Source organism: Eulemur rufifrons, chromosome 7 (assembly GCF_041146395.1).
Source record: "Eulemur rufifrons isolate Redbay chromosome 7, OSU_ERuf_1, whole genome shotgun sequence".
Classification (NCBI taxonomy): domain Eukaryota; kingdom Metazoa; phylum Chordata; class Mammalia; order Primates; family Lemuridae; genus Eulemur; species Eulemur rufifrons.
This window is the reverse complement of record NC_090989.1, coordinates 251,003,546-251,250,332: the sequence shown is the minus strand read 5'-3', so window position 1 is coordinate 251,250,332 and position 246,787 is coordinate 251,003,546. Positions and strand designations below refer to the sequence as shown.

The following is a 246,787-nucleotide window of genomic DNA, read 5'->3' as shown; positions in this document are numbered from 1 at the left end:
GGGAGACTGAGTAAATTCCTTAAGCCAATGAATGCATCCTATGCCCAGTAGGGGGAGCCAGAGCTTAGTGCCCAGTCACCACTCTTGCGTAAACAAAACTCCATATGGTGTGTGAGAAAACAAAGATATGCGCAAAACATCTTTTATATTTTATGTTTTAGAGACATGGTCTCACTCTGTTGCCCAGGCTGGTCTCAAATTCCTGGCCTCAAGAGATCCTCCTGCCTCAGCCTCCTGAGTAGCTAGGACTAGAGGCATGTGCCACCATGCCCGCCTTGTTGTGCTTTAAAGAAGTTTTCAGGGTAGCAATCCTTGAACTAAGTTATGTGCGGATTTGATTTACAAAGATATATGCCCACAACGTCTCAAAAGAGTGTGCTGTGTGTGTTGTTTAAAGACAGATAGATCTTACTATGCAAAGGATGGGATGTTGCCATTGTATCTCCACATTCAATCACTTGAGCATTGGTTGGCGGAGTTGGCCGAGTTAGATGGGAGGCAGCTTGGAGAAAGAGCACTGACTCTGAGGTTGATGCTACCAGTTAAATTCTGCCTCTAATCATTAACCACCTGTTTGTGGGCAGCCCGCTAAAGCTCCCTGGGCTGACTGTGAACTTCTGCGATAAGAGATGTGAAGGGGCTTTGCAAACAGAGCACAGCTGTAAGGCATTCTTGGGGTTCCCAACAGCCTGAGTCATCTGTTGAGAAGATTTCACAGTCCCAGAAAGATGGCAGATCTCCCTAACTTAAACTCAGGCCAAATAACTGTGACTTGAAGCAGCCAGGAGCAGGGGGAGTGGTTGGAGACAACTATTACAAAAAGCTCCAAGCCCTCAAACCTCCGGCTAGGCCTTTAGCCAAGCCCAAACCAGGAGCCTCTTTACTCGTCCTGGTTGTAGCCTACCGTGTATAACCACAGTGAGGCAGGAGGCCAGGCCAGCTTGCCCACACTGGAGGAAGAAGCCACGTGTGGCCTTTTTCCCTAGGACTCAGGGGACCTGAGCAAACCTGGAGGGAGAAGCTGAAAGCTGGGCTCCCTGAGACTTCGCTGGGAAGCAGATTCTCAGAGAACACTGGAAACTCCGCTTGGACCTGAGCTGGCACAATTGGATCAAGGCCCCAAGAAACAGGCATTGGTGCTTAGCAGAAGTGGACATTCTACTGACCAGGGAAGGGGGTGACTTGCGTGTTAACTTTGCCCTGCAAGCACAGTCCCAGCTTCTGAAGGTCCAGTTTGGCTCCATCTGTGTTTGGAGGTATGTGCTGATTTGTCTTTTCTCTGAGACCTCGCCCCTCTCCAGGTCTCTTTCTTACCATCTGTAGCTGGCTGTGGCTACAGTTGAGGACAGGAGTTTTCAGCAGGGGCTGTTCCTCAGCAGGGCATCTCCGGGCCTGCAAGAACTGGTTTAACTTGCTTTCAGGAGTCTTGACTCCACCCCAGACTCCTTTGGCTTCAGAGGAAGAAGATGGAGGGGTTGGGGGAGGAGGAGATAGGATTCCACAGAAGGGATCTGTCAAGTCCAGGAGGTCCCTGGAGAGGTGACTTTACCCTGAGGAGGGAGGAGAGGGTCTCCCAGGCTTCCATGAGCTCCCACCAAACTGTCCTCCTTCCCGGTCCCAGGACGGATCTCTGTCTCCAGCTCCTCTCTGCCCTTTTATAGTTAGTATCACCTTTGACTCTCCAGGAAGTTACCCCATTGGAGAACCTTTCCCTGCCTCCTCTACCTGGCACCACCATGAAGGTCTCCAGGAGCAAATCTCAGGACCAGTCACAGAGGGTCAGGCCTTGCCCCACACCCTGGAAGATTCAGGTCCCTTGACGGCAGGGCCTAAGTTGTTGCCTGAATGTCTGGCAGGTCTGACTGGAGTCAGTGTTGGGATGAGGAGCAAAGCAGCCCCTGGAAACCTCCATCCATCTGCTTCAGTCAGTACTTGACAGCTTGGTGCCCTAACTTGCAGCTTAACTCCTATTGTATCTTATGTTCCTGGAGGCTTGCTGTGTTGTACACTTCAAAGCCCAATTATGGGACATAAATAGCGTTGTTTGAAATTCCTCAAATAAAGTGATCATAGGTGTGCTTCCATGTACCCTTCCAGATCTACCCTCTCCCTTGCTCAGTACCTTTGTTTGGTCTCTGACTAGGCTTTCTTGTCCTCCGCCTTCTGGTTAGTTTCACCCAGTGGAGATTAGGAGAGAGGAGAGGGACATGAGGACATTCATTCCCCATTAGACACCCCACCTCCCTAAAAGCGAGGTCACTGCAGACCCTGATTGGGTAGCCCTTTCCATTTGCTCTCTGCTCCCTGTTGTCCCCTCAAGCCCAGTAGTGATCGGGTATCCCCACTGTCACTGGCCCTGGGGCACTGCACCATTTCTGGTTGTCTTTCCTTCATCAAACTCTAGTCAATTATCCGTCTGTTTCTTGCTCGGGCGCAGATAGATAGGACATGTATCATACCACTGAGATCTATGCACTGCTACCTGCCCTAGCTCTGTCACTGTCTATGGGACCCTGGCAAATTACCCAACCTCTCTGAGCCTCAGTTTCCTCATTTGTAAAATATTGTAGGGAGAGGAGGGACGTGCTAAGGTCACTTTTAGCTCTTAGAATCTTTAGTTCTAAGATGATAAAAGGTGATCATTCTAGCTCCTTCAGAATTCAACTAGGAGAGGTTGGTCTAGTGCAGTGGTGTTTACAACTAATTGATAACAATCAGTTACAGATTCCTTTGTTCCTTCTCCACTCCCACTGCTTCACTTGACCAGCCTTAAAAAAAAAAAAAAAAGAAAGAAAGAAAAAAGAAAAACCAGGAGAATATGAGGCTGAATGGAAAAATATGTAAGATTATTCAATTGGGCATTTGGGTTGGGGGAGGTTGCATGTTCAAAATACCCTACAGTTAGAAGCAAAGGAAAAGGCAAGAAATACCTCCATCTGTACTGCATGTATATTTATTTTAAACAAGATCCTTTCCAAGAAATCCTCCAGAGCTGTGGTAGGAATCAGCTGTTATTTTATCTTCAGCTGTTTGTATTTGTCTTCTCGTTTTAACAAAAAAAAAGTCAGAAAAATCTTTCTCCTAGTGTTTTTTCTCAGTCTCTCTCTTTCTATTAATGATACCTCTGGGTCTCTCTCTGTATTTGTTTCCTTCTTTCTATTTCTGTTTCTCTCCATTAAGACAGAGAAAAGAAAAGAAAAAGGCATTCTCCCTAGAGCCTTACTCAGCAGGGGAGAATCAGGAAGTTCCTAAACAAAGGCTGCTGGCAGGCTTACAAATGAAGGAGCCAGAACTGACCAGCACCTGGAGCTGCCAGTTAGAGGAAGAGTCCCAGATGCTGGAAAGTTTTGGCCCCACAGAGTTTTCCCAGACTAAGTGAGGCCAAAGCTGACAATTAATTTTAACTTTACACTTTGGACTGAATCCACCTGGCTATCTCTGGCACCACCCTTGTACCTGTGATTTCAGGAAAAGTGCTTATAAACTAGAGAGGGAGGTGGAGATTTCCCTTTAGTCCTAGATGGCCCTAGGATTTTTAGAGCTGGAAGGACTTCAACAATTTTTTTTTTTTTTTTTTTTTTTTTTTTTGTTGAGACAGAGTCTCACTTTGTTGCCCAGGCTAGAGTGAGTGCCGTGGCGTCAGCTTAGCTCACAGCAACCTCAAACTCCTGGGCTCAAGCGATCCTACTGCCTCAGCCTCCCGAGTAGCTGGGACTACAGGCATGCGCCACTATGCCCGGCTAATTTTTTTTTTCTGTATAGATTTTTAGGTGTCCATATAATGTCTTTCTATTTTTAGTAGAGACGGGGTCTCGCTCAGGCTGGTCTCGAACTCCTGACCTTGAGCAATCCACCCGCCTCGGCCTCCCAGAGTGCTAGGATTACAGGCGTGAGCCACCGCGCCCAGCCAACTTCAACAATTTTTTATAATAAAACCTCTTTGGGCTGGGCGTGGTGGCTCACGCCTGTAATTCTAGCACTTGGGAGGCCAAGGCGAGCGGATCATTTGAGCTCAGGAGTTCGAGACCAGCCTGAGCAAGAGCGAGACCCTGTCTCTACTAAAAAAATAGAAAGAAATTAGCTGGACAACTAAAAATATATAGAGAAAATTAGCTAGGCATGGTGGCACATGCCTGTAGTCCCAGCTACGTGGGTGGCTGAAGCAGAAGGGTCGCCTGAGCCCAGGAGTCTGAGGTTGCTATGAGCTAGGCTGATGCCATGGCACTCTAGCCTGGGCAACAGAGTGAGACTCTGTCTCAAAAAAAAACCAAAAAAATAAAAAATAAAAAAAACTTCTTTGTTTTACAAAATGAAGATCCAGAGAGAGGAAGGGTCTTGCCAAAGGTTACACAGTAAAGGAATAGGGCTAATAATAGCTGAACAGTACATAATGCTGGGCTCTACTCTAAGTGCTTTTCATATATTAACTCGTATAATCCACATAACAACCTCATAGAGGAAGCATTAGTATTATCTCATTTTACACGTGAAACTTGGCTGCACCAGAGTCTGTGGGCTCCACTACTTCACTCTCTCACTTCCAGGATCATATTGTAGACTGATGTAGCTCAGTATATCCCATAGCTTGAAATAGGCTGTGATGGGGACATTTACACCACAGAAATCAGCAAGTGCTACAAGTCAGGACTTGTATCTTTTTGGTCCTTGAGATTTAAGAAAGTGATAGAGATGCAGATGCACAGGGAGACACGGCGCCCCAGGATAGAGCTGGAGGAATCATTCCCCAGACAGCCTTGGAGCTTAACAACTTCCAGATGGGTCCTATTCCCACTCTTGGGTATCCCTAAGGTAAATCCCTTTTTTCTTGGGTACTTCCCATATTAATAAATGATAGTTTATTCTGCGTGTGTGTGTGTGTGTGTGTGTGTGTGTGTGTTTCGGTGTAATTTATATAAAATGCAGATGTATTAAGGTGAATGTACTTTTTTCGATAGGTGGTCAGGGAAGCTTTCTTTGATAAGACAACTGAGTAGAGACCTGAATGAACTGAGGGACTGAGCCACGTGCATTGTCCAGCGAGAACAAAGGCTCTACGGTGGGAACATGCTTGAGTAATGACGGGATGTATGTTTCCAGGATACATTACCTTGACTTGAATCCAGGTATCCTAACTACCAGGTCATACACGCCAGCCTTAGAAATTGTTTTTTTTTTTTTTTTGAGACAGAGTCTCACCTTGTTGCCCAGGCTGAGTGAGTGCCGTGGCGTCAGCCTAGCTCACAGCAACCTCAAACTCCCGAGCTCAAGGGATCCTCCTGCCTCAGCCTCCCGAGTAGCTGGGACTACAGGCATGCACCACCATGCCCAGCTAATTTTTCTATATATATTTTTAGTTGTCCATATAATTTCTTTCTATTTTTAGTAGAGACGGGGTCTCGCTCTTGCTCAGGCTGGTCTCGAATTCCTGAGCTCAAACAATCCTCCTGCCTCGGCCTCCCAGAGTGCTAGGATTACAGGCGTGAGCCACCGTGCCCGGCCAGAAATTGTTTTTAAAGTGCTAGTTTGTAATAAGGGTAAAGAAGGAGGGTGGGGGAGGTAGCATAGTGCTGGCAGTGCTCACGACAGAAAATGTGGGGGCAGAACAAGGTCTAAGAAGACAACCCTTTGGGGATTCTGTCTTGGGGTCTTCTTGCCCATCTCCTCATTCTCCGTCTCCATCTTTTGCCCCAGGTTTTGCTTCTCCAAGTGATCCCCAGAGAAATGAGGATAGTTATAATATTACTTGATCTTCATTGAGTCTGAAGGCCATAAAGCCCTAAAAAAAAAAAAGTTCAGTGATGACATTATGAGTAGAATCACACTTGGTCCTCTGAGCTTCTCTTTTTAAGGCCCCAGCCACCTGTTGGAGGTACATCCCATCAAAGCCTGGGGACCTTGGCTGAAGGTGTCTCTAAACTCTTTAGGAACTCACGCCTTTATATTCATACTTCAGAAACCAGGAAAACCTTCCCCTAATACCTGCCATGGCCACTGATTGGGCCCTACTAAAGGGGCAGCCCTGGGCAGGTCACATGACCTACTACCACCCACAGCCTCAGCTGACTGGAGTAGGCCTGGACATCTCCATGTCCTATAATGACCAGGGATCTATAGCATTATCTGGCTTGAAAAATTGAGTGAGGCTCTTTAAGATCTCTTTCAGGAATTTGTACCTTGTTAACAGGCAACCTGACCTAACCTAACGGGAGAAATTTCCATCTGCTCCTTCCTAACATAGAGAAATCTCAGTCTTTTCATATCCTGTGCACTTAGTTGCTCCTCTCCGGGGCCTTAGCTGGTGCCCCGTCTTCTGGCACAATTAATTCTCTATTTCCATACACTTGAAGAATTTGTGTCATCTGTTTATCTGCTAGATTATGACAACCTTGAAGACAAACTCGATTTGTCTCCCCATTGCCTTAAACAGTCTCAGGCATTTATTTAGACCACAATGATTGTTTGTCAACGGGGCAACCTAGGGAAAGGAAAGTAACAGCTGATCTCTCTGGGCCTCAGACCCTCCTCCTTCAAATAAAGATAACGTTTCCTTGCTTGTCAGGAAGCTGAAGGAGATGAGCTCAGGAGTCATTTTCCAGATCTATGACCTACTTCACAATTTTCCCTATAGCAGAGCTTGGTGTCAGAAATGTCCAAGTATTCTGGTTTATCCTTCAACCAAAAGGCATTTGATCTTAAAGAAGCCAACAGGTGGAGCCATTCTGTTCCTGCGAAAGGCCACACTGAACTATCTTTGGCCTGAAAGGAGGCCCGAGCTGCTAGGAGATTATTGTTTGCCTGGGGGAATGTCAGGGAAGGTCTGGGCTGAACAGGTTGTCAAGCCCCTCCTTCTCTCCCTAGGGTGCTGTGGGTGTGTTTTCTTTCCTGGCTAGGCTGGGAATTATACTTACCCTCATCAGAGCGGATTTCTCTAGGGCACTACCCTGTGTACATTGTTGGAAGCTCAACAGAAAAGTTTTGCTCAAGTTTACTAATGTAAAGTTGCCAGGCAAGTGAGAGCTCACCGAAAATACGCATTCATTAGCGACCACAGCTGGCCCACCCTCAACTTGGCAGAACTGGTGCCATATCAGCAGAGGATCTGGGGGGGTGGCCTCCTCATCTAAAATATCAACCCCACCACCTGTCATTCCACTATTAGAACTTAATTCCTCAGTGTCTCTGGGGAGGTTTTTCTAGAGACCCCTATTGACATTCAAATTTTTATGGAAGGACGATTTTAACAGAGATTAGATACAGGAGAAATAAATTACTTAGCCTGGCATGTAAGACACTATCCATCAAATACTACTGACCACTATAACTTCTTTTTTTTAAGGGATCTTCCAGTGAAAACTGGAAAACCTGCTAGACAAATTCTAAAAGAGTTGTAACATTTGATCTCTACAATTTTATCTTCTATTACATCAACTCTGAAGGAACCTTCCATTCCCTTCAGCCAAATTGTTTTTTTTTTTTTTTTGAGACAGTCTTGCTCTGTTCCCCGGGCTAGAGTGCCGTGGTGTCAGCCTAGCTCACAGCAACCTCAGACTCCTGGGCTCAAGTGCTCCTTCTGCCTCAACCTCCTAAGTAACTGGGACTATAGGCATGCGCCACCATGCCCGGCTAATTTTTCTATATATATTTTTAGCTGTCCATATAATTTCTTTCTATTTTTAGTAGAGACGGGGTCTTGCTCTTTCTCAGGCTGGTTTAGAACTCCTGACCTCAAGCGATCCTCCTGCCTCAGCCTCCCAGAGTGCCTGGCAAATTGGTTTTTGAATCTACCTTGGACTTCTCTGCTTGTTCACATAATTTCCCCTACCTGGAATTCCTGCTCTCCTGGAATATCTGCCCACCCATCTTCTTCTAGTCTGTTTCTTCCTTTTCTCAGCACATGTTTATTTAGCACATACTGTACCGTGCTAGCATTGTGAAACATTGTGTCAAGGATTTTTAAAATTCATTCACAGCACCCAGAACACAACTGGGCACATAGTGGACATGGAATAAACATGAGGTTTTTTTTTTTTTTTTTTGGTTGAGACAGAGTCTCACTTTGTTGCCCAGGCTAGAGTGAGTGCCGTGGCGTCAGCTTAGCTCACAGCAACCTCAAACTCCTCGGCTTAAGCGATCCTACTGCCTCAGCCTCCCGAGTAGCTGGGACTACAGGCATGCGCCACTATGCCCGGCTAATTTTTTCTATATAGATTTTTAGTTGTCCATATAATGTCTTTCTATTTTTAGTAGAGACGGGGGTCTCGCTCAGGCTGGTCTCGAACTCCTGACCTTGAGCAATCCACCCGCCTCGGCCTCCCAGAGTGCTAGGATTACAGGCGTGAGCCACCGCGCCCGGCCTAAACATGAGGTTAAACTTGCCTAGATTCCTTCCATATCTAAAATTTGTTAAGTTCTAATTTGGGTACATGTGGGTGTATATTGGTTTCTACCCCCTGCTTGTAAGCAAAATGTAGAAGTGCAAACAGACATTTTATAACTCTTTAAAAACATCACTCTTTAGTTTTAAAATATCTATTGAGTATGTTGATTATGAGCTAGATCCTGTGCTAGGTGCTAGAAATACAGACATGGAAAGGCATAGTCCTTGTCTTTAAGAAAATTAATGTTGTAGGGAGAGAAAAGCATGAACACCAATGGTGTTGGAGAAAATAAAGTACCATGTTTGGAATTAGGAAGACTTGGGTTTGAATCCTGATTCTGCCATTTGGTAGCAGTATGACTTTGCATTAACTCTTTCTGGGGTAAGTATGATGATACAGTATCTACTTCAGAGCTGCTGTGGGAAAGTAAAGTAATTTTAGTAAATCATGTTGTACGGGGCTTGGCACTTCACACATGTTCAATAAATATAGTCAATCTAGTCATCCAGTCCCTTGGTATCTGAGGGGTATTATCCTTGGGGGATTAGTTCTAAGACACACCCCTCACCCAGGAGACCAAAATCTACAGATGCTCAAGTCCCTTACATAAAATGAGGTAGTATTTGCATATAACCCATATACATGCTCCCATAAACTTTAAATCATCTCTATATTACCACAATACCTAATACATTGTAAACACTATTTAAATAATTGTTATGCTGTATTTTTAAAAAAAGTTTTTTTGAGACAGGGTCTTTCTCTATCACCTGGTCTAGAGTGCAGTGGCATCATCTGTAACTCACTGCAACCTCAAACTTCCGGGCTCAAGCGATCCTCCTGCCTCAGCCTCCCTGATGGCGTTGGCTACAGGCACGTGCTACTCACCAGCATGCCTGTCTAATTTTTTTGTTCTTTTTTTAAATTTTTTTATATTTATTTTTTTTGAGACAGAGTCTCACTCTGTTGCCCAGGCTAGAGTGCCATGGTGTCAGCCTAGCTCACAGCAACCTCAAACTCCTGGGCTCAAGCAATCCTACTGCCTCAGCCTCCTGAGTGGCTGGGACTATAGGCATGTGCCACCATGCCTGGCTAATTTTTTATATGTATATTTTTAGTTGTGCAGCTAATTTCTTTCTATTTTTTTTAGTAGAGACGGGGTCTCACTCTTGCTCAGGCTGATCTTGAACTCCTGAGCTCAAAAAAGATCAGCCTGCCTCGGCCTCCCGGAGTGCTAGGATTACAGGTGTAAGCCACCACGCCCAGCCCCAATTTTATGGGGTCTGGCTATGTTGCCCAGGATGGTCTTGAACTCCTGGCCTTAAGCAGTCCTCCTGCCTTGGCTTCCTGAAGTGTTGGGATTACAAGCATGACCCAATGCACCCAACTAAATTGTTGATTTTTAAACAGAGAGGAATGACATGTTTTTAAAATACAATTTCTCTATACATTAAAAATGCACTCACTTTGTAAAAGATGTATATGCTGCTTGAACCCAGGAGTTTGACGTAACAGTGAGCTATGTACCACTGTACTCCAGCTCTATGTGACAGAGCAAAACCCTGTCTCTAAAAAAAAAAAAAAAAAAAAAGGATATGCAATCATCTTTGAAGGAAACCATATATATGTTAAATGATGTCTTTGACCCTGAGGACAACGCATTACTGATTGAAGGTTCTATTCTGTTCTTTATCAGGCAATTAATGGCCCTAGGTTTTTCTACTTCCCAAACTGTGGAATTACCAGAATGAAAAGAATCTCAGGCTGGGCGTGGTGGCTCACACGTATAATTTTAGCACTTTGGTAGGGAGGACTGCTTGAGGTCAAGAGTTCCAGACTAGCCTAAGCAAGAGTAAAACCCTGTCTCTATAAAAAAAAAAAAAATAGACAAATTAAGCAGGCATTGTGGTGTTTGCCTGTTTTCCCAGCTACTTGGGTAGTTCCAACTACTCGGGAGGCTGAAGCAGGAGGATCAATGGAGTCCAGGAGTTTGAGGTTGCAGTGAGCTATGATGATGCCACTGCACTCCTGCCTGGGCAATAGAGCGAGACCCTGTCTCAAAAAAAAAAAAAAAAAAATTTCTTCCAAGGGGAAGGAAGATGACAACTTGCCACCCACCTATTCTTCCTGCTTAGTATGCTTAGTAGAACCCTAACGTCCCATCTCTATTAGTTTGGTCAGGTTACCATAACAAAGCAGCACAGGCTGTGTGGCTTAAACAACAGAAATCTGTTTCCTCACAGTTCTGTAGGACAGAAGTCCAAGATCAAGGTTTGGTTTCTTGTGAGGCCTCTCTTCTTGGCGTGTGGATGGCTGTCTTTTCTCTCTGTCTTCACAGGGTCTTTCCTCTGTATCTGTGTCCTAATAAAGATACTAGTATTCTTATAGGGAAACTAGTCATATTGGGTTACAGCACACCTCAATGACCTAATTTAACCCTAATTACCTCTTGAAAGACCCTATCTCCAAATATAGTCACATTCTGTGGTACTTTAACATATGAATTTTGAGAGGACATAATTCAGTACATAATATCCTAGAAATCTGATCTTCCTTGATAAGTTATTATGTTCATATTTATGTATCCTGGATTCCTCTCTTAAAGTATGTATATAGCCTTTAATACCCCAGCATTACATATTTGTTTAAACATCATTTAGATCATAAAAGTAAGACCTGCGTATAAAAAGCAATTAGAAAATATAGAAGATGTCATCTATAATTCCGATTATTTAAACATGGCCCATTTTACCACTATTCTTTTGGTGTATTTTTATAGATTTTATTTCCTACGCATAATGTTCTTACATAGTTATATTTACTCACAGACTTGATTTTGGCTTTTTATACCTAAAAGTATATAGTGAGCATTTTCCCATGTCCTGGCATGTTTTCTGTAAATGTTATTTATAAAGGTTGCATAATATGGGATCTAGTATGAATGCCACCATTTACTTAGCTGTTCCTCTACAGTCAGATATGTAAGACGCTTCCAGTATTTGCTGTTATAAATAAAGTGTGAGAAATGTTTTTTCTGCATAACAATTTTTCCATATTTAAAGTTACTTCCTTAGGGCAGAGTACCAGAATTGATTTGGATGCTTTAATATATTATGACATTTTGCTTTCCAAAAAGTTTATGCCAATTTGTTCTCCTGTTAGCCAAATAAAATAGTGCCTCTTTTACTAAATATTGATTAACATTGCATAGCATCATTATTTTTACTCCTTATTAATTTGGTAGGCAAAATGTGTATTATTGTTATAATTTGCACTCAATTTCTAGTGAAGTAAAACATTTTTCCATATATTTGCTGATTAGATGTATTCTTTTTTTTTTTTTTTTTTGTGAGACAGAGTCTCGCTCTGTCACCTGGCTAGAGTGCCGTGGCGTCAGCCTAGCTCACAGCAACTTCAAACTCCTGGGCTCAAGTGATTCTCCTGTCTCAGCCTTCCCAGTAGCTGGGACTACAGGCGCGTGCCACCACGCCTGGCTAATTTTTCTATTTTTAGTAGAGACAGGGTCTTGCTCTTGCTCAGGCTGGTCTTGAACTCCTGACCTCAAGCGATTCTCCTGCCTTGGCCTCCCAGAGTCCTAGGATTACAGGCACAGGTGTGAGCCTCTGCGACCAGCCCTAGCTTAGACTGTTTGATTAATTTTTTTGTGTCTCTATGGGTCTTATACTAGGAAGAACCGTCAGTTCTTCCTAGTACTTTAATGTGAGGAAATACATACTTTGAATCTGGGATATCTCAGCACCAATATTTTAGATGTGATAGCTGTGATGGTTAATTTTATGTATCAACTTGACTGGACTAAGTCATGCCCTAGTAGCTGGTAAAACATTTTTTTCTGAGTGTGTCTGTGAGAGTGTTTCTGGAAGAGGTTAACATTTGAATGACTAGACTGAGTAAAGAAATAATGTGGGTGGGCATAATCCAATCCCTTGAGAGTCTGAATAGAAAAGGTGGTCTGGGTGAGGTGGCGCAGTGGCTCACTGACTGTAATCCTAGCACTCTGGGAGGCCAAGGTGGGAGGATTGCTTGAGGCCAGGAGTTTGAGGCCAGCTTGGCAACATGCCAAGACCCATCTCTCTAAAAAACAAAACAAAACAAAATATAAATAGCTGAGGCTAGAGGTGCAAACCACCGTGCCCAGCTGACTTTGACACTTTTTGAAGAGTAGTGGTCAGGCCCCTCAATTTGAGTTTTCTGCTTTTTTCTCACAATTATATCCAGGAGATGAATTTTGGGGGAGAATGCCACACAGGTGATATGCCTTTCACATTGCCTCATATCAGGGTGTACATGTTATCAACATGACTTCTTACTGTGATGTTAGCTTTGATCACTTGGTTAAGGTGGTGTCTGCCAAGTCTTTCCAATGTAAAGTTATTAATGTTCCCATTCAATTCTCTATTTCTTAGACATGAGTTATTAAGTTCAGCCCACATTTGCAGTGATGGGGAGTAAGTTCTACCTCTTATAGAAAGGAATATCAAAGAACTTGTGGGGATATGCTAAAACACCACAGTAATTAACAAGTATTTTGAGGAAGATGCTTTGTGGCTACACAACTATTTGATTTCTCCTTAAATTTCTGTTCACTTATTTTTATGTTTTTTTAGAGATGAGGTCTTACTATGTTGTCCAGGCTGGAGTTGAACTCCTGTGCTCAAGCCATCCTTCTGCCTCAGGCTCCTGAGTAGCTAGGACTTTGGGAGTCCTTTTGGCTGTTCCAAAAGATATTACACAGTGGCAGTATCAACTGTTTTCATTGCTGTATTAAAGGGTCACATGCCCACAGCTCAGCTGGCTTTGGGCATAAACGAACCTCATGAACTGAGGGTATATTCCAAATTGTCATTGTCAGTATACTAATTTTTGGCCAAGCAAAATAACATATGGTCCTTTGGTTAATAACATATTCACTTCTCCAGAGAAGTCTTAATGAGAAGCTAATCTAATCAACAGGTTGCTTGGCAACGTGGAACACAGGTCAGGGAATCTTGGTGATCTTTATGGCTAATAGGCATGAAACACCTATCTCTATCTAATAAAGGCAGAAATCTGCCAGGGGGACCAAAATGTTTCATGTGCTAGCTTAGGCCACATTTTTTCCCCGCCAGTTGTACATTTTTGCTTCTTAAGGTTCACTTTTTTTTTTTAAAGATTCTATATAGACTATTCTCCCTCAGTTATCACATTCTTCAGGCAGGGTATAATGCATTTGATTGTGATCATATATTTTACTATACGTGAGTAGATTAGACTTCAACTGTGATTACCTTTATCTAGGCTGTGAAAATTGTGCTTTGGAGTTTATATTCCTTGATTGTATCTTCCTAAGTCTTAGCCATTGATTACTGATTATTTCTTAGAATGGGCCTCAACTTTGAATGACTGACTTCAGAGTCAAGTGCAGTGGCACATGCCGTAGTCCCAGCTCCCTACCCCAGGAAGCTGAGGTAGGATTACTTGAGTCCAGGAGTTCACAGTTGTAGTATGCTATGATCATGCCTGTGAATAGCCAGGGACAACATAGGGAGACGCTGTCTCTAAATAAACAAACAAACAAAATCCAAAAAGAATAACTGGTTCCACCCACCTATCTTATTGCTACCATTTGTACAGGCTTCTGAGAATTTCTCCAGAGTATTTTCCATGATGTGTGCTCACTTCAGTCTAGCCAAGAAGACTTAAGCAAACAAAAACTGGGAAAAGAGATGATGTTGTCCTTTGCAGTCACAGGATGTGAAATTAATTTTAGAGTCAATGTCTCAGAGTCAGGCTGGGTGGAAAAGGGGAGTGATATCCCTTGGGGAGGCGGGGAGAAGGAGAGAGCATAATTGTATTGCATTGCATCCAGGTCCTAAAAACTGTAACCAGTGAGATTTTAGGGCTTTGATGCCCTTATTTTTTCAGATCCTAGGTCCTAGGTAGGACTTCTCCCCCAACACAGCATACCTGGCACAGAAAAGGCAGATGTTTTTGAATATGAATATAACAAAAGAAGAAATGTGGGCCTGGAGAAGTGACAATTTATACAAGGTCACAGAGCTAACACATGGTCTCTGGTCTCCTTTTTCTTTCTTTCTTTCTTTTTTTTTTTTTAGAGACAGGGTCTCACTCTGTTGCCCAGGCTGGGGAACAGTGGCCTAATCATAGTTCACTGCAACCTCAGACTCCTGGCCTCAAGCAATCCTCCTGCCTCAGCCTCCCAAAGTCCTGAGATTACAGGAATAAGCCACCATTCCTGGGCCTTCTTAATGTTTATTTAAGTAATACACCAGTAACTTCTACAGTAAAAAACTAAAACTTCAGTCCTGTTGGGCCAGCACTCTCTATTATAAACCTCCTTCCAACTCCTCAGAGACAGCCACTGTTATCAAGTTTCTATAAATCCTTTCAGAATCCTTTATCCTGCTTTGTCCATTAAGTATCTGACTTTCAAGGTTGGGTTTTTTTTTTTTTGAGACAGAATCTCACTCTCTTGCCTGGGTTAGAGTGCTGCAGCGTCAGCCTAGCTCACAGCAACCTCAAACTCCTGGGCTCAAGCAATCCTCCTGCCTCAGCCTCCCGAGTAGCTGGGACTATAGGCATGAGCCACCATGCCCGGCTAATTTTTTCTATTTTTAGTTGTTTGGCTAATTTCTTTCTATTTTTAGTAGAGATGGGTCTCGCTCTTGCTCAGGCTGGTCTCGAACTGCTCAGCTCAAGCAATCCTCCTGCCTAGGCCTCTCACAGTGCTAGGATTACAGGCCTGAGCCACAGCGCCCTGCCCCAAGGTTGGTTTCTATCTTTTACTCTCCCACACATTTCTATAATGCAGGAATGCAAAGAACAGGAAGACAGAACTGACCAGACACAATTCTAGCTCCCTGACAAAAGAGGAGAGATAAGATAGGTCTACACATGAATGGTCATGATAATAAGTTCCATTTGTTAAAGGCACAGCCTCAGCATTCTTTGATCAATTTAGATGAGTAACAAAGGCTTCCCTTGAGCTGGACTGGACTGTTTAAGGTTTCAACTGCTTTAGTTAAAGTAATTTAACTGAAAAGAAGTCTATTAGTAACTAGCAAGTTAGTTACTAGTATACTTCCCTGCACAGATTTCAGTATAAGCTAATTCCTTTTCTACCATACTTAAACCTGTTGGGCCCAAAGGGTACAAACAGAATGTGAACATAACTACTGATATTTATTGAGGGTTTACAATGTGACAAGCAGGTATTTTACATAATTTCATTTAATTTTTACAACCCGGTGAAGTTATTTATCACAGTGGAAAGTTTCAATTGAGGTAAGGCCTGCTGAGACTGCAAAGTTCTTGTATCTAACTACCCTGGGATACCACCTGTGACAATCAAATAGGCCAGTAAATGAGAAAATACTTTCAACTCTAAAACACTATGCTACAATTATAAATCATTATCTTATTTATGTTTTATTCCTGGAGTTAACAACCGATCAAATCTTTTTTTTCCATTTAAAAAATTTTTAATCTTTTTTTAGCGTAGTGGGGTCTCGCCATGTTGCTCAGGCAGATCTCAAACTCTTGGCGTCAAGGAATCTTCCAGGCCTTAGCCTCCCACAGTGCTTGGATTACGGGTGTGAGCCACCATGCCCACCCTGTCAGATCCTATTGAAAGGTGAATCATTCAATCTGCAAAGAGAGAAATGCCGGTTTGGGTCTCTTCAGCCGTATACAACTCTCTTAGCCTCTTTCCTTAGCTTTGAAGCGGGGCAATCTCAGACTCAAGGGATTGATCATGCGATATAAAAATGACTATAAACGGCGTCCAATAAATGTTAGTCCTTTCACGCGGAAGAGGCTTGGAAGTGCAAAACTCGATCGACATTTAACGAGACTGAAGTCGCGAAGGCGTTCCGCCTTGGGGAGGTTCTTAGAGCCGCAGATTTCGGGGCGAGCCGTTGGCGTTTTCCCGCGCAGGGGGCGGGGCGGAGCGCGAGCCCAGAAACGTGGTCGTGGAACCCCAGCTCCTGCGAGGACCACGCTGAGCACCTGGCAGGCAGGCAGCATCCGCTGGTATTAGCACCAGGAAGCTAGCCTAGGCCGCTTGTCGTCCTGGCCTTCCCTCGGCACTGAGGTCCCTGGGGGTGCGTGTATGAACCCGCGGGGGGCAAGATGCGGAAGTGGGCGCTTCGCTGTGCAGCACGTTGGGAGTCGTAGTCCCCCGGTGCAACGTTTGGGAGGCTAGGCTTGCCTTGAGTGGTTGGACTACATCACATGACGGGAGGAGGGCGGCCGCCGGGGAGCAACCTGTGGTGCCTTGTGAGGTCATCACGGCGCGACAAGCAGCTGCTCTTGGGGGCACCCTGGATGCGGCGGGTAACACTCTCCCGATATCTTCGAGTATAACAAATGCCACAAAATCTCCCTTATTTGCTCCTTCCTCTTGTCTCCCTCCACTTCCGCGCTGTTGGCTTCCCCCGGTTAGGGTGCGGGCAGCGGCCAGAAGAGGCGGCGCGCTCCCTGGGCGGGCGGGGGAGCCGCGCGCAAGCGACGTGCAGTGACTCCGCCTTCCCTCGTGACGTAGAGGTCACGTGACGGGCTGGGCTGCCTCTGCCGCCGCCGCCGCTTTGTAAGAGGCACATTGGCAGGTAACGAGCGGCGGCGGCGGCGGCGGCGGCGACTGCGGTAGCAGCAGCAGCAGCCGCGGTAGCAGCAGCAGCAGCGGCGGCGGGTCCTGGGTCCAGCGAGAGCGGCAGCGGTAATTGCCACCTTCTCCCTCTCCTTCCTCGTTCTAGGGCGCTCAGTGCTGCAGCGTGCGCTTTCTAGTTCTGGGTTCAGCTTTTCTGAACACCCAACCTCTTTCGGACTGCCCCAGCGCCCAGCCGTGTGGACCGGGCCAAGCTTCCCTCGCCAGCTTCACGCTCCCTCTGTGTGTCCGGGCCCGGACTCCCTCCTTCCTCTCCCCCTCGGGTTGCTCTGTGCTACTTCCTACTTTCCGGCATCCTAGTCGCTCGGGCCCCACCCAGCCCCAGGGGGCGCTTTCCCCTCCCCCCTTCGGGTTTCTGCCCTGGAGGGTGTGGTTTTCTCTACCACCTCGGTCCCCGCCAGTCCGCTGGAGCTCTCCCGCCACGCTGTCCCTCCCATCCTGACCACTTTTCAGCTTTCGTGCATGTGGCTAGTCCTGGGACTGGTCCTCTTAGAGCCAACTTCTGCGCTCTGTAACCTTTCCCGGCTTACCCCGAGGCATAGTTCAGTTCTACTTCTCCGTTTTATTTGGAGGGCTTTGATCTCAGTAGGGACTCAGTTTCCTCTTCACTCGTGGTTCCTGTTGTATGCTAGTGTCACAATTCTTTACTATAGATTTGAGAGCGCTTTGGTAAACTGTGAAGCGCTGTTACAGTACATACAGTGTTCTTTCATTGATGCAGTGCAACTCAGTTTTCTTTGCCTCTAAATTAGTTTCCCACTCCGCATTCCCTCCGTTTCCGCCGCCCCCCCACCCCCCGAGTTTTTAATCTAATTAGTTGCCCAGGCATCTCAACTGTCATCACTCTGGGCTCTTAACCTTGCTTTAGGGGTTGATCCCATCATTTTTTTCATATCCTGTTTGACATAAGCTGTCATTAACTACCACTTCTATTGCACATTCAGTATATGGTCTACTAATATTTAGGCTATCTTTCTCCAGCACCTGCGTATCCTAACAGTTGAGAGCTTTTAAAAAAATTTTTAAGACATGGGATTTTCCTGTGTTGCCCATGCTGGCCTCTAACTCCTGGGCTCAAGAGATTCTTCTGCCTCAGTGTCACCACATCTGGCTAGTTAGGAGCTTTTTAAGGTCTACATTAGGTTTCCAAAGATCATCTTTGACTTGAAGGGTATATAATTAACTTTTTGGGTGAATCCAGTTCTTATATTTTTCTCTTCTGCTGTGATAGCACTTTTTTCACCATGGAGTATGCCACTAGTTAGTGTGTTCCTCACTTTTTACCATGAGTTATACTTCCTTTTTAGTGTCATTTTGTCGAATAAAGGTGGTAGATGAACATCGTACCTAAAGCTCTCCTGTATCCTAGGCATTGAGTGGGTACATTGGTATGGTCCCCATCTGTCTCAGGAAAAGGAATAAATTGCACTCTCTGGAGATGATAGGGTCTTCCAGTACACCAGCATCCCTTGCCTGCCTGCAAAGCACCTTGGCTAGGGTCATCTTCCCATTGCTGTGAAGACTTTTCTTATTAGGCAAAGATAATTAGTTTCCCACACAGCTCTCTAGACTTGTTGCCAGTTTACCCCTCCTGGTTTTCCTACTTATGGCTAGTTGACACATGTGGTAAGAGATTTTCTTTTTTTTTTTTTTTACACCCCTGTCCTGCTTGTTTCCCACAGCTCTTAATCCCCCCTGTTTGCTTCCTTTGCCTCTGACCCTCAATAATTATGAAACTTTTAAGAGAAAGGAGGTTTTTGTTGTGATTGAAATAAGACTGGAAGTGGTGGCATGGGAGAGAATGAGGCCATGGGAAAGGGTTGTGGTAATTGCCCCTCCTGCCTGTTTCCTGCTGCTCTGGTTTCCTCTGGCTTCTGTTTAAATGTGGGCTGGACTAACAGTAGTACATGGAGTTGTCTTTAGAACTATGTTGGAACAACACTAACACCTCTGCTTCCCTTTCCCGGTAACTAGTGCAGCTTGTGCAGTGATCACCAGGAGTGTCTCTCTTGATATTAGCTTGAGTGACTTATTTATTGTTTGAGGACAAATAGTAGGAGAAAATGGAGAAAAATGGGTTTATTTCATGTGATTGTGTTTTGATGGGAACTGGTCTCTGTATAAACCCCCTTAAATATAAAAGAGACATAGAAAGTATAGACCTGTCTTGAAGGTTTTAAGTGGTCTGAAGGGGGGTACCTTTACTTTTTTTTTTTTTCCAGCTCATTATGGGGGTACAAAAGTTCAGGTTATATATATTCCCCATGCCTCCCCATGCCTCCCCATCCCCCCGAGTCTGAGCTTCAAGTGTGTCCATTCCCCAGGCAGTGCACATCGCGCTCATCATGTAGGTGTGCACCCATCTCCCCCAGTCAGAACTTCAAGCGTGTCCATTCCCCAGGCAGTGCACATCGCACTCATCAAGTAGGTATACACCCATCCCTTCCCCCCAGCCCCAACCTTTGTCCGATACCCAATTGGTGTTATTCCCAAATGTGCACTCAGGAAAACCAGTTTGCTGGTGAGTACATGTGGTGCTTTCCTTTTTTTTTTTTTTTTTTTTTTAAGACAGATTCTCACTCTTGCTTGGGCTAGAGTGCAGTGTTGGCATCATCCTAGCTCACTGCAACCTCTAGTGCCTGGGCTCAAGCTATCCTCCTGCCTTAGCTTCCCAAGGAGGTGGGACTAAAGGAGTACACCACCATGCACGGCTAATTTTTAAATTTTTTTTTTTTTTTTTTTTTTTTTTTTACAGAGATGGGGTTCTGGCCGTGTTGCTCAGGCTGGTCTCAAACAACTGGCCTCAAGCAATCTTCTGCCTCGATCTCCCAAAGTACTAAGATTACAGGCATGAGCCACGTTGCCCGGCCTGGAGTTTTCTTGACAGTGTTTCTCCTAAAGATGATGCTGCATGTATTATAGTTTTTTTTTGAGACAGAGTTGCACTCTGTTGTACATCTGTTGCATGAACTAGAGTGCTGTGGGCTGTTAGCCTAGCTCACAGCAACCTCAAAATCACTCAAGCGATCCTCCTGTCTCAGCCTCCCAAGTAGCTGGGACTACAGGCGTGTGCCACCACACCCGGGTAATTTTTTCTATTTTTAATAGAGACTCTCTTGCTCAAGCTGGTCTCAAACTCCTGAGCTCAAGTGATTCTCCCACCTCCGCCTCCCACTTCAGCCTCCTAGAGTGCTAGGATTATAGGCTTGAGCCACCGCACCTGGCCTGTTTTATAGTTGTTTTTTTTTTTTTTTTTGAGACAGAGTCTTGCTCTGTTGCCCGGGCTAGAGTGAGTGCCATGGCGTCAGCCTAGCTCACAGCAACCTCAAACTCCTGGGCTCAAGCAATCCTTCTGCCTCAGCCTCCCAAGTAGCTGGGACTACAGGCATGTGCCACCATGCCCGGCTAATTTTTTCTATATGTATTTTTAGTTGTCCATATAATTTCTTTCTATTTTTAGTAGAGACGGGGTCTCACTCTTGCTCAGGCTGGTCTCGAACTCCTGACCTCCAGCGATCCACCCGCCTCAGCCTCCCAGAGTGCTAGGATTACAGGCGTGAGCCACCATGCCCTGCCTGTTTTATAGTTTTTTAAAGAAAAATTATTTTAGTTTTGCAATTTCTTGGTATAAGCGTTGAAGAGAAGGTTTATGAATTTCTGACTGGTGTAACTTGTACTAGAGTGAGTTTCAATTTCAGATAACTTACTTTCATAGTGGAATTAAGAGTTCACTTGAGTTGGAACTCAGTTAACTATTCAGAATTAAAATATGCAGACCGGGCGTGGTGGCTCACGCCTGTAATCCTAGCACTCTGGGAGGCCGAGGCGGGCAGATTGTTTGAGCTCAGGAGTTCGAGACCAGCCTGAGCAAGAGCGAGACCCCGTCTCTACTACAAATAGAAAGAAATTATATGGACAGCTAAAAATATATATATAGAGAAAAATTAGCCGGGCATGGTGGCACGTGCCTGTAGTCCCAGCTACTCGGGAGGCTGAGGCAGTAGGATCGCTTGAGCCCAGGAGTTTGAGGTTGCTGTGAGCTAGGCTGATGCCATGGCACTCTAGCCTGGGCAACAGAGTGAGACTCTGTCTCAAAAAAAAAAAACCACCACCAAAAAACAATTAAAGTATGCAATAGGGCTTGCATTAAGGGGTAGACGCTTCATTTTAGACTTGGCAGTGCTCTTTTAAAAGCCAGGAATGTGTTGCTTGGTTTTCTTCACTTGGAACTCTAAAAGTTAACAGAATATACATTTCATTGGGTCTAATATCAAAAAAATTCATTGAGAGTACATTTAAAGATTGTAGAGGAGAGAATTTCATTTGGATTTAGACTTTTTGCTGTAACTTTGTTTCTTGCTGTTGGCTTAGTGTCACTAGCTTGTTATTAAGTTAGATGTCACTTTAGGAACTTTCTCCTTTAAAGTTATATTGTATGTACACAATCCAGAAATACCTACTACTATTTTTTTTTTTTTTTTTTAAGACTAGTCAAGTGTAATAGTGAGAAGGGGGAAAGTAGAACAAGGAGTTCAGTCTGTGACTGAACAGTTGCAATAACTCACTACCTTGGACCTGCCCCTAGTACTTTCACTATTTACACTTTTTTTTTCATGTCTCAATGTTTTCATCAAGTTGGTCCTAGATATTATACCTATGAAGACTTTTACAGGCTCAGAATTTCTTCTTGTTAGTGGTGTGTTTCTTCCTCTGTACCTTTTAAATTCTGTCCTTCCCTCCCTGCCTCCCTCTTTCTATTTTTCTTTTTCCTCTGTTCTCTCCTTTCTGTGCCTTCTCGTTCTCTCTCTCTTTTTTCTTTTTTAGAGACAGAACCTGTCTCTTGCTCAGGCTGGAGTGCAGTGTCCATAGCATAGCCCATGCAGCCTCAAACTCCTGGGCTCAAGCAATCTTCCTGGTTTAGCCTCCTGAGTTGCTGGGACTACAAGTGTGCCACCACCATGACCTGCTAATTAGAGATTCGGTCTCACTGTGTTGCCCAGGCTTGTCTTGAACTCCTGGCCTTAAGCGATCCTCCTGCCTCAGCCTCCCAAAGTGCTGGGATTACAAGCGTGAGCTACCATGCTGGCCTCATTTCCAGTTTTTTGTGATTACAAATTACGCTTGTCTTCTTGTGGACATTTCCCCTCAACTCCCAACAAAGTCCCAAGACTACATGTAACTGAGAGTGGAATTTTGGGATTTGCTAAATTGTTTCCCATGTGTCATACAGTTCTCAGTGAGTCTCCTCATCTGAACCACAGAACACAGAAAATTGAGTGACTATTTTCTCAATTCTCTTGAGGATAGTACATAACTAATACCATTCTAGATGTCTAGGGAAGAAGTTCAGTTTATACATGCAGTGGATATGCCATGCTTTGGGACTTAATTATCAAGACTAAGTGGATAAGAGTTCTTCCACATCCCTGCCAACATTTGATATTGCCTTAATTTTTAGTTTTAGCCAGTTTGTAGTGGGATGTTTTAGGTATATCTTTTATGAACACCATATAGCTGAATTTTGCTTTGTTAATGTGTTAACTTTTTAACTAGAGCATGGAGAACTTTCATGTCTATTGTAATTACAGATATTTTGTATATGTTTCTGCCATCATGTTTAGTCTTCTACTTGCCTGATTTTTGTGTGTGTTTTTCTGTCCTTTTTACATTTTGATTCTTTTTTTGTTTGATTTCCTCCAATTTTTTAAGATTCTTCAAATCTATAAAAGCTAATGGAAGAGTAATGAACACATGTATACTTACCTTTTCCTGAGAGTTACTGCTTAATATATTACCACATTGGCTTTTCTCTCTCTATATATTGCATACATTATCTTGAGATTAAATGATTTGAAAGTAAAGTGCAAACATCTTGACATTAATGCCTTAATATTTCCTTAGCAAGTATCTCCTCTGAATAAAGAGCTTCTCTTACAAAAAGCCACAGTTACATAATCATTCTAGGAATATGGATAATGATCTAATAGTATACTATATATATGATATAAATCCACATTCAGACTTTCCCAATTGTATACAAATTATCTTGTTACAGCGTTTATTCCTGTCCAGTTAGGGTTTCCGTATTTATATACTGTCACTGAAGTACACTTGAATGATAATCTATTTCTAAAGTGATTATTTTCACAGCTATTTATTGGACATAACTGCCAGTCAGATCATCTAATAAGACATAACCACTGCTGTTATTTAGTTCAGATAATTCTCACCAATGTTAAGTAAATTTCTGGTTTATTGTAGGATAGGTAAACCTTTTTTTGGCCTTTGGAAAGCCTATAAATACTCTTACTGCTGTGCAGACTCCAGGGTTTGAAACATTGATGAAAGTTTCTTTTGATGTATGGGAATGAGGCCAAACTCTATTACATTAATAAAAAGGTAGTATATTCTGTTATTTTTGTGAAATGCTCAGAGTTTAGGATACTACAGATTAGGGCTGAATGATAGTTGTCCCCCGTCCCAGTGATACATGCCACTCTGTAGGGGTTCACTTGAACAGAGATTTATTGCTGCCAGTTGTCAGCAATGTTAGGTGCTGGGATAGAGATGAGTAATGCACAGTGCTTGTCCTTAAGTGCTTACGTTCTGGTGGGAAGACACAGTTTAAATCCAGTGCATTAGGATTCCAGAATTTTGCTGGCAGTGACAGAAAAGCACTGTTAATTTTTTTTTTTTCCCCCTTGAGCAGATGGGGAGGCAGAGCCTTACTTTTCCTGGGTTCTTCCTATAGCATCAAGTATGGTCAAATTCCTGAAGTTACAATTGTTTCTCTTGTGAAAACACTTTGGATTTTGAATTCATAGTTCAATTCAATTTTATTAGGATTTGTTACTTTGATTACCATAGGATAATTGTATCTTTTTTTGACCTTGACAGTTTATTTGTAGCAGCTAGGAGGAGAGAAGTAAAGGGTTTTTTTTTTGTTTTGTTTTTATTTTTTGAGACAATGTCTAGCTCTGCCACCTGGAGTAGAGTGCAGTGGTGGCATGATCATAGTTCACTGCAGCCTTGAACTCCTGGGCTCAAGCTATCCACTTGCCTCAGCCTCCTGAGAAACTGGAACTACAGGTGCCTGGCTGATTTTTTTTTTATTTTTTGTAGAGACAGGGACTTGCTATGGCCTAGGCTGGTCTTAAACTCCTGGGCTCAAGAGATCCTTCTGCCTTGGCCTCCCAAAGTGGTAGGCATTAGCCACTGTGCCTGGCCAAAGTTGTTCTTAATGTAATCTACATTAAACATTTTCTTTTTTTTTTCTTTCTTTCTTTTTTAAAAGCCAATCAAATTTAGCAGTGGGGGGTTGAATACCAACTTTAGTGACACTAATGTTAATAAGTTCTGATAACCCACTACCATTGGACCAGCCACATTAAACATTTTCTTTGGGTCTAGTAATTTGTGAAGTCCAAGTCTGACTTCCAAACCTGTCCTTTTTTTTTTTTTTTTTTTTTTTTTGAGACAGAGTCTCACTCTGTTGCTGTCTCTGTGGATTTGCCTATTCTGGACGTTACATATAATGGAATCATAAAATATACAGAAGTGGTCTTTTGTGACTGGTTTCTTTCACTTAGTGTTTCCAAGGTTCATCCATGTTGTAGCATGTATCAGAACTTCATTCCTTTTAGTACTTGAATAATACTCCATTATGTGGATAATACCACATTTTGTTTACCCATTCATCAATTGATGGACATTTGGGTTGTTTGTACTTCATGAGTCATGCTGCTATGAATATTCCCGTATACATGTTTGGGTGAACATGTTTTCAATTCTCTGGGGTATGTACCTAGGAGTGGAATTGCTTAGTCATAGGATAACTGTATTTTTAACTTTTTAGCTAGCAATTGCTTGGAGAACTTTTAAAAGCAATATTGATAGCTGAGTCCTATTCTGATTGTTTGTTTTTTTTTTGGGGGGGGGGGACAGTCTCGCTTTGTTGCCCAGGCTAGAATGAATGCCGTGACATCAACCTAGCTCACAGCAACCTCAAACTCCTGGGCTTAAGCGATTCTACTGCCTCAGCCTCCCAAGTAGCTGGGACTACAGGCATGCGCCACCATGCCTGACTAATTTTTTCTATATATATTTTTAGTTGGCCAGATAATTTCTTTCTATTTTTAGTAGAGATGGGGTCTCGCTGTTGCTCAGGCTGGTCTCGAACTCCTGACCTCGAGCGATCCACTTGCCTTGGCCTCCCAGAGGGCTAGGATTACAGGCGTGAGCCACCGCACCCAGCCCCTATTCTGATTTTTTTTAAGGCAAGCACAAAAATAAAGTTTATTGAGGAGAGAAAGATAGGATTATAGAGCAAGACATAGGTTTACAGAGTGTGATACACATGCCACAGATGACAGCTGGACCCACTGTCAGAGCAGAGGGAAGGGCCAAGAAAGGGTGCAACTCTGAATTTAATGAGACCTGGATTCATTTTTTTTTTTTTTTTTTTAGAAGTTTCCTAAGTGATTATACTCTGCAACCAGGGATGGTGATGGACAGTGAGCCACTATTCCAGAGTCTTAAACTTCATTCGATAATGAGAAACTCCTGATGCTTCTGGAGATATTGTCACTATTAACATTTGGACATGGATAGACTGACACATTTAGCTATAATGCAATTGCTGACAAACCTGGGTTGAGGCTTTCTAGTTTCATGGAGTGGTTTTTCTGGACTTCTAACTTGTTTTACAATTCTGCTGGTTTTTCAAGCCCACTGTGCAACCATGGGATAAGAACATGGCAGGAGATAACAGCATAATTATTTAGTAAGTCTTTGTTGCCCAGAGCCTGTGAAGAATTTGGAAACTTTCGGAAATGGAAATTAAAAGCAAAAAGCAGACTGTAGATATGCCACTGTGTAGTGTGGGGGAGCAAGTCCAGAAGATGATGCATAGGAAGACAAACAGAATCTGATGTAAGTGGAGCAGGAAAGAAAACTAGATAATATGTGTGTTTAACAAGAATTATCATTACTGGATTTATGAGGAAGCAGTATTATGTTCTGGCAAGTGGATGATTTATAGAAATTCTATTTTGACTTGGTTATGGTTTTTTTTTTTTTTTTTTTAAATATAGACCCTTTACTAGCCCTTGTCTATGGAGTAGTAACGCTCTCTAAGGAAGGTATCATTCTGGTATTATTTGAAAGGTACTTGTTTGAATGTAATCTAAAGTACAGTATTCTTATAACTTGATGGATCTTGAGAAATGCTGTATAATATAGGCTTTGTTTTTGGAGAGAGAGGGCTGTTAGAAATAATGGTGAAGACTGGTTATGAATATTGAGGTGTTTTTCAAGGGATTGGAGGGCAAAGAATCCCAAGTAGCTACTGGGTAAAAGGGTTTAGAGCTGAGAAATGCAGGATAGAAATAGGACAGATGTATGGAAGCAGCTATAGGCAATTAAATACTTTTCCCTCTCTGACCTTAGGTAATCTGAAAGAGAAACGTGATTATACCAAATAAATTTTGATGTCTTGTAGTGTTCGAGTTTACCACCACTCATCTTTTCCATGGGCAAGTTGTATACATGGGACAGCAGATAACATTGTGGTTCCCCTGTGAGCCAAGTGTGGGTGTAGGGGAGTTCAACCTTGTCCACTAGTTGCTAGAGGCCTGACTCTGCCCTTAGCAGCTGTGGAGAATAAAAGTATTAGCTTGGTCAGCTGTTGGCAGGCAGGGCACAAGCAGTTGAACAGCATGGAATTGGGTCTCATAGTTGAGAGTTCCTTGGCACCCTGGCTGCCTTATTCTCTCCTGGGTTAGGGGTGTGGACTTCCTCTTGCTGGCTAGCCTGGGCCTCCCAAATCACTTGAGATTCTTTTTTTTTTTTTTTTTTTGAGACAAAGTCTTGCTCTATTGCCTGGGCTAGAGTTTAGTGGTGTCATGATAGCGCACTGCTCCTGGGTTGAAGCAATCCTCCTGTCTCAGCCTCCCGAGTAGCTGGGTCTGTAGGCATGTGCCATCACGCCTGACACATTTTTAAAAAATGTTTATGTTGCTCAGACTGGTCTTGAACTCCTGGCCTCAAACAGTCCTCCTGCCTTGGCCTCCCTAAATGTTAGCATTTACAGGTGTGAGCCACTATGCCTGGCCAAGATTTTTTTTTTTTTTTTGGGTAAACTGTCTTCCTTTATTTATATTTGCAGTATGAAATAGAAGCTTGGCATGAACGTACACACACTCACACCAGCTTGGGAGGAGGGCAGGCTAAGATTCTTAATCTAAACCAATTTTGTCTTCTGCAGGAATGAATAGATGAATTTCTTCTGTAGAAAAAGGTTGAGAATAATAGCTGTTTTCTTAGTAGGAAAAGCAAGAACACAGATTGGAAATTAAACAAAAATAATAAAACAAAATTGGTCACAGAAACAGCAATATAGACCCAAAGTGACCTCCTATGGGTATCTGAAAGCCTGTGGGCATTCTTGATGGAGACTTGGCTTTTTGAACATAAATCGTGCATCCTGTTTTTAGTGGTTGAACTCTTAGCCCATGAAGTAATTCATGATGTCTAGATTAATTATATCCAGTTTTGGGAAAACACCACTCATTTTGCTGTTCCTGGAATGTAAATTTATTTTATGCAGTAGCTGAGATACTCTACATAAAGGTGTCAACATCATGGTTTTGGAGGTATCTTCTGATCCTGACACTTGGTGATGCCATATTGATTAAGCGCAGTATGTGTCTGTAATCTGGGATTTAATGATCCGTTCAAAATTTTATTAAATGGCTATTGAAATTTTCCTTATTTACAGCATATTGTTAACACATGTTCTGTAACTTTTCAGAATGATGGAATGTGTCCTTGTTTTTCTTTTAGGGTATGATATTACATGGTTTTTAGATAAGTTTTACCCAACAGTGCTTTTTTTTCATGCCTTAAAGTTAGGGTCCTCGTGATGTATTTGTGTTATTTGCTTATATAAGTTTTAGCAGAAATACAGGTGGCTGCTAAGTCATCTATCTTCAGTTCATTCTTAAACTGAGATCACTTAAAAAGGCAGCTGTTTCACTGAGGTATCTTATCTCAAAAGAGTCCTTGAAAAAAGCAGGATTTTAGACTTTTTAAAAAAACATTTCTTCTACAGAGAAAATTTTTATTTAGTTTGATCAAGTTTGTTTATTCTGCTAGTTTACTTCCCTTATATTACAATTAATTTAGACCATTTTTGCACTTTAATCTAGGAAGCTTTATGTGGTATTTTGCTGATTTTGTTTTGAAGAAGTTAAAAAATGTAGTAGCAGTTCTTACCTTTGTTAAAATATATTACATCCTAAATTGACTTTGAATAAGGTGAGGTAAATATGGGTTTTAAAATTTGGTTGGGTAGATTGAAATAATGTGCTGCTTCTTCCTGCAGCTCAAGAACCTGAGATATGTATGTTTGAGTTTCTACTGGATTATTTTTAGAATCTCTTGCTCTTGTCTGTTTCTATTCTAAGCATTCTCTTGGAACCTGTTCGAGGGTAGTAGAACTCTTGTGGGGTGGAGGGTGATAGAGTGGGGATGGAACACAAGTGTAAACTGAATTCCTGGGATCTGGCAACTGGGTACTTGTTGCGCAAGCCTTCCTATTTATTACACATAGCAGCTCTGTTTCTAGAAAAAGAGGACATAGAATTTCCTCATGACAGTATATGAGTTGAAGGTGTTGATTTTTATAGTCTAGTTTCCATGCCCTAGTCATTTTCACAATTTAGTGGTGGTAACAATTTTTTTTTTCTTTTTTAAAGACATGGGTTCTCTCTGTTGCCCAGGCTGGCCTCGAATTCCTGGGGTCAAGCGATCCTCCTGCCTCAGCCTCCTGAGTAGCTGGTACTACAGGTGTGCACCACCGTGCCCGGCTTGGTGGTAACGATTTTTAAGGGTGTTGATTATTTTGTTAACTTGTGCTTTTACCTTGATTTAAGAATTCACTGTCTTCAGAAGTTTTATGTAAAACTAATATAAGAGAATTTGGTTCTTGAATTCTGCATTCTGTTTATATATTTTTTGAGCTCTGTTTTTCCAGAAGATTTTAGTTACCCCTCCCCACCCCTCTTTGTTCTGCAAAACTTCAGTTTCTTCTCTGGACATTTTGTTGCCAGAGATGAAACATTGAGACATTCTTTATGAATAGGAAATCAGCTATTCTGACATTTGTGTTAGTATGGGGGAGCCATAACTGACAGAAAACAAGCTAGTCTGAATTGGATTAATCCTGCATCTTTGCTTGCTCTGGGACCATTGTCATTATTGTTTTTAAGGTTTTTTTTTTTTTTTTTTTTTAAGGAATATGTTTGCAATTTTTAAGCCTAAGATCTTTTATAGTAACAATTTATAAATATGTAACCTAGAGTAGTAAACTTTAATTAAAAGAGAAGTGTTATTTCCAAATAATACTTTAACATAAAGTAAGCAATGTTCTTTTCATGTTTCACAAAGCAATTATTCTAGTTTAACCATGAAAATGGGACCATTATTTATAGCCTAGTTACATATTCATTATGGAATATTTAATATTAAGAATTGATTGGAATGGAGATATAAAGTCTTATTGTTTTTACTGAGAACAGTGAACTAGTAAAATTTTAATAGTTTGAAATATAACAAAGAGTTTATGGTTTTCCTCATTGACAAGTGAAGATTCATGTACATTACACCAAAATAATGTTTGGTTGTAATTTTGAGGCTGTGAAGATTAACAGTTGTTTTTTGTAAATCCAAAGTTCATTCAACTTAGGTTAAATATGTTCCTTCTGTACATGCAGATTTTCATCACCAGATGGCACTCCTATAAGGAGAGTCTCATTTTGTTAGTGTACTTAGATTATTTTCATAAATGGGGGCACTGAGGAATAAACAATTCAAAAGATGAGTGAGGGGAAGAAAAAAAAAAAGATAATTCAACCAATAGAACTGGTAACCTGGAAGTAAACTACCGATGATTTTATTTTTAAAGTTTTACCCTAGGAATACCACTCAACAAGGCAGGTTTTGATTGAATGTTTAACTTTAGTCACGTAAGGTAGAATTACAAAGTATTAGTACTGAAAGTGATTTTAGAAATAATCAAATAGATCTCTTTACATCAGCAAAGAAATATGCCTTACATTTGTATAATGCTTCATAGTTTGTTTTTGTTTTTTTTTTTTTTCTATTTTTTCAGAGACAGGGTCTTTGCTCTGCTGCCCAGGCTGGAGTGCAGTGGCATCATCATAGCTCATGGCAGCCTCTAACTCGTGGGCTCAGGTGATCTCCTGCTTCAGTTTCCTGAGTAGCTGAGGCTACAGGCAGACGTCACCATGCTGGGTTAATTTTTAAAATTTTACTTTTGTAGAGATGGGATCTTGCTATGTTGTCCAGGCTGATCTCAAACTCCTAACCTCAAGTGATCCTCCTGCCCCAGCTTCCCAAAGTGCTGGGATTACAGGTGTGAGCCACCATACCTGGCCCACGGTTTTAACAAAGTATATTTGTTCATGTGTATTTATTCATACCTGAAATCTATAAGCTCAGAGTAAGCTCTAAAAATAATGTAATCATGGCAGAGCAATTAACCTTATTCTTTATAATATAACCAAAACAATAAACCAACAAAATCTGAAAGTTGTTAAACACAAAAGTGTGTGTTGCAAAGTGTGTATTCATACTGATTGAGAGACAGATTCAAATATAATAAAAAGTTTCAGACCAACCTATTGAGCATGTAAAGTATTCTAGTTAATTGATTATTTGCTATTATAATGTAAAAGACAGTACAATAATATGTTGTGGCCTTTAACAATCAGGTTGACAGACTTATTGGAAAAATAAGTAAATAATATTAGGGCAGCTAATAAAGAAAAAAGTTAGACCTTTTTTAGCTACAATCGGTTTCAGACACATAATTTTCTTTGTGGTACCTAAATTGGTATGATGAATTATAGTCTCTTTCAATATTATGACATGCAGATCCAAATGATCTCTAGAAATGTTAGTGTAAGGTCATTTCATTAACCTGAAATGTGTAAGATTTACAAATAGAATGTTGTTACACATGGTGTGAATACTTGGTCTTAACTTGTTTATGATGTTAAGGTCAGGAGGGCAAGTCAGATAAGGAATGGATAATAGTTCAGCTAAAATATAAATTGCTTATCAGTACTGTAAAATTCAAAGGAAATGATATATAAAAAGTTAAGTAATGTAATCCTAGAAACCTGTAGACTGTTCTGGAATATTTTAAATGGATTTGGTAGAAAGTTAAGAGTTTGTCAGTATGATATAGCCTATTTGAATTATTAACTGTTATACTTTGAGGTTATTTTGCCAAGATTTAAAATGGTACAGAACCTTTGCATTTTAATTTTGTGTTTTAAAAAATTTTAATTTATTATTTTATTAAAAATTCCTTTTTTAGAGTCAGGGTCTTGCTGTAGCCTAGGCTGGAGTGCAGTGGCAGAATCATAGCTCACTGCAGCCTCAAATTCCTGGTCTCTAGTGATCCTCCCATCTCAGACTCCTGAGTATCTGGAATTATAGGCACAAGCCGCTGCTCCTGGTTACATTTTTCTTTCCTTTTTTGAGACAGGGTCTTGCTCTGTTGCCCTGTGTAGAATGCAGTGGCGTCATCATAATTCACTGCAACCTCAAACTCCTGGGCTCAAGTGATAGCCTCCCAAGTACCTGGGATTACAGGTGCGCACCACCATACCTGGCTATATTTTTCTATTTTTGGCAGAGACAGATGAGGTCTTGCTCTTGCTCAGGCTGATCTGGAATTCCTGACCTCAAGTGATCCTCCCAGAGTGTTAGGGTTACAGGTGTGAGCCACTGCACCCAGCCTCCTGGTTACATTTTAATTTTTTATGTTTGAGTATTTTATCAGGACAGATTGTTCTTTTATAAATTGATGTTTTTCAAGTATACGTTGCTTTATAATTTTATTAAATATTGAGTAGTTAGAACAGAATATTTAATCTTAGATGCTTCCAATGGTAATGTACATTTTGATTTCAGAGATTTTATAATATGAAAAAAGTGTGTGATCAATGATGTAAGATATTTATAAAATATATAAGTATAAAAAATAAAACAGAAGAACCATATACTATCACCTAGTTAACAGAAATAAGATTCATGCAGACTGACTTCTACCCTATAATGGTAAGGAAAGCAAGAAAGAAGACTAGATGTGTAAATCCACATAAAGAAATGTCACAGTTAGTGAATAGAGAGATTGGAGAGGCCAGGCAGGGTGGCTCAGGCCTATAATCCCAGCACTTTGGGAGACTGAGTGGGAGGATTCCTTGAGGCCAGGAGTTTGAGACCAGCCTGAGCAACAAAGTGAGACTTCCATCTGTACAAGAAATTTTGAAATTAGCCAGATGCGATGGTGTCCACCTGTAGTCCTAGCTACTCAGGAGGCTGAGGCAGAAGGATCGCTTGAACCTAGGATTTGGAGGTTACAATGAGCTATGATTGTGCCACTGCACTTCAGCCTGGGCAATAGAGCTAGACTCTATCTCTAAAAAAAAAAAAAAAAGAGAGACTAGAGGACCACAATCCAGGATCAACAAGATTAATTCTATTAAAGAACACATGCTAATCTTATCCTTCTCTTAAAAAGTGCCTTCTGAAATCAATCCTGGGTAAATGTGATTAACCGAGTAGAAAAAGGGAAAAAATATAACTTAAGGGTTGTACGGAGCTGCTTCTGTGGCCAAAAAATATGGACAGGAGTAGATAATTACAAATAGAATTAAGTCAACTGGCATATTTCAATATCTTAATTTGTAGAAGAGAGGGGTATTCTTAGCAAAGCTAAGTACACTTTTAATATTTAAGATGGCAAAATCATTATATTAGCAGCAATTGCCATTGTGTTATCAGACCTTAGGAACCAATTTAATTCCAGATTGTCACATATGGGCAAGATGGGTATTAATATATATATTTTATAGGTGAAGAAATAAACCCATCACATAGACCCATGGCTACTAAGTAAGAGCACTATGATACGAATCCAGGTCCATCTTCTCACCCAAGTTTGGATTCTTTCCAGTGTTTCACATGTTCTAGCTCATTAATAGGTCCTCTTATTGTGGACCCAGGACATTCAGAAATTAATGTGCCTGGTGGCTGCACAACAACGTGAATGTCTTAATGTCACTGAACTGTGTACTTGTATAAAATGGTTAAGGTAAATTTTATGTTATTATCTTACCACAATTATAAAAAATCAACATACATGACAATTTTATTCACAATTTCTAACAAATAATTAAAGAACAAGTAATTCTCAGTGTTTTGATACTACTCTATAATATTAGAGAGGCAAAGCATAGGAGTGAATATTTATATATGAGGAAATAGCCTTGATATTTAAACTTGATAAGAACAGCATGACGAACAGTAATTAATTATAAGCCAGATTCACAGAAACAAGTGTAAAATTCCTGAGTTTGAATCCAACATAAAGAAGAAATTACATTATAACTATCTAGTCTGTTCCAGGAATAAGGTTAGTTTAACATTGAAAAATTATTTTTTTTTTTTTTTTTTTTTTTTTGTTGAGACAGAGTCTCACTTTGTTGCCCAGGCTAGAGTGAGTGCCGTGGCGTCAGCTTAGCTCACAGCAACCTCAAACTCCTGGGCTTAAGCGATCCTACTGCCTCAGCCTCCCGAGTAGCTGGGACTACAGGCATGCGCCACTATGCCCGGCTAATTTTTTCTATATAGATTTTTAGGTGTCCATATAATGTCTTTCTATTTTTAGTAGAGACGGGGTCTCGCTCAGGCTGGTCTCGAACTCCTGACCTTGAGCAATCCACCCGCCTCGGCCTCCCAGAGTGCTAGGATTACAGGCGTGAGCCACCGCGCCCGGCCTCATTGAAAAATTATTTAATAAAATCACCCAATTTATAGAATGAAGGAAAAAATATATGATCATACAACCATCTCAGTAGATAAAAGGCTTTGATAAAACTCAACATTCCCTCAAAAATTCTTAGAAAACAAGAATATTTCTTTGATTTGATAAAAGGGTGTCTACATAACATTACAGCAAAAACCATAGTGAATAATCAAATGTTAAATGGACTCTTTTAGGGTGACAAAAACAACAAAAAACAAGAGTTGCTGCCATGATCACTTCTATTCAAACACTGAATTTGAGTGTCCTAGCTACTACGCTATGGCAAGGAAAAGGACACATGTAAGGAATAGAAAAAATAATACTTTTAAAAGATCACACTTCTAATGTACACACAAAAACCCTAAGGAATTTTTAGATAAATCATTAAAGCTAATAAATTTAGCAAAACTTCTACATATTAAAATTAGTGTACTTATATATATAGAAAAAATTAGCCGGGCATGGTAGTGCATGCCTGTAGTCCCAGCTACTCGGGAGGCTGAGACAGGGGGATCCTTTGAGCCCAGGAGTTTGAGGTTGCTGTGAGCTAGGTTGACGCCACGGCACTCACTCTAGCCCGGGCAACAGAGTGAGACTCTGTCTCAAAAAAAAAAAAAACAAAACAAAATAAAATTAGTGTACAAAAATAAAGTATGCCTATATGGCAGCTTACAGGAAAAAATACAATTTCTAAAGGAATTTTCTATTTGTTTTTGCGTTAAAATGGCAGTGTTGAGTAGTTACAACAGGCAAAGCAGAAATTATTTACTGCCTGGCTCTGGGGAAAGTCTGCCAACTCCTCATTCTAAAGACTCGCTCAAAGTGATAATTCTCCCACAAATTTAACTACAGATTGAAATTAATTGTTATAAAACTTCTAGCAAGGTTTTATTGTCTCAAACCTGACAAACTGATTCTAAAATTTGTATGGGGGAGCAAGCAGTCAAGAACAGCCAAGATATTTCTTTCAAAACAGAAAAAGAGGCCAGGCGAGGTGGCTCACACCTGTAATCCTAGCACTCTGGGAGGCCGAGGTGGGAGGATCGCTCAAGGTCAGGAGTTCGAGACCAGCCTGAGCAAGAGCGAGACCCCGTCTCTACTAAAAAAAAAAAAAATATAGGGCCGGGTGCGGTGGCTCACGCCTGGAATCCTAGCACTCTGGGAGGCCGAGGCGGGTGGATCGCTCAAGGTCAGGAGTTCGAGACCAGCCTGAGCAAGAGTGAGACCCCGTCTCTACTAAAAATAGAAAGAAATTATATGGACAACTAAAATATATATATACAAAAAATTAGCCGGGCATGGTGGTGCATGCCTGTAGTCCCAGCTACTCGGGAGGCTGAGGCAGTAGGATCCCTTAAGTCCAGGAGTTTGAGGTTGCTGTGAGCTAGGCTGATGCCACGGCACTCACTTTAGCCTGGGCAACAAAGCGAGACTCTGTCTCAAAAAAAAAAAAAAAAATATAGAAAGAAATTAGCTGAACAACTAAAAATATATATATAAAAAATTAGCCAGGCCTGGTGGCGCATGCCTGTAGTCCCAGCTACTCGGGAGGCTGAGGCAGAAGGATCGCTTAAGCCCAGGAGTTTGAGGTTGCTGTGAGCTAGGCTGATGCCACAGCATTCTAGGCAGGGCAAAAGAGTGAGACTCTGTCTCCAAAAAAAAAAAATAAATAAAAACAGAAAAAGGCGGGTGCAGGAGCTGATGCCTGTAGTCCCAGCACTTTGGAAGGCTGAGATGGGAGGATTGCTTGAGGCCAGGATTTTGAGACCATCCTTGGCAACATAACTAGACTCCCTTTCTACAAAAATAAATAGGTTAATTAAAAAGAAAAAAGGCAGAGGAATTAACTACTTTCCAGGTTATCAAAGATTATTCTGCTATAATAATTACAACAGTATAGTATGGAATCACAGTACAGAATAGGAAGCCTGGAAATAGACCTGTGCACATTCAGGTATGATTTCTAGCAGAGGTGTGCATTCAGTGAGGAAATAACAACTTTTAAATAAGTGGGGTTGAAAGAACAGGTTGTCTATGTATTTCTAAAAAATTTTAAATTAGATCCTATATTAAAAAGTCAATTTATAGTTATATTTATAGGTATTTTAACAATACACAAAAATCAAAAATTTAAAAATTCCAGTAGACATTGTAGGGCAAAATAGAAATTTTTACCTCATAACAGTGGTTTCCTTAAACCTGTTAAAAGGTGCAAAAAATTGCAAGCATTAATAAATAACTTTGAAATTAAAAATATCTGTTCAGGCCGGGCGCGGTGGCTCACGCCTGTAATCCTAGCACTCTGGGAGGCCGAGGCGGGTGGATCGCTCGAGGTCAGGAGTTCGAGACCAGCCTGAGCAAGAGTGAGACCCCGTCTCTACTAAAAATAGAAAGAAATTATATGGACAACTAAAATATATACATACAAAAAAAAAAATTAGCCGGGCATGGTGGTGCATGCCTGTAGTCCCAGCTACTCGGGAGGCTGAGGCAGGAGGATTGCTTGAGCCCAGGAGTTTGAGGTTGCTGTGAGCTAGGCTGAATCACGGCACTCACTCTAGCCCGGGCAACAGAGTGAGACTCTGTCTCAAAAAAAAAAAAAATAAAATAAAAAAAATAAAATTATAAAAAAAAAAAATCTGTTCATAAAAAGACAGCTTGCCCTGTGAAAATATAAGCCACAAACTAGAAAGAACTTTACATATATTTGACGAGAACTGTTGTTTAGATTATATAAAGAAATACTATGAATCAAGAAGAAACAGAAAATTACCCACTAGAAAAATAGGAATTTATTATAACTTCATAGTAGGAAAGCAAAAGAGCCCATTAATATATTAAAAAATGCTTTTCCTTATTAGGAATTAGAAAATATAAATTTTAACCACAATGAGACACCAATCCAAAACCCCCAGGATTAGCAAGTATGACAGTACTTGCAAAGTATTGGTGATGTTGTGAAATACTGTCATGTGTTCCTTAATGGTGGAGATATGTTCTGAAAAATGTGTCATTTGGGGATTTTTTCACTGTGTGAACATCATAGAGTATACATACACAAACCTAGATGGTATAGCCTGCTACACACCTAGGTTATATGGTATTGCAATGGTAAAGTATTGCTCCTAGGCTGTGAACCTATGCAGCATGTTACTATATGGAATACTGTAGGCAGTTATATCACAATTATATGTATGTCTAAATATATCTAAACGCAGTAAAGGTACATTAAAAGCATAAAAGATAAAAAGTGGTACATTTGTATAGGGCATTTAACCAAGAATGGAGAGTGCAGGACTAGAAGTTGCTCTAGGTGAGTCAGTGAGTGAATGATGAGTGAATGTGAAGCCCTAGGAAATTACGCTAGTGTAGAGTATATAAACACTGTACACTGAAACTTTTTGACTCTTTTGCAATAATACTTAAAACACAAAGATGTATAGCCATACAAAAATGATTTCTTTCTTTATTTTTGAGACAGGGTCTTGCTTTGTTGCCCAGACCTGGAGTACAGTGACATCATTATAGCTCATTGCAGCCTCCAGCTCCTGGGCTCAAGTGATCCTTCTGCCTCAACCTCCCGAATAGCTGGGAGTATGGGACATGTCACCATGCCTGGCTAATTTTTGTATTTTTTGTGGAGATGCAGTCTTGCTATGTTGCCAAGGCTGGTCTTGAACTCCTGACCTCAAGTGGGAGGCCTTGGCCTCCCAAAGTGCTAGGATTACAGGCCTGAGCCACTGCAGCCAGCAGTTTCTTTCTCTAGCTCTTTTTTTTTTTTTTTAATTTCATCTTATTATTATGGGGGATACAGAATTTCAGGTTACATACGTTGCCCATGTACCGCCTGTACCCCCAAGTCAAAGCTCCAGGCGTAGATCTTTATTCTACACACCTTTTTCTATTTTTAAGATTTTTAGGCCGGGCGCAGTGGTCTGTCTCAAAAAAAAAAAAAAAAGATTTTTAGCTTTTTTTTTTTTTTTTTTTTTTTTGAGACAGAGTCTCACTCTGTTGCCTGGGCTGGAGTGCCGTGGTGTCAGCCTAGCTCACAGCAACCTCAAACTCCTGGGCTCAAGCAATCCTCCTGCCTCAGCCTCCCGAGTAGCTGGGCCTACAGGCATGCGCCACCATGCCTGGCTAATTTTTTCTATTTATATTTTTAGTTGTCCATATAATTTCTTTCTATTTTTAGTAGAGACAGGGTCTCACTCTTGCTCAGGCTGGTCTCGAACTCCTGAGCTCAAACCATCCACCTGCCTCGGCCTCCCAGAGTGCTAGGATTACAAGCGTGAGCCACTGCACCTGGCCAGCTTTTTTTTTCCTTATTAAAGTTTTTTGTTAAAAACTAAGACACAAACACATACTAACCTAGGCCTACACAAGGTTAGGATCATCAGTATCACTGTCTTCTGCCTCTATATACCACTGGAATGTCTTCAGGGGCAATAATGTGTAGGTTGCTGTCATCTCCTATGGTAGCAATACCTTTTTCTGGAAGACCTCCTGAAACATCTGCCTGAAGGAGCTGTTTTACAGTTAACTTTTTTTTGTAAGTGGAAGAAGTACACTTTAACAATGAAAAGTGTATAGTAAATACATAAATTAGTAGTATTTATTGTTATTATGTATGGTACAAAATTGTGGGTGCTATACTTTGTGTATCTAAATGTCCATATATAGTAGTGCTGATGTTCCAAAGTCTGTGCTATGCTTTTTTTCTTTTTTTAAGAGTCAGACTCTCACTCTTGCCCACGCTGGAGTGCAGTGGCACAATCACAGCTCACTGCAGCCTTGAACTCCTGGGCTTAGGCGATCCTCCCACCACAGCCTCCTGAGTAGCTAGGACTTAACAGGCCTGTACCACCATGCCTGGGTAACTGTTAATTTTTGTAGAGACTGGTCTGTACATTGCCCGGGAAGGTCTCAAACGCCTGGTTTCAAGTGCTCCTCCTGCCTCAGCCCCGCTGTGTGCTGGGATTACAGGCATGGGCCACTGCACCTGACCACTTGTACTCATTTTTGGTCATGTTCCTCTCATATTCACATAGTAACTGTTTCATACGTTTGCCATTTTCTTACATTAACACCCTGCCCCCCACTCAACTCATTTAGTACTCATTCTGTGCAGATGTTTTTATGTATTTTACTGAAAAAGTAAAGATTTGAGATAGCAAATTTTGTTGACTTGTCTCTCCTGATATAAAAATTGAGCTACAGTCCTTTTCTTTATTCTGCTGGGCTTGAAAGAGGGATCTCTTTTCTTTCTTTTGTTTAGTAAATGTATACTAAGTTAAGCACATATCCTGTGTTAGGACCTGGAAGAACAAAGGTTACACAGGATAGATATAATTGCTGTCGTCCTGGGGCTTATAAGGTATTATTAGACTGGGCTCATCTTTGCAAAATTCTACATTGATGCTCTGCATCCTGTTCTAGCTACTGTCTCTTGGAAATGCAGTTTGCATTTTCTTTTCCTCCCTCACCTTGGCTTTTTCACTGTACCAAAATCATAAGTGTGTAGGGGTCACCAGTTTCCTCCTGGTTGCAGAATTCCAATGAATATTTGATTCAGGCCATAATATAAAATTCTTAAAAATATAATAAAAAAGGCTTCCGTGTTATTTTAAATGTTCATGTTCAGCATTGCAATTTTTCTGAGTACGTGACTGATAATAAAAGGGAGATAAAGTTTTGGTGGCCTGTAAATTAGTGTGTCCCTAGCCAGAGGTCTTGTGCTTTGGAGGCCTGCATTGCCACTAGCTGAGTGCTATGTGGCTTGTTTCCGGTAATCAATTGTTCTGTCTTCTGGCCTGGGCACTGCCACTCTTTTGCTAGTTTAGGATTATGAAGGTAATAGTTATTTCATAATTTAGTACCTAATTTGATTTGTAGGATTTATACCCTAGGAAGTAAGCAGATTAGGACTCATTATGTTATGTGTTACCAGACTATGCAGAACCTTTCTGAGATTTAATTTTGGATAGTAGGCCCTATTCTATAGAATGGCAGTTGAGGGTTACAGGGAGTAATGTATAGAAAACATTTATCTTAGTGCTTAACTAACATGGTAAATTTAAATTTAAAAAATTAAAAAAACCTGCTTCTGTATGTACACAGAAATCCCATCCCGTACGCTATTCTGACTTATTCCTGAATCGCACTCTCTAGAGGCAGTTAGATTCAATTTTTCAGTGTTTCTTCTATTTATGTTCATGTTCCTAAATAACATGTTCATACTATAGTTTCTTTTTTACCCCCTATTTTATATTTATACTTCTCTTTTGTCCTCGTGGTTTCGTTATGTCATAATTTTTGGTTAGATAAGTATTCACTGTTTGTATTATTATAATATAATCATATAAATGTTATTCATAGCTTAGCCATGAATAGATATATTTTTGCCTTTTTATAGACTTAACAGTTGTCTTTCAGTTGCTTAGATTTCCACGTACCCATCACTGATACTTTATTTCATATGTGTGCATTAACCTCTTTGGGTGGTCAAAAACTTTATCCTCAGCTTTTCCTTGGAGGCATCTTTTTAGTAGCCCTCCTTTGACCTCCACCAATTAGATTTGGTTTCTCTATAGGCCTCTGGCACAGCTATCATCTCCCCTCCCCCACCCACCAGCCTTGAGCTACTTGGCTCAGGCAATCTTCCCGCCCGAGCCTCCTAAGTAACTAGGACTACAGGGACATGTTACCATGCTGGCTAATTTTTTAATCTTTTTGTAGAGGTGAGTCTCACTGTGTTGTCCAGAATGGTCTTTAACTCCTCCTAGCCTCAAGAAATCATCCCAACTCAGCCTCCCAAAAGTTCTGGGATTCCAGGTGTCAGCCACCATGCTCAGCCCCACAGCTTATTATATCATCTTGATCTCTCTTCATCATCATTTGGGGGAATTCCTTTTCTATCGTGTTGGATCTCTTTGTTATCCCCCAGTCCCTGTCAATCACTGATCTGTTTTCCATCTTTGTAGTTTTATATTTTCCAGAATGTCATAAACAGCATTTTTTTTTTTTTTTTTTTTTTTTAGACAGAGTCTTGCTCTGTTGCCCAGGCCAGTGGCTTCACCACAACTCGCTGCAACCTCAAACTCCTGGGCTCGAGCAATCCTTCTGCCTCAGCCTCCCGAGTAGCTGGGACTACAAGCATCTGCCACCATGCCCGGCTAATATTTTCTATACATTTTTAGTTGTCCAGCCAATTTCTTTCTATTTTTAGTAGAGACGGGGGTCTCACCCTTGCTCAGGCTGGTCTCGAACTCGTGACTTTGAGCGATCCACCCACCTCGGCCTCCCAGAGTGCTAGGGTAGGATTACAGGCATGAGCCACAGCGCCTGGCCAATAATCATGTTTTGATTACATATTTAGTTATATACATGGTATTTGGTAGGCATTCAATAAATATTTGTTAAATAGTTGAAAGAAAATTATATGTACAATTATTTTTGTCTCCTTGGAAGATTTGTTGTTTCCTGGTAGTTTTTGCTTTTAGATATAGCTTGTTTCTTGATACCACATTTTAAATTGGGTTATTGCCAGGAAAAATCCTTGCTGTACATAATGTTGTCTTTGGGTTCAAATACCAACTGTAGGTGGGAAGAGGCAGTTAGAACTACATGTAGCAGTAACTACATACAGTGATAAAATGGTTGCGGGGTAAAATCGATGGTACTTGAGATTTTTGTTTAGAATTGCTAAGATCATAAACCATAGATTTATTAGATGCTTTAGTAAAATTGATTTAAGAACTCCCAGCAGGCCAAGTATGGTGGCTCATGCTTGTAATCCCAGCATATTGGGAGGCCAAAGTGGGAGGATTGCTTGAGTCCAGAAGTTTGAGACCAGCTTGGGCAGCATAGTGAGACCTTGTCTCTACAGAAAATTTTTTAAAAGCTAGCCAGATGTGGTGGCATGAGCCTGTAGTCCCAGCTACTCAGGAGTTCAAGTTGGGAGGATCGATCACTTGAGCCCAGGAGTTCAAGGCTGCAGTGAGCTACGATGGCCCTACTGCACTCTAGTCTGGGCAACAGAGCGAGAGCCTGTTTCTAAAGAAGAAAAAAAAAAGCTATCAGCAAAATTTAAAATCCTAAGGGGCTGCTTCTTGAGAATTTGTATTCCAGAGAGCTTTTTTGTCTTTTATCTCATGTGTCCTCCTTTCCCCTGAATTATGTATAATGCTTGCCTTATACTATGATTTGGAGGTTTTGCTTACCATCCCTACTTTCTTGCAGATTTTCTATTTTGTACATACGTTATTTTGTATATGCTGTACATGATGACTTCAGTGAGCAGTGACCGTTGCCGAGGTGCTCGGGAAAAAACACAGATTTCTGGAACACAAGCAATACAACCACAGAAACCAGTCGTACAGGTAAGTTTTTGTGTAACTCTTGTTTGTGTTGTTTAGAATTAAGGAAATCAAGGGGAAGGACACATGATTTAAGGTTGTTCTTTGCAGGAAACCTCAAGGTTTTGGACCTTTTGTTTAAAAAGTAGGTAGTTATGAAAGAGGGAAGAAATAATATTGATTCAGGTACAGTTGGATATTGTTCCATGAGAACTGTTTAATCCTGAACTTTTTCAAGCTACCTGTTAGCGTCTAAGTCATCTCCTTTTCTTACTATTAATTTAGGTGTGTCCCTAGAATATAATATGAAAATCCAAAGTATAGTCTGAAATAGTGAAGTATCTGAATTATCAGAGACTTTAAAAAGCTGCCTTTCAGGCACACGGAAGAGTGCTTTAATCTTGGAATAACTTGTAATTATCAAGATCCATTTATATAAAGTTTTTAATGTTAAATATCCCCCCTCAGTTTGTTTATATTATTATTTTAAATGAAGTGAGATAATTCAAGTAAAGTGCTAAGCACAGTACCTGGTGCAACATTAAGCATTCTATGTGGCGTGCGTGCGTGCGTGTGTGTGTGTGTGTGTGTGTGTGTGTATATTAAAAAAAATTTTTTTCTTATGACCCAAAGATCTGGCCTTTTTTTATATTTTTTATTTTTTTTCTTATTATGACCCAAACATCTTATTGACTGGATGAGCAAACTGTTTTTCAGAGGTAATGCGCAAGTAGGTAAATAAACTGTACCCAGTCCATCATAATTTCAGATTGATGATTTGACTATACTTTCATAGTTAATTCCAAGTGCTTTTTATAATCATTCGTACCCAAGTGCTCTGTTGATGTTAAAGGGACACAGTAAGTACACTCTATTTAATTTTTGCATTAAAGTCTTCATTGTAAGGTTAGCCTTGTATTTTGCCAATATTAACCAACAGACATGTCCGCTATTCCATGCTTACTCCTAAATATGCTGACCCTGATAGCCATTTATTCACAAACTGATCAAGAAAAATTGTCTGGTGTTGGGAAATTTGGACTTTTTGGACCAGGCCGTCCTTTTATGTCTGAATTTTTTTTTTTTTTTTTTTTTTTTTTTTGAGAGAGTCTCACTCTGTTGCCCGGGCTAGAGTGCCATGGGGTCATGATAGCTCACTGCAGCCTCAAACTCCTGGGCTCAAGCGATCCTCCTACTTCAGCCTCCTGAGTAGCTGGGACTACAGGTGTGCATCAGCATGCCTGGGTAATTTTTTTAATTAAAAAATTTTGGCCGGGTGTGGTGGCTCACACCTGTAATCCTAGCACTCTGGGAGGCCGAGACGGGTGGATCGCTCGAGGTCAGGAGTTCAAGACCAGCCTGAGCAAGAGTGAGACCCCGTCTCTATTAAAAATAGAAAGAAATTACATGGACAACTAAAATATATATATACAAAAAATTAGCCGGGCATGGTGGCGCATGCCTGTAGTCCCAGCTACTCGGGAGGCTGAGGCAGTAGGATCGCTTAAGCCCAGGAGTTTGAGGTTGCTGTGAGCTAGACTGATGCCACGGCACTCACTCTAGCCCGGGCAACAGAGTGAGACTCTGTCTCAAAAAAAAAAATAAATAAAAATTTTTTTTGGTAGAGACAGTTTCACTATGTTGCTCAGGCTTGAACCTCCAATTTTTTAAAAAAATATACTTTGAGACTTAGAGAAAAGTTTCAAGAGCAGTATGAATAATTACTGAATACCCTTCTTATAGATGCCCCAGATGTTAACATTTCTACCACATTTACTTTATCCTTTTTTCTGTCCATTTCACACTGTTTATCCCCCTGAAGTTTTTGAGAATAAGTTGCAGATAAGGTGCTTCCTAAATTTTTCATTGTTTATTTAAAAAACAATCACCTTCTTTTACTTAATCACAGTACAATTATCAAAAGTCTGAAAATTAACTCATTATCTGACCTACAGACCTTATTTATATTTTCCCAATTATCCCAATAATGCCCTTTAGCTAATTGCTTTAATTTTTTTTTTTTTTTTTTTTTGCTTTTTAGCTAACTGAATTCTTCCTTCCTTCCTTCCTCCCTCCCTCCCTCTTTTCTTTCCTGTATGTCTCACTCTGTTGCCTGGGCTAGAGTGTCGTGGCATCACCCTAGCTCACGGCAACCTCAAACTCCTGGGCAATCCACCCGCCTCGGCCTCTCAGAGTACTGGGATTACAGGCGTGAGCCACCGCGCCCAATCCCCTAACTGAATTCTTGATCGTACATTGTATTCAAGTGTAAATTCTCTTTAGTCACTTTTAATGTGGAACTATTCATCAATTTCATGACATTGACACATTTGAAGAATACAGGCCAGTTCTTTTGTACAATGTCTCCCAATTTGGGTTTGTTTGGTATTTCCTTGTGATTAGAATTGGGTTATGCATTTTTGGGAGCAATTCCATAGAAGTGATAATCTGTTCATAATGTATCATAACATGATGTGTAGGATGTAAGTTTGTCCTGTATACTAGTGATCAGTTTTATCACTTGATTAAAGTGGTATATCTCTAGTATCTTGGAGATACAAACTCCAATTTTTTAAAATATAAAATGGAGTATTATATTTACTTTGTAGGATGTTTGTAAGGAGTTAGAAATTAAATGAGGTTGTGATCAGGAAATGGTAACCTTTACTCTTACATAAATTACAATTATGTGATTGTAGCATTATTTGAAAGTTACGATATAAAATGTCATGGAAAACACATGGTTTCTGACCAACTGAAAAATATGCAAAATTATAGCAAAACTGTTGAACATTGAAGAAAAAAGGCTACTGGCCTAAAGTATATCACATACTAGACTATGTTAATAATGTATATCGTTGGTGGAGCATAAGAATAATTTTTAAAAACCCTACTTCATTTTCCAAATTTTTCTGGATGACAGATTCAATAAAAAACATTTGGCTTTATTAGAAATGTTGTCAGCACATTTTCCACTGTGAAAACAGCTTAGCTCATTATAAGCCTTGTGAATGGATGAGAGATACAGAGGAAGAGCTTTGGTAATGGTTCCTTTCTTGGCAAGATATTTTTCAACTTGAGAGTTGGCCTGGTGAATGTCACTAATGTTTATCATCGGGGCCGGTGCACTAATCTTGTTTAATGTAGAGTTTACCGGTTGATCCTGCTTTTTCCTTTTTTCCCAAGCTGAACAGACCTTTTCATTTCTTAGAGCTCAGCCTGGTAACTTCTTTATTATACTCTGATTTATGTTGGGGCTTTGCTTATCAAATATGTATTGAATTGTGTATCAAATAAAGTAATTTTCTTGTTGACTAAGATAGGGTATTTTACAAAGGTAAAAAATACTTATTTAAAGTCCTGATTAAAAACCTTTATATTTCATAAATATGCTAGTGTTATATCACTGAAGAGAAATGGAAAGAGTATATGAGTCATGGTACTTAGACTGAAAAAGCTAAGTCTTAGAATAAATCGATAATTGATATTTATCTTATATATTACCATATTAATTAATAGTGACTTTATAGTTAGAAATGTATGGGTGAAGCAGTATCACAGTGAAAATATATAAACACATATAAGCCCCAGACTGTCCCTTATAGCAAAATGCTTTTATTGATTGATTGATTGGAGACCAGGTTTCACTCTGTTGTATTTGTAGAGCCGGGTGTCTTGGTATGTTGCTCAGCCTGGTTTTGAACTCCTGGCCTCAATCTTCAAACAATCTTCCCACCTGTGCTTCACAAAGTGCTGGGCTTACAGGCATGAACCACCACGCCCTCGCCACACCTGGCCAAAAGGCTATTATTAATAACTATTCTGCTTACATACTTTAATGAGTTTCTGTCTAGTGATTGCTTTTTTTTTTTTTTTTTTTTTTTGGTTAATATTTTAATAGGGTAAGAGAGAGTTTCTTTGTTTTTGTAAATTGTATACATTTACAATGCAGGGACAATTCTCAGGCAGTTTTCAAATTTAAATATTGCTGCCTTTAAGCCATCATTTTTTGCTGTTTTCCTCCCTGCCCCATTACTTACTCATACTTTTTTTCCCAGAAAGATTTCTGCCAGAGTCCCTGGCTTTGATCTATCTTGTCCTGTGTCACGTTTCTACATGAGGTGTTTTCTGTCTGAAATGTCGTGAATCAAGGACATTCTTGTAGTCCTTGTAATACTTAAGCTGTGAGTGAATGAGTGCTCAATTTCACTTTCTTGGATTTTTTTGGGGGGGAGTTGGTGGACAGAGTCTTGCTCTTTCACTGGGCTAGAGTGCTGTGGCATCAGCCTAGCTCACGTAACCTCAAATTCCTGGACTCAAGCAATCCTCCTGCCCCAGCCTCCTGGGTAGCTGGGACTACAGGCATGCGCCACCACGCCTGGCTAATTTCTTCTATTTTTAGTTGTCTGGCTAATTTCCTTTTATTTTTAGTAGAGACGGGGTCTTGCTCTTTTGTTCAGGCTGGTCTCCAATTCCTAAGCGCAAAAGCGATCCTCCTGCCTCATGGCCTCCCAGAGTGCTAGAATTACAGGCGCCCGGCCTCTTGGATTTTTTTTAATCTTTTTGTTTTAGCTCTTGTTTAATATGTCTACTCCTCATCCCCCAAGCCCCATGCCTTTTCTTTTGGCCTTCCTCTAGGGCTCCTTTTCTGATCTGATGAAACTGTCCTCCCCAACATTTAATTATGAAAATAGTCAAACAAAGAAAAGTTGAAAGAGCTGTACAGTGGATACCCATTTGGGCATCACTTACCTTTTTACTGTTTGCTTTATCACATCTGTTAAGCCAGTCATCATTCTATCTTGTTTTTTAATGCATTTCAAAGTAAAGACAAAGATCTGTATTTTACTAGTAAGCACTTCAGCATATCATTAACTAGAGTATAATGTTTGTTTATAATCTTTTTTTAAGGTGAAATTTACATACAGACACATTGTAAGTATATTGGATCAGTTTTTGTCAAATGCATAAACTTTTTAAACCAGTCCCCTATGAAAATATAGAACATTACCTTCATCTTAGAAATGCTTCTGACTTTTGTTTTAAGTTTGTTTTCTTTGTGCAAACATCCTGCCTGCTTTAGGGTTCTGGTGCTTCTCTTTATGTACTGCTGACTGCTCTCACCTTGTCAATCTTTTGCCTCCAAATCTCATTTTCATCTTTCTGTGTGTTTTTCACGTTACACTCTTTGCACGAATCCCAAGTCTCTAATGTGAATTTTCTTCTCCCAGCTACCCAGTCCTTGTACATGTTTAGTCACTTTCCTCAGTCTTAAAATGTGAAATGACAGAACCATTTCCCCGTACGCTCTTTCCTTCTCAAGGCAACCACACCAGCCTCAACCCTCATTGCTGCCTTCTTAGACTATTAAAATGGCTTCCTCCCTAGCTGGGAGGCAGCATGATTGATATATTAGACACTGCACTCCTGGTACGTAGGAGGCCTGGGCTGTTAAAAAGCAGCATAAACTTGGGTAAAAATACGTAAGGACACAGCACAGAGTTGTACTGGATTACCTCTAGGATCCTTTCTAGCAATAAAATAGAAGCTCTGTTGTGTGATTTCATAGTTTTAAACATAGGAAACTTGTTCTTCTACTTTCTCTTGTGCTTATTTTCTCTAAACCCCCAGAGGAAAGAAAATTCAAATAAACCACATGGCCAATTAAGATGAACAAGAACTTTAGGTCATCTGGCCAAAGGAATGGGTCCTTTTTGCTATTTAATTTTATGCTTATTTCTCCGGTAGGAACAGGTTGTATACAGTTGGGAGGCCAAATTCAAGATCCTTCTGGTTTTCTGGTTGATCAGTATTTCTATTACCGTAGTGCTATAGTACTTGGGAGCTTTATCTGTTTGAACCCTAACTTAATATTTTTGGTGCTCAAATTGTTAACAGTTGTGTGTGCTTTCCAGGCAACAGCTGAACAGATGCGTCTCGCTCAAGTGATCTTTGATAAGAATGATTCAGATTTTGAAACTAAAGTTAAACAGGTATGTTTCTGGTGAAGGATATTATCATTTTTGTAACTTATTCTTATCATGCTTAAAAAGATAATTTCACTAGAGATTTCAGTTTTAAAGTATGCTTCTAGCTTTGTCTCAAATCATATCTATATATTAGATTTTGGACTTGTGATTAAATTCCCTAGTTGGTGAGCAGGTGAAGGAATTGAATATTTTCATCCTCTTGGCAATAGATGCTTCCGAGTCACTAGTGTTTACATGTGAATATTGGGCTAGAGATTTTTTTTTTTTTTTGGAGACAGAGTCTCACTCTGTTACCCAGGGTAGAGTGCCGTGGTGTCAGCCTAGCTCACAGCAACCTCAAACTCCTGGGCTCAAGCAATCCTTCTGCCTCAACCTCCCGAGTAGCTGGGACTACAGGCATGGGCCACCATGCTCGGCTAATTTTATATATATATAGTTTTAGTTGTCCAGCTAATTTTTTTCTATTGTTTTAGTAGAGACAGGGTCTTGCTCTTGCTTAGGCTGGTCTCGAACTCCTGAGCTCAAACGATCCACCTGCCTCAGCCTCCTAGAGTGCTAGCATTACAGGTGTGAGCCACCACGCCTGGTCTGAGCTAGATATTTTTGAAAGCACACTGACATTTTTTATAACTGTGTATAGAAAGTATATTTAATATTTGGTGTGTTCTCAAGAAATTTTGTTTTGTGTTGCGGAAGAGGTTAATTGCCTTTTCAAACAGGTGTGATTACAAGCTTTAGTTGGGAAAGTATAAAATTAAATTTTTGGGCAATGTCTTGATTTGAAACTTTAACGAGAGGTGTTTGATAAATTAATCTCAATTTTAAAGCCTCCTTTAGTGTCGTCTTTTCCCATCAGGATTCTAGAAACCAAGCTGTAATCCCTACCTGAGTACCAGATATTCCAACCCTTTGTAGATGTCTTCTAAGAATTATTCCTTGGAGTAAATATTCCACAGTGTACTCTCTTTAGCACTTTACTGTGTATACTGTTGGTTCTTACTTATAGTTGCTCACATTAGGCTGATAGTAATTCTTTTGGAATGCTACAAAAAGAATTTATCAGAAATCATAGAATTCCTTCTCTGGAATGAGATCTATGTACAATTTGAGACATACTTCTATATGTATATTGCCTTTTACCTGAATAGCATAGCAGATAGACAAAATAGAACACTGGTCCAGGAATTGAGAGATCTAACTCATTTCCATCCCTTACGAATATAATCACTGGGTAAATTTTGATGCTGACTGTGCGTGCTTCTTAACAATTGTATGTGGCAGGCTTTCAGTTAATATAGATCATTGATATCCAAAGACTGAAGCACTGGAAAGCTGTAGAGTATGTAGAAGTTTTGCTGCTTGATAAAATGAAAAGATGAAAACAGGGAGGCTGAATGGTATAGTATAAAGAGCTGTGATTATGAGATCGGGAGACCTGGGTTCTAGACAGGCTTTGGTATTAATTAGCTTTATAACCGTAGACAAATCACTTGAAATATTGGGGTCAAGCTGTTTTTAACTTCAGCTAGTACATATTAAAATAGTTAAATGTAGTTATAATATATATTTAAAAAATAGACTGAGGCTGGGGGCCGTGACTCATGACTCATGACTGTAATCCTAACACTCTGGGAGGCCAAGGCAGGAGGATAGCTTGAGGCCAGGAGTTTGAGGTTTATCTATATATAAAAATAGATTTGTTCACTGATAATCAAGAAACCTGCATTGTGCCTAATATGTGATTGTTCTAGTAATGAAAATTCTAAGTAGTTTAGTCTGCCTTGTTAGTAAAAATGGGTCGAGATTTCTTTAATTATTTTAAAAATAGCATCCTATTAAAACTCTTTGAGAAAATATGTTTAGGAGTATGTTTTGTGAAAGCAACAATTCTATTTGTGACACTTTAGGATGTTATAACTTACATATGTAGAGTGTTCTAAGCAGTATAGCAAATGTATGAAATGTTTTCCCTGTGGAAAATATTTGGAATAGATTTTCTGTGAACGGTGGCCACGTACTAATACAGTTCTACTGAATATTGTAGTAGTTCAGAGGGTGGGAATCCTTGGACATTGAACTAAGTTTGAATAGTCAGATACCTGATTCTGGGTACTCTGAAAATGCTAGTATATGTGTGTGTGCGCTGCTTATTCATAATCTGATACTTGGTTAACTTGGAGAACAACTGATTTATAGTTTGACATTCCCAGTATTAATGAAGGAACATGGAGTGGCCCCCAAAAACAAATAGACAAACATGCAAATGTATTCTCATTGTAAACTCAGAATCTGGAAGAGGCCATCTTCACATAGAAGAGTTACATAATTTCTGTATTTGTATAGAAGAATCTCAAAATTTATATCAAGTGCCATTTTTTGGCTCTCTCTAACCATTTTGTGGTATGTTCAATAGCTTATGGAAGTGACGGGGAAAAATCAAGATGAATGCATAGTGGCCCTACATGACTGTAATGGAGATGTGAATAAAGCTATCAATATATTGCTGGAAGGAAATTCAGATACCGTAAGTATTATTAATTGATTTGCATTGCCAAGATTTGTCTGTTTCATTTTCACCTTGGTTGGGGGTAGGGTGGTTGGGATTATGGGTGCCATTCTTTTTTTTTTTTTTTTTTTTTTTTTTGTTGAGACAGTGTCTCACTTTGTTGCCCAGGCTAGAGTGAGTGCCGTGGCGTCAGCTTAGCTCACAGCAACCTCAGACTCCTCGGCTTAAGCGATCCTACTGCCTCAGCCTCCCAAGTAGCTGGGACTACAGGCATGCGCCACTATGCCCGGCTAATTTTTTTTTTTTATATAGATTTTTAGTTGTCCATATAATGTCTTTCTATTTTTAGTAGAGACGGGGTCTCGCTCAGGCTGGTCTCGAACTCCTGACCTTGAGCAATCCACCCGCCTCGGCCTCCCAGAGTGCTAGGATTACAGGCGTGAGCCACCGCGCCCGGCCTATGGGTGCCATTCTTATATTTGTCTTAAGTTCTCGAAAGAGCACTAACCTGACATGACTGTTTTTGTTATGTATGGTTTCTTGATGAAGTCATAGAATTGGAAGACTTGAAAGAGAACTTGGTGATCTACTCCAGCCTTACAGTTTCCAAAATTCTCTAAGTTTGTGGATATTTTCACCACCTGAAAAACATCTTTTGGCTCCACTGCTCATGTTTCTTCATCTGAATTTTTTTTTTTTTTTTTTTAGACAGTCTTACTTTGTTGCCCAGGCTAGTGTGCCGTGGCATCAGCCTAGCTCACAGCAACCCCAAACTCCTGGGCTCAAGCGATCCTTCTGCCTCAGCCTCCCGAGTAGCTGGGACTACAGGGATGAGCCACCATGCCTGGCTAATTTTTTCTATATATATTTTTAGTTGTCCATATATATTTTTTTTCTGTTGTTAGTAGAGACGGGGTCTTGCTCTTGCTCAGGCTGGTCTCAAACTCCTGAGCTCAAACGATCCACCTACCTTGGCCTCCCAGAGTGCTAGGATTACAGGTGTGAGCCACCGTGCCCGGCCTCTTCATCTGAATTTTCACCTCTGAGACTATTCCTTTTATCTCTAGACTAACAGAAAACCAGTACTTGCTGGTGTACCTTTTTCCTTATGTGTGAATACTCTACACATATTGTCATAACAGTTTGACATATATATTAATAAGAAGAAAATATATATTGGTTTTCATATCTCAGCTGTTTTTTTTTTTTTAACCTTAGTTAAAATTTGGTGAGTGTGCAGGTACATTAGAGCTCATCCTTTTGATTTTAGAAAGGATGCAACTAAACTACATTAGGGGGCAGCTGTCAGCTGTAAGCTTTTGATTTCTGTGTGGAGATTGCACAGTATTTCATTTGTATTTTTTAATTGAGAAAACTTGGGCTAAGCATGGTGGCTCACGGCTACAATCCCAGCACTTTGGGAGGCCGAGGTGGGAGGATCGCTTGAAGCCAGGAGTTCAAGACCAGCCTGAGCAAGAGTGAGACCCCGTCTCTACTAAAAAAAATAGAAAAAAATTAGCTGGACAACTAAAAATATATATATAAAATATTAGCCGGGCATGGTGGCGCATGCTTGTAGTCCCAGCTACTCGGGAGGCTGAGGCAGAAGGATCGCTTGAGCCCAAGAGTTTGAGGTTGCTGTGAGCTAGGCTGACGCCACGGCACTCTAGCCCTGAGCAACAGAGTGAGACTCTGTCTCAAAAAAAAAAAAAAAAAAAAAAAAGACAATTTCCCTCTGTTGTCTGGGCTACAGTACCTGGAGTCAGCCTATCTTACAGCAACCTTAAACTCTTGGGCTCAAGCCATCTCCTGCCTCTGCCTCCCGAGTAGCTGGGACTACAGGTGCGCACCACCATGCCCAGCTAAGTTTTTTCTATTTTTTTTTTTTTTTTTTTTTTTTTTTGAGACAGAGTCTCACTTTGTTGCCCGGGCTAGAGTGAGTGCTGTGGCGTCAGCCTAGCTCACAGCAACCTCAAACTCCTGGGCTCAAGCGATCCTACTGCCTCAGCCTCCCGAGTAGCTGGGACTATAGGCACGCGCCACCATGCCCGGCTAATTTTTTCTATATATATTTTTAGTTGTCCATATAATTTTGTTTCTATTTTTTTTTTTAGTAGAGACAGGGGCTCGCTCTTGCTCAGGCTGGCCTCGAACTCCTGACCTTGAGCGATCCACCCGTCTCGGCCTCCCAGAGTGCTAGGATTACAGGCGTGAGCCATCGCGCCCGGCCAGTTTTTTCTATTTTTAATAGAGTTGGGGTCTTGCTTTTGCTCATACTGGTCTGGAACTCCTTACCTCAAGCAGTCCTTCTGCCTCCTAGCATTTCAGAGTACTAGAATTACAGGCGTGAGCCACCACGCCGGGCTTATGTTTTTTTTTTTGTTTGTTTGTTTTTGTTTTTGAGACAGAGTCTCACTCTGTTGCCCAGGCTAGGGTGCCGTGGCGTCAGCCTAGCTCACATCAACCTCAAACTCCTGGGCTCAAGTGATCCTACTGCCTCAGCCTCCCAAGTAGCTGGGACTACAGACATGCACCACCATGCCTGGCTAATTTTTTCTATATATTTTTAGTTGTCCAGCTAATTTCTTTCTACTTTTTATTTATTTATTTATTTTTAGTAGAGATGGGGTCTTGCTCTTGCTCTGGCTGGTCTTGAACTCCTGAGCTCAGACCATCCACCACCCTTGGCCTCCCAGAGTGCTAGGATTACAGGCGTGAGCCACCTCACCCGGCCAATATGTATTTTTTTTTTAACATCCATTTTATATCTGAGTAGATATGTAAGTTCATCAAAGGTTTGCAGAAGTCTAGAAATTCCATTAGAAAAAGTGTTTTGAAGCTGGCTTCCATTGTTTTAGAAACAATTTTGGCTATATCACTTGAGTTTTAATTTATTGATTTCTATTGCTTATATTTATTTTGAATATACAATGTTATTTTCTTTTTTTCTTCAGATTTTTTACATCTTAAAATAATTATTACTCTAATTTTGGGATTGAATAACTTCAAATCCTTTGTGAAATAAAGTAGATTGTGGAAAAGTAAATAGACACTATTGGGCCAATGTTGGGATTTCCATGTAATATACCTTGCTTGATATTCTTATATTCACTTATATTTTAGAATGTAGTATCTCATTCTTTTTTTCAGCAATTTATATATTTTTCTTTCTTTTTTCCCCCCCTTTTATCGACTAAGATGGAAACAATTTATGTATTTATGATACGATTAGATTTGTGTCACCTTTATAGGTTTGGGTGGAGAATGGAGGTTATATAAATTATTTGGTTTCTCATCAGAACAATTCTCTTTTTTTTTTTTCTTTTTTTCTTTTTTATTTTTCTCTTTATTCGTTTTTTTGGAGGCAAGCAGCAAGACAGAACAATTCTCTGACATTGAAAATTTGAGTATTTGCTTTATAAAAAACACAAAACCATCCTTAAATTTCACTTTTCTACCATTAAATTTTTCTAAATTATGACTTTGGATAATTGAATATGCAAGTTTTTATTCCTGGAGCTTTTGGGCCATCATTCTAAGTATCTTTGAATTACTCTCTATATTAGTGGGTTTAAGGCCTACTACGTGGATAGGAAGGATGGCATGGAATAGGAGTTTGGGGAAATAACATTATTTCTAAATCTGCATAGAAGAGGGCTATGGTAGGAAAACACACAGTACATTGTCAGGGCAGCTGAGAGGTCTAATTATTTAGCAACAGGAGCTTAGGAAGAGGTTTGTCACCTTTATCATCAAGCAAGTAGAACTACATGGAAGAGAATTAAAATGATAGGCAAGTGAGCTACAAGCTGTGGGTAGTTAGGTTTGAAAGATACATGCCTGTGCTCTTGATCATCGTACACATTTTGAATGAATGACAAGTCTGAGTAACAGCTATTCTCTTTGATAGACTTCATGGGAGACTGTAGGAGGAAAGAAGAGAAATTTTGGAAAGGAGAATTCAGAAAACAAAGAGAATAGAGAGAAGAGAAGTGAGAGAGAAGCAAGTCGTGCACGTGGAAACAACAACCGGAAAGGAAGAGGAGGTGGCAATCGTGGCAGAGAATGTAAGTGCGGAGTTTTCTCCTCAACGTTTCAACGTTTTCTTATGAGTTTTCATGCATTTTGAAAAGCTGAAAGACTAGTCCAAAGAATGCCCGTAAATCAACAACTTCCTCAATACAAAATGTGTTCTACATCTAGCACTAGAAATGAGCTGCAACTGAGTAGTTCATTAGAACCTCTGATGCGGTTTCATGTCGGCACTGACCTGGGCTGTAGGTAGGTAGTTGTGTAGTGTGTCTTAAGATTGCTTTCTCTTATAAATCAAGTGCATTCTCTAAAGGGTGTGTGTGTGCTTGTTGTGGGGTCATTCAAAGATGTACCTGTTTTGTTTTCCCCATTTATGGATACTTACGGTATGTAGGCAAGGGTTAGACATAAGAGGAAAGTTGTTGCATAAGCAAGATTTTCTCAATACTTTCCATTAGACCCAGGTTTCGGCACCATTTACCAAAAAACAACCCTGCCTGCTATGGAGATAACATCAAAGTAGCTACGTTATGAATGAATAAAATAAATATTTGACATATCACCTTAGAGACTTTTGCTAGCTCATTTTGAGCACCTGCTATGTAGTGGGAACTTTATAGGCATATAGCAATGAGTAAAGCAGATAAAAATCTTTGCCCTCCTGAAACACTTTTTAATGAAGATGGAGTGGGATGTAACAGTATAAAAGAGAAGTAAAATATTTTATATTAATATATTTTAATAATGTTATTTAAAAACTATGGTATGGAGAAAAACAAAGGCAGAAGGTGAGATGAGAATTATGGACCCTTGTTTGATAAATTTAAGTGGATTTCCAAGGAAAGGCTCACTGAAAACTCATGTGAATTAAGCGCTTAAACAAATGAGGGGGCAAAACATGCCAATATCTCCCGTAAAATTTCTTTATTATATTGAGTCATTAATTTTTTTTTTTTTTTTTTTTTTGAGACAGAGTCTCACTCTGTTGCCCGGGCTAGAGTGAGTGCCGTGGCGTCAGTCTAGCTCACAGCAACCTCAAACTCCTGGGCTTAAGCGATCCTACTGCCTCAGCCTCCCAAGTAGCTGGGACTACAGGCATGCGCCACCATGCCCGGCTAATTTTTTTGTATATGTATATTTTAGTTGTCCATATAATTTCTTTCTATTTTTAATAGAGACGGGGTCTCACTCTTGCTCAGGCTGGTCTCGAACTCCTGACCTCGAGCGATCCACCCGCCTCGGCCTCCCAGAGTGCTAGGATTACAGGCGTGAGCCACCGCGCCCAGCCTTGAGTCATTAATTTAATGCCAATATAGGGATGTGGAAAAGAAAAGATTGTGCTGGCATTTTCTGGACAGCATCCTAGGAAAACTCTTCTCTAACATTTTAATTTTTCTAACGATTCAGTGTTTCTTTGGTATTACTAGTTTGCTATTCTGTGCCTTTCCAGGCTTTGAACTTACGAGCAAATTCTGTGATGTATTACATAGTTACACAATGAAGGTGCTTTTTTGAAGGAAAAACTTAAGTTTAGGAGGGCAAATCTATGTAAGAGGAAAAAATTGATTCGTTAATTTCTTTTCAGAATTGTCACCTGTGAATTAAGCATGATGTGCTATCATTTATTTTTTAGATGCTTTTGTTCTTAATCCTTCTGAACCCAATGTTTAAGTTTTAGCCAGTTTTTAGGATTTTCTTTGGTCACTTATTCCTTATTTTTATAGGTGTCTGATAAGCGTATATCCAGGAGATTTAGAAATGAAAAGTAGATTTTTCTGCTCTTTTTTTTTTTTTTCTCTTAGTTAGAGGTGAAGAAAATGGAATTGATAGCCATCAAGGGGACAAACCTTCAGACCGTGGCAAGCGAGCCCGAAGTAGAGGTAAGCCAGAATAAGAAGGAAAGGAATTGCTTTCAATCAGAGGGAAGAAACAGGTGGTGGTTTTGCTGGGCTCTGACTAGGAATGGCAGTGTGCTGTGAAAGAATGATTGGTCTTCTAAAATCTCATTTGTGTCCTGATGCCTGTGAATGAACTGTTTGGATTATGTAGTTTTGAAGAAACCTGTTGGTTGTTTTCGGTTGAGCTTAGAAAGCCCTTTTCATGAGTAATTTAAAAGCTGTGACCAAAAGTCATTATTCAGTTCACCTATGTTAAGGCTGAGTGTGGTGACTTTTTATGCCTGTAATCCTAGCACTTGGGAGTCTGAGGCAGGGGGATTGCTTGAGGCCAGGAGTTTGAGACCAGCCTGCGCAACATAGTGAGACCCCCATCTCCGAAAAAAAGAAAAAAAAAAAAAAAATTAGCCGGGTGTCGTGGTGGGTGCCTGTAGTCCCAGCTCCTTAGAAGGCTCAGGTGGGAGGATCTCTTGAGCTTAGGTGTTTGAAGTTGCAGTGAGTGGTGATGATGCCACTGTATTCCAGCCTGGGCAATAGAGCAAGACCTTGTTTAAAAATAATAAATTACCTACGTTGGAGTTTAACAGATGTGTCTTACCTATATGATACCGCTTTTAAAAATTTTTAATAATATTATTTTTAATTGACAAAGTATAATTGTACTTACAGTACAGTGTGATTCTTTAAAACTTAATTAAAAATACTTTTATTGCTAAAAAATGCTAACGATCAGCTGAACCTTCAGTGAGTATCTTTGCTGGTGAAGGGTCTTGCCTTGATATGTAGTGGCTGTTGACTGATCAGGGTGGTGGTTGCTGAAGGTTGGGGTGGCTGTGGAAACGAAAAATAGATTTTTCTGCCTGTTTTTTCCTGTTAGAGGTGAAGAAAATGGAATTGATTGCAATTTTACCGTAAAATTTTTTTTATTGATACATAATTATACTTATTGGATACATGTGATATTTTGTTACATATATAGATAATACCTAAGGATCAAGTCAGGGTGTTTAGGATATCCATCACCTCAAGCATTTATCATTTCTCTGTCTTGAGAACATTTCAAGGCCTTTCATGTAGCTATTTTGAAATGTACTAATACATCATTAACTGTAGTCGTCCTACCCTACTATTGAACATTACAACTTCTAATTGTATATTTGTACCCATTAACCAACCTCTCTTCCCACTTCCTTCCCCACTGCCTCCCACCTCCCACCACCTTCCCAGCCTCTAGTAACTGTCATTCTACTCTCTACCTCCATGAAATCAAGTTTTTAAGCTCCCACATGTGAATGAATACGGGTGACATTTCTTTTTCTGTGTCTGGTTTATTTTGCTTAACATAATGACGTCCTGTTCCATCCATGTTGCTGCAAATGACATGATTTCATTCATTTTTATGGCCAAACAGTATTCTATTGCATATGTAGACCACATTATCTTTATCTATTTATGCATTGAAGGACACTTAGGCCGATTCTCTACCTTTGGTATTATGAATAGTGCTGCAGGAAACATGGGAGAGCATGTATCTCTTTGATATATTGATTTCCTTTCCTTTGGGTAGATAACCAGTAGTGGGATTGCTGTATTGTATATGGTAATTCTCTTTTTAGTTTTTTGAGAAAAGTTGGTACTGTTTTCCATAATTGTATGGAGAAGATTTTCTTTCCTAGGGTATTTGAGCCTTCACATGCTTCTCCTGATCTTAATGGGCTTCTCAGAGAAATAGTCAAATCTGAATTTGAGTTCAGACTGAACTCCCACTACTGCATTATTGAACTCTTCAATTTAGCCCTTTTAGAGTAAGAATCTAGTCATTATATGCATTTGGATTGGTTGCTTAGAGATACATGTAAAGATTAAAGGCTGACCCATGTCAAAAATTGAAGAGAGTCATTGTTAAAAGAATGCATTATAGGATATGGCTGGTGAGTTGGAGAACAAGTATATGTGGGAGTTAGCATGGGTAGTGTTATTGAGTAGAGTTGATATGTTTACTTTGGTTTTATTTAGGCAAATATGAAGCCAAAATAAACTTAAGAGGCCATGTAAAATCACCAGAGTTTTTCTTAATAAATGTCACAGGTCAATTCTGGAAGGGATCTGTGCATTATTCGATTTCTTTTTTATTTATTTATTTTTTTTGAGACGGAGTCTCACTCTGTTGCCCAGGCTAGAGTGCCATGGCGTCAGCCTAGTTCACAGTAACCTCAAACTCCTGGGCTCAAGAGATCCTTCTGCCTCAGCCTCCTGAGTAGCTGGGACTACAGGCATGTGCCACCATGCCCGGCTAATTTTTTCTATATATTTCTAGTTGTCCGGCTAATTTCTTTCTTTTTTTTTTTTTTAATTACTTTATTTTTTTAGTAGAGACGGGGGTCTTGCTCTTTCTCAGGCTGGTCTCTAACTGCTGGGCTCAAACGATCCTCCCGCCCCGGCTTCCCAGAGTGCTAGGATTACAGGCGTGAGCCACCGCGCCCAGCCTATTCGACTTCTCCATGTTCTTTCCTGGACTGTATGGTGACTGTGCATATAATTTCCTCATTGGTAGATGTAACCGCGAATAGGAACAGAATGGAAACAATCAGAAATGTGGTCAAGTTGAAATATCTGTTTTGCCCTTCATTCTTGGCTTGATCAGTTGGCTTCAGTAGATAATTTTCACTAGTGTGGAGAGGAGCTAGATTCATGCTGAAACCATTTCTATAAACTTTTTGGCTAGTGGAATGAAATTGAGGATTTTGCAGAGGATTTGGGTTAAGACTGAATTTTATTAGAAGCTGGAGTAAGTATGTTTGCCAGCGGGCCCTTTGATAATTTGTCCTGTGGAGAAAGGGCCTGCTGGCAGTCCTGCTGAGCTTTTCGAAGACCTTCCTGAAGCTTAGCTCCAGGACTGTGAAACCCACTGTAAGTAGCGGGGTCCGTATTGGGAATTGCTATGTGTGAGATGATCACAGGGGAAGGAGCAACTAAATTTGGGTTCCTTCAACCAATATTCTGAAGAGAGGAGAGAGATAAGCAGAGAGAAATTTACTGTTTCATGGAGATAGTGTGAAAATTGCTATGATGCTAAAGGTATTTTTTGTAGTCTACATCAGTGTATTTAAAAAATAATTTTAGGAGTTCTTGCCTTCAGATGTTTCAGAGTTTCAGACTGTATATCACATAGGCCTTTATTTCCTGTCTTATCTTTTGTCATCTTTTGTATTTCTGGGTATATATTTTTTCTAAAAGTAAATAAACCCACAGTATTGGTATAATTTAGGAGCTCCAAAATAATGTAAAACTTAATGTGACTCACTGCTCTTATTTACTTGTTTATTTGACTTTGTGTTGAATGTGCTTTGAACAGAAAACGATTAAAATGCTTTTTCATATGGACTTCGTGGCATTGATCAAGCGTTTTTTTATGTATTGGAGCAGAATGTGTTTTTTATTAGAAATGACATTCTCAGCTTGAAGATTAGACAATATGATAGACATCTATTTTTATGTTGTGTAAATAAGTGAAAGAAATTATAGTCATACACAGGTGATTGATTCCAGGACCCCGGAATATACCAAAATCCACGTATACTCAAGTTCCAATGTGGGCCCCATGGAACCCACGTGAAGGAAATGTTAGTCCTCCCTGGGGTTTGCATCCCAGCCATACTATTGTCAATCCTTGTTTGGATTGACACCCTCAGTGATTGCACCTGTGCAGTTCAAACCCGTGTTGAAGTGTCAGCTGCACAGTTCAGTCACTCCTCTACTCCTGTATGTTTCTCCATTTTGTGTATTGGTATGTGGTTTGGTGGCTTGTGTGTATAGTTCTTGTCTGTCTTTTGGTGAGACCGAGACAAGGAAGGTAGTGAGTTATACTTGAGGTTGTAGGAGGAAGTTGGTTTCCTTCTGGGTGGGAGAAAAGTAAAGCTGTGCAAAAGGCAACAATAGTTTACTCCCAGACTTTTCTAAGTGATTTATTTTACCGTACTTAACCTCACTGTTTTGTACTTACCAGCTCAAATTGGTTCTTGTATTTTTAAAACTAATTATTGCATGAATAGGGTCTACATAATACAAGTGAAAAGTAATTTTGGGCACCTACCGTTCTTTGTTAACATTTTACTTTTCGTTTTTGAATCCTCTGCAGTACCTTCTTGAGTCCTGTTGCCACATGGTATTTGACAAAATGCAGTGTTCTAAAATCAATTGCTGAACAGCTTGAGTACTTCCTGTAATTGTATAGTGCCATTATTGTGCCTGTAAATGTAACAGTTAACTCAATCCACAAAAGACTTCATGTTTATGAAATTGAGGTTACATATCAGTCTTTTTTTCTTTTACTTTTTTCTTTCTGTCTTTTTTTTCCTTCTTTTTCTTTCTTTCTTTATTTTTTTATTTCTTTTTTTAATTTACTTTGTTTCTCTTTTTTTGGACATGACCATGAAAAAGGAACATATCAGTCTTAAATGCAGCAACTAATATTTATGTACCTATTATATTGTTGAAGATATTGCTGTGAACAAGATGTATGGTCCCTCCCATCCTGGGTTGGGAAGGAGGGAAGACAAATAAAAGCAATATTCATCTTAAGAAAATGATGAGTGGTGTGATTAAGTGTTAGTAGGGTCTCCTTTAGATTGGGTGGCCCGGGGAAGTCTCTGAGGAGGTGGTGTTTAAACTCAGAAGAGAAGAACTAGTACAAAGGTCCTAAAATGGGAAACTTGGATTTTTCAGAGATTAAAATACCCTTTTTTTTTTTTTTTTTTTTTTGAGACAGAGTCTCGCTTTGTTGCCCGGGCTAGAGTGAGTGCCGTGGCGTCAGCCTAGCTCACAGCAACCTAAAACTCCTGGGCTTAAGCGATCCTACTGCCTCAGCCTCCCGAGTAGCTGGGACTACAGGCATGCGCCACCATGCCCGGCTAATTTTTTTTTGTATATATATATTTTAGTTGTCCATATAATTTCTTTCTATTTTTAGTAGAGACGGGGTCTTGCTCTTGCTCAGGCTGGTCTTGAACTCCTGACCTCGAGCGATCCACCCGCCTCGGCCTCCCAGAGTGCTAGGATTACAGGCGTGAGCCACCGCGCCCGGCCTAAAATACTCTTATATAAAATGTGCACCAAAGTGCTCAGCAGTGAGGCTTTAAGATTTTAAGTTAAAAAGCACAATTTTGCATACCATTCACCCAGATTTCTCAAATTTTAATATCTTTTTATGTTTGCTTTATTCTCTGTATATGTGCATATCTTTTTTCTGAACTATTTTGAGTGTAAATTGCAGCCATAATGACAGTTACTCCTAAATTTTCTTTTTTTCCCCAGTCTGTTAGTATTAGATCACGTGTATATCCTTTAAAAAAGATATTCCCATGTAGAACTACGTTAAAATGATAAAATCAGGAAATTGCTATTGATGCAATCTCTAGGCTTTTTCAAATTTTGCTAGTTATCCTGCTGATGTTCTTTATAGTAAAACAGAAAAATTTCTGGTCCAGGATCCAGTCTAGGACAGCACAGTGCATTTAGTTGCATTGTGTCTTTAGTCTCCTTCAGTGTGGAACAGTTTATCAGTCTGTCTTTGTTGTTCATGGCCTTGACAGTTTTGAAGTGTACGGAATTTTTATGTTGTAGAATGCCCTTCAATATCAGTCTGAGGAGTTTCTCATGATTTGCTTCAGGCTATAGTTTTTGGCAGGAACATCATAAAGTGATAGTAACTGACCTCATATATCCTATTAGAGGGCTCGTGATACAGGTTTGTACCATTACTGGTGATGTTAATGTTGATTACTTTGTTAAGGAAAATGGTTTCTGCCATTTGTTTCTCCTTTGTAACCTTACTCCTCCTCTCCCCAAATTGATAAATATTTTGGGGGATGTACTCGGAGACTATTAAATATCCTGTTTTAAAATCAGACTTTTCATTCACTAGTATTAGAATCCATTAGTTTTTCCCTGTCCCTGAAACAATTATAGTGGCAAGTTCATTCATCAGACTTCTTTGCTAAGGAAAAGCTAATATAGGTGATCTAAGAGTTGTTTCTAAGTTTTTGTCCTCATTGAATTCCAGGGGAATTTTGGTGTTTTCATTTAGGTTGCTTTGGGGTTTGGAAGTGGGAATACTCCTGTCTCTCTGGGAGTACACCCTGGTCCAGGGGCACAGAGGCATTGCTTGGAAGAAGCATCAGTTCCTGAGCCATGTAAGGCCCAGAGATTTTGCGCTCTGTGGCCTGAATGAGTCTCTGGACATGGGAGTAGCACCATCCATATTGTTGAACTAGTCTTGAACATTCAGGAACTTTAGAACTAGCCAGGTCCTTAAAGTTCTTTCATGTCATGACCCAGAGTGGGCAGTGATAAAAATTCAAGTCTACACAGTTTCTGGCACAGCTGGCTTTTATCAAAGCTCTCCCTCCTCTCATCTCTTGGGAATGAGGGAGGGATTGCTTTTTATCTTAGATTAGGCTCCCGTTCTCTATTTCTTTCCCTTTAGGTTACACACACGTTTGGGTCTGGGGCCATGTCTGCAGTTAGGATCTGCTCTGCTAAAGGCAGTTGGTTGCTCTTGAGTTTTGGCATTTTTAAGGGTAATGAGCAACTTTCCTTTCTGGCTTTCAGTGTAAAAGATGTTAATATTACTTAATTAAAACTTTTTTTTTTTTTTTTCCTTGAGACAGAGTCTAGCTTTGTTGCCCAGGCTAGAGTGAGTGCCATGGCGTCAGCCTAGCTCACAGCAACCTCAAACTCCTGGGCTCAAGTGATCCTCCTGCCTCAGCCTCCCAAGTAGCTGGTACTGCAGGCATGCACCACCATGCCTGGCTAATTTTTTCTATATATGTTTTTAGTTGTCCGGTTAATTTCTTCCTATTTTTTTAATAGAGACGGGGGTCTTGCTCTTGCTCAGGCTGGTCTCGAACTCCTGACCTTGAGCGATCCACCTGCCTCGGCCTCCCAGAGTGCTAGGATTACTTAATTAAAACTTTCACAGTCATTCAACATAGATGTAGTACAGAGTCCCAGTCTTCTAGGAGAAGAAAAGGTATGATGTTTACTATAGCACTGGTTTATTCATTATGATAATCTTCAGGAATATTGAACTTGGTTTTCTCAAATAAGACTCTGGATCTTTTATTATTCTGTGCTGTTAGATCAATGTTTGTTCCAGCTAACAATGTAGGCAAATGATACATACACAAAATAATGTTAATGGTAGCGTTACTAACCAGGTGAGTAGGAAAAACCAATTTTGTTATCTGGGTAAAATTTCTGGGAAAGGTGGGTTAGTTTAAAAAAAAAAAATACTGATTTGTGGTTAATACTTGGGTGCAGCTGCTGCTCTTTAGTGACAGATATATGTAGTTGATGCTGACTTCTTTCAGGTAACTTGGAGGAATTCTTCAACTTTTTGGCCTTTCCTTTTCTGTCTTATCTTTCTTGCACATTTTGCTTGCTTCTCAAGTATTTTAGATTTTTCTTAGCAGAATCTCACCTATAAAATTTGCCACTATTTTCATAATATTTAACAACTGTTAATGCCATTTGTCACACATATGCCATTGAAATGAATTCTCTTATGTCACAATGGGTGCACGTGAACCCAGTTAAGTTTTTTTACTTTTTTTCTGGGGGCGGGGGACAAGAATTCTTTATATAAGCAATAAAGAAAATATTCTTTAGATAAAATTTATAACCTATACATTTCACTCATGCAGGGGTCCTCAACCTGTGGTAAGTTGTATTATTATTTCGTTACATATTACAGTGCTAATAATAACAGAAGTAAAGTACACAATAAATGTAATGCACATGAATGATCCTGAATCAATTCCACCCCCTCAATCTGTGGAAAAATTGTCTTCCATGAAATTGGTTCCTGGTGTCAAAAAGGTTGAGGGCTGCTGATTTAAAGTATATGTACTTCAGTGGTTTTTAGTGTGTTTATAGAGTTGTGCAACCATTACCACAATCAATTTTAGAACATTTTCATCACCTCAGAAGGAAACCCTTCCGTTCTTCCACTCCAACCCCCAGCAACCAGTAATTTAATCTACTTTCTATCTCTATATAGATTTTTTTATTTTGGACATTTCCAATAAATAGAATCATATAGTATGTGGTCTTTTGTGACTGGCTGATTTCTCTTGGGTTAATGTTTAAAACATTCATCCATGTAACATGTATCAGTACTTCATTCCTTTTCATGGCCAAATAATAATCCATTGCATGAACATGCTGCATTTTTTTTTTTTTACAGTTAAAGGTTTTAAGTTTGAATTGAACAATTAAGTCAGCTGTACATGATAAAAAACAAGGTAATATAAACTATTCAAAATAATACAAACTGTACCTTTATGAGTCTTTTATATGTTGATTTTATTGCTTTGTTTTTTAGTGGAAATATGTCATTTATTAACAAAGTTTTATTGAATCAAGTGTTAGGGGAGGAAGTTCAGGATAAGGGCAACTTGCACATTGTTTTGCCTAAGTGTATTATAGTTCCTTTTAGTATTCGATCATTGTGATTATTACTGCCAAGGCTTTAGTTGGGTTCATCAAGAATACTTCATAGTGATTTAGCTGTGGACAACCTTGGTTCCATAAAAGTGAAGAAAAACTGATAGTCTTAGTGATTCTGTGCCTAAGATAGCTCTTTAAAATAGTAAAAGAAGTGCTTGCTTCGGCAGCACATATACTAAAATTGGAATGATACAGAGAAGATTAGCATGGCCCCTGCGCAAGGACGACAAAAAATAAAAATTAAAAAATAAAAATAGTAAAAGAAGAAATAGATTTTTTTTTTTTTTTACCCACTTGAAAGGTATGGGGAGTTCCTCGTTTATGCAGAAATGGCCACTTCTGTAGCCATAGGAACTCCTTTGTTCTTCTCATCCCACCGTCTAGTTTTTGTCCCTTATTAGACCTCTAAATCATGATTGTTTTAGGGGTTCAGTTTGTGATGTTTGGAAAAAAAATTTTTTTTAAATTGTAAAATACTCATAAGATACAATTTACCATCTTAACCAATTTTAATTGTACAGTTCAGTGGTATTAAGTACATTCATATTATTGTGCAGCCATCATCACTATTCATCTTCAGAACTTATTTCATCTTGCAAAAACTGAAACTCTTTAAACCGTAATCCCCTTTCTTTCCTCCCCTTAGTGTCTGGCAACCATGATTCTACTTTCTCACTCTGAATTTGTCTATTCTAGGTACCTCTAGATACATTTTGTGACTGACTTATTTTGCTAAGCGTAATGTCCACAGGGCTCATCCATGTAACATGTGTCAGGATTTCTTTCCTTTTTAAGGCTGAATAGTAATCCATTGTATGTGTATACGACATTTTGTTTACCCTTTCGTCTTTCAACGAATACATGGGTTGCTTCTACCTCTTGGCTATTGTGAATAATGCTGTTATGAACATGGGTGTACAGGTTCCTCTTTGAGACCTTGCTTTCAATTCTACGTATGGATAGTACACTGAACCAGAATTGCTTGATATATGATCATTGTATTTCTTTTTGAGGAAGCGCCATATTTTTATCCAAAGCAGCTCCACCGTTTCACGTTTCCACCAGTGCACAAGGGTGTGCTCCACATCTTCCCCAACACTTACTTTCTGTTTTGCTTTGTTTTTGTATTGATAAAAGCAATCCTAATGGGTGTGAGGTGGGATTTTATTGTGGTTTTGTTTTGTATTTCCCTAGTGATTAGTGATGTTGAGTATCTTTCATGTGCTTATTGGCTATGTGTATATCTTCTCTGGAGAAATATCTGTTCAGGTTCTTTGCCATTTTTGAATCAGGTTGCTTATTTGTTTAGTTTGTGAAATTCTCTGTATATTCCAGATGTTACTCTGTGATCAGATACATGATTTGCAGATATTTTCTCCCATTATATGGATAGCCCTTTTACTGTTAATAGTGTCTTCTGATACACAAAAATTTTTAAATTTTATGAAGTCCAGTTTGTCTATATATTTTTTTTATGCCTGTGGTGTCATATCCAAGAAATCACTGCCAAATCCACATTGACAGATCCACTGTTGTGAGGGATTTACCTTATGATTTCCTCTAACAGTTTTATAGTTTTACCTCTTAAGCTTAGGTCTTTGATCCTCAGTTTAGGATTTTAATGAAGAGAAAGTGGAGAGGTGCTAAACAAAATTTTCTCTTCTTGCCTGCTTTTTCTCATGCTTGCTGCCATTTTGGTCATTGATGAAAATCCTGGTATTAAAAAGTTTTAACAGTGCCTTCAGCCTGCTTTGCAGTTTCTTTCTGGTTCTCAGTTCATTTAATAGTAGTGGCTTATGATGTCATGATGTTTGCTTTACCTGATTTTAAAAGATGCAAAGATGCAGACTTACCATGTAACCTGCCAATGTTAAACTGTCAAATACCTCAAATATTACACAAGCAGAATTGAATCCTTTTCTAGCCTTTGAAGTCACTAACTGGGTACGTAATTATGTCAGCAGGGATCAGCAAACTGGGTGCTCTACATGGGAATGTTGGTGCTGCTTGACACAATGATAATACTGTTTCGGTAGTTAGTATAGAATGAAGAAGTTGAAAGACGTCTAGTTGTGTAGGACACAGGCATTATTTTTTGCCTTTTTTTTTCTTTTTTAGGATTTGGACTTGGCAGAGGGAGAGGGGCAGGAAGGTTCTCAACCCAAGGCATGGGGTGAGTCAGAGCCATCCTATTTTTGTAGTTATTTTCTTCCCTGGTGGTTGTTCTACTTCCCCTTATTCTATCCTATAACTAATTTACTTATCCTGGTGGGTCAGATGTTTTCTACACTTAAAAAGATTTTACTAACAAGTGAAATAGCCTAAATAAAATTGATCTTTCAATAGGCAGGGTTTGATAATACTTATAAGGGTGGTGGGGTGTCCTGTGCATTATAAGATGTTTAGCAACATCCCTCTTCTCTCCCTACTAGGTGCCAGTGGCACCTCATCTGATAGGGTGACAATCAAAATGCCTACAGATTTAGCTAAATATTCACTGAGGTGGGGGGTACGTAATCACCCCTAGTTGAAAACCACTGCATAATAGCTGTGTTGGTAAATCCAGCAGTTTTCCCTGAATGCTAAGTAAATGCAATGCTTATTTATGTAAAAGTGATAATTTTTTCCTGATCTGTAATACTGCATAGTTGCTCAAATCAGTAGTTTAATCCTTTTTTCTGGGTATTCTTTTACTTTTTGTTTGCTTCTAAAATACTAGCTCCTCCTGGATTTTTAGAAAATTAAGTTTTTAAAACACCTTAAGGAAGCCATATGTAGTGAAGGAAGGAAGGAAATTGGCTCAAGGAAAATCTCTTTGTTGCTCTATAGTTTCAGGGCAGCACTCTTGGAGTCAGTGCCTTCTAGAGACGGTGGTGCCTCCTACCATTACTATTTTCTGCCTCATTTTCCTGTGGAAAAAGGAGGGACGGAAACACAGAAAACTGGCAGGAACACTGAAAGATATAAAACCTAACCCATTAGTTTTAAACTGTTTTGTGGATTTTTCTGTTTGCTTAATATTTGCTTTTGAAAATTTTAAAGGTAAAATTTATTTTGGCCTATTAGTGCTTAGTTTAGGATTTTAATGAAAAGAGAGGTGCTGAACAAAATACTTTCTTCTTAGCTGTATCCAATGTTTCTGTACATAAAGGAGCGTTATAGTTCTTTTGTAAAAGGTTCAAAGCCAAACTTGGATTCTGACATTGGAAGAAAAAGCTTGTTGCCTATTTGTGCCTAGTTTTCTGTTAGAGCCCTTATTCTGCTTTGAAAGATTCTCGGTTTCCACATCTGATTTAGGATGCAGAGGACAGTATTTTAGGAAAATAAGGCCACCATACAAGAGAGTATGGAGTGTCCCTAGTCAACCTATGGCTTTTCAGATCTGCATCCTGATGTAAGGGCAGGAGAGTAAAGTCTTTTACAGTGACTACTGGAAGGGACTGTGCTTATTTGGAGGAATATCGTGTATGTACAGTTAGTGACTTTGGTGCTGCTTCATTTGTCTTTATTCTTTCTTAAACCCCAGTACATTTAATCCTGCGGACTATTCAGATTCTACATCTACAAATGGGTGTGGGACAACACTGGTAGTTTCAGAAGCTGCGCAGAACGGTGCCGCTGAGGGAACTGCTGGTAAGTGTTCTATTTTTGTCAGAGATGGATTTTAAATGTTTGAGCTATTAAGAGTTTTATGTTGTCATACAAAGATTAAGTAGATTGAGAACAATGAAAAACAGGCTACTGTCTTATCCCCAAAACTCTTGGTTAATTTTTACCTCCAAAGTCTATCACTTACAAACATCATTGATAAGAAGGGATTTGGTTTTCCTTGTGCACTCTGAGATAGGGGCTGTATAAGGTAATCTGCATAAATCAGCATAAATCAGCACAAATCCACACACTCCATTTGCAATGTTCACAGATACATAGAATTTCATAGGAGAAGACTTTTTTTTTTTTTTTGAGACAGAGTCTCACTCTGTTGCCCAGGCTAGAGTGAGTGCTGTGGCGTCAGCCTAGCTCACAGCAACCTCAAACTCCTGAGCTCAAGCGATCCCGTGTCTCAGCCTCCCGAGTAGCTGGGACTACAGGCATGCGCCACCATGCCCGGCTAATTTTTTCTATATATATTTTTAGCTGTCCATATAATTTCTTTCTATTTTTAGTAGAGGTGGGGTCTCGCTCTTGCTCAGGCTGGTCTCGAACTCCTGAGCTCAAACGATCCGCCCACCTCGGCCTCCCAGAGTGCTAGGATTACAGGCGTGAGCCACCGCGCCCGGCCAGGAGAAGACTTTTTACTGAAAATACTTACCATTGCTAATGATGGATGCTAACATTTCGCCAGATAATTAATATAAGATGATGGGGTAGACAAATGAATGGGTTTGAGCAACATTGTTTCTGCAGGTTTTTCTTTTTGTTCTCCAAAACAAGGTACTCCTGTTTTGGGCTCCTTTATATTCTGAAATTAATGGGTAAATATTTGTTGTTCATTTATATAGAGTTATTCAGAGGATTTATTCATGGTTATATAAATTAGCTATTGAGATTATATTTACAAAACCATAATTTATTTATTTATTTATTTATTTTTGAGACAGAGTCTCACTCTGTTGCCTGGGCTAGAGTGAGTGCCGTGGCGTAAGCTTAGCTCACAGCAACCTCAAACTCCTGGGCTCCAGCAATCCTCTTGCCTCAGCCTCCCAAGTAGCTGGGATTACAGGCATGCACCACCATGCCCGGCTAATTTTTTGTATATATATATTTTAGTTGTCCAGCTAATTTCTTTCTATTTTTAGTAGAGACGGGGTCTCACTCTTGCTCAGGCTGGTCTCGAACTCCTGACCTCGCGCGATCCACCCGCCTCGGCCTCCCAGAGTGCTAGGATTACAGGCGTGAGCCACCGCGCCCGGCCATATTTTTAAAAATTTTTTTTTGTTCTGTGTTTTAGACAGGGTCTCTTGCTCTGTTGCCCAGGCTAGGGTGTAGTGCCATCAGCATAGCTCACTCCAACCTCAAACTCCTGGGCTCAAGTGATCCTCCTGCCTTGTGCTTCCAAGTAGCTGGGACCATAGGCACGTGCCACCATGCCTGGCTGTTTTTTGTTTTTTTGTTTTTTTTTAATGGAGACAGGGTCTTGCTCTTGCTCAGGCTAGTCTTGAACTCCTTCCTGGCCTCAAGCAATCCTCCCAAAGTGCTAGGATTACAGGCATGAGCCACCACACTCAGCTATAAAACCATAATTTAACGCACTGAAATATATATCCCAAAATATAGAAGCATAGCTCAATAAATTATAAAAAAACAAACACCCATATAACATCAGCACTGTCTTAGGATCACAATTAATGAACTAGAAATAGAGAAATTGTAAAGAGGATCAACAGAAGTTATAAGTAGCCCCTGAGTAGGCACTACTCAGTCTTTGAACTGCTTTCCAACCAGGAATATATAAGACTCCACAATCCTCACCAGCACTTGGTATTTTCAGTTTTCTTTTAAAGCCACTTTAATAGGTGAATGGGCCAGACGTGGTGTCTCATGCCTGTAATCCTGGCATTTTGAGGGGCCGAAGCAGGAAGATCTCTTGAGGTCAGGAATTCAAGACCAGCCTTATCAGGAGGGAGACATCATCTCTACAAAAAAATAGAAAAATTAGCCAGGTATGGTGGTGCATGCATGTAGTCCCAGCTGTCCTTGTGCATTATATGGGAAAAACATACGAACATACAAATTTTGTTAAACGGGTATTATTCATCCATTTAACAGAATTAAGGAGAAAATTCATGTGATCATTGTAATAAGGAAAAGCATTTAAGAAAATATATCTATTCATGATTTTTAAAAATATTTGATAATCCAGAATATAAGAAAATTTTCTTAATCAGATAAAGGATATCTATAACACTTACAGCAAATATTACATATAGTTAATGGTGGTATATTGAATGAATATTTTCCCTCTGAAGCAAGATAAAGGTGCTTGCTCTCGCTGCTTCTATTCACCACTGTATTGGAGGTCCTAATAAGTACAAAAAGGAAAAAAAAAGTCATCAAGATTGGAAAGGGAGAAAAACTTTTGTCATTTTTTTGGTGATGCTATAAAAGAATTTAAAGACAAATTATCAGAATACCAAAGCATATTGATAGAAATTTAAGAAGACATAATAAATCAAGAGAGATAACATTTTAATATATTTTAAATCTCATTATTGTGAAGGTTAGGGTTTACTGACTCAGTCTTTGAACTTATTAATCCAAAGTAGTAGTCCATCACGTGAAAACTGTCCCCACTGATGTTTTTAAGAAACTCAACACTCCCTGATTTGAAGAACTTAGTCTAAAGCTGCTGTAATGAAGACTGTGGAATTGACAAAAGCTGTTACTGAAACAGATCAGTAACAAAGTCTAGAAATTAACACAGACTTATATGACTAATTGATTTTGTTTTCTTCCTTGTTTTTTCCCCTGACTGCTCCTATAGAAAACAGGCTAATTGATTTTGGCAAAGGTTATGAGGCAAATCAATATATTAATGCTGTATACAGAAAAACAACTCCAAGTTGATAACAGATCTAAAATGTGCAACTGCAGAGTATAATTTACAAAAAAAAAATTATAGTGACAAATCTTTGTGACTTTAGGCAAAGATTCCTCATATAGGACCCAATAAACAGGAGTCATAAAAGAAAAACTTGACAGAATAGATTTTATTAAAAATTTTAAAATTCTGCTCTTCTGAAGACAATAAGGAAATGAAAGAACAAGCCATAGCCTGGGACAAAATATTTATAAAACCTATATTTGATAAAGGACTTGTATACAAAATATATAAAAGTATAAATGAAATTTTATGTAATGTCTATTTTATCACAATTAAAAATGGCATAGAACTAGATACATTAAACATGTGTCAGTTGTCTGGCTTGTGAGATATAATCATTGGGGGAGATTGAAGGGTAACTTCCTATGAATCTATAATTATTTCAACATAAAAAGTTAATAAAGGCCGGGCGCGGTGGCTCACGCCTGTAATCCTAGCACTCTGGGAGGCCGAGGTGGGCGGATCGTTTGAGCTCAGGAGTTCGAGACCAGCCTGAGCAAGAGCGAGACCCCATCTCTACTAAAAATAGAAAGAAATTATATGGACAGCTAAAAAAAATATATATATAGAAAAAATTAGCCGGGCATGGTGGCGCATGCCTGTAATCCCAGCTACTCGGGAGGCTGAGACAGTAGGATCGCTTGAGCTCAGGAGTTTGAGGTTGCTGTGAGCTAGGCTGACGCCACGGCACTCACTCTAGCCTGAGCAACAGAGTGAGACTCTGTCTCAAAAAAAAAAAAAAAAAAAGTTAATAAAGGCCGGGCGCGGTGGCTCACGCCTGTAATCCTAGCACTCTGGGAGGCCGAGGCGGGTGGATCGCTCAAGGTCAGGAGTTCGAGACCAGCCTGAGCAAGAGTGAGACCCCGTCTCTACTAAAAATAGAAAGAAATTATATGGACAACTAAAAAAATATATATAGAAAAATTAGCCGGGCATAGTGGCGCATGCCTGTAGTCCCAGCTACTCGGGAGGCTGAGGCAGGAGGATCGCCTGAGCCCAGGATTTTGAGGTTGCTATGAGCTAGGCTGACGCCATGGCACTCACTCTAGCCCAGGCAACAAAGCGAGACTCTGTCTCAAAAAAAAAAAAAAAGTTAATAAAAATCGAGTAAAAGATTTGAACAGATGTTTCCCCAAGGAAGATATATGGATAGCCAGTGAGTTCACAAAAATGAACTCATCATCATTAGCATTGGCGAAATACAAATTAAAGCGGCAGTAAATTATCACCATTCATCAATTTTTTTGTTGTTAAATTTGAGAAAGGGTCTTCTTGCTCTGTCTCCTGGGCTAGAGTGTGTTGACATCATCATAGCTCACTGCAACTTCAAACTCCTGGACTCAAGGGATCCTCCTGCTTGGGCCTCCGGCTCCTGAGTAGCTGGGACTAAAGGTGTGTGCCACCATGCCTGGCTAATTTTTCTAATTTTTTTGTAGAGACAGGTTCTCGCTCTTGCTCATGCTGGTCTGGAACTCCTGGCTTAAAGCGATTCTCCCAGCCTCCTAAAGTGATTATAGGAGGGAGCTACTACACTGGGCCCATTCATTTATGAAAATGGCTTTAAAAGAAAATTGACAATACAAAGTGCAGAATGTTGAATTCGTCATTTAGCTCCTCTCCCCACCCCCCCAGCCCCCCAGCCCCCCACCCCCCCACCCCCCCACCCCCCCCTTATTCCCCATCTCACTCTTTTTTTTTTTTTTGAGACAGAGTCTCGCTCTGTTGCCCGGGCTAGAGTGAGTGCCGTGGCGTCAGCCTAGCTCACAGCAACCTCAGACTCCTGGGCTTAAGCGATCCTCCTGCCTCAGCCTCCCAAGTAGCTAGGACTACAGGCATGCGCCACCATGCCCGGCTAATTTTTTCTATATATATTTTTAGTTGTCCATATAATTTCTTTCTATTTTTAGTAGAGACGGGGTCTCGCTCTTGCTCAGGCTGGTCTCGAACTCCTGACCTTGAGCAATCCACCCGCCTCGGCCTCCCAGAGAGCTAAGATTACAGGCGTGAGCCACCGCGCCCGGCCCCCATCTCACTCTTAACAGAATACAGTTAAAAGGTGTCATCAGCTGACGGAGTGGTGTTGTCTTGTTGGTAAGACAGAGTTCTGCATCCAGTGCTCAGCCTTACAGGCTCAGAAACCTGACCTTTTGACAGTGTAATCATAAAAAATCCATTCCCAATGTGAGGAAAACTCACATCAACCAAAGTACACAGACTGGTGTGTGCTCAGAATGCTAATTTATAAATTTGCTAAAAAAAAATACTACCTGTCAAACAGACTGGAATATGCTACGTCCTCTTTGACAAGTAGGAAAGGAGGCTTGGTAAACTTGGGAATGAGAATGAGTATAGTTGATGTAATTTGAGTGTTCAAGAGCCATCAGGCACAAGATTCATAGCTTGAGTCACAGTGGCCTGTCATACTATAGATTTCAGTAAGTTTCCCTCTCCTTGGACAGTTTACACACCATATTCTTAGCTTCTGTTTCATTTGCTGACCAGTTTCTCCTCTGTTGAAGACTTTCACTGTTTTGATATGTTAAACCCTTCCATTTACATTGGTCCACAGAACTGGCATCACATGCTCACAGCATAGCTCAGGATTTGTCAAACAAAAGTTCTTATGGACTCAAAGATATGAATGTTTTACTTTAAAATAAAAACTTACTTAGTTAAAAATCTTTAAAACGTTTATAAAAGCTTCCATTTTTATCAAGGCTAGCTAATAAAAATTTATCCGATAATGTTTCTAAACTATGTATTTACAACCACTTGATAATCTAGCTTTCAGCTTTTGCTAATGGAAGTGTTTTATTGATTGGCCTTCAAGGTGCCACAGAATTTTCATCATTTTCCTATTTCCTAAGTGGTCTTCTTTTATGTGCTTTCATTAGAGGACTAACATCAAGTTAAACTGAATGAACATAAAGCACTCATCACAGATTTATTTTATTTTTTTATTTTTTTTTGGTGACTGAGTCTCTCGCTCTATTTCCCCCGGGGCGTCAAGCTCACAGCAACCTCAAACTCCTGGGCTCAAGCAATCCTTCTGCCTCAGCCTCCCGAGTAGCTGGGACTACAGGTGTGGGCTACCATGCCCGGCTAATTTTTTTCTATATATATATTTTTAGCTGTCCAGCTCATTTCTTTCTATTTGTAGTAGAGACAGGGTCTCGCTCTTGCTCAGGCTGGTCTTGAACTCCTGACCTCGAGCCATCCTCCCACCTCGGCCTCCCAGAGTGCTAGAATTACAGGCATGAGCCACCGCGCCTGGCCAAATGTATTGTTTTAATCTGAAAGTAATTTAATGTTGAAATTGTCCCATATTTTGGGATGTATTTTCCAAAATAGGACGAGGACCCGAGCGTGTACACTTCTATATTTAATGTCTGGCATTTCTAATAGTTTGTGTATGTATGGCAGGTCACTGCAACAATTTGGCCCTTGTTGCTGACATGGGAGTTTTCCCTGTATTTCCTGACATACCACTCTATCATGTTGCATTTCTGCTTATAACTATCTTTATTGGCTTGTTTTTGGATAGACTACATACTAACTCTTGCCTGCTTTTAAATATATTCAGATTCTCACCCTGTTATGCATGTCCAAATTTGTGTTCAATTATTTTCAAAATACTGCTCTCTAGGTGGCAGACCCATCTTTTATATATCATGTTTTAGAAGGCATATTTTAGCTTAATATTATTAACTGTAAATATAATGGTTAAGATGCTAAAATTTGTGTTTTAATATAATTTTAAAAAATGAAAGAAAATGTGTATTTCAAACTTCAGAAAACCTTTAATGTTTTATATATAATAGATTTGTGTAATGCCTCATCATTGTTTTTCTCCTGGAAATATTTCTTCTTCATATCCCTGTCTGATAAGCTCTTTTCCTTCAAGGTGTTTGGTGTACTTCATCTTTTGTTTTTCGTTTTTTCTTTTTGTATTTTACCACCAGGAAGAAAGAGGCAGATCTTTTTTAAATTTTCTTATTTTTAATTTTTTTGAGACGGAATCTCACTCTGTCTCTCTGGCCAGGGTACAGTGGTGTCATCGTAGCTTACTGCAGCCTCAAACTCCTGGGCTCAAGTGATCCTCTCGCGTGAGCCTCCCAAGTAGCTGTGACAACAGGGGAGTGCTACCATACCTGGCTAATTTTTCTATTTTTGTATAGATGGGGTCTCTCTCTTTCTCAGGCTGGTCTCGAACTCTGAGCTTAAGCAGTCTCCTGCCTGGGCCTCCCAGTATGCTAGGATTATAAGTGTGAGCCACTGGGCCCGACCTAGTGTGCTTTATTTTACCCATGAAGCTTTCTCTTACCATTCTAGCTTTCATTAACTTTTTCATTCTCCAAAGTTTCTAATGTATTAACCACCTTTGTGTAATTTATCACTTAATCACATGCAAAAATTTTAATCAACTTTCCAATGATACTTAGTATCATGCTTAACATGTACATTGGCTTTAAAGCCAGTATCGATTAGTTGGTGATTTTTGATGAACAGTTTCTGTGTAAAATCCTGGCATAAATTGTTTCCTGTTATAATCTTACGTGTCTCAAAGGTGTAAGTTTTAGGATTGATTTTTGAGCCCATGAAATTGTTTTCTATTTCTTGGTTAGAGTCTTCTCAAAATTGCTTAGGTTCAGCCTTAGCTTTTGAGTAGAAGTTGCAAATGTGTAGATTGGAGTGCTGTCTTTTGTGATGAATATGAGAGCATGAGTACAGGGTAAGGCTGATGGGGTGGCAGTAAGACACTGTACTGTAAGTAAGACATCTTTCACACGAGTCCAGTTACAAACATATAAAACTATACTTCGTGAAATTATACTTAGAGAAAAGACTGGAAGGAAATACATTAAAAGATTGGAGATTTTGTGTTAATACTTAAAGTCATACTGTAGAAGAATAAGAGTGAAGTGTAGGTGGATGAATCACTTTAGATTCATTTAGCTTTGTGTACAATGTGTTTTCTAAGGGCCTTGCAGGGGTCTAGAGAACAAGCTTCCAGTACTGATTTTCTACTGGTCTGGTTGCAACTCGTGTTTTGCACTTCAATTATTACTTCCTTCTACCTTTGTTTAAGAAAATATCTTAATTCAAAGAGATGTTATAAAGGTACATAAATTTATATTTGTTTTATGACATTTCTGGAGAAATTATGGAAACCATTTAAAGGTATGATGAATAAGTTAACACAAAGGATCAGATTGTTAAATATTGAAATTTTTCTTACTATGAAATTTTACTAATAATTCAAGGACACTAGCAATCAGGAGGCACAGAAGAAACAGGGAGAGGGTCTGGGATCTCCATTGCCTCTACCCGTGGTTTTCCTTCCTGCAACACATACAATCTGTGGTTCAGAGTAATAGACGAGGTCTATAGATGACGTGTCAGTTTCTCACACAGCAGGAATGTTTTTAGTTTTGAAACATCTTCATTTTATACCCATATATTAGCATAACTTACATAACATTTTACAGAGAGCCATCCCAGCCCTAAATCAGGGACATGCTGTTATAGACATTCCATAGATAAGGACTGTTTTCCTAGGAAACAATCATTTTATTTATGAGCAAGTTGGTTATTAGGTTAACAGGATTCTAAGGAAGTTAGACCTGGTCGCCTACCTTCTTTTTTCTCAGGACTGTGCCCTCCTCATTTTCCCTTCTCCCAGAATACACAGAAACTTTTGGGGGAGGAATGGGATTTTGCATATCAGATGCTTAAGTCCTTTCTTCCAGTGACTGACCTGAAAACACACCCAGAATCCTAGAATTCTGGAGGTGGTTATCCTTAATGTCTTTAAAAACATTTTCTATGGGTATGTGTTTGTAAAATATGGGCTTGTACTTATACAGGATTTGAACATACTAAGTTAACATTTTTGAATACCACTACTTTTCTTTAAAGCAGGGGTCCCCAACCTATGGTGAATTGTATAATTATTTCATTATATATATTGCAGTATAATAATAATAGAAATAAAGTACATAGTAAATGTAATATGCTTGAATCATCCCAAAACCATCATCCCCACCTCCTGGTCCATGGAAAAATTGTCTTCCATCAAAATAGTCCCCAGTGCCAAAAAAGTTGGGGATCGCTGCTTTAAAGCACATAAATGTTCTGTCAGTGATTATTGTGTAAGAACTATTCTAGTACATCCTCTGTACCTGCTCCTCAGGACTTATAGCAGCCAACTTAGTATGATAAACTTTGCTGGACAACCTATTAGGGAACTGTGTAGTAGAGCTGATATTTTATAAAAAGGGTGCTTGTCTAAATTTGGTAATTCAGCAACCCACCTGTAATAGGGTCTAAGGCAAATTTGTCTTTAAATGAAATTTGTTCTGTTTTAAAATTAACCTACCGTTAAATGCATTTATACTGTGCCCATACTTTTTTACTCATAGCAGAATTGTTTGGAGATACACTCTACATTGAAGCAAAGTTATTTTTGAGACATTGATTTGAGTTTAGGTAGTACGAGACAAGTTGTATTTGAGAACATTATGATTTAATGGAGAAGAGATTAAGGACCTCGTATTTCTTAGATTATAAACTAAATTGCTAATGGGGTATCTGATACTTTTTTTCTTACATTGTGCAAAAAAGGAAACACTTAGACTATGATGGTATTTGACTTTGGGATGTGAACTTGGATTGTGATTGTTGTCATTTCCCAACAGGGGCCTGGAAGAATTCTGTAGAAGAGTGGACAACAGAAGACTGGACTGAAGATGTAAGTGTTTGGTGTGAGACCACATCCATCTTTCTTTTGGTTTATGGTTGGGAATCTGTGCGTGGAAGAAAGCCTGAGACATCTTATCTCATTTTGACTCCTTTTCTGGCATGTACCCTAGGCAGGTTCTTAGAGAGTTGGCTTTTTTAAAAGTTGTCCACTTAAAAATGACCAGTTTCGTGTAGGACTGAAGTTTTTTTTTTTTTTTTTTTTTTTGAGAGATGGGGTCTCACTCTGTTGCCTAGGCTGTAGTGTGGGGGCATGATCATAGCTAACTGTAACTCCTGAGCTCAAGCAGTCCTCCCCCCCACCCTAGCCTCCCATGTGGCTAGGACTACAGGCATGCACCATCTCTCCTGGCTATTTAAAAATGTTTTTTGTAGAGATAGGATCTCTCTATGTTGTGCAGGCTGGTCTTTAACTTCTAGGCGATTCTCCTGCCTTGGCCTCCCAGAGTGTTGGGATTACAGACTTGAGCCACTGTGTCTGGCCTGTTTTGGGTTTTATATTATATGGAGTAAGATTAAAATTTTTTTCCCCACACATCTTACAGCTTTCTGAAACAAAGGTCTTCACTGCCTCATCTGTTCCTGCAGAGAATCACATCACACCCGGGCAAAGGTAATCACTGTTTGCCATCTTATATTTGTTATTCTAAAGTATAATTGAAATTTTTTTTTTTTTTTTTTTTGAGACAGAGTCTCACTCTGTTGCCCAGGCTAGAGTGAGTGCCGTGGCGTTAGCCTAGCTCACAGCAACCTCAAACTCCTGAGCTCAAGCGATCCTCCTGTCTCAGCCTCCCGAGTAGCTGGGACTACAGGCATGCACCACCATGCCCGGCTAATTTTTTTTCTATATATATTTTTAGCTGTCCATATAATTTCTTTCTATTTTTAGTAGAGATGGGGTCTCGCTCTTGCTCAGGCTGGTCTCGAACTTCTGAGCTCAAACGATCCGCCCACCTCGGCCTCCCAGAGTGCTAGGATTACAGGCGTGAGCCACCGCGCCCGGCCTATAATTGAAATTTTTTGCCTCTGGAAAACAGTTTTCATCTTGGGGTGTCTTTCTGTTTTTTCCCTTTTATCTACAATTAACCTTTATTTTACCCCTTCTTGGTGTGCTGACAGAGCTTCAGTCATTTCCTAATTGTTTGTATCCACTGATGAAAGAAAATAGCAATTATTTTTGTGATTCATTAGCACTTGTAGCAGAGATTATTATGTTAAGCCTATTTAATGGTTGCTCTTTTCACTTTTGTTGACCTATGTTTTTTGACTGTGAACTTTAATACATTATATCATTTAGTTTCTTCATATAATACCATTTATTTACATCTTCTCAAGCTAATACAGAATTATTTTATTTGGGCTCTACTAGTTTTAATCTACTAGGTTACAGAAAAGGAAAGAGCTTTGGAGCAATAGCAATATTCTCAGAATGTGCACTGAACTGAGTTACTGAATAGCATTTATTTATATTCTAGTTTTCACAATAACTCTAACCATCTTTGAAAATGCTTTTAAAATGCAATGATCTGGAAAGATGAAAGTCTGGATATGTGTGACACCTTAGAAATGAAGACAGTTTTGAACCTCTCATGCTAAATGAGATGGTTATGAGACTTCATTATAGAGAAATAAAAATGATTAATGGTTATGTCGTAATATATTTTGTGAATTTCTTATTAAATACATGTACCTTCTCCATTGTATTTATGAATGAATTTTGTAGTATCATTTTTCATTTGTTCCCCTAGTATAAGTGGTGCATTTGCAACATTTTCATTTTTTAAAAAAAACAATTCAACTTTTTAGTGTCTCTTCTATTTATTCTTCAGAATAAATTTTTTATACATGTGTCTTGTCAAGCTTTTGGAGTAGAAGTTGCTCTGTTTATTGGTAGTAATAAACTTTGTGATTGGTCATATGTAATACAACTATCCTGGATTTGTATTCCTGACATTAGGATATTATAAACTGGAACATTATCTTGGGGTCCAAAATACTAGTCTGGAAATTCAAGTTGGACTATGGGAGTGTGAGAATGGCAGTATTTAAGGAGAGGAACTCGGCTAGGAACTTTGCTGTGTATCAGAAGTGAGTCTTGAATTCTAGAATCTGCCTGTCTTCATTGGCATGGTGAAAGTTTCAGTTAGTTTAACTAATGGGAACTGGCCTTTTGAATCGGTTTAATGGAGTGTATTATGTTCAGAAATCTCATGCATCTCTTGCAAGTTCTACTCCTAGGTAAGTTTGGGTAAGAGTTGGTATTGGAAGTTAGAAGCTCATTCATGTCAGGTAGTCTTTATCTGGCACGTGATTTATTCCTGATGCTTTCAGGTTTTAGTCCATGCTTCTCAAATTGGAATATCTGTCCTTCTGGGGACATTAAACGAGTTCTAGTTAATGGTGTATTTATTAACATACACATACTATTATTATAGTATTATGCTTATATATATATATATATATATATTCATAAATATGCATTTATTCCTCAGTATTTAAGATAGGAAATTATTTGGTGTATACATAAACATAAATTTATTATGGGATAGAATGCAAAACATGTATGAATATTTAAGATAAATGTGACACTTATTGAATTGTCTACTTTGGCTGAGATCTTCATTCCCTAAAATATGGATCTACTAGAAACTCTGGTTCCAAGTAATAAATGGGGTAAAATATTCTAAAAAAAAATGAGCCGAACTTCAGAAAATTATTTAAGTTTACTTTATTGCTCCAGATTTTCATATGAGTCATCATTGTCATTTCTGTGAAAATTTCTCATTACCCCTTTTCATTTTTCTTCTCTGCAAAGTCCCGCTTCAGTCTCTGTGGCTTCATTTACTTTGTTTTTTGATTGATGCCCTCTTTTTTGTTCCCTGAAACCCCATTTTCCAAAGGTTCTCACTTAGATGATTTTTAGTATAACTTTACATTGATTCACTTCTCATTCATTTGTTGGTAAGATTTGCTTATGACGGTTTCCTCATTTGCTTTTTGTCTGCTTAGCATTGGTGTAGTAGCCTTGCTCCAGAAGCCTGTTCCTCCCGGTCAAGCCTCAGGCATCAACTCCTTTGAAACCTCCCAACAGCAGGGCTTTGGCCACGCCCTTGTCTTCACAAATTCGCAACACAATAATCAGATCGCACCAGGGACGGGAAGCTCCGTTGCTGTCAACTCCTATACTCCTCAGAGCCTGGTAACTCACTTTTAATTTCAGTATGAGACTCTAAGGAATGTACCAATTAGCAAACATTTTCTAGAATATGACACACGCCTTACAATTTCTTTCTAAATGTAAAAATTTCTGCAGTATATTTCAGTCCAGAAAACAATGATGTGGTAATTTCCAAGCACATATCTGATGACTCCATGTCGAATTTAACTACTCTGAGTTTTCCTGGACGAATATGAAAACTTTCCTTTATGATTTGTTCTTTTAAACTAATGATCACTCTGTCAGCCAGAAGCATCCTTTTCTTCTTATTAATGATATTTTTCTTGGATTTTGTTTCAAAGTTTGTATCTATACTTACTATTTTAAATTTCTCGTTTTCTAGTTTACTTCACTGCAATTGTTAACTATTGGCTTGCTATGAAGTCATGCAAAACAGTTCTAAGTCTGCCTATGTGCTTATATTCTTTGCATTTTGTTTTCTTTTTTTATTCCATAAAGTAACGCTATGTTTTCTTAAAATGCCAACCGGTGTAATAGAGGCCCTTACAGTTTGGATGTGTTTTCACTGCAACTGTGTCATACAGTGTTGCATGTACTACTCTGACTTCCTGTGAGAGTTAAGCTCCCATCAGAAAGAACTCCAGGAACTGTTAGTGAAGGATGTGAAGATAGGCTGCTGGGAGTGGAAGCTTTTAAAGCATAGCTTGTGAAAGAATGTTGCTGCACAATGGGAAACTGAAGGCCCGGCCCAAGGGTAGGAAGTTCTGAGCCTGCTGTGGGAAGGTTGAAAGAACTATGAACACAGACCTACAGCTTTCACTAGTGATCATTATTTTAGGTCGTTCTTTGCTGTGATTTACCTGAAATCTATTAGTGAGAAACAGAATTTTCTCCCCTACCTGCGTCAGATCATTTCCAGGATGCTGATAAAATTGAGAATCGAATATGCAAGCTTTTCATTGCTATCATCTAGTCTGCATAATCGTGTCATGCTGTTGGTTTGGGGACTTGGCACTTCTAGTGTCACTGATATCCGAGATGGTGTCAGTGTTTGTAGTGGGACAGCCCAAGGCATGGCCCCATCTCTCTTTTGAGAAGGCCTAATAAAATCCCTCAATTTTCATTGAACCACCAATGTGCTTTCCTCCTCTTTCTTTCTTTTTATTTTATCTATCTTTGGCTCCCTAGACATCACCACGCACCTCCTCTTTCTTTTTATCTGCTATTGGCATAATGATGTCATGTCCTTGCTGATTTGTTGAAATCTTTGCCTGGCCACTATGCTAATAGGTAGGACTTGAAATTTTATGTTGATCTTCAGGTCATGACCTTTGTGTCATGACCAACACCTTGAGAAAGTGCAGTAAGAATTGTTTGTTTAGCATTGTATTAGAGCAGTGGTTCTCAACCCTACTGCCCTTTACAGTCATTGGGGAACTTAATAAATAGCATCAACACCCATAATGATGATGATGATGATAACAATGCCAGGAGCTACACAAGACAAAATAAGTTGGCATCTTTGAGATTGGGATTTGGGTAATGTATATGTTTGTTTATATGTACCTGCATGGCTGTGTGTGTATTAATGTACACGTTTTAAAAGTCCACCCATGCATTTAAATTTGCAGGTGGCCTTGAGAGGCCCTGTGCTAAGTGTTACCTAGGGCAAGGGAGTAGTCACTGACTCAGTGATTTCATTGTGTTCTAAGCACACAGATAGTACCTTTGATAAAACTAGTTGGTGCATAATCTCAGCAAAAGAGAGGAAGAAGAAAGGCATCATGTGGGAAGCCTTCACTGAACATGTGGGCTTGAGCTGGGTTTTGGCAGATTGGTAGTAACGTAAGAGAGGTGTAATGGTCAGCATGAACAAAGAATCTAGAGCAATGGTAAAATTTTACATTTCCTTACAAAAACTGGGCTATTCCCCGTTTTTGAATACTGATGACAGAAATAATCATTTCAACTTACTTGATCTATCCTTTTGGGGGGAATGTAAAGTATTTCTGTTTTTGACCTTAGATGGATTTGAAATCTTATTTTTGACAAGGCACTAATCTTCCAGAATGATATTTATATGTAAAAGTGCAGTTGATCTTGCACTGTATTTTGTAGTCAGGTTTTCCTTCTCTTTGGATCTTGATATATGACCTGACAAGACAGATGGGGAAGGAGTGACATTGTTTTTAGTGTACTTATTTTTGGAGTGTGTTTAGTGTTCTTAGTCATCTAAACAACTTGAACACAGCAGTATCCAGGGTATTTGTTCAACCTCAAATGCCTGTGTATTTCAGTGTCAGATTTTGGAATATTAAGTGCTTAAGTTTTGTGACCTGTGTTTGATCTTGCAGGGTGACCTCACAGTTGAACTGTTCCGTGACCAAATGTATTCTAATCATTAAAGATGATTATTGTGGTTCACAGGTGAAGCAAATAATTGTGGTTTTACTTGTTAAACATACCTTTTCATTTACTAAATAATATTGCTCTTTAGTTTAAAAAAGAAAAAAAAGTAGTATTTACAGCCTGAGCAAGAGCAAGACCCTATCTCTACTAAAAATAGAAAAAGTAGCCAGGCACAGTAGTATGTGCCTGCAGTCGAAGCTACATGGGAGGCTGAGACAGGAGTAGTATCTAATTGTCAACTTGTGACATCACTTATTTTTTTTTTTAAAAACAGGGTCTTGTGTTGTCACTCAGGCTGGAGTGCAGTGGTGCAATCATAGCTTGCTGAACCCTTGAACTGTTGGGCTCAGGCAGTCGTCCTGCCTCAGCCTCCCAAGTGGCTGAGTCTGCAGGCCCATGTCACCACGTCTGGTTAATTCTTTTTTATTTTCTGTAGAGATGAGTTCTCACCATGTTGCTCAGGCTGGTCACGAACTCCTGGCATCAAGCGATCTTCTCTCCTCGTCCTGCCAAAATACTGGGATTACAGGCATTAGTCACTAATACCACTTTAAAAAAAAAAAAAATCAACTCATGGCAAATATTCACCCTCCTCATTAATCTCTTATGTCAGAATCCAGAAAGATTGGTGGATTTATTTTGTCAGTTCTTAACACAGAGTGATATTTTCATGGAGTATTTTCTAAGGACAATCTTACTAATTCATATGTTCTCAGTTACAGGTTTTAAAATACTTGTGAAAACACTTGGTGTGTTTTAAAGCCTGGGGTACAAATTCTGTATTGCTGAGGATTTTGTTCTTTTATTTCCCTTTAAAGTCATCTGTACTTGGATCAGGATTCGGAGAGCTTACGCCATCAAAAATGGCGAACATCACCAGTTCCCAGATTTTGGACCAGTTGAAAGCCCCAAGTTTGAGCCAATTTACTACTACCCCAAGTTCACAGCAGAATAGTACGAGTCTCCCTATAACTACTACTTCTTGGGACCTCAAGCCCTCAGCATCCCAGTCCTCAGTGCTCAGTCATTTTGGTAAGTATATATTTGCGGTGCTGGTTTGCCCCTATGGAGAGCATGCTAAACATAAGAAGAATATGTTGACTTGTGAACTTGACCACAAAGATGTGGAAGTTGACTACAGTGTCGGGACCATAAAAGACAAAACAGGTTGACATTGGGATGTGGACCCTGACCACAAAGATGTTTATTTATTTACTTTCTTTTTTTTTTTTGAGACAGAGTCTTACACTGTTGCCCAGGCTAGAGTGCTGTGGCATCAGCCTAGCTCACAGCAACCTTAAATTCGTAGGCTCAAGCGATCCTCCTGCCTCAGCCTCCTGAGTAGCTGGGACTACAAGCATGCACCCGGTTAATTTTTTCTATTTTTAGTAGATGGGGTCTCACTCTTGCTCAGGCTGGTTTCGAACTCCTGCTCTCCAGTGATCCTCCTGCCTCGGCCTCCCAGAGTGCTAGGATTACAGGCGTGTGAGCCACTGTGCCTAGCCTTAGAGATGTTTTTTCCTTAGTTGAACTCTTGCAGAGTTTCTAAAACGTCTTCCTTTTGTTGTGTATCCTGCGCTTATTTGTTTTTGGTGATATTACTAGTAGTAAGAGCAATGGCAGTACATGCCTTGAAGAGATGTACAAAAGCATGGTAGGAGCATGCAATTATGAGTATCTAACACTTTGAGTAAATGTATCAACAGAATTTTCTGAGCTCTATTAGAATAGGGTTGTGACAGCAGGTGGAATGTGGACATTTTAAATCACACCTTCTGTGATGCTATCTTATTCTAACATTTGTGTGTATCCGCCATGATTTGGTGAAGCTTTACCTTCTGTTGTTTGTATTTTCAAGGTACCCTGTCTAAGGTGGATGTTTTCTCTAAACTAAACTCTCACAGAAATTGTGACATTAAACCACCATTCCCTACCAGTGCTCAGATGCCACTCTGTATTAAGGAATAGCAGTTCTATTTAATCATAGACTTGGTTGTGTGGGCTGGTTTATGTTTAGCACATTTTTTGAGACAGGAAAGCAAGTTTCTCTGCTCAGTGAGATAGCCTACTGTCTTGGAAGTACCCGAGACTGTTCTAAGGTTTGAGGTGATATCTACCAAGGAAATTCATTAGAGACTCCATGCCCAAGGTTTTTTGTGTTTGTAGAGAATGGAGTCTTGCTATGTTGCCCCAGGATGGTTGGAAAACGCATTTTGAGCAAAAACCACATTGTTCGTCTAGACATTCTATGCACAGTGAACCACTTTTACTGGTTAGTGTTTTGGCACCCTTTGTGTATAATGGATTAACCCACGGTCCAAGGTTTACACAGGTCTTTTTGATAGCAGTTGTGCCTCCTATCTTAATTTTTTCTTCATTTACTAATGAATGATAGGGGTTTTTAGATATAAGCATGCTATTCCCATTTTCTTTATGGAGCCTATCTTTATGATACATGCCTCTAATAATCAAGTTCAAAAATGGATTTATCTAAACCACATCTGCTGCCTGTTTTTTATAAATTAAGTTGTATTGGAACTCAGCCAGAGATGCCAGAGTCTGGCCACATTGAATCTATAAAGGCAGAGTTGACTAGTTGTTAACAGTTGGCCTTCAAAGGCTAGAATATATACTCTGGCCCTGTACAGAGAAAGATTTCTGACCTCTGTCCTATGATAGGACTTCTGTGAGAAAATGGTTCATTGCAATTGGATATACGGTTGGAAAATTAAGTTGTATCCCAGTGCCAAAATGCCAAATGGTCAAACAGTTAAACATAAATAGTGAATTTAGAACAGTAGTAGAAAAACCTAGGAGAATTTTTATATATTCTGTGTGAAGGGGTCCTTTCTAGGTACGACAGAAAATGCCATGACCAAATCAGAATGCAGACAAACAATGAAAAATTTTTGAAACTTGTAGTCTTTTGTCACAGACAAAAGAATTGATTTCCTTAATATAAAAGGAGTAACTAAACATAAAGCAGATCAACAATCAGGTTAAAAAAAAATGACCACAGAGATATGAATATAGTCCATAAGAAAACCACGCTTAAGTATAAGAAATAATGCTTAAGTGCATTTATATCATTTTAGATTGCATTTCTTTTATATCATTTTTACCAATCAGAAGGAAAGATAAAGTTTGATATTAGAGCATGTTAAATAGGATATGTTCTATCTGGGTAGTGATTTTATAGTATTTGTCAAAATTTAAAACATTTATTTACCCTGTGAACCAGCAATTCTATTCTAGCAGTTGATACTACAGATGTATTTGTACTTGAACAAAGTGTCTTACATACAAATACATTCTTTTTTGGGTCTTTTTTTTTTTTTTTTTTTTTTGACAGAGTCTCACTCTGTTGCCCAGGCTAGAGTGCCGTGGCGTCAGCCTAGCTCACAGCAACCTCAAACTCCTGGGCTTAAACGATCCTATCGCCTCAGCCTCCTGAGTAGCTGGGACTACAAGCATGCGCCACCATGCCCGGTTAATTTTTTTATATATATATTTTTTTAGTTGTCCATCTAATTTCTTTTTTTTTTTTTTTTTTTAGTAGAGACAGAGTCTTGCTCTTGCTCAAGCTAGTCTTGAACTCCTGAGCTCAGACGATCCGCCCACCTCGGCCTCCCAGAGTGCTAGGATTACAGGCATGAGCCACCCCGCCTGGCCACAAATACATTCTTTACTGCATTTTTGTATAGCAAGAGATGAGAAAACCTACAAGTCCATTAATACAGTATTGGTTTTGTACCCTGGATTTCTATGTAGTCATAAAGATGAGTGTGAAGTAGCTCTTTGCATGTTAATGTGGAACAGTCTCTGGAAATTAAGTGGTTTGTGAGAAAGTAAGATAGATAGATAGATAGATAGATATGGTGTGTAAGTGTGTGTGTTTGTATATATATGTCTGTATTTTGCTACAGTATCTTTGAAGATACATAAGAAACTACACTGTTTGCCTCTGTGGATAAAGTTTGGGATGGGGTGGAAGGGTGATTTATATTCTTCATATATATTTTTGTGCCTTTCAGATTTTGTAACATCTCATATATTCCTTAATTATGTATAAAATGCATAAAACAATAAAAATATACTTCTGTTAGGTAACAGCCAGGTGTGTACAGCACCTCAATACTGTGCCACCCCATTGGCTTTAGCGTGTGCCACATCACTTCTCTTCATAGAAAACAAGGTACAGACCTATTGGGGCATCCTTTTCCCTTTATCACATCATATTCCCATATCAGATATTATCTTTTTTTTTAATGTATGTCACTTAAGAAATTTAGATGATGATTTTGGAGAAACTGAAGGTGATGGGACCCATCATGATCAGTGATAGTGGAAGAGGAAGTTTCAAGCCCTTGTTCTCAAATAATTGTTGATTGCTTTTGTTTGTTTGTTCGTTTGCATATATCATAGACTTCAAGTCTCAGCCCGAGCCATCTCCAGTTCTTAGCCAGTTGAGCCAGCGACAGCAGCATCAGACCCGGGCAGTCACTGTACCTCCTCCTGGTTTGGAGTCCTTTCCTTCCCAGGCAAAACTCCGAGAATCAGCGCCTGGAGACAGTACCTCCACTGTGAACAAACTTCTGCAGCTTCCCAGCATGACCGTCGAAAATATCACTGTGTCTGCCCACCCACCACAGCCCAAGCACATCAAACTTTCTAAGCGGCGCATACCTCCAGCGTCTAAGGTGGGCATTCCAACATGAAGTCATGGTCCCAAAGGTGAATTTATTTTAACAGCTCAAGTCGTGAGATACTAAGTCTCAGAAACTGTGATGCAGTATTTTTCAAGCACATAGCTTAATATTTTATGAGGATTTGGCCATTTCTGAGTGACTGGACTAATATTAGAGAGAATACATTTGTGCTGAGAGCCAAAAACCTTAATTCAAATACAGATTTCAGGATCTGGCTCAGAGAATCTGTCCTTGTATATTTTGTTGTATCCCAAAGTTGGAGAAAGCGTGGTTCCTTGATCAGGTCATGCTTTGTCGTGGTGTGTCCCTGAAAATAGAGCAGTCAGCTCAGTGTACACTCTCCCTCGTCACCTACTCGCCACCATAGCTCTGTCTCCAGTGCTCTAAGAAGCAGGTGGTGACATTAACACTGACCATTCCTCTGTTAACTTTTAACTTTAACTTTGCTCTTTTTCCTTTATTCTCTTTTTTAAAAAGTCTTATTCCTTTTTTCTTCCCTTCTGTCTCTCAGTCCTCGTTCCCGCCAGTGTTGCCTAGGGAACCTAGTTGCTTGTTTGGCTCTGTTGTTTATAGGCTTTTGTGACTTGGAGTCCCTGATCTTTGTTCCTGAGATGACAGCTTTGCTTTTTCAGATCCCAGTTTCTGCAGTGGAAATGCCTGGTTCAGCAGATGTCACAGGATTAAATGTTCAGTTTGGAGCTCTGGAATTTGGATCAGAACCCTCTTTCTCTGAATTTGGATCCACTCTAACCAGTGAAAATAGTAATCAGATTCCCATCAGCTTGTATTCTAAGGCTTTAAGGTACACAACTTCCACTCCTCTGGTTTTGACTGAATTTAGTCCTTCCTTACCAAAAAACCCCCCAAAACCCCAAAAACAACAACCTTCAAAAATCAGAGCTTAAGAAATGGTGGAGAGAATATATCCTGTGCTAATAGGTTTGTACAGGTATCACCACTGTTTAATTCCAGACCTTTCTAACATCATTCCCAAAAGAAACCCCGTACCTGTAGCAGACAACTCCCAATTTCTTCCTTTCCCTGTCCCTTGGCAACCAATAATCCCTCTCTGGGTTTGTCTATCCTGGACATTTTGTTTGTGTAACTATAAACATGCAATATGTGGCCTTCTGTGTCTGGCTTCTTTCACTTAGCAGAAGCTTTTCAAGGTTCATTCATGTTGTCTGTATCCTTTTTATTGCCATTTATTTCATTGTGCTGATATATGTTTTGCTTATCCATTCATTAGTTGGTGGACATTTGGATTGTTTCTTCTTCTTCTTCTTCTTTTTTTTTTTTTTTTTTTTGAGACAGAGTCTCATCCTGTTGCCCGGGCTAGAGTAGTGAGTACCGTGGCATCAGCCTAGCTCACAGCAACCTCAAACTCCTGGGCTCAAGCGATCCTCCTGCCTCAGCCTCCCGAATAGTTGGGACTACAGGCATGCGCCACCATGCCCAGCTAATTTTTTCTGTATATATTTTTAGTTGTCCAGCTAATTTCTTTCTATATTTTTTTTTTTAGTAGAGACGGGGTCTCGCTCGTGCTCAGGCTGGTCTCTAACTCCTGAGCTCAAACGATCCACCCACCTCGGCCTCCCAGAGTGCTAGGATTACAGGTGTGAGCCTAGCCTGTTTCCTCTTTTTGACCATAATGAATCATGCTGCTTTGGATATTTGGATTCAAGGTTTATGTGGTTCCAGTTCTTTTGGATGCATATCTAGGAATAGAATTGCTGGGTTATACACTGTAACTCTCAACCATTTGAGGAATTGCCAAACAGTTTCCACAGTGGCAGCAGCATTTTAAATCCCTACCAGTAATTTATGAGGGATCCAATTTCTTGACATCTTAGCAACACTAATTTTTTTTTTTTTTTTTTGAGACAGAGTCTCACTCTGTTGCCCAGGCTAGAGTGAGTGCCGTGGCGTCAGTCTAGCTCACAGCAACCTCAAATTCCTGGGCTTAAGCGATTCTACTGCCTCAGCCTCCCAAGTAGCTCGGACTACAGGCATGCGCCAGCATGCCCGGCTAATTTTTTGTATATGTATATTTTAGTTGTCCATATAATTTCTTTCTATTTTTAATAGAGACGGGGTCTCACTCTTGCTCAGGCTGGTCTTGAACTCCTGACCTCGAGCGATCCACCCGCCTCGGCCTCCCAGAGTGCTAGGATTACAGGCGTGAGCCACCACGCCCGGCCAGCAACACTAATTTACCTTTGGTGGAATATTTTATCAATAGAAAATCTCAGATTTCAGATTTTTTTATTAGTTAATTTTTCCACATTCCAGAGGCAAAACTTGATATTGTATTCTTGTTTTATGATTGATTAATTGAGACAGGAACTTATTCTGTCACCTGCGCTAGAGTGCAGTGGCGTCATAATTGCTCACTGCCACCTCAAATTCCTGGGCTGAAGTGATCCTCCTGCCTCAGCCTCCCAAGTAGCTGGAACTGACTACAGGTGCGTGCCACCACACCCGGCTAATTTTTGTATTTTTTGTAGAGACAGAGTCTCTCTATGTTGCTCAGGCTGGTCTGAAACTGCTGGCCTCGAGCAACCATGCCTGGCTGCATTCTCGTTTTAAAGTTGGTCTCATACACCTGGATTCCTTAAAGAATCTTCAGTATTCTTAAAGATATCCTCCTGGCTGACAATTAAATTCGGTGAGTCTCATTTTGTGGAGTGGGTGGGAATTGCTTTTCTTTTAATAAAGAACGGAGAGCTATAAATTTGTAGTTACATGCTTATTTAATATATAACATGATAGCAGCCTGAACAAGAGTGAGACCCTGTCTCTACAAAAAATAGGAAAATTATCTGGGCATGGTGGTGTAGTCCCTGCTACTTGGGAGGCTGAGGCAGGAGGATTGCTTGAGCTCAGGAGTTTTAGGTTGCAGTGAGCAATTATGATGCCACTGCACTCTAGCCTGAGTGACAGAGTGAGCCTGTCTTGGTAAATAAAATGACCTCACTCTGCATAGTCAGTGCTTAAATAATAAATAAAGCATATGACAATACATTGATGAACTAGTTCGTGACATAAATTTATGTGTAATACCTTTTACTCTTTTTAGCGAGCCTTTGAATACCTCTTTACCAGTGACCAGTGCAGTACAGAACTCCACCTATACAACTTCTGTCATTACCTCCTCCAGTCTGACCAGCTCGTCCCTCAGCTCCACGAGTCCAGTAGCAACGTCTTCCTCCTATGACCAGAGTGCTGTGCACAACAGGATCGCATACCAAAGCCCTGTGAGTCCATCGGAGTCAGCTCCAGGAACCATCATGGTAAATGGTGTTTCAGTTTTCTTCTCTTAGGATGTCTTATTTGGAAGTTAGTGTTTAGTTTGGTAAATTATGCTTTTTGGATAAGAGTTTACTTTAGAAATTGGCTGATTTTTCGAGTAGAGTCCTTGTAATTCCTTGAATGTGGGCATAGTGGGCTTCTCTATGGTAGCACCTGTGCACTCGGGTATGTGGCTGGATCCGCAGGCACACAAACTCTGTGGAGAAATCCAAGCCTCAGTGTAGCATAAGCATTTTGGCCTTGGTACTGGGTACTTTTACATGATTTGACCCTGCCCATCTCTCTGAGTATTTCCTGAGCTCCTCTCTCCCATAATTGACTCATTTTCTGTGACTGTACTTGTTGCTGCATCACCATTAGATGTTGTTGTGTTAAAATTACATATTTTCCACCCAGCTTTTGTTAAAAATATCACCTTATTGATAAAGAAGCCAGATCTCTTTGTCATATTTTTTCTCCTTTTCTATTATTTTGTGTAGAGACAAGAGTTTCACTGTACTGCCCAGGCTGATCTTGAACCCCTGGGCTCAAGCGATCCTCCCATTTCCGCCTCCCAAGTAGCTGGGAGTACAGGCATGAGCCACCACACCTGGCTTCCTTTTCTTATTCTTTTTTTTTTTTTTTTTTTTTTGAGACAGAGTGTCGCTTTGTTGCCCTGGCTAGAGTGAGTGCCGTGGCGTCAGCCTAGCTCACAGCAACCTCAAACTCCTGGGCTTAAGCGATCCTGCTGCCTCAGCCTCCCGAGTAGCTGGGACTACAGGCATGCGCCACCATGCCCGACTAATTTTTTCTATATATATTTTAGTTGGCCAGATAATTTCTTTCTATTTTTAGTAGAGACAGGGGTCTCGCTCTTGCTCAGGCTGGTCTCGAACTCCTGACCTTGAGCGATCCACCCGCCTCGGCCTCCCAGAGTGCTAGGATTACAGGCGTGAGCCACCGCGCCCGGCCCTGACTGAAACCTTTTTTCTAACTTCAGGGATTTTTTTCCCCTGGTAGTTCTATTTTATTGTCTGTATTTCCCTCTTCCTCTTCCTCTTCTCTCGTCTCCTTTTCTTTTCTTTCTACTTTTCTCTTCTTTTCTTTCTCCCTCCCTTCCTTTCTTCCTCTCTTCCCTCCCTCCTTTTCTTTTCTCCTTTCCTTTCTCTCTTCCCTCTCTCTCTCTCACTGTGTTGCCCAGGCTAGAGTGCAGTGTCATGATCGTAGCTTATTGCAACCTCAAACTCCTGGGCCGAAGCAATCCTCCCGCCTCAGCCTCCCAAACTGCTGGGATTACAGGCGCGAGCCACTGCACCTGACCAGTTTCTACTTTTGATTGCTCCATGCCATGGCTCCCCTGCTTACGCTGTGGAGGCAAAAGTCATTTTTCTGAGGATTCTTTTTTCTTGCATGTTAATTCCATTGAAATATCTTATGTTAGCTTCAACTTGTTATTTTCAGTTTTTGCTCTTTTTATAGCTACCACAAGTGTCCTCACCTACTCTCTATTCACCTATATCAGAGAAGCCATGTTTCAAAGAAGCACCTCTTATTCTCTGAGAATCATTTTGCTAATAATATAAAATATGACAACTCTTGGTATAGGAGTTACCTTTTTTATTTTTTTAAATAATTTGGAAACATTTTCTTTCTTGCTTGAGTAGCACTCAGGAGACAACTTACACGAGATATGATGGTGTATTTAACTATCATAGGACTTTGAGTTTTTTGTATATTTGGACGTTTTAGTAATTGTTTTAGGAATGTTTTATTGCTTCCTGTGATTTGAGTCTTATGTTGCTCCCGTGTTATTTCTCCAAATACCAAATCTGGTTTTCAAAAATGTCTGTTACATGGCATTTATATGTTTTATTGTCTCCCTTTATTAAGAAATAGAGTAAAACAGGTTGTGATTCCGTGATTATCTCTATTTTATATGCTTGTTGCTGAATCCCAGTAGAAAGTCTTCTAGGTAATCATTTGATTTTGTGGGTTTTCTTACTTTTTCTTCTGTTCCTTATAGAATGGACATGGTGGTGGTCGAAGTCCGCAGACACTAGACAGTAAGTATATCAGTTCACTATTCTCGCCATGGCTGGTGGAAACCAAAGAGAGAAAGGACATAGCTAATGTGATATGGATAACACCAACTGGCAAATGGCTAATTCTCCAAAACAGCCCTTTTACATGTTTTCTGGTAACTGCTTCTTATCCATCATTGGAACAGAGAGAAACTACATTCATTGGTTAAAAGAAACCAACTCCTGTTTCCTTGTCAGGGTTAAGAGGGTCGATTAGAGATTCCTATGTAAGTAGGTGGTAGCTGGTAGTGTTAGTAGAAATGTCAAAGCTACAGCAAGAAGGGAGGTGATAGATGGTCTCATATTCTTTCCCTAATCAGGCTGTACCACAAGTGCAGTGTGGAGTGTGCATTTAAAAGATGACACAGGGTTCCAGGTTGGTGGAAGGGCTGTCAAACTAATATTATGAAGAAATTTTAAAGCAAAAAATTCTTGTCCTGGTTCAGGAAAGACATGCTCACTGTCTTCAGGACTTGAAGGACTGTTGCTTAGGAAGAAAGATAAAATGTTCACTGTGGATGTTTGGGGGGAAAAAACGAGTTCCAGCAGTGTCCCCAGCTCAGTGCTCACTAATGATAGTGAGGTGAATGCATTTTGTTTGTTTGTTTGTTTCCCTTGTGCTTGGTAGCTTTTCTGTGATTGTTTATGGTGGTTTGCTTTCTTCATTCAGTGTGTCAAATGGGTGTGGGAGCCAGACAGACTTTTTTTAATTGGAATTTTTTGGGATTGTGGACATGGAACTTCAGCAGACCAGAGGTGAACCTCAGTTGGAATTGCAATGACAGATTTGGGGCACCAGGATTTGGTTTGGGGGGGGCTGCTTGGAGATGCATTGGTAGCTCTGAGCTTTATTGGATGACTGAACTGCTTATTCTTTTTTTTTTTTTTTTTTTTTTTTGGGAGACAGAGTCTCACTCTGTTGCCCGGGCTAGAGTGAGTGCCGTGGCGTCAGTCTAGCTCACAGCAACCTCAAACTCCTGGGCTTAAGCGATCCTACTGCCTCAGCCTCCCGAGTAGCTGGGACTACAGGCATGTGCCACCATGCTCAGCTAATTTTTTTTCTATATATATTTTAGTTGGCCAGATAATTTCTTTCTATTTTTAGTAGAGACGGGGTCTCACTCTTGTTCAGGCTGGTCTTGAACTCCTGACCTCGAGCGATCTACCCGCCTCGGCCTCCCAGAGTGCTAGGATTACAGGCGTGAGCCACCGCGCCCGGCCTGAACTGCTTATTCTAGCAGCAGTTGTTGCAGGTTTCTTTTATCCAGGTTTGGGGTCGAGAATTAAAGTATCTGGAAAATGTAGAATACATTTAAGTTTCATCCTCTCCTCTTCCATTTCCACCACTCTTTCCCATTTGTTGTTGTTTGAGAAAAAGAGAGGCTTGCTGCAAACCTGTTATCATTGTCATCCAAGACTCAGGGAGGCACCCTTTTGGGTCTCAGTTTTTAGTGTGGTATATCTGTGGTGTCATCCGGTTTCTCTAAGAACGGGTTTCATACCTGGAATAGTCAGTAAAAAGGATTCATGAATGTAAAAGCCTTTGTAAGAATTGACCTAGTTGTGTGTTGACCCTGTTACTGCCTGTGTTTGTTTTCGACTCACTTTCCTTTTAGAGACTGAGTGCTTGCCACTGGCCTCTGAGGGAATCCTGCAGGAGGCTCAAGCTTGCTCCTACCTTCCTAACTGGAAAAGACAATGATGTGTTATATCCAAGCACATATCTGAGTTTATGTGTGGACAGCATGAAAACTGAGTCTTTTCCAAGCTAGATTGATTGTATCTGTGTCACATCTGAAGCCTAATAAGCTCATTTATATGCTCTGAGATTAATGTGTTCAAGCACATACCAAGGAAATTCTCACTATGCTTTAAAAATAGGTGTCTATTCATTCTGCAGATCTTAGGCATATGTATCTCTCCACAAGGTATGCATTTTAGGTTTTTAACCCTCACCTGCCCTAAATTGGCCGTGAGCTTTGGCAGTGTCAGCCTGATTTGGTAGACATACTCTTGGGTGGTCTTACCTATCAGCTTTTCATTTTCCCTTGCTGGGTCTTTTGAGGAAAATTTGCCTCATTTTGTAATTATACATATAAATCTCAGCACCTCTTTTCTTTGCATCTAAGTGTCAATTTCCTTTCAGTGGGAGAATTATGTCCACACTATAGGACAGATTTAATTAGAGAGTGTGATGTCCTGCTCTTTGCCTGAGTCTTGCCTGGTTGACCATCGTGAGTCCTTTTGATAGTCCTATGTGACAGAGATGGGGCTATCTGGTGACACACTTGGCGTTTCCTCAGCGTATGTAACTTTATGTATGTCTCAGATGAGCCTGACATGTCACAAGATCTTGAACTTATTTCAGATACTCAGGAATGGTTCTGGAGCTAAACAGATCTGTTTCTTACAGCTACTTCATCCGTTCCAGCTCCAAAGACAACAGACTCTCCCTCCACCCTCCCATCCGTGGGCTCCCTGCCCAGCACCACCTCTTGCACTGCGCTTCTACCCTCTGCGTCCCAGCACACTGGGGCCCTGCCCAGCAGCCCCCTCTCCCAGCTTAGCAGGTATGGGGGACATGTGGGCCCAGAAAAGGACATCGGAACAAAGCCCTGGAGCCCCTAAAGAACGTTGTTCTGTGAACAAAACACACTTGTTGACTCTGGCTTGATGTCCTTTGCTTTTGCATTAAAACTCTAGCTTAGGTTTTGGTCAGATTGAGTCTCAAAACCACCAGACATGAAAACTTTGCCTGCTTTTAATGTTTCTGCTGGCATAGAGCACTGGGTCCCCAGGGGCCAGTAGCTCCCTGCTACTATTCTTGGACCCTAGGAGGGTGCCATGCACCTGTCCTCCCAGCTCTGGGCCCACGTCACTATGAGGTGGAGTGAGAATGATGTATTTCTGGCAAGTGTCTGGCTTGCACTTTTCATGGCTTCAGAGTTATTAGAACAGGGTGCAGGAAAATGGGTTTGTCTGTTACCTATGTCTCCTGAGTAGAGTTCCCCTCCATCTCTCTTTAGCCAGGAGCAGAAGTATTTGATTTGAACTCTGGATTTGATGAGAGTTCAGGCTCTGACTCTGAACATAGGACCTGTTCTCCTCATTCAGAGATTTAATGGGGTCTCCAAGGATGGCAGTTTTCTTAGTGCAATTCTGTTTTTACTTTTTTTAGTCTAAAGAGCTAGGGGGGTATAGTTGACTGAAGGTGGCTCTAGAGGTTTCCCAGGCTAGGATGCACCAGATTTCATGGCAAATGATCCTTTAGGTCATTTCTAACCACCAGGATCCTATCACTGGTTCTGTAGTGATAAAGAATGGAGGGTCTGAAGTTGGGACTTCCCTAGGGATTAGGGACAAGGTTGAATCTAGCCCACTGAGCCGAGGGGGACTTGTGCGTGTGGAGTGACTTTTTTGGGTGCACACGTGGTGCTCTGTTTTGTCTTCTAGTTCCCTCTCCAGTCATCAGAGCAGCCTCTCCTCTGCGCATGGAGCACTCTCCTCGAGCACATCACACACAGTAAGTGTCCACGCAATTTCCTCCACCATCCTGCCTAGCGAGCTTGGGGATTAGTCACATGCAGCTGAGCCTTTAGTTTGTTGATTTTCAGCATCTGAGATGATCTAGAGTTATGTGGCTGAAATGGCTGGACTGAGTTATCTGGTTCGAGTTTCTGATTTCCTGGGCACCATGGAGAACATCTTCCTTTCTAAGTTGGTGGCTCCTTGGAGGAATTGCTTCTGTAGACCTAATACGTCATTGATGAGGCTGCCACATAGTAATCATGTAGTGATCTTGCTCCCAGGAATTTGCTAAGCGTAACAGGAGATGTTTCTACCCTGCAGCAGAGGTTTTATTTTCTGGGCCTTGTTATGTTGAGGCATTTGAAGGCTTTTTGGAGGAAAATAGTCTCAATTGCTAACTCCACCTTGGGTTCCACTGCACTGATCAAGTTTAATGAAGAGTATCGTTTCCTCTGTCACTTTGTGATGGCCACTGTAGAGACAGTGCTTGGAGGGAAAAGGCGGTGCTTGTGTGAAGAACACCCATTCTTTGCCACATGCACGTACGTGCACCTTCATCTCTCTGAGACTGCCAGTCCTGGCCGTTAGTTCGGTCAGTGTAATTGTATTCTACTCTGCTGGTCACTGTGGGGACTTCCTAGTAGTAGCCATTAGGTGTCCTGTTTGGTCTTTCCTTGTGCCATCTTCCCTGGCTCCAAGGCAGAGACTTTGGGAAGAGGGACACTGAAGGAGGAAGTCTAGAGGATGCGGAGGCAAGAGTGGTGCAGCAGCATGCTGTGGAGGAAGCCAGGCTGGGAGAGGGTCCACATGGGAGTGGCGGCTGGGGAGTGTCCTCATGTGCCTAAGAATAACCCTAGATTATGCTTATTGAAGTGGCTCAGTGGAGGTTGTGAAATTGGGAGCATGGTTTTATGTGGTAGGGGTTAGGCCAGATGGTGTTGGGTGGAGGACTGAATGGTAGTAAAATGGAGAGGGGTGGGTTATCGGACAGTGCTTCAGGAAAAGCTCACAGAGACTTGAGCGTAAGGTTAGGTGAATGGAAAGGTGCCTGGAAGCAACAAAATGTCCTTGTTCCTGGGCTGCAGGAGGCCCAGGCAAGGTTGGAATAGGTGGGTCCACAAGCGGGGAGGAAGGATTTGGGTACAGGCAGTCACCTTGGGTGGGGGAGTCACGAAGTTGGTGAAATCTGTTTCCTCTGAGGAAGGGATCAGCTCACCTGACGTGAGGTGGTGGAAAAGGGGAAGATGTGTCCTTCCATTCGGATCTGGTTGACGCTGTAGATTTCAAATTCTAGTGTTCCAAGTGAAATTTTGTGCATAGTCTTTTGTCATAAAACACTTAAACCACCACCTTCAAAGGAGAGCACAGTGTGGACACCTCTACCTGCTTCTGTCCTTTATGGCTTGTCATCATCATGAGCACCGTAGAGCTGGCTGTGCTGGGGAACTCTTGCACGCATGGGTAGCTGTGCTCCTTGTCTCAGGAAAATAGATAACAGAACCCAAACTTCCATCCCAGAATTGTCTCATCCAGTTAGTTCCACACTGTGTCAGTGTGAGAGAATTTTCACATTGCTAATATGGGTGGTCCCTTAGCATATGCAGGAGATTGGTTCCTGGACCCCCGAGGAAACCCAAATCCGTGGAGACTCAGGTCCCAGAGTATGCGGAACCCATTTTGAAGAAGTCAGCCCTCTGTATCCACAGGTTTTCACATACGGCGAATGCTATATTTTCATGCTGTGTTTAGGTTCAGGAAAAAAATTCGCATTTAAGTGGAGCTGTGCAGTTCAAACCCGTGTTGTTCAAGGATCAACTGAATATTCATAACATTTAGTATTTTTTTTTTTTTTTTTTTTTTGAGACAGAGTCTCACTCTGTTGCCCGGGCTAGAGTGAGTGCCGTGGCGTCAGTCTAGCTCACAGCAACCTCAAACTCCTGGGCTTAAGCGATCCTACTGCCTCAGCCTCCCGAGTAGCTGGGACTACAGGCATGAGCCACCATGCCCGGCTAATTTTTTCCTATATATATATTTTAGTTGTCCATATAATTTCTTTCTATTTTTAGTGGAGACGGGGTCTCACTCTTGCTCAGGCTGGTCTCGAACTCCTGACCTCGAGCGATCCACCCGCCTCGGCCTCCCAGAGTGCTAGGATTACAGGCGTGAGCCACCGCGCCCGGCCAACATTTAGTATTAAAAGATATAAAAAGACACCTACTGAAAAGGTTCTCTGTGTCTGGTCTGCTTGTTCCTACCCCTCCACCTCCTGTTCTTCCCCTTGTCTCCTGCCCTTTTCGTTCCTTTTCCTGTTGCATAAAGAAAAGTATTCTATAGAGAGTGGCCTTCAACTCCACCCCCCCCCCAACAGTGTATCTTAGAGGTGTTTCCATGCTGAAACATGGAGTTTTTGTTGTTTTCATATTCTACTGTATTACTTTATTTAAGCAGTCCCCCATGGAGGGCTATTTCCAGTCTTGATGCTACAGAGAGTGTTGCATTTGAGAACCTTGTACACATATTTATGTGTACAGCTATGTCTAGAGGGTAAATCCTGGAGGTGGAACTGCTAGGCATTTGTCATTTTATGCAACTTGCCAAATTACCCTGCATAGTGATTTTAACCTGTTTACCTACCACTGACAATGAACAAAATGTCTTATTTCTCAAAATGTTATGGAATATTTGTACTTTATTTGAAAGCCATTGAATTTCCTTTTCTTTGAGCTATTTCCATTCTTGCTTCCGTTTCCTCCTAGGTCCTTGGTCTCTGTTTCTAGGCACCCAGTATATTAGGGAGACTAGTAGCTCTTTGTGATGGAAGGTGCCAATATTTTTCCTGGATTTCTCATTTTTTAAATACAATTTTTTTTTAATAGTCATTCAGATAAATGTCTTTTCTTTCATAAGTCTCTCAGAGTTAGATCTTTCCCACTCCAAGAGTATAAAGGAAATCTCAGTGTTTTCTTATGTCCTTTCCTCTCTGGGCCCATTCTGGGGAGCTGACTGCACAGGCCCCATTGGATGGACCTTTTCAATGTGCTGTTGGCCTCTTAAGCCAGCGGTCTGGTGCGCTCACACTTCTGGGAGGTCGGGGCAGAGACAGGAGCCCTGGCAGGGGCAGCTGAAGGAGGAAAGGCTTGCTGGGTGACTCTTGTTCCTTTCAATAAGTCAGGGACTAGTTCTCTAGCAAGCATCTCTTATATGGTTAGAGAATGTTCATTTTTTTCTTCTGTGGTTAAAAGTTGCTTCCACGTATGGTCATGCGTTGGTCAGAGCTGGTCCAGGTTCTATGGCGGGTGGTCTCAGGTAGGAAGTCTGGCTCCTTACAGAGGACTATGGCATAGGTACCAGGTTGGCAGCACACCCTGTGTCCTGCCTCCTGGTGGGGCTGCTTCTCCAGTCTGGTTTCATCCCATCTATGCTGAAAGAGCAGGAGTGCCTGGTAGGCCTAGGAAACCATGTTTTCAGCTGTCTTCACTTTGGTGAATCTGTTTTGGATGTTAGATCCTTACAGCCAGTGCTCAAATATATAGCGATGGCTGTGGGTATGGGACTTGACAGAGAGTTTGTGTCTGTGGAGGTAAAGCACGTGGTGGTCCCCTTTCTCCCGGGCACTTCTTAGTCTTCCGCTTCTCCTCCAGGAGTTTCTGTGCTTTACATTATTTCTGGTTTGGAGACTGGTCTCACTCTTAGCTATTTCCTACCCTTTTGGCACTTGTTTTGCCCAACCAGGTGTATCTCTCCCACCTACCCTCCTCAGCACATGAAGGTTTTCATGGATCCCTGTCACTAGGGTTGAACAGCTGGACAGGATTCCTGGAACTCAGGGTCTCGCTCCTCCTCCCTAGGTGGATCTTGAGCAGGCACCGTGGCTGGCCATACAAGGCACTGGTGGATTACAAGGTGTCACCAGGTTTTGGAGCAAAGGCCTCTCTCAGACTCCATGTCTTCCAGACCAGAGCAACTAAGAAGCCCAATAGAAGGAAATTCTCAAAACACTCAGATTTGTACTGGGCTGCCTGGGGCCTTTTGGTCAGCTCTTCTGGTATTATTTGCTTTTCCGTGAGGTGGATACTCACCCCATATTCAAATGGTCTGTGTTCACGTATGATCTGAAGTTATGTTGTGGTTTCTATGCCTTATTTCAGATATCAAAGCATGAGTAACTTGAAGGATTTTTTCAGAGGGTTTTGGTCATAGAGCTTAATTTTAATTATCTTAGTTATATCCTGATGGCTGACGCTAGCTGCTGTGTGAGGGGCCACAGTGATCCCTGAGCCCCTCCCCTCCTCTTAGAGTCCCTTGGTGGTTGTATTGTCGCCTGCCCATTGAATCTTGAGACTGCAGACCTAGATGCCAGGCCAGGCTCTCCCAGCAGCCTCTTCCTTTGCCTCTAGATCGACGTGTCCTGGTTTTTGTTTTGCCAGCATGCCAGTGTGGAGAGCACCCCTTCCCTTCAGTCCTCGGCCAACTTTTCAACGGCAGCAACCTCCACCTCGAGTTCTGTGTCCTCGGGTGCCAGCCTGCCCAGCAGCATGAACACAGTGAACAGCCTTTGCCCGGGTGGGACCACTGCGAGTGCACCCAGTAGCAGTACCAGGGCTGCGCCCTTGGCGACTTCAGGTATGTGCTCCAGAGGCCTTTGCTGCCCACCCCTGTCCCTCTCAAATGTGCACCCTTGGCTTGCCAGGAAAGGGGCCCAAAGGCTGCCAGGGCATGGAGGGTAGCCACAAGTATCAGATTATATTCTCACTTGGCCCTGCTCTTGCTAGATTTTGCTGTTGTGTTCCATTTCCCTCTTGAGGCCTGATCCTTCCAGCCCTGGTGTGGGATGAGTAGAACCTGAGTCTTGCGGAGGCACTCCGCCTGGGCAGGATTCCTGCCAGCTTTGTGCTTTTAGCTCCCCAGTTTTTTCGGTCTCTTTTTAGCCCTGGAGTGGAGCTGACATGGTGATTGGGGGGGTCAGGGGTGTCCTATCATGGGCTCCTTCTGGACACTTCATGTGACTGACTGTCAACCAGACCTAGGCTATCTGTTGGCCAGGCAGACTGTATTTTGGTGGAAACTGCAACAACCCACCATTGACACAGCTGTCCTTCTCTTGTTCTGAAGAGGCAGATTATTTCTCTTATTCATGTTTGCTCAGTGCTGTGTGACTTTTAGGATTGGGGGGAAGGAGGCTGCTTCTGAGCACAGAACTCTCAGATAAGCCTAAATAAGGTGGCACGTGCCCTCTGTCTCCCCCAAGCTCCTTCACAGCCTGGCCCTCTGCGTCTCTCGGTCACTGCCCTCCCCCTCTTGTGTGTGGCCTCATCTGTGATAGCTCAGTGACCTTGCCTCCTCCTCCCAAAGCAGCAAGGGAATCTGACTCTTTGTGGTGACCACTCCATTCCATTTGATTTTCCCTCTGCAGGCAAAGCACCCCCAAACTTGCCGCAGGGTGTACCTCCCCTGCTGCACAACCAGTACCTCATGGGCCCCGGAGGACTGCTTCCTGCCTACCCGGTGAGCACATGGTGGAGCTCCTGGCCAGCTCCCGCTCCCCTGGCCTCGGGCTGCCACCTGGCCAGACCTGGTGAGGGGAGCCTTAGGTTGGGCCAAGGTGCCCACCTCAGGCTGCTCTTACCCCCAGAACCCCTTGTCTCTGCCCCTCTGATCCCTGATGTGTCTTCCTCCATCTAGACTCTATCAGGGCAGGATTTGTTCCCACAGCACCTGATCCAGGTCCCATTCCTGGGTGTGTCCTAGCCTTCTAACCTTGTTTGAGCCCCTATGAAGGCCCAGTCCTCCAAGGGGATAGTGTGTGGTCCCTAAAATGCCCTTTCCGGTCCTCACACAGATCTATGGCTATGATGAGCTCCAGATGCTGCAGTCACGGCTGCCAGTGGTGAGTGTGGGACGTGGCATGGTGGGAGCAGTAGGGTTTAGACTCTTACATGTCACTCCTCCCTTGGTCTTTTTTTTTTTTTTAAATAGAAATTTATTCCCCACGGTTCTGGAGGCTGTTGAGTCTTGGATCAAGGTACTGACTTTTGGTTTGGTGAGGGTCTTCCTGTTGTGTCCTCACTTAGCAGAAGGTGGAAGGGCAAGCTCCTCCCTTAGTCTTGACTGCTGCCCTGTCTGGCCCTGGCCCTTAGAATCCTTGGCCTAAGGAACCCCCTCAGCACCACCCCCAAGCAAGGTGTTACCATCTGGTGGTTGTGCCTGGTACAAGCATAGCTTTGGCATGTCAGTGAACTATGCTCATCCCTGAGGAACATGATGGCCTTTGGGACCTGGGGCCCCAGTACACTATGTCCCCTACTAAATGGCCTTATTTTCCTTCCTCATCTCTCTCTCTTTAAAAAAGAAAAACTAGGCTGGGCGCAGTGGCTTATGCCTGTAATCCCACCACTTTGGGTGGCTGAGGTAGGAGGATCACTTGAGACCAGGAGTTCGAGACCAGCCTGAGCAAGAGCAGGACCGTGTCTCTACTAAACATAGAAAAAATTAATGGGGTGTGGTGATGCACGCTTGTAGTCCCAGCTATTCGAGAGGCTGATCACATGAGTCCAGGAGTTCAGGGTTGCAGTGAGCTGTGATCATGCCACTGCATTTCAGCCCAGGCAACAGAGTGACATGGAGGTTGTTTACTCAGCCTTGGAGTACCATATAGTGTCTTTTGGGCCGAGGTTGCCAAAAGTTCCAGTTGTGATCCAGCCGAATGAATGGTGGAGCTGACAGTCTCTAAGGTCTCCTCTCGGTCTGGCCTCCCGTCTTTATTTGCAAGAATGCCTGCCCTGGGATCTCTCTGGTGGTTGCACCCTCACTCGGAGGCCCAGGTGGTTTCTTTATTCTGATCCTTGGTGCCAGGATAAGGTGCTGGGCCCTCCCAGACATAGCCACATTAACAGGACTGTGGGGAAAGACTGCTGGGAAGCAGGCCTGCTTCTTGCCTTGCCAGCCGGCAGGATTTCTTTCTGGGTACCTACTCGCCTCTTGGTCTGACATGTCCCAGGGTGCCTGTTAGAGAGTTTGGACAGTGGTGTTCACCCATGCTGGATGTGGTCTTTCCTGATCCCAGAGGAGGCTTCCTCCTCATTGAGGTGTCACCTGTCCTTCCTCAGACTCTTCATCATTGGTGTTTCCCCTTCTCTGAGAGGCCACAAAGAGCTTACGGAGCTGCTCATCTCAGGAGAGATGTTCTTTTCCATTTGCTGGAGGTATTTCCAGAGGCTGAGAGCTGAGCATCTCATTCCCTCACGTGCAGACCAGCAGCCCCTCAATGTGCTGGTTGAAGGCCAAGGCCTAGTAGGATCTGAGATATTCCTGGAGCAGCAGCTGGTCCTGAGGGAGTCTGTACAGGGGATACCAGCCCTGGGATTGATTCTGCTTCAGGGGCTCTGCATGGCTCTCCACCCCTATTCACGGGACCTCTTGTGCTTTCATGATTTTATGTCTTAGAGGAAAACCCTTCCAAAGCCCACCTTTTCAGATACATTGTTTTTTACTGTCCCTTGGGTCATTTGTTAACATCTGCTAATTTTTTTTTAAGCAAAGTCTCACTTTGTTGCCCAGGCTGTGGTGCAGTGGTACAATCATAGCTCACCACAGCCCCAAATTCCTGGACTCAGCAATCCTCCTGAGTGGCTGGGACTGCAGGCACTGCGACCAACCATGTCCCTCAGCCTCTTTTACTGTAGTGCCTAGTTCCCACCTTCAGATTTTCTCCTCTTGGATGAAAGAGCTCCCCGTTCTGGGCTTCTCTATGCCTGTTCCCGTTTGTGATCTTCCCTGCTCTGCGCTTTCCCAGCCCTGTGTCCTCCTGGGGATGCTCTGGGTGCTATGGGCTGCTGTGTTTCCTGGAGGTTAGCAGGAGGTGTGTCCAAAGGAGGATGTGAGTGCCATTCCTAGCCAGGATGGCCTTGTCTGGCTGTGACCCAGCATTGTTGGCCATGGGTTTGGGGCAACCCAGGGGCTTTTCCTTTGCTCAGAAGCCGGATATGTCTGGGACTGTGAGGCCCTGGAGGTGTAAGTAAGGGTCAGGGCAGGCCTCCCCTGTCCACAGAGCTCTAGCGTGTTTTGCTTTCTTTTTCTCCACACTGTTGGATTTGTCAACTTCCCCCTGGGCGGTGTGCAGTGTCAGCATTGCTAGGGCAGAGGTGGGGAGTGATGGGCCAGTTTGAAGTCTCACCTGGGTCCTGCGTGTACCTGTGCCTACCTGGCACTGCTTCTTATCCCTTTTTGAACCTTTTAGGTACCTCCTCTCCTGCAGTGTCCTTTTTCAGGTTTGTTCTGTTTGGTCAATGTTCCTAGCTGCTGGTTAGTCTCACACAGGAAAAGCCAGCAAAGTTGATTCAGTCTGTGTCATTCACAAGCATCTGTCTGTGATATAAAGTGGATGTGTGAGGTTGGCCTTCCAATGGCTCTGCCTGGCAAAGGCTGCAGGGTTGGTCAGTCTGTGTGCTAGCCAGCTAAGCAGGCTGCCTTGCTGCACACCTCCGATGGGCACCACGTACTTGGAGTTTTCCGTGAGTGCTGCCTTTTAGGTGTGTGGCCCGTCTCAGAAGTATGGCATCACCTAGAGTTTCACGTGCTGGGTCTACTTTCTCAGGAGTGGGGCGAGGCCACTTGCTGATTGAGCCTCCCTGGTCCCTCCTAGGATTACTATGGAATTCCCTTCGCTGCACCCACAGCCCTTGCCAGCCGAGACGGGAGCCTAGCTAATAATCCATATTCAGGTGAGTCAATTCAGTGGGTGAGGAGTGGGTGGCTATGGGGATGGCCTGTAGCTAATCCCAGGAGTCTAGAAAACAGAAGCAGAAGAGCTGAGAGAGGCCTCTTAGCCGCCCATACTGAGCTGGAAGCCATGCCTATTATTTGCAGGAGCCAAGCTCGACTTTTTCCTGGTTGGGTCAGGGGTAGTGACCCAAGGCAATGCTTTTCTTCTAGGCGATGTTACAAAATTTGGCCGTGGTGACTCTGCATCCCCTGCACCCCCTACTACACTTGCTCAGCCACAGCAGAGCCAATCCCAGACCCACCACACAGCCCAGCAGCCCTTTCTGAATCCTGCGCTGCCACCTGGCTACAGCTACGCTGGCCTTCCCTACTATACAGGCATGCCCAGTGGCTTCCAATATGGGCCTACCATGTTTGTGAGTATTTGTGGGGGTGTGTGATTCTTCCTCCTGGCCTTGGGTCACTGGAAGGTTGAAACATGGGACCTACCTTCCAGCTCCTGGGAGCAGAAGCAGGGAGGGAGAATCATGGCCCCACTCAGTCTCATCTGGCCTTGAGTGCCCCTCTCTGTATTTGGATCCTGCATGTGTTGCACTAATAATGAAGCACAGGTCCCCTTAATCTCCTGCCTGAGGCTAAGGCAGGGAATACCTGATCTGCTCCACATTGCCTTGTTCCTACACTGATGCCTCATCTGCTTTCCCCGCCAGGTCTCTCCAGCCTCAGCTAAGCAGCATGGTGTGAACCTCAGCACCCCGACCACCCCCTTCCAGCAGGCCGGTGGTTATGGCCAGCACAGCTACGGCACAGGTGAAGGGTGCTCCCCGCACTGAGACACAGGGTAAGACAGGATTTTCTGGTTCACACGTACCTCTTGTACCGTGCTGTGCTAGGTTATGATGACCTGACTCAGGGGACAGCAGCGGGAGACTACACCAAAGGTGGCTATGGTGGATCATCACAGACACCAACCAAGTCTGCAGGTTCTGGGCCTGGCAAAGGTATCGTTCATCTCTGCTATCCAGGATTGCGGCCCGGAGTAGTTGTCTCCTTCTACCTGACCCCCTCTCAGGCAGGGCTACCCCTGAGTGCCCCTGGAATTGGGGGACCCTGGAGATGGGACCAACTGCTATGGGGACCAACTGCTTTTCCTCCTAGGAGCGTCAGTGTCTTCAAGCACCACTGGCCTACCTGATATGACTGGTTCTGTCTACAACAAAAATCAGGTGAGGGAGAGGACAGAAGTGGGTGTGTACGTCATCAGGGGGTACAGCAAAAACTGACCCTCACCATTGTCTTCTTTGCCCTAGAGTTTTGACAAGCAGGGATTTCATGCAGGGACACCTCCACCTTTCAGCCTGCCCTCAGCCTTGGGCTCTGCTGGGCCACTAGCCCCTGGTGCAGCCCCTGGCTATGCGCCCCCACCCTTCCTACACATCTTGCCAGCCCACCAGCAGCCCCACTCACAGCTGCTGCACCATCATCTTCCGCAGGATGCCCAGGTGAGCGCAGTAATGGGGGTGGCCACCCTGCCCGGAGCCAGGGGTTCTGCTTCTCCAGTCCTGACAGCCTTCTCTCCTCCTCAGAGCGGCTCAGGTCAGCGAAGCCAGCCTAGCTCCCTGCAGCCCAAATCTCAAGCTTCCAAACCCGCCTACGGCAACTCTCCATACTGGACAAACTAAACCCCGAAGAGAGTGGGGCGGGGCTTACCCTTGGCAGGAGAGAACACACGGAGCACATTTCTGAGAGCCCACTGCCCTTTCCCACTGTTGCGGAGACATGTACCATCCATCAGCCAAGCCTCTGCGGGGAGCCTGCCTCCCAGACTGGCTCTTGTATGTAATGTATTTATGTATGTATTTGTAAATGTGACAAGCGCGGGGAGTTGGGGGTACAGCTGCACATTAGCCAGGTCTGCTCTCCCCATCCAAGCCCCTTTTCCTCTTTGTAGCAAAATAAGCCCCCCACCCTGTTCTGCCTTCAGACCTTCTGCATAGCCCTGTGCCTGCCCAGTGGGCTACTAGGGACAGTTTCTGGAAGGGCTGGTTCAAGGCAGTTTGGGTATTTGGGTCAGGTACCAATGAAGAATCACGACTTATCTCACTCATCTCACTCCTTTGTAAACCATTATTAGAGTTTTCTGTCCTGTGTAATTACTTTATACTTCTGTTTTAAAGAAACTGGTCCTTTTGTCAAATCTTGATCTGGGAATAGCAGAGACATCCCTCCACCCAAAATAAATCTGAGTACCTGTTTGTCTTCGTACAGAGCAGGGGCTTCTACTTCTGGTATTGTCCCGACGTTTGCCTTTCTCTCGCTGACCTTGAAAAATTCGTCTGAACTGGGGCTCAGAGATGTTCAGCCAGTTAGCTCCCTCCCTTAAAAAAAATCTCCAAGCAAAGTCTCCTCTATTCCAGTTGTCCTGCACCAGGTGGGCAACAGTTTCAGGGTTTTCTCTTGCCCAAACTCCACCTAATAAAGTTGTGAGAGCATGCACAGTCTCTTGTGTGGTGTGATTGAGGGACAGCTCAGGGCTGAAGTAGACCTGACATGGCTGCAGTCCACTGCCATCAGGCTATAAAGGCTTGAATTGGTGTTTTCTCTTCACTGGACCCTTCTCTAGGCTGAAATGATAAATGAAAAGACAGCTAAACCTTCTCACAGGGCAAGGTAATGTCTTTTCCAAGTCCCAGCTGACTTTAGAATCTGGAGCAAAGCCAAGAACTGAGAGCAGAGTTCTAGGCCTGAGACAGAGTAAGTATGAGCAGGCATACCTGTCTATCCTTTGCTCTTAATAAACCAAACACAACCTTGATTGGCAGGCAAGGGCTAAGGTGGAACAGATGACTAGTGAGTTAGGCTGTTAGCAGGTAGGCCAGACGCCAGGGAGGAGACAAGAGTCAGTCATTAGGCAGATCCACTTGGTTGTCCGCAACTCTGCTCCTACCTAGCAGGCATTGTTGCCCAAGGTGCTACAGCCTCTCATTTCCTACATCGCTACTTCAGACCAGGCTAAACAAGCAAACAAAATGAGTGCGTGCAGCTTCAAGTCAAGTACTGGTCAAGTCAGTATGTCAGTACCAACCTGGGGGGGGGGGGGGTGTCAGTCTTTTCCTTTTCTGCTTTTGGCATCTACAGTCCGGAGCTGTGGCCATTTCATCAGATGAGGCGCATGCTCCCGCTAACACACAGCTTGGGATCTTGGCTAGAAAAAAAAAGTGTTCTCTTGCCTGATTGCTATTAACAGGAAGTTAGGAACACAAATGACAATGAAAATAAAATCTTTGCCTAAGGAAGGCAGCAAAGTACCCATCCATCTCTTCACTGACCTACTCATGCCCACTTATTAAAGCTTCCTTTGAAGGAACCTTCCTTAAAAACACATAAGTTGGGGATGATTCTCCAGGGAGGCGACTTGGACAGAATGTTACGAAAGGCAGGTCAGCCAGTTTGGGTTTTAGTTTGTGCTGAGCATCATCAATCTGTGACATAACAGTGAAAATATCGAGACCACCTTTTAGTTTTCTTTTACACAAGGAAAAAAAATGAAGAGGGTCATCCCATGGGGAAATAGCAATACAGGTATATTTTATTTCACATTTTATTAGTAGACAGATGGGCAGAAAAAGACAAAATAAACCACTAAAAGGGAAGAAGTCAACACAAAATGCATCAGATAATCTTTTCTCATAAGTTAAACTGAAGAAAAACATCTACAATTTCAGCTAAGAAAACTAGTAAAGTCAGGTGTGTCCTGCTGGTTTCAGAATAGTTGAAAATTGCATCTCTGAATCTTTTTAGTTGTAAATGTAAACCTTGTTTATCAGGGTGGGAGGGGTGGAGAGTTAATTTTCCGTGGAAAACTACACACTTTCCTCGTCCAATCTCTTACTGTATATGCCCCAAACATAAGGAAACCAGCAAGTAAAGAAGCAAATTGCCAGGGCAGGGTTGAACGGACTACAAAAAAGTTTGACTAATAGAAAAGAACTCTGGAATGATAAGAAAAAGGGCAGAGGGAAGACGTTCAGAGAAGTAACAACGGAATCGTGATATTATACTTTCTCCACCCAGCCTCAAAATACACAGAACCGAAGCACATCCAGTGAGGCCTCAATCAGAATTAAAAGGAACCTAAAAATGCAAGATTTTGAGTTCACGTCACACCAAATGTAATCAGCACAACTGTACTCATAAGGTTCTGCCTTAAGCCTGAGACCTCACTCCCGAAAATAAAAATTACATACTCAAGTATTTTTCCACAGGATGTGTTCTCAGGGACAGAGCTCTGGAACCAGCATCTGGGCTTTTAAGTCTAAACTATCAGAATGTCTACCTGCTACCAAGCCAACACACCCCAGTCTTCTGGAACTGATTGTACTCATCAGAGGCAAACTCAGCCCTCAATAGTAACACCCCAAAGGGCTGAGAGGTACAACCTCCACTTGGCGCTCTGGCTCCCTGAGTCAACGTGCAACAGAGGCCAACAGGGCCTAATGTGACAGAACTGAGCAACACAGCACCTCCCACAATGCCATGGTGCCTGGCCTGCCCTGGGCGAGATGCGTTAGTGAGGGGAATGAAAGGTTTAATTTTTAGGGCTCCAAGAGAGTAAGACCAAGCTACTGGCTGTAAACTTGCGTGCCCGTGTGTGTGTGTGTGTGTGTGTGTGTGTGTGTGTGTGTGTGTGTCTGGAGGGGTAGGGCGTAAGGAGGTAAATCAGTACTGTTGAGAGGCTTTGGCTCCAGAAGATTTTGCAGGTTATCTGGAAGCATTATTTGAGAAGGGTGGGGAGTAAAAAGGTAGTTACAACATCCTTCTATGAAAGTTTGTAGTCAGACAACTTAAGAGCATATTACAGATCTGCTCTATCCTATGAACCTGACTGGAATTAAAAGATTCAGGGTGCAAGTAGCAGCCCTGACCCCATAGAGATTATGTAGAGATTCTGGGACCAGGCTCAACAGTGTCCCTTAAGAACCTTAGCGTGTTAAATATTCCCATTTAATACCAAACTTTAGAGGCCAGAGAGGGCTGCTGGGAAGTAGTCAGCATATGTTTGGGTAAGTTTAAAGAGCGAATGAAAACCCTGAGATCAGAAAGGAAGGAGGAGCTAAGGAAGTAAGCATCATTTACTCTGACCATCCTAGGATCCATCCTACCCCTGTCCCTAATCTGCCCTTTGGTTCTTTCTGAGCTATGATCTGAAGAAAAAGGAGTTGACACTAGTGCACAGGGATCTTAAGTAGGACTGCAGTCAGTCCTTGCTGTATTTTCTTTCTGAAATCTGATTTTACATTATAGCGGTTTTCCCCAAAGAACAATGCGCCCTCCTATGAACTGACACACCCCCATAACAACCAAAAATCACCTTCAAGTTTGAAGTTCCTGGATGCTGAAGGCTGCTGGATCTCAGTATTTGATTGAAGCAACACATGATTGAGACCTGGGAAATCAAAGCTGCAGTGATTGTATGGCAAGAAGATCTCTGAGCCTTGCCTGCCTGGAGACTGGAAACTGCCTGCAGTCAACTCCCTTGGCCCTGCCAGAAGAGACACACCCATGAGGAGCTCAACGCACCATTTCTGCTTGCGCTCCACAACCAAACTACATTGAAAGGAGAAAAAAGTCCAGATCACTTCCAATGAAGAACGTGAGAACCGGTCACTCATGTCTCTCACACATCCATGTTTATCAGTATAAGGAGCTTGATGAAAACCAAAATCTTAATACATGCACCTAGGATTAATACTGAGTAATTAACAGTGACTACTTTTTGAAAAAACCTCATGGTGAGAGTGTATCTATCTTTGAGGGGAAGGCCATGTTAAATATATAAAACAGCTGTTTCCTCTCCCAACAGTGGTCACCAGTAGTTTTGAATTTTTCCCCCCAGCAGCATCAACCAAAATTGGCATCGTGATTTTTAACTCTTTATTTCCATCCCTAAGAGTCCACACATACACTAATCCCCACTTCTTCCCCACACGCCCCACTCCCTGGGGGGAAAAATAACAACCCTGCCTTTAAATTTTAAAATAAATGGCAACCAAGTGCTCAGTTCTATGTAAAGTATGAATATTTATTTCAGGCTTCAGATCCCAATCGATTTCAAAAAGCAAAATCTGATTTCTCTCCTCAAAGTAGCCGAGGGCTCCATGTTAGGATGATTTCATGGAGGCTGAAGGAGCACATCTCATCAGGCTTAGCACAAAGTCCCTGACGCTCACTGTATCTCAGCCTTAGGAAGGGAAAGAAACAAAATTCACCACCATGGGGCTGAATGAATGTGCACACACTAATGTAAATGAGCAGCTAAACCTTGGCAAATTTGCTTTTTTTTTTTTTTTTTTTTTTTTGAACTTTGTTTTGTAGGGTTTTTTTTTTTTTCCATTTTCTTTTGCTACCCAGTATATGCAGCACTTGTGAACTCCCAAGAGGTTCCCAGCTTTAAACACATTAAATGTCTTGAAAGACTACTTAATTCCTCAAGAATCTAAAAACAGACCAAAGGTGTTTTGCTGTGAACATTCTGTAGAGACGAAGTGAGGCGGGAGTTTGGGTTGATGATGATGTTGTTGTTTTTAAAAAAAAAAAAAAAATCAATACAGTGATGGAAGGGTAAAGAATGCAAGAATTCAGACATTCTGTGTAGGGTTACTCTCTCTCCATTTAAGGTCCATAAAAAGGAGCAAACTGAGATCCATAAGGGGAGTCAGCAGGAGCTGTGTTTGTTTTCCCCACCCCCTGTGAATAGGTTTTTGCTGAGGGGCCGTTGCTAGGTCCCCTCTTGCTCCCCTCCCTTTGGCCTGAGATGGCAGGGCAGTACAGGGGCATTGAAAGAGCATGTCACGACTCCTCATTCCCAGAATCATCATCATCATAACAGTCGGCATCTTCCTCTTCCTCATCTTCATCATCAATGTCGTCGTCATACAAGTCGTCATAAAGCAAATCTGAGCTGTTGTCATTGGAAGGCACTTTAGTTTTGATGCAGTATTCCGCCAGGGTCGTGGGGACCTTTACTCCATCCTTTTCTGCTTCGGCCTTAGTGGCTGAAACCTGTTTCCTGAAGAGTGAACGAGACAAAAATATTTTATGGTAATTCTAAGTTTTGAAGATGGATTTATAACTGTCCTTAAATAATCAAGATTACTTATGACTGCTTTCCAAACTTCAATACCTGCCTGAAAGCATCAATGGATATACGCTGTACTGCACTAAATTCTTTCAGCCCATTGGGTACCACTGTGAAGGGAACTTTTAATTATGACCTTTTTTTGGGGGGGGGGGGGGAATACACCATTACATGAAGGGAGTTTAAAGCAGTGGGTCTCAAATGCTGGTCAGCCAAAAATCATCTCAAATGACATTTTACCTAGTCTTCTCACCACCAAACATCATGCATCCCAACAACTCCCCCTAATTTACATTTATAGTAAAATCCAAATAACCTTATGTCAGATTCCAAATCTTGTTAAGATCTACTCTTATTTGTTCTCATAGCCTTTCTCCAATTTCCCCACATTCAGGACACCCCAGGTCGTCTTTAGCAACTTGAACACACCTAGCTGATTTTTCCATCTGAACCAGTTGCTCTTCCCCTGGTCTACATATGCCTGGCTCCTCGTCACTCAGATCTCAGCTTAAATATTACCCTCAGGAGGCCTGAACCCAAATTAAAGTAGCCATCTGGTCACTCTTTCACATTATTCTACTTACCATTTTCTAGAATTTTTTTTTCTTTTCTATGATCTTTCTCATTTATTTATTCTTCTGTCTTGCTCTACTAGAATGTGTGCTTAATTAGAATAGAGGCCTTGTCTTAGTCACTTCTAGTTCCCCAGTGCCCAGGACGTAGCCTGGCACATAACAGGTGTAGAAAAAATATTGACAGCATGAATGAATAGTGGAAGAGTAAATAGTTTCCTTTGACAATTATAAAAATTTGAGGCTAGGCACGGTGGCTCACGCCTGTAATCCTAGCACTCTGGGAGGCCGAGGTGGGCGGATCGTTTGAGCTCAGGAGTTCGAAACCAGCCTGAGCAAGACCGAGACCCCATCTCTACTAAAAATAGAAAGAAATTATATGGACAGCTAAAAAAAAATATACATATAGAAAAAATTAGCCGGGCATGGTGGTGCATGCCTGTAGTCCCAACTACTCGGGAGGCTGAGGCAGGAGGATCCCTTGAGCTCAGGAGTTTGAGGTTGCTGTGAGCTAGGCTGACGCCATGGCACTCACTCTAGCCTGGGCAACACAGTGAAACTCTGTCTCAAAAAAAAAAAATTTGAGTCATCGAGATTAGAGAAACTGAACTTAAAATACATCAGAACTCCACTCTCCTGATCTTCCTTCTGTCTACCTCTTTCAATTAGACTTCTTTAATTGCTCCTGAAGCTTTACTTACGTAGCCATGCCCTACGTACTGATGATCCTGAGGCTTCTAGGCTTGAATCTCTTCACATTCTCAGCACTCTCCCTGGAACATCTTATCTGTTCCCATGGTTTTAACCATCACTCCCTTTATGCTGATAGCTCTCAAATTATTAGCCTCCACCTCATACATTTCTTCTGAGCTCTAGACAATTATTTAATCAAATGCCTTTTAGATATCCCCATCCTGATATTCCACAGAAATGCTAACTCACCGAGACTACATCTGTCATTTTCTACCTCTATGACCAGTTTCTCCCTTTCTATTTCTCTCACTAAAAGAGTATCAGTTCCTAAAATCATAAATCTCAATCCTAAGTCCAACCGCTTTTACAGCCTAAATATTTTTATATCTATCTTCTCATCCCAACTACCACTGCCTCACTTTAGTCCATGTTGGTCCCCTGGTAAACTGTGTTTTTTCAGAACTCAAATGGGATCATCCTTTCCCTCCCTAAAATCCTTAAGTGATACCCCATTACCTTTTACATTAAGAACCTTACTCTATTATCATGACTTCATTGACACAAAGCTGATACATAATAAATTTTGAAAAAATTAAATAATCAGATAAAGAGACTCTTAAACTAAGAAATATAAAGCATAGAGGAAGTACCTTGGGAACATTCATACATTATTCACTTACTAAATCCTACCTGTCCTTGAATATCAGGCTCCAATCCTGACTGCTTTGTGAAGCATTCCCATCCTTCAATTCTCAGTCCACTCCTGCGCCTCTAAATTTCTACAGGTTCTTACTATTTATACTAATTATCTTCAATCTTTGGTACATATCAGTCACCTGGGTGGCTGGTAAAAAAAAAAAAATACAGATGCCCAGACTCTATCCTTGGAATTTCATTAAATAGCTATAGTTTAGGGGAAGTCTAAAGGCGATCAATCCCAACAGACAGAAATCTTTGACAACTGCTTGTTTTGTATTACTCAGAGTTCAAATGACATGCTTTCCCAGCATTGTTTCAATTTTTGCACATCACATGGTATCCCAACTAGATTTATAGAGATTCTTATTTGTATAAATTACAGTTCTTACTAAACTCCTAGCCACAGAATGAGCTGGAACCATACTTAGTGGATCTATTTTAAGCAATAAAAATGTAATATTAAAGGGAGTTAAATTTATTGCAAAATTCTTGGGTACTATTATGAAAACCTAATGTCCTATTTAAGATACGATCGAGAAATGGAAGGTTGAACTAACTTTCCCCTTTTTACAAAGAGAGAGAAACTAATGACTCAAAAAGATAACTGACAAGTAGTAGCAGAGCCAGCAGTAGACTCCAGGTCTCCAGCTTCTTATTCCAGAGCTCTCTGTTACACCATGTATTTATTAGTGTTGCTGAGAATGAGCATATCAAGAAGATACTTGCTGCTATGGTCAAAAATACTAATAAACTATAGGGCTTCACTGATTGAAAGGTTGAAAACAAAATTATTGTCTTATATACCTGGAATGTCTGGAATGGGGTCCCTAAAATGATTCAAAGAGTTTGCAAACTTGACTAGTTAAGAACACGAAAGTTCTGGTTCCTAGAAAATCAGATCTCCTGCACAGTATCTTCTAGTGGGAACTCTCTCAAAAAATAATGAAGCTTATTAGTCGCAGGCAGAAATCTTCCTCTTCCCACACTATAAATCTAATTGAGAGAAATTATCCTGGAGTGGACAGGATGTTTAAGTTTGATCTAAACCGTTGGTTCCAGAGACTTCAGTTTTGTGTGAAGACTTAATCAAATAGAAGACAAAAGCACCTTACCTAATGATTTCAGCATATTCTTTGTCTTTTCCTTTACTGTCTCTCCATTTCCTGAACATAACTGAAGCATCCACATTGGCCGGGGAGAAGGTGTTGGGCTCATTAAGCAGTGATATTACACTTAATAGGATAGTCCTAGAAACAGGAAAAAGGGGTCAACTATGAATACCCATATTCACAGTGTTCTAAATTATTCTGCCTTTTTCATTTTCTTGCATTTTTTTGAGACAGGGTCTCATTCTATTCCCTGGGCTAGAATGCAGTGGGGTTATCATAGCTCACTGCAACCTCAAACTCCAGAGTTCAAGCGTCTGTAGTCTCACCTCAGCCTCCAAGAGGTAGGACTATAGGCGTGCGCCGCCATGCCCAGCACAGGTATTCTTTTCAACCCAGATGCATGCCTATAGTTCCAGCTACTCGGGAGAGTGAGGCAGAAGGATCACTTGAGCCCAGGGGTTCAAGGCCAGCCTGGGTGGCCATATCTGTCACCATGTGGTGAGAGCCTGCTTAATAACAAAGTCAATATAGAATAAAGTAGAACTGAGATTTTTTTTTTCCCCTCTAAAAAAAATATTCTAGATATAATTTATATGCAACAGCCTAATCAGAATTTCCCAAGCAGTATGTTATAAAAGGGTTATGGGTAAATTATATTATTGGTCTCCTCGGGCAGTTGGGTGGGTGAGAACTAGGACAGCCTGAGCCCCTGTAACAGCAATTTCTAGCCAAAGAACCATCTTCAGTTTACCCTACTGTGATCTACAAATAGTCATATGCCCCATAACAACGTTTCAGTCAATGGATTATTATGGCAGTTCCATAGGATCATTGTGCTATATTTGTACTGTACCTTTTCTATGTTTAGATACATAAATACTTTCCATTGTGTTACATTTGCCTATGGTATTCCATACAGTAACATGCTGTATAGGTTTGTAGCCTAGGAGCAATAGGCTATACCATATAACCTAGGTGTATAGTAGGCTGTACCATCTAGGTTTACGTAAGTACATTCTAGGATGTTTGCATGACAAAATCGCCTAATGGTGCATTTCTCAGAAGGTATCTCCATTATTAAGTGATGCATGACTGTACCATCATTATCATTTTCTCTACATTCCATGACTGGAATAGATCAGGAAACAATGTCATACACAGTTTAAATTGTTTATCACTTCTACTAAAATAATATAGTAAAGGCATTACACCTGTAAACAACTCTGCAAGATAAGTATTATTAATCCTATTTTTATGGAATGGGAAAACTAAGCTGCTCAGGCAACACTGCTAGAACATACAAAACAATGTGAATGTAAGAACTATCCCAACTGTTACCTTGTTTTTTGCTTGTCATAACATTTTTTTGTTTTTGTTGTTAGTGTGTTTAAAATCCTTATTAATTTATTGTATTTTCTCAGGAGAAAAAAAGGGAAGATAGGTTTGACTACAAGTAGAGAAAGGGAAGGAATGACCCAATAATCACACTATCAAATTATTATACCCCAATGATGGAGTCAATAAAGCCCTCTAAAGGGATCGGTTTTTTCCAGGTCAAGAAACAAGGGAAAAGAATCAGGAAAACAAGATAGCCTTTATTATTCTTCTTCTGTCCACGTAACTTGGAACTTGGACAAATTTCTTGGACTAGCACAACAGACTCTGAGGGGCCATCCCCTGACTTTTAGTTCCTATATAAAGAGTAACTCCACTGCCCTTTTCTACTCTAGGTTTTGAGGAACAGGTCTGGTCTATCCCAATCCAGTGTTTTTTACGTGTTTAATATGTACCACAACAAAGAACAGACCTAATCCAGAAAGAGTCTGGGATAAGAATGAGGGATAAGAGAGTTTTTACTGTCTTTGGTTTACGTACAAATTCCCACCACCACACCAGCATTTCTGGAGTTAGAGATACTCCTAGAAATAAATGTGCTCCCTCTGCACAGCAAGGCAATTCAAGACAGGATCTCGGCCAAAATAGAAAAATGCTAAGAAGAGAAAGGAAGCACAGAAAAAAGGATAGACAAAAGCTCCTCACTTTAGAGTCTTCAGGTTTTATTTCACATCCTTTTGCCTGCTTCAGAATCTTTGTCAGAGTTGACTCAGCTATGTTCTTTTGAATAAAAAATAAGTTTGTAAACAAATACACCAAAAGAAAATGAAGACCAAGACATCATTCATACCAGTCTATATATACAGACTAGCAAAGAGAAAACCAGCAAGTTCTGAAGTTCTACGGAACTCAGACACGTTTAAAAAACAAAACCAAATTGAGGTAGTATTTAAAGGAGATCAGAAAGCAGGATTGGGGGGCGGGGGGGGTAAAAAAAAAAAAAAGCAGGATTAGACATATATAACTCAATGGGTAATTTATTTGCCAATTTTCAACATACAGACAACCCTTTGCCTGTTTCTAGAAACTTTAACAGGACAGAACCAACCTTAGCACCACACACAAGACCTAGCTCAATGATCTGCCTGGAAACCAAGAAAAGTTCAGAATTTTGAATGATTAAATACTGGCATTTCCCCCTCCCCCTGCCGTATATATCTCTCCAATCAGCATGTGAGAGGTAGAAAGGGCTCATTCTAAAAAACCTAAGCTTACCTTACTCTTAAAACACACACACACACACACACACACACACACACACACCCCTACAAAGGGAGAGACAATGGATAGACCACTAACACTAGAAGATAAACCAGTCATTACGGGTTTCATTGTGGGGAAGGGATTGAAAGAGGACATTACAGCAAAGAAGCCTGTTATGACTGGGAAAAAGGGCCAACAAATGGCAAAATATAGTAGCTTAATGGGTTCACATATTACACAGTTTTTTTTTGTACCCCTCCCCCCTACACAGTTTTTCTTATAACAAATATAACACTTCCTTCTGTGCAGTGCTGAAACTGCTGCTGACTGGTATATTCCTGAGAATGCAAGGTAGGAATGAGGGTCTCAGATTAAAATACACAAAAATACAAAATTAGCACACATTAGCTTAAACAGTGGAAATTTTAAATACTCAAAAAAATATATCATTTGCACAGAACGAAACTGGTAGGTTGAGGGCACTGTGACCCAATGTGCAGAAATCAAGGGAGCAAATAAATAAAACCACACTAGCCCAGAATGGGGTTTAAAAGAGCCCTAGGAATAGCAGGGTTACAGCTATTCCCCCTGATCTTGCCTACTTTGCCACCCAATGCTAGGGGCAGTGTGCTTGATTCTCTGCCCTTTCGGTGGAGTATGGAGACAACTATGCAGGAAAATATCCTCCCCTACTCATGAGAAGAGACCCTTCATACTAAACAATGGCCTCTTTGGATTGGGTTCTTCAGTTTGGGCCCCTGCTGTATCTTTTCACAGTGGCAAAGAAAACACTATGTATTAATGTTTGAACATGAAGCAAATCCCCTCCAAGACCACTTCCCTACCCCAGAGCATACAGCAGGTATGACAGGTATTTCTGGGGATGGTACATAACTCAGAGAAAGCAGTTATGAACTCTATAGCAAAGTCTGCAAGCAAAGGAGGGACACTCCTGTCCCCCAACCCCCCGCCAAAAGCTCCCACTTGGTTCTGGATAGAACATGGATCACGATGCATCCACCAGGAAGAGGCATCCACCAGGTACATCCTAACCAAAGACTTGTGGAAACATCAGGCCTCTACCCTCCCAACTCTAATGCTTTGCCAACATAGCCCACTCCTTAAAATTTGCCAATTCTGTAAAAAACCCTCACACCACCACTACCCCCAGCTCCATGAACTTAATCCTGGGCCCCTGGGCATAGGAGGCCTGAGGATCTCTTCTTCCAAAAGAAATATGCTGGCTTCCCCTAAGAGGTAGCAAATTGCTGGGTCTTTAGTGAACACTAGTTGGCTGATGCTCTGGATCCCTACAATTCTAGTATGTTTTTCTTGCTTTTCTCTTTGGGCTAACTCTTACTACTCACTAGATATTATGATACAGATAGGATCAAGGTCTTAAAAGTAATTTGAGTCCCTCACTCTTCTTCAGGTCACAAAAGCCCTCCATGTGCTACTCTATTTTATGAATATGTCCACTGAGGTACTAAACAATGTACTTGAGTACAGCTGGCCATGAAGAAATTGTCCAAACACATGTGAATATGGAACTGCTTTCAGATACTAGTGATGCAGCAGCCAAGATTCCACAACAGGATGAGCTGACCCCTAATGTCACCTCTACTGATGTTTTCCTATAGCCACCCATAAATTGGATGTGGAGCCCAGAACCCTTAGACAGTGGCTCACCCTAGAGAATTTAGCAGCAAAGGAGCCAAAGAGGAAAGGTTGCCCATCTTCACTACATCTTGTATCTTATGTCTTAATATTTCAGTGCCATAACTGTGATCTGTGAGAAAATACAATTTACTACTTAAAAACCCCTTTGCCCTTGCCTCAGGACAAATAACACAGGAACAAAAGGGAAAAGGGGAAAGTAATCCACATTTACTCATTAGGTACTGCTTTCCTGAGTTCTGAGCACCACTAGGTATTCTAAGCAGATGCGGTTTAGCATACAAAACATCCTATTGCCTCCGGAAACACCAAAAGATCACCACATGGAAGGAATATCCAAAAATTACATAGAACTAAAAGACAAAAAAATCCAAGACAGCAGTGAATGATTTCCAATGCAAACACACTGTAAAGCTGTGTATGAAGATCTTTGGTGCAATTTAAAGATAATTAGTTGTGGTTCTGAAGCCTCTAAACAAAGAAGTACAAAAGCAGGGAAAGCAATTCTGATTTTGAGTTTGAGGAATGTCCCTAAATCAGGGATTAGGTGGCCTGGGGACCCAGAGTGAGAAAAAATGATTCTGGTACCCAAAGTACCAAAGGCAGTTTCAGATGGGCAGGTAAGTATGAAAGGAATTCTCTGCCACAAAGGATTGGGTTAATTGAGAAGTAGGGGGTTTGTTTGTTTGTTTTTGAGACAGGGGTCTCACTGTACTCTAGAGTACAGTGGTATGGTCATAGCTCACTGCAACCCCACATTCCTGGGCTCAACCGATCCTCCTGAGTAGGCCTATCTTAAAACAAAAAATGTTCCTAATATTTTAAGCTGAAGTAAGGCAAATGATAGAGTCTGTGTGTATTTAATGTAAGAGAAGTAAGGGATAAAAACCTTAAATTCCCATGGGTAGTGGCAATAGATTTAGCCAGGTAGCATAAGAACGCAATGAGAAAAATCTTGTCCAAGGCTTTGTATGTGAGGAAAGGGGAAGCTTGTTTCCTCAAAGAGAGAGGAGAGGGAGTGTAAGCATTTAACATTCAACCAAGAATTACCAGTATCTTAGAGCTACCACTTCCTCTATTCTAGGGTTACTACTAGTCCTGACAAGCACCGGTATCATACTAACAGGACAACCTGGCATTTTTTTGGTCCAATTTTTCAACAAATCTTCCAAAACACTTTTTAAAAACCTTTCATATACATTGTCTAATTATTTTGTCAAAATAATGTGATACAATTATTTCTGAAGGCACGGCAGCCTCAAACATGTCCTTAATTCATACTTAAAAGTGAAACAAATAAGACTCAGAGGCCGGGCACGGTGGCTCACGCCTGTAATCCTAGCACTCTGGGAGGCCGAGGCGGGTGGATCGCTCAAGGTCAGGAGTTCGAGACCAGCCTGAGCAAGAGCGAGACCCCGTCTCTACTAAAAATAGAAAGAAATTATATGGACAGCTAAAATATATATAGAAAAAAATTAGCCGGGCATGGTGGCGCATGCCTGTAGTCCCAGCTACTCGGGAGGCTGAGGCAGTAGGATCGCTTAAGCCCAGGAGTTTGAGGTTGCTGTGAGCTAGGCTGATGCCACGGCACTCACTCTAGCCCGGGCAACAAAGCAAGACTCTGTCTCAAAAAAAAAAAAAAAAATAAGACTCAGAGCTTTTAATACTTACTATTAATATAAACCAGTTCTTAAAGTCTATTAAGATAGTTCATAAATGCACCATTTGCTACATATGACACTTTCCCCCCCAAAAAGGTACATTCTAAATTATAAAATATCTAAAATAAAAATGGTCAAAACAATTATCTATTTTCATGTGTTTAGCAACCAAGATAAATTCTGTGCTACTTAAAATAAACTGGTTATGATATAGGCATCTAGCAATTATGTCTCCCTGTAGCTAAATGAAATAAACATGAGGAACTAAAAATTAGATTCCTTTGCTAATAGCAAATGATTACTTCACATTTGACCCCCCCAAAAAAAAACTCCATAAAAATATTTGAAAATAATAGCAGTGACCCAAGTCAACAAGGTAATTTGCACTATTTTATTAGCTTTGCATACATTATTCATTTAATTCTTCCAACAACCGAGGTAGGTATTATCCTTGTTGACACTACTAATAAAACCTGATGTCTTAAATTTTAAAAATATAAAGCTTTGACATACCAAAATTACCTAGGAAGTTTATCTCTTCAGCAAAAACCCTATCCTGATTTCCTCATTAGGAAAAAACATTAAAATCATGTAAGAATCTAGGATAAAAAAATGAGATGTAAAAGAAATGCTAAAAACAATATTCAGACAAGTGGAACATTATTATAATATACACTTTACTGGGACCCAAAATAACAAACAAGTATGAAACTGAGGTCTTCAAAATTAATCTAGAACAGGGGTCATTAATTATAGTATAAGATTCATTTTCATGCCTCCTCCAGAAATCTGTTAATATAACAGATAGAATATAGTTAACCTTAAATTCCTTTTCTTCTTTTTTTGAGACTAAGTCTCGCTCTGTTGCCCCAGGTAGAGATGCAGTGGCGTCATCATAGCTCACTGCAACCTCAGATTCTTGGGCTCAAGAGATCCTCCTGCCTCAGCCTCCCAGAGTGCTAGGATTACAGGTGTGAGCCACCATGCCCAGCCCTAAACTTAAATTCCTTTAAACAAATTCAGCTCATAAAAGAGAAGCCAAGTCTAAAACTTCAAAACTGCTTTAATGCCATTCAGACAAATAATGGAAAATATTACAAAATTCCTCAATTATTTATATTTATAGGACTATACCAGACTTAATATCAGACTTGAGAAACCTGGACCACGATAAGGCAAAATCCTGGCTACACACATAATGTTGCTAAATGTCTGAACAGACCAATCCAAGCTACAGAGAAAGGTAAAGGAGAAATGAAGTTTAGGATTTTATTAAGGAGTCCACAAATGAACAAAGCATTGAGAAATGCCTAAACCCAAACTACAGACACAAAATACTACATCAAGTGAATCAAAAATTGAGTTGGGGAAACTGAACGTTAATAAAAACAGGGGAAGGAAGAGAAAACATGGTGAAATGAGAACTTATCTACCCTCTTCCTGCTACACAAAGAGAAGCAGAATTTTTGTTTTTTTTGAGAAAGGGTCTTGCTCTGTTATCTGGCTAGAATACAGTGGAATCATCACAGCTCACTGCAACCTCAAACTCCTGGGCTCAAGTGATCTTCCTGCCTCAACTTCCCAAGTACCTAGGACTGCAGGCACATGCCACTATGCCTGGCTACATTTTTTTTTTTTTTTTTTAAAGAGATGGGCTCTCTCTCTGTTGCTCAGGCTGGTCTCGAACTCCTGGCCTCAAGTGCTGGGATTACAGTTGTGAGCCACCATGCCCAGCCAGGATAAAAATTTTAAAATATGTATTTAATAGAACTAAACAAGAAAGACAGGGTACCAAAAATTAAGAGATGGCTCACAGCCAGAAAAGTATATTCCAACTGACACTCTGGCACATTTAAGATTTATTAAACTTTAGAAATAGGGCCTAATGGTTAGATGCTGGGATTTTAAAGTCCACACAGAGATAGGAGACATGGGCTTCGGTCTGTTCAAGTTAGAAAGCTGGGAAGTAAACCCCTGGTCTGTATTAGTTTTCCCAGGGCTGCCATAACGTAGCACCACAAAGTGGGTAGCTTAATGTTCCCTCTGAAACTAGTAGGGGAGAATCCTTCCCTTTTTTTCCCCCCTAGGTGCTGGTGTTTGTCAGCAATACTTCATATTCCTTGGCTTTGAATCTCTACTGGGAGTTAAGATTTCAAAATATCTTTTAATGGGGTACAATGCAACCGTTTTCTAGGGAAAAACTGAATCCACAAATAGGGTTGAGAAAAGATCTCAGAAAATGAAACAAAAAGAGATAAAATCAAGTCACGTAAGTGGGGTGGAAGAGAGAAAAACTGGGTAGCCAAACTTTTCCTCTGAAACAATGAACACAGACAGCAGAGAAATGCATATATCCTCAAGGAAAGAAGTTTTGATCCTGAAACCTTATGCTCAGCCAAATTTTCATTTAAATTGTAATGGCAACACATACACATACATGAGCACATACCATTTAAACATGTAAAAATTCGGGGAATATAATATTGGCTCCCATGAGCAATTCTTAGAGAAATTACTAGAGGACAAATTATAGCCAATGAATAGATCAGACAGAGTAAGAGAATGGGCAGCAAACAATCCATTTAACAGTATGAATAAGAATGAAAGAAACTGGGATTATGTTATAGAACAGTACAGACTATAAACCTTACAACCCTGACAATAAACAGTTCTTAAAAGTTAAAAGGAGGCCAGGCTAGTTGGCTGACGCCTATAATCCTAGCACTTTGAGAGGCTGAGGAGGGAGGATGGCTTAAGGTGAGGAGTTCAAGACCAGCCCAAACAAGACCGAGACCCCTTCTCTACAAAAAACAAAAAAATCAGCCACGCATGGTGGTGCACACCTGGCACCTCAGTTACTCGGGAGGCTGAGGCAGAAGGATCACTGGAACCCAGGAGTTTGAGGTTGCAGTGAACTATGATTGCTCCACTGCACTCTAGAGCCTGGGCAACAGAGCGAGACCATGGCTCAAAAAGACAAAAAAAAAAAAAAAAAAACAAAACCCACAAAAAGTTAGTGGAAAGGGGGGAGACAAAATAGGAAATAGAGTGAGTATGCTGATTTCCTTTTCTTTTGTAACTGAATGTCATTATAATTTGATGCTAAAAAAAATAAGTAATAGATGTAAGTAAATTTGAAGGTATAAATCATCAGCTACAATTGTGTGATGTATGGGGTATGAGGGTTGTGGAAAGAGAAAATATATTAATTTTGTTAATGATCATGAAAGATGTCTTTATGTAAAGCAATAGTCTTAAAACCAATATACACATGCTACTGGGGTGAATAAAATATATCAATTCTCCTTTTCCCCCTCCCTTCTCACAGTTGCTCTTTCAAAAAGAAATGTATATCTTTCACCCATAGTAAATATTCTTATGGTCCACTGCCCAGTGGTGATGAAACATTAAGGGTACAAAAACAGAGAAATTTACAAATATCCATCCCAGTTTTTCCCATCTCATGAATAATTTTGTTAAAAGCACAGAGTAGTGTTTTTAAAAGGAGCAATTTGGTACATGGTAGGGTATAATAAGTTCAGATATGTATAGATTGGGACTGCCTGAATTATATTTTCATTATAGTAAACTAATTCCATCCTTTGTTTATTGCTAAGAAATACATCATCCCTGAGGGAGAGTCCCCTTAAAGTTAAGCAGCTGGGTGCAGGGGTGAATGCCTGTAATCCCAGCTACTGGGCAACATAGCAAGACTATGTCTCTTGAAAAAACAAAAAAGACGGTAAGTAGAAAGTGTAGAAATTACGTGGTGATTCCTTATTTCACAGAAGTAATAAACTATGGCAAGGCCCTATGCTTTATATATCTACATGAGAATTAGAATTCAGAGGAACGATGGTAGTCAAGGTGCAGTGAAGCAACACATTTATTTGAATTAAAAAAGGAAGTCACTGGCCGGGCGCGGTGGCTCACGCCTGTAATCCTAGCACTCTGGGAAGCCGAGGTGGGCGGATCGTTTGAGCTCAGGAGTTCGAGACCAGCCTGAGCAAGAGCGAGACCCCATCTCTACTAAAAATAGAAAGAAATTATATAGACAGCTAAATACATATATAGAAAAAATTAGCCGGGCATGGTGGCACATGCCTGTAGTCCCAGCTACTCGGGAGGCTGAGGCAGTAGGATTGCTTGAGCCCAGGAGTTTGAGGTTGCTGTGAGCTAGGCTGATGCCATGGCACTCACGCTAGCCTGGGCAACAGAGTGAGACTCTGTCTCAAAAAAAAAAAAAAAAAAAAGGAAGTCACACTTTTTTTTCTGATTTAAACAATATACTGGCAAGATGTGCTGAAATCCAAAATACATATATTTTTGCAACTCTCTCAAAATATATTGGATTGAACAAGTTACCTAAAGGAATGAGTAACCAGCATAATCAACAGTCATTTGGTATATCCTCAAGAACCTCTTTGGCTATCTGATGTCTTGAAGGGCCACTTTTTTTTTTTTTTTTTTGAGACAGAGTCTCGCTTTGCTGCCCGGGCTAGAGTGAGTGCCATAGCGCCAGCCTAGCTCACAGCAACCTCAAACTCCTGGGCTCAAGCAATCCTCCCGAGTAGCTGGGACTACAGGCCTCAGCCTCCCGAGTAGCTGGGACTACAGGCATGCGCCACCATGCCCGGCTAATTTTTTCTATATATATTTTTAGCTGTCCATATAATTTCTTTCTATTTTTAGTAGAGATGGGGTCTCGCTCTTGCTCAGGCTGGTCTCAAACTCCTGACCTTGAGCAATCCACCCACCTCGGCCTCCCAGAGTGCTAGGATTACAGGCGTGAGCCACCACACCCGGCTGAAGGGCCACTTTTTTAAGTCAAGAAAGCTTCCAATTCTTTGCTTTTGATAAAATTGGAAACTGGCTTTCAGACCAGTAAAACTTATTAACAAATGACTAAGTAAACAAATAAATGGGGAAGAACAGATCAACCTGTTCAGAAGAATTAAAAATAATTTATATAGATATCCTGGCCTCAAGGAGGTATAATTCTCCACTCCTTAAGTGTGGACTGTGCATGAGACTTCCTTCTAATGAGTACAGAATGAAATGTAGGGCACAGTAATTTTACAGTGAAGAAAACCTACAATGTTATCTCAGCCAGATGATGAAAGTTAATAAGTCATGTTGATAGCAATCACCCCATACGATGTGATGAAAATAGCACTTTACCTCTGTGATCTTTTTTCCTCAAAACTATACCTCCAGTCTAATCATAAGAAAAATATCAGAAAAATTCCAACCAGGGGACATTGTACAAAATACTTTATCAGTACCCGTAAAGGCTATCAAGTTCATTAAAACAAATGGCAGTCAAGAGTTGACTAAGGAGATGTGATTATTAAATATGTGGTTATCTGGCATGGAAAAATGATATTAGGTGAAAACTAAGGAAATGTGAAAGAGTATGGACTTTAGTTTGTAATAATATATTTATATTCATCCATTAATTATATCAAATGAATGATACTAATGTTACATGTTAATAATAAAAACACCAAAGAATATGCAATTGGCCAGATGCAGTGGCTCACACCAGTAATCTTAGCACTTCTGGAGGAGAAGGTGGGCAGACTGCTTGAGGACAATAGTTCAAGACCAGTCTAAGCAACACAGTGGGACCCCGTCTCTACAAAAAATAGAAAAAATTAGCTGGGCATGGTGGCACATGCCTGTAGTCCCAGATACTCAGGAGGCTGAGGCAGAAGGATTGCTTAAGCCCAGGAGTTTGAGGTTGCTATGAGCTAGGCTAACGCCATGGCACTCTAGCCCAGGCAACAGAGTGAGACCCTGTCTCAAAAAAAAAAGAAAACAAGAAAAACCACAAAAAAAAAAAAAAAAAAAACAAACCCACAGACAATAACCAGTGTTAAAGAAGATAAGGAAAAATTAGAACACTAATGCTGGTGGGAATGTGACATGGTACAGCCACATTTGAGAACAGCCTGGCAGCTCCTCAAGAAGTTAAACATACAGTTACTATATGACCCAGCAATTCCACACTTAACTATATCCACAAAAATGAAAACATATGACCACTCAAAAAGTTGTACACATGGTTCACAGCAGCATTATTCGTAATAGGCAAAAAGTGGAGGCTGGGTGCGGCGGCTCATGCCTGTAATCCTAGCACTCTGGGAGGCCGGGGGTAGGAAGATCGCTTGAGCCCAGGAGTTTGAGGTTGCAGTAAATTATGATGACTCCACTGCACTCTAGTTGGGGTGACAGAGCAGGGCTGTTTCAAAATAAAAAAATAAAAATAAATTTTTTTAAAAGTCAATTTTAAGTTTGTAAAGACTAAGGTTTTTCTGCAAAAAGTAATAAGAATCCTAATATAAGGAAGCAAGCAACAAACACAGAAGTCACGACATCCCAAAGAAGCGGGCTGGAACTTAGACAATGTAAGAGGAAGAATTCAGACTTCAAAATCTCTTCGAAGAGAACACAGAAAAATGAGAATCATATGCATTATTGTTCAGTAAATACAACTCTTCAAAATGATGCATACACCTCTGCAGATTCATTTATATAAGTACAGTAAAAAAGACAAAACAAAAATTATGCATACATATTTCTTAAAGCTAAAGACAAACAAACACTGGAAGGATTCCTACGTATAGGTTAAAAGACAATATATAATCTTACTTTACTAGGGGAAAAGAAAATAAGGAGACTCACCCCAAAATCAAGATTTTTCCTTATCTGATGATACCTTACCTCACATTCTGTGTAGGATTCCACCGTTCAGAGGGCAGTTCTCCACTCTGTGGGTCATCTACAGGTGGATGAAGAATCGAAATGCAAACATCTCCATTCTATGAGACACAAACATCATATTCGATAAATACTCAAAAAACAATATAGAAAAAGGCATATCATTTCCACCGAAGTTCCCTTTATTCCTTGAAACTTGCTTTCTTTTCCTTAAGAGAGAAAACAATTCTGCGTTTTCTTCATGTTCAAAATCAAAGTTAAAGAAGTATTAAACATTTCTTTCTTTTTTTTTTTTCCTTTTGGGACAGAGTCTCACTCTGTTGCCCAGGCTAGAGTGCTATGGCGTCAGCCTAGCTCACAGCAACCTCAAACTCCTGGGCTCAAGCGATCCTTCTGCCTCAACCTCCTGAGTAGCTGGGACTACAGGCATGAGCCACCACACCTGGATAATTTTTTGTTTCTATTTTTAGTTGACTGGCTAATTTTTTTTCTATTTTTAGTAGAAATGGGGTCTCGCTCTTGCTCAGGCTGGTCTCAAACTCCTGAGCTCAAACGATCTACCCGCCTTGGCCTCCCAGGGTGCTAGGATTACAGGCGTGAGCCATCATGCTTGGCTGAAACATTTCTTAATATCATGAAATCTCTAAGATATTTTTCTTAGTGAAAAAAGAAACACTATGCCTATTATACAATCCTTCTCTAACTTATGTAAAAACAAATTGGCAAACATGACAAATTAAGATTCAAGAATCTTGATAAACAGCTAAATATAATATCCCTTTGTTTTCAGACACATCTGTACATAAAAAGAAAGAAAAAAATCTGAGCTTGCTTTAAATCTGCCCGGAGAGATGCTATAATTGCCTTTGATATCAATCACAGGTATCAATAACTATGTCTTACATAAACCAAAAATATGCCTCACAACGACTTAAACTATAATTCCCCAGTATATGGTTAGAGTAACTCACCACTATGGTTATTATATTTTGCTTCATAAACTTAGAGAACCTAATTCATAAATACACTTGGATTAATTCAAATACATACAGAATGCAACCAAGTGCAATACAGAACGCTATTCAACAGGAAAGACAAGGTGAGTAAAATAGTCACTTATCTCTTGGGCCTTTGTCTAAAATGGAAGGTAAGAGTTATATTTTTTAAAAATTGGGGCCGGACGCAGTGGCTCATGCCTGTAATCCTAGCACTCTGGGAGGCTGAGGCGGGTGGATCGTCTGAGCTCAGGAGTTCGAGACCAGCCTGAGCAGGAGCAAGACCCCATATCTACTAAAAAAATAGAAAGAAATTAGCTATATAACAAAAAATATATGGAAAAAGCCAGGCATGGTGACCCATGCCTGTAGTCCCAGCTACTCGGGAGGCTGAGACAGAAGGATCGTTTGAGCCCAGGAGTTTGAGGTTGCTGTGAGCTAGGCTGACATCATGGCACTCTAGCCCGGGCAACAGAGTGAGACTCTGTCTAAAAAAAAAAAAAAAAAAAAAAATTGGGCCAGGCGCTGTGGCTGACACCTGTAATCCTAGCACTCTGGGATCCTCCTCAGGCAGGAGGATCACTTGAGGTCAGGAGTTGGAGACCAACCTGAGCAAGAGTGAGACCCCATCTCTACTAAAAATAGAAAAAATTAGCCAGTGGTACATGCCTGTAGCCCCAGCTACTCGGGAGGCTGAGGCAGGAGGATCGCTAGAGCCCAGGACTTTGAGGGTACAGTGAGCTATGATGACATTACTGCACTCTAGCCAGGGCAACAGAGCGAGAGACTGTCTCAAAAAAACAAAACAACAACAAAATTGGAGGTATAACTAAATCGTAAAAATCTTACATGTATAACCCAAATTTAGATACACACAAGTATATATGACTGGAAATATATATTTATATAAATAACCATTATCAAGATAAAACATTTTTAAAAGAATTAAGTTTTAATAAAATGAACACCAAATACTATATACTAAATCTCTGTATTAGTTTGGTATCAAAAGGACCATAAAAAGGCACTACAAAAAAAGAAGAAGAAGAAGAAGGAGAAGAAGAAGAAGAAGAAGAAGAAGAAGAAGAAGAAGAAGAAGAAGAAAGAAGATATTTGGGCAGAGAATACACAGGAGGTGAGGTGGGGAAAAAAAATGAAAGGATTTGTGGTTGAGGAAGCTTTGAGATGGGCCTTTAATAATGAGTAAATTTTAACAACCACTGTGAAATTTAGACATGAGTTTATCTGGAGAAATAAACCAACATCATAAACAGTAGAATAAAATATGCCTGGGTACTTGTATTTGTTTTCTATTGCTATGATAACAGATTACCACAAACTTAGTGGTATAAGATGAATTTATTATTATTTTATATTTCTGTAAGTCAAAGTCTGTCATGTCTCTCACAGGACTAAAATCATTGTGTTGCAGCACTGCATTTCTTTCCTAAGACTCTAAGGAAAAATCCCTTTCCTTGCCCTTTCAAGATACTAAAAGCCATCCTTTGCCCTTGGCCTCCATCCTCTATATTCAAAGCAATGTTTCATTTCCCTCAGCCTTTCTTCTAATGTCACAATCTCCTTTAACTCAATTTTATGTCTCCCTCTTGTACTTTTATAAGGACCCTTGTGATTATCTATCTGGATAATCCAGAACAACCTCCTTTTTTAAAGATCAGCTGCTTAGCAACCTCAATTCCCCTTTGCCATGGAACCTAACATATTCACAGGTTCCAGAAATTAGGATATGGACATTTTGAGGAACCATCATTCTACCTACCCCAACAGTGAACAACCCAATTTTGATGAGGAATAGAGCACAAAAATTAGGCCAGGAGTAAGTTACTTGGTTCAGAGTTTAATGTGTTTATAAATAAAAATTCAGAGTAGTGGAATAACATGAACAGATGTGCATTTAGAAATGACATTATCACTCTCCACCACCTTCGTAAAAAAAAATTTAAAAATTTAAAAATTAAAAAAAAAAAATAGAAATGACATATTAGGCCGGACATGGTGGCTCACGCCTGTAATCCTAGCACTCTGGGAGGCTGAGGCGAGTAGATGGTTTGAGCTCAGGAGTTCGAGACCAGCCTGAGCAAAAGCAAGACCCCGTCTCTACTAAAAATAGAAAGAAATTAGCTGGACAACTAAAAACTATAGAAAAAATTAGCCAGGCATGGTGGCACATGCCTGTAGTCCCAGCTACTCAGGAGGCTGAGGCAGAAGGATCACTTGAGCCCAAGAGTTTGAGGTTGCTGTGAGCTAGGCTAATGCCACGGCACTCTAGCCCAGGCAACAGAGTGAGACTGTCTCAAAAAACAAAACAAAACAAAAAAAAGAAAAGAAAAGAAAAGAAGAAATGACATATTAAAAGATGGGCATCTTAATTGATGCAGACAATACATTTGACAAAATCAAACACTTCCATGATAAAAACACTCAAAAAACCATAAATAGAAGGGAACTATCCTACTATGATAAAGGAAATCTATGAAAAACCCAAAGCTAACATCATACTCAATAGTGAAAGACTGAAAGTTGTCCTCCTAAGATCAGGAAGAAGACAAGGATACTCACTTTCATTTCTATTTAACATTGCAGTAGAAGTTTCTAGCCAGAGGAATTAGACAAGAAAAAGGAAAAAAGAACTGAATTGAAAGGGAGAAGTAAAACCATCTTTATTGACAGAAGGCATGATCCTATATATAGAAAATCCCAAAGAATCTAAAAGAAAGCTATTCTAGTTAATTATTCAGCAAAGTTTTAAGATACACAGTGAACACTCAATCAGTTTTATTTCTATACACCAGCAATGAATAAATCTAACCAAGAAAGTATAAGTCTTATACACTGAAAACAACAAATCATTGGTCAAAGAAATTTTAAAAGACCTAAATAAATGTGAAGACTTAAAGTTAAGAAAGTGCTATTCCCAAATTTGATGTACAGATTCAATATATCCCTAACAAAATCTTACCTTCCTTTTTTGCACAAATTGACAATGTGATCCTAGAATTTATATGGAAATTAAGGGAGCCAGATAACAAAAACAATTTTGAAAAAGAACAAAGTTGGAAGACTCACATGTCCCAATTTCAAAACTTACTATTATACAAAGGTACAGTCAACAAGGACAGTCTAGTAACTGGCATAATGACAGACATTTATATCAACTGAAGAGAACTGAGAGTCCAGAAATAATCTCATATATCTATGGCCAACTGATTTTTAACAAGGAGGCTAAGTCCAATGAATGAAGAAAGAATAGTTTCTTCAATAAATGGTACTAGGACAACTGGATGTCTACAAACAAAATACTAAAATTGGACTCTTAACTCATGCCATAAAGAAAAATTAACTAAAAATGGATCAAAGATTTGGCAATAAATTTTTAGATATGAAAACAAAATCATAAGCAACAAACAAAAAGTATAAATTGAACTGTATTCAAATTGAAAACTTTTGCGCAGCCAAAGGACATTATCAAGAAAGTGAAAAGTCACCATAAAGAAATGAGAAAAAATATTTGCAAATCATGTATCTGATATGGGTTTAATATCTACAATGAATTCCAAAAATTCAATAACAGAAAAACCCAATTTTAAAAGCAGGCAAGGACAGACATTTCTCCAAAGAATATGTACAAATGGCCCATAAGCACAGAAAGGACGCTGAATGTCATTAGGGAAATGGAATCAAAACCACAATGAGACATCACTTCACACCCCCTTAAGGATGGCTATAATTGGAAAAAGAGAGGGAGAGGGACAAGTGTTGGTAAGGATATGGAAAAATCAGAAACTTCATACATTGCTAGTGGGAATGTAAAATGGCTCAGCTGCTGTGGAAAAGAGGTTTGGCAGTTCTTTAAAAAATTATACATAAAATCCCCATTTATCCCCACAATTCTACTCCTAGGTTTATACCTCAAAGAACTGAAAGCAGATACTCAAACAAGTATATGTATATGCATGTCCATAGGAGCACTATTCACATATGCAAAAGGCAGGCACAATCCCAATTTCCATTAACAGATGAATGTAAAAACAAATTATGACATATCCATACAATGGAATAGTATTCAGCCATAAAGAGGAATTAAATACTGATACATGTATGAGGTGGATGAATCTTCAGAATATTGTGCTGAGTGAAAGAAGCCACACAAAAGGTCACATATTTTATGATTCCATTTATATTAAATATCCACATAAATCTATAGAGACAAAAAGCAGACCAGTGGTTGCCAGAGATTGAGGGGATAATAGGTAGAGTATTTTAAGCAAGCATGATGGCAATGCTTTGCAACTCTAGTGCTGTGTAGTTGTACAATATTTGAAATATACTAAATGTTACTGAATTGCTCACTTTAAATGGTTAATTTCATGTATGTGAATTTCACCTCAATAAATTATTTTTTTAAGAGAAGATGTGAGGAAGTTCTTGCCCTCTAGAATGGTGGTTCTAAAATGCAAAATAAAGAATTATCTAGCCAGGCCCCCACCCATCGAAATCCAATTAAACTAAAATCTCTGGTATTGTTTTTAATAACCTCTCCATATGATTCTGATAGGCAGCCAAATCTGAGCAAATCGATGCATAGTAAACCTCTTCCCAATACCTTAAAATCCATAAATAATATAAATATGCATGAAATCCTTCTCACACAAATTATTTTAGAGCTCAGCTCTAAAAAGCACAGATTTGGTGGCCTAAATATTAACATTTTTTTGGTTTGTTTTTTGAGACAGAGTCTCACTCTGTTGCCTGGGCTAGAGTGCCGTGATGTCAGCCTAGCTCACAGCAACTTCAAACTCCTGGGTTCAAGCAATCCTCCCACCTCAGCCTCCCAAATAGCTGAGAATACAGGTGCACACCACCGCACCCGGCTATTTTTTCTATTTTTAGTTTGAGACCAGCCTCAGCAAGAGTGAGACCCTGTCTCTACTAAAAATAGAAAAAATTAGTCCAGTATGGCGTTGAGCACCTGTAGTCCCAGCTACTTGGAAGGCGGAGGCAGGAGGATTGCTTCAGCCCAGGAGTTTGAGGTTGCTGTGAGCTAGGCTGATGCCACAGCACTCTAGCCTGGGCAACAGACTGAGACTCTGCCTCAAAACAAACAAACAAACAAAAATGTTTTAAAATTCTATCCCCTAATACTACTGGAATAGTCAGTCAAATTCATACATCCTGACAATGTTAGTGGCCATAGAGATTGGTATGTTTTGAGAATCAACTGAGTAGAGAATCAAAAATAACTCTCCAGAACTAGAAGCTAAAGTATATAGTAAAATATTTTCATAAGGGCTAGCAAGTGGCCTACAATACACCATCATGCTGTAATTTTTTTTTACTCCTGCCTCCACTGCCCCACCACCTCTGTAATTTTTCTTTTTTTTAAGAGACAGGATCTCACTCTGTCACCTAGGCTGGAGTGAGCTGGTATGATCATAGCTCCCTGCAGCCGTAAACTCCTGGGCTCAAACAATCCTCCCACCTAAGCCTCTCAAGTAGCTGGGACTATAGGCATGCATAATTAATTTTTCCTTATTTTTTTGTAGATAGAAAGTCTTGATATGTTACCCAGGCTGGTCTTGAAATTCTGGCCTCAAGTGATCCTCCCTTCTTGGTCTCCCAAAGTGCTGGGATTTTAGGCATGAGCCACCATGCTGGGCCTTGTTGTAACCATTATTTCACAATTGCATTGATGACATTTATAAGCACTGAAAAATACTTTGTACATTACTTCAAAAAATTCCAAAATCTTCATTATTTTTTGAAGTAAAGCGCCATACTGTGTTCTATAACACACTAGTAACTAAAAGGATCATCAAATTTTAAATACTCAACTTTCTACTCAATTGTGGGGTGAACCTAAAACTGCTCTAAAAATTAAAGTCTATTATTAATATAATATTTAAAAATACTAATGAGCAGTGAGATTTTACTTTAGTTGCCATTATCTGTAAAGTTTGTAGTCCAGAAAGTACGTATGATCACTACATGTTAACAAAGACTTTGCAAAACATATGGTGTTCATTGGTTGTCTACTTTGGAGCAATAACATGTAACCAGTAAACTGTATTTTTAAGGTCATTCAATATAGTGCAAAACAGAAAGGAACAGATTGTGCAGCACAATCGCCGATGACAAATTCATATTACATTTCTTTTGTTCTCCCAGTTTCCTCCCGGTTTTTTATGAATTTCGCAAACATGGTAATGATGTAGGAAATTTTAAAATAATTAAAATCACTCATAACATAGCAGTTATTTACAGCTTTTTGAGGGTTGCCTCAATGTGTCTGTATATGTATTTACTAAACTGTTACCAAAGTTCCTGTCTTTTTTAAAACTTGACATAAAAAACTACTTTCTATCTATAACAATCTTCATAATATTTCTTTTTAAAAGCTCATGAAGTTTGGGTAGGGTTTTGTTTTTGTATTTTTGTTTTCTTGTTGTCATTGTTTCCCCTCTCCTCCCCAGTTCTATTATAAATAAGCCTGCAGTAAACAATTTTGTGACCAGAGCAATTTGATGTTGAGGTACACTTTGTTTCTATCACTGGTGATAATACATATGGGTCAGGAGAGAGCCAATCTCAATAGCATCCCTCTGGCCAGACCATTAGCTTCAGATCTCTAGAGGCACAAATATTGACACTGGCCCTCAAAAAGTTCAGTTTTGATATCATTTTCATAGTGCAGCCAAAGTAAACAAACATGTGAGAAGAGTCTCTTATGACCCCTTTGACTACATCAAATTTAATTCCTAACTATGATTTACCATTTCTTTAAAAACAAAGCATTTATGGCATGGAAAATAATTGCACGTTTACAGGATATGCATGCATTTTATTGTAGAAAAATTTACTATGAATATGAAAAAATTTTTTAAATCATAATCTAATGCTAAATCTTGAGAGAAAGAACTCTAAATAGCTAAAGTAGTGAAAAAACAGTAGAAAGGGGAGTTTAATTATCTACTGACTCTCTCTTTTAAAGATCTGACTCCTTTATCCTATTTTTATTGTTTTTTTCTTTTTTGAGAGAGGTTTGGAAATTAGGTAACAGATGCAAAATACGTGACTATATAGCTTTTTGGTATTTAGTTCTCAATAGCAAGACAAAACCTTAATCCTTCTCACTTCCTTCTTGCTATCTAAAATCTACAGGACACTGTTATGGTCTGAATGGTGGTGTCCCCCAAAATTCCTATGTTGAAATCCTAACTTCCAAGGTGATGATATTAAGAGGTGGGACCGTTAAAAGGGGCCTTTTGGCTGTACCCCACCATGAATGGGATTAGTACCCTTATAAAAGAGACAAGAGAGAAATGCCTTGCCTCTTCTGCCACATGAGGATGCAGCAACAAGGCGCCATCTACTAAAAACAAAACAAGCCCACAATAGACATGGAATCTGCTGGTGCCTCCATCACAGACTTCCCAGCCTCCTGAACTGTGAGCAATCAATTTCTGTTGTTTATAAATTACCCAGTCTAAGATTTTTTGTTACTAAGACAGACACTAAAATACTTCTATAAGTACTGAACTCAGTTTGAATTTATGAAACAATGAATTATTGTTACAGAAACTCCCCCACAAAATAACTTTGTTATAGAGAACAGTGTATTTACTAATGTATATTTATATTACGATTATGTAGAATATTAAAAAAATATTCTGAAAACTTTTTTTTTTTTTTTCCTCCTGGAGAAAGGGCTAGAGTACAGCGCCTTCATCACAGCTCACTGCAACCTACAACTCCTGGCCTCAAGCCACCTTCCTGCCTCAGCCTCCCAAGTGGCTGGGACTACAGGTGTGCACCACTATGCCCAACTAACTTTTAAAAATTTTTTGTAGAGATGGGATCTTGCTATGTTGCTCAGGCTGGTCTCCAACTCCTGGCCTCAAGTAATCCTCCCACCTTGGCCTTGCAAAATACTGGGAACATAGGTGTGAGCCACCACCACACCTGGCCCTGAGAACTTATTTCTAAAAAAGAAAGGACATATCACCTTTTCAGCATCAGTTTGTCCTGTTTGAAAAAGGCAAATGAACATGTCTTACATAAAAAGCAGATTGTAAAAAATGATAAAGCTGCCCCAACGTGCTAATTTATACAGAATGAGCCCCAAATTCAGAACCTTAGAGTAGGTTCTCCATTTCTTGCCAAGAAGTAATGTAGTTCTGTTTCTGGAGCAAAGGTAGTTTCCCAACATCTACCAAGCCAAAAAAAGGACTGGTGCACGACTAAAATGACAAGAATCAAAAGCACCTTCGATGTCTGGGATCCTATCACAGGAGAATGAGACAACTGCAGACCCATACTGCAATGAAGAAGATTACAAAATGGCTATCTTATCAACAAGTAAAAGGCTGAACAAACTGAAAAATTGGCAACTCCTCTTAGATCAATAAGAGAAGTGAAATCATAGGGTAAACTATTACTTGCAAAATTGGAGACACAGGCAGATATATTGAATCACAACTTACCAGAGCAAAAACTGAAGAGGAAAAAATTCCACAGGAATCAGTTCTGAGGTATAAAAAAACCTAAACTGTAATTTACAAACTGCTGGAAGCCCAGTGTAGACAAATCTCAAAGTAAAACTCCATACCCTTCAGTGACTAGGTCTCTCCACATTTTTGTGAGTTTTACCTCCTGGAGTTCTACCAAGTTCTCTCAGTGATTACCAATGAAAACTCCCCTTGTTTTTCTGGCAGGAAGAGGGGAAAATAAATCATTTTAAAGTAAGTCAGAGTATATGTTCTCGTTAACAGGTCTGCCCTCAGGAGGAATTACTTAACCAGAGCCTATCCTGCACAGGTTTTATCAGAGCTTAACTTATCTGGGGGAAGTAAAACACCCAACTAAAGCCCCCATCAGCCATCCAGAAATGGATAGATCCTGCAGGCAGAAAAATCAGTTAAGACATAGCTGAACTCAATAACACCATTCACTAAGTGGATATAATGGACGTCTATAGACCAGTTCATCCAGCAATAGCAGGTTACACATTCTTCTCAAACTCAAATGAACATTCATTCACCAAGACAGACCACATTCTGGGCCATGAAACACCTAATAACAAATTGTTAAAAATGGAAATCATACAAAGTCTACCCTTAGATCACAATGGAATTAAACTAGAAATTAATAAAAGACATAGTTAGAAAATCACAAAACACCTGGAGATTTTAAAACACACATCTAAATAACATGGAGCAAAGAAGAAATCTCTGCAGAGTCTTGGTGTGTAGACTATAAAATCATAAGAAAAAAAAAAGAAAAAGTTAAATAAAAAAAGAAGAAATCTCAAGAGAAGTTAAAAAATAATTTGAACTAAATGAAAATATAACATCAAATTTGTGAGATGTAGCAAAAGCAGTGTTTACAGGGCTATGTATAACACTGAATGCATATATATATATCATTCATAATATATATATATATATTACAGAGAAAGATATAAAATCAGTAATCTAAGCTTCTGCTTTTGGAAACTAGAAAAACAACAAAGTCAGTCCAAAGAGCTAAAGAAAAGAAATAATAAACCAGTCTAAGCAAGAGCGAGACCCCATCTCTACTAAAAATAGAAAAATTGAGGCCAGGCATGGTGGCTGACACCCATAATCCTAGCACTCCGGTAGGCCAAGGCAGGTGGATCATTTGAGCTCAGGAGTTCGAGACCAGCCTGAGCAAGAGCAAGACCCCATCTCTACTAAAAATAGAAAGAAATTATATGGACAACTAAAAATATATAGAGAAAAAATTAGCCAGGCATGGTGACGCATGCCTGTAGTCCCAGATACTCAGGAGGCTGAGGCAGGACGGTTGCTTGAGCCCAGGAGTTTGAGGTTGCTGTGAGCTAGGCTGACGCCATGGCACTCTAGCCTGGGCAACAGAGTGAGACTCTGTCTCAAAAAAAGAAAGAAAAAGAAAAAGAAAAAGAAAAAGAAAAATTGGCCAGGTGTCATGGTGTGCCCATGTAGTCTCAGCTACTCAGGGGGCTGAGGCAGGAGGATCGCTTGAACCCAGGAGTTTGAGGCTGCAGTGAGCTACGATGATACCACTGCACTCTACCCAGGATGACAGAGTCAGACCCTATAAGAAAGGCAAAGAAAAGAAAGAAAAGGAAAGGAAAGGAGAGAGGGAGGGAGGGAGGAAGGAAAAAGAGGAGAGGAGAGGAGAGGCGAGGCGAGGGGAGGGGAGGGGAGAAAAGAAATAATAAAAAAGCAGAAATGAATGAAAACAGGAAATCAACACAGAAAACGAATAACCTTCCAAAACAAAACCCACCAGGCCCAGATGAGTTCATTGGTCATTGGTGAATTTTACCAAACACTTAAAGAAGAAATTATACCAATTCTCAACACTCTCTTCCAGATGATAGAACATGACAGAATACTTCCTAACATTCTATGAGGCCAGCAATACCCTAATACCACAACCACACAAGGACATTACAAGAAAACTACAGATCAATATATCTAAAGAACATAGATGCAAAAACTCCCCAACAAAATATTAGCAGATAGAAGCCAACAATGTATACAAAAGAACTATAATACCACAACCAAGTTAGATTTCTTCAGGTATGCAAGAGTGGTTAAACCTTTGAAAATCAATTCAGGTAATCCATTATATGGATAGGCTAAAGAAGGAAAAATCACATGATCACATCTATAGATGCAGAAAAGGCCGTTGACAAAAATCCAATATCCATTCATGATGTTTTTAAAAATTTCAGCAAATTAGGAATAGTGGGGTACTTCCTTAATTTAATAATGAACATCTGCAAAAAAGCTACACCTAACATCACGCTAAAGGGTGGGAAACAGAAGCTTTCCCACTATGATCAGGAAAAAGGCAAGGATGTCCCCTCTCACTGTTTCCTTCCAACCTAGGTAACTCAACAAAGACAAGAAAAGGAAATTAAAGGTATATCATTTGTGAAGGAAGAAATAAAACTTTTTTCATGGATGACATGATTAGCTACATAGAAAATCTGAAAGAATAGACAAAAATACTTTAGGAATTCTTTTTTCTTTTTTTTTCCCCCTTTCTTTTTTGGCCAAGTTCGGGGAAAATACTCCAGAAATTAATAAGTAGTTATAATAGGGATGCAGGACAATAGAAAGAGCCCAGAAATAGCCTCACATAAATAGAGTCAACTGATCTGAGACAAAACAGCAAAGGCAACACAATGGTGCAAAGACAGTCCCTGTAATAAATGGTGCTCAAACTAAGAAAATCCACCTGCAAAAATATAAATCTAGACACAAATCTTACACCCTTGACACAAATTAACTCAAAATGGGTCACAGACCTAAATGTAAAAACACAATACTATAAGGCTCTTAGGTAATAACAGAGAAAAAAAACCTAGATGACCTTGGTTTGGTGGTGACTTTTTGGAGAAAACACGAAAGGCACAATCCATGACAGAAGCAACCAATAAGCTGGACTTTGACAATATTAAAAACTTCTACTTTGGGAGGAGGAGCAGCAGAGGGAAAAAAAACACATATACTGACTTTGCAGAAGACAATGTCAAGAAAGGAAAAGACACGGTGGCTCATGCCCATAATCCTAGCACGCTGGGAGGCCAAGGTAGGAGGATGGCTTGAGGCCAGGAGTTCAAGACCAGGCTCGGCAAGAGCGAGACTCATCTCTATTAAAAATAGAAAAAATTAGCCAGGCATGATGGTACGTGCTTGTACTTCCATTTACTCGGGAGGTTGAGGTAGGAGGATCGCTTGAGCCCAGGAGTTTGGGGTTGCTGTGAGCTAGGCTGACGCCATGGCATTCTAGCCCAGGCGACAGAGCAAGACACTGTCTCAAAAAAAAAAAAAAAAGAAAGAAAAGGAAAAAGAAGAAAAGAAAAGAAAAGAAAAGAAAAGAAAAGAAAAGAAAAGAAAAGAAAAGAAAAGAAAAGAGAAGAGAAAATTAGCCAGGCATCATGGCATGCACCTGTAGTCCTAGCTACTCAGGAGGCTGAGGAGGAGGATCACTTGAGCTCAGGAGTTTGATGTTGCAGTGAGTTGCGATGACACCACTGAACTCAGGGTGACAGAACAACACTCTGTTTCAAAAAAAAAAAAAAAAAGACAAGCCACAGACTGGGAGAAAATATATGTAGAAGACACAGCTGATAAAGAATGTCCAAAATAACCAAAGAACCCTTAAAATTCAACAATAAGAAAATTAAGAAACTGACTAAAAAATGGGCCAAAGACCTTAGTAGATAGACATCTCACCAAAGAGTTGTCACAGATGACAAATCAGCATATGAAAAATGCTTCATATAATATGTCATTAGGGAAATGCAAATTTAAACAATGAGATACCACTGCATACTTATTAGAGTGGCCCAAATCCAGAACACTGACAATACTAAATGTTGGCAAGAATGTAGAATAACAGGAACTCTCATTCATTGCTAGTGGAACTGCAAAATGGTACAACCACTTTGAAAGACCAACATGTCCTTCAGATGAATGGATAAATTGGGGTAAATCCAGACAATGGTATATTATTCAGCACTAAAAAGAAATGAGCTATCAAGCCAAGAAAGGACATGGAGAAAACTTAAATAAATATTACTAATTGAAAGAAGGCAATCTGGAAAGGCTACTTCTATGGTTTGAACTATTTGTCCCCCTTAAAACTCATGTTGAAATTTAATTTCCAATGTGGCGGTAATTGAGAGGTAGAGCCTTTAAGAGGTGACTGAGTAATGAGGGCTATGCCCTGCTGAATGGATTCATTTCTGGATTAATGTGTTAAGAGATTAAAGGGTTATCATGGGAGTAGAACTAGCAGCTTTATAAAAAGAGGAAGAGGCCGGGCACAGTGGCTCATGCCTGTAATTCTAGCACTTTGGGAGGCTAAGGCAGGAGTATCACTGGAGGCCAGGCGTTTTGAAGTTGTAGTGAGCTATGATCGCACCACTGTGCTCCAGTCTGGGTGACAGAGGGAGACCCTGTCTCTAAAAAAAAAATTTAAAAATACAGAAGAGAGACCTAAGCTAGCATACTCAACCCACTTACCATGTAATGCTTTATAACATTCTGCCCTGCAGAGTCCCCATAAGCAAAAAGGCCCTCATTGGATGTGATCCCTTGACCTTGGCCTTCTTAGCCTCCATAAATGTAAGAAATAAATTCCTATTCTATAAGGTTCAGGGATTCTGTCATAAGCAACAGGGGAAAAAATTATGACAGCTACATACTGTATGATTCCAACTTTATGACATTCTGAAAAAGGCAAAACTATCAAGGCAGTAGAAAGATCAGTGGTTGTCAGGGATTGTGGAGGAAAAAAAGAGATGATTAACAGGCAGAGACAGAAGATCATTAGGGTGGTGAAACTACTCTCTATAACACTATAATGGGAGATACATGTCATTAAACATTGGTCTTAACCGATAGAATTTACAATACCAAGAGTGGACCCAAATGTAAACTACGTATTTTAGGTGATGATCATGTATCAATGTGAGGTTCTTCAGTTATAACAAGTGTACCATTCTGGCGGGAGCTGTAATCAGGGAGGAAGCTATGCATGGGCGGGGGCAGGAAGTATATGGAAAATCTCTTTACCTTTTGCTTAATTTTGCTATTAACCTAAAACTGTTTTTTTAAAAATCAAGTCTATAAAACAAAAAATTACAGAATAGTAAGGAGTGGGCACCGATATAACACATATCACCCTGACAAACATAATGAATTATTCCAGCTAGCATCCTTATGGATTAGCCCAAAGATAAGTATTAGTCTGTTTCATCAACAAAACTAAAAATGCTTTCTCCAGGCACCTGGACTTGTACAGTAGAACCTCACCTTGGATTTATTCCAAAAAAGGTTCTCAAACGCTCAGCAACTCCTAAAAGGAGGCCACTCCAAATGTACTGGGATAAATCCCCTCCAAAAAGTAGAATCTCTGATCATAGCCAACAGTGACTCTTGCTGTGAAGTTAGATAGGTACACAAATTTATGACACAATCTACTAAATTTTTAAAATGCAAATGTTAATACATGTGCCTTATAATCTTAGCAATGAGCATTAAGAATGTAAAGCCTCAATCTTTAACGAGAATATACACGGGGTATGATACAACTACTCTCGATTTTAAATAATTAAACCAGAGACTGCTAACTACAAGTATTATACAAAACCATGAATATTTTCTCTGTGGCCAAGGAATAACTGTCAAAGTGTAGATATACAGGTTATTTTAAAGTATTGATCTGAAAAATAATTCTTCAGACAAATTTATGATGCATGTCTCTTACCTCATAAATGTTGGGGTGCCACATTTTGGTCAAGAATCTGAAGGTAGGTGGTGAATATGGGTAGTCAATAGGAAATTTAATATGCGCCTGGAAAGAAAAAAAAACGCTAATAAATGAGACTACAACTTACTCATCTGTCTAATAATTCACTTTATTACACTTTAGAAAAACAAAGATCCTTTCTATAAAGTAGACTCTTGAGAATTAAAACAGCTCATACATACTTTGTTATCCCCAGTGCCAGGGTTATTAGCATGTTCTTATAGCATCCCTTCAAAAATTTATAAAAGACTATGTTAAAGCACCAAAACACACATACTCTCTGACACATACCTACTCTCTGTTAAACCACCAAAACACACTTTCTCTCTCACAGACACATCACTTTTTTATACACATAATTTTTAATTTAACTCACGTGAGTGAAAAACAGTACTATATACAGGTGTATTTTATTTTTATAACAAAAATTAATATAACCTTGTACAAAACAAAAATGCTTTTTGCTTTTTATTCACATAATTTATCATCCTATCACTCAAAAATAAGAAATGCTAATATTGCTTATTACCTTACAAAATTTATTTTTTAAAAGTTGAATATACTGCATTTCGTACTTTTTTCACCTGTTTGTCATATCATAAACATTTTCTCATGTCATAAAGTATTCTCTACATGTATGATAGTAGCTGCATAATATTCCACCATATATATATATATACACACACACACACACACACACACACACACAGATCAACCATTTTAAAAAACTACTTCCCTGTTTTTGGGCATTTGAGTTGTTTCTCACTCTTTTGCTAGTACAAAAACTGCTGCAGTGAATGTCCTTGGTAGTATCCGACGTTTCAAATATGAAAAAATCCAGAAAACAAAATGGACTCTCAAACATTCTCTCATCCATAAAAGCAATGACAAAATTGCCAAAAATTGTGAATATCAACTTTTTCAGAATTATAGAAAATAATCAAGGGCTTGTAATTCAGGGAGCATGTATTCAAGAAAAATAGTGGAACCTCAATAAGAACAGCAAACTTGCAGTTTTAACTTACTCTAATTTAATCTCCTACACTTCCAGTGCTGCAGCAGCCTTAAAACAATAGCTCACATTTGAAGTAAAAGCCAAGGAACCTGGCAGGCACTAGAAGGGACAGAATGGACTGGAGCCTCTTCAAAGCCCTGCTCCCAGAGAATTGTCAATACTTGACCTTTCTGGTGGTTCTCTGGAAGACCCCACTTGCAAGGATGTCTGTATGTGATCTGATTTGGAGTTTGGCCCTTGTAAAAACATTTTCCTTGGCAGCACTGGTTGAAAACAATGAAAGTACAATTATTTAACTTCAAAGCTGCCTGAAAAAGTTGAAAACTGATAAAACAATAGACTGACAAGAAAATTTACAAGGAAAAGCTGGGGTAAGAGATGTCCAATAGGGCAACAGTCCCCAACCTTTTTGGCACCAGGGACCAGTTTCATGGAAGACAATTTTTCTGGGGGGAAGGAGGACGCCGGCTTTGGGATGATTCAAGCGCATTACATTTATTGTGCAGTCAAACCTCTCCAATAACGATAATCTGTATTTCCAGCCAGTGCCCAGAGCTAGCATCACCGCCTCAGCTCCACCTCAGCTCATCAGACATTAGATTCTCATAAAGAGCTTGCAACCTACTTCTCTAGCATGCTCAGTTTACAGTAGGGTCTGTACTCCTTATGAGAATCTAATGCTGCCACTGATCTGACAGGAGGCAGAATTTATGCAGTGATGCAAATGATGGGGAGTGGCTACAAATACAGATGAAGCTTCGCTGGCTCCCACAGTTCACCTCTTGCTGTGTGGCCTGCTTACTGACAGGCCACGGACAGGTACCCATTCCTGGCCCCAGTGTTGGGGACCGCAACATTAGGGTTTTGAAGAGCTCTGACAAATTGCCATCAGACCAGGCCAATATGCAGGGTTGTGTACATGCCCAGGGCTACGTGCATGCTCAGGAAAGACCTGAGAAGGCCCTAAACTCACATCTCTGGCTTAACCTGAGGATCTGTGTAGATAGGAAGTGAAGACTGAGAGACTGCAACTGGCTGGCTGAGTGGTAAAGGCATGCCCCAACATTCACACAGAGGCCCTCTACAAAATCCAAGTGGCTCACTGATTCCATCAAGAAAATCTGTGTCCCATCATTACCTGACCACAAAGCCAAGTGGAGAATTCAATGGCCACATGTAACAAAGAATACAGAAATTACAAAATTAGGTAAGAAAGGTCCTAAGTAAGCAAATAATAATTACAACAAGTAGCAGCAGCGACAACAAAACCTGGGGAAAGGGAGCATTTGATTTCCAAAGTTACCATTATGTATTACTTAAATATTCAGTTTTTGACAAAATATTGTAACTATGGCCCATAAGGTGGGGGAGATAAATAGGAAGTAGAAACTGAGGTGCTGAATTTACTAGACAAAGACTTTCAATCAGCTATTTTAAACATTTCAAAAGACTAAAGGAAAGCATGAGAACAGTGTCTCACCAAATAGTGAGTATGAGAAAAGAGATAAATTATTTTTTAAAACCCACATAGAAATTCTGGAGTTGCAAAGTACAAAAACCATTCATTCCCTTTGATGACTGAAAAAAAAAATTTTTTAAAAACTGAAATGAAAACTTGCTAAACAGGTTAAGTAACAGAGTTGAGAGGTGGAAGAAATAATTAGTGAACTAGAAGATAGGTCAATTTAGATTATCCAGTCTGAGGAACAGAAATAAAAAACAATTAACAGACTCTGAGACCTGTGGGACATTATCACTCACACCAATAATGCGATGAGAGAAATAAGGGGCAGAAAGGATACCTGAAGAAACAATGGCTGAAAACTTCCCAAATTCAATGAAAAACCATTAACCTTCACATCCAAGAAGCTCAATAAACTCCAAGTAGAATAAACTCAGAGATCCACAACTAAGCACACATAATTATAGAGTTGAAAGCAACAAGAGAAGCAATTCATTACATTCAAGGGATCCTTCCTAAGATAAATAGCTGATTTCTCATCAGCAAACAGGAAGCCAGAATGCAGTGGAGTGACATATTTTAAGTACTAAAAGAAAACACTTGTAAATCCAAGAATTCTGTGTCCAGCAAAGACATTTTTCAAAGACGAAGGCAAATTAAGACTTTCCCAGATAAACAAAAACTGAGAATCTATGACTAGCAGACCTTCCCTACAAAAAATACTAAAGGAATTTCTTCAATGAAATGACACTGAAATGAAGGGACAATAGACATCATTAAAATATGAAGAAAGAACATCATTAAAAATATGGCTGGGTTAGGTGGCTCACACCTGCAATCCTAGCACCCTGGGAGGCCGAGGTGGGAGGATCACTTGAGGCTAGGAGTTTGAGACCAGCCTGAGCAAGAGCAAGACCCCCATCTCTACTAAAAACAGAAAAAAGTTAGCCTCCCATGGTGGTGCATGCCTGTAGTTCCATCTACTTGGGAGAATGAGGCAGGAGGATTGCTTGAGCCCAGGAGCCTGAGGTTGCAGTGAGCTATGATGGTGCTACTGCACTCTAGCTAGGGGCACAGAGTGAGACTCTGTCTCAAAAATAATAATAATGAAGATATAGTAACACAAAAAAATTTTTTTGGCTGTGAGCTCTTTTCCTCCTATCTGACTTAAAAGATAAACACAAAGAAATCATTATAATTCTGTGTTTACAGGCACAAAATATATAAAGACCCACTAAGCATGACAGTAACGCAAGTCAAGGGAGAAGGAACAGAGCAATATAGGAGCAAAATTTTTGTATATTATTAAAATAAAGTTGGTATTAATTTGAAATAACTGGTTGTAAGTTAAGATGTTGATTGTATTTAGGTGATGATCAGGGAAACCAATTTTCTGGTGAGTACATGTGATGCTTGTTTTTCCATTCTTGCAACACGCACTATCTGGAGATCAGACACTCCTGGAGCTCTGACTTGGGGGGAAAGGCGGTACATGGGCAACGTATGTAACCTGCAATTCTGTATCCCCCATAACAATAAGATGAAATAAAACAAAAAAAAAAAAAGAAAGAAAGAAAAAGATGTTGATTGTAAACCCCAGGGTAACCACTAAGAAACCACTAAAAAAATGAATCAAAATTTCAACATATCTCTGTGATAAAAACTCAACAAACTAGGAATACAAGGGAAATTCCTTAACTTGAAAAAGGACATCCTGGACGGGTGCGGTGGCTCACGCCTGTAATCCTAGCACCCTGGGAGGCCAAGGTGGAGGATTGTTGAGCTCAGGAGTTCAAGACCAGTGTGAGCAAAAGTCACACCCCATTCTCTACTAAATACAGAAAAATTAGCTGGGCGACATGGCGCATGCCTGTACTCCCAGCTACTTGGGAGGCTGAGGCAGCAGGATTGCTTTAGCCCAGGAGTTTAAGGATTCAATGAGCTATGATGACGCCAGTGCACTCTAGCCACAGGGTGACAGACCAAGACTCTGTCTCAAAAAAAAAAAAAAAGAAAAGAAAAAAAAATGTTGGGAATCTGGTCCTGCTATATCACATTTCTATGGGGAAATGACATTACCTTTTAGAAACAGAAATAACCAATAAAGCCATCGCTCGCAAACGCCAGCGCCACCTCTCGCTTTCCGAGATCCAGCCGAAGGAGAAGGGGGGTAAATAAGGAGGTCTTGCTACCATGGCTCGTACAAAGCAGACTGCCCGCAAATCGACAGGTGGTAAAGCACCCAGGAAGCAACTGGCTACAAAAGCCGCTCGCCAGAGTGCACCCTCTATTGGAGGGGTGAAGAAACCTCATCGCTACAGGCCTGGTACAGTGGCACTCCGTGAAATTAGACGTTATCATAAGTCCACTGAACTTCTGATTCGCAAACTCTTTCCAGCGTCTGGTAGGAGAAATTGCTCAGGACTTCTAAACAGATCTGCGCTTCCAGAGCGCAGCTAATGGTGCTTTGCAGGAGGCAAGTGAGGCCTATCTGGTTGGCCTCTTTGAAGACACCAATCTGTGTGCTATCCATGCCAAACGTGTAACAATTATGCCAAAAGACATCCAGCTAGCACGCTGCATACATGGAGAACGTGCTTAAGAATCCACTATGATGGGAAAACATTTCATTCTCCAAAAAAAAAAAAAAAAAATTCTCTTCTTCCTGTTATTGGTAGTTCTGAACGTTAGATTCCCCACCCCCCATGGGGTCAAAAGGTACCTAAGTAGATGATTGCCAGTGGAAAAATAGGGGACAGAAATCAGGTATTGGCAGTTTTTCCATTTTCATTTGTGTGTGAATTTTTAATATAAATGTGGGGATGTGAAGCATTAATGCAAGTCAAATGTTTCAGTGAACAAGTTTCAGCAGTTCAACTTTATAACAATTATAAATAAATCTGTTAAATTTTTCTGGACAATGCCAGCATTTGGATTTTTTTTTAAAACAAGTAAATTTCTTATTGATGGCAACTAAATGGTGTTTGTAGCATTTTTATCATACAGTACATTTCCATCCATTCACTATACTTTTCTGAGTTGTCTTACATGCAAGTATATGTTTTTAATGTTGTCTGCCTTCTGTGCTGTTCCTGTAAGTTTGCTATTAAAATACATTAAACTATAAAAAAAAAAGAAATAACCAATAAATTTTAGTGATGTCTGTATAGTCAAATCTTTAGGTCCAAAAAAATCTTTTGCTTAAGATATTAAGAAAAATCTTGGCCGGGCGCGGTGGCTCACGCCTGTAATCCTAGCACTCTGGGAGGCCGAGGTGGGCGGATCGTTTGAGCTCAGGAGTTCGAGACCAGCCTGAGCAAGAGCGAGACCCCATCTCTACTAAAAATAGAAAGAAATTATATGGACAGCTAAAAATATATATAGAAAAAATTAGCCGGGCATGGTGGTGCATGCCTGTAGTCCCAGCTACTCGGGAGGCTGAGACAGGAGGATCCCTTGAGCTCAGGAGTTTGAGGTTGCTGTGAGCTAGGCTGACGCCACGGCACTCACTCTAGCCTGGGCAACAGAGTGATACTCTGTCTCAAAAAAAAAAAAGAAAAAAAGAAAAATCTTTGCAGAGTAACTAGGAACAGCTGCACAAAAATTTATATAGAATGTATGATACGCATGAACGTAAAAGGTAACATGGGATAGTATTATAGCAAAGAACACTGAAGCAAGAAGCCAGGACCTTCTATAGGATACACGGGGTGGGGAGTGGACAAGCCAGGACTGCCTAGGTTTAAATCCTGACTCTGCTACTCATGACAGCTGTTACTTTAAAGCAATTTTACCTAACTTGTACCTCAAGTTTCCTCATCAGTAAAATGGGGCTACAAGTACTTATTAAATGGCTTGGTTGAATGACTATATGAGTTAATGCTTGTAAAATGCTTAGCACTGTACACAACAAATAAAAGATGTAAGATTTTGTTTAAAAATATAGGTTAAATAGGCAGGAGTCATAAAGCCCCTCTTATAGATTGTTAATTTTCACTGTTTTATCTTTTACCTACCTGTCTGTAGATTAGATTATTTTACCAGCCTTAGAAAAGACAACTGGGCCAGGCACGGTGGCTCACACCTGTAATCCTAGCACTCTGGGAGGCCGAGGCGGGTGGATCGTCTGAGCTCAGGAGTTCGAAGACCAGCCTGAGCAAGAGCGAGACCCCGTCTCTACTAAAAAAATAGAAAGAAATTATCTGGACAACTAAAAATATATAGAAAAAATTAGCCGGGCATGGTGGCACATGCCTGTAGTCCCAGCTACTCGGGAGGCTGAGGCAGGAGGATTGCTTGAGCCCAGGAGTTTGAGGTTGCTGTGAGCTAGGCTGACGCCACGGCACTCTAGCCAGGGCAAAAGAGCGAGACTCTGTCTCAAAAAAAGAAAAGAAAAGACAACCGGAGAGATTCTCACCAACCTGAAGAACCTGAATCTTGCGGACCAATTCTCTTAGAGCCTTACCAAACCTAATTATTTTCTACAGAAATATTAATAAATACTTGAATTGTTTATTCTTGAACTTTCAGCTTTAACAATCTGTACCTTGAACACTACTTATCTACCACATACTTCAGGGCCAGGCACAGTGGCTTACACCTGTAATCCTAGCACTTTGGGAGGCTAAGGCAGGAGGATTGCTTGAGGCCAGGAGTTCGAGACCAGCCTGAGCAAGAGTGAGACCCGTCTCTACAAAAAATAGAAAAATAGGCCAGGTGTGGTGGTGTGCACCTATGGTCCCAGCTACTGGGGAGGCAGAGGCAGGAGGATTGCTTGAGTCCAGGAGTTTGAGGTTACAGTGAGCTATGATAAGGCCACTGCATTCCAGCCTGGGCGACAGAGGTGAGACTCCATCTCCAAAGGAAAAAAAGTAAACTTCAGACCTTACAGGAGTCTTTATTGTGTTCTCAATATTAATACTAATAGTCCTCTGTATTTTTTTTTTAATGCAGTAACTTTAAAATGTTTCTTTCAGCTTGGGACATGTAAAGCCATTTCCCCCCCCCCCCCAAAATAAATGGTAGAGGAATGCCATCAGCAGGGCAATAGAATAATAGAAGAAAACAACTGGTCTTTTGGTTTAAAATGTGTGAACACACATTTACTGCTTGCTCACAAACTAAGTTTACTAAATTTATAGAAAAGGGGTCTTCTGTAAAGTCATAAACTCATAAGCACAAATGGGAGGACACAAAATTTTGGAGGCTAGAAAACACAAGAATAAGTAGCAACTAATTTAGAAGACCAGAGAAAATTTAAACCCAGTCCAGTAATGAAGAAACCCAGGAGCATGTTTATGTACAACCACAGAAAAACTAATAGTAAACTGGAGGTGCTGACAGCAATTGATGCTGCAAATAAGAGGATGGTCAAAGGACTTACAAAGAGTAGTCAGATCCCCAGAGGGTCTATGCCATGTTGATCAGTAGTCAGTCCACACCACACTACCAGAAGATTGGAGGTTTACTCTTTGTCATGGTTGACCCAGAGACACTGGGGTCATCAGACAGAGCTGAGTGTGGGCAAACTCAAGGGAAAATAAAATCTACCCACTGAATGGTAAAATCCTGAACTTTTTCTCACCTGATTCAAAGAATGCTGGCAACCAAGCCTATACGTGCCAGGTAGAAAAAATGATTCCTCTCTGAGGTAGCTGACCATTCCCTACTGGGAAAACTTAAAAGATATAATAGGTGAGGATTCTCCAATCAGATAAGGCTAGCCAGATCATCATACAATAACACCAAAGAGTTCACACAAATTTTGCCCTTGCACACGGAGCTGAGCTTTCAATCAGCTTTTTAGGACATCACTGTTAAACATGAGCAGACAGAATAGATCTCCAGACATTTGGGAAAAGCCTAAAGGCAAACACAAAGGGAAAACAAAACATCTTGTAGCAAAAGAAAACCTCAAAAAATATAATTAATATTCTCAGAATGTTAAGGAAAGATATGGAATCCAAAAAATATGAACAGGAGGCCAAGAAGAGGAGGCATTCAAATTACAAAAAGACGAGACTTTAAAAAATTAAAAGAATGATAGCAAAGAGGACATACACACATGCATGTACACATACAAATGTACCGTCTGTAAGATAGAACTGACAATACGAAAACAACAACAAAACAATTTTCATCATAATCTTACAACAAGAAGTTGATTTTTTCCAGGGGTTTTATCATGTATGCTATCCCAACCAATTTAATGCAGAAGCAGAGTTGATAATCCGGCTGTCTTCTATTAAGCCAGACATGAAAGAGATTTGCAAAAATAAAAAGGAATGCCACTCTTCCGTTTTTGTTTTAGAACAAAAGCAAAGATGAAAAATGAGAAAAAAAATTTTTTTAATTAGAAGACCAGTTCAGGAGGGTCAACATTCATATAACTGGAGTTCAAAAATGACAAAACAGAGGGGAGGAAATTATCAAGAAAACAATTCAAGAAAAATTCCTTTAATTGAAGGACCCAAGCAGACAGAACCCATTAATGCCAACTGCAATGGGTAAAAAACAAAACAAACAAACAAAAAAAAACACCACACCAGAACATATTCTTGTGAAATTTCAGAACTTTGGAACAAAGGGAAGAGTCTCTAAGATTCCACAAAGAAAAAAACCTTATCAAATGAGACTTCTCAATAGCAACACTGGAAGCAAGAAGACAATGCTTTTAAAATTCTGAACAAAAATTACTTCAACCTCAACCGACTTCTGTAGTCAGCAAAACTATCATTCAGTTATAAAGAGCAAGTAAGAATATTTTCAAACACATCAGGTCTCAATATTGTTTCCTAAAGGCATCCTTTCCTGTGAGCTACTGTAACAAATACTTAACACGCACACACCTACGCATGGATACACAAAAAAGCCATAATTATGTAAGAAACTCAAGAGAATATATAAACTATTAGATTAATAAATAAGTCAACAAAGTCACTAAATTCAAGCTAAATATACAAAAATAATTGTGTATATATATTCTAACAACAAATACCTTAGAAAATTTTAAAAATTAAAATATTATCATTTACAGTAGCATAAAACAAGACCTAGGAATAAATCTTCAGGGATATGTGTGTGATCGCTACACTGAAAACAATACTGATAAGAAAAATTAAAAAGACCCAAATAGGTAGGGAGATATACAACGTATTCATAGACTGAAAGACTCAGTATTAAGATATCCATTGCTACCAAATTGAATTGAAGACAATTCTAATAAAAATTCTAGGTTTTCTTTATAAAAACTTACAAGCTGATACTAAAATTTATAAATATGTATTTATTTCATGGAAATGTAAAGGACATAGAATAGCCAAAAAAGACTTGAAAAAGAACAAAGTTGGACACACACTACTAGATTTCAAGATTTATCATAGGCCAGAGTAATTAAGACTGTGTAATTGGTGCAAAGATAAACTAACAGCCAGATGGATCAGAAGAAAGCATCCAGAAATAGACACATATAAATAAGGTCACCATTTTACAACAAAAGCACCACTCTAATTCATTGGGAGATAGTCTTTTCAATAAATGCCTCTGTAGCAACTGGATATCCACCCAGAAAAAAATAACCTGACCCTGATCTCACATATTTACAAATGGATCACAGACCAAAATGTAAAACTGATACTATAAAGTTTCTAGAAGAAAACAAAAGAGTATCTTTATCCTAGAAGTCCTGGCCAGAGTAATTAGGCAAGAAAAAGAAAAGGCATGTGAATCGGAAACACAGAACTGAAATTATCCATTTTCAGAAAACATGTTATTCATAGAAAACCCTGAAAAGATTATACATACACATACACACAAACTGCTGGAAATAATAAATTCAACAAAGTGACAGGATATAAAACACTCAAATTAATGTAAAAAAAAATCAACTGCATTTCTATACATGAACTAATTCTAAAAAGAAACTGAGAAAGCAATTCTATCTATAATAGTATCAGAAAGAATAAAAAATTTAGGAATGAATTTAAAAGCAAAAGACCTGTACACTAGCTAGACCCTCTAGCATGCACCTGTAGTTCCAGCTACTTGGGAGATTGAGGGCAGAGGTCACCTGAGCTACACCAAAGGCTAAGATGTCAGGAGAAAAAGACACTTCTTTCCCAATTTGACCTATTGGGAAAGTTTTATTCCCAATCATAAAAATTTCCTTTTATAGAATTACTTGGGAAATGTGCCTTCCTAAAATGCAATCATATTTTAAAAATTTTTTTAAAGAAAAAAAGCTTAGACATCCACAGTGATGATATACTAAACATTAAACCTACATTTAAATAAATCATATTTTATTAAGTCCAAAATTATTCTGAAAAACAGAACAGGAAAGGGGTTGGGGGTATGCTCAGAAAAATAAATAAATAAATAAATAACCTTAAATGTCTCAAGGTTCCTGATGTCAAACAAAGACATTTAAAATTTTACCTCAGCTACTTAAGGGTCAATAATCCTATTTCTAATAAGTTTTGCAAAATAAAGATGTAAGAAAGAAAAATAGTATCTAATAGTCCATCCCAGTCTGAAGATTTTACAAGTCTATTTTAATACTTTACATAAATTATTCTTGTGGGTATTGTGAAAATATAACCTACCATGTTAAAACAGATATTCTCTGGGGTCTAAAACTTTCAGGCAGGGATTTCTAAACTAAACTTGGGGAATGAGCCTAAATAAATTTAAATATAAACCATCCTTCCTAGCTCAGCTTAGTTTTCATGAGTATCTGAATGTGTCAGCTTTGGGCAGATATCAGAGTTTTGTTTTGTTTTAAAGAGACTAGGTTCTCACAATCAGTATGTTGCTCAGCCTGGACCTGAATGCCTAGGCTCAAATGATCCTCCGGCCTCAGCCTGCCAAGTGGCTAGGACTACTGGCATGCACCACTATGCCCAACTTCAATGTGTTTGTTTATTTTTCCAGAGCATTCTTAATCTACCAAAGATAAAATACATCAACAGAAACTACGGTAGCATTTTACAAATATGGATGAGATAATGAATATTTTGAAACTATAATTGTATAAAGGCTTAATGGATTTCAAAATATTTGCATTACTGCTCCAAATACAGAAACCATAATTGATAATATATATATTTTTTTTTAGGAGACAGGGTCTCTGTTGCCCAGGCTGGAGTACAGTGGCACAATCACAGCTCACTGTAGCCTTGAATTCCTGGGCTCAAGCGATCCTCCTGCCTCAGCCTCCCAAGTAGCTACTAGCACAACAGGTGAAAGCCACCATGCTCAGCTAATTTTTAAACTTTTTTTATAGAGATAGGTGTCTCACTATGCTGCTCAGGCTGGTCAAGAAATCCTGGCCTCAAGCAATCCTCCCACCTCAGCCTCCCAAAGTATTGGAATTACAGGCGTGGGCAACATCTGCCCAATTTTTTAAAAATATTAAAATGAGCTCTTCCATAAACTGAAATGTGAAGAAATTAGATTATTATCAGGCATAGCCCTAGAGTAGAATGCAATGCTTTAGCAATGATTCTAATTTTTAAAAAATATACATCTGTACCAGATTATAAATCACCAATTTTCAAAAAACTAAGCTTAACAAAATAAAATTAATTGACCTCACCTGTTCCCCTGGTAAACAACTTCAAATTTTCTTACTCTCCTATTAGAATATAAAGGTAAGACATCATCTAGGAGAGTAAGGAGTACTGTCTTGTGATAACGGCAAACTACCCTTAAGATTCCAACAAACTTCCTGAAAGGATTCTGAAAATATTTCCAAAAACTACATCAAAATTGTTATTTGTATCACTCAATAATGTACTATATGTAAATATGTACAAGTGAATAAGTTTTTTTTTCTAGAATGGATAACTTAGCTTTTACTACATGCAATTATCACGTGAGTGGGAGAAAAAACTGTAAATAAGGAGGAATTAGTGCCAACAAAAGGCATCTTGGCCTTATAGTAGTATAAAACAGAATATGACCTGATACTTCCTAATTTATGTGTAATAAATGAAAGAACATAATTTATTTCCTCAGCACTTTAGCCATTATTAAGGAACAAGTGAAGAACTACTAATTGTCAAGGCACTGTATTACTACAGACAAAACAGTTGACATGCCATTCAACAATTAAAGCACAAAATAATAAAAATCTCACCAGTCTGATCACCTAGCTTAATTGTTTCACACACACAGAGTTAAATATCATTGCCCAGCAAATTAAATAACTAAATATGACTTTTAGGTATAGGTTATCAAAGTAACACTTTCTAGTCTAAAATCATTTAAAAGTCAATATTAATTTTGGTTTAAACACAGAACAATGAACTTAAGTATCCATCTCTACTCTTTGCTGAAAATGACAGCATAAGGAATAAAAAAAACTCATAACAAAAAAGAAAATAGGAGAGGACAGATGAGATAAAGAGAATTTTGCAATATGAAATATGAATTTAGCATACCTCAGAAGGCTGAAACCTAAGTGTGTGGGAGGTGGGGAAAGAGAGGTTGAAGCAAGTTCATGTGTATAGAGAAACCTGGAAAGGCTTAAGTACTGAACAGATGGTACTTCTGAAAGTCAAGGTGTGAGGTGGGGCTGAAAAATAAAAGGATGAAAGATGTTTAAATAAAGTTAACAACAATTAAGCAACCAAATCTTTCTTCCAGCCCTTCAGTCAGGTGGTTACTCCCATACTGCAGAAGACTAAAGGTTTTATACTGTGGAAAGGTTAAACAAGAGAACTTCTAGCTGTGAACAGAAATGAGATATACTGTAATGAAAACAGGGTGATTAAGCCTGTGCCTGAATGAATGCTAAAACCACAGGCCTGTCTCACTCGTCTACCCAATCTTTTATCCCTCAAGTGGAAGATTAGAGGATTCTTTTCCAGACAACTGCTCACTGAAGAGAAAATGGCAGAGTACAATAGATTTTTAGGGCAGTGAAACTATTTGTATAATATAGTACAGTGGTGGATACATGTCATTATTTGTCAAAACTCATTGAATGTACAACACCAACAGTAAACCCTAATGTAAACTGTGGACTTTGGGTGATAATAATGTGTTGATGCAGGTTCAATTACAACAAAGGTTCCACTGTGGTATGGGATGTCAACAGTGGGGAGGCTGCGTTGTTGCGGGGGCGGGACAAGGAGTATACGAGAACTCAGTATTTCCACTCAATTTTGCTTTGAACCTAAAATTGCTCTAAAAATCAATAAATATATATTTATCAATTAAATATATATTTAATATATACACTATACATACTAAAAAAGAGAAAATGTCTACATATACTGATATTTGGGGGCTCCCCATAAAAGGCCTAAGCCTCAATTTGTACTAAATTTGCTGAGATCCACTAATAACAAGCTGCATTCACATTTTCCCACTTGCTACTTCTAGTGACTCACTCAAATATGAATCAAGGGCCAAAGAAAACCAGAAATTTGATGAAAACTTCCGAAATAAAAGACAAATGTAGAAGAAAAAAAGTAAAAAGCAACCTGAAGAAAATAGAGACAAATGCAAAGAAAACACTATAACTTAATATCCTCAGAGAGAGACTTCATAAAACAAGAGTAAGTTATGAAAGGAAAAACTAATAGAAAAACAATGTATCACAATTAATAACAAGATAATGACAATTAGAAAAGCATATTGAATTATTTATGGATAAAATGACATGATGTCTAAATGTGCTTTAAGAAACCGGTGAGAGGCCAGCACTGCTGGCTCAAGCCTGTGTAATCCTAGCACTCTGGGAGGCTGAGGTGGGAGGATCACTTGAGCTCAGGAGTCTGAGGTTGTAGTGACCTACGATGATGCCACTGCACTCTACCCAGGATGACAGATTGAGACTCTGTCTCCAAAAAAGAAAAAAAAGATTGCAAAGAATAAACTTCAGAAAATTATCTTAGTGAGTAGAAGAAAAAGACAAAAATATAGAAGATACAAGAAGAAAGCAAACATGAAAATTAGAGAATCAACCTGATTTATTATCCAAATAACAGGAGTTCCAAAAAAAAGAGGGGGAAAAAGAAAACAGAAGAATGAGAATTAGAGAAATAATTTCCTTTGGGAGGCCAAAGGAAGGCTCTCTTGAGCCCATAAGTCTGAGACCAGCCTGAGCAAGAGTGAGACCCCATATCTAAAAAAAATAAAAAAATTAGCTGGGTATTGTGGCATATGCCTGCAGTCCCAACTACTTGGGAAGCTGAGGCAGGAGGATCACTTGAGCCCAAGTGTCGAGAAGTTGCATAAACTATGATGACACCACTGTACTCTAGCCCAGGTGACAAAAAAGAAAAAAAAGAAAAGAAATAATTTCCCACAACGGAAGGACTGGAGTTTCAAGACTGTAAGAAGCCTCAGGCCGGGCGCAGTGGCTCACGCCTGTAATCCTAGCACTTTGGGAGGCCGAGGTGGGCGGATCGTCTGAGCTCAGGAGTTCGAGACCAGCCTGAGCAAGAGCGAGACCCCATCTCTACTAAAAATAGAAAGAAATTATATGGACAGCTAAAAATATATATAGAAAAAATTAGCCGGGCATGGTGGTGCATGCCTGTAGTCCCAGCTACTCGGGAGGCTGAGGCAGGAGGATCACTTGAGTTCAGGAGTTTGAGGTTGCTGTGAGCTAGGCTGACGCCACGGCACTCACTCTAGCCTGGGCAACAGAGTGAGACTCTGTCTCAAAAAAAAAAAAAGAAGCCTCAAAGTATAATAAATGATAAAAGACCTAAAATGAAAATGAGAATACCTAATCTATTTGACCATATGGAAAATAGTATTCTTATAATTCTGTCAAAAATTTTAGAATCATAAATGAGTCATGGAAACCAACTAAAATAGAAAAACAAAGAAAAGGAATAAGAAAAAAAGAAAGAAAGAAAAACAAAAACAAGACAACTCCAGGAAAAACAAAAGATTTTCCAAGAAGGAAACGTAATCATAGTATGCAACTTGGGACAGGGTCAACACAATATTTATATATATTCAAAATAAGGTAAACACTAGGTATTGCTATAACTATGTTGGGAAAGACAAAGGAAGGGGAAATGGTGGCAAGAGGAAGTGGTATAAGAGGGCTAAACTAATGTCCCATAATAACATGTCAATAGAAAGTGCTAAAAATTCAAAAATCATTAAGTGGCAGTATAGGCATACTATTTACAAATCTAGTAATTACCAGAAAACAAACAAGACTGAAGAGAAGAAAAGTGGGAGGGAATAACTAAAGCTAGGAACTACTGTTCAACGTCATAATCCTAGAAGTATTTTTTTTTATTTCATCTTATTGTTATGGGGGATACAGAATTGCAGGTTGCAAACGTTGCCCATGTACCGCCTTTCCCCCCAAGTCAGAGCTCCAGGCGTGTCTGTTCCCCAGATAGTGCGCGTTGCACCCATCATGTAGGTATATATCCCTCCCTTCCCCACGCCCCCTTCTCGAGTCAGCACCTTCAAGCGTTACCATTCCCCAAATGGTGCGCAATGCACTCATTGTGTAGGCCTACCCCCATCCCCTCCCCCACCCCCCACCTCAGTCTGATATCCGATTGGTGTCGTTCCCAGATGTGTATTTAGGTGATGATCAGGGAAACCAATTTTCTGATGAGTACATGTGATGCTTGTTTTTCCATTCTTGGGATACTTCACTTAATATAATGGGTTCCAACTCTTTCCAGGAGAACCATAGAGATGTCGTATCTTCATTATTTCTTATAGCTGAGTAATATTCCATGGTATACATATACCACAGCTTACTAATCCAATCATGTATTGATGGGCATTTAGGTTGTTTCCACATCTTTGCTATTGTGAATTGTGCTGCTATAAACATTCGGGTACATGTGTCTTTGTTACAGAATAACCTTTTTTCCTTTGGGTATATGCCCAATAATGGGACTGCTGGATCGAATGGCAGGTCTACTTGAATCTGTTTAAGATACCTCCATAATGCTTTCCACAGGGGTTGCACTAGTTTGCAGTCCCACCAGCGGTGTATGAGTGTTCCTGTCTCTCCACATCCACGCCAACATGTGTTGTTTTGGGTTTTTTTGATAAAGGCCATTCTCACTGGGGTTAAGTGATATCTCATTGTGGTTTTGATTTGCATTTCTCTGATGATTAGGGATGTTGAGCATTTTTTCATATGTTTGTTAGCCATTCTTATATCTTCTTTTGAGAAGTTTCTATTCATGTCATTTGTCCACTTTTTATAAACAGACCACCTACAGAATGGGAAAAAATATTTGCATACTACACATCAGATAAAGGACTGATAACAAGAATCTATTTAGAACTCAGGAAAATCAGCAAGAAAAAAATCAAACAACCCTATCAAAAAGTGGGCAAATGACATGAATAGAAGTATTTTTTGATCTTTAAAACTATGTATATATTCAGTAAGTATTACTCTGATAAAAGTAAAACGAAAAACTTTAGGCTGCCTGGGAGAGAAGGCGTGAAAGGATAGGGTGAAGAAAAGCTTTTACACTCTGTTCTTGGTTCTCACCCACTTACGCTTTAGGAAAATCATCACCTGTCTCTTTCTCCAAATAAATCAACAGCCACACTACAGTTTGCAGTGTAAAAACCAGGACTGTGCAACAGCTCTGCTACTTAAGGTGTTGAGCACTCACTCTTCCAGTCTTTCCCCATCCAAGTCCCAGGGCTAATCTCCTTAGATTATAAATTTAAAAAGAAAGCCTCCTCCTACTGCCTGTGAGTCTCAATGTAAAGTTTTGTCCAGTGTTGCTGCAATGGTGAAGTGGCAGCAAACAAAAATGATTACCACTGATTTTGTGTTGGATGGGGATCATCCTCCTCCAGGAAAGGGACAAAGACTTGAACATGGATTTCCATTATTTACCAATAACACATTACCAAACATGGCATTAACAGCTGAAAACCCCAGGGAAAAGAAACTATGAACCAAAATAATTAATTGCATGAAGAGTCCATATAACTGTAGTAAGAGAGACAAAAACTAGATAACATATATCATTCTGAATCCCTTATTTTCTTAAATATTAATAAATTCTCATGCTAATTTTAAGTTCTTGGTCCATCTGTTCCAAAATCCAACAATATGTCATCTATAAGATACAAAAAAGACCAAAAAAAAAAAAATAGATGGAGAGGAAAATATAACAGGAAAAAAAAAATCAACTAAAAGAAAGCTGGAGAGGCAATCTGATAAAATAGAACTCAAGACAAAAAAATGCCATAAGGGACAACGAGGGACAGTAGGTAGTGATAAAAGGAATAATAGAACAAAACGATATAACCATCACCAACATGTATGCACCTAAAACTACAGCCACAAAATATATCAAGTAACAAACAGGAGAAAGTCAGACAGAAATATAAAAATTAACAATTGAATTTGGAGATTTTAACACCCCATTTTGAGAAACTGATACATCATGTAAAAAAGGTATTATTAATACTGTAGACCTGAACAATATAATTAACAAGCTTGAACAATCAAATAGACAGTATATAGAACTCTATACACAAAGAGAGACAACAAAGTCTTTTGAAGCATATGTTTGGGGCCATAAAGGAAGCTTCCTTAAAATCCACAGGATTGATGTCACAGAGATTATGTTCCTTAACAACAATTTAATAAAATTAGATAGTAACATCAAAAGGGGAGTTTTTAAAAATCCAATATATTTAGAATCTAGAACACTTGTGTTAAAAAGAAAAATATAGGAAATTAAGAAATACTTTGAATGCTAAAATACTACATTTTCTGGGACACAGTTAAAACAATACATAAAAAAGTTACAGCTTTAAATACATGTACCAAAAACCAAGAAAAGTACTGAATTTGAAAGACCTGAAAAAGAACATAACAAACTGAAAGAAATAAAAGGGAAGAAAATAATAAAGGGCAGAAATCAAAGAAATAGAAATCAACAACAAAAAATAAAGTTAACAAAATCAAAAGGTGATTTGAGGCCGGGCGCGGTGGCTCACGCCTGTAATCCTAGCACTCTGGGAGGCCGAGGTGGGCGGATCGTTTGAGCTCAGGAGTTCGAGACCAGTCTGAGCGAGAGCGAGACCCCATCTCTACTAAAAATAGAAAGAAATTATATGGACAGCTAAAAATATATATAGAAAAAATTAGCCGGGCATGGTGGTGCATGCCTGTAGTCCCAGCTACTCGGGAGGCTGAGACAAGAGGATCCCTTGAGCTCAGGAGTCTGAGGTTGCTGTGAGCTAGGCTGACGCCACGGCACTCACTCTAGCCTGGGCAACAGAGTGAGACTCTGTCTCAAAAAAAAAAAAAGGTGATTTGAGAAGAGATCAAATAAGCACACCTCAATTAAGAGTAATGAAAATGGTTTTGGGGGGAGAAGCACATTTAAAAGAACCAGAATAAGGGGAAAATAAAAATAAGTACAGATATAAACATATAACTAGAATAAAAACAAGACTACTATGAATAACTTTATAGTAATTACCTGAAAACCTAGGTAAAAGTGAAGAAATAGGCTAGACTGTAGCCTGGGCAACAGAGCAAGACTCCATTTCTTTTAAAAAAAAAAAAGAAAAAAGATGTGGAGGAAGAGGAGGACTATTCAGAGAAATACAACATGCCAAAACTGGTACAAAAAAGAGAGTTTAAATAAACAAACAGAATGTAAGAAATTAATGTGGCAGAAACTTCTCATCTTCCCCCTCAAAAAACTCCAGGCCTAGATGATTTTACCTGAGTTAAGTTTTACCCAAGTTTCAAGGAACAGCTAGCTGAGTCCTACTTTATACAAGTTGTTTCCAAAACAACAAAAGAACAAAAGTCGGCCTGGGTGGGGTGGCTCACTTCTGTAATCCCAGCACTTTTGGAGGCTGAGGCAGGAGGATCGGTTGAGGTCAGGAGTTCATTTGAGACCTGGCTGGGCAACATAGTGAGACACCATCTCTACAAAAAATAGAAAAATTAGCCAGGTCTGGTGGTGCACGTCTGTAGCCCTAGATACACAGTAAGCTAGCTCAGGAGTTTGAGGTTGCAGTTAACTATGACGATGCCACTGCACTCTAGCCTGGGCAAAATAGCAATAACTTGTCTCAAAAATATATATATCAAAAAATAAAAATAAAAATCGGGGGAGGGGTCGAAAAAACTAAAATAAATAAATAAATAAATAAAAATAAAAATCAGTATACCATTAGAACAAAGAGTATAACCAGATTAACAAATAGACGATCACACTATAAACATCACAATGAGATGACTACCCAAGCAATAACCAATTAGAAAATATAACAAAATGATCAAGATGATATTCGCAATAGCAACACAAACTATAAAGTAGCTAAAAATTATATACTCTTGGATAATAATTCTACAGACAAAATGTAAAACTTGAATAAAGGATATAGAGAAAAGTCTATTCTCTCCAAATTAATCTCTGAATTCAATATACAATCCCATTAAGCATTCAAGTTTTGTTTTGTTTTACTTTTTTGTGTGTTTGTTTGTTTGTTTGGTCCTTTTAGTTCAGCAAATTTACTCTAAAAATTTTATTGAAGAAAAGAGACTAAGGTTACCTTAGGGGTAGCAGGGAGTGGAGAATAAGGGGTAGGAGATAACACTGTCCCACCAAATAATAAAATGTAAATAAAAGGAGCATGATTTGATACTGGCTCAAAAACAGAAAATGAAATATAATAGAGAATTCAGACCCAACTGGGAACTTAACATGGTGAGACTACAAATCATCTTAGGAAGTAGAGTCTGATAAATGGCACTACGAAAACTAGTTCTCTATAACAAGGTAACACTGGATCCCTGTCAAACCTGCATGGACGGATTCAAGATGGATTAAGACCTAAATGTAAAAGCTAAAACAAGAAAGTTAAAAGAAGCACGATGGCTCACATCTATAATCTTAACACTCTGGGAGGCTGAGGCGGGAAGACTGAGCTCAGGAGTTCCAGACCAGCCTGAGCAAGAGCAAGACCCCATCTCTACTAAAAATAGAAAAATTAACCAGGCATCATAGCCCATGCCTCTAGTCCCAGCTACTTGGGAGGCTGAGGCAGGAGGATCCCTCGAACCCAGGAGTTCAAGGTTGCAGTGAGCTATTATCATGCCACTGCACTCTAGCTGGAGGGACAGAGTGAGACTCTGTCTCCAAAAAAAAAAAAGTTAAAAGAAGAAATTCGATTTAAAAAAAAGCACATTAGTATAAGGTAAAGAATTTCTTAATTTGATTAAATGGATTAGTCAAATTAAAGGGATTCTTTGCAAAGGATATTTCAGATGAAGAGATTACAAAAAGATATTTCACATACAAAGAACCTCCTACAGATCAACAAGAAAACACAATAATCACATTCCAAAAAGGGGGAACTTCATTAAAGAAGAAATTTACCAACAATCGTGTGAAAATATGCTCAAACCAGTATTAGACAAAGACAACATTTTAAAAATTGAGATACTTTGTACTTATTAAATTGGCTAAAAACAAATAAGGTACATCTTGCCAGGTATTGGCTGGAATGTAAAGATAAAGGAAATAAGCACTTTAAGATTCTAGAGAGCAACCCTACACTATTTAGTCAAATTAAACCTATATCATTTACAATCTAGCAATTCTGCTCCTGAGTCTATATTCCAAAGAAATTCTCACAAAAGTACATAGGAGGAGCCATAGCTGGATGTTCACTAGAGCACTGATCATCACTAAGTGAAGTTGAAGACACTGTTGTTGGTTATCACAGAGAATGGACAGGTAAATTGTCAGGTAAGCACACCATATATTATAAAATAGTCATAAGAAATAGAATAGATGTACACATTAACAACATGGATGAATCTTTAATATATACTTTTATACTGCTCAGTGGAGAAAAAATGGAATGAAATATGAAAAACACCTCAATTACATAAACAGAGACCAAGAATAAATTTTGTAGGAACAAGTACAAGTAAAAAAATACACATCAGAGTTGCCTATGGCAAGAGGAGAGAAATGAAAGATGGGTTTGGGGATGAAAGGAATGAAGGAACATAAGAAAGATGGCAGGCTGGGCACGGTGGCTCACGCCTGTAATTCTAGCACTCTGGGAGGCCGAGGCGGGAGGATTGCTTGAGGTCAGGAGTTCGAGACCAGCCTGAGCAAGAGCGAGACCCCGTCTCTCCTGAAAATAGAAAAAAATTAGCTGGACAACTAAAAATACATAGAAAAAATTAGCCGGGCATGGTGGTGCGTGCCTGTAGTCCCAGCTACTTGGGAGGCTGAGGCAGGAGGATTGCTTGAGCCCAGGAGTCTGAGGTTGCTGTGAGCTAGGCTGACGCCATGGCACTCTAGCTGGGGCAACAGAGCGAGACTGTCTCAAAAAAAAAAAAAAAAAAAAGAAAGAAAGAAAGAAAGATGGCTTGCATAGACTAATGATAATATCGGCCATAAACTGAGGACTATGATTAACTTAACCCTTGCCACCTGAAATCTAAAATAGAATTAAAATGTCTGTGGGTAGATAAGTGAATTAGCAGAAATTTTAAAATGGTAATACATAATAGAACTTAAATAGAAAAGGTGAAGCCAGATAAGTCTTGCTTTGGAATAGAGAATTTTTACATAGTCAGAACTAAGTACTGATAGTAGGCCTTAAAAAAATTTTTTTAAAGAAATATTTATTTGAGTGCTAGATAATAGTTCCTACATAAATTATTCCCAAGACATCTGGGTCTGCCATCTTAACTCATTTTTGTTATTAAAAATTAATCATAATTTTTATTTATACTTATTTGAAGAAAACTAAAAACACACAGTTTTTTGTTTTTTTAAGACAGAGACTCACTCTTTTGCCCTGGCTAGAGTGCCGTGGCATCAGCCTAGCTCACAGCAACCTCAAACTCCTGGGGCTCAAGAAATCCTTCTGCCTCACCCTCTCAAATAGCTGGGACTACAGGTATGTGCCACCATGCCCGGCTAATTTTTTCTATATATATTTTTAGTTGTCCAGCTAATTTCTTTCTATTTTTAGTAGAGACAGGGTCTCGCTCTTCCTCAGGCTGGTCTCGAACTCCTGAGCTCAAACGATCCACCCGCCTTGGGCTCCCAGAGTGCTAGGATTACAGGCGTGAGCCACTGCGCAGGGCCAAAACACAGATTTTGAGAGAGAAAATAAAAGTCATCAACAGAACAGTAAACACTCTACCCATATTATTCATTCCACCTACACACAGGCAAGGGCAAGGCCTGAAATAAAAAAGCAGGCCACCTGTCTTAGAAAGCAAGGAGGTAAAGAATGGGTCTTTCTTGTTCTCAGTATTCTGCTGGCCCAATCTCCCAGGATTGTGCCAAAGATGCTGGCATTAACTAACTAATCACGCCCAATGCTGCCAATGCCTGGAACTCTTAGCCGGATTTGTCCCCATTTATATTTACACTGAAGTGAACAACTGCCACAAGATGGCAGCAAACTGCAGCCAGGACCAGGTCAGATTTGGATCAAGCAACTGGATTCCTTGAGACTCCAGGGCAGGTAGAAATAACAGTAGCTCCTATTTTGCCTGATTATATTTTTTGAACCCCACTTATCTCATTATGGTAGAGTTTTACTTACTACCAATCAGAAAATCACCCTGAATATTCTAGAATTTGACTTTTTGGATTTAGATCATATTCAATACTTTAATATATACTGTTAAGTATTAAAATAAAATTAATACCATTTATGCCAATGTGCTAATATGCATATAGAATAATACATTTTATCTGAATGCATATCACTCATTTAATGAAATAGGAAACAAGTCTATAAAGAAATGAATAGGCCGGGCATGGTGGCTCATGCCTGTAATCCTAGCACTCTGGGAGGCCGAGGCGGGTGGATCGCTGGAGGTCAGGAGTTCGAGACCAGCCTGAGCAAGAGCGAGACCCCCGTCTCTACTAAAAATAGAAAGAAATTATATGGACAACTAAAATATATATATACAAAAAAAAAAATTAGCCGGGCATGGTGGCGCATGCCTGTAGTCCCAGCTACTCGGGAGGCTGAGGCAGTAGGATCACCTAAGCCCAGGAGTTTGAGGTTGCTGTGAGCTAGGCTGACGCCACGGCACTCACTCTAGCCTGGGCAACAGAGTGAGACTCTGTCTCAAAAAAATAAATAAATAAATAAATAAAAATAAAAAATAAAAAAAAAGAAATGAATAGATTGAAAGTAGAATAGGAATAGAATGCTTAAGTTTCAAAATACCTCCCCAGAAAATACTCATAAATTACTAAAGAGTAACTTTATAGTGTAGAACCCTGGCAAACACCTCCTAAGTGATGAAGTGAATACCAGTAATGAGACAAGTCTCACTGTCTGAGTGATGTTCAAAAAAAAAGTAATGAGACAAATCAAAATCATGTGCCACCTGAAAGGAGTAAGAGGAACATAAGGAAATTTTACAAACCCAAATTGAGGGACATTCTACAAAGTAAGTGACTTGTAACTGCCAAACCTATAAAGGTCATGAAAGTCTAGGACAAAACCAAGGAACAATTACAGACAGGAAGAGAGAACTAAAAGCAATTGATTCTGAACTGGATTCTTCTGCTACCAAGAACATTAAGATAAATGGCAAAATTGAATGGGTGTGAGAATTAGATGGTACTAACATTTCAATTTTAATTTCCTGATTGTTGATGATAATTGTGATCATGTAGAATGCCCCTGTTAGCAGGAAATACACTAATATATTCAGATGAATGGTAGGACAGGTTGGGAACTCACCCTCAAATAGTTCAGGAAATGTTCTTTGAACTTGTCTCTAAGATTATGATTGTTTAAAAAAAAAGTTTAATTATTTTAAAAAGAGTACCAAAGGATATAAACAAACATATTACAATGGTTGCCTAATTGGAATAAAAGTGGGAATGGGAATAAAAAGAAATGAATATACATACATACCTACACACACACACACAGAGAGAGAGAGAGAGAGAGAGAGAGAGAAACAAGAAGAGGCCTGGAATGGCCAAAATGATAAGGAACCATGAATTGATTAGTATGATTATTAACTCAACCCTAGAAATCATAACAAAAAAACTGGTTTAAGTAAATTTTGGCACATGACTGAGTCTGGGCACAGGGCTCACCTTAGCTATGGTTTTATGCTGCAGGTAACCACAGAAAGTAACAAGACTCACTTTCTCTCCATTTCTAAAAGAGCTGAAAGAGGTTGCAACTGGACAGTGGGGACTAATGTTCCTTATAAATCTTACAGTACATTTAACTTTTAAAACTTTTTTTTTTTTTGAGACAGAGTCTCACTCTGTTCCCCTGGGTAGAGTGCCGTGGTATCACAGTGACCTCAAACTCCTGGGCTCAAGCGATCCTGCCTCAGCCTCCTGAGTAGCTGGGACTACAGGTGTGTGCCATAATGCTTGGCTAATTTTTCTATTTTTAGGAAAGACGGGGTCTTGCTCTTACTCGGGCTGGTCTCAAACTCCTAAGCTCAAGTGATCCTCCCACCTCAGCCTCCCAGAGTGCTAGGATTACAGGTATGAGCCACCACCTCGGCTAATGAACTAATTTTTATAAATAAAAAATTACATTTAATAAAGAGGAAAAAAATATCAAATTAGTCATATAAAGGCAGTGAAGAATCTGGAGTGGCAGGATTTGGATGGGCAGGCAAATATTAAGAAGTTAAGATTAAGCCAGAAGTCAGGAAGCCACAGAGGCAGGTCAGTTATTAGTCATCAGAACATAGATGAAACTTGGTATTGCAAAGGATATTAAACCATGAGTTCAGTACCTCATGAGTTCAACTGATGTATCAGGGCGCTGCTGGTCTAGTATCATGGGATGCAGAATGGTTACAGATGACTGAGAAATGAAGCAACTAATGATATCCTCATTCCTAGTCTCTGTAGCAATCCTCTTTGCAGCTACTGGCACTTTAAACACACCCACAGATTCAGTGCACCCCTAATTCCCAGGAGAAATTCTGACTTGATTTTTAAAGCTCTAGATCCTCAGCCTCAATTCCATCCTGAATGGTCTAATTACTGGATTCCAACCTCTTTCCTCAAGCTGAATACCACTGTGTGCCCTAACTATAATTCCAAAGTTCTTGTTCTAAAACTTTATTTAGTTTCTCCTTGTCATGGCCAATGTCTCTTCCTGAAGGATGTACTCTGTCCCAAACTCTAACCCAGCATCAAGGGTCTGTGTGTTCTCTTATCAGACAACTACCTGCTAAATCTCCCTATCTGAACATCCAAGTATCTATCATGTGCTCTGGGAAGCAAGGCAAAATATAGTGAAGGTAAACTTAATAAGCTGAAAAACTATGAATGCAAACTAATCTCTGTAACCTTGGACAAGTCTCTTTAACTCCCTGAGAGCCTTAGTTTCCCCACATATATAGAACTGGGTCAGTGATACTTATTTCACTGGGTTGCTGTATTCATAACAGGAGTAGCAGCTCTCATTCACTGAGTGCTTACTATGTGCTAAGCACTGTTCTAAATTCTTTACATGTGGTAACTCTAATTCTTAAAACAACCATGAGGCAGTTAGTATCATCAAAACCTGCATTACAAATGAGGAAAATGAATACAAAGAGTTTCAGAAACTTGGACAGGGGTCACACAGCTAAGTAACTAATGGTGGCTGGATATTATTAATACCTACATAAAATAGATATCTTTTTCTCTCAATATAGACATCTAAAAATATATATATAAAGGTATCAAAAAAATAAAAATAAATAAAAATATATATAAAGGTATTTCCCCACCCTCAGCACATGTTAATCGCTCAGTAACAGGAGCTATTCTTATCTTTGCAGTTCTCTGAAGTAAACAATTTTCTCATGTTAAGATTAGACTCCTGGCCAGCTGTGGTGGCTCACACCTGTAATCCTAGCACTTTGGGAGGCAGAGGTGGGAGGATCACTTGAGGCCAGGAGTTCCAGACCACCTAGGCAACATAGCAAGACTCTGTCTCTACAAAAAATTAAAACAAACAAAAAAAGGTTCATTAGGCTAGAGGAAAATATCTCAGATAAAAGTACAACTGCAGGAAGGAATAAACAATGGGAAGGGAAATATGTGGTTAATTACAAAAGAATAATACTTGTGACACACAAAAAATTATACAAAATTCACATTTCGGTGTCCAAAAATGAAGTTTTACTGGAACACAGCCAAATTCATTCATTTATAATTTACCTGTGGCTGCTTTAATGCTATAATGTCAGAGTTTAGTAGCTGTAACAGAGACCATATGTTCTCTGTTCTCACAGCTTCACACTGCTGCGTGGTATACTACAAATTACAGTGATGTACTTACATTCTACCATGTTTTGAGTGCAACACATATTGTTGTACTGGGATGTTTCTAATTTATTTTTATTGTGATTAAACACCACATTATGCAAAAACAAGAAAAGTCTAAACAGAAAAACGGACTTCAAATGTGACACTTTTAGGCATAGGGCAGTGTTTTTTGTCATCAAATTAGATGACAAAGCATTGTCTTTATTATGCAATGACACTATAATTATGCAGAAAGAATATACTATATATAGACATTACCAGATTGCACTCATCACGACAGTACCTAATGCACAGGAAAACAACAGTCAGAAAAAAGAATTTTTTTTTGACACAGGGTCTTGCTCTGTCTCAAAGAGATTAGAGTGCAATGGGATCATCATAGCTCACTGTAACCTCAAATGCCTGCGATTAAGAGATCTTCTTGCCTCAGTCCTCCCAAGTAGCTGGGACTACAGGCATGCGCTACCACATCAGGCTAATTTTCCTATTTTCAGTAGAAGTGGGGTCTCACTCTTGCTGAGGCTGGTCTCAAACTCCTGGCCTCAATTGTTCCTCCCACCTCAGCCTCCCAAAGTGCTGGGATTACAGGTGTGAGCCACCTTGTCCGGCCAAAAATTTTAAATATTGAGTATCTCATCCCAGCAAAATTTCTTCATAAAATAATGAAAATGAAACTGCAACCAAACTAGGTTAGTGAGTAGCTCATTGGTTAGCCTAGTAAGGAGAGCTGTTTACTGACAGTAAGTTAATTAAATCATACTTGATTATGTAGTGGTCAAAGAAATGTGTCCAGAAAAAATAAACTCGTTTAAGATTAGCTTTTTAGTGAGAACACTTGTTCAGCAAGTTCAGGATACTGAAAGCAACATCAATAGTCAATTAAAAAACAAGGCAAATGATTGAGTGGTTTTCCTTGGCTCTAGATGAGTCAGCGTATGTTACTGATAATGCTCAGTTGTTTATTTGAGCAGTCAATACAGAGTTTGAAGTGAGTGAATAATTAGCCTCTCTAATGAATGTCTGTTTGGAACAACTACAGGCAAGAATATTTTCAAACTTAAGAAAACACTAATTCAGTACAACCTGAAGTGGAATCTGCTAAAGAAACATTACAACTGATGGTGGTAAAAAATACGTGTGGAACAGGAAAAGGCTTATTATTTGGACAAATTAACAAAATTTGTGAAAATGTAAAATGTAATGAAGTGTTTCAAGCTATTCATTGTATTATTATTCATCAGCAGGTACTCTGCAGAAAATCTGAATCTATGTGTTATTGATTAGTGGTGCCAAAAGGCGAATTTCATTCACTTGTGTGGATTTAGCCATCAGTAGTTCCCAAGTGGAAACAATATCCCGATATGCCCCATCACATAGCAGTTCAATGGCTTGACAGTGATAATGTTTTAATAGAGATTTTTCTGAGCTCAGGGCCAAGGTACATTTTTCTAAAGGAGAAGAACCACTCTCATCAACCTCTAACAGAACATTAAATGGCTTTGGAAATTAGCTTTTGCTGTCAACTTGATAATGTTTCTTAACAAATTCAAAACAAAAATTTTTTTTTTTTTTTTTTGTTGAGACAGAGTCTCACTTTGTTGCCCAGGCTAGAGTGAGTGCTGTGGCGTCAGCTTAGCTCACAGCAACCTCAAACTCCTGGGCTTAAGCGATCCTACTGCCTCAGCCTCCCGAGTAGCTGGGACTACAGGCATGCGCCACTATGCCCGGCTAATTTTTTTTTTCTATATAGATTTTTAGGTGTCCATATAATGTCTTTCTATTTTTAGTAGAGACGGGGTCTCGCTCAGGCTGGTCTCGAACTCCTGACCTTGAGCAATCCACCCGCCTCGGCCTCCCAGAGTGCTAGGATTACAGGCGTGAGCCACCGCGCCCGGCCTCAAAACAAAAATTTTAAGGCAAAATAGCCCTGCATGCAAAACTTGTACTATGGTAAAACCTAAAATATCTGGATGACAACCAACATTGTTTGAATCATAAGTAATGTCAAACAGCTTCATACACTTCCTGTGTTACACAAAAGTTAAATCAAGAAGTGTCCATTTCCACCTAAATTTACTACGGATGTATTTTCTGAGCTCAAACTGCAATTTCAACCGTGTTTTTCGGATCTTTAGCCAAGTACACAGCCAGTTTACATATAAACTGTGCAATTAAGGAGCTTCCATCTAACCTTCAACAGGTAGTGATTAATCTATATCATAATGACATGCTAAAAGGCAAATATCAAGCGAAAAATGTACCAGAATTCTATAGCTGCCTTCCACACAATAAACATCCCAAAGAAAACCATAGGCCCATGTACTAGTATCTGTATCTGGCAGTACCAATATGTGTAAAAAACATTTCCAAAAAGGAAATCTCATCAGAAGTCAACATTAGCAATCCATTTTAATGAAAATAAATAACTTTATTAAGTGAAACACTATCCATCACCCCAAAATTAATTACATTCTCATTAGTAGACCTGCATTACAAAGAATATATACTTAATTATCTGTATTCTGAATTTTGTCACTAACGATTTGTGGAAATTTGTTCTCACTTGTAATATTAAAACATATTTCATTTTGCCTCTTAGTCCACAAAACTTTTTTTTTTTTTTTTTTTTTTTTTTTTTTTTTTTTGAGACAGAGTCTCATTTTGTTGCCCGGGGTAGAGTGCCGTGGTGTCAGCCCAGCTCACAGCAACCTCAAACTCCTGGGCTCAAGCGATCCTCCTGCCTCAGACTCCCGAGCAGCTGGGACTACAGGCATGTGCCACCATGCTCGGCTAATTTTTCTATATATATATATTTTTAGCTGCCCATATAATTTCTTTCTATTTTTAGTAGAGACGGGGGTCTCGCTCTTACTCAGGCTGGTCTCCAACTCCTGAGCTCAACCAATCCGCCCGCCTTGGCCTCGCAGAGTGCTAGGATTATGGGCATGAGCCACCGCGCCCGGCCAGTCCACAAAACTTAAAAGCATCGGCTACCCAGCCTTTCACAGAAAAAATATGCCAATCACTGAACTATAATTGCTTACAGAACTAAAAACAAAAAAGGTTAAAAGAGAAAATGGTATGCAGTCACCATAGAATCTGACAATATAGATACAGTATAGATATAAGGGGGGATGGGGACAGCATATGCAAAGAATTTATGCAACTATTCTTAGTAATCATACTGTTAGTGGTAACATGAGCACCACTATTCTGAGATTATTGTGTAATATGGGAGAAATTAATGAGGATTTTTTTTTTCCTTTTTTTTTTTTTTTTAGAGACAGGGTCTCACTCTGTTGCCCTATTCTATGGCTGGAGTGCCATAGCATAATCATAGTTCACTATAACCTCAAACACCTGTGCTCAAGTGATCCTCCTGCCTTACCCTCCTGAGCAGCTGGGACTGCAGGTGTGCAACCCCCTGCCTGGTTAATTTTTTTGGTTTTTTGTGGGTCTTGCTATGTTGCCCAGACTGGCCTCAAGCGAGGCTCCCATCTCAGCCTCTCTAAGTGCTGGGACTACAGGTGTGAGCCACTGCACCCAGCACAAGTTCTATTTCTTGACCTGGGAGTGTGGATGTTTGCTAAGGATGTTTAAAAAAAAAAAAGCCTTAGTACTGAGGATCATGCCTATAATCAGAGAGCTTTGGAGGGCTGGGGCAGGAACCTCACTTGAGGCCAGGAATTGGAGACTAGCCTGAGCAACACAAGACCCTGTCCTTTACAAAAATAAATAAAAACTTAAAAAGTAGCTGGGTGTGATAGTATGCACCTATAGTCCTAGCTACTCAAGAGGCTGAGGCAGAAAGATCACCTGAGCTCAGGAGTTCAAGTCCAGCCTGGGCAACACAGCAAGACTTTTTGTCTCTTTAAAGAAAATAGAAAAAGTAAAGAAATGAAATATCAAGAGCAGTGATCCCAAAACAGGTGTGATTTTGCTCCCTCAGGGGACATTTGTCAGTATCTCAAGACATTTTTGGTTGTCACAACGTGGAGTAGGGGGTGCTGGTAGTATCAAATGGGTAGAGGCAAAGGATGCTGCTGAACATCCTACAACGCACAGGACAGCCCCTCACAACAAAGAATTATCTGCCACAAATGTGCTTAGTATGAGGAACCCTGAAATCACTAAAATAATTACAGGAATCATAACAAACTAATAAAGAAGGAAATAAAAGTGAAATTACTTTTCACTTTTATGCACTTGAAAAATAGATAAAACTAAACCATGGTGTCAGCCTGTACAATACAGCAAGACTTCGTCTCTACAAAACATTTAAAAATTAGCCAAGGCCGGGCGTTGTGGCTCACGCCTGTAATCCTAGCACTCTGGGAGGCCGAGGCAGGAGGATCGCTCGAGGTCAGGAGTTCGAGACCAGCCTGAGCAAGAGCAGGACCCCCGTCTCTACTAAAAATAGAAAGAAATTATATGGACAGCTAAAAATATATATAGAAAAATTAGCCGGGCACGGTGGCACCATGCCTGTAGTCCCAGCTACTCAGGAGGCAGAGGCAGAAGGATTGCTTAAGCCCAGGAGTTTGAGGTTGCTGTGAGCTAGGCTGACGCCACAGCACTCTAGCCAGGGCAACAGAGCGAGACTCTGTTTCAAAAAAATAAAATAAAATAAAATAAAATATATTAGCCAAATGTGGTGGCGCACACCTGCAGTCCCAAACTACTCAGGAGGCTGAGGTGGGAGGATTGCTTGAGCCCAGGAGTTAGACATTACAGTGCGTTATGATCAGCCCATTGTACTCCAGCCTGGGTGACAGAGCAAAACCCTGTCTTTAAAAAAAAAACAAAACTAGAAAAGAACTTACAGGTACAGTACGCATCTTTGGAACACAAAGGCATTCTATTCATAAAATAAAGCAAATCATAGAATCATACTGAATCCCAGGAACAGGAACCTTGCTTCATGAACTTAAGAATCACCTAGAGATTCCCAGTCTACCACCATAAGATTCTGACTCTATAAAATGTGAGGTGAAGCCCAGGAACCTGTATTTTTTAAAAGTTCACACATAATTCTAAAGCCGTGTAACCACTCATCAGATGCTTAATACACTCTCAGAACACTGCTCCTAAGTGTCATCCAAAATGCATTTGACCATCACTAGGGACGAAAAATTCATCACTTCCCAAAAATATTAATATTTTAATCTTTATGGAAAGCACTAAATATTGGGCATCCCTACTTAAACTGAATGAAATCTGCCTCCCTTTACTTTTTCTCCTGCCCTTAATTTCTACATAACTGAAGATTCACCTGAAAGATACTGGCATTAAATACCTACACTACCCAGCCTAGCTCACAGCAACCTCAAACTCCTGGGCTCAAGAGATCCTCTTGCCTCAGCCTCCCAAGTAGCTGGGCCTCCAGGCACACACCACCACATCTGGCTAATTTTTTTTTACTATTTTTAGTAGCAATGGAGTCTCAGCTCAGGCTGGTCCTGAACTCCTAAGCTCAAGCGATCGTCCTGCCTTGGTCTCCCAGAGTCCTAGGATTACAGGTGTGAACCACTGCACCCGGGCACAACATAGTAAGTTAAAAACCATATTACAAAATAGTTTCTGTAGTATGATCCCTATATATATATATTTGGAAACATTACTCTGGAAAATGGGATCATGGGTAATTTTTCTTTTTCTATTTGCTTATGTACATTTTCTAATTTTTCATAATGAACATGTACCATAAGTATAATTAAATGTTAAATAGTAACTATTTAATAACTAATATAGTGACGATGTCATGGAAAATGGTGGAATAAGAAGCTCCAGGAATCTGACCCTCCACCCAAACTATTAAATATTGTACTACTGAGCTGTTAGGATCTCTCTGAAGTAACTATTTTGGAACTCTGGAGTCTAATCAAACACTTGCAACATCCAAGAGAGAAAAGCATTATTCACCATAAAAAAAAAAAAAAGGTGGAAACAACCCACACATCCATCTACAAATGAATTATACAATCAATTGAATGTTATTAAGCCATAAAAACGAATGAAATTCTGAGATATGCTACAACATGGGATCAATCTTGAAATCACTATACTAAGTGAAATAACTCAGACATGAAAGAACAAATACATGATTCCACTTGTATGAGGTTCCTAGAATACACAAAGGGAGAATAGGGAGTTACTATTTTGTTTGTTTTGTTTTTGAGACAGAGTCTCACTCTGTTGCCTAGGCTAGAGTGCCGTGGCATCAGCCTAGCTCACAGCAACCTCAAACTCCTAGGCTCAAGCAATCCTACTGCCTCAGCTTCCCAAGTAGCTGAGATTACAGGCATGTGCCACCATGCCCACCTAATTTTTTCTATATATTTTTAGTTGGCCGGCTAATTTCTTCCCATTTTTTTTTAGTAGAGATGGGGTCTCGCTCTTGCTCAGGCTGGTCTTGAACTCCTGAGCTCAAATGATCCCCCAGGCTCGGCCTCCCAGAGTGCTAGGATTACAGGCATGAGCCACTGCACCGGCCTGAGAGTTACTGTTTAATCGGCTCAGTGTTTCAGTTTGGAATGATGAAAAAGTTCAGGAAACGGATCATGATGCTGATTACACTATGCTGCAGATGTACTATTTTATGTCATTAAATTGTACTCTTAAAAATGGTTAAAATGGTAAATGTTACATTTTACCACAATCAAAATAAAAAGCTATTATGTCATTAAATGTGTCTGAAAGGAGGCCGAGCGAGGTGGCTCACGCTTGTAACCCTAGCACTCTGGGAGGCCAAGGCCGGAGGATTGCTTGAGTTCAGGAATTCGAGACCAGCCTGAGCAAGAATGAGACCCTATCTCTACTAAAAATAGAAAATAAATTAGCCAGGCAACTAAAAATAGAAAAAATTAGCTTGGCATGGTGGCACGTGCCTATAGTTCCAGCTACTTGGGAGGCAGAGACAGAAGGATCCCTTGAGCCGAGGCGTTTGAGGTTGCTGTGATCTAGGCCTACGCCAGGGCACTCTAGCCTGGGTAACAGAGCAAGACTCTGTTTCAAAAAACTAAAAATAAATAAATAAATAATTTTTTAAGGTATCTGAAAAGTGATAAATGAAGTGTAAATATCTTTTCTCCCATAATCTTCCATTCTTAGAAAACATTTTTATTATAAGTAATGCTGAAGTGAACCATTGAGCTCTTGTTAGAAACTGTCATAAATTTCATATATGTAAAATTCAAATTAATGTGGATTCACTGTACTACACAACTAATAACTTTTAAATAATCCTCAGAGCCTTTTCCTCCAATTTTGAGGAGAAAAAAACAATCTGGCTTTGTTTTCACACACACAAGTATGATACAAAAATTGCCCTACTGGTTCAGTCCTTTTTTTTTTTGAGACAGTCTCACTCTGTCATCCTGCCAGAGTACCCAGGTGTCAGCCTAGCTCACTACAACCTCAAACTCCTGGGCTGAAGCGATCCTCCTGCCTCAGCCTCCCCAGGAGCTGGGACTACAGGCACGAACTACCACGCCTGGCTATTTTTTTCTATTTTTAGTAGAGATAGGGTCTTACTCTTGCTCAGCCTGGTCTGAAATTCCTGGCCTCAAGCCAACCTCCTGCCTCAGCCTCCCAAATTGCTAGGATTACAGGTTGTGAGCCCCTCTGCTGCCCAGCCTATTTCAGTCACTTTTTCTTCCCCACAAACAAAAAAACTGGGTATGACCATGCATCTATCAAAATTCATACAAGTATACACCTAAAAATGATTAATTTTGTTGTATGTAAACGATTATCTCCATGAACTTGCCTTTTAAAAAACTACAAAAGAATTTAAAGTTCAACCAAAGGGTATTAAATAATTTCTGATCAGTGATTACTATCACTGATTCAATGAATCAAGCATAAGAAAACCTGACATTTTCTAATTTTTATACAGGAATTTAGAAATTTCTGGGTTGTATGGTTAGCTCTACAACAATGCCTCTGCCATTATTCCTTCCCTAGGCTTTAATGTCCTTATTTGTAAAATTAGATGATCACTATGGTCTCTTCAAACTATAAACACTATATGAAACACCATAAACTAATTTTGGTTCTTACATAAGGTTAGACTGCAGGGCACTTTTAAAATACAATAAAACGTCAGCACTGTATTCTTTGCATTTTGTTTATTTTCTAGTTAGCTAATAAGCATTATCAATGTTTAAAATCCCAGAATCCTTTTCTTAATTGAAAATCAAGGGTTTAATAAAATTTCACCTCTTCATGATATTTATAATGCTGATCCTGACAGAGAGTAATTGTAGATGTAAACACAGGACACATGACTGAATGAATGCTGATCCCAGCAATAGCCTAGATAGTAGCTTCCTTAAATAGTCCCCAATATTAAACTTTTTGCTCAATCTCTGAAACTGGTGCAGCTATGCAAGCCCTCAGAAAATATAACAAAACCATTCTGCAATTTCTTTTAATAGTTACTTATAGCAGTATTCATTTTCTTGGTGTATACTTTTGTAAGTTTTAACATGTACACAGATTTTGTAACCACCATAAATAGTATACAAAACAATTCCAACAACCCAAAGAATCCCCTGGCACTGCCCCTTTGTAGTAAAACTCTTCCCACAACTCCTAAGGCCTAGCAATCACTGATCCGTTATCTGTCCCTACAGTTTTGTCTTTTTCACAATGTCATGTAAATGGAATCACTCAGAATGTAACTTTATGAGATTGCCATAATGCCTCTGATACTTATCCTTGTTACTGAGGTATCAATACTTGGTTCCTTTTTATTGCTGAACAGTATTCTACAACATGGATATACTAGTTTGCCTATCCATTCACCAATCGAAAAAAAATTAAAGTTGCTTCCAGTTTCTAGCAATTATGAATAGTGCCACTATAAACATTCAGGTACAGATTTTTGTGTGAACATTAAGTTTAAGTTGCTCTAAAATAAATTCCTAGAAGTGGGATTGTTGGGATATATGGCAATTGTACATTTAGCTCTCTAATAAACTGCCAGACTTTTCCAGAGTACCTGGTACCATTCTGCATTCCGACCAGTAGTATGAGTTCCTGTTAATTCACAACCTCATCAACACGTGGCACTGTCAGTATAGCATTTTTTTATTTCAGCCATTCCAGTAAGTATGTAAATTGTCCTTCACTGATTGTAGTTTTGATTTACATTTCCCTAATGACTGATGTTGAGCGTCTCTGCATATACTTACTGGCCATCTAAACACCTTCTTTAGTGAAGCATCTATTTAAATCTTTCACTCTTTTAAGAGACGAAGTCTTGTTGTTATATTGCCCAGGCTACAGTGCAGAAGCTATTTACAGGTGTGATCATGGCACACTACAGACTCAAACTACTGGACTCCAGCCATCCTCCCACCTCAGTCTCATGAGTAGTTGTGCACTACCCACCCAGCTAATGAAGCTCACTTTTCTACATATGGATGTCTAGTTCTTCCAACACCAATTCTCTTTTCTCCATTGAATTACATTTGGACCTTTGTCAAAAAAAAAAAATTAAAAAAATAAATAAATATCACGCCTGTAATCCTAGCACTCTGGGAGGCCGAGGTGGGTGGATCGCTCAAAGTCAGGAGTTCAAGACCAGCCTGAGCAAGAGCGAGACCCCGTCTCTACTAAAAATAGAAAGAAACTATATGGACAACTAAAATATATATAGAAAAAATTAGCCGGGCATGGCGGCGCATGCCTGTAGTCCCAGCTACTTGGGAGGCTGAGGCAGAAGGATCGCTTAAGCCCAGGAGTTTGAGGTTGCTGTGAGCTAGGCTGACGCCACGGCACTCTAGCCAGGGCAACAAAGCAAGACTCTGTCTCAAAAAAATAAATAAATAAATAAATAAATAAAATAAATAAAAATCAGCTGACTTTGGGTAACTGTATTTCTGGATTCTCTATTCTGTTCTGTTCCCTTAGCCAAGACCACACTGTCTTTTTTATTTTTTTTTTGGAGACACAGTCTCATTCTGTTGCCCAGGCTAGAGTGCCATGGTGTTAGCGTAGCTCACAGCAACTTCAAACTCCTAGGCTCAAGTGATCCTTCTGCCTTAGCCTCCCAAGTAGCTGGGACTACAGGCATGTGCCACCATGCCCGGCTAATTTTTCTACATATATTTTTAGCTGTCTATATAATTTTCTTTCTATTTTTAGTAGAGACGGGGTCTTGCTCTTGCTCAGGCTGGTCTCGAACTCCTGAGCTCAAACAATCCGCCCACCTCGGCCTCCCAGAGTGCTAGGATTACAGACGTGAGACAGTACATCTTAAAATTGGATATTTTGAGTCTTCCAACTTTGTTGTTCATTTTCAAAATTGTTTTGGCTATGGTAGTTCCTTTAACTGTCTGTCCATAGTAGCCACCTCTTTAGTGGTTTCTTCGCCCTCCAGAAAATGAGCATTTTTAATGTTGCACTTTACCTTGTCAATCAACAACAGTTCAAAATAACTTCTCTAAACATGATAACATGTAGATGTTCATAACCTTTGACCTAGTATGAGAAACTTATGTAAGAAACATATAACCACACATACAAAAATATGTTCACCATAGCATTGTTTAGAAAGCAAAACAAAGGCCAGGCATGGCTCATCCCTATAATTCTAGCACTCTGGGAGGATGACTTGAACTCAGGCATTCGAGACCAGCCTGAGCAAGAACAAGACCCCATCTCTACTAAAAATAGAAAAAATTAGCCAGGTATGAAGGCACATGCCTGTAGTCCCAGCTATTCAGGAGGCTGAGGCAGAAGGATCACTTTAGCCCAGGAGTTTGAGGTTGCTGTGAGCTAGGCTGACACCACAGCACTCTAGCCTGGGCAACAAAACGAGATTCTGTCTCAAATAAATAAATAAATAATCTCCAGAGTCGAACACAAGAGAAATGGTTAAAGTATAGATATTTGGAAAAATATTGAAAAAGTTGTTAACTTTAAAAATGGATTACTATGTCAAAACTTTTTAGATGAAATATAACCTACTTCAGAATATTTAAAATATTTCTGGATAGCATTTTTTTGTTGTTTTTTTTCTGAGACAGAGTCTTGCTGTCTCACCCAGGCTAGAGTGCAGTGTTGTCACCATAACTCACTGTAACCTCTAACTCCTGGGCTCAAGCAATCCTCCTGCCTCAGCCTCCTGGGTAGCTGGACTACAGGCATGCACCACAATGCCCGGCTTATTTTTTCTATTTTTAGTAGAGAAAGGGTCTTGCTCTTGCTCAGGTTGGTCTTGAAATCCTGACCTCAAACAATCCTCCCACCTCAGTTTCCCAGAATGCTTAGATTACAGATGTGAGCCACCGCAGCCAGCCTGGATAGCATCATCATAAATAACTTTTTTCCTTCATAGCTTTAGGAACTTTTAGAATTTTCTACAACAAATGTGTGAGCTTGTAACTGAGGATCAACATTTTATTTTATTAAAAAAAACTGTTATTACCACTTATACAGAACAATATAGATACCTCTGTATCAGCTTGCACATTAAGTTTGTTCAAAGGATACAAATAACCCATGTGACAATGTTTTAGGAGGGCTTACTCTAAAGCCTACAAACTCTTCTACTCTGTCATGACAATGATAACACAATTTTTTCTATGTTTGTCTTTGTGTTTAACTTTGAACAGAATTCCAAGCACAAGTTAATATTTTAAATTACATCATTAATAAATGATACATAGGGAAAAGGTATTTGCAACATGTGATACTATGACAAATGACTAACTCCTTTATACAAGGAGCCTTTAATCTAGTCTAAAAATATAAAAGGCAACCAAAAGAAAAATGGGCAAGGCATAAGTACAGAAAACTCGTATAAGTATTATAAATGGCCGATAACATTAAAGGAAGCTAAATTTCACCCACAATTAAATTTCATTCACAATTAAGGCCAGGCATGGTGGCTCATTCCTGTAATACCAGCACATTGGTAGGCTGAGGCAAGAGGATCACTTGAGCCCAGGAGTTCAAGGCCAGCCTGGGGGCCGGGCGCAGTGGCTCATGCCTGTAATCCTAGCACTCTGGGAGTCCGAAGCGGGTGGATCATTTGAGCTCAGGAGTTCGAGACCAGCCTGAGCAAAAGCAGGACCCCGTCTCTACTAAAAATAGAAAGAAATTATATGGACAGCTAAAAGTATATATAGAAAAAATTAACCGGGCATGGTGGCGCATGCCTGTAGTCCCAGCTACTCAGGAGGCTGAGAGGCAGGAGGATTGCTTGAGCCCAGGAGTTTGAGGCTGGTGTGAGCGAGGCTGCCGCCATGGCACTCTAGCCTGGGCAACAGAGGAGGCTCTATCTCAAAAAAAAAAAAAAAAAAAAATAGACCAGCCTGGGCAACATGGCAAGACCCTGTTTCTATAAAACTTTTAAAAACAATCAAATAAAGAAATTTCATTTACTATTAAAAACACCATCATAAAGGCTGATTTATCAAATTTGTAAAACTATAGTTTGAGAATACCTACATATGTTACATTATGGAATATAAATTAACAATTTTTGAAAGAGAATTTGACTAATAAAATTTAAATACACATACACTTTAATCCAGTAAATCCACTAAAGTATAAAAAGATATGTAAAAGTATGTCCCTTGGCCGGGCACGGTGGCTCACGCCTGTAATCCTAGCACTCTGGGAGGCCGAGGCGGGTGGATGGCTCAAGGTCAGGAGTTCGAGACCAGCCTGAGCAAGAGTGAGACCCTGTCTCTACTAAAAATAGAAAGAAATTATCTGGCCAACTAAAATATATATAGAAAACATTAGCCGGGCATGGTGGCACATGCCTGTAGTCCCAGCTACTCGGGAGGCTGAGGCGGTAGGATCGCTTAAGCCCAGGAGTTTGAGGTTGCTGGGAGCGAGGCTGACGCCACGGGCACTCTAGCCCAGGCAACAGAATGAAACTGTCTCCAAAAAAATAAAAAATAAAAAAAAAATAAATTAACCAGTCCAACAGTGAATTCCTTAAAACTGAAAACAGCAGTTAAATATATTCAATTGCCAACACATTAATTAATTTAAAAAAAAAAGAGGATATGTTGGTGAGGATGTAGAGAAATTAGAACCCTCATATACTGCTGATGGAAATGTAAAATGATAGAGCTATTATAGAAAAGAGTCTGGGCTGGGTGTGGTGGCTCACACATTCACACCTGTAACCTTAGTACTCTGGGAGGCCAAGGGGGGAGGACCGCTTGAGGTCAGGAATTCAAAACCAGCCTCAGCAAGAGCAAGACCCCATCTCTACTAAAAATAGAAATACATTAGCCAGACAACTAAAAATAGAAAAAATTAGCCAGGTGTGGTGGCACATGCCTGTAGTTCCAGCTACTGGTGGAGGCTGAGGCAGGAGTTTGAGGTTGCTGTTAGGTAGCTGACACCATGGCACTCCAGCCAAAGTGACAGAGCAAGACTCTGTCTCAAAAAAAAAAAAAAAAAAAAGAGTCTGGCAGTTCCTCAAATGGCTAAACAGACTTATCATTTGACCCAGCAATTCTAATTCTAGGTAAATACCCAAGAGAAATGAAACCGTATGTCCCCACTAATACCTATATACATGGAAAACAACTCAACTGTCCAACTGATGAATGGATAAAATGTCCACACAATGGAAATTTAATAAAAATGAAGTACTGATTCATGCCACAATATGAATGAACCTCCAAAACATTATGCTTAGTAAAAGAAGCCAATCACAAAGAACATATTATATGATTCCAATTATAGGAAATGACCAGAACAGGCAAATCTATAGTCACAGAAAGCGGACTGGCAGAGAAGGGTGCAGCAGTGCGTGCCTGTACTCCCAGCTTACTCAGGAGCATGGGGCAGGAGTCTCATTTGAGCCCAGGAGTTTCAGATATAATGGACCATGATCACACCTGAAAACAGCCACTGTATTGCAGCATGGGCAACATAGCAAGACCTCATCTCTTAAAAAAAAAAAAAATATATATATATATATATATATAGTAGTTGCCTAGGGCTTGAGGAGAAATAGGGAGTGACTGTTAATGGGTATTAAGTTTCTTTTTTGGGTAATGAACATGTTTTAAAATGTATTGCGGGCCAACTAAAATATATATAGAAAAAATTAGCCGGGCATGGTGGCACATGCCTGTAGTCCCAGCTACTTGGGAGGCTGAGGCAGTAGGATCGCTTGACCCCAGGAGTTTGAGGTTGCTGTGAGCTAGGCTGACGCCATGGCACTCACTCTAGCCTGGGTAACAAAGTGAGACTCTGTCTCAAAAAAATAAATAAATAAATAAGAAAAAATAAAATGTATTGTGGGGATGGTCATAGAACTCTGGGAGTATACTAAAAACCACTGAATTGCACATTTACATAGGTGAATTGTATGGTATGTGAATTATATATTAACCAGTTATTTAAAAAAGAAAAAGAGGGAAGGGAAATTTACAGATCAAGAAAGTCTTAAGAGGCATATCAACCTAATGCAATTGTGACTTTATTTTGCATCCTAATTCAAACAAATGAACTTAAAAGTATATCTATCTGTGAGACAACTGGAGAAGTCTAAGCACTGACTGGATATTAGAGTATATTAAGTAATTACTGCTTTTTTTAGTAAGTGTTAAGAATAATACAATGTTTTTTAAAAAGAGTCCTTATCTTTAGGGACTGAAGTATTTAGGGATGAAAGGATATGATGTCTGGGGTTTGTTTTAAAACAATCTAATGGGGCGGGGGGGGGGGGGGGGGGGGGGGAACAGTAGAGAAGAACCCAAGAAGTTTTCAAGAGGTTATTCACAGTGAATCAGGTCTTAAAATATAAGTTGGCATTCACCAGACTAAAGGGAGCATGAGAAAAATCGGAAAAAGCATTCCAGACAGAAAATAGCTTAGGCAATGGCACCTTCAAAGACTACCTATGAGGCAATAACCAAATAGAGTTGGAAAAGGAAGCAAGGACAGATCATAAAGGGCATTCTATGCCACACAAAGGAATTTGTACTTAATGTTGCAGAAGATGAACTGATAGCTTTCTTTCCTTTTTTTAAATTTTTGACATGGATAGGTCAGATTACAGTTTTATTAATAACAATTAATTCACCCAACGTAAACAGGTAAAAGGAATGGGCAAGATGTAAACTTCTATAATTACAAGACTTTATATATATATTACAGATGGAAGAAAAACACATTTAGATGAACTTCACCAAGAATCTTCTTTAACAAAATGAATGCCTGCAGAGTATTATCAAAGCCCAAGTACAGCTATAAAGATGTGCTTTTCTTGAATGCACAATGCATGGTGCTAAAAAAAAAAAAAAAAGTACTTTCCTAACCATTCTAATTCATTTAACGTATGAAGAACCAGTAGAATATTCATAATACTTATAATCACTATTTTAAAATTCTCTGCTTTGTAAGAAATTCTGCACTTATCTTCTAAAATGCACTTCTAGTATGCTTTTTAAGTTGTTTTTTGTTTTGGGGGGGGCTGGGCAAGGTGGCTAACACCTGTAATCCTAGCACTTCGGGAGGCAGAGGTGGGAGGATCACTTGAGGTCAGGAGTGCTTCAAATGAGGAGATTGAGACCAGCCTGATCAAGATGGAGACCCATTTCTAAGAAAAACAGAAAAAATTAGCTGGTCATGGTGTCATATGCCTGTAGTTCCAGCTACTGGGAGGCTGAGGCAGCAGGATCTTGAGCCCAGGAGTTTGAGGCTACAGTGAGCTATGACGACGTCACTGCACTCTAGCCCTGGCAACAGTGTAAGACCTTGTCTCCAAAAAAAAAAAAAAAAAAAAAAAAAGTTTTTTAAGAGATGCGTCTCGCTATCTTGCCATGTTGCCCAGGCTCCTTGAGCTCAAGGGATCTATCCTCTCTCCTCAACCACCCGAGTAGTTGGGACTACAGGCGCGAGCCCCTGCACCTGGCTCTAGTCTGCTTTAAAAAAAGATTTTAACTTCTTTCAGTAGCCTAAAATTTATGGCTAAAACAGAACGGGGTTCGGTTTTTTTTGTTGTTGTTGGGTTAAGACTTGTCCAATGTTTTGTTCATTAGATTTTCCAAATGAGGTTAAGCAATCTTTATCTTCATGGGACTACAACAAGTCAAGGTTGCTACTGTTAGCAGGTTCTGCTAATGTTTCTCATTATCACTGCTCTAGAATTTCAACCTTCCCCTAAATAAGTTTAATTACAGGAAGAGCCCTACATAAAGATCTTAATTTTCTATATTAACTATATAACCAAGATTTCAGTCATAATAAATTTTTAGCTAAACCTTCAGTCACCAGGAACATTAGTTCGAATTGAGGCAACCTGGCAACCAGATAAAATGTCACTAATAGAAAACCCCCAAATAAAATCCAATTTCTTCCGCAAAGGGACAGCACAACTGGAGGAATTGAACAGTCTAAATATTTAGTCACTAGTCTACTGCTATATTCTAGACTGGGGGCAAAATCATCTGAGGTCTGTAGAGAAAATTCAGACATCAGTAATTCCTTGAAATTGCATGCAGAATGTCAAAAAAGGAGAGCTTAGTCTCAAAGGATGTGACCAAAAAACAGATTAAGTATCAACTATTTTAGGTCCTATGCCAAATGCTAAAGTAATTCAAAGATAAGACCCATCAGTATTTTTTAAAGAGTTCATTTCTGAAAGTTTACATAAACTCACATTGTTTCTTCCCTACGAACTGTAAAACAAAAAACACACACTACTAGGTTCAGTCACAATAGAAAAAAAATTTCTGAGCTATATACAATCAGTTTCCTTAATACAGTACTTACACATCCTCATGTAACTTCTTTTCCAGTTTCCCACTCACTTGTACTGTTTTTATCTAGGGAATCTCTCCATACATAACTTATGCCACAATTTACCAATAAAAGAGCAACTTCAGAAAAAATGTTTGTTTGTTTGTTTGTTTGTTTTCTGAGACAGAGTCTTGCTTTGTTGCCCAGGCTAGAGTGAGTACCGTGGCGTCAGCCTAGCTCACAGCAACCTCAAACTCCTGGGCTTAAGCGATCCTACCGCCTCAGCCTCCCGAGTAGCTGGGACTACAGGCATGTGCCACCATGCCCGGCTAATGTTTTCTATATATATTTTAGTTGGCCAGATAATTTCTTTCTATTTTTAGTAGAGACAGGGTCTCGCTCTTGCTCAGGCTGGTCTCGAACTCCTGACCTTGAGCCATCCACCCACCTCTGACTCCCAGAGTGCTAGGATTACAGGCGTGAGCCACCGGCCCGGCCTTGTTTTGTTTTTTTAAACCCAACTACCAGAACTCACATGACCTTTGCCCCCTTTCAAGTAAACACCTCAGAAGACTGGCTACACACTCCCTTCAACGTGCTGCACTACCATTGTTCAAAACAACTCAGTAATCCTTTTTTGAGAACTGCCATCAGAGCATATTGCACATTCTTTTTTTTTTTTTTTTTGAGACAGAGTCTCACACTGTTGCCCAGGCTAGAGTGCCATGGCATCAGCCTAGCTCACAGCAACCTCAAACTCCTGGGCTCAACCAATCCTCCTGCCTCAGCCTCCCGAGTAGCTGGGACTACAGGCATGCGCCACCATGCCCGGCTAATTTTTTCCTGTATAATTTTTTAGTTGTCCATATAATTTCTTTGTATTTTTAGTAGAGACAGGGTCTCGCTCTTGCTCAGGCTGGTCTCAAACTCCTGAGCGCAAACAATCCACCCACCTCAGCCTCCCAGAGTTAGGATCGCAGTCATGAGCCACCGTGCCTGGCCCACATTCTTCTTAATGTTTTAATTTGTGGCAAATCCTTATTGCTTTAGTTAGGACTCTATTTTGTTTTTTATCATCTGAAAGTGATTCAGATTCAATTCTTGTGAATAAAGTTAATAATCTGATTAATAGTATTATTTAGTCAAAAATGACACATGCATATAAAGTATTAGACAAAGTTTACCTATGCCTCTGGCAACAATTTCAAAAGAAAAGTTTTAAACTATATGGAGGAAAATATTCTTTTGAGTAACCAAACTTTTTTTGTTTTGCCTTATTATGTATCAGATATGGTTATAAGCAAATTTAAAAATCTGTTTTCTGGCCAGGCAAGGTGGCTCACACCTGTAATCCTAGCACTTTGGGAAGCTGAAGCAGAAAGATCACTTGAAGCCAGGAGTTCAAGACCAGCCTGAGCAACATGGAGAGACCCCCACCTCTAAAAAAATAAACAAAAATCAACCAGGTATGGTCACATGTCTATAGTCCCAGCTACTTAGGAGACTGAGACAAAAGGATCACTTGAGCCCAGAGAGTTGGAAGTTGCAGTGAGCTATGATGATGCCACTTAACTCTAGCCCAGGCAACAGAGTGAGACCCTGCGGCAGGCGGGGGTATGGAATCTGTTTTCCTAAGCCATTCTATTTCTACAAAAGACTACTACATATTTTCCAAGTTTTTATAACTTTGCCAATTCTAAATATTATCTTGTAAATGGAGCCATGGTTATTTTCAACCAGGTAATAATCACTCAATGTTTAAAGTCTCACTACGCATGTCATTAAAGAAGCCACACAATCTGAATTATTTTATGGGATTTATCCCTCAAATTAAACATCAGCTGCCCATGCAGCAAATAAGCGAAACAGATAACTAAAGAATTATGAAATCTGGAAATCAAAATACAAACTAGATTAAAACTATGGCACTGATCTAAGGATGCTGTAATAGAGATAAAAAATACCACTCACTAGATTCAACTGAAATAATACCAAGAAACATTTTCCTGTGCTCAGGTTTCCCCTATGGTGCTTAAATATATTTAGAAAAGTATCAAGCCATTATTATTTTGAAAGCATAAACCAATACTGTATTGAGAAATGTAACTCCCTTTATCATCCTTTCACTTCAAAGGTATTTTATCATCCTTTTTAATCCCAAAACCAATTTCTTAGACTTATATTTCTGAACACTAGCACCATTCCCACTCTCCCTTTAAAGTAACAGGAACGTTGCTATTAAAGAAATCAATTTGGGCCGGCGCGGTGGCTAGCACCTGTAATCCTAGCACTCAGGGAGGCCGAGGCGGGTGCATAGTTTGAGCCCAGGAGCTCAAGACCAGCCTGAGCAAGAGCAAGACCCCGTTTCTACTAAAAATAGAAAGAAATTATATGGACCACTAAAAACATATATAGAAAAAATCAGCCAGGCCTGGTGGCGCATCCCTGCAGTCTCAGCTACTTGGGAGGCTGAGGCAGGAGGATCGCTTGCGCTAGGCTGCTGCCACAGCACTCTAGCCTGGGCAATAGAGTAAGACTGTCTCAAAAAAAAAGAAAGAAAGAAAGAAATCAATTTTCTTTTTTTTTTTTTTTTTTTTTTGAGACAGAGTCTCACTCTGTTGCCCGGGCTAGTGTGAGTGCCGTGGCGTCAGCCTAGCTCACAGCAACCTCAAACTCCTGGGCTCAAGCGATCCTACTGCCTCAGCCTCCCAAGTAGCTGGGACTACAGGCATGCGCCACGATGCCCGGCTAATTTTTTGTATATATATATTTTAGTTGCCCATATAATTTCTTTCTATTTTTAGTAGAGACGGGGTCTCACTCTTGCTCAGGCTGGTCTCGAACTCCTGACCTCGAGCGATCCACCCGCCTCGGCCTCCCAGAGTGCTAGGATTACAGGCGTGAGCCACCGCGCCCGGCCAGAAATCAATTTTCTAATAAAAAAAAATCCTTCTGTAATGTGATTTATCATTCTCTTACTCAAGTAGTCCAAGATTTTTAAATTTTTTCCATTTCAAGACTTTAAAAATCCAATTTTTCTAGATTTAAGAGACATGAACCAAAGTCATCAAAACGGTCACTCCCCATAATTGGAAGGGGCAGAGAATTACCCTTGTGACCTTTAAACTTAAGTAAAATTTAAAACAGTATTTTATTAAACACTCCATGAATTTGATTTTCTTAAAGCTCCACTTTTATAACCTCGGACATCATCCTAAATGGTCAAAGATCTCAGTTAATAGCACGGGCACTCAAACAGTCTGGTGTAAAAACTTGATTTACCTGTGCAACTTTCTAGCTGAAGACCCAAGGGCAGGCCAAAGGAGCTCCCTAAATATAAAATCAGAGTAAAAGTAACCACCTCACAGGAGGATTACATAATATACTCTCAGTAAATAATGTGGCACATAGTAAGGACTTAATAAATGTTAGCTATCGACACCTACATTACTATCCTAAAGGTAATACCATATATCCATTATAGATACGGCATTCTAAGTTTTAGCATTTTTTAAGTGCCCATTCTATTTACCTTGCTAGTAAGTTCACAACAGAAATTTAACTTATTATTTGTATTATAACTGTTATGGACTGCATGTTTGTGCCCCATCCCCCAACAGGATGGTAGGAGGTGAGGCTTTTGGGAGGTAATTTGGTCATGAGGGTGAAGCCTCCTCATGAGATTAGTGTACTTGTAGGAAGAGGAAGAGCGCTAGGTACCTCTCTTACTCCAAGGAAAAGTTATCTGCAACCCAGAAAAGGGCCCCAACCATGATCTCTGACTTCTAGCCTCCAGAACTTTGAGAAATAAATTTCTATTGTTCACAAGTCACCCAGTCTATGGTAATTTTTTGTAAGAGCCTAAACTAAGACAATAACCAAAATATTTTTATACATATTTGTTACTAAAACAAATCAAGTAAAGATATTTAAAGGGGACTATTCACTTTCCATCTTAAATATATATTCCAACATCTGGATTTTCCAATTCTCATATGGAAGATCTTTTTTTTTTCTTTTGAGACAGGGTCTCACTCTGTTGCCCAGGCTACAGTGTCGTAGCATCAGCCTAGCTCAGAGCAACCTCAAACTCCTGGGCTCAAGTGATCCTCCTGCCTCAGCCTTCCAAGTAGCTGGGACGACAGGCCTGTGCCACCACACCCAGCTAATTTTTTCCATTTTTAGTTGTCTGGCTAATTTCTTTCTATTTTTAGTACAGATGTGGTCTTGCTCTTGCTGAGGCTGGTCTTGAACTCTTGAGCTCAAGTGATCCTCCTGTCTGGGCCTCCCAGAGTGCCAGGGTTAAAGGCATGAGCCACCACGCCTGGCTGGAAGATCTTTTAAACAATACCAAACCTGGGCAATCTGAATTAAATTTACTTCTTCAATTTAGTTTCTACCATTTCATTCACTATCAACTCAGAGATATATAAGCATAATCTCTGAATAACAATTTCTCACTGAATAAAGTTGAAATAAATTAGTCCTGTGTTGACAAAACACAACCAAGGAGGCTCAAGCATACTCAGACATCTAGGTAGCTGTATGTAAAGCAGTCCAAAAGAAGTCCAAGAACATAAAGAATTAAACCTTTTGAAAATTATCTTTAAGCAAGTTAGAGTTCTGCAGTCCTAAACCCTGAATTTATAACTCTTCCTCACTGTTATTTTCCTATAACTAAATTAACAAAGGTAGACCAATTTGCTGGATGGCCTCCTTTATCTTACCTGTCTTCAACAGACATGTTCTTCTGGAACCTTAGATGGGGATCACTAATAGTAAGTTGTAAAGATGGAACAGAATATTTTATCATGATGAATAGTTGTTATGTTGACAAATGCTCTAACCAGCCTTAAAGCTTTAAAAGCTTTGCTTTTAATTACCATTTACAATTGCATCAATAACACCTATAGCTCACATTTCTATATTTTAAAGTCTTCACAGAGATTTTTATAAATATCATTCATAAAAGCTCTAAGGTTATCAGTGTCCTAATAGGTTACCTTACTATCTGTAAGGGAGCAATTTTCCTATAAATGCTTTGCTGTTAATAAGTGCTCAATAAATACTGTTTCCTAACAACAAATCTGAAGAAAGAGGACTCAACATGCTGTAAAGTATTTATTAGGGCTCAAATCCTTTATTCCAGTAAGAAATAATCCTTATTCCAGCAAGAAATAATCCTTATTTTATCAAATCTAAGACAGTGATGCTGGTGTTATAAAAAAAAAAAATTATTGGCCAGCATGGTGGCTCATGCTGTAATCCCAGCACTCTGGGAGGCTGAGGCAGGAAGATCACTTGAGCTCAGGAGTTGAGACCCGTCTCAGCAAGAGTGAGATCCCATCTCCACTAAAAAAAGAAAGAAATTAGCCAGGCAACTAAAAATAGAAGAAAAAAAATTAGCCAGGCATGCTGGCAAAGGCCCATAGTCCCAGCTACTTGGGAGGCTGAGGCAGGAGGATTGCTTGAGCCCAGGAGTTTGAGTAGGCTGACGCCATGGCACTCTAGTCCAGGAAACAGAGTTAGACTCTGTCTCCAAAAAAAAAAAAAAAGAATTAAAGAGCCATAAAATAGAGTATACTAAAATATAAATGACATTGGCAGGTAGGTTAAGTCTGGTGTGGGGCTTTTTGAGGAGGACAGACGACAGAAAATAGATTAATTTTTTTTTTCCTGAACAAATGAAGCGTAAGAAATCATGCATATTTCCTTATTTAAAAAAAAATTATTTAAGAGTTTCTTTAATATAAATTAGTGTTAAGTCTAATAAAGAAGTGTTCTAGTAAGGAATACTTTTGAGTATATAACAAATGCTTTCTGAATTATCAGTTTGGAATTCACTAAAAAATGGAACACACCTATATTTCATTACCTTAATCAGAATAAAATCAAAACTACAAAAAGTTAACTGAAATAGCTTAAGCTTTCTATATCATTTAAATTTTTACATTACGCATATCATGAAAGAGGCACTCCCGGTTTCTGACTCTATATATCCTCACTGCTATGATGGTTTTAGATAAATACTGCAGGAGTTCCAAGGACCAAAACACCCGCACTAAGTTATGGTCATTATCAGGAGTTATTTGAAAAGACAGTTCCTACTAATGGAAAGGAAGTAAATTTGTTAAAAAGTCTTCATTAACTGTTGACTTGATCAACAATTTATTTTTACTGTAACATAAAATTGACACAGTAACAAAATAAGTTCAGAGGTATTCTCAGTGTTCTAAGTCATCTCCTACTTTGTTTCTTGTGAGCGATTGACCCCTAGGGGAAAAATTCAAGGAAGCAAGGAAATTCAGATAGTATGTCAATCAGATCAATAAACTGGACAAAAAGATAGCAAGGCCAAAACAGATACTATAATATATGTAACAAGGAAAAACTACCTTTGCCACTCCTACATCCATACTCCCCAAAGCTAACAATCCCACAGATTACAGATATTAAATAAGCAAAAGCAGGACAAAGCAAAAAAAAAAAAAAAAAAATTTGTGAAATACAGGTCTCATGTCTCCAACGCAGATCCTGTGGTTAAAACATTCTGGAGCCAATTAATTCAGGGAGGAAAAGATGTTAAAAACCTATCAGTATGTAAAAAGTTAAAAGTGTTATATTATAAAAAATTTAAAGAATGACTGGCAGTCCCACTGCCTTCAGAAATGATTATGCCAAATAGAGAAAAGAGTTTAACTTTAAAATAAATTATACTAAATGTTCCAGGACTAACATTTGAAAAGGGAGAAGAGTGGTAGAGAAAGCTCTGTGCCAACTTTTAACTGCAGCTGTAGTGGAACACACTAAAAGCCTTGTTTTAAGACAAAAGCAGTGAAATAAAAAACAATGGTTTTAGACTTATCCCAGTGCTAACTGCTCATGACCATAAATTTGCCTTTTTCCAACGACGGATTAATGGGACAAAAGGCCATACAATAAGGGAAAAAGTAGAAGAAATGCAATTGAACAAACTTCTCACACAAGAATGAAACATAAAACCTGTTTACGAATTTTCATACAGAATTTAAGGTAAAAACACTCAAAAATGAAGAAATCTACACATACAACGAAATTGGAAATTAAAATCATTCTTTTAAACAGGACTGAAGTTTTAAAGTATTTAATTTAATCAGTGTATACCACAGGGGATCCTTCAATACTACCTATTCCACACAGAGGGTTCTCCACACTCCTCTCCCAGTTAACTCAGACAAAAATATTACAATTTGCAACCATTATTTTCTTTCACATACAGTTTGTATTTTTTTTTTTTTTAACAAACCTTGGAGTGAGATTATTCTAACTGATAGCCATTTACCTTAACTATTAGTTGTACCAAACAATGATACTTTTTGGAAATTAAACTTCATTCCACTAAAGTTAGTCAGTAGATTTTGCTAAACAATGCTTTGCTAGAAAAGTCACCACATAAATTCTATTTTGTACAACTAATTTTCCCAGTATCTATAAATGAAAATTTGTATTTGACATATGAATTTGCCTCAACATGGACACACAATACCTTTTGCAGTTTGTCACTAATAACTTATCTGTTTACTTAGTAATTTTAAATATCTACATGGGAAAAGTATAGTGTTTGCTAACTATTAACATAAAAGATGAAGTTTAACTGTTGGTAAGGGTACTGCTCTTACATAAGATTCTAAAAATTTGCTTTTACTAGGTAGTCAGTGACTATCACAGGCATGAATATTAAACATTCCTGTATCAATCCCATTTTCTACAAAGCTGACCCAATTTCAAGCCTGAAACTAAGGTTTCTACCTTTAGAAGGGTAGAAAACAAGAGTTAAGTAATTGGGTAATCCTAAAAATACACATCACAACTACATGACTAACATACTCATTTAAAACTTGTGCCAAGACAACCCCTCCCTTCAAAACAAACTAAAATTGACTCACTGGCCTATTTTACTTAATTTTGAAAACAAAAAAAAATAAAATTAAATGGATTCCTAGGCATTCATTTCTTCTCTCTGCCCCCACCATTTAAAACATTCGAGTCTTCAATCTGCGTGATTCCTCCCTACAAAAACACCACAAAAACACCAAAGCAAAAACAAAACAAAAAAAACCATTTCCAAGTTATCTACCTTGGAGTTAAAACAAAACAACAAAAACAAAACACTGGATTCTGTAATGATAACCACTGTTCTAAAATCATGGAAATCAACAGAAACAATGTCTGTGGTCGCTAAGGAGCCAACCCCCACTGAGAAGCCATCTCACCTCAGATGATACTTTTCACCTGTAAGACCACCCCATTTGCCAGAGTTAACCACCCGAGCCAAAGGTTTCAATTTTGTCTCCCTAAAGTGGGAAACTATCAATCTCCCCACATGACACGTTCCACCCTGTTTGGATATTTCTACACGTAGGAAAAAAAGGCTAGTAAAGTTGGTAGCTGGGTGAGGACAAAGGGCATTCTGAAAAAAGCACTGACAGAGGTAAATGGAGAATGAGGACAGAAAGACGGCTAAAATAAAGTTCCCTCCAGTGGATAATGGCAAGGAGACGCTGGCACCCTTTTTCTTTTCTTTTCTTTTCTTTTTTTTTAACCACCCCTAAGGTCCTATTCTTCACTACCGCCCATTGGAATGCAAAGTTGGCACTACCAACAACCAGGAAGCCCAAAAAATCCTCAAAATGTCAGGGCACTAGGTAGCTTCTGGAATGACACTAACGCCTGTCCCCCATCCTCAGCTCCCCAAAAACAAAAGTCCAATCTTGTAAGTGCAGGTCACCCTGCCCTCTGGGGCAGTTCCAGCCTGCGCAGGGAGGGTTCTGAAAGGAAGACGAGAAAGGAAAGACAGACCACCTCTCTTTCCATTCTCCCACAGCTGGGGAAACAAAGACAGCCCTCCTCCAGTAGCCACTACCCTAACCTAAGAGGCTTTCCCATTTCTCGGTGCAGTCTGCCCTCCCGCTCCCGCCCCCGCCCCCATGACAAAGAAAAGGGACTTGGTGAGCAAGGCCTTCCTGCCTCCACGTATGGGGGAGGGGGCTGCCTAGATGAGAAGCCCCCTCCATTCACCCGTGCTCACACTCCTTGCCCCAAAAGCAGCCGAAAGCGAAGGGAAGCAGAGGCCTCGGCCGGGAAGCCAGGTCCGGGATGGGGGTGGGGGTACCTTGAAGTAGCCGCCTTCGTAGAGGGTGTTAGGGGGTCCGAAGATGGCCACCTCCCAGTTGTAGAGGTCGGACTCATCCACCAGGGTGATCCGGAAGCCCTCCACCGGTTCCTCCTGCAGGGATTTCAGCTCGAGCATCAGGGCCTTTTGCGAGCTGGTCATCTGCTGCTGGGCCATCGCGGCGGTGACGGCGCCGGGCCGGGGCCCCAGTCCTCACGCACCGGCCGGGCCGGACCAGGCCCCTCCCCTCCGCTCGCCCTCGGGCCGGGCCGCCCCGGGTCCCTGTCTTTACACAGCCGGCGGGCCGGACCAGGCCCCAGACGGCCCGTGGGCCCGCCCGGGGTCCTCCTCCCACACGACGCGGGCCGGGCCGGGCCCTTCTCCTCACACTCCGGCCGGGTGGGGGAAGGGGTTGAGGGAGTTAGGGGAATTCGCTCCTGGTCCCGGGCCTCCCCCCCCCGGAGGGGGCCTCAACTTGGGGGGGGGGAGAGAAGGTGGAAGCGGAGGAAGGCGGCGGAGGGCCGGCGATGGTGAAGCGAGGGGGCCAGGCCGGCCCGGGAGCGCCGCGCTCGCTCGCCCTCTTGTTCTCCTCGGGGGCCGCAGGGGCAGGAGGGCGCGCGGGGCCAGAGAGGGAGGGGGGAGCGCGGCGCGCTGGGGTCTCGCGGCGGCGGTGGCGGCGGCGGCTGCGCGGGGGGAGGGGCGACGGCGGAGGAGGAGGAGGAGGAGAAGAGCGAGAGCGCCTCGCACCGCGGGAGCGACGGAGCCGAGAAGAAGGGAGGGAGGGAGGGAGGAAGGAGGGGCGCACGCCGGGAGGGGGGCGGCTCTCGGCGGCTGGCTGCCCGACGCGCGTGCGCGCGCCCCTCCCTCCCCCGCCCGCCTCGCCCTCCTCCACCTCCTCCTCCTCCTACTTCCCCGCCTCCTCTCCTCCCGCCCCAGCTGTGGCGGCTCTTTGTGACGCCAGCGCGTGTCCCCCGCCCTTAAAGGGCCAAGCGGCAGTGGGGCCTTGGGCAGGCTGCCGGGATCACCTGGGCCCCAAAGTGACGGTTGTGTGGCTGGACGCTGCAGTTCCAAAGGCGTGCACCGGAAGGGACCACAGGTCCTACACCTCTCGGCGTCTTCCCCCTATGCATATCCAAGGGCCTCTGCAGCCGTCCTCAGAGGAGCCCTGGTCGTCTGCAGGCACCTCTCTGTGACACCCAGCCTGAGGGCCCTGCACCTAATAGGTGCTTGATTAGGATGTGCTGAGAATGTGGGTCTTACGGGGCAACTAGCCTTCCCGACATCTCTCTTGCAAGTCCTGCCCTCAGGCCAGTGTGCCTTTGGGCAAGTCACCCACCGGAGGGGGCGGGGGGGCGTAGTTTCCCATACAAGAAATTGAGGAAGGTAGATAGGCCAGCTCCCTACTTCCCTTCCTAACTACAAAGAGGAAGTTATGGGGAAAGACAGAGAAATAAAATAACAAACTGAACCTGAGTCAGTTCCTTCTCAGTGTGATTTGAGCCAAGTGCTCTGGGTAACCATCAGCTTACCCGTTTGTAAAATAAAGTACTGTGGCTGGACTTTGACCCCCTAGAGGTCCTTTTAGCTTGAATGGCCAACCTGGAACTGAGGGACTTTTTAGATAATCATGACTGAAGTAAGACATGGAGAGAGCCTTCAGTCCCCATAATTGAGAATACAGTACTCCTGGGCAGGGGAAGGAGGAAGAAGGGGAGTAGGGCAAAAAGAAAAAAAAAAAAAAAATAGAATACAATACTCCTTTCTCTTTGGAAGGCATGTCCTATGATAACTGCCTAAACTTTTTCCTACAAAAGCCAGGATTCCATAAGAGTTCTACACACACAATTTTGGAATCAGAAGGATCTTGTTTCAACCGTGGCTCTGTCGTTTATATTACCTCTCTCTGTTTCATAAGCTTCTGTAAAAGGCGATTAATTATACTTAACACAAGCAATTGTAATGATTAAATGAGATCATCGATATACAGCATTTAGCATAGTGACTGGCACATGGTAAATGATCCATGAATAGGAACTTTAAAGAAAGAAAAAGATTTAAGACACAGCTGTATTCTAGATGACAACCTTCATTTTTAAGACTTTATTTTTACAATAGTTTTCTTGCTCTGTCGTCCAGGTTGAAGTACAGATCATAACTCACTGCAACCTCCAACTCCTGGCTCAAGGATCCTCCTGCCTCAGCCTCCTGAGTAGCTGGGACTACAGGATCATCCTACCATACACGGCTAATTTTTTAATTTTTTAGGGAGATAAGGCCTTGCTATGGTGCCCAAGCTGGTCTGAAACTCCTGCCCTCAAGCAGTCCTCCTGCCTTGGCCTCCCTAAGTGCTAGGATTGGAGGTTTCAGCCATTGTGCCTGGTAATAAGCCAATATTGATACATTACTGTTCACTAAAGTTCATACTTTATTCATATTTCCTTAGTTTTCACCTAATGTCCTTTTTCTCTTCCAGGATCCCATCCAGGATACCAGACCTACATTTCATTTTCATATTTCCTTAGCCTTCTCTGGACTGTGATAATTTCTTAGACTTTTCTTGTTTTTGATGACCTTGATACTTTTGAAAAGCACTATTCAAGTAATTTATAGAATGTCCCTCAATTGGGATTTGTGATATTTTTTTCATGCTTAGACTGGGGTTACATGTTTTTGAGAAGATCATAGAGATAAAATGCCATTTCATCACATCATATCAAGAGCACATAATAGCAATACGACTTGGCAATGTTGATGTTGACCTTGATCACCTGGGTGAGGTAGTATGCCAGGTCTCTCCACTTTAAAGTTACTCTTCCCCTCCCACCTTTCTTTACTGTACTCTTTGGAAACCACTATGCACAATCCACACTTAAGGAGCCCCTTTATTTTTTAGTCCTCTTTTTCTCAAAGATGGAGGTCTTGAGACCAAAATCCAGAGGAATCAGAGCTTCCCTCAGAAGAGAGGGAGTATCTTAATCAATGCAGCACCTCCTCCCAAAATGATGGCTTATGCCTGAATCTGTCTTTCCCTCCTCCACCACTCAATTTTGCGACAAGAAGATTGTTGACCTGGAAACATGGGAGATGATGTTGACACCTTTAATAGCAAGCCTATGAGTAGACAAATAGGCAGAAAGTTCATCTTCAAAGCATTTCACCCACGTAAAACTCATCACAGCTCCACCCTGACCTAGAGGATAATAGATCCCTAGCCTAACCACTGAAACATACACCTGGCACCCAGGCCAGAAGCTGCTCCCTGGACTCAAAACAGTTCACAAATTCTAAGTATCCACTGTGGGCTTGGCTGTAAGCTAGGAGGATGGGTTTTGTACTCAAGGCTCTTCATTCTCAGGTCAGAGGAACTGGAATTCCACAGAACTAGCTTATGTTTTTTTTATTCCAGCCAGTAAGACATTGTTTATTAGTAGGCTGCAACTGTGTCTTATTCATCCCTGAATCCTCAGTATTCAGCGCACCATCTGACACAAAATAGACACTAAGTAATTGTTCTCAGAGCCTCACAGCCAAAGGCAGGAAGACAAGCAGTAATCACAAAGTCACAAGTTGAACCCTACCCTCCACCCCCATGTCTAATAGGCTCTCTCAGGCACATAGTGGGTGCTCAAGACCATAAATTCCAAAACCATATACCAGCTACTCCAATGTTTGGCACATACTAGGTTCTCAAAACATACTCGGCTAAAGAATGAATGGCAGAAACAGCGTCCTACAGCTTTCTCATATTGTTTCATAATGGCAGGTCGACTGATTAGTGCCCTCTGGTGGTAAAGAAAACAGAACAGCTACCCTCTCTGTCTCTAAGGCGTCACCTGATACTCTCCAACCAGGGCACTTCTGAAGAACAGATTATCTTTCTTCCAAAGAGAAAAGATATGGAAGTCTTGGTAAGATGAACAGAGGGAGAGGTATTTGGTTTAGGAAGGTTAATTCTGACCTTAAAGAATGATTCTTTTTAAGGTGCCAATATTTTTTCATTCAGCATGTTAACATATATGTGAGACACTGCTCTTAAGGGGCCACAATCTTCTTCTAAAATTAATAGCTAACATTTGCTGAGCATCACTCTTTGACAAGCTCTTTACATGCAGCATCTCATTTAATCCTCACAAAAATCCATGACATGATCATTACCAGAATATCCATTTTACTGAGTAAACTAAGGCTTAAAGAACTTTAAAAAGTTACCCAAAGTCAGTTTGCAAATGGCAGAACCTGAAGTTCACCTCAACCATCCCACTCAGTGCAACTCCTCTTAACCATCAACCTGTTGTAAACCTAAAGGGAAAAAAACTGAGGCCAAATTAATATAAGTACAGAGTATATTTGGGCTAAGTTTGAAGACTGCAACCCAGGAGTATAGATTCGAGTTTCCCTAAATATATACTCCACTAGCAACAGTAACAAGTGTTACTTGCTTAAAAATCTTAAAGGAAAAAAGAAGAAACAGTTTCCACATTGTTGCCAAGAATTTACATTAAAATAACAAGCAGTGGTGGTTCGGGCCTGTAATCCTAGCACTCTGGGAAGCCTAGGTGGGCAGATGGTTTGAGCTCAGGATTTCGAGACCAGCCTGAGCAAGAGCGAGACCCCGTCTCTACTAAAAATAGAAAGAAATTATATGGACAGCTAAAAATATATATAGAAAAATTAGCCGGGCATGGTGGCGCATACCTGTAGTCCCAGCTACTTGGGAGGCTGAGGCAGGAGGATCACTTGAGTCCAGGGGTTTGAGGTTGCTGTGGGTTAGGCTGATGCCATGGCACTCTAGCCCGGGCAACAGAGTGAGACTCTGTCTCAAAACAAATAAAATAAAATAAAATAATAAGCAGTGGATTGGCTATACATTGTTCTCTGTGACACAAATTCCTGGAATGTGAAGATATTGGGTGAGGCAGGTAGCCAGGAACAAAATGCCTTTAAACAATTGCCTCTGGAGGGGACTCGGGGAGGGAAAAAAAAAGAAAAAAATAAATAAATAAAATAATAAACAATTGCCTCTGGGTATGGGTGCAACCTGATAAATTTTGCAGATCTCATGTTGCTCAGACTGCCCTGAACTATTTTTCTTTTCTCACTGTAGAGTTCGTACTCTAATGTGCCCACAGCTATCTGTGCTTATCATAGTACCCCCCAACACAGTACTGGAATTATTTACTTCCACTTAGCCTCTGAAGAACTCTTGAGAAAGAGCCATTCATTCATTCATTCAACAAATATATATTGAGTGCCTCCTATAGGACAGGCCCTGTGCTAAACGTCAGGGATGCAGTAATGAACGAGACAGAAATAATTGGTCCCTATCCCCCATCCTCATGGAGCTTATAATCTAGTGGCTGAGACAGAAAAAGACAAAAACAAGTAGTAGATAAATAATATTCTTACAGCCGACAGGGAGGGATGTCTCTCCCCTGTAGTCTCAGCTACTTAGGACACTGAGGCAGGAGGATTTCTTGAGTCCAGAAGTTCTGGGATATAGTGCACTGTGCTCAACAAGTGTCTGCACTAACTTTGTCATCACGGAGCTTGGGGTGGGGGGTGGGGGTTAACTAAGTTGCCTAAGCAGGGGTGAACCAGCCCAGATCAGAAGCGGAACAGGAGAGCAAGTCAACACTCCTGAGCTGATCAGTTAGTTTTGAGATCATGCCTTTGAATAGCCACAGCACTCCAGCCTGGGCACAGCAGGACCCTGTCTCTAAAAAAATGAAAAATAAATAAATAAAATATTGTTAAAAGTTTTGGTGTGTACCAATGAAGGTGACTGAAAGGGTGTGTAAGACTGAAAATGTTGGAGCAGGATTATTTTTTTTTTTGACAGAGTCTCACTCTGTTGCCCTGGCTAGAGTGCCGTGGCGTCAGCCTAGCTCACAGCAACCTCAAACTCCTGGGCTCAAGCGATCCTCCTGCCTCAGCCTCCTAAGTAGCTGGGACTACAGGCATGTGCCACCATGCCCGGCTAATTTTTTCTATATATTTTTAGTTGTCCAGATAATTTCTTTCTATTTTTAGTAGAGACAGGGTCTCGCTCTTGCTCAGGCTGATCTCGAAATCCTGACCTCAAGCAATCCTCCCGCCTCGGCCTTGCAGCAGGATGCAATTTCAAATGGGGTTCAGGAGAAACCTCTGTGAGGTTACATTTAAATAGATACAGGGTACTGATCTGTGAAATGTGAGAGTAAGAGTGTTCTTCCAAGCTTCTGGCTTGTGATCATCATGTCTTATTTATCTATCATGGACACCAAGCACAGGGCTTAACCATTCTCAGGAGCGGAAAGAATGGTCAACTCATCTCTCACCTCTTTGGTCTTTCTCAGACTTCAGTGATGCTAGTTGCTCTTCTTTGTCAATTCAAATTCAAATCATGCTTCCAGATTTAGCACAATCCCATCTCCTCCAGGAAACCTTACTTAAAACATCTTTTTTTATTTTTAAGAGACAGAGTGTCACTCTGTTGCCCAGGCCAGAGTGCAGTGGCATTGTCATAGCTCACTGCAGCCTCAAACTCTTAGGCTCAAGTGATCCTCCTGCGTCAGCCTCCTGAGTAGCTGGGAGTCACCACTCTCAGCTAACCCAACTAATTTTTATATATATATATGTATATATATATATATATATTTTTGAGATGGGGTCCCACTATGTTGCTCAGGCTGGCCTCAAACTCCTGGCCTCAAGCTATCCTCATCCTCCCACCTCAGCCTTCCAAGTAGCTGAGATTATAGGCATGAGCCACTATACCAGCCTCAATCAAAACATTCTGAACAAAGATGGCAGCAAGGTCAAAGGCCCAGGACAAGAAAAGAAGACAGAGTAGGGAGACTCCCAAGTAGTTCAATACAACTGGAGCATAAAATTTGAAGGAAACAATGGTTAGAGAAAAGGCTGGAAGATTGTGCTCACATTCATTCACTCAGTAAACATTTATTGAGTACCTACAATGTTCTAGGCATTGAACATGCCAATGTAGGCCTTGGGTCCTTGCTTCCATGGATTCACAGTCAAGGGCAAAGAGAGACAATTGATAATCAAAAATTGGAAAAAGTGCTAAAGGTAAATAAATTGGAGAATGAGAAAAGATAAAACAGTTTATCAAATAGAAAACATATTTTAAGCCTTTAGTGAAGGCCTAACTAAAGAAATGATTCCCCCCCCCCCCAGACAGGGTCTCACTCTGCCGCCCAGGCTAGAGTGCAGTGGGGGCATCATCATAGCTCACTGTAACCTCAAACTTCTGGGTTCTAGCAATCCTCTTGCCTCAGCCTCCCAAGCAGCTGATACTACCGGCATGCACAACCATACTCGGCTAATTTTTCTATTTTTTTGTAGAGATGGGGTCCAACTCTTGCCCAGGCTCGTATCAAAGTCCTGACCCCAAGTGATCCTCTCATCTCGGCCTCCCAGAGTGCTAGGATCACACACATGAGCCACTGCACTGGCCAACTGAGGAGTTTTTATCTATTTATTTTTTATTTTTAATTAAAAAAAAAAAAAGACAGACTCTCGCTTTTGCTCAGGCAGGTTTTGAACCCCTGAGCTCAAGCAGTCCTCCCGCCTCGGCCTCTCAGAGTGCTAAGATTACAGGCATGAGCCACCATGCCTGGCCCAACTGAGGAGTTTTTAAAAAGGAAATGACATGATAGAATTTCTGTTTCAGAAAAAATTCTGGCAGCTGTGTGAAAAATGGATTGAAGATGGACAAGCCCATTCTTGAGAGAAAGTTCCTCAAAAAGCTATTACATAAACTAATCTATGCTGTTTGAAGTCAGGATAGTGATTATAGTTCAAGGGTAATTACTAGAAGGCAGCATGAAGGGAGATATTGAAGGTGCAGAAAATGTTTTCTTTTCTGGGAGATGGTTACATGGATATGTCTGGTTTGTGAGTATTCAAGGTGTATCCTTATGTGAATTTTTCCTTATGTGTATTCTACTTTAATAAAAAATTTTAAAAAGAAAAAAAGCTGTTGAATGAAACTGTTCTGTATTTTCCAAAAATGTCATCATAAAGCACCAAAAAAGGGAGAGTTCAGTAAATGTTCCAGATTAGGAGGGGAAAAGATAAACATGACAAACAAATTCGCTAGTTGAATTTAGATGATTCTGCGTCAGGAAATAAAATATAAGTGGGATAATTGGCAAAATTTGAATGTGGAACTTATATAATAGTATCAAATCAAGGTCAAATTTCCTGAGTGTTACAATTGGACTATGATTATGTAAGAGGTAGTCTTTGATCTTAGTAAATACATGCCAAAGTATTTAGAGATGTGTGCAATTGATTTTCAAAAGGCTTGCAAAATAATATGAAAATACATAGGGAAAGATAAAACAAACTTGGCAAAATACTAACACTAAGTGAATCTAGGTGAAGGGTATGTGGGCGTTCATTATATTATTCTTATAACGTTTCTGTGCTTTAAGTTTTAGTAATCTTACTATGTAAAAGCTGGAGAAAAGCCATTACAATAACCTAAACCCAACATAATGTGAGGACTAAAGCTGGCAGTAAAGACAGAGAAAAATGAATAAATTCAAAACATATTTTAGAGGCAGGACGGACAGAATTTGTTCATTGACAAGACTTAGTGCATGAGGAAAAAGAAATCACTGGTGTAAATAAACCACCCCCGACCAAAGGGTCCAAACTAGCTCCGCCCTTCCCGTTTCGTCTCAAACGGAGGAAGTGAGGAGAAAGAAACGACGGTCAAGCTACCAGCAGACTTCCGGTGTAGTGTCGTGAAGAGGTCGTAAATCGAGAACGCCGTTTAACCCCGCCCCAGTGGGCGGTCCCGGAGAGTGACAGGCCAATGGGGAGAAACTCGTGTAGCAATCACCCAATGGCTCTGGGATGGGTGGAGTCCTGAGGAATTGGGCTTGCTCGGACTCCCTCCCCGAATTTCGGCATTTCCGCCCACATGGGAAGCTACAGTGTATGGGCCCGGCTTGAATTCGAAGTGCGGGAGCGACACCTGGGTGCCGAGTGATGGGGCCGGCGCCTGCTGGAGAGCACCTGCGCGGAGCAGCTGAGGAGCCAGAGGTGAGTTGAACCATCTGGGAGGAAGAGAGGCTCAATGGGCACTCCCCTGGTTGCAGGGCACGAGATGGCAGGGCCTTACAGCTCACCGGTGAGGCACACGAGGTCGGCTCTCTTTGGAGGAAGTCCGTTCCCGCGATGCTTCCACTCTGTCGCGCTGAGACAGTCAGGGCTTGCTGGGGGCAATGGAACCTGATAGTATTTGGATAGAAGCAGTAAAGCCTATTGATCGACCCATAGCTTGAGTCATTTTCTTGACCAGGACCTCCACCTTGACATTGAGCGGTATCTTCTTCCCTCCACAGAACTTGTGTCTAGTTCTCTTTTCCCCGCTGTGAGCGAGGGCACACGGTGTCTCTCCTGGAGCACTCCAGTAAGGCTTTCCGCAGGGCTGTAGGGGAAGAGGTTTGCGATCCTGCAGACCTGGCTTTGAAGCCTGTTCATAGTACTGATGGAACCTACAACTATGGAACCTACAGTGAATGATGGGACTTCCTTCGAGTGTCTAAAAAGAATTGTTCAACTAAAATATATATAGAAAAAATTAGCCGGGCATGGTGGCGCATGCCTGTAGTCCCAGCTACCCGGGAGGCTGAGGCAGTAGGATCGCTTAAAGCCCAGGAGTTTGAGGTTGCTGTGAGCTAGGCTGACGCCACGGCACTCACTCTAGCCTGGGCAACAGAGCGAGACTGTCTCAAAAAAAAAAAAAAAAGAATTGTTGAGGCGATGGAATATATACTGAATATATCCTCTGGGGGCATGTAGATTCTAGCTCTTCCCATCAGTGAGCACTTAATGTGTACAGTCAGGGCTTGCTAGAGAAGGTGGAACCTGGCATGATTTGGATAGAGCAGCAGATAAAGCCATTTGAGAAGTCCCAGGCCTATGGCAGCAGAAGAGGAAACTCCTGGATTCACGGTACCTGAAACTATAAGGGGCTTGGGCATTACTTAGAGCAGGGCCCGGTCAGCTTCTGCCCCTACCAGCTCCAAGGAGAGCTCTATGCTTGTTCTGTGAGGTACACGGGGAGCCCTCAACTCAAGCAATTTTTAATCTAGAGCTCAGTAATGTTCCTCCAGGTAATGATTATCACGAATTTTACAGAATCTGACTCCCATCAAAAGAGGAAACAAGCAGGTGAAGCCTTTACCCACAATTTATAGTGGTGACATTTAAGACAGCAGATGCTAGATACCTATGACCCCACATGGCTTCTCCCTCTCCGGTCACAGGTGATGGAACCAGCCCTGGAAGGCACAGGTGAGGAGGGGAAGAAAGCATCTTCAAGGAAGCGAACAGTGACTAGGTCTCCAGCAGAGGGCCTCCTGCAGCCAGTCAAGCTCAGCAGGGCAGAACTGTACAAGGAGCCTACCAATGAGGAGCTGAATCGCCTTCGGGAGACTGAGATCCTGTTCCACTCCAGCTTGCTCCGTTTACAGGTACTGTTGGGTGGCTCGGGCTTGGGTTAGAGGGGCAGACCTGGGACCCTCAGGGTGATGGACTCTCCCCTACTCCCTCTTACAGGTAGAGGAGCTACTAAAGGAAGTAAGGCTGTCAGAGAAGAAGAAGGATCGGATTGATACTTTCCTCCGGGATGTTAACCAGCGGGTCATGAGGGTTCCCTCAATCCCTGAGGCAGAGGTGAGGCCGGTGGCCTGGAGAACTGGGAAGCCCAGGAGAAGCCTTCAGTGGGGGCATTTCCAACAGGGGCCTTGCTTTTCTCTTGAGGGGATTATAGGGAGCTCATTTTCACTGCAAGGAAGCTCAGCTGGGAGTACAGTCATTCATGTACCGGCTAGTACTTATGTGCCTTGCAGTGTTTGTGCTCTTAGGATGCATCAGTAAACAAAATAACCTATATTCTAATGGTGGGGTATGGATAACAGATAATAAGCACGGCAGGTAAACTGTATGGCAATATTAAAAGATGGTAAATATTATGGAAAAGGAAAAAATAGGACGAAGTAAGGCATTGGGAATATTAGGGGATGAGAGTGGTTTATAATTTTAAATAGGGTATTCAGGGTGGGCATTACTGAAGTGACATTTGTGTAAAGGTTTGAAGTAGTTGAGTCAGCTATATGACTACATAAGGGAACAAGAGCATTCCAGGAAGGGGAAACAGCCAGTACAAAGGCTCAAAGGTAGGAATGTTCCTGTTACATTCCTTGGAATGAATGAGTGGAAGATAGTAGGAAATGAATTCAGAAAGGTAATGGGGAAGGTGGCATATCATGCAGGGTCTTGTACACCCAAATAGAGGCTTTGGCTGTTGCTGTGAGTGAAATGGGGAGCCACTGCTGGGTTCGTGTTGCAGAGCAGTGATGCCTTCTAACTTCTTTTTTTTTTTTTTTTTTTTTTGAGACAGAGTCTCACTTTGTTGCCCAGGCTAGAGTGAGTGCCGTGGCGTCAGCCTAGCTCACAGCAACCTCAAACTCCTGGGCTCAAGCGATCCTCCTGCCTCAGCCTCCCGAGTAGCTGGGACTACAGGCATGTGCCACTATGCCCGGCTAATTTTTCTATATATATATATATTTTTAGTTGTCCATATAATTTCTTTCTATTTTTAGTAGAGACGGGGTCTCGCTCTTGCTCAGGCTGGTCTCGAACTCCTGACCTTGAGCGATCCACCCGCCTCGGCCTCCCAGAGTGCTAGGATTACAGGCGTGAGCCACCGCGCCCGGCCCTAACTTCTAAAAGTTAGTTTTTCAGCCTTAAAAAGTTTACTCTAGCTGTTATATTGAAAGTAAAATGAAGGAAACAAAGGTGAAATCAGGGAGACTAGTTAGGAACCTATTGTGTGCTGGAAAATGGTGGTTCCCTAAACTAGGGTGTAAAGTAGAGGAGCATCCATTTCTCAATACATTTCAATAGTAAAATGGTTGTTCTTAACAGAGATAAATTAAGGTGGCTTAAATGTTTTTGGCTTGAGCAACTAGTATGGAGTTGCCTTAATGGGGAAGACATGTTTACGGGAAGATTGGGAGTTTTGTTTCAAACACACTGATGTGTTAAGATGTCTGCTAGACACCAAGGAGAAAGGTAGTTGAATCAGTATGTGTCACTGTCTCTGCTCCTACAGCTCACTGACCAGGCATGGCTCCCAGTTGGGGTTCGAGTGCCCCTTCATCAAGTACCCTATGCCGTGAAAGGCTGTTTCCGCTTCCTGCCTCCAGCCCAGGTCACTGTTGTGGGCAGCTACCTCTTGGGCACCTGCATCCGGCCAGACATCAATGTGGATGTGGCACTGACTATGCCCAGGGTAAGGTCCAGGGTTTGGTGAACAGAGGGGCACCCTAGTTAAACATCTATAAGTCCCTGGATCCCTGTCTCTTACCTGCCACTTGCGAGTGAGTTGAAATCTGAATTCGAAGTCAAAAGAACAGAAGATCACTGCATTCATCCTGAGGGCAGCTTACATGGGCCCTTGGGCCAGTTGCTGTCCTTCTGGAGCTTTGCCTTTCTCATCTGAGAATTGAGTATGGTGTTGCTAGCCCTGGCTCAGGCACTTCTGTCTGTAGAGATGCCCTGGGACTCTCACCTAGGCTTCATCTTGGCCCACAAGCTCTACAAGCACTTACATGCCTGGTCATCTCTCTTGTTCCCTGTCCTCTCCAGGAAATCCTACAGGACAAGGATGGGCTGAACCAGCGCTACTTCCGCAAGCGTGCTCTCTACCTGGCTCACTTGGCTCACCACCTGGCTCAAGATCCCCTCTTTGGCAGTGTCCGCTTCTCCTACTCCAATGGCTGCCACCTGAAACCCTTGCTGTTGCTGCGGCCCAATGGTGGGAAGCACACACTGGGCTGAGGACGTAGTATGGGGTGACAAATCTGGAGGGGGTGCACAGGGGCCTCAAGTCTTGGGGAGTAGGGACAGGGATCTCAAGTCCAAGGTGAGAGGCATGGGCCTCAAGTTTGAGGGAAAGGTATAGAGACCTCAAATTCCAAAATAAGAAGGGATGGGGCCCTCAAGTATGAGGAAGGTGGTGTGGGGGCCCCTCTGGCTCCAGGGGCTGTAGAGTCTCAACACCCTCTGTGTCTGCTAGGGAAGGACAAGAGTTTGGTCACCGTACGTCTGCATCCCTGCCCTCCCCCTGACTTCTTCCGCCCATGCCGCTTGCTGCCAACCAAGAACAATGTGCGCTCTGCCTGGTACCGAGGGCAAAGTTCTCCAGGGGATGGTGAGCAGGCACTGGTGTCGAGGTGGAGCTGAAGGGAAAGGGTATTGTGGAGACTTCTCTCATGGCTTCCCTTTTCTTCCTACAGGTAGTCCAGAGCCCCCTACCCCCCACTACAACACATGGATCCTGCAGGATATAGCTCTCGAGTCCCATTTGCAGCTCCTGTCAACCATGCTCGGTTCAGCCCCAGGGCTGAAGGATGGTGTGGCACTTCTGAAGGTCTGGCTGCGGCAGCGGGAGCTGGATAAGGTGAGTTGGGGTGGCCCAGCTTCCTTGCCTCGATGAGTGGGCTGGCTCTGAGCTCAGGCCTCTCCCTTTATTCTCTTTCAGGGTCTGGGTGGGTTTACTGGGTTCCATGTCTCCATGCTGATTGCCTTCCTTGTGTCCACACGCAAAATCCACACCACCATGAGCGGCTACCAGGTCCTCAGAAGCATCTTGCAGTTTCTGGGTGAGGCAACTAGATGGGGAAAGGCCAGGAGTTCCACTCATCCCAGGAATCCTGTCATCCCCTCACGGGTCCTTTGCTTCCTTGCCATTAGACAGATGAGCAAACTGAATCCCAGAGGCAGGCAGTTGCAGCCACCCAGGCCAAAGGAGGATGTTGCTAGGGTTGGGTCCCCAGAGAGGCGGGATACCTTCTGACACATTTCTCTCGTTCACTCCAGCCACCACAGATCTGACAGTCAACGGGATCAGTTTATGTCTCAGTTCCGATCCCTCCTTGGTGAGTTGGGGAAGGGCCGGGTCTATGCCAGGAGGGAGCCTGAAGGTAAGGCCCCAACCCTGACTCCCTTTTCTCTACGCCCCCCAAGCCGGCCCTGGCCGACTTCCACCAGGCCTTCCCTGTTGTCTTCCTGGACTCCTCGGGCCGTCTCAACCTCTGTGCTGATGTCACTGCCTCCACTTACCACCAGGTACCAATGGACCTCTACTCCTGGATTCCCCTGGTGTCCCAGCCTAAACTCTGTCCCTTCAGGAAATACCAGAACTGCAGACACTCCTCTCCAGAGAGCTAAGGTCAGGCATGTCTCCTGGTCTGAGCCCTCGGGTCAATAAAGGGTACTGAGGTGGTCCCTTCTTACCCTCTGGCTCCAGGTGCAGCACGAGGCACGGCTGTCTATGGCGCTGCTGGACAGCAAAGCTGACGATGGGTTCCAGCTGCTGTTGATGACTCCGAAACCCATGATCCGGGCTTTTGACCACGTCCTGCAGTGAGTTTGGGGTAACAGGGTATGTTGGTGGGTACAGGTCCTGTCTTCCTGGGGCTACAGTGTTGGGGCAAAGGTCTTCAGACAGGTGCTCAGATCTTCCAGGGAGGAGGTGATACGGGGAGCCAGCAGACCCTCATTCCCCCTCTTTGGCCCTCTTTGCCCCCAGTCTCCGTCCATTGAGTCGCCTGCAGGCAGCGTGTCACCGGCTGAAGCTCTGGCCAGAGCTGCAAGACAATGGTGGGGACTATGTCTCAGCTGCTTTGGGCCCACTGACCACCCTCCTGGAGCAGGGCCTTGGGGCCCGGCTGCACCTGCTGGCCCACTCTCGGCCCTCAGTCCCAGAGGTGAGGTGGAGTAGGTTGGGGTGTTTGGGGCTCTGAGTGGAGGGTGGATCCTGGGACCCAAGGGATAGAAAGGGCACACCATCCCTCTAGCTAGACCTTTCTAGCTAGCTAGAAAATAGTTTCCAGGCCAGGCTGAGGGATTCTTGGGTTCAGCTCAGCCTTTTTACACCCTACAGTGGGACATCAGCCAAGATCCACCGAAGCACAAAGACTGTGGGACCCTGAGCCTGGGATTTCTCCTCCGGCCTGAGGGACTGACCAGTGTCCTTGAGCTGGGTCCAGAGGCCGACCAGCCTGAGGTGAGAACCCCAGCATGCATGTTGGAAAGCATGGGGTCGACCATCCTCATGCCCCCTGGATTGAAGCCTGGGAGGGAGACTTTAGGAGAACGCTTCTGTCCTGATCTCTCCCACCGCCCCTTGCCTCTCCTTAGGCCACTGACTTCCGCCACTTCTGGGGATCCCGCTCAGAGCTTCGGCGTTTCCAGGACGGAGCCATTCGGGAAGCTGTGGTCTGGGAGGCAGCCTCTATGTCCCAGAAGCGCCTTATTCCCCACCAGGTGGTCACCCACCTCTTGGCACTGTGAGTTTTAGCATCTGAAGGCCAGAAGCCACCTGTGGGCTGGGGAGCCTTTTAGGAGGATCAGGCCCAGGCTGTCGAGGCTGAGAATAGCGCATAATGCCCTCACCGTGTGTGTGCCTCTTCAGACATGCTGACATCCCAGAAACCTGTGTCCACTATGTGGGAGGCCTCGTGGATGTCCTGATACAAGGCCTGAAAGAGGTAAGGACCTTGGGGTCAAGGCTAGCAACTGTGGAGTGACCTGTGGAGGGGAAAGCCCCCTCAGCTCAGCCAGGCTGCACTTCCTGGCGTGTCCGGCAGGGGGCGAGCTGGCCTTACTGCAGCCCGAGCCAGGCAGAATCCCCGCTGGTTCTGACTGTCTTCTCCCTCTCAGACCTCCAGCACAGGCGAGGAGGCCCTGGCAGTGGCAGTGCGTTGCTATGATGACCTCAGCCGCCTGCTGTGGGGGCTGGAGGGTCTCCCGCTGACTGTGTCTGCTGTTCAGGGAGCTCACCCAGTGCTGCGCTACACAGAGGTGAGGTGCAAGGGGGCAGGGAACCCTTTCTGCTTGGTGACCCCCCCCCACCTCTGCTCCAGTCACCCAGTGTTTTCCACTTCCAACTCCTGACTCTGGGCACTCCCTGCCAGTGCTAGGCCCCTTCCTCAGCCCCCCTTCTTCCCCAGGTATTCCCGCCAACCCCGGTCCGACCAGCCTACTCCTTCTATGAGCACCTGCGAGAGCGAGCCGCACTGTTGCCCCGGCTCAGTAAGCCCTGCCCGGCCTACGTGGAGCCCATGACTGGTAAGAGGGTCCCTGGGAGGGAGTGGGAGGGACAGTTCCTGCTTCAGGCCGCAGTGTGAGACATTTCCTGTGCTCCCTCAGTGGTCTGTCACCTGGAGGGCAGTGGTCAGTGGCCACAGGATGCTGAGGCTGTGCGGCGGGTCCGAGCCGCCTTCCAGCTGCGCCTGGCAGAGCTGCTGCCGCAACAGCATGGGCTGCAGTGCCGTGCCACCGCCACGCACACTGACGTCCTCAAGGTTAGGCTGGGGCAGGGCAGGTACATCCCCAGGGGAGGGGAGGATCAGGGATGTCGGGGTGTGGAAGAGAATACCCCTGTGGGCACCGGGCTGGGGACCAGGGATATGGACAGCAGAGCACCCCCAGGGTCCCATCCCATACCTTTTCCAACAGGATGGATTTGTGTTCCGGATTTGTGTGGCCTATCAGCGGGAGCCCCAGATCCTGAGGGAGATGCGGAGCCCAGAGGGGATGATCTCACTGAGAGACACACCTGCCTCCCTCCGCCTTGAAAGAGATACAAGGCAGTTGCCCCTACTCACCAGTGCCCTGCATGGGTAAGGCCACCTGGTCTTCCTGTTGCTAGGCCCTTCCCTGCCTCCATTTTGCTCTCCTGGCTGTCTGTCTCTGTGGGAGGCCGGATGGTGTGGTAGTTAGGGCTAGAGTTCTGGAGCCAGGCAGGTTCTGGAATCCTGGCCTTTCCACTTACTGACTGCATCCCGTGTAACACATTGGCACAGAGGCTGGCATTGGGTACGGGTTGGATAAACAGTGGCAGTGGGGCTGAGACACTGTTCTTGGGCCCAAAGTGCCTGAGTCTCACTGCCACTACCCTCCTTCCCCCAGACTTCAACAACAGCATCCAGCCTTCTCGGGTGTGGCTCGGCTGGCCAAGCGGTGGGTGCGTGCCCAGCTTCTGGGTGAGGGGTTCACCGACGAGAGCCTGGACCTGGTGGCTGCTGCCCTTTTCCTGCACCCTGAGCCCTTCACCCCTCCCAGGTGACTCCCTCTGCTTTTTCCCTATCTGGGAAGTTCCCGGGGGCGCCAGCTTTCAACCTTCATGCTGCATCCTCAGTCTAAATGGGAGAGGGTGTTTCAGCAAGTGACAGAGGGATTCTAAGACGTCCCCCTCCCCCACCCGCCCACACTAAGGAGTCTGGGCTCCCCAGATTGTGGGAAGCCCAGGGCTGGGCTCCGGATTCTTTGTTCACTCTTGCCCTTCAGCTCCCCTCAGGTTGGCTTTCTTCGGTTCCTTTTCCTGGTATCAACCTTTGATTGGAAGAACAACCCCCTCATTGTCAACCTCAACAATGAGCTCACTGGTAAGTGGCAGGACTGGGGCCAGAGTGGTGGAAAACTACCCTTTATGGATTGCAGAGTAGGTCAGGCAAGGGTTTTCCCCGTCAGTCTGTTAGGTTTTCTCTGTGCTTCCTCCATCCCAGATATCTAAGCCTGATGCTGACTACCTTGGGGTAGAGAATTGTCAGGAGGAAGAGGTCCATGTGAAGGCTGACTAGAGATGTGGTTTGTCCACATCACGGTCAGAGACACAGTCACTGGGGGAGCTAAGCAAGCTACCTGGGGGCTGTGGAAGGGGGAGGGGAAAGGAGAGTAGAAAGGGGATCCTGAACACCAGGTGAGAAGTCTTGTGGTGAAGAGCTGGGGAGTTCAGAATAGATGCCCAGACCTCTTGGGGTGGGAATGGTGATTTCTGGTTGTAACATGAGGAGCTTCTGGTCTCAGCAGAGAGTAGGGTATCAGGTTCCTAATTCCCCAGGTGTGTAAGAGCCCAGGGTGGGAGGGGGCCAGGGGCAAGCCCCAGCGTGTGCAGGCCCAGAAACCAGACTGGGGGTGCCAGGCAGTGGAAAAATTCCACCTCTGAGCTGGGGTTGGGAGATTAGCAACCCACCCAGTTGAGGCAAATGCAGAGTCCCTTTTGTTGCCTTTGCCAGTTGGGGGTTGGATGTTGGAAAATGCCTATGATAAGCAGCTGTCGGGGCCACAGTAGGAGGACCTGGGGCAGTAGAGGGGTCTTTGGGGAGGTGCAGGCTGACCCGGGACCCCCTCTTTTCTTTAGCGGAGGAGCAAGTGGAGATACACAGTGGTTTCCTAGCAGCTCGGACACAGCTCCCCGTCATGGTCATCATTACCCCTCAGGACCGCAAAAACTCTGTGTGGACACAGGATGGACCCTCGGCCCAGGTTCAACCCCACACCTGCCCCCAAACGTGTGGTTTTCTTCCTTAAGGAAAAAGCAAGGCCAGCCTGAGTTAGGAGACACCCTCGTTTGAAGTATCTCTACTCCCCAGATCCTACAGCAACTCGTGGTCCTGGCAGCCGAAGCCCTGCCTGTCCTGGAGAAGCAGCTAATGGATCCCCAGGGGCCTGGGGATATCAGGGTAAGCCTCTGACCCCCAGCAACTCCAGTGGCTCTGGGGGCTCTGTCTTTGAACCATGGAAGTTCAGCATTCAAGGGGCCCTCACAGGATACCTGGTCCGCTTGTCTGTGAGACTGAATCCAGAGAAGGCATTGAAGCTGCCATGGTGCCTGGAAGCGGCACAGCCTAGAGAACCTGTGCTCTAGGCCTCATGCTTCTAGCCTGTGCTCCTGCTGCTGGACTTGAGCTGACACCAGCTGCTTCCTGTGTGCGTCTTGGTGTTCCCGGCTTCAAATGGGCCTGCAGGTCCATAATGGGTGGTCAGATGAAGGGAAAGTGGGGAACCAAGGTGGGTACGTGGAAAGGTTTGTTGTCTAGCTCCCAACTCCTCCTGCCTTCCTCAGACAGTGTTCCGGCCACCCTTGGACATGTACGATGTGCTGATCCACCTGTCTCCCCGCCACGTGCCCCGGCACCGCCAGGCTGTGGACTCGCCACCTGCCTCCTTTTGCCGTGGCCTGCTCAATGAGCCAGGGCCCTCGTCGCTAATGCCTGTGCTGGGCTACGATCCTCCTCAGCTCTACCTGGCACAGCTCAGGGTGGGTCCTAAACAGCTGACTGAGCCTGGGGAGGGGACTTCCAGGTGAAGCTGGGGCCATGGAGGAGGCTCTCAGGTGCCCATGTGTAATCTTCTCTCTGTTCTGTCCCTTCCCAGGAGGCCTTTGGGGATCTGGCCCTTTTCTTCTATGACCAGCATGGCGGAGAGGTGATTGGTGTCCTCTGGAAGCCCACCAGCTTCCAGCCTCAGTCCTTCAAGGTGCGCTGGCTGGTGTCAGCTGTGTGTTCCTGAGTGTGTACATGTGGTTCCACGTGGGTGTGCGTGTCTTTGTGTAGTCTGCTCCATGAATGACCCTGTGTCAGGTGTGGAGTGTGTGGGCTTGTGTGTCTATCTCTATTGCCCCCACTCTGCCCCAGCCTGGTGTCTCTGGGTGTGCTTTTGTGATGTCTCAACCCACATTTCTTTTCTGATTTCTCCAGGCCTCCAGTGCAAAGGGACGCATGGTAGTGTCTCAAGGCAGGGAGCTGGTGATGGTGCCCAATGTAGAAGCAATCCTGGAGGACTTTGCCGTGCTGGGTGAAGGCCTGGTGCGGGCCGTGGAAGCCCGAAGTGAGAGGTGGACTGTGTGATCCCAGCCCCAGAGCAAGCTGTAGATGGACAGGAGGACTTTTCGACCTCAGGAGCAAGACTTCAGTGGGATGATCTCCATCCTCATTGCATATGGACCCTCCATGGAGGGCCTGCTGGCTGAAAACACGGAATCGTCCCGAACAAAAGCCCTGCCCCAGTTTTCTGTCTGATGCTCCAGCATTGGGGCAGGGACATGGTGTCTTATGGAGTCTCCTGGGCCTGTCTGAATTCCCAGAAGAGAAGTGGGAGCCAGTGCAGAGAACTGAATCCAGGAGATCCATCCATCTGTCTGCCCTGGGCCTGGACCTCTGGGAGTTTTTTCCCCTCTTAGGCTTCTCCCAGAAGCTGTTGGAGAAGGGGGCATGTGTCTGAGGCGGAGGTTCTGTCCCCTTCTACTGCCAGGACGTGTGCCTAGGTCTCAGTATGCCCTTCACTGCAGCATCAGCCCTTTGGATGGGACCCAGCAAAGGTGTGGCACTTCCTGAGGGTCACAGCACCAGCACTGAGCAGTGGAAAGGGGGCTGTGTGTGTATGAATACACCACAGTGAAGCAGCACAATGCCCTCCTCTGTTGGTGCTATTTCCCAGGGTGGAGATAGTGGAAAAGGACAAAGGACAGGAAGGGGCTGGATGGGTGAAGGGGTCAGGGGGGCTGGTGGTCCCCCAGTCCAGGAGAGATGCGAAAAGCACTTCGTGCAGTCCCCTGGCCTCTCTGAGTCCCACCAGCTCTGTGCATTTGCCCTGGCTGCCCATTCGTGCCACAGACTACCACCTCTGCACCCCTGCAGGGTTGCAGAGATGAGCAAGACCCAAGTCCAGCTCTCCAGGAGCTCCCAGGGCCCCGGGGTGGGGGCGGGGGCTGCTGCCTCCTTTCAGTTTGGTCCACGCCCCCTTCCTGGCAGCCTCTCCCGAATCTCTGCCTCCCCTAATCCTGGCTGTTTTTCCAGACTCAGCTCAAATAGTGCCCCTCCTTAAGCCTATCCTCGCCCCCAGCCTGAGGTGCTCTTTCCCTCTGAACTATTAAAGCAATTATTGCCTGTTCGGTTCGCTTGGCAGGCACACAGGGTGGTGTGAACTCTTCTATTGTCTTGAACTCTGATTTAAAATTGCTTAATTCCCCCCATGTTCTTGGCTTGTCCTTTCCACTGGTTTTGACCTGGTCTCCTGTATGTAAGGTTCTTGAGGGCAGGGAATATGTTTGAACATAGATCGTTTGGTGTCCTTCATGGCACCTAGTATGTTGCTGTGCTCAAGGGGCACCCAGCCCAGCAGATGGAGGGCAGTGAAGGCCACCAGAAGACTCTGAGGAAAGCTGAATCAGAGTGTGAACTCTGCCTAGAACAGGTAGGTGGTGACAGTGAAAGGGAAAGCCTAGGAGATAATAGGTGTCACGTGTTGTTTTCCATGCCTTATGTATGGAAATTGGATCTTTGCCCTATGGAGTGGGTACTTTTATTAGTTGCCTTCATTTTCTGAATGAGGGAACAGGCTCAGTGGAGGGTCTTTGATGCCTGGCTAGCAAGCCCCATCTTTAAGATGATGAGAAACCATGCGTGGGAACAGTCATCTCCAATTTTGTCTCAGCTCTTGGTCTTTGTGAATCTCTGCCTGTCCCTGCTGTCTCATGGGACAGCTCAGCCCAGGGTTGAAATTAAAACGGAATAAATTGGTTAGCTGTGTGAGCTGGAGTCTACACTTCTCTGTGTGTTGCCTATTCATGAACTTCAACCATCAGCATGCTGGGCTTTATTTGCACAGAATGAAATGTCACCCCATCCCCGGATCCATGGTCGGGAGTTGTCCTTGGCTTTGCCTCTGTCTTCCCTTTCCCTGATCCCTTGGACGGTTTCTCCACAGTTTCCATGGCCTCTGGGGAGGGCCAGGATTGCTGGCTGGTTTCAAACTATTCTGTTGCATCCCAAGGTCAATTGCAGGCCTGGAGCTTCAGGCCCTTACCAACCCAGCTCTGGATTGGGGTGGGGGGGTGCCCCTAAGCAAGACTACAGCAGTTACCAGTCCCAATTGGGAATGGGCCCCGGTTCTGCTACCTCATGGGATCCTGGGCAGTTCACCTCTCCTGGCTGGGCTCAGTCTCCCCACTTGGAGAATGGGCATGGTAACGGCCTTGTCAGGGACCCAGTGTCCCATGCATCCAGAGAAGAGGGCTGAGAACTCAGAAACCTAAGGAGCTGCACCATCCCTGCGCTCCAGCTTAACTGGGGGTGGGAGGGGAGGAGGCCCAGGCTTTAGTTTCAGTCCCTCACATTGCAGCTCCAACCTGTTTTCTGGGAAGCAGGTGAGGAGGCTCCTGTGCTCCAGCCCAGAACTATGCTTGTCTGGCCACTCAGGCTGGGGATCCAGAGTAGGGAGGTGCTCAGGCTCTAGCTAAGGGGCCGGGGAGGGGATTTGGGGATGGGTTGTTGTGAGCTGGAACCTCAAGGGAAGGGAAGGAGAACAGCCTAGCAGGAAGCCTTATGTGTGAGCAAGTGTGCACGGGATGATGCAGGTTATGCAACCACACGGGCGTGCCTGCCTCTGCATTTAACTTTGCAGGTGGATGTGGATGAGTGGGAGTCTATCTGATGTGTGGCATGACTTGTCTGCTCTGTGTGTTGAATGCGCACATCTGTATGCACTAGTCTTTATGTGTGTATTCACTTCCAGCTCTGGTTTGCTGCAAAAGGGGAAATCTGCTCTGTTTTTGGAGAGCAGGTCAGAAAAAGCTCTCAAGTAGGAGGCAGAAACCCTGGATTTCTTCTTGCGGCTTTAAATAAAGCTTTCCCTTTCAACTTAGTAGGTCTTTTGTTAAAATAAAATAAATCTTTCCCTTTCTTGGGGTTTCAGTTTCCCCAGTTCTGACTGACCTAAGTCTTTCTATGTAATTTCATTTAGTGAACTCTCAAAGGGTCCTCCTCTCTGGCTGTGGTATCTGACAACCTCCTCTAATCCAGAATTCTTTTAGCTGAAGACTGTTTTCCTCTGCTTAGCTCCTTACTTTGGGGAAAAAGAGCAACACCCCAAAGCCTAGGGGTCCATGCAGCAGGCTACATTCAGTGAAGTCCCGAGGGCTGCTTAATTGCTGACCTGTGAAGTGAGATCTGGGCTAGCCAGCCCCTCTCCCCCAAATATACATGTAACCCCCCCAACATCCGGTGCTTGCTTTGTGAGTCACAGATTAATCCAGGTGAGTGATAAGGGGGAGGGGAGGCCTGGGGCACGTGAGTCACCCCTACTCTGCACAGGAAAGGCCAGTCTGCCCATCCTACACCTGCTACCCACCAGAAGGAGGAGAAGGAGGTATCTCAGACTGCCTCAGGGAACTAAGGGGGACCAAGAAGAGGGGTGTTTCCAACCCACAGGGTGACTTCCTTTCCCACTTCAGTTTCTAGGAGGTGGATGGGGAGGATAGTTTTTCTGGTTTATATGAGGCCCACACAGTTGTAGGAACTTGTCTGGGGTCAGACGGGGAGTTGGAGAGCAGAGCTACAGAGGATCTAGGTGTCCTGGCTCCAGGCAAGCCACCTGCTGCTGAGCCTGGCTTTGTGGGGCCAAAGGGTGGGGTGTGGAGGAATAAACGAGTAGAGGGGCCTGAGCTGCAGATCTCTGCAATGGGCAGGGGAGGAGGGAGCTTGGCCTCCCTTGTTCTGGGCTGCCGGCTAGTCTCCTTGCCTCCCCTGCCCATGGCCTTGAACGCAGCTGTTTACAGCAGCCCAGAGGGCAGGGTAAAGGGGAGGAGTAGGGTGGATGATGAGCACTCTGGTTCACCTCAGCCCAAGCCTGAGTCTCCTCTGCTGCCCAGCCTGGGAGCTCCTCAAAAGCAGTGCCCGGCTCTCCTCTAGTCTCCCAGGCAGGAAGCCTCCACAGGACAGGGCTTGGGTCTCCTAAAGACAAGAGGCCCAGCTTGGGTCCTGATCAAAGGGGAAGACAGTACTGAGATCCAGCCCTTGTTCCACTTGACAAGCAACAGTTTACATGAAAAAGACAGTTATGGCATCCTGGCCTTTCCCCAGTCTCCCTCCACAAAGCCTGCCCCCATCTCCCAACCTACAGGGTCTCCCCAGAGCCCAGTTCCCACTTAAGCCAGGCCTAGAGACCCTCAGGAAGTCATTCCTGAGGTTTGGAGAGTCTCCTGCTGCAGCGTGTCCCCGCCCCCAACCTTCCCCATGACACCTCTCCTCTAGGGTGGCTGCTGGTGGCTGCACTGTAATTAGCTGTCAGACTGGGTGGTATAAAGGTAGAGTATACTGGGATTTATGCACACCCTTCACCTTTCTGGAATGCCAAATACAGAGCCTCCTGCCACCTCCCCCAACCCCGCCACCTGTCCCCTGCCCTTGGACCACAGGCCCTTTAGAGAGCAGTTGTCCTGCTGGCCCCTGGGCCCCACCGCAGGCTCTTGTCCACCCAATTCTGCCCACTTTAGCTTCTTCAGCTTCTTGCTGACTTGCCCTCCTCACTCTACCTCCTAAATCCCAAATTCACACTTTCTTCCCTCCAGCCATTGCCCAGTGTCTGCCCTCTTTTCCTCCCCCATGGCTTCCTCCCAGGCCTCGAGCCTCAGTCTCTCTCTTCCAACCCACCCTCCACTCAGCAGCTGGAGGGACACTTCTTTTTTTTTTTTTTTTTTTTTTTGAGACAGAGTCTCACTTTGTTGCCCAGGCTAGAGTGAGTGCCGTGGCATCAGCTTAGCTCACAGCAACCTCAGACTCCTCGGCTTAAGCGATCCTCCTGCCTCAGCCTCCCGAGTAGCTGGGACTACAGGCATGCGCCACTATACCTGGCTAATTTTTCTATATATATTTTTAGTTGTCCATATAATTTCTTTTTTTTTTTTTTTTTTTTTTTTTTTTTTTTGAGACAGAGTCTCACTCTGTTGCCCAGGCTAGAGTGAGTGCCGTGGCGTCAGCCTAGCTCACAGCAACCTCAAACTCCTGAGCTCAAGCGATCCTCCTGCCTCAGCCTCCCGCATATAATTTCTTTCTATTTTTAGTAGAGACGGGGTCTCGCTCTTGCTCAGGCTGGTCTCGAACTCCTGACCTTGAGCGATCCACCCGCCTCGGCCTCCCAGAGTGCTAGGATTACAGGCGTGAGCCACCGCGCCCGGCCTGGAGGGACACTTCTATATGGTAAATGGAGACCACATCACTCCCCTGCTTAAAACCTTCAGGGCTCCCATCAGCCACTGTTCTAAGTGGTGGCACATTTGGCAACCATAATCTTATTCAGAACACCAATACAGGCCGGGCATGGTGGCTCATGCCTGTCATCCTAGCAATCTGGGAGGCCGAGGCAGGTGGATTGTTTGAGCTCAGGAGTTTGAGACCAGCCTGAGCAAGAGTGAGATCCCGTTTCTACTAAAAAAAATAGAAATTAGCTGGACAACTAAAAATACATATAAAAAATTAGCTGGGTATGGTGGTGCACGCCTGTAGTCCCAGCGACTCGGGAGGCTGGGGCAGGAGGATTGCTTCAGCCCAGGAGTTTGAAGTTGCAGTGAGCTAGGCTGACGCCATGGCACTCTAGCCTGGGCAACAGAGTGAGACTCTGTCTCAAAAAACAAACAAACAAAGAAACAAACAACAGAACACCGATACAAAATGTTTAAAATGTTTCTGTTGAAGCAGGAGGTGGGGCCCGGGCTCTGTCCCTTGGCTCTCTTCTCCCCACCTCCAGCTGCAGCAGTCTCCATAAAGCTTCCTCAGAGCCGTGGGCCTTAGAGAAGTATAGCTCGAATACCTCTGGCCCCTGGAATAGGTCCAGGCATAGAACCTAAGGCCCTTCCCATACTGCCCGTCTTCTTCCCTGGCCTCACTGCTGCTGCTCTCTTCATGACCAGGCAGGCACTCATCCCTGCGACAGCCTGGTCCGGAAGTCATTCACTTGGAAAACCCTCCACAAAATCCCCAGCCAAATGCTTCCTCCTCCAGGAAGCCCTGAAGGATGCTCCATGTTCCCTTCCTGGCTGCAGAGGTGAGGCTAACGCTGGACCCTGGTTTAGGCCTCCCCAGGATTTCTGTGAACTTTCTTTTCCTCCGTGACCACTGGTCCTGACCCCTCATCCTCTGAAGCAACCTTATCCTGGTTCCAGAAGCTTTCTTGCCAGTGAAGAGGGAGACGGGAAATCAGAAAATTTAGGTGCTCCAGGGATCTGGTCCCTGAAGTGTGAACCAGAGCCCTCCAGATACCCTAGGTCTGTTCACAGTGATGGCCTGGTCTGTGTCAACTCCATGTCACTAACTCCCCCCACCCCCCATGGCTGCCATGGGGCAGGCCCAGATGTCCAGCAATTCATCTCCAGAACTCTCAACAGATCCTCATCTCCTATCTCTGGCTTTTATAAACACTCGACCCACACTCACAGCCAGGCCCAGACAGGGCCACACACAGATATGCACACAGGCCCCTGTGGACACACACATGCACACACACCCTTATGGATACATACATGCACACACACAGCTAAAAATGCACATGGATGCACATGGACATTTACACATGAGGAAAGGTGCCTCTGATTAAGGAGACAGCTTTTGGCATGAACCTTTCTTCCCCTGTTGACTGTGTAGTACAGTTTTCAAAATCTGAAACATCTGCAACTTTTTAGATTCTTACAAAGTTCCTGGAGGGCCTCCTCCAACCAAAACCTCCAGGTGACTGATGAAGAAACTGAGACTCTTAGGGGTGAGGGAAGAGAGCTGTCTAGGTCACCTGACTGGTCAGATTCTGTGTCTGCAGGAGGGCTTTGTTCCCAGCAGCCTCGTCCCCACTGCTCTGGCCCTTTCCCCAGCGAGGGGTCTGGGCCTCCATTCCACCCCCTGCATCCTCAGTATGACCCTCTGCTGTCCCTGAGGGCAGCTCAGGGACACCCAGAGTGCCCAGGAGATGGATCAAAAGGTAGATTTTCTCAAAGTCCATCTGGACAGCTGGCTGGAGGTGCCCAAGGAGGGAAGTTTGTATTTATAGGCTCTCTGCCATGTCGCCTGTCTGGACACAGGGTGGGTAACTGCATTGGCACAGGTGCATCTGGGGACGCTCATGATAGGGTGACCCACCTGTTCTCCACTCCCCATTCCAGTCCAGAGCTGGACCCCCACCCTTGAAGCCTAGCAGCAGGAAGAGTGTTCCACAGTGGCCTGAGTGGAGGCACACTCTGGAAAGAGGGGTCAAGTGTGGAGCGACTCAGTGGGTTCCTGTGCCCTTGCTCCCTGCTCCCCTGTGGCACCCTGGTCTACCTGCCCACTTCACCTGTCCTGCTCATGCCCACAGGGTATGAATCCCAGCTCAACACTCAGTGGCTGAGTGACCATAGCAGGTGACTTCTCTCCAAACCTCAGTTTTGTCATCTGTGAAACGGGGAAAATACACCCACTTCTAGGGGTTGTTTTAGAAATTGGGGCAAAATGCTTTCCAAACTTGAAAATGTCTGCATGTCTGTTTTGTTACCCACCTTCCCCACCCCACTCCAATGATCCGGAAGAGTTAAGGGGGTTGGGGAGGTTGGGGGTACTCTAGAGTGAGTAGCTTTCTAGGTCTCCACCCCTACCTCTGACTCACGGACAGCAAGGAAGGCCTATGTCTCCTTTGCTGGTTCAGGCTGTTCTCATTCAGGCAGAAAGAGTTTGGGGTCAGGAAATGAAAGGTGTGGCACCCCCACCCCTTAAGGGCCCCAGCCAGCCCCTCTGGTCCAGCAGGCTGGGACTTGCATCTTTAGCCCTTCCCTCGCCTGGGAACCCACTCCCCCAGCTCTGACCTTAAAGAAGTCATGGCCTCCCACGGGGTGGATGGGCTGTTCAGGCCCCTTCCCTGGCTCAGCCCCCCCGCCCAGGTGAGACACAGAGCTTGCTCAAGATGCCCTGGCACAAGGTGGGACCTCCCCACCTGCCTCCTCCCAGAGCGCCCAGGAGGGCTGGCATTCATCCCTGGCTGCCTTCCCAAAGCACAAGAGGAAACCCAGAGGGTTCTGGATAAGCTGTGACTCAGAGGGTAATGGCCTCACCAAGCTTGGTCTCTTCTCTGAAGCCATGCTTTCTTCTGCCATCTGCTCTCGGTGGCACCAATCACACTGACTAAATGAGAATGACACCCCTGAGTTTCACAGTGAGGCAGCCAGCTTCTGTCCCCCACACTCAGGCCAGCCTGGCACATCCTCAGCCCTTGACTCCTCTCCATCTGGGTGACCCAAGGGAGGCTGACAGGAATAAGGGGCCCTTGGGAGGCACTGCATCCTTCCCCGCCTCCAGGCGGGGTCCTCTCACATCCACTAAGCAGCGTGAACACCTACCTATATCTTCTCAGCTCCAACCCTAACCATTACAATGTACAAACATGTGTGCTCACACCAGTTACGAATATGAACGAGTGTGATGGGAGTACATGGGGTCGGGTGTGAAGGTTGGGTCCTAACCGAGAAGGCAAGGGGGAAAAGGGCATTGACACCCAGCCCTTGTTCCAGTAGCCAAACCATGGGCCTTGTTGTGGGGCTGCATTGACTGGAGGGAGTCACAAAGATGCTCCACGGTGAGCTGCAGCTCCACGATTACAGATAGGCACATACATGCATGCACAGATGGGTGAGTGCATGTAGCTGCACATGTGTAAATAAATGTTGCTTAATGTAAACAAGATACAAAAATACGAGGTTGTGTGTGTGACCTTCTCCCTCCTGATGCAACCCATGTGAACACTTATGTGAGCTGAGTACAAACAGATGTGTGTGTAAGGGCCTTGCTGATGCCTGCTGGCAGTAGAGCTGCCCCTGGTTTTCTCCCCTGCTCTGGTTCCCAGGCCAAATTTGGCTGCCAGCAGGTCTAGGACGGGGGAATGTGGGCTGAGGTTCCCCATTTTATTTCAGTGTTGTGAAGTCCCTTGCCAGTTCCCACCCCATACTGCCTCTGCAGCCCCACCTAAGGCAGTGAGGGGCCTGAGAAGCACACTGTAGGGTGGGGAGAAGAGAGAGCAGCATGGCCAGGGGTGCTCCCCTCTCCCGCAGCCTTCGGTCTGGGCTCTGGCAGCAGGAGTCTATGGTTCCATCTTGAGTCACAGGCGGGCAGTGAGGCCAGTGGGCAGGTACTCAGTGATGGCTCCCTGATTCACCATGGGGCCTCCCAGCCCATGGGGGCCTTGGGGGTGGGGTGCATCACTCTGGGCCAAGGGCCACGAGAGGCCTCGAGTGGGGGTTCTGTATGTGTGTGAGCCCATGGCCAGGCTGCCATGTGAATGGGATCCCATGAGCTCAGAGTCTATAGGTGAGTGTGTAACTGCAAGCTGTATGGTGTGTATGTGTGTGTCGGGGGACACATTAGCACATGTGTGAATCTGCCCTGTGTGATTGCTAAACCTCACCTCTTTGGGCATGAACCACCGCTGGGATTAGGAAGCCCTTATTCCTGAAGGGAAGCCATTCCTCAAGGGACAAGTCTCCAGTGTCCTTAGAACACCTGGATTAAGTCCCTCTGGAAAATGTATTTTCTTCGATCTCCTCTAGCAATGCTGCCATAGAGACTTGGGGTGAGGGCATATTCTTTGCTCCCAGTCCCATGGGAGCAGGGCCCAGGCCATCAGATCTCACTTTCGCTATCATTATTATTATTATTTTTGAGACAGAGTCTCACACTGTTGCCCGGGCTTGAGTGCCATGGTATCAGCCTAGCTCACAGCAACCTCAAACTCATGGGCTCAAGCGATCATCTTGCCTCAGCCTCCCGAGTAGCTGGGACTACAGGCATGTGCCACCATGCCTGGCTAATTTTTTTCTATATAGATTTTTAGCTGTCCAAATCATTTCTTTCTATTTTTAGTAGAGACGGGGGTCTCGCTCTTGCTCAGGCTGGTCTCGAACTCCTGACCTCGAGCGATCCTCCCGCCTTGGCCTCCCAGAGTGCTAGGATTACAGGCGTGAGCCACCGCGCCCGGCTGACTATCCCTATTGTTAAATGCGGCATGAAGAGCATGCCCCATGATCCCCCTCAGACGGGGCTGACTCCCCTACAATTTAGCTAGCTTAATTTTTTTAAAGAAACAGACTCTTCCTTGGCCAAGGATTACCCAGATGGGAAAAGAGAGGGTTAAAAACAGCTGGTACTCACCCTCCTGGCAAGCATGTGGCATGTGGCATGTCAGGACAACTGCAGATCAGCCTCTGGAGCCATGTGAACAACGCACGCAGGTACACGTGTGACAAACTCAGTTGATCTAATCACGTTCAACAGACATATGCACAGCTGTGAGGAATGCCCTGCCATTTGGTCGAGCACCCAGGATATGCACCATGTGTGGACACAGCTGTGGACACAGCTGGCCAGGACATGCAACATGTGACATGCATTCACAGCACAAGAAGGGCCCAGGAAGTCTGGCTGAAACTCAGCACGTGTGTTCTGTGGGCCCACGTGGGTCTGGATTGTGAGAAGGCCTCATCTTACCTGGGGCCCACAGCCCCCTCCCTCCAGTCCCCTGACTGAAGACCTGCTGGGTGCAGTCATCCTGGAGAGCTGAGGCCAGTGCCCTTCTGATAGGTCTCCCACCCCCACCGTGGTGGGATGACCACAGGGCTCACTGTGAGTGGGCCCAGGGGGTCTCTTTCCTTGGCAGCTCCATTCTCCGCAGCCATGGCCCAGTACACTGCCTATACCACCCCTCCCATCGGCTCTCAGATCCCCGTAATCCTCTCTTGGCACCCCCTAATCCTCTCTCAGCCCCCTTCACCTAAGTGCCCTCTGAGAGCCACCCCACCCTCAAAGCTCTTCACACTCCATGTCCCTCGACCTTCTTTATCAGCTCCCCCACCCAGCGTCCCCACCAGCCTCCCCAGGCCAGGTTGGGGGCGGCGGTCCCCTCCTCCGCCCTGAGCAGGGCTAAGCGGGCGGGACTGCGGGGCGGGCGTGGCCGTGCCTCCGCGCTCCTATAAAGGGCGCCACCAGCGCTCGGGGCCACAGCTCTCCTCGCCCTCCGCCCCTGCCTGCCAGACAGACAGCGCCGCCGCCTGCCTACGCCATGGGTCGACAGAAGGAGCTGGTGTCCCGCTGCGGGGAGATGCTCCACATCCGCTACCGGCTGCTCCGCCAGGCGCTGGCTGAGTGCCTGGGGACCCTCATCCTCGTGGTGAGTGGAGGGAGCCCGGGAAGCCCTTCTCCCTCCAGCCCCGCCCTCCCCAATCCCTCTGTTCGGCCCAGGGGCTGTGATTTTCAAGACAGCCTTGACCCACCTCCCCAGCTCTGACTCCAGGCTTAATCGCGGAGGATCACTCTGACCCCCAAAGTCCTCTTCCCCATAGTTGTAACTCCATCTATGACAGCTCTGACTCTTACCTGAACGACAGCTGTTACTCCCCTGTGACAGCTGTGATCCTTTAACCTTCCCACCAGTGACCCCCACAGGCTGGGGGCTGTGGTCACCCTGCAGTCTGGGGACCTCCAGCCCCTCTCCTGCCTCCCCCCCCCCCACCCGCTTCCCAGAGTCCCAGCCCTGGGAGGCAGGGGAGGGGGCAGAGGTAAATGGGCCCCATTAGGTTATTTGGGTCCTGGGTGTCTGGTTCCTAATGAATAATTAAGCCTCAGAAAGTCCAAAAGTTGCAGTGAAGTGAGGACAGTTTGCCACAGGTGGGGGCAGAGGGCGGAGGCCACAGGGGGCTGCAAACAGCAAAGAGGGGGAGAAGGAAGCTCCTGAAGATAGGAGGCTACGAGAGGAAGCTGGGCCCCAAACACAGAGGACGTGGGGTGTATAAATTTGCTCCCCTCGTGCTGAGCGACTCCCAGACCCTGATAGATGCTGTCAGACAGATGTTGTCAGTGGCTGTGCAGAACATCGCCAGCACTCTGAGTTACTCTGTGGGTTCTCTGAGTGAGATATTTCCCCTGCTTGCGTTACTTCTCAGTCCCAGTTACTCCTTGGTTACACTAGTTTTGCCCGTTTGTTCCTGGGTGACTCTGTTTGCACTTCTTGGGTCTGGCAGACACGCCAGTTATGTTCTTCATTTCCTGTCCCAGTTACTGTCTCATTTTCAGCCGCTCATGTGGTTACACCTGTTTTCCTCTTGGTGACTTCTGAGTTCAGTGGCTCCATTGCAATGGGTGGGTAACTCCCTTCCTGCCCTAGCCCCAGCCCCGGGTAATACAGACCAGCTGGTCCCCTGTGGATAGGAAGCTTAACAGGGGCGAGTAGGGCTGGGGAAGCCCATCCCAAATGGGTGGTGGTGGAGGAGCAGACTCTGTGGGGAGAGGAAGGCTGAGACTCACCTCTAGCTTCCAACAATAGGAAGGGGGAAGCCACACGGGGCGTTTTATCCACAGCCCCTCTTAAGACTAGTGGCTCTACTAGTCATCCCCACCTTGCTCTCCCAAGTCAAGAAGGGAATGGGAGGCAGCATTTCTCACCCTCCTGCCTTGGAGCCCCCACTCTCTACCTGATTCTCGAGAGCAGCCAGGACAGGGGAGGGTGTCCTCCATTTTCCTCCCATGTCTCAGTTTGCCTCCCCCCACAAAGGAGCAGTCAGTCCTCACATTGAGCCTCAGGACCATTTGGCTTATCCCAGACCACAAAGGAGGGTGTCACGGTTGTGGAGGAGGCTTTCAGGCTCAGGTGCATATGAGGCATTGTGTATCAGTGGAAGGGAGAAGAACCTCAAGGACTGCCCGAACAGGAGGGCCGGGCCTGGGGGACCCCTGAGTGGCAGGTGAAGGGCACCTGCATGCCTCTGTGGAGGGTTGGCTTTGGGGTGAGGAAAGCCCCTTTCTTTGGGGTACCTCATAGGGTGGAGGGGGGCTGGCCAAGAACAAGGGGCAGGGGGGTGGGGGAGGAAGAGGAAGATTAGCCCCAAGGTGGTGGAACTGGCTCTGACAGCTCCGCCCACCAAGGCGGCCTGGGATGGAGCCAGGTCTGGGCCTCAGGCAGGCAGGCAGGCAAGGAGCTGAGGCCAAGGCCTGCCAAGCCCCAGACCCCCACGTGCCTGCCCCCCACCACCCCTCCTCACACTCACAGTCTCTGATCTTTGCTCTCACCTGCCTGCATCACTGCTGCTGGCTTCCCTCCTATCTCTTGGTCTTTCTGAGTGATGATAATCAAAATGCCTAACAACCTAGTACAACAGGCACTGACCCATCTGAGTGCACAGGGCCCTTAGCACAGGTCCTGGAGACTACCTGCTGTGTGGGCATAAAACCTTTAGTTGCGGGCAGGTGGGAGAGGACACCTGGGGCAGGGGCTGGAGCGGCTTTGGTGGACACTCCGGGGACTCAGGGCAACAGCTCTTTACAGCCCCTGCAGAGCATTCTCCCGTGTGAACAAAGCGGGCCGGCACACAGTATGTCCTGTACCTGCAGAACACCAGGGACCTTAGTCCCCTTCAGTCCCCCCATCCCTGGCAGAAAATTTAGAACCAATCTCCTCACTTCCACTGCCCTGGGTCCCAGACTGGGGGCAGTGAGAGGAGCCACTCAGATCCCTGTCTTTAGGACCTCCAAATCCTAGTGGGGAAGCTGGACCCAAGACAGCAGAGGGCAGGCGGGTGGAGCAGCGAGGGTGCTGAGAGGGGGCATGGCTCTGACTTCCTGGATTCAGAAGTGGACTCACCTCACTTCTGGCCTCCTCCCTGTTTACTTGTGCTTCCTGTCACCACCATGACCACCACCTGAGCTCTTCTTGGGACAGCTGGGGGAAGTGAAAGCCTTCCTTCTTTTAGGGGCCAGGCCTGAAGGGCTGTGGAGAAACTATGTTAAGGCGGTGAAAGCTGTTCCCCTACACCCCACCCCTGGGATTCAAGGAAAATTAGTGAAGATGGTTCAACCACCTCTGGGCTCCTTGTCACAGACCCGGCTTCCAGGCCCTTCCACAGGGCCCTCTTATATTAGAGTTGGGACGTTGGGTGCAGGAGGGCAAGCCTCTCTTTTCTGGGGAGTGCAATTGCAGCAGAAGGGGTTTGGGGTGGATTCCAGGAAGGACCTCCCATCCTCCCAACGGTGGCAGGCAGAGGTTGCCCTGCCTGGTTTCACCCCTTCCTTCTGGAGAGAGTTGCTGGTCCTCACCCTCCCTTCCCCGTTCTGTTTCCTGACACAGATGTTTGGCTGTGGCTCCGTGGCCCAGGTTGTGCTCAGCCGAGGCACCCACGGTGGTTTCCTCACCATCAATCTGGCCTTTGGCTTTGCTGTCACCTTGGGCATCCTCATTGCTGGCCAGGTCTCTGGTAAGGCCTTAATCCCACCCCAGTCCTGGCCCCTCAACAGTGAAGTTCATACCAGGTATCCCACTGGAGAATGGGGTGGTGGGACATTCCCCAGGGCAGGTCATAGCTGTGGCATCAGCTTTGGGCCCTTGGGAGAAGAGAGTGGAGCAGGAACTTGACACTTAGAACCTTTGACTCTCACCTCAGGTCAGAGATTATCAGAGATGGCCTGTTACATAGTCCAACCACTATCCTGTACAAGAAACTCTTCTCTGAACCCTTCTCACTGGGGCCAGAGAGGGGCAATATGTGGGTGGCCTGGGCCTCCCCATTGTGGCAGGCTGTAGCTTATAGGTCCTGTCTCCTCTCTGCCCAGGGGCCCACTTGAATCCTGCTGTGACCTTTGCCATGTGCTTCCTGGCTCGTGAGCCTTGGATCAAGCTGCCTATCTATGCCCTGGCTCAGACACTGGGAGCCTTCTTGGGTGCTGGGATCATTTTTGGGCTGTATTATGGTAAGTATTCCCCACCCTGCCCTCCTTCACTGCCCCCCTGCTTCTGCTCGGGACCTGCTGGCACCAGGCCTTTTGATGACAGGCAGTTGGGGCCTGCCCAGGCCCTGGGCTCATGACTCACTCATTCACGCACAGGCCCAAGGTGGGGGGCATGAGAGGAAAGAAACAAGTTGGACAACAAGAGTTTCAGGCCCTCCGCCCCACGCCACTCCACCCCATTTGCCTCCAGAGTAATACAGCAGTGAAGATATTCGCCCATGACCCCTGGGATGGGGGGAGGGCTCAGCCTGAGAGGGGATGCTGGACTCAGGCCTCTGCCTCCACCCACTCTGGGTCTAATCTGTCACCAGATGCAATCTGGAGCTTCGCCAACAATGAGCTTATAGTCTCAGGCCCCAATGGCACAGCCGGCATCTTTGCCACCTACCCCTCTGGACACTTGGACATGGTCAATGGCTTCTTCGACCAGGTATGGGCAGGGGACGTGTGAGGGGAACGCAGCGAGGGGGACCAAGTTGCCCTGGTTGTCCATGGGCTGGCTGGGGGACAGGACGCCTCGACGATAGCAGGGTTTCTCAATTTATGGGGACACCTCCATCAGAACACGGTGGCAGGTGCTTATAAAACACTCTCCCGTACATTCTTATGCACACAAACATTCTAGCATCACTGCTTCAGAGAGCAGAGCAGGGGAGACAGAGCTAGAGGGAAGGCAGAGGCCAGGAGGGAAGGGAGTGGGGAGGGAGCGGCTCCTTACCCTGTTCTCCCCACTCCCCAGTTCATAGGCACAGCCGCCCTCATCGTGTGTGTGCTGGCCATCGTTGACCCCTACAACAACCCCGTCCCCCGTGGCCTGGAGGCTTTCACCGTGGGCCTGGTGGTCCTGGTCATTGGCACTTCCATGGGCTTCAACTCTGGCTACGCTGTCAACCCTGCCCGGGACTTCGGCCCCCGCCTTTTCACAGCCATCGCTGGCTGGGGCTCCGAAGTCTTCACGTGAGTACAGCCCCCACCAGCGTAGCCCAGCCTGCCTCTGCCCTGCCCCACCCCACCACCCCCTGAACACATGTGTCTGTCCCCCAGGACCGGCCGGCACTGGTGGTGGGTGCCCATTGTCTCTCCACTCCTGGGCTCCATCGCAGGCGTCTTTGTGTACCAGCTCATGATTGGCTGCCACCTGGAGCAGCCCCCACCCTCCACTGAGCAGGAGAATGTGAAGCTGGCCCATGTGAAGCACAAGGAGCAGGTCTGAGTGTGCAGGGGGCATCCCCCGACCCCTGAGCATCACTGACTCTGCAGGGGCCACTCCCTGGAAGCCCCCTTCACGATCCCCCCTCAGGCTACGACACTCCCTACCTACCTGCACCCCCTGGACAGCCCCTTCAGGATTTCCAACGGCCCCTGCCCAGATAGGACCCTCGGCCACTGCCCTTAAGCTGTGGTGGAACAGGGGGTAGGGTCAATACTTCCTTTGGTCTCCCAAAGGGAGAAAACGGGCATCAGGTGTGTATGTGTGTGCACGTGTGTGTGGTGTCCCAGATATTCAGGGCAAGGGACCAAGCAGAGAGGATTCTAACTATAGGGGGAGCCCAGAGACAGAGAAGATGGCATGTCCCTCTGTGAACGAGGAAGGTGCCAGAGTGCGCATGTGTCAGGGGCTCCCTATGGAGTAGGTCTGGATGAATGTTTCTGATCACGTGTGTGTGTGTGTGTGTGTGTGTGTGTGTGCGCGCGCGTGCGCACCCTTTTTTCTAAGCAGGGGCTTCTATAGGCTTTGGGGACGTGGGGTGGATATGTGTAGGGCTGGGAGGAGGGGGCCGCAGCTCAGGTTTGGAGCTCTGGCTAGACATAGTAGGAGCCCATAACATGTTTCTGTCATAGTGTAGGCATAAGGGGGTGGGGTGAAGTCCAGGTCATAAGTTTCATGTTTGCTTTTGTTTTGTTTTTGTTTTTTAATACGTATAGCAGATGTTACAATCTTAGGGGTGGGGGTTGGAAGACCCCTCTTTAAAAAGGGTCTTCACTCCTTTAATCTTCCACTCAAAAATGTACTCTTTTGCCTTTTATAAAAAAATAATAAAATGTATGCCTGAAACTGCCAATTGTGCAAGTATCTTTCTGCTTGTTCTGCTGTTTTTCTGGGGCCAGTTAAGGAGCTTCAGTGTGTCTAGCTGAAATTACTGTCAGTGCCCAGCTGGGTGTCTAATGTGGTCTGGGTACCCTGGGGGTCATACTCTGGCCTTGCCAGGGTGAGCAGGGGTCAGTCACTGAGAGCCTCTTCACCAAGCCTCTCAGCTTGAACAGAGCAGTTCAAACTTCAAACCTTTGCTCCAAAGTCTCAACTCAAATCTTTGCTCATTAAAGTCCACCTGATCTGCTTTAATGCTTCCTCCTCCAGGAAGTCATCCCTGCTTTTCCCACCATCTTCTACAGTCAGTTGTTGAAGCCCTGAGACCACAGTTTCATTCATCCCTATCTTCCCCTCTGCTTCACTTGTTCAGTCTGAGGCACCTCTGTGCCCACTGGGCAGGGGTTGGATTGATTGACTCTGGCCCCCTGACTCACGCAGGGAAGCAAGCGGTTCTGCACACTGAGCCCAGGAAGCTCTTCTCATTTTCTGCTTCCTTACCAGATCCTCCTTAGCTTTCACAGGGAATACAAGGGAAGCCATCCCCTACCCAGTTCCTGTCTCAGAGTTAACCCCGCGGGAGCCGCAGGATCCCTGGGTCCAGTAGGACAATTGTGGTTCTTAGATGCTGAGCCAGCTCTTGTTCCCCAACCTTCACAGATGAGGAGACCATGGTCCAGAGAGGGTGGGTGGCAAACACAGGGTCCCATAGCCAGGACCCCGCCTAGGGTGGTGGGGTGGGAAAATGCAATTCCAGCTCAGGTCTCTACCCCTTCCTGGTCCCCAGCTCCCAAGAGGTGTGTCTGGAATGTGGGAGGGACTTGAGCCAGAGGGAGTGTCCCCTTCCCAGGCCCTTGAGGGAGGAAGGCTAAACCTGGGGAGGAGAATGTGGCTGCAGAGTTTCATTCTGGCCACACCAGTCCCACCTGTGGTGCCCCCACCCTGCAGCCCTCCCTTTCTCTCCAATCCTGCTGTTGGCCCTGACCAGTCAGCGCAGCGGGTGTCGGTAGGCCTTCTGGTACTGTGAGTAACGGGTAATTGGACCTGGCTTCCAGGCCCAGCTGGGCCTCTCTCCAGCCAAATGACCTTGGGGTGGTCATGTTCTTTTCCTGGACCTCAGTTTCCTTATTTGTGAATTGGGGGATACCGAGAGGAGAAGATAATGGAACATAATTCATGAAAGGACTTAACACAGTGACCAGTGGGTGGTAAATACTCAATAAATGTTATCTCCTGATTTTTCCTACAGAACCAGAGATGGGGGTGGGGAGGTAGGGGTAGAGGAGGGAAGCTGAGGGCTGTTTTCTAAAGGTTACTGAGGCTGGGCTCACCTGTAATCCCAGCACTTTGGGAGGTGGGGCCAGGAGGACCGCTCCAGGCCAGGGGTGGGCAACACAGTGAGATCCCATTTCAACAAAAAACAAACAAAAAAATTAACCAGGCATGGTGTCATGTGCCTGTAGTCCCAGCTACTTGAGAGGCTCATGCAGGAGGATCGCCTGAGCCCAAGAGCTTAAGGTTGCAGCGAGCTATGATTGCAACACTGCACTCCAGCCTGGGCAGAGACCCAACAGAAAGTGTCAAAAAAAAATGTCATTAAATTCAACTCCACTTCCTTCTCAGATTCCTTCCACGGATTCTGGATTTCCTGAGGGGAGGGAGGGAGGAAGAGTAGGGGCAATGGCTGTGGCACCCTGACTCCAGAAGGCTCCTAGGAGGGACCAAGGGGACACAAGAGGGGCCCACACACAGTTATACAGGGCAGAGGAGCCTGCAGCTGCACAACCACAAGAGAAAGGGTAAGGCCTGGCCAGAACCAGGAGCAGTGGGTCAGAGAGGGACTGGTGGGGACACAGCATGCAGTAGCTGTGTGACCCCTCCAGGGGTAGGAGGGAAGCTCCTCACCCCCAGGTATGCCTTCCTTCAGTACTTCTGGCTGCTAGAAAGTTCTAGAAAGAAAACTCTTCATCTCCCATTCCATGTAATCCATTTTCTAGGGTGGACACAGAGGAGAATCGTCCCATGGGAGGGTAGCTACATCCCATGCCTCATCCTGTCCCTTCTTCCTGCATTAAGCCCCCTTCACAGCCCACTTTGGAGGAGCCCATGTTTCCTTAAAACTCTGACTTGCTTGGATTAAAATCAGCCTCCCTGAAACTTGAGCTTGGTTCCTGTTTCTTTGTATGCTGCCTCAGTGTACGTGTGTATGTGCGTGGACATGCAAGTGTGCATTTCCCAGTGTTCCTGGGCGTGTCTTTCATTTAATATGTCTGGTTATATCTCTATGGGTCCCAGCCTCTGGCAGACCACGTGCCTGTCACTGCCTGAGTCTTTATGTCTGGGTCTTTCTTCATGTACCTCTACGGGAACATCCTGTGAACTTCGGAGCCCATCTCTGTGTGTACTTTGGAGCACATGTCCGCGTGTGCCTACCAGTGACTCTCCTGCCAGCCCAGTCCCGCTCGTTTTCCCCCAGGGCATGCCTCCTCCCTAATTCCTGGTAATGAGCTCCCTCCTTCTCTTTCCCCTTGATTTTGTTTTTCTGAAAACCTGGGTGGGGCACCTCTAGGCTTGGGGAAACATGGGTTGGGTGGAGCTGGGTGGGGTGGGAAGGGGAGAAGAGGGGCTTCTCCACCCAGTACAGAGACCCCCGAGGCCAGGGACAGCCCCAACCCCCCAGGAAGGGTCTCTGAAGGTGCTGGCCTAGGCAGGGCCCTGGACCTCCTCACTGGGAGGAGGCGGCCTGGCCTGGGCGGGGCACCCGAACTGTGGGCGCAAGAAATGCAGGTAGTGCAAAGAGAGGAGACACTAAGACGCTGGGGCCCTCAGGGAGACGGGAAGGGGCCTTGCCAAGTAGAATGCCTCTGAGTCCTAAGTGGCCAGAGAAGTGGCTGTGTTTGCCCAGCAGCTGGGGGTACGCTCCTCAGGGGCTCAGCATCTCCACACCTGAGACTTTGGCCTTTGGTACCAGGTTTTTTTTTTTCCGACAGTCTCACTCTGTTGCCGGGACTAGAGTGCCGTGGCATCAGCCTAGCTCACAGCAACCTCAAATTCCTGGGCTCAAGTGATCCTCCTGCCTCAGCCTCCTGAGTAGCTGGGACTACAGGCATGTACCACCATGCCCAGCTAATTTTTCTATGTATATATTTTTAGCTGTCCATATAATTTCTTTTTATTTTTAGTAGAGACGGGAGTCTCGCTCTTGCTCAGGCTGGTCTCCAACTCCTGACCTCGAGCGATGCTCCTGCCTCAGCCTCCCAGAGTGCTAGGATTACAGGTGTGAGCCACTGCGCCCGGCCTTGGCACCAGGTTTATTTGAGGTAAGGGAGAGGGTGGCTCTGCCTGGTCGTGGGTACCTAGGCGGTGGAGAGTGCCAAAGGAGACTGCTTCTCCTTCATGTAAAGGAGAAACTGAGGCCCAAAGTGTCACCTGGGGTCACAGAGCAGGGCAGCAGAGCCCAGACCAGAACCCAGTCTTCTCAACCCCTTCCCCAGAGAGCACTGTGTGACATCTCAGGGAGTAGGCTCTGGATCCAGATCACCTGGGTTCCAAACTAGCCCTTCTCTGCCCTGGGACCTTGGGCAGGCCGGAGTCTCCATTTCAAATCCAGTCTCTGTGGGCTGCATCACCTGGGCCAGCCTGGCAGCCCAGCCTAGATCCCTCCCACTGCAGTGGGGCCAGGGGAGAGGGAGGCCAGAGCCCCTTTCCCACCCTGGGTCTTTTTCCAGAAAACTCAGGCTCCCAAGAAAGGGGGAGCTCGGCAGCCCACCACCTCGTGGGGCTCAGGGGTCTGGTAGGGGCTGAGAGTGGTGGCGAGTTAGGGGTCTGGAGAGGAGTGTATACAAGGTCACAGGAGGGACTCAATCCCAGGGAGGCTGAGGGAACAAGCAAAATTCCAATCTGTGTTTACTACTCTTGCTCCACAGCCCCCAATCAGGAAGTCCTTCCTAAGGTCTTAATGGTGTTAACCCTCCCTGTCTCCAGAGATCTCTGATGATAAAGCCTTAAACCAGATCCAATGGCCTGGACCAACTCCTTTGATTTCTTGCTGCAGGGAAGCCTGAGGGGAAGCCATACTGGGACTCTCCCTTTGCTCTCTAGTCTCTGCCTTCTTGGAAGCTCTTGTGAGGAGCAAGGGGCCCTTGGCAGGCTTCCTTCCTGCGCTCAGATCTAAGGAGACCTGGCTGGAAGAGGGGACTCTGGGAACCCCGATAATCATCTGGACATGGTCCATCGCTCATCTCCATGGAGACTCCCCCCATAGCCCAAGAAGCACCTGGAATGTCCAGCTACCACCCTCATCCTTCATTTCTCTGCTCAGGGTCATTGACAGGCCTGGGCTGGAAACCAGGGGAGGGAGTGGAGGAGGTGGCCTGGCCTGAAGGGGGAGGCCCCAGTCTGAGGGATCTCTCTCCTGATGGAGGTAACCTTTAGCTGGGGGAGCCCCCCTTCCATGGCCTATGAACAAAGTCTTCCTTTTATTAGAATAAGGGTTTATAGCTTGAGCCTCCTTTGGCCCTTGGAGGTGCCTGTGTGCCCACGTACACTCGAGGGTGTGTCTGCTGGGACTGAAGAAGGACTGGGGGTGTGCACACGCTCACACAAGCACATTTCCACCCCCACTTGCTCACCTACACATGCACACTTGCTCCCTCCACACTCGACCCGTCTGCATTCACACATGCACACTGATGCCCCGGCATCCAGTCTCCTTCCTCACACGCTCAGATGCCCAGACATGCTCAGATACGCTCACACGCACACGCACGGCTGCATTCACAGGCTGTGCACACACCTATGCTTCACATCCTCACATCCACACAGACACTTACAGTCGTGCATGCTTAAGATGCACTCACTCTCAAAAACACACTTGCCCACACTCCTACTTGTGGAGGCTGGAAGCCACATCTGTGCCCTGAGTCTGACAGGCTGGAAGTGTGTATGTAGTTAAATACAGGAATGGGGGTAACGAACAGGGGCTATGATGCCCCAAACGAGCCACAGGGGTCAGGACATGGGGTTGGGAAGTCTCTAGGGTTTCTTTGGTTTTTGTTTTTTGTTTCAAGAGGCAGGGTCTCACTTTGTCACTAGGCTGGAGTGCGATGGCCTGATTATAGATCACTGTAATCTTGAAATCCTAGGCTCAAGCAATCTTCTTGCCTCAGCCTCCTGAGTAGCTGGGACTACAGGAGCACATCACTATGCCTGACTAATTTTTAAAAAAATTTCTTGTAGGCCGGGGATGGTGCTCACGGCTGTAATCCTAGCACTCTGGGAGGCCAAGGCGGGAGGATTGCTTGAGCTCAGGAGTTCAAGACCAGCCTGAGCAAGAGCAAGACCCTGTCTCTACTAAAAATACAAAAATTATCTGAGCATGGTGGCATGTGCCTGTAGTCCCAGCTACTGGGAGGCTGAGGCAGGAAGATCGCTTGAGCCTAGGGGTTTGAGGTGCAGTGAGCTATGTTGACACCACTGCACTCTATCCAGGTGACAGAGAGAGACTCTGTCTCAAAAAAAAAAAATTTTTTTTTTTTTTTGAGATAGGGGTCTAGCTATATTGTCCAGGCTGGTCTTGAACTCCTGGTCTCAGTGTCCCAAAGTGCCGAGATTACAAGTGTGAGCCACCATAGCACACACTTCAGGCTTTGAAGTCATAACCTGGATTTCCAAAGCCAGGGGTCAGGAAGCAGGAGGTTTGAAGACCATGACTGAGAGTCTTAGTGCCTGGGCAGGGCACAAAGTAGTATCAACACATACTTGCTTAATAAGCAAACAGCAGGAGAGACTGAAACTACTGATTTCCAACTGGTAGAGCAGCCTGTCTGTCTCACTGAAGTTTAGGAACATAGATGACAGGAGAGTTAGGGTCATCTTACTCTCTTTTTATTTTTTTAATTTATTTATTTAAGCTAGTCAGACCAGGCGTGGTAGCTCACACCTGTAATCCTAGCACTCTGGGAGGCTGAGGCAGGAGGATCGCTCGAGGTTAGGCGTTAGAGACCAGCCTGAGCAAGAACAAGATCCTGTCTCTATAAAAATAGAAAGAAATTAGCCAGACAACTAAAAATACCTATAGAAAAATTAGCCGGGCATGGTGGCACATGCCTGTAGTCCCAGCTACTTGGGAGGCTGAGGCAGTAGGATTGCTTGAGCCCAGGAGTTTGAGGTTGCTGTGAGCTAGGTTGACACCAGGGCACTCTAGCCTGGGCAACAGAGTGAGACTCTGTCTCAAAAAACAAAACAAAACAAACAAACAAACAAAAAAAAACAAACACAAAAAAGGAACGAACGAAAAAAAAAATAAATAAAAATAAAAAACATATTTAGGCTAGTCAAGTGAAGCAGTGGGAGTGGAGAATGAACAAAGGAATCTATAACTGATTGTGATCAATTATTTGTAAACACCGTGCACTCAGACCAGCCCCGTCTTACCTTTCGAAGTCAACTGGTCCACATCCTTACAGCTGTTCCACAGAGCAGGAGGCTGAGTCTCTCATACAGGTGACTTGCATGAAGCTATTGCGTAAGGCAGTGGCCAGTCCAGGCCGGGGCCCCCAGTCTCAGGGTGCATCTTCTAAGCCAAGGGACATCTGACTGCAGAGAGAACCCTCCGTAGGCCCAGCTGCCTGGGAATGAACAGAAAGAGACTGTGCTCTGGGCTGTCCCAGAGATTGGGCTCCACCTAGGACAGAGGAGAGCCTATAGGGGTCCCTTGAGGTATGCAGGATCAAGGAGACCCCCAGACACTCTGCAGAAGGGTTCCTGGAAGAGTCCTATGTGTAAAATAATACGTTCTGGCCTTTCTGCCAGAGAGCTTGTGTTTAATTCTTTTGTTCGTTTATTATTTCATCAAACATTTAGTGAATACCTTTTATTTATTTATTTATTTATTTTTTGAGACAGGGTCTTGCTAGCTTGCTCAGGCTGGTCTCAAACTCATGGGCCCAAGCGATTCTCCCATCTCAGCCTCCTGAGTAGCTGGGATGACAGGTGTATGCCGCTACACCTGGCCCAACCTTTTTAAAACCAGGCTGTGGTAGTTTCCAGGAATACTATGATGAACAAGATATGTATTATACAAGAATATCAGATAGAAAGCATCTGGATGCAAATAAGAGGAAATCTGACTCAGTGTGGCTTGGGCTCACATAACTGAAAAATTTAGATGAAAACTTCAGGTGAGGCTTGATCCAACATCTGTGTCTTTTCTATCTCTTCTCTCTTCCTCCCATGCTGTCAGCCTCATCCTAAGGCTGGAGCCTCTGTGGTTTGAAGACAGCTGGCAGTAGCTCTCAGGCTACACGTTTCCTTGCTAGTGTCCAGCTGGGAAGAGGGAACCGCCTGAGGCGCACTCTGATTGGATCAGCTTGGTCACATGCCCCTCCCTGAGTCTGGAGGATGGCCTGAGCTGACTGGATTAGCCAAGTCACAAGCCCCACCTCTGGCCCCAAGAGAGATGTTAACCCTTTCTGAACAAAATGAATTCCTAAATGGAAACTGAGGACTGTTGGGAAAGTGGAAGCCAAAGCCGACCACATGGCTCCTGCCTTCATGGAACTCACAGCCTGATTAGTGGCGAATGCTGCAAATATAATCAATCAGAGGCAATTGGGACAGCATTCAATCAAGTACGGGGGCCCTTCTAAGGCCCTGGTCGCCTTCCCACGAAGCTGGCCCTGCTCTTCTATTGAGACCTGAAGGATGAGAAAGAATTAGCCTGCAGGGTGCTCCAGGTAGAGGTAACAGCTTCTGCAAAAGCCTGGAGATCAGGGTGCCCCGGAAGAGCTCGACGGAACCACTGATTCAGATGAGAGAGGGCAGGGGGGCATTGCAGCAGAGGGCAGAGGGTGAGCAAAGGGACAAAGATGTGGCTGGAGCTGAGAGTTCCTGAAGGCCACCCAGGAAGCCAGAAGGCAGCAGCAATGCGAGGGAACTTGTCTGTGAGGACCTGGAATGGCGAGTATAAAAATTAGAATATTCAAGTGAGAAATTGTGTCCAAAATGGTACCTAAGAAAGGTTGATCAACCAAGAGCTGCTGGGGCAGGATGGGAGGGAGGTGGGAAGCCTGCCAAGAGACAGTAGGAATTCTGTCCCGAGTTTATCCTAATTGTCAGATTCAAAGGGGGAAAGAGTGAGGCCCTGGCATTTCTGACACAACCTTGGCCTGAACCCTTGGATCCCTGAAACATTCTGTGGTAACACAGATGTGCAATTTGTTCCTTTTTCTCTGAATTCCATTTTAAAAAAGAAGAAAAGGCTGCAGGTTATACGAAATGCTTATGGACACAGGCAAATCTATAGTGGCAGAAAGTAGATTAGTGGTTGCCAAGGGCTAGAGGTATGGGGTGAATGAAGAGTGACTACTAACGGGTATGGGTTTCTTTCTGTTTTTTTTGTTTGTTTGTTTGTTTTGAGATAGGGTCTCCCTATGTTGTGCAGGCTGGAGTGTGGTAGCTATTCACAGGTGTGATCATAGTAGCACATTGCAGCCTTAAATTCCTGGGCTCAAGCAATCCTCCCACCTCAGCCTCCCAAGTAGCTGGGACTACAGGTTGTGCACCACCTTGCCTGGCTAATTTAAAACAAAATTTTTTTTTGTAGAGTCAGGGGTCTCGCTGTGTTACTGAGGCTGGTCTCTAGAACTCCTGATCCCAAGCGATCCTCCCACCTTGGCCTCCCAAAGTGCTGGGATTATAGGTGTGAACCACCGCACTCAGCAATATATGGGTTTCTTTTCTTTTTTTTTTTTTTTTTTGTTGAGACAGAGTCTCACTTTGTTGCCCAGGCTAGAGTGAGTGCCGTGGCGTCAGCTTAGCTCACAGCAACCTCAGACTCCTCGGCTTAAGCGATCCTACTGCCTCAGCCTCCCGAGTAGCTGGGACTACAGGCATGCACCACTATGCCTGGCTAATTTTTTCTATATAGATTTTTAGTTGTCCATATAATGTCTTTCTATTTTTAGTAGAGACGGGGTCTCGCTCTTGCTCAGGCTGGTCTCGAACTCCTGACCTCGAGCGATCCACCCGCCTCGGCCTCCCAGAGTGCTAGGATTACAGGCGTGAGCCACCGCACCCGGCCTATATATGGGTTTCTTTTTGGGATGATGAAATGTTCTGGAATTAGACAGTGGTGAAGGCTGCATAACTTTGTGAATATACTAAAATCCATTGAAATGTATATTTTAGAAGGGTAAATATTATGGCATGTGAACTATATCTCAACAAGAAGAAAGGAAGGAAGGAAGGAAACAAGGAAGAAAAATGAAGGAGAGAAATGCCTTCTTTATAGCAGATCTTCACTAGTAACAAACCGTGTGCAAGGTTCAGGGAGATGGAGGGAGTTTACTTTGTACAAATCCAACACATTCAAGTTGAATATTAGACGTCCCTGTTATTAGAAATCCTTTTGGCTCCTGTGCCAGCGGCTGGCAGCTTCACCCCTCTCAGCACCCTGGCCTCTGGCCCATTGGTGGTTTTCTTCCCCCTCCCCCTCCCCCTCCCTATTTTCTGCTTCCCGATTGCTCACTATAGATGTTTTTGTAAAGCGTTTAGCTGAGCAAAAGCATCACTGGCACAGGACCCGAGGTTTCCTTTCCTTAATTATTTCAAAATATTAATGGGATCCAAATGTTTTAGGTTACATGGATCGTTTTTGTAATGCTTGAGTCCTGGGCTATAGGTGTGCCCGTCACCCAGATAGTGTTCATAGTACCCCTTAGTTTGGTTTATTACTCTCCTCCTCTGTCCCCCCCAGGTTTCCTTTAATGGGACCCACTCTCCTCGGGATTTAAGAAGCAGTTTCCCCCACTCTGTTACACTCTCTCCAGGTGGTGGCTGCCGTTTACTGCCATTGTCTGCCCAGACTGAGTTTCGTGGAGACAGGGAAATGGGTCTGGTTGTAAAAGTCAGCCCCTGCTACATTGCAAAGGGGTCAGTAAATATTTCTGGGATGAATGGATGGGATTGTTTAGACCCCGCTTGAAGTCCACCTTCCTTTCTCTCTCCTTCCAGGGGATAGTTATGAGAAAGCATTAGAAGGCCCAGAAACTTCTAATGGGGTCAGCTGTGGAAGAATCCCTGGCTAGAATGGTTACATTTTCCAAGGAGAGGGAAGCTAGAGGTTCTTGGCGGACCCCAGGTTGGGGTGGATGTGGACCCAGGAGGGAGGAGGCAGTGATGACGTTAAGGTTCCATGCCTGGGTCCCTTGATGGGCCTGGGCACAGCCGGGCTGGCTGCAGCTGCTCCTAGAGATCTTATCAGACCACGGCTGATACGTGGTACTGACTCATGGGACCTGCGGCCTAGGAAAGAGTTCTGATGTTGAAACAGGCCCAGGGGAGGGGGCAGGGTTGGTATCTCTGACTTGCCACCAGCATAGACATCATCACCACCCACACTTCCTGTCAACTCTGGGTCACCTTGATGGTCATCACTCATCTCCCACCCTGTCACTCCTTTGTCACCTTCACCGTCATCCCTGCATCACGACCACTTTCTTATCCAGGCTGTCACTTGACCCAGTTCCCAGTACTGTGTTACCTTCTCCAGCACTGCCACCATCCCTGCTCCCATCCCAGGCCCAAGGCTGTTGTCACCTGAACCAACCTTGCCTTCATCAACCTCCTCCACCCCAGCCCTGTCACTTGCTAGTCCCATTCCCATCTCTCCTGTCACCTTGACTGTCCCCATCTGTCCCTGTTACCTCATCATCTTTGCTGCCACACCTCATCCTTGTCATACACGCCCCAACAAAGTCTTCCACTGTTACCACCTGACTGAGTCTCTGGACTGTCAATACTTCCTTTCCCCTCTGTTGGTTCACCAACACTGCCTCCTCCCTGTCACCATCAACAACATCTTCCTTCTCTCCAGCCCCTCACCTGGGTCCCTAAATGGGCTTTCCCCTCTGGTGCCTTGCTCCTCAGCACATGCTCAACATGTACCCACCTTTGAGACTTTGCCCCTGCCTCTCCAGCCTCTGGCCTCCCCTGGGCTTCCCCAGCTGGACATGCCATGCTCCTTACCTTTGCCCTCTGCCCTGGCCAGGCGTGCTTCATTTCGGCCCCTTGGTTCACTGGGCCCTGAGGCCAGCACTCATTCCCAGGTATTGAAAGAATACTGGGTAGAGGTCTTGCCAGGAAGCCCAGAATCTTCTCTGCCTACACCCACGACACCTGGCAGTTGTCTCTGCCCAGCCTGGCCCTAAGATCCTCATTCATTAAGTTGACTATTATTTCCCTTTTTAGAATTCCCCAATGTCCCCACAGACTATTACTCAACCTGGTGACAGCCCCTTAGTACCCTGACTAACCATTATTCGTGTAATCCTGTGTTTAAGGCCATTTTGCCCAGCAGACAGGGCGCTCTGGGAGGGCAGTAACTGTGTCTGTCTCGGTCACTGCTAGGTCCCCAGAACCTAGCGTAGTGCCTGGCTTCTGGCAGGGGCTCAGTAAACATCTGTTGAGTGAAGAAATACCATCTATTGGGTCCTTAAATGTGCTGGGCACTGTGCTAAGTACACATATTAACTTGTTCCTTCCCTGTCCTATTTTTGGCGTCTCTTTCTATTTTATTTGCTTTTGAGCATTTCAAGGGCTTTTGACACAAACACTTCTGGCAAAGTTCAAGCAGAGAGAAGTACATTTCCAGTTACTCATCAGAAAGTGAGGACACAGGGAAAGCCAGTTACTCACAGAACAAGGAAATCACTTTCTTGTAAATCTTGAGAATCTCAGCGAGTAATGTCACCTCTTGATTTCATCTTTCTGTTCTCCAAGGGAGGCTGAGAAAGCTGATGGCTAAGAAGATGGGGTAAGGGGTGCCTGAAGAAGACCCTTCTTCTCATGTCTGGAAAGCAAAGACTAGATCCTCCCCTCATACATAAAACTGATGAGTTCGAGAGGTAAATATATAAAGGATTAAAATAAACCTGGATTTTCCCATATTGGGTATTTTTGCTTTTTTTTGAGACAGAGTCTCACTCTGTCGCCTGGGCTAGTAAACCTGGATATTTCTCATATTCTTTGTCACAGTTGTTTCATTTTTGAGAATTCATCTTTGGGAAAATAATTGGAGACATAGACATAGCCTTTGTCCAGAGATCTTCATTGCAATGTTACTTATAATAACGAAACATTGAAATATAAGTGTATATTTATGAATGAAAAAGTGAAATGTAAAATTAAAATGTTGGGAACAAACTAACTTCCCAGTGATAGAAGACAGATAAAGAATGGTTTGCCTCTTGGTTTTTAAAGTCTATTAAAATGATGGTTCTGAAGAGTTGATAATTATTCTATAATCATGGCATTAGGTGAAGAGGGCATTATACAAACAGGCTTGTATAGAATTATTTCCATTATGTCAACAGAGTACTCAGAAGGATTAATGGATGAAAAAGAGTGAAAGCATTAATAGGCATTATGTTATTTCTGAATTGTGAGCAATTTATTTTTATTTCTTGTAGTGTTCACATTTTCTTTGAAGGGCATTACTACATTTATAATAAATGCTATGCATTTATTAAAAGAGGCAAAAATAATGTTTTATGTGAAAGTGTAAGTGTTTTATAATCCTATATTACTTTTTGACTTACTAGATTGTAAATTCTGTGAGGCCAGGATTCTTGTGTATTTCTTAGCACCAGACCTTGTAGATGTTGAATGAAAGGGTGTTTAGTAAAGCACAATGGAGTTAATTAAATAGGTTTTTTTGATGCATCTCTTTCTTCTTTTCACTTTAATTCTCCAGAGTAACCCTCCCTACACAGAAAGCAAGTTTTGGGGGCTGCCTTGATCTACAAAACCAAAAAAAAAAACCCATACAAGGGATGGCCCTTTTTTTTTTTTTTTTTTTTAATGTGGTCTCGGCCAGGTGCGGTG

The 246,787-nt window shown here is 42.4% G+C and overlaps 4 protein-coding genes, 5 non-coding genes and 1 pseudogene across 11 annotated transcripts; 8 read left to right on the top strand and 2 right to left on the bottom strand.

The window, feature by feature from the left end:
• Positions 1 to 7,334: 7,334 nt before the first annotated feature.
• On the bottom strand, positions 7,335 to 7,396 carry LOC138388925 (U7 small nuclear RNA). Its single transcript, XR_011234380.1, has one exon. It is a non-coding gene; the product is annotated as a U7 small nuclear RNA (small nuclear RNA).
• A 9,694-nt stretch (positions 7,397 to 17,090) lies between these two features.
• Positions 17,091 to 109,009, top strand: UBAP2 (ubiquitin associated protein 2). Its single transcript, XM_069476519.1, has 29 exons — positions 17,091 to 17,115; positions 42,203 to 42,342; positions 48,234 to 48,311; positions 50,722 to 50,832; positions 54,725 to 54,881; positions 56,649 to 56,726; positions 67,368 to 67,422; positions 68,776 to 68,882; positions 74,423 to 74,486; positions 78,550 to 78,604; positions 79,158 to 79,225; positions 81,622 to 81,811; positions 85,018 to 85,231; positions 88,625 to 88,899; positions 89,541 to 89,710; positions 91,988 to 92,201; positions 94,223 to 94,262; positions 96,694 to 96,850; positions 97,734 to 97,803; positions 102,236 to 102,431; positions 103,222 to 103,313; positions 103,648 to 103,695; positions 106,450 to 106,528; positions 106,740 to 106,945; positions 107,240 to 107,339; positions 107,423 to 107,530; positions 107,688 to 107,755; positions 107,840 to 108,031; positions 108,116 to 109,009. Exons 2-29 carry the CDS (start codon positions 42,235 to 42,237, stop codon positions 108,209 to 108,211), a joined length of 3,396 nt encoding a protein of 1,131 aa, XP_069332620.1. The 5' UTR covers positions 17,091 to 17,115; positions 42,203 to 42,234; the 3' UTR covers positions 108,212 to 109,009.
• Positions 65,401 to 65,508, top strand: LOC138388806 (U6 spliceosomal RNA). Its single transcript, XR_011234292.1, has one exon. It is a non-coding gene; the product is annotated as a U6 spliceosomal RNA (small nuclear RNA).
• LOC138389034 (small nucleolar RNA SNORD121A) lies at positions 81,935 to 82,018 on the top strand. Its single transcript, XR_011234474.1, has one exon. It is a non-coding gene; the product is annotated as a small nucleolar RNA SNORD121A (small nucleolar RNA).
• Positions 88,972 to 89,053, top strand: LOC138389036 (small nucleolar RNA SNORD121A). Its single transcript, XR_011234476.1, has one exon. It is a non-coding gene; the product is annotated as a small nucleolar RNA SNORD121A (small nucleolar RNA).
• Positions 95,967 to 96,047, top strand: LOC138389035 (small nucleolar RNA SNORD121A). The gene has a single exon (XR_011234475.1). It is a non-coding gene; the product is annotated as a small nucleolar RNA SNORD121A (small nucleolar RNA).
• A 1,124-nt stretch (positions 109,010 to 110,133) lies between the features above and the next one.
• Positions 110,134 to 198,121, bottom strand: UBE2R2 (ubiquitin conjugating enzyme E2 R2). The gene is made up of 5 exons (XM_069476521.1): positions 197,387 to 198,121; positions 144,702 to 144,788; positions 129,403 to 129,500; positions 116,744 to 116,878; positions 110,134 to 113,598 (listed from the first exon to the last, which is right to left on the bottom strand). The coding sequence occupies exons 1-5, from the start codon at positions 197,561 to 197,563 to the stop codon at positions 113,379 to 113,381; spliced, it is 717 nt and encodes a 238-aa protein (XP_069332622.1). The 5' UTR covers positions 197,564 to 198,121; the 3' UTR covers positions 110,134 to 113,378.
• On the top strand, positions 149,285 to 149,834 carry LOC138387361 (histone H3.3A-like; annotated as a pseudogene).
• An 8,182-nt stretch (positions 198,122 to 206,303) lies between the features above and the next one.
• Positions 206,304 to 218,776, top strand: NOL6 (nucleolar protein 6). 2 transcript variants are annotated; one of them, XM_069476517.1, is made up of 26 exons: positions 206,328 to 206,440; positions 207,670 to 207,876; positions 207,962 to 208,078; positions 209,520 to 209,699; positions 210,056 to 210,224; positions 210,486 to 210,620; positions 210,706 to 210,869; positions 210,951 to 211,071; positions 211,289 to 211,347; positions 211,436 to 211,537; positions 211,719 to 211,834; positions 212,001 to 212,178; positions 212,355 to 212,477; positions 212,612 to 212,760; positions 212,886 to 212,961; positions 213,134 to 213,274; positions 213,424 to 213,541; positions 213,623 to 213,777; positions 213,932 to 214,095; positions 214,385 to 214,537; positions 214,763 to 214,860; positions 215,616 to 215,740; positions 215,848 to 215,937; positions 216,321 to 216,515; positions 216,632 to 216,733; positions 216,955 to 218,776. In XM_069476517.1, exons 1-26 carry the CDS (start codon positions 206,387 to 206,389, stop codon positions 217,102 to 217,104), a joined length of 3,441 nt encoding a protein of 1,146 aa, XP_069332618.1. In that variant the 5' UTR covers positions 206,328 to 206,386; the 3' UTR covers positions 217,105 to 218,776. The 2 variants fall into 2 exon arrangements, with proteins under 2 accessions (XP_069332619.1, XP_069332618.1); XM_069476518.1 differs by lacking the exons at positions 213,134 to 213,274; positions 213,424 to 213,541; positions 213,623 to 213,777; ... (5 more) ...; positions 216,321 to 216,515; positions 216,632 to 216,733 and having other exon boundaries at positions 206,304 to 206,440.
• Positions 218,777 to 228,097: 9,321 nt separating this feature from the next.
• Positions 228,098 to 233,113, top strand: AQP3 (aquaporin 3 (Gill blood group)). Of its 2 annotated transcripts, XM_069474352.1 has the most exons (6): positions 228,098 to 228,205; positions 231,155 to 231,281; positions 231,637 to 231,774; positions 232,125 to 232,243; positions 232,553 to 232,770; positions 232,858 to 233,113. In XM_069474352.1, exons 1-6 carry the CDS (start codon positions 228,098 to 228,100, stop codon positions 233,024 to 233,026), a joined length of 879 nt encoding a protein of 292 aa, XP_069330453.1. In that variant the 3' UTR covers positions 233,027 to 233,113. The 2 variants fall into 2 exon arrangements, with proteins under 2 accessions (XP_069330453.1, XP_069330454.1); XM_069474353.1 differs by lacking the exon at positions 232,553 to 232,770 and having other exon boundaries at positions 232,858 to 232,977.
• The last annotated feature ends 13,674 nt before the right edge of the window (positions 233,114 to 246,787 follow it).

Bases quoted from the DNA above. Each gene is read 5' to 3' on its own strand.
- UBAP2 (XM_069476519.1), top strand. From the start codon at position 42,235: ATGCTGTACATGATGACTTCAGTGAGCAGTGACCGTTGCCGAGGTGCT. The intron at 81,812-85,017 runs GTAACTCACTTT...TTCCCTTTAAAG, and splicing joins CCTATACTCCTCAGAGCCTG to TCATCTGTACTTGGATCAGG. The intron at 108,032-108,115 runs GTGAGCGCAGTA...TCTCCTCCTCAG, and splicing joins ATCTTCCGCAGGATGCCCAG to AGCGGCTCAGGTCAGCGAAG.
- UBE2R2 (XM_069476521.1), bottom strand. From the start codon at position 197,563: ATGGCCCAGCAGCAGATGACCAGCTCGCAAAAGGCCCTGATGCTCGAG. The intron at 116,879-129,402 runs GTAAGGTATCAT...TCCTGTTTCTAG, and splicing joins AATCCTACACAGAATGTGAG to GACTATCCTATTAAGTGTAA. The intron at 113,599-116,743 runs GTAAGGTGCTTT...TTCACTCTTCAG, and splicing joins GAATATGCTGAAATCATTAG to GAAACAGGTTTCAGCCACTA.
- NOL6 (XM_069476517.1), top strand. From the start codon at position 206,387: ATGGGGCCGGCGCCTGCTGGAGAGCACCTGCGCGGAGCAGCTGAGGAG. The intron at 214,861-215,615 runs GTAAGTGGCAGG...TCTTTTCTTTAG, and splicing joins CCTCAACAATGAGCTCACTG to CGGAGGAGCAAGTGGAGATA. The intron at 215,938-216,320 runs GTAAGCCTCTGA...TGCCTTCCTCAG, and splicing joins AGGGGCCTGGGGATATCAGG to ACAGTGTTCCGGCCACCCTT.
- AQP3 (XM_069474352.1), top strand. From the start codon at position 228,098: ATGGGTCGACAGAAGGAGCTGGTGTCCCGCTGCGGGGAGATGCTCCAC. The intron at 228,206-231,154 runs GTGAGTGGAGGG...TTCCTGACACAG, and splicing joins TGGGGACCCTCATCCTCGTG to ATGTTTGGCTGTGGCTCCGT. The intron at 231,282-231,636 runs GTAAGGCCTTAA...CTCTCTGCCCAG, and splicing joins CATTGCTGGCCAGGTCTCTG to GGGCCCACTTGAATCCTGCT.